Source organism: Mus caroli, unplaced genomic scaffold, assembly GCF_978045245.1.
Source record: "Mus caroli unplaced genomic scaffold, Mus_caroli_1 scaffold_9, whole genome shotgun sequence".
Classification (NCBI taxonomy): domain Eukaryota; kingdom Metazoa; phylum Chordata; class Mammalia; order Rodentia; family Muridae; genus Mus; species Mus caroli.
The window spans coordinates 18189402-18477759 of record NW_028227264.1 but is presented as its reverse complement, the minus strand read 5'-3'; the positions used below and the strand labels follow the sequence as shown (position 1 = coordinate 18477759).

At 42.2% G+C, this 288358-nt stretch overlaps 2 protein-coding genes and 1 long non-coding RNA gene across 8 annotated transcripts; 2 read left to right on the top strand and 1 right to left on the bottom strand.

The window, feature by feature from the left end:
* Positions 1-53337: 53337 nt before the first annotated feature.
* Myb (MYB proto-oncogene, transcription factor) lies at positions 53338-89724 on the top strand. Of its 3 annotated transcripts, XM_021173836.2 has the most exons (16): positions 53338-53486; positions 57787-57904; positions 59496-59567; positions 61491-61583; positions 61819-62039; positions 64004-64238; positions 65454-65534; positions 65882-65986; positions 67855-68109; positions 68967-69323; positions 71210-71340; positions 72197-72311; positions 72399-72524; positions 73591-73701; positions 75030-75137; positions 88454-89724. In XM_021173836.2, the coding sequence occupies exons 1-16, from the start codon at positions 53464-53466 to the stop codon at positions 88568-88570; spliced, it is 2268 nt and encodes a 755-aa protein (XP_021029495.1). In that variant the 5' UTR covers positions 53338-53463; the 3' UTR covers positions 88571-89724. The 3 variants fall into 3 exon arrangements, with proteins under 3 accessions (XP_021029495.1, XP_021029498.1, XP_085699461.1); XM_021173839.2 differs by lacking the exon at positions 68967-69323; XM_085843335.1 differs by lacking the exons at positions 53338-53486; positions 68967-69323 and having other exon boundaries at positions 57743-57904.
* Positions 89725-136225: 46501 nt separating this feature from the next.
* Ahi1 (Abelson helper integration site 1) lies at positions 136226-269112 on the bottom strand. Of its 4 annotated transcripts, none has more exons than XM_021174724.3 (24): positions 269078-269112; positions 260064-260531; positions 256843-257012; positions 256187-256406; positions 254373-254565; positions 254062-254157; positions 250966-251151; positions 249192-249344; positions 248007-248139; positions 244491-244614; positions 241962-242191; positions 240485-240591; positions 237803-237921; positions 234971-235101; positions 232710-232850; positions 220633-220832; positions 213779-213805; positions 204015-204135; positions 182496-182551; positions 165694-165856; positions 162566-162663; positions 147463-147521; positions 142175-142277; positions 136226-137536 (listed from the first exon to the last, which is right to left on the bottom strand). In XM_021174724.3, the coding sequence occupies exons 2-24, from the start codon at positions 260372-260374 to the stop codon at positions 137534-137536; spliced, it is 3144 nt and encodes a 1047-aa protein (XP_021030383.1). In that variant the 5' UTR covers positions 260375-260531; positions 269078-269112; the 3' UTR covers positions 136226-137533. The 4 variants fall into 4 exon arrangements, 3 of the variants coding, with proteins under 3 accessions (XP_021030383.1, XP_021030382.1, XP_029338374.1); XM_021174723.3 differs by lacking the exon at positions 269078-269112 and adding an exon at positions 266887-267065; XR_003837779.2 differs by lacking the exons at positions 136226-137536; positions 269078-269112 and adding exons at positions 149473-149726; positions 266887-267065.
* On the top strand, positions 267155-272582 carry LOC147002570 (uncharacterized). The gene is made up of 2 exons (XR_015048375.1): positions 267155-267198; positions 272450-272582. It is a non-coding gene; the product is annotated as an uncharacterized LOC147002570 (long non-coding RNA).
* The last annotated feature ends 15776 nt before the right edge of the window (positions 272583-288358 follow it).

Sequence of the window (288358 nt, the reverse complement as noted above, 5' to 3'; positions counted from 1 at the left end):
GATTGCTCATGGAACTTACAGTATCTTTCATACGTCTTTTTTGGTAAACATATGCTTTGGCCAAATAGCAACTTGGAAAAAATGTATGTATTACTAATTTTTATTAGTACTAAATATTAAGTATTTAGTATTAGTACTAAATATTAAGTATTTAGTATTAGTACTAAATATTAAATATTAAATATTCCTATTAAATATTAAAGCCTTAGTTGAAGCCTTAGACTTAGGAAAGATCAAAATGTCCAAATCAAACCCAAAAATCTTTGTCAACCATCTAGCTTACATTTGTTTAAAGGGAATTTACTTGATTTATATTTACTTATTTTTAGTTCTATATACTCTATAATGGTACTATATCCAGCAGTACAAAAGACATTATAATGAGAAGCAATGAAGTTATATAACATAGTATATAGTAGTATATGGATTCCATCTGGATTAAAAGGCCTATTAATTTTAAATTTGTATTAAAAACCATTACTAGTGTCATTTGAAGGGAACTAGATAGATGTGTAACAGTTTGCTTTGTTATATTCAGTAGAACTTACAAACTTGCCCCCTAAAGAGTAATAAAGAGAAAATTCTGCCATCCTTACTTCTGTTCTCAAACACAAAGCTTGATGGAGTTTTTCTTTAATGGATGAATCTCATGATTAATAGCTGAATTACTCATCCAAGGAGACAAGACTGGTCTAGTGATAGCAGGGAAGGAGTGACCTGGAAAAGTGGCCTTCCTACGCACAGTTGGACAGACACAATGTAGAGCTCACCAGAGGAGATGCCCAAGAGACCCCACAGAACAAACCAAGTTGGAGTCTGCTGGGGTGACCTAAGAAACTGGAAAACCACAAACAGATGTGAAATCTAAGTGGGTAGGCACAGCAACAGGACTGCAGTGCTAAAATAAACCAAGAGTCAAGAGTTAAGAGCAATGGTGGGACCAAACTATGGAACCAGGTGAAAAACAACAAAGGCAGAAAGATTCCCTGGCTAGGGTTTTAGCCCCAGGCCCTTAATTTTATAAATAATAGTTTGTACACGTATTCCTCCACTTGAAGTGCAGTCACATCTCAATAAACTCATTTTGTGTTGAAAACACCATGTCTCAAAAGCACTGACATTCTAGGTAAGCAATGAAAAATCAAAGTTGAAATCTGACATATGCTTCCAACTGAAGGCATATGACTTTCACAACATTCAAAAGTCTAAAACTCAGGAATTGGCCATCACAAAGTGGCTGCTGTCTGTATTTTGGAGTTACAGGCCCCGTAGAATCCCCTATAGAAAGCATCGATGAAGGACAAGGTCAAGGTGGAATGGAGATAATTAGAGAAGTTGAGGGAGACAGTGTGGGGTGAAAGAGAAGAGACACTGAAAGCAAATGTGGGATGAGGACATGAGGAGGACATGGGATCAGGCCAGAAAGAACTTCCCTAAGAGGGTGGATTCTGAAGGACAATGGATCAATCAAGAAGAGTTTCCAGAAGGGGGCAGGTCCTGGAAGAACTTCTCTAAGGGGGCAGGGTCCCAGCTATCTTGCTTTCTTCTCCACAGAGAGCATGTATTACACTCTCTCAGCCACTCATGCTAGGTTCCCAGGGCATCGAGATAGCCATCTTTGAAGTTTTATGGCTTTGGCTCAGAAATGGCTTCAGTCTCACCAGATAGCTCAGAAATAAATACGAGGGGTGTTTCATTATAACCACAAATCCGTAAGAGTGAAATTCAAAGAAAAAGGAAAATGAAATTAGTGTGTTTTGTTTTAAAAAGTTTGTCCTGAGGTCATTACCCAGTTATGATTCATTTTACCCAGCTAGAAAAGTTAGGGGTGCCCCTATTGTGAGTCAAAATATTTTTCTTGTGGATTTATTTGTTTGAATATTTTATTTCTTGGTTTGTTAAAAAAATATTAATGTCAGGTGACATAATCAATGGAAATCAAGTTGATGTCATTACCACAAAATAAGATTAAACTAAGGGCTTTCAACCCTTTAGGAAATATTTAATAGACATCATTAAAATTTGCATCTTCATTGTCAATGTATCACCAATGAGAATCAAGTGCAATAAATGATTTATACCATTACACGTCCTAATTTGGCTGCAGACTTAAACTTAGTTCTCATCACCTTTTCTGACATAACGAACCCTATACATGTACTAGAGGGAGATACATTTTATTTCTGAAACACACAGTGAATGTCAACTCTAATAGAGGCCTGAGATGATACAAATGGGCTCAGCAGGGAATTAATACAAAAAATAATCATGGCAATATCCAAAATAAATGGAAAGCTAGATCTTCCACAACACAGGTCTTAGTGACTCTATCTAAAATTCTGTGCTGTGTGTACCCTTGTTCCAGGCCATGAGTGTGCCTACTAGGAATGATGATCCTAATCAAAGCAACACTTCGAATTTACTAAGTGTTTGCTGCAGCCAGATGCTATCCAAAGATCTTTGCAAACTGATGTAGTCAGTCCTCAGAACAGCTCTGAATAATACTTATTATAACCCTTCCCCATATAATTCAAATGTGAGCTAGCAAATTACAACAGCTAACAATAATAGTTATTGGTTGGATGTCGATCTCACTACCACATCTATAGCTACTGTGTGTTATTGTTTTATTGTTGGTTTGATAAAATAACAGGGGGCAGGGAGGAATACCAAAGAGAGGAAAAACGTATTTTGCCTCACCCTCACTGGTTTGGCCATCCATGATCCCTTGGTTCTGTTGTTTCTCAGCTTCTGTGAGGCATGTGCTGGGGACAAGCTGGTCAGCTACTGGTGGCCTGAAGTACACAGAGCAAAGGAGGAATGGGTCAGAGACAAAACACATTTCAGGACATTTCCCTAATGACCCATGTCCCCCAACTGGGCCCTATCTCCTAGTTTCTCCTGCTTCCCAATAATGATAGACAAGTCACAATCCTTGCACTTCACCCTTCCAAATCACACAGTGAACTGAGGACCAAGCCTGCAGCCTTTGTGGAACAATTCCTAACCATGTTAGCATTGGATTCTATGTCTTGGTCCCTAAGGTGTGCTCTCTCCCTCTCTTGCAGGCTATTTGATCACTCTGTCAACTCCAAGATTGTGTTATTTACTGAAAAAAATCTTGTTGTGGTGTGGCTCAGCCCTACCACACACCTTTTCTCCAAGAGCTAAATAAAGTCAACCCTAGGTCAAGAGGCAGAGCAAGCAAGCAGCTAACAGGGAGTGAAGTTAAGTAAACAGAAAGTAGGGTCTTTGAGTTGAGGGCTATTTAAGGGCAGTGGGGGCTCATGCCTTTAATCCCAGCACTTAGGAGGCAGAGGCAGGTGGATTTCTGAGTTTAAGGCCATCATGGTCTACAGAGTGAGTTCCAGGAGGACAGCCAAGGCTATACAGAGAAACCTTGTATCAAACCAAACCAACCAACCAACCAACCAACAAACAAACAAAAAAGGCATTGTGGAGGAGAAAGAGCTTTTCCCTTCTGGAATGTCTGTGGAGTAGGAAGGTCAGCTGGGTACTTTCTCCACCTCTCTGAGCTAGCAGGTTTTTACCTCAGCATCTGGCTCCTAAGTCTTCATTGGTAAAATTAAATGTCTGGAACTTAGTTTTTTGTTTTGTTTTGTTTTGTTTTGTTTTGATTTGATTTGATTTGTTTTAAAGCAATAGCTCTCTATAGCCAACAAAACTGCTTTAGAAACCCGAGTAGCTTCCATTTGGACTATTTCCTTGAACCTATGACTTTTTGTGAAAATCTTTATTTCAGTAATTCTAAGTGTGAGTAGAGCAGACGGTGGGAAAATGAAGGGATGAGAGTGACTCGTCTTTTCACTTCCATTTTTAGCACTTAATCAGATGTTCATGTTTAATAAATGATATAAATGAGATATCACAGTATTTGTGAGTTGTCACTAAAATACTGTGCACAATGTGGTAGTTCAGTGAATTTTAAACCAGATCTACCTGTGCTCAAACCCAATTTCTGCACTTGATAGCCATGTGACTTTACTCGTTCAGTGTCCATATCTACAAAATGAGGATAATATCAATATCCATCATGTAGGTTTATTGAGATGGTTAAATAAGTTAATACAGACAGAAAGGACTTAGAGTTAATGTCCAACATACCAATTTCACTAAGTATCAGTATTTGCTATTGTTGTGAATTGCAGTATAAATTCAGATGAAAACTAATTCCATTGCTGTTTATAAGTTGCTTCACAGCCAAAATCATGAACTTTAAAAGCATCATGGTACTTCCTAAATGAATTAGTGTTACAGCTAATTAGTGTGAAGCACACTACATAGAAGCTACAACAACCAAAACATGCACTGTTCTCTTAGCTGACCAGGGGTTTATCATCCAGTTGGTACAGAATAGGTACCCAAAGAAGTTCTTTGGTATCAAAACAAAACTACATGCTGATTTTGAGGTGCAGGAGTCATCATAGATTTTTGGAGATTAAAGTAACATGGTGAGAGTCTGGGGAAGGTCAATTTGGGATTAGGATGCTCAAGGAGCAGAGCATTTTCCTCTTCTGTTCCCAGACTGAGGTCATGGCAATGTCATACACCAGGTGACACAGACAGAATTCTAGAAGCCCAGTCAGTCTTCAGATTGTGTCAACATATGAGCCTGGAGACTTCCACAAAGCCTTTCCTACTCTGAAAAAAAAATGTCACCTGCAGACTAGGACCTTTGCTCCCTCCCCCTGCCCCCAACACCATCACACATCATTCCCTGAATTCCACTGACATTGCATCATAACCTACTCAATGTCTATAAACCTCTCAAGTCAGAGTAACTGCCCACTATCTCCCTCAAGGTCGAGTCCGACCATTCATTCACAAGTGCTTATTGAAAAGTTACTCTCTATGAAGTAGAGTACAAACATTGTTGGGGAAAAAGCAAATATAGTCTTTGTACACCACAAAGACATCATAGAGACAATCAAATCCTTGTCGTAGTCAATACTGACTTTAGATAATGCTAAATATAAATCAAATACAGCCTCAGTGTATTCACAGTTGAATGATATAAGACACTCAGATTGTTAGAAGATTCTAGTAAGGTTACCACTCTGTGTCAGCCAGAGCGCAGAAATCACCACCAAAGATTGGAAAGCCACTGGTAAAGTGTAAGAGGAAATGAGATGTGGGAATGGATGAACTCTGCAAAAGAAAGAGTTTAGACAGAGGAAAATAGGGGGGAGCCCTAGAGCTAGTGACTGGGAAGAAGAGAGAGAAGCATAAAGGAGACAGAATTCATAGGAAAAGGATGGAAGGAAGGAAGGGACACTACTGTTGCTTTAAAGTGATGAGAGCTGGTGTCCCCATTCCGTGATTGTCCTCTCCATCAGAGGACTTTGTAGGAAGGGTTTACAAGTTGTCTTGCATTTTACTTTTGGTCATCCCCAGTTGTAATGTGAAGGACAAAGATGTTAAGTATCAGAAATGACTTTGAGAGATGATCACCTGTAGCTGGTCTACCAAGTCTTCTGTTGTGGGTTGACTGTGAAATGTCCCACATAGCCTCATGTGTTTGAACCTCTGGGTCTCAACTGGGCCTTTGTCTTGGGAGATTGTGGAACCTTCAGAATATAGAGCCTCACTGGGGGAAGTGGGTCGTTGGGAGCAGGCCTTGAGGTTTTACAACCTGTTCCCACTTCCTGTCTACTCTTCATTTCTGACTAGAATGAATTGTAAGAGTGACCTACACATCAGGGCCCTGAAGCTATGCCCTCCTTGCCTTGATCCTTGTGTAAACCACTGGCCAGAATACACCCTTTCCCCCTCTCACATCTCCTCTTTCCTTCTTAAGTTGCTTTGTTTGTTTGTTTCAAGATATGGTTTCTCTGTGTCGCCCTGGCTGTCCTGGAACTCATCCATAGACTAGGCTGGCCTCGAACCCACAGAGATCCACTTGCCTCTGCCCCTCAAGTGCTGGGATTAAAGACATGCACCATGACCGCCAGGCTCAAAGTTGCTTTTGTCGGTATTTTTTGTTTGTTGTGGGGGAGGGAGGCATCAAGTGTTTTATGGATGCAACAAGAAAAGTATTTGGCATTTGAAATGTAAATTAAGAAAATATCTAATAAAAAAATGTAAAAAGAGTATTTGGTTCATCTTGCCTGAAGGTGCTTTGACTCAACTCAGACAAGACAAGGGAAAGCCAGTCTGAACAAATGGAATCTGGAGTGCTCTGAAGAGTTAGTTGTTTAATAGAGCTTTGTTTTTTTTGTTTTGTTTTGTTTTTGTTTTTTATCTGATGACACCCTATTAGGCCAAGAGGCCTATTAGCAAACAGGTCCTTCCCAATGATACTCTCATAAGGATAATACCAAGAAGTGTTTTGTTAATATACAAACTGAGACTCTTTAACTAGGTGATAATCACACTGTAAACTTATCCCCCTGCCCACCTTTCCTCCAACTGCTGCCTACTGAATTCACTGAGCAGAAGTCTCCCAAAGACAGTCTTCATTACAATCTCATCCAAACCTTATTCTAAGGCAGCAAGGAAATCTCAGAAACATTACCGTCCGGTCTGCCTCATCTGGATTTTGTTGCCCTAAGAATTTATCCTAACTTAGTCTTTCCAACTACCAAAAATACAAAATTGGCCAACCAAGGTCTTGAACGAAGTTCTACCACACCTATTGTTCAAACTGGGTCTGGAATGTTTCCCATTTACAACTCCACAGTGTATTTGAACTGTTTCACCATACTTCAAATAGCCCATGATTGGCAAGTCCTTGAAAATTGCTAGTGATTGACAGTTCCTTTAACCAAATAACTGTTTGATTTTATGAATCATTTCTCCTGTCGTAAGCATGATGTCCTCCCAAAGGAAGAAGCTGATGCCTTCATTCCACCCTTCTTCCCTACCTCTTGCTAATACACATCTGAGGTGCTATAATCAGTCTTGAACATCCATTTTGAGGAGACATTAAAATTAAATGAAATTCAATTTGCAAACAATAAGACTTGAAGCCATTGCATATGAGGGACCATTGGAAAATTTGGGAGATCTGTCCAGAGAACAAATGAAGAAGACAAAGGAGCAATAGAGACCCCTGTGACCTCTGAAGGAGGCAGACGTGCAAACAACATTGACCTGCTGACTTGACTTCTGAGAAGTGAAAGTGGGAGTCTAGGCTTCACACACACACACACACACACACACACACACACAGAGAGAGTCATTCAAAAAGCCCTGTGCTAAGGGAGGCGAGAGACCCACATTTCCACAAGAACAATGGGTAACTGGCGGCAGGTATGGAACAGCTTCTTAGTACAGACGAGACCCAGAAGCCCAGTATGACAGGGAGGTAGGCTTCCACTTGACAAGAGAAGAGAGGCCCCTCTGGCAACTCTAAAGTAGAAAGATATATCTGTGTGGTTGCATCTTACTGAGTACCACCCAGACCTCAGGTGGCCATTCAACAGCATGGGCTTCTGCTCCACACGAGTGGTTTACATCCTATTTGGATGTGTGAAGCAATGTCTTGCTAGGCACCTTAGGCTGGTCTCAAGTTCCCTGTCTAGTTCAGTCTGACATTGAACTTTCAACCCCACCCTCCATCTGAGCCTTCTGCCATCTGGTAGGTTGGATAACAGGCATGGGTCACTACTTCAAACTTTGGGAATATTTATTCTTTTAGTGTCAGCTAACGATGCCAGCTCTGATCATTGTCCCTTACAAAGAAGTTACCTGGTAAGTGGGGCAGAATGGAAACAGGAGCATTAATGACCTCTGTCCACTTAGAGATCAGGAAAGTGGCTAGTCAATTACCTTTCCCCAGAAAAATCCCTAAGTTAACTTAATGGGTGATTATAAGAGAAACGTTTGAATAGTTTTGAATCATGTACTGTTCTTGCTATCTTGTGAATTCTCAAATGTGTGAGTAACTTGACATGTTTTGACCAAAGAGGATAGAAACCATAAATGATACAAAGACCTGCAATAAGGAGGTGAGATTGTGGTAGCCCACGGGAGGGGCTGCGGCCACCACACAAGTTACCGGGAGAGGGGTGCTGAGAAATGAAGACACAGAAATGGCGTAAAGAGGGTCTCTTACAGAGTGTGACAGTGCTTTTTTGTCACTCCAGATTTCAACACCCTGCATTAAGTTTAGATAGGCCAAGAGTTCACAATCAAACTTAAATTGTGAAAAGAAACAACACCTTTCCACACCCTGGATAAGCCAACTTCGACACTCAACAGGGAGCGAGCTAACTCATCACAGGCCAGTTGTGATGGGAAGCCAATAGTGAGACATTAGTTCCACTTGTGGTTTGGCTCTACGAACTGCCGGGCTGAGAAGTGTGAGAGAAGACGTGGGCCCCACTTCACGCCCTTTCCTTCCTAACGCAAAAAGTCTTCATCTACGGGGCACGATGCACCCTCAGCACTTTATCCACAAAAGCAGGGATAAAGTTCAAGGGTGCATGCTTTTGTCTTCATCAGGGTGTGAAGGAGGAAAGCTGTCTCAGTCATCAAGACATTGTGAGAGGTGACATTCAAAGCGAGCTTAAATGACCAAAACAACATCCCAAAACCAGGAGTGACACACAAAGATCAGGCAGAGTGAAAATGATCTCATGCCCCAAACACAAAAGATTATTGTCCTGATGGAGCAGCAGCTGCTTTGTCATGTTGTGGGTGCTCAGAGGAACCCATGCTGTAGCAGTGTGGCTCACAATATTAAGTACAGCCTCACTGTCCTCGTGCTGGAGAGTGACTGAGTAGGAGAGACCACTGGACCTGTGCACTGGCTGGATACGCCTTGCAGACTCTGCCTACAACTGAACTCGTGGCCAGGCTATTCTGTCACGGGTTGGCTTCAACCAATGGGAGAAAGAGAAAGGGGCTAGCAGATTAATTGTTTGCTCCTTCACTCAGAGAATCCATTCCTAGATGTCTTCAGACAGCCTCTTAGAGAGGTCTCGTGAGACCAGGTATGATAGTTAATTCTCATTGCTAATATGTCTAGTTAGAATCACACAAGAGACTGACTTGGAAGGCATGCATTTGGGTGCCAGAGGGGAAAATTGCCATTGTGAGTGTGGGTGGCCCATCCTGTGAGCTGCAGCAAGGGTAAAGTAAAACCAGAGAAAGGAGAAAGCCCGTGGAGTTCCCACATTCCCTTGGCCATGCTTCCTGGCTGCGAGTGAATGGCCATAGTCTCACCACGGGGATGTGACAAGTTTGTGGAAAACATGAACCAAGATAGCCTTTTTCCTTTGTAGTTACCACACGAGGTAAAAAGGACACAAAGAGGCACAAACATTGACCCACTTTTCCCTACTGATTCTCCTGTCTTACCTGTGAGGGTTTGACATGGATTGAAAACATAGTTTTCAAGTTCCCGTTTTAAGAGCTTGGGAGATGAGGCCTCTTGGAGGTGATAGGATACTATGCACTGTCCCTCATGAATGGTTTCTCCTCATGGATGCATCCCTGAGGGACTTCATCCTAAAGGTGAGCTCCCTTTGACGAGTGCCTTCATTTTACCAGCTCACAGTTTCCACTATGTTGGGAAGCACAGCCCCCAGTACAGGCTAAGCCAGCTGTCCTCAGCCTCTGGAATGATGAACTTAAATAGACCTCCGAGTGTTCATCCTTGAGTGGTCCTTTGGAGCAGTAGTCCAAGGTTGCCTTGCTTGCCTTCCCTACATCCTTGCCTCCTGGAACTGTCTTCTCTAGTAAGAGTTGACTCATAAGTCATTGCCTTGGGCAGTTCTATAGGGAAGTTTTGTCACAGTATGTGAAATAATTCACTTCATCTTCAAAGAAATCTCAGGAAATGATGCTCTTACTTTCCCCCTAACATAAGAACCAAGCAGAGTTCTGAGCATATAAAGTCCTGTGGCTGACTCACAGGCCTAAGGCGGTAAGACCAGCTGGACCCACCAACCTCTAAGAGTGAGTTACAAACTGAAGGTCACACAGACAGACCTCATTAAATTCTGCAGGGGCACGAACTTAAACCAAAGCTAGAAAATAAAGAAGAGAGATTGGGCTGTGGCCGGTCGGAGTCAGGGAGAAACTGGAGAGGACGGGCTGGGGAATGATGGGATGCACAGTGTGCGTGTACACAGTCAACCAACAAAAACCAAAACAGGAAGAAAGCTGGCTCTGCCGGGTTCTTTTACAGCAATAGTGAACTGGTTGATTATTCAGAGTAGCATGGCATTTTCTTTCCATCTCTTGGAAGAGGCTGTGAAGCACACTTGGTGTCCCCTTAGCCCACATTGGACTCACACCAGGAGAAACAGTCCTTTGGTCAGCAGCAGCTGCATTCAAACATCTGCTCTATCCTGAGTCAGCAGGCCAAGCAGCCTGAGGTGATGGAACTGGGACCAGGATGCACTTGCCTCAGGGCATAGGATGAAGTGGACTGCCCCTAGACCTCATGACCCTGAGAAAGCATATATCAATACAGTCATTTCAAATGTCTGAACTAATGTAGAATTGCATCAGGGTAGCTAGGAATGGTAGCACACACCCACAATCCCAGCACTAGGGAGGTGGTACCAGGAAGATCTGGACTTCAAAGTAATAAATAAATAAACAAACAGACTGGGTGATAGCTCAAGCAATAAAGTACTTACTGAAGAAGCATGAGGACTGAGTTCAATCACTAGAGCCCAAGTTTAAACAAAGAGTATCACAGCGCACACTCATAATATCAGGCAGAAATCGGCAGATACAAGAGGCCACCTGGTCTAATGTAATCGGTAAGTCCCAGGCCAATGAGAGACCTTGTCTCAAAAACAGAGAACAGAAAAACAATGAGGCCCAATACCAGAGGTTCACGTCTGGCCTATACACACATTAACACACACGCTTGCATGCATACCTATACCATGTGCTCACCACACACACATATACATTCACCCACATGAAGTTGTGGGGCTCTGTGGAGAGACGGCTCCATGGTTGAGCACTAGCTACTCTTGCAGAGAACCCAGGATCAGTTCTGAGCACCCATGTGTTGGCCAACAGCCACCATGAACTCTAGTTTCCAGAGGAACTGGCAAGCTCTTCCAGCCTCCAAGGGCACCAGGTCACACATCGTGCACATGTGACATGCAGGGAAACCACTCATGTACACAAAAACAAACACACGAAGACTTTATAAAAAGCTTAAGTGTGTATCATGCCATGATAAACAAATACCAAAATTTTACCTACAGGCAGGATTAGTTCCAATGCCCTACAAGCCAGGACGGAATAGGAAGGAGCAGCAACATCAACCAATGCCTCACCCAACCCTGTCAGAGGAGTAAAAAATTGAAGATAAATATACCCACTTCTTTGACCGTCCAGGCTACACTATACACACACCCCCCCCCCCCGAGTGGAACCAAAATTCTCTTACAAACACAGTCACGTGCTTCCCCACACACAGAAAGGACAAGTGTAGTCTGTGTCCCGCAATACATTCCCCTACAGGCATCCTGTGAGCATAAAGTAATACTACTCAGAATTAAAATTATCTTTAATTGCCAATATCTTTGAAAATTGGGGAGTGGGGAATCCCCATGGTTTTCATAATAATGACTTTTTGGAATCCTAGAGCCAAAAATGAAATATAATAGCAGGTGACAGAAAACACTAGTACTTAGTACTGTTTAGCAATGGTCAGTAAACAGGGAGCCTAAAACTAGGGTATTATAAATTTGTCTGTATTTTATTCCATTTTATTCAAACAAAGGATAAAAATACCTAATCATTTAAGACTTAAAATTACAAAACTAAGTTTATAAGACTATTTTTAATTTTTCATTTAAGATTTTAAAATCATGCTGAAACTAATGCCTTGCTGTGACATATGTACTTAGCTAGCGTGCATAAGGACTTGGATTCTACTCAGAGCACAGCCATGATAATAAACAAAATAAAATTCTCCATCTCTTTCTATCCATACTTTGAGATTATCAGATGAAAAAGTCTTTTGAACCTATGAAGACAGGTCCTCCGAGAGGTGGGGAAAGGTTCTTTGAAGTTCTACCTCAACTGTTGTACTGTATTCAGTGACTCAAAAACACCCTGTTTAAGCATGATCCCACTAAAAGAGAGTCAGAGTTCAGCAAAGACTTGTGTGCTCCTCAGAGTTCTTGGGGGCCGGTGGCAAGGCAGAAGAAAGCTAGGGAAATTCCCACCTCTGGGGGGAAGCGAGAGGGAATACCCGCTAGAACCAGCGATAACTTGGCATCAATGACTTCCTCTTCCTGGACTTGCTGAAACAGTCCTTAAAGTCAAAATGAGACACAACAACAACAACAAACGCTTTCTCTTCCTTCTCCCACAGAGAGACAACGGGGATACCTGTGAGGCTGCCAAACTGTACTTCCCCAGCTGCTCAGGCTGGAACCTGATTTTAACAGCTGTTGCACTAGAAGGGACAGAGGGAGAGAGGAAGAGACAAAGAGATAGAGACACAGAGGGACAGAGACAGAGAGACACAGAGAGACAGAGGGACAGACAGGGACAGAGAAACAGAGATAAACAGAAAGACAGAGAGACAGACAGAGACAGGGAGACAGAGACAGAGAGACAGAAAGACAGACAGAGAGAGAGAGAATCTTTCTTCACCCCACCCAGATTCCTCTATTTGGTGTCTTCTCACTATTCCTGTAACCTATAGTCATTCTGAAACTCCTTGGGTCTCCTTAACCCCATTCTACTCCATGTACTGATAAGAATCTTGAGTGTGCCAAAAAGGTAAACTTTTCTTATTCATAGTAATGCTTAGAGGATGAACTTCTTTCTAGTTTTTAAAATTTGTTTACTATTTATAATTGTATTTAAATTATATGTACACATTTATGTAAGTATGTGTATGTGAGTGTGGATGCTGTCAGAGCCCAAGGTTGTGAGCCATCTAATGAGGTGCTGGGAACCCAGCTCTGGTCCTCTGGAAGAGCAGCGCATGCCCTCATACTCATAGCCCAGCCCTGGGGACAGACTTCTTCACAGGCATTCAGAATTATCCAGGCAGTGTATATAGTTCTGATGACTGGGTTCTGCTGTGCAGATTCAAAAGTTTGCTAGTCAAAAGCCCAAAGGAAAGAAAATATAAGAGAAGCAAAGTTTCGCTATTATATCTTCAATTAGGTGTCTGGCCACTGTGACTATGTCTTTAGGTAACAGCCAGAGGGTTACCTCCAGGCTACCTACCAACAGGTCTAGACACTTGTACAGTCCACTTCTTTTCCTTAATGTATACATCTTTCAGAGTGGGACCAGCAAAACCTTCAACTCTCACTTTAGAATAAACCACAGATTTCCCTTAAGGTTCTGAGCCCAGAAGACGATTCTGGAAATTTTAGGATTAGTAATCTAATTTTCAACGCGTAGATCTCCCCACACCCAACCTCCAGTCTTACACGCCCACTCGTCACAACACTTTAGGGAGGTAAACTTTTGCTTGGTAAGACACGTTGGCTTCAACTCTTTTAGCAGACTTTCTACTTTATCTAGCAAAATCTCATAGTTTTCAGGACTTTAGTTTGGACACAGAAGTTCTCTGGGGGCCTGTGGTTTAAGTCATAATTCTGTTTATGGAGATGTTTAGTTAACGTGTATGTCCAAGTGCTTTAAAATTCTGCTCTGTGAAAAGTGACAGCCACAATTTCAGAAACCTTCAAATTTCTAATACTTGCCCAGTAAGTCATGTTTTAAATATTTCAAGCCAGAAAAGATAATATGTCTACACAAAAATATGCATATTAATGTTTGTGGTGGCTTTGTTCCTAACTGCCCCAACTCAGAAAACACCAAGACGTCTGTGTGTAGGTTAATGGATAAATAAATTGTGGTGTACCCTGATAATGGAGTAAAGTTTGGTGTGACAAGGGGACCTCAGCTATATTACACATCAGTAAGGGAAGGAGGCAGTCTTTTTTTTATATTTTATTTTTTAATTATTTCATTCGTTTACATCTCAAATGATATCCCACTTCCCGGTTGGTTAACCGTCCACAACTCCCCACCCCCATCCCTCATTCACTCTCTCCTCCCTCCCCTTTGCCTCGATAGAGTGCTCACCCACCCACCCTCTCCTACCCCACCGCTCCAGCATTTCCCTATGCTGGAGCATCAAACCTCCACAGGACCATTGATGTCACACAAGACCATCCTCTGCTACATATGTATCTGGAGCCATGTTTGGTGGTCTAGACTCTGGGTGGTCTGGTCAGCCAATGTTGTTCTTCCTATGAGGTTGCAATCCCCCTCCGATTCTCTGGGCCTTCTGTCAGTTCCCCCACCCGGGTCCCCAAGCTCAGGATGATGGCTGTCTCCGCTCATCCACATCTGCATTGGTCAGTTCCTGGCAGAACCTCCCAGGGAACAGCCACACCAGGTTCCTGTCAGCAAGCATCTCTTGGCAATGGCAACAGTTTCAGATTTGGTGTCTCTAAACATAATGGATCTCCAGGTGGGGCAGTCCCCAGATGGCCCTTCCTTCAGTCTCTGTTCCATATTTTTTTGTCCCTATTCTTCCTTTGGACAGGAACATTTCTGGGTTAAAAACTTGGAGATGGGTGGGTACCCCCATCCTTTGACTGGGGGGCCGTGCCTATCTGGTGGAGGTGGTCTCTACAGGTTCTATTTCCACTTTACTGAGAATTTCTGCTGAAGTTATCACCTTTGGGCCCTGGGAGCCTCTCACTTCCCTGGCATCTGGGACCTGCAGTGGTTACCCCCAGTTCCTCATCACCCACTGCTATACATTTTTATTTGATTTCCTGACCTCCTGTACCTCTCTCCCATTCCCTCCAGTACCTGATACTCCCTCCCTACTTCCTCCCCTCCCCTATCCCTCCCAGATTCCCTTCTCCTCCACCCCTGCAATCATCCCACCCCCCCCGCCCTCTCCCCCCAACCCCAACCCCCCCAACCCCCCCCCCCCCGCCCCCGCAATGCAGGACTGAAGCATCCACACTGTGGTCTTGGAAGGAAGCAGTCTTTTTTTTTATTATTACGTATTTTCCTCAATTACATTTCCAATGTTCTCCCAAAAGTCCCCCATACCCTCCCCCACACTTCCCTACCCACCCATTCCCATTTTTGGCCCTGGCGTTCCCCTGTACTGGGGCATATAAAGTTTGTGTGTCCAATGGGCCTCTCTTTCCAGTGATGGCCGACTAGGCCATCTTTTGATATATATGCAGCTATAGTCAAGAGCTCCCGGGTACTGGTTAGTTCATAATGTTGTACCACCTATAGGGTTGCAGGTCCCTTTAGCTCCTTGGGTACTTTCTCTAGCTCCTCCATTGGGAGCCCTGTGATCCATCCAATAGCTGACTGTGAGCATCCACTTGTGTGTTTGCTAGGCCCCAGCATAGTCTCACAAGAGACAGCTATATCTGGGACCTTTCAGCAAAATCTTGCTAGTGTATGCAATGGTGTCAGCGTTTGGAAGCTGATTATGGGGTGGATCCCTGGATATGGCAGTCTCTAGATGGTCCATTCTTTCGTCACAGCTCCAAACTTTGTCTCTGTAACTGGAAGGAAGCAGTCTAAAAGGTCCCTGAATGCTTGGTCTCAGCTGCTGTATGACACTCTGAGAGACAAAGCACGGAGCCTGTAGGATGACCAGAAGAAGTTCTGGAACCAGAGGTAGGAAGCAGGAGAAATACTGATGTCACCAAGGAGGACTTCTAGGTGATGTCACTGTGCACCTGTTCAAACTCATAGATCTGCAACACCGAGAGTGAGGCCCAGTGTGAACTCCCAGCTGGTTGGTAATGACCTGTCAGTTGTAATAGATGCCTCTGTCTGACACGGTGGACAATGGGAGCGACGACCCACACCTGGAGTCAAAGGGCAAACATTAACTCTACTTTTCTCTCTGTTTTGCTTTAGGGAGAAAAACATCTCAGAAAGAAAGTCAGATAACTATTTTAGACATATACCAGACAGAAATTAAACATGTCCTCTTTGAATACAGCCCTTGACCCTCCAAAATGCCTCCCCAAAAGACATTGTTTTTCACGTTTCAACAGCAAGAAACTACCAGTTCATCTTAGGTTTTGATCTGTAAATTTCTTATCTCCAGATGTGAATTGGATATGCAACAGATGTAATGTATAAGAAGAAGAAGAAAAACATAAGTTAATGTGCCCTGCTACAGAAGGTGACCATACAAATCGTGGAACGTAGACATCTACAAAGAGGGACTCTTTCTGCCTCAGAAGCACTGTATAATCTCAGATCAATAAACATTCCATTTCTATTCTCATTCTCCTGTATTTGACAGACACTGCAAGACCACCCACTCACTGAATAAACTGAACTCAGAGGTCCACATGCCTTGGACCTCATGCATTGAGTAAATTGATAACCTTTAAAACATGATAAAAATCGATTACGTTTACTTTAAATTTTGTCACTTGACAGCTAATACTTCACTAAGGCCATGAAATTATGCCTATATTTGGCCTAGGGATCATATGCATTAAAGTTAGAAATACCACCTGGAGGAAATTTTTTTTTCCTTAAAAACAATTGAGACAAGCATGATATAGTTAAAGTGTAGTTTGGGGGTTGGGTTTCTGCTGCTTATTGTGACTTCTTCTCTCCAGGGCCCTAGTGATCCGAGAAGAGGAATTTCCAACTGTCACATGATAATTGTTCCTCAATATTGTCCCTAATCTAGCCTACCAGGGCTGTGCTGGTGTTAAGGCTGTCACAGTAAAAGCTTTGACACAAATGCGGGACTTCATGGGAAGATACAATCCATGGAGACCAGAACTACCACCCTCTGCTCCTGCTCTGTACCGGTTTGCAATTGTAAGGCTCCAGAGAACACAGCTCGGCAAGGGAACCCGGCCCTGGTGGCAAACATGCCTGGTGAGAGTAACCGTGTCTGGTGGTGATGACTTATCATGGGCCCCACAGGCAGTGCCGAAGATAAAGAGAGGTGAGGCCAGAGAGAGACAGGAAGGAAGTGACAGCCCTGTGGCAGTGAGATACTTGTTCAGGATCACAGGTGAGACTTTGAGTGTGGCTCAGGAATTATGACTATGTTTAAGTTAGGGTCATAAAATAAAGAGTGTCAGAAAGACTCAAGGCCATGGGGACCTACATATGTCTTTACTGGGTTGAAATAGTTGACTTCTACAGAAAAATAACAACAAAAACAAACAAAAAAAAAACCACAGGGATAGACAATTTGAACTAAGTCTAAACTAAAATAAAATTAAATGAAAAAGTTAATTGGTAATCTACTTTCATATTTTCAATTATGAATTCCAACATAAGGGTCATAAACATGGGACATTTAACATGCTGTGGTCCCTTCCTATATGTCACTATTTGAAAATGCACTAGACTAATCTAACTGGGCTGTATTCTGTGGCACACACTTCTGTGCTGTTCTTATTGTCTTGTTGAGGCAGGGTCTTGCTGTGTGGCCTACGCTAGATAGCCAGCCTTGAACTGTTGATCCTCCTGCCTCAGCTTCCAGAGTGCCAGAGTTGCAGGTACAAGCCACTGTACCATTTCCCTTGCTCTGTTAGAGAGGGTTCACTCCAGAAGGGCCAGCCTCTCATCCAATACCATAACAGGTTCAACAACAGAAAGCGGTGAACATCAGAAGTGCTCTGGCTCGAAGTTTGGGGTTCCTTGCCCAGTGTCTCATCTGTCAGGTTCTGAACTACTATGAGAAACCCTGAGAGGAACGCTCTTGTACAACTTCCATTTGACCTTGGGAAACTCACCTAACATTGTACTTTATTTCCTCACACGTAAAATGGGTTGGGGAATAATAACAGCAGCCCCACCCGTCCTCACTTGAGTGTTACGAGGAGGAATTAGATAATGTCTGCGCTGGGCTTTGCTCCCCTCAGAAGAAAGTCCCTATAAAACACGAGGCAGAAATTGAGCGGACTTTATGAGTGCTGATGAGATCAAAGCCAGCAGCTAGGGCAGCTTTCTCCTGGCACAGTTCGCTTACTTCTCTGTGCTCTAATAACATTCCTCCCTGCAGTGATTTGCAGATAGTCATTAAGTAAATCTTGCTGCCCTTAGGCAAGCCTTAATTTGCACCCTTACAGCCTAAAGCTTTGTATAAATGAAACCTTGGGAACAGCGCAGGGGATACCTAAAAACAACTCGGGAATTATGATCTTCACTTCTGTTTTCTCATCACCTACTCTATAGCCACAATGTTTATATATTTAATACATAGCTAAGTGGCCCCTTTAAAGTAGATCTCGTAGGATCCTTTGTAAAAATATTCTTAAATGCCAACAATATGTTGGCATGCTTTGGGCACCTGTGTTTGCTATTTGAATGAGCTAAAAATGTCCCCATGTGTTGGGCATGTCATTTCTTTCAAAAAGCTGCTCAGGTCTCAAGCCAGAGAAAAACCACTGTTTGAGGGACTCCATCTTCCAAATATGAGAATCCATTAAGCAGGTCTTGAGGTGCTCGCAGGATGTTGCATAACCTGCTTTTCTGATGTTTCAACTTGACTGCATTTCGTTTTAATTTGTTAAATTCTACTGGCAGAGACTCAGAGTAGAATGCTGCACTATCTTATTTTTGAATCTACATGTTAATCGTGTCTAATTGGCCTTCATTTCCATTTGCACAGATTGCTGGTCTTCATTTCTGCAATTAGTAGATCAAATTTCCAAACCTAGCCCCAGCCGTGACCTTATGACATCCATGTAACTGTCTCAGAGTCCTGTCCAAGCCTCACAACCTAAGTCACCATGGTGAACAAGAGCAAGCCATCCAAAAGGGGCTTTGGGGAATTTCTTCTTCAAATTAGATCTGTTCAAAGAAACAGGTTTGAAAGTCCTGGGGCCCCATTATTCAGGAACAACAGACCTGGTTTGTGTATCTTGTTTCGTATTTATAGATTTATTCTGAGCTCTGAGAGATGAACACTGAGTCCATTGTTGGTGGCAACACATGTTTAAAGGTTTAATAAGAGCCAACAATGGATATTTTTAACTCAACCCCCACAAAAGGTTTTACATTGTCAATCTAGTCTTAAGTGGGAAAGAATAACTCCTTTTTCTTTATGTTTTAAAGAAGTGATATCATTGAAAGATAATAATGGATGATTTATCCATTTAAATATGATATCTTCATGTTTTAAAGAATTCTGTATCTGTATTTCTCCATACAGAGATACACTATAGCCACTCTGGAAGGAGGGTTTGATTTGGCAGAGCTGAGTTAATTATAAAGGGGCCTCCCCACCCCAGGGAAACCTCTGTCTCTGCTCCTGTTAGGCCTTCAGGAAGAGCCCTTCCAGAAAGCCACATGATCTCAAAAGGGTTAGGGAGGCCCCTTCTGAAAAAAAAATTTTTCTGTTCCCTTTAACAGTATGCTTTCTCCAGTTAAGTTCTTTTCCTCCAGTGAATACAAATAGCTCTGGGAAGGATAACAGATTACATCTTATCTACTGAGCAGGTCTGTGGGTTTGGGGGTGTGTGTAAGACTAAGGGAAAAGGCTGCTGAATTTTCCCTGGCTGTATATTTTCTTAAGAATGAGGCAGCCCTCCCTCCAACCCAGTAGCTTCGTCTATACCTTAAAATATCACAAAAAGAATTCTTGCACCCAGAGTCTGTGCTCATGTGGACATTTAGCCAAGAGAGGAAGAGGAATGGGAAAAAGAAGAGGAAAAAAGAGGAAGAGAGGGGGAAGACAGGGGAAGAGGAAAGAGGAAGACAGAGGAGAAGGATAGAACAGGAGAGGGAGATAGGAGACAAGGCTCAGACTACTCTGTGCCCAGGAGGGCGGGCTGTGCCCAGCAGGCTGTAACCTGGATGAGCAGGAAGCCTGCAGCAACATGCCTGTGTCCAGGGTTCCAGACCTGGGCAGGGTAGGGATAAGAGTCTCATTTTAATTATGCCAAGGAGTCTGCCCTGGAAGAATGGAATCTCAGCAACAGAAGGTTGTAAATGGAACTGGGCTTAGTCCTGGCAGCAAGAGAGCTGCTGTCTCTTCTTCTCAAGGCAGCAACAAACCTGCCATTGCTTAGGGGAAGCGTGGAGTCTCTGTAAAACGACACAGAATAAAAAACCAAGGCGTAAAGGCTGCTTCAGCATATGGCCTACATTATCATTTCAAAGATCTTGAATCCTCCTCCTGCTGAGGCCCAGGCCCCTTGGCTTTCTTCGGTTTCCATTATCTTTCTCTTTTCATAAACAAAACCAATCGAACACCAACACCAAATAGGAAAATCCCTCCCCTCCCCACCCCTCCCCTCCCCTCCCCTCCCCTCCCCTCCCCTCCCCTCCCCTCCCCTCCCCTCCCCTCCCCTCCCCCACTGGGACCCCACCTCTGTCTTCCCAATGCTCTGGCAAGCTTTCAGTTTGAACTCTTGTGCTGCCTCTGTTCTCACTGGAAGCTGGCTGCTGAGTATGGACTCTGTCTGCACTCCGCATCCCACAGCCTTGCTCTCTACCCTCTACCCACTCTGCCTCGCCTTCAGCGGGTCAGGAGCCAGCACCAGGACATCACTTACACCTTCTCAACAGCATCAGCACCAAGCACTCATACCCACCTTGAACTCCTGATTGCTCTCACCGAAAGTCTCTCCTGGTAGGGCTCTCGAAGCTCTGATTGATATCTACCCATTTCCACCCCAGCTTCTATAATAATATCAGGGAAGAAGAGAAGAGAGTGAAGGAGAGGATGAGATGCTAAAGCCAGAATACCGGGTGGCACCTTTCAAACCTGACTAGCTGTCTGATAGTTGCCAGGAATCAGTATTGTTTCCTTCCAATGTATATCTCTTCCCTGTTGCAAATCTCAGGTCTAGACCATGTCATAGTCTGATTCTTAAAACGCCTCCACGTTTCTTAATACAGAATAACTAACCCAGAAAAGAGGGGCCAGCCAATTCTTATGATGTAAATAGACCCACCTTATCCAGCTTTGAGCTACAAACTAAATGTCGCTAAATGTGCAGTTGGGAAGGCATGTATGTAGACTGGCTTTCAGATATAAACATGATATAAATACGAGCTGGCTCCAGTGCCCCAGTGGCTTCACACACTGTCCCACTCTGTGACAGGCCGGGCCACCTGGGTCTCTTTCAATTCCCTTTACTGGCACTGCTTCCTCGTGCACCAGGCTGCCTCGCTTTCTGTTCCTTCTGCTCATTCCTTCCTTTTCATCTAGTCCGTGACTGCTCCTCCCTCTGTTCTCAGCACAACCATGACTTTTACAGGCAAGCTTTTTCTGACCTCGCCACCAGTCAGGTCAAGTGCCTAATCCTAGACTCTCATTGTGCCTTGCCCTGTTCCTTTGTAGAGTATGTCACAGGTATAATTTGACACTTGTTCAATTGATCATCTGATTACTGTCTGTCTCCCTTCCTGGAGGGCAAGCCCCGGCTGGTCAGGCTGGGTCTGCTGTTGTTCATGCTGTGTTCCCAGCTCTTGCCCTCCAGAGAACTTCTACTACGTGGTGACAACTAACTGACTATCTGAGCTTCATACCTCTTTCTCCAAACCTGATTCGTCATGAGCTAGAAGTGAAAGTCACTTCTCTTCTCCAACATTACCATACCCAGGAATGCTTTGTTCTCTCTAAGAGCCTCTACCAGCAGCTGACTGAGACAGAAGCAGATACTTACAGTCAGCCATTGGACTGAGGAAGAGTTAGGGGAAGGACTGAAGGAGCTGAAGGGGATGGCAACCCCATAGGAAGAACAACAGTGTCAACTAACCTGGATCCCTAAGAGCTCCTAGAGGCTAAGCCACCAAATCAAAGAGTATACAAGGGCTGGTCCATGGCCCCTGGTACATACTCAGCATAGGGCTCCCTGGTCTGGCTGCAGTGGGAGAGGATGTTCCTAGTCCTGTAGAGACATGATGCCCCAGGGAAAGGGGATGCTGGGAGGAGGGGCACCTTCTCAGAGGTGAAGGGGAAGGAAGATGGGGGAAGAAACTCTGCAAGAGGGGACTAGGAAGGGAGACAACATCTGGGATGTAAATAAATAAAATAAATAAATATTTTAAAAGAAACATTCTCTTCTTTGTTTTCCTATTGCTGAAACCCAAGGCCCTGCTTGCTATGCAGGCATTCTGCCACTAAGCCTGGTCCTCAGCCTTTAAGGAGTATTCTCTAGATCAGACTGCTCCAAATGTGACTCTGCAGCAAATGCTTCATATCTAAAGAACCGCACACACAACATGCCTGAAGAGGTTCTAGGCATCTTAAGATGTGTAGCAATGCCTTGTGTGGTCATGGGCAGCTTCTTCAATGTATTACCATGGTTTTTGTTTGTTTGTTTGCTTGCTTGGTTGGTTGGTTGGTTGTTTTTTTGAAACAGGGTTTCTCTGTGTAGCCCTGGCTGTCCTGGAACTCACTTTGTAGACCAGGCTGCCTCGAACTCAGAAATCTGCCTGTCTCTGCCTCCTGAGTGCTGGGATTAAAGGCGTGTGCCACCATGCCTAATACATTACTATGTTTTTAAAAATAAGTTTTAATTTTGTAATTTGTGTGTGGCATGTGTACGTGGGGGAGGGGTTATATGCACACAGGTATGCCACCATACACATGTGAAGATCAGAGAACACCTTTTGGAAGCTAGCTCCATCCTTCTTCTTTGTTTTTGAGGCAGGGTCTCCTTGCCATTGCAAAGTAAGTTCCCAGCAGATCCTTCTGCCTCTGTAATTCCCTTTAAAATGGGACTGTACTTATGGCTTCCTCCATGTGCTCCAGGGACCAAGGTCAGATTGTCAGGTGTTGGTGGGAGGCTTTTACCCACTGAGTCATCTCCCTAACTCCAGTTTTTTCTATCTAACTGCACATGTGTGGTCTAATTGGATATATCTAACTAAACTCGATTTAATCTAGAACAGAAGAAAAGAAACTGGGTAAGGGGTGTGATCAAGATGTAAAATGAGTAAATAAATCAATGTACGTGGGAAATGGAACTTTTAATACTACTGCACATGCAGTTCACAGTCCATGAATACCACCAACTCATCACCAGTGGAAAAGTGGATCAGCCATTAAGTAATGCTCATGATGGTTAGCAACTGAAAGGGCTTACAAAAACCAAACAAGGAAACCTGATAATAATGGCTTTTGTAGAATACCTACATACTAAGTCCTCAGGCCTCTGTGAAGTTCAAGGCTCAACCAACCAGAGTTAGCAGAGATTTGGAAGGCCTGATCTTGGACGGTGGTGCCCATGCCTGTAATTAGTAAACCCTAGGGCATAAGGGAAAGTATCAAGTGCAAAATTTGCCCCTCTGGTCTGGGAAAACAGAGGTGAACACAACCATGAAAAGAGACTTGGAAGATGGCAAAAGGAAACTAAAAGAGTTTCTTTAAAGGTTTGCTCTTAGCACTTCAAAATTGTCTTTAAAGATTGTTAGAGAGTGATTTCTTTTTTAAAGAAAAAAACACAGCACTATGCATCTCTTGATCAGCATACTGGCCCACTGTCATTAGCATACAGCTCAGGCATCTAAGAGGAGAGGGAGACTTTAGTTTAGTCTTCTCTGGTCATGTGAGTTGTGCTCTGGCCTAGTCATAGTTGTAGAAGCATAGTTTGGCAGTAAAATTGAAGCTAAATTTGGTTAAACTGCTTAGCTATGCATCACAAGTTAAGAGCTAAGTCAAGTTTAATATAATTTTATGAACGAATTTATTACTAAGTTAAAGCCAGACTTGAATGAACTTTAAAAGACACCTTGGGAGACTGATTTCACACTGTTCACTGTAGTTGAGACTCCGTGCAGAGTTCCCTGCCTCCATGATAGCTCAGTCCTCTGAGAGTATCCTGGCTGTCGCTGGCGCCAGGCTTGGGGCTAAGTGCTCGGACCAGGCACTTGATGCTTGCCAGCTCCTGGGAGGTACCTGCCATTACTGACATTGTGTTAGAGCTGGAAACAAACACAGTAGCCGAAGCTGTCAGAGTCAAGAAAGAGAAAGCAGACCTCTGAATGAAGTTATGTCTCTCTGGCTCATCCTACAAATTTATTGACGAATTCACAAAATCAAGGAGGAATTTTTCAGTTCCGAGTGGCTGATGATGGGATTTGACCATATTCCACGAGCATTTTCTTTGTAAGAAACCCAAAGATGCCATCTCTTCGCTAAATAAGTGGGAAAAAGAGACGATACAAGAACGAAGACGCCTCAGCAAGCTTGCTATTTTCAACTCTAATATATTTGAATCGCCTGGGGAATTTTGAAAAGAGTAATAATACTTAGGCTTCATTTAATTGGAATTTCTTAGGGGCAGGGGCAGCACTTTCATGTTTCTTTTTTTTTTTTTTTTTTTTTTTTTTTTTGGTTTTTCGAGACAGGGTTTCTCTGTGTAGCCCTGGCTGTCCTGGCACTCACTTTGTAGACCAGGCTGGCCTCGAACTCAGAAATCCGCCTGCCTCTGCCTCCCGAGTGCTGGGATTAAAGGCGTGCGCCACCACGCCCGGCTTCATGTTTCTTAAGAGCTCCCGTGATCTAGTGTGTCTGAGAGCTTGGATCCTGTTGCTTGTTTCTGCTCAGAGCTCTGAGCACCACATCAGGGGCCCTTTCTGCCTCCTGCCCACTGAGCATGCATGGTAAACACGGCATTGCTTGTACAACGAAAACAATGGAAAACCCCAGCGTTCAAAAATCATTTTCCCTTAATTTGTAAATGCGTACAACAGCATTTCAGGATCATTTTTGTGAACTTGGTTTTACTCTGACACTAGAATTTTCCAAGTTCAAATGTCATACCAAAAGGTGGCAGTAGATGGCTCACCTCTCTCACCAAGAAAGGGAAAGCCGGTCCTGGTGCTGGAAATGGAAGAAGCCCAGCTTCCCCCTGAGTGAGTATGGAGCGAGCTCAAGGGGAGGCGGGCAGAACGAGCTGATAAAAATAGCAAAAAATTCCGAGTATCAGAGAATAACTGAAGAGAGGGAGAAACAAGCACTTTAAAACCACGCCAGGAGGAATGGAATTTGTGACTGGGATGCCAGGACACAGCCTTTGATAGAAATAATGAAAGTAGTGAAAGTTCAAACCAGGAACTTGGCAAACCAAAAAAGCTGAGTGGCAAAGTCCCCCTAATTGTGGATCTTTCCCGCACCCCAGTTTTCGGGTGAAAGTGGAAATGGAAGATCTGGGTTCTTGTGGACATCTGGGTGGTGGCATTGGCATGCCTTTCTCTGGCCACCGGTGTGCATCACACAGAAGTCCCAAGAAGCCAGGGAGTTCCCGTTTCATCATGTGTGCTTAAGACAGCTAGCCTCTCCATCATCTGTGTTTTAGAGCTATCAAGTGAGTATCCCCCCACCTGGGAGCTAAGGAAAGTAAAGTCTAATTAAAGACTATCTGATATAGGGTCAGTCTTTTAATATGAGGAATTTGTTATCATTGAAAGAATATAGAGAAATTGTGTAATTATTTTGTAGTTTTTAACCAAAAAAAGTAAGTTAGCAATAGTTTCTCGTGAAGATCTTAGCACACACCGACAAGATCTAACTCCTCTTCACAAAGAGACTATCTGCAGGATGGAGAAGATGTATTCAAGCATATCCTGTGAAATTTATCTCAATGCTGTGAAATTCGTCTCAGCACTCACAATCCAGATTTCTGCTTTTTAGGTGGCTTTTTCTATTTCATTTCTTCTGGCTTCATAGAAGTTTGAGGTGACATTTTTAAGACCTGTGCCAGCTAAAATTTCAGACCCTATTTGATTCTTCATCATCAGGAAAATGTAGGTTCCTCCATGCACAGGGCTGTAAATCACGAAAATTCAAGTTTAGGATTAATATCCTAAAAACATGCTGAGTTTGCCCTTAGGCTCAGAATTTCTATGTGCAGCTATGACAGTGCCTAGCACCTGCCCAGAGGCTGTGGTGGAAAGTAATGATGGTTTTCCTTTCCACCCCCGTCATTACCAGACCTCATTGAGTAGAGGGAAGGGAGTGGTAGGGGTGACCTAAGGTAGTCAGCCATGGCCCAAGCAGTATCAGTAGTCATGATCATGGGTAGGCACTGGGCTACAGCTTAACCACACTCCCCTGACATGGAGTCACCCCAATTCTGACTCTGTTTACATACTAAAGGTGAAGCTGCTTTCTAATGCATTGATCTCACCTGTGAGGCTCAAATTCTGTTCTGAGTTGGTTATACAGAGCTGGGACGGTATCCAGGGCTTTGTGCACAACAGCAGGTATGAGCTGCATCACTTAATGTGTGGTAGCTCCTCTGGTGCTCCTCTCTCTCTCTCTCTCTCTCTCTCTCTCTCTCTCTCTCTCTCTCTCTCTCTCTCTCTCTCTCTCTCTCTCGTGTGTGTGTGTGTGTGTGTGTGTGTGTCTTCCTTCTGTTTTGCCAAGGCCAACCTTTATTTTGTGCTCAGAACAGGAAACCTCTAGAGACCTTCTATTAGTGGGAAGTTCTGGCTGCTGGCTGATTAACCCCATTTAGACAACAATATGTGGATTCCCGTGTGATGGTGACTAAGTAAGTCATCCTATGGCTCAATACATTCTTGAACACTTCATACACACTGTAGCTACACACACACATACACACACACACACACACACCAGAGATACTCCTGTGCCCACTGCCTCGGTGAATAGAAATGTATATTTAAATTTTTTAAATAAAAATGTAATTACTATCCATGTTTTTTAGAAGTTAAGATAAATCCCATTACCATGATTAGGTTATTTTAAATAACATTTTTAATTACTTCTAGATTGAAATGTAAACTGTTAACATAGAGATAGTATGGCTGTCATAAAGCACCTCTGGGGTCACCTCTCCAACTCTGTCCTCTACGATTTCCTGCCTACTCTCCTCAGAGCATGCTTATCTGAAAACTCAGAACTAACCTCTGAGGCTGAGACTGACCACGGAGGCTAGCTGGAGCTCAGTAGGTCCAGCCAGCCTGTAGGCGCTTTATTTGGATCCTTGAGTGCCTGAAGATTTTAAGGCATTTTACAGGATTTTTATACTCTTGCTGAAAATGGAAGATTTGCCAACATCAGTCAGTCTATGTGCACGACACCTTCCAGTGACAGATAAGCAATGGCTGCCTGCTTTACAGAAGGCTTGGGCTCTTGTTCTCCAAAGTACCCACCCTTTTTGTTTGTGTCACTTCCTGCCTGGTCATTCCTGTTCTGTGTATGACTTGTCCCCGCAGGGACACTTACACACCATAGTGTTTCCTCAGGTTAGCTCCTCACTGGCAAAGGAGTACCTCCAACTCCTTCTCTTAGGCAAGGTCCATCTTTTGTTCTCGTTATTGTTATTCTCTCATACTATGGATGACATTCATCACACATACTTTAATACAGTCTTCAGCCCCTTCAGTCCTGGCTCCTGACTCCTTGAGCTTAAGACCCAACACTTACCCTGATCCCGCCATTATTTAGTACATGCTGAAGAATGAATAAATATCCAAGAGAATCATAATATAAGATAGAGAAAATGGACTGATTCCCATAACACGAAGGGCGAGTGATGTTTCTTCAGAGTTCGGCATCAGTTGTATTAAGTGGATGGACGTAGGGCAGGGAAAAATGGGGTAGGCATGAAAGGACACACAGAATTCTTCCTTAACAACAAATGTAGAAATCCGGACATAAATTATATATGCCATCGAATGCAGATGTATGGAGGAGGGAAAGAAGGAGGATGAGGAGGAAGAGGAGGAAAGAAAAAGATTACAATGAATTGGGGGAAACTGTGAAGGAAACATAGAAGAGTGTTGTGTTTATATTCTCTAACTGGAAACATATCCACATGCAGTCACGTTGCTCTTACAATTAAAGAAAGACAGTTTCAGGAAGTGTGTGTAAACTTACTCATCTGTGTCTTAAGGGTTTCAAACAAGCAGATGTGGGTCATGCAGAAGCAACTCTCTCTTTTTAAAGCCTTTACCAAAGAATAAATAAGGGAAAAAATATTGAATCAATACCGTTTAAGATGTTTGGCTTCTAAGTAAATGAGAGGTCAATTGTGTATCTCTCTGCTGTTACTGTACTTGTTTCTAATGTTTGTGCTGTGAGTTAATTCTAGGAAGCTACAAAAATATGTAGAAACAAGCAAGCAGCTGCTAACTGGATGAAACACATAAAAGGTAGAAAAACTATTTACACAACTGTAGCGACCATGCCAGTGCTGGTGCTTACGAATGAGAGTCGGAATGTAGAAAGGAGAGTCTGTTGCTGCTGTTACTGCTTTCAGAGGTGAGTGCTCTCCTGAGCAATCACTCTAGCCTCCAACAGAAGCCCTGTGACAAATGCACACTCACATTCAAATTTATCAACTTGATCTCTATGTTGCCCTCTTGGTAGTAAGTTGGACTTACTCCTACTTCTTTTCCATTATCTGCTTAGAAAGGGGAAAAATGTGTAGTAATTGACCTAGAAAGACAAAGTGTGGCCTCTTAAAAGAAAACAGAGCAGCTGGGAGGTGACAGTTTTATGTGGGAGGGTCTTTTGAATGACTGTAAGAAGCCTTCTGTTTGTCTAGTACAACATCAAGTTAATGGCAAGCTCCTAATATTTATAAAACTGCTGCTAGCCCTCTTACAAAACCCTTGCTGAAGAAATAAAACATAACCATCTATGTATAAGATACTAATTTCCTCAAGTATCTTCTACAGAGTTACAAAACTCGTGATGAAATAACAGCCTCTTTAAGCCGTGTTCAATGTCTCCGACTTCAGTTTGTGCCGTTAGAAGGCCCCTGCATCAGCTCATGTTCCGCAGTCCCAAGCCCCAGACCTCTCTAGGCAAATAGGGGTAGAAATGTGAAGTGGATGAGGGAAATATCTTCTGGGGGAAGAAAGCATGTCTCTGTGTTATCATTCTGAACATGAATGGCTGTAGTCAAATCCCTTCCTGTCACCAGCTTCTAATGCTAAAGGCCTTGTTTTACTTAAATAAGCCAGAAACAGAAATTTCACAGCCCTTTCGTCCCTCCCTCTGAGTGTTTGTGGTCATGTGTGTGTGTACACGTGCATGGATATGTGTGTGTGTGTGTGCGTGTGTGCGTGTTTACATGCATGTGTGCATGTGTGCATACATACACATAAATGCCTTCTTAGCTATGTTTCTGGTTCTACAGAGCTAAGTTTCCTCTTTGGGAAAACTGTCTAAAATTTCAAAAAGAAAGTTAAGACAATTTGACATGAATTGCAAGCTTCTAGTCTCCAATTCTTTGACATGACATAACCATTGACTCTTTTTGCTTTGTCATGTTTGAGACCAGGTCTCCTAAAACTCAGAGTGGCCTCTAACTCACTGTACAGCTTAGGGTAACCTCAAACTCTTTATCTTTCTGACTCTACATCATAAGTGTCGAATTACAGGCATGTGCCACGATGCCTAGCTTAACCTTTAACTAGTGTGCATCTAAGTGTTTGTGTGTCTGTGTACTCATGAGGGTGAAGGCATGTGTGTGGGTGAGCACAGGACAACACTGACTGACGTTCCTTAGGTATGATCTACCTTTCTGTTTGACAGAGTCTCTGGTCTGGAACTTACCAAGTTGGAATGTGTGCTGGTATTACAAAAGCATGTCATTACGTCTAACTTTTTCACATAGGTCTGGGGGATTGAACTCAGGTCCGCGTGCTTGCCAGGGCAGCGCCTTGCTAGATGAGCTATCTCTCCAGCCCCGTGTCCTCTAACTCTTGAGAATACTAAACTCTCCTTTTCAATAGATTAGTGTGAACTCTTGCCCATCACCTGCCGCTGAAATGAACCACCTAAATATCACTGTGTCAACTACAGCTCGACAAATCGTTTAGCTCATTCTGAATGAGGTGCTTATTTTATCATTGAGTCTTCATTTAGTGCTTGAGCTTTTTCACATTGCTTGTAACCCATTTGGATCTGAACCATTGGCTAGTGGGGCTCATGGATATGCAGCAAGTATAGAGCTTATATTTAAGTAGGCATGTAAAGAACTGTAAAAATAAAAAAGCACGACTCTACTGCACATTAGAAAGTGGTTACATCCTGAAAAGAAAAGCAGGTGAGAAAGGGGCATTGGGAATGGGGTGTGGGGAGATGACATGGTCTGATGCCCAGGAAGTTCTCACTGAAAAGAGAAGCTTAAATGTAGACGACAGGAAGTAGAGGAGCAAGCTGTGTGCATAGAAGGAGGGATAAGCAAGCAGAACAAGCAAGTGCAGAGAGACCTTGGGTAAGCAAGCTCAGCATTTTCCAAGACCACACTGGAGATCACAGGGATAGGGAAAGCCTAGAAAAAAAAAAAAAACAATAGGGAGTCAAAAGGTTAAAAGTCCTTATGGAAGAATAGAATAGACTGAAGCCAGTCAGAGAGCAGTGCGTCCTTTCAGGTAGAGATGCTAAGGCTGGACAGAGTGGCAGCAATGGAGTACTGAGGTGTCACATTCTGAGTGACTTTTAAAGGTGGAGCCAACATGCTTCGGTGGTGAAGAAGGAAGCCGAGGGTAACCACAAAGGTTTCGAACTGGAAGAATTTTTCCAAGAAAGGAAATAGACGGAAATTTCGAGCCAGATTAGACAGACACACTGGGCGTCTAGCATTTACCTATTTGAACCTGGAAGTCAACGACAAATCCAGACAGGAGATTCAGCCTCAGAGACATAAGCATGCAGAAAATCCTAAGTCTACAAGAAAGAGACTCTCATGCCATGGTGGAATGGACATCTAGATCAGACTTTGGGAAGGACCCATCAGAGTCTTTCTCACCACTGGGCAGGTTCTTCAGCCACTAGAAAAAAATACACTTTATCCAACTTCCAGTGAAAATAAAGTGCCATGTTCACAATGGCCTTCATCTGTGTCTGTCTCTGTGTCTGTCGGAATCTTCCCCAGGCTTATGTGGTAGATCTTAACATTCCATTCTAAGTTATCATAACTCATGGTCTGGGGAACCCAGAGCTCTGGGCTTTCTCCTACATTATTCTGTCCCCTGCTGCCTTTTCCCTTCTCATCTCAGACTTTTCTCTCATTTGCTCATTCTTCATATTCTCCCAGAAAAGTAACCACTCCGAATGAGTGTCCTGGTGTCAATGGACACTCCCCCTTTCCCATTGCTTGGGGTTATTCCATTCCAGGAAATCAATGCACTGCCAACCTCTTCTTACTGTTATCTCAAAAACCACACTTGTCCAAACTTCTTTTCTCCAAACTATTTCCACATAGTTCAGAACCTCTTCTCCCCCTGGATTGGTGTCATTGATGATGTCTTAGTTAGGGTTTACTGCTGGGAATAGACACCATGACCAAGACAAGTCTTATAAAGGACAACATTTAATTGGGTCTGGCTTACAGGTTCAGAAGTTCAGTTCATTATCATCAAGGCAGGAACATGGCAGCATCCAGGCAGGTATGGTGCAGGAAGAGCTGAGAATTCTACATCTTCATCTGGAGGCTGCTAACAGAATACTGTCTTCCAGGCAGCTACAGTGAGGGTCTTAAAGCCCAGGCCCACAGAGACACACCTACTCCAACAAGGCCACACCTCCAAATAATGCCATTCCTTGGGCCAAGCACATTCAAACCATGGCAGGTGATATTTTCAAAGTCACAAACCTAGAAATGGCCTGATACTCTCCCATCTCACCTCCCCTCTGCCCATTTCCCAGGTAGCACTGCTTATTCTACAACTTAAACATTACCCACCATGTGCCACTTCTATAACTCCTGCATCCCTCCCTCATTACATATGTGACGAGGGTCAGTGATTATTTACTTACCTGCCTGTGTTCACTGTAATCTGTAAGCTCCCTAAAAGAAGTGTATTGAACCTCCCATGGACGTGACACAGATATTAGTGGCTGGGGAAGGAATGAGATTCCCTGTAACAGTTAAAAGCCTTGCAAAGGTGTTATTAGTTGGTGACCCTGCATATGCAGAGATCCTGCTTAAATAAACTTAAACCCATGAATGACAAATTACTGAATGTGTGACAAATATCTCAGTTAGGGTTGCTATTGCTGTGATGAAACACCATGACCAAAATCAACTCAGGGAAGACAGTGTTTGCATGGCTCACATATCCATTTAGGGAAGCCAAGGCAAGAACTTCAACCAGGTGGGAACATGGAGGCAGGAGCTGATGCAGAGATCATAGAGGGGTACTGCTTATGGGTTTGCTCCTTGTGGCTTGCTCAGCTTGCTTTCTTACAGCACCCAGGACCACCAGCCCAGGGGTGGCACCACTCACAGTGGTGGCTTTCTCCCCCCAATCACTGATTGAGAAAATGCCTTACAGGCTCATTTACAGCCTGATCTTAGGGAGATGTTCTCTGAATCGAGGTTCCCTCCGTTCAGATGAATCTATCTTGTGTCAAGGTGATATAAATCTGGCAAGCACAGTAAGAATCCTGCTGTCATCCTGGAAATGAGATAGGGAATACAGAAACACCAGACTCTGCACCTTCAGAGAGAGTACAGTCTGTAGAGTGCTTGTCATCATGCTCATAAGGACCTGATCCACTGATCCACAGAACCCATATGGAAAAGCCAGGCACAGTACTGGACAGACTGACCCAGGCAGATTGCAGGGACTCTCTGGCCAGCCAGCCTAGCATAATCAGAGAGTTTTAGGTCAAAGGAGAGACCTTGTATTAGAAACAAAATTCTGAGCAAAACACCCAAGTTTGTTCTCTGGTCTGTGCACACACACACACACACACACACACACATGCACAGGCACGGGCCGGGGACCTGTCTACAGAAGATTCCCATTCATCTGGAAGAGGAGGTAGATGACAGTGAATGACAGCATAGTGCAGGTGTGCACAATCCACTGACCGCATGTGTCCCAGAATAGCTGTGAATGTAGCCCAGCACATTTGCAGATGATACTGTTGTGTAGATGATGTTGCATCGCCTTGGACATCCTGACCTTGTCTAAGTCCTGGAAGATAAAATTAGTTAAAGGCTTGGAGCAGGAGCCATACTTAACAGGGGGCTTAGATGGGCATGTCCAGTAGAAGTTGATGTCTAAAGAAGACGTGACCACGTACACTTAAGGATACATCCATGGGGCAGTCAAGAGTCTGGCCAGACTAAAGAGGTTGTGGAGAGGTAGATATGGGATAGGTATACAAGCCTATGAGAGTCATTAATTTAAGAGAACTATAATTAAACTAAATTAAATAAAAATTTGACTCCATATTCTTCCAACAGTTAGTATTTCTTTTAGCCCACTTATATTTTCTTAGGCCGTTTTTTAGACTTTTTAAATTTTATTTTGTATATATGAGTACACTGTAGCTGTCTTCAGACACACCAGAAAAGGGCATCAGATCCCATTACTGATGGTTGTGAGCCACCATGTAGTTCCTGGGAATTGAACTCAGGACCTTCGGAAAAGCAGGCAATGCTCTTGTAACTATGTCTGGAGGTGTCATTAGGCAATGCTCTTAACCACTGAGCCATCTCTCCAGTGACTTACTTAGGTCTTCAAGAAGAGTGTGATGGCTGAGCTCCAGTTATCCTCCAGAGTATAGAGAGCATGCCTGAAGTCAGTCCACAGAGACGGAGAGGCTGATACATAGTTGAGTTGCTCACTTTAAATGGAAGTGATCGCTTCCCCCTAGGGAATAAACACTGATCTTCAAGGGGAAGAACAGCGTTGGAGGGACCCAAGTGGCGGGCAGCCAGAGTTAGAACTGCACAGTGGAATGTCAGTTGCAGGCTCTAAAGAGCAATAGGAGACTGACTGGTCCAGAGAAACATCCTGTGCATGACAGCAAGGGAACCAGCGATGCCAGATGAAGGACAGAGGAGAAAGGAAAGGAAAGAGAGGCTTGAGGTTCCCCAAGCCCATGTGCCCTCTCCAGTTGCCAGCTAGGGATGACACTGCCCGTCACGACACAAAACTCATGAAACTCCAGCCAGTGGCGAGGCACAATGAGCGACAGAACTCCATTCTGCTGAGGAACTTTGGGAAGGAAGAGAACAGCTGTCAGATCTCCAACAGTTATACTTTGCCTTGCTTAGGGGGGATAAAAGGTAGAGGCCATATGTCTCTATGCTGAACCCTCAGACGTAAATGTCTGCCTTGTAGACGCTTGCTTAGGCACCGATACACACCAGACTCTAGGAGATATTTTTTCTGTAATTTGTTGTGCATTATCAGCTATTTACATAATTACTCTAATTAAGCTAGTTATAGCAGTTCCTGTAAATATGTGAGAGATCACTGAAACATGTAATTATGTCCTTATATCATTAATTAAACTCTATCAGCTGGGAAAATTACTGTAAATATGTCTGGAGGTGTCATTAGTCTGTGTTATGGAGACACAGAGGTCTTTATTGAACGACAATAAAATACCGAGCATTAACAATCTATTTAAAAACACTATTTGTGATTTTTGTTTTTAAAGTTCAGAATCTCTGCGTAAAAGAAAAAATACATTTATCTTTCACCCTTAATGGTTTGAAACATTGGTAGTCAGTATGGATCTTTTACTGTGAATTAAGGGGAAAGAAAATGGTCAAGTGCGCTTTCCTCCCTATTGGTCATTCCCGGCACTGCAGGCATGGGCCTCAGAAAGCCCCTCCCTCTTCCTCCTCCTGGACCACTCTCAGCCGAGGCCTAGGCAGGGGAAAACCCCCAGAAGATGTGTCAGCCTTTGACACAGACAACGCACCTAGGTTCTCCTCTCCTACCGAGCAAGCTTTTTCCCCTTAAGGGTTATTCAACGCCCCAATACCCGTAACTAAACATTATAAACACAAAGGACTGCTTCTCAAAAGACACAAGGTGAAAAATTAGGAAAGCGTACACCAACTATATTTTGTGGAGGTAAATTACTAAAGAGAGAACTCCAGACACGCCCAAAGGCAGCGCCACATTCCTTCAGGGCAGCTTCCTGAGGGGCTGCACTCCATACCTGCACTCCACCGGGCCAGACACCGAGAAACCAACCCGTGGCCTGATTCGGTTAAGAAAAATGTGTGTGGCTCTTCGGAGAGTCACAGAGAGAGCCCTTATTGATTCAAAGATGCTCCATGGGAAGAAAGACAGCCACTGCGGGAGTGGAAGGAGGAGGGGATCCCCAGAGGGTGAGACACACAGGAAACCCCCTCCTTCAGAAAAGAACAGAGAAACCTTTCAGTTCTTCAAGTGCAGAAAGGAAGGGCTTATGACTAGAAGTCTGATTCTCTTTAGTTGAGTCTGTATTTCTGGGAGTGGAAAGGTTAACTGTTCTTATACAAAACCTGCACGTTTTTATCTTTTTTTTTTTTTTCTGGAAACCAACATCGACACTTTAAAAGTAAATTCTTTGAAATACACCTTTCCGAATTCTAGAAGAAACAAATATCATTTTTGTTTTTTTAATCATAAAATATATGATTGTATATCTTATATATGTTTTTTACTTTTTAAGAGAACAGATAATCGGCTTTAATGTCTGATGCATCGGATTTATTTATGCACTCTGTAGTTATTTAACAACGTTTGGATTAGAATGCCTACCTTTTATCTTCAGTTCATGAAGCACAATTAAGCCCGTGTTTAATTCTCTGTCTAATCACATGTAAAAATGGTGCATAACAACAGGATCACAGCTTCTCACTCCACCAAAGACTTCACAAACCCGTGGCCACCGTGAAAATAGAAACAAGGGAATCAACCCGCAAGTGCTTATTGTATTTCACGTACGTCCAAGCTTTGTCTCCTGGTAAGATTACCACCAAAACACACTAATTGTTACTGGGTGCTAAGTGCTCTGAATCAGAAACTCTGGGATAAACTGTAAATTAAGCAAGAACTTTCTTTCTTTCTCTGTTTTCTGTTGTTTTTGTTTGTTTTTATACAGTCTCGCCTTGTAGCCCAGACTGAACTGCTGGAACTAAACCTCCTGACTCAGCCTCCAGAGTGCAAGTCTGAATGCAGGCGATCGTTTGAAGTAAGTGCCATTCAAGTAGACCGATTTATAGGATTAAAGCTGCAGGGGCTGACGGATCCATTTTCCCACCCTTCCTTCACTTGTTATCCTCAGAACACTCAATAGACTGTGTGCATGTATGTGTGTGCATGTGTGTGTATGTGTGTGTGTTTATGTGTGCTTGTGTGTGTGTGTAGGCATTTATGTGTATGTATATTGCATGTATGTGTGTGTTGGTGTGTGTATATGTGTGTGTTCCAATGTGTGTGTAGTGTGTATGTTTGTGTGTACATGTGTGTGTATGTGTGTATGCATGTGTATGTGTGTGTGGGTGTGTGTATGTATAGGTTGGTGTGTGTTGGTGTGTGAGTGTGTATAAACTGTATGTAAGTGTGGGTGTGTTGTGGGTGTGCATGTGCACCCCCCACATGCATGCATGCACGCACACACGCACGCACAAACTGTTTTCCAAAGATTCCTTCAGTAACCTCACCTACCTGAATTCCCCTGCTTGATTGGCAGAGTGAGACACTCCAGAAGATCCATGACCAGGCATAGATTGCCAACTTCTATCTTGAATTCATCATTAAATTCCCTCCAAAAACAATCTGTCTTCTCAAAGTGAAAGGTTACACACACAACAGTTTCTCCCTAAGCCCAGCAGAAGCAGAGGATGCTGTAAAGCGAAGAGAGAAACTAGGAGAGGCCTCTCTTGTTCCCTGAGACAAGCAGCTTGTAACAGCTTCCAGTCGGAACTCACTAAACAGGCCCCTCACCAGGGACACGCTGTCGCCCAGCTCTGAGAAGGACTTAGTTTTCCCGATGTGCTCGAGGCTCTCAATGGAAGAAGACAAACCGTGATGTCTTTTGGAAATCCTCAGTTGGGCTGTTTGAGGCCACCATCAAAAATTAAGCTTTTTCTCCAACCTCTACAGAGAAGGAGAAACCACGTGATTACTGCTTCCTGAACAGTGTTCTGGACCTGGATTTTTCTAAGGAAGTTATCACTGAAGCAAATTTCCAGGCCATCAGAGTACACAGACCTTTAAGGTCACATGCATGCCTGGCTCTGGAGTCCATCCCCAGAGACTGTGTGACAGAGGTCCTGATAAGCACCCATGAGTTAACTCACCTCACTTAAACACACAGTAGTTCAAATAGATTTATCATAGCTGTTTATGACAAAGAAAATAAGAATCTGATATTGTAATTTTAAAGACTTCAGTGGTTTCTAACGGGTCTATGTTTTGAAACATTCTACGATGTTCACAGTACAGTATTTCCCACAGACAGAGCAAAGATGAAAACACGGATTTATTTTGGGTTCCTTCCTAGCCTTGCTAAATGTCTGGGATATAGTTGCTTAGGCTTATATACTATACTTGATACATTTTTTTCATGTCAGTTTAATTTGGGCCTCTTCACAACCAAATTCCCAATTGAAAAATGAGTAAAAGCTCAGACTTTGACCTTATGTGTAGGTAGTGCATGCTTGTAGTCTCAGCACTAGGGAGGCTGAGGCAGGAGGATCCAAACTTGACCCAACACAACCAGCTCTCAGACAGCCTGGGCTCTAAACTGGGGCCCTGATTCAAGAAGAGAAGTAAAAAGAAAACAAATGGACACATACTGTTAATAATAAATAGGCTGATATGTTAATTTAAAAAGCAGTCATAGGGAGAATATTCTGTCTGTCCTTTACAGTTATTGTCAGATAGACAGAAACAGTATCTCTGTTTGGGCTGTTAGTCTTAATTTGCTTTCTGATACTGTGATAAAGGCCAAGGCCAAAGCAACCTGCGGGGTGGGGGGAGGGGAGGGTTTACTTCATCTCACAGCTTAAAGTCCATCACGAGGGAAGTCAGAGCAGGAAGGTAAGGCAGGAGCCCAGAGACAGGCACTGAAGCAAACGACATAGTGGCTCTCTACCCACAGTTCCCTCCCGTGGCTTTCTCTTCACCCAGGGCTACCTACCTAGAGCTGGCACTGGCCACGCGGGGTCATGGCCCTCCCATATCAATCATTAATGGAGAAAGTGCCCCCCCCCCACCAACTTGCTTATAGGCCATTCGGGTGGCAGCAATCCTTCAGTTAAGGACGCCTTTCTCCTAATGACATGAGCTTGTGTCAAATTGACAAGAATTAGCTAGCATGCTGCAGAATGGCTTCTAAAGGACAAGTCACCCCCAGCATCTAATCTGGTTGCTATAGAGATAAATATGACCTCACCTCTCATGGGCCTCTGTGCTTGAGAACCCCCCCCCCCCCAGGCTGGTCTTCCTGACTGGACATCTTCAGCCAGAGAGTTGCCCACTCATTTCTGGCTCCATCTCTTCATTGGTGTCTACCACATGACAAGTCCTGGGTGAATATTTGCTATTCCTCTCCAAAGAAGTGATAAAATGTTTTATGTAAACATAGCCAACACAGTACTGTGTCAACTCTAAGTATTGAACATTATTTTCTAAATCCCAAAAGAAAAAATAGAAGATAATGACATTTCTCTCCTACTATAATGTCATAACATGAATTCTTGAAGTTACTAATATTGTCAGTGCAGCCTTACCTGTGTTTCCTCCACCCCTCTCGTTCCCTTCCTCCCTCTCCCTCCCCCTCCCCCTCCCCCTCTCCCTTCCCCTCTCTTCCTTTCTTTCACAGGGTCTTATTGTTTAGCCCAGGCTGGTGTAGACCTCACAGTCCTGCCTCAGACTCTGGAGTACTTCATGCTGAGTCCTGAAACTACAGGTGTGATCTAACACAACTAACTAAACAGAATCATTGTATTTACCTGATCAGGCAAGTATGCCTTAAGGATTAGTGTTAGTTCGAAGTGGTTGACATTCCACAAATGCTTAATAAGGAGTAACTTTTACTCTAGTATTTCAATCTATTAGTTTGTAGCCACATTTATGTCCTTGTAGCTTATCCAGTCTCCAAAACACTTTGACTCACATCATCTACTTGACTTTTCCTTGTGTTCTGTGTGGTTCTGCACATGGGCACCATCTCTAGTGTATGGATGAAGACAAGATACTCAAACACTGAGCAGACTGCAGTTTGTTTGGAGGTGTTCCGAATTGAAATCAGACACCCACCTCCTACCCTTATACCACCTTCTGTCACTGTCCCAAGATGTTAAATGATTTAGCAAAATTCTAAAGTTTAATGAACTGGAGCACACTGGGAGATTTGCAGCATCCAGGAACTGATCCAGAGTCTCCATCACTTGTATCTGGCAGAGGTGCTCTTCTTTGACTCAACCAAACAGAAGGCAAGAATGTAGGCTTGGGGGAGGGTGGGAAAAGGGGAGGGGAGCAGAGTGGGATAAGTGGGAAAAGTTGATTTCAGTTCCGGAAACTGACTGCCTCCAACATTTGGGGAATGTTTATAAAGTTCATGCAACTTGTTGCACAAGGGTTAATGGAACCCTACATTCAGTAGGTACATACGGTCAAGTACAGTGTTCCTCTATAAGCCCCCTCCCCATCACTGTCACCTAGTTCTATTGATAATACATATCGCCAGATGTTAGTGACATCTACTGAATGAGACTTCTGGATGTTGACTATTATGCATGTTTGTGGGCCTAGTTGCCTAAGGAGGGGTGAACCGGCCCAGACCCACACACATCATGTTATAATTTTAGTCCAGCCAGGAGAGAGAGAGAGAAAGAGAGAGAGAGAGGTGACAAGGACACATTGGACGTGAAGCTGGTATTCTGCCAGTCACTAAAAAACGTACTTTGTCTTCAAAGAAGGAATTTTGAGCAGCAGGCCTCTAGTTGAGGCCAGTGCAATAAGCAGACATTAGTCACTAAAGATGACAGGAACCCAGATGAGCAAGGAGAGCGGGGCATGGCAAGGCATGCCTCTAACACAGCACCCAGGAACCTGGAGCAGAGAGATTGGGAGCTGAGTTCAATGTCAGGAGCCAGGCTGGGCTACAGAGCCAGATCTGTTTCAGACAAACAAACCAACAAATACAACATAAACACATGCCGAGGGTACAGAGCTTTATGGGATGGGGGGGGGGGTCTTAGTGTTGGTTTGGTACTTGTGCAGGCATGATGTGAGATTTTGAAGAATCTTGGATGTAAAGAAAACAGGTAAGCTCTTTCATCTTTACAGCCCTATAGAGACTGATAGCCAAGGCGAAGAAGACTTCAGCAGAGGTGAGAGAAGAGGTTTGTGAGTTTGGAAAGTTGCCAGATGAACTTGATGTTCTGTTCAAGAGCCATCGCTGCAAGCAAGGTTCTAAGAAACCTGGGTATTATGACTGGAACTGCTTAAACCCTTTCTGTGTGTCAATGGTCAAGAGAACGTTTTGTGAGAGGGCCAGCATCAGGCAGGAGGTAAGAGTGTAGTCTGGAGGAGTTGGTATCGGGGTCAAAAAAAGAGGGACACAACTAGATAAAGTTTAAAGGAGTAAACATAACAGGACTCCATCCTTGATTGGAGCTTGGGGCAGGGAGAGTTTAGGGTGGCTCCAAGTTCCTGCTTGACTACAACTGAAAGGGGTGTTACTGCCACTGTGCAGAGAGTATCTACAAGCCAGCCTGCTGTCATTTCAAAACTTTACTTGTCAAGATCTGCTCAATGAGTCATCTATACAAGAGCTCCTTTAGCCTGAAAAATGACCAAGGAAGCAATAACATGACGCAAAAATCAAACTACCAGTTTCTGCACCCACAAATTCTGTTCTCATGTCTAGATTTTTTTGGCAAAAGCCTATTTACCGCTTTGAGAATCCTAACCAACACTGTCAGCATACAAATTCCTATCTTTACACCTTGAAAGGTATCCTTAAGTACATGACAGTAAGAGTTCTCCCCATCCTTTTAACCTTAGCAACGCCTACTTCCTATATGTCAAATTGTTAATTAAAAAGAATGCAGCATGCCATGGTGGTGCACATCTGTCATCTCGGGTCTAGGCAGACTGAGGCACAGGATGGCGAGTTTGTGGTCAGCCTGGGCTTCACGATGGGGGTGGAGAGGCAGCAATGATGTAACCCTAAAAGTCATTGTCTTTTTCTTTTTAAAATTTTTGTGTATATATTATTCTCTAATGCTCAGGGAGATATCATTAAGTCTCTGTTATTTGAAATAAAAGAAAATATCAAACAATTTTCCCATTTTTATTCAAGCGTGCATCTACATGTGTTGGTGTGTGTGAGCACATGTGTAACAAAGCTCATGTGGGAAGGTTGGACCTCCCTCTGGGTTGGTCTGTACCTTCCACCTTATTTGAGACAGAGTTTCTCTCTTTGTTGTTCACTGCTACATATGCCAGGCCAGTTGACCTGGGAGCTGATGGGAGTTCTCCTGTATCCACCTCCCATCTTGCCTTAGGAAAAGTCATCAAACAAAATGTTGCCTTTCTGTGGCAAAGTGTCTGTCAGGCTAAGCTAAAATAGAGTCAGTTTATCTTTCCCTCTCCTGAGAGCTAGTACTTTAGAATTTTCTCTAAGTTTTTAAGCAATGGACTGTAAGAGCGTTGATAGTTTCTTTAAAGGCTATTTTACTTACAAAAGAAAAATGCTTGCTTAACATAAATTCTTACATATAATGTAAGTATTTAGTAAACAAGATGATTTTGGAAACAATTTTCACAAGCTGGCTATTTTTATTACATTTGTATCACTTCTATTACTCAGAAGTAGGCTAATGTAGCATCTATACACATCATAACTTTGTGGTGTTGGCTTTACATGTTCACAGATTTTTATGTTTCTACTAATAAATTTAAGTTCAGGATGATGGTGTACCTTGTTCTAACAGGACTCACATTTAAATTATGTCATTTACTTAATGTGAAGGGTCCAAAGTATACATAATAACTTCCTTTCTTCTTGAACTGTTTGAGTTAAAAACATCGTGCTTTTAGAATGAGGAGGAGGAACAGCAGTAGAGCCCACAGCGGTTAGGACAAACCAGTAATTAGGAAGCACTCAAGATTGCTAAAGAGTTTTTTAGAACAACTAAAAAAATCTTTCTTCAGTTGTTGGAATCAAGCATTTATTCCCATATCAATTTTCTTTTTCTTTTTTAAAAGTTTATTTATTTACATTTCGAATGTTATCCCCTTTCCCCATTTCCCCTCTGCAAACTTCCTATCCCATCCCTCCTTACCCTGATTCTATGAGGGTGCTCCCCCACCCCCCTACCATTCCAGCCTCACCGCCCTAGCATTCCTCTACACTGGGGCATCAAACCTTCACAGGACCAAGGGCCTTTCCTCCCATTGATGCCAGATAAGGCCCCTTCAACTCCTTCAGTTCTTCCCCTAACTCCTCCATTGGGGTCCCTGTGCTCAGTCCGATGGTTGACTTCCAGCATCCGCATCTGTATTGGTCAGGATCTGGCAGAGTCACTCAGTAGACAGCTATATCAGGCTCCTGTCAGCAAGCACTTCTTGGCATCAGTAATAGTGTCTGGGTTTAGTGACTGTATATGGGATGGATCCCCAGGTGGGTCAGTCTCTAAATGGCCTTTCCTTCAGTCTCTGTTCTGCTCTTTGTCTCCGTAGTTCCTTTAGACAGGAGCAATTATGGGTTAAAATTTTGAACATGGGTGGGTGGCCCCATTCCTCAATTGGGGGGGGGGCATACCTAACCTCTAGATATGGTCTCGACAGGTTCTCCCTCCTCTTTGTGGTGTATTTCAGCTAATGTCATCCCCGTGGGGTCCTGGGAGGCTCTTGCTTTCCTGGCATTTGGGATTTCTGGTTGCTTCCCTCAGTTCCCCATCCCCCATTGCTGCACACCTCTGTTCAATTTCCTGACCCTCTGTACATCTCCTCGATCTCCTCCCATACCTGATTCTGCTCCTCTTTTCCCCTCCCCCTCTTCTCTCCCTTCCAAGTCCCTCATACCCTCTACTTCCCTTGATTATTTTGTTCTCCCTTCTAAGTAGGACTGAAGCATCCATTCTTTGGTCTTCCTTCCTCTTGAGCTTTATGTGGTCTGAGAGTTGTATCATAGGTATTCCACGTTCTTTGCCTAATATCCACTTATCACTGAGTACATTCCATGTGTGGTCTTTTGTGATTGAGTTACCTCACTCAGGATGATATTTTCTAGATCCATCCATTTGCCTGAGAATTTCATGAAGTCATTGTTTTAAATAGCCGAGTAGAAGTAATATACAGCAAACCAGTAGCCAACATCAAACTAAATGGAGAGAAACTTGAAGCAATCCCACTAAAATCAGGAACTAGACAAGGCTTCCCACTCTCTCCCTATCTATTCAATATAGTACTTGAAGTTCTAGCTAGAGCAATTAGACAACAAAAGGAGGTCAAAGGGATACAAATTGGAAAGGAAGAAGTCAAAATATCACTATTTGCAAATGATATGATAGTATACTTAAGTGATCCCAAAAATTCCACCAGAGAACTCCTACAGCAATTTCAGCAAAGTAGCTGGATATAAAATTAACTCAAACAAATCAGTAGCCTTCCTATATTCAAAGGATAAATGGGCTGAGAAAGAAATTAGGGAAATAACACCCTTCACAATACTCACAAACAATATAAAATATCTTGGTGTGACTCTAACCAAACAAGTGAAAGATCTGTAGGACAAGAACTTCAAGTCTCTGAATAAAGAAATTGAAGATCTCAGAAGATGGAAAGAGCTCCCATGCTCATGGATTGGCAGGATCAATATAGTAAAAGTGGCCATCTTGCCGAAAGTAATCTACAGATTCAATGCAATCCCCATCAAAACTCCAACTCAATTCTTCATAGAGTTAGAAAGAGCAATTCTCAAATTCATTTGGAATAACAAAAAACCCAGGATATAGAAAACTATTCTCAACAATAAGAGAACTTCTGGGGTAGTACAGAGCAATAGTTATAAAAACTGCATGGTGTCGGTACAGTGATAGGCAGGTAGATCAATGGAATAGAATTGAGGTCCCTTATCAATTTTCATAATGAGCTTCAAGTGGACAGCCCCTTGAGCTTAGAGCACAGTAAACTCAACATTACATAAAGAAGTGTTATAATAAGCCACAGAGATCAATGTGTAGCTTAGAGAAGGAGGGGGATGAGAGCTCAGAAACAGAATATGACTAACAATATGCTTAAAAGAAAACCCTTTCTGAGCCCCATCGCCAAAAGGGCCAAGCCCCATAGTCAGCTTGGAAGCAAAGCAGAGACACTTAGATCAGCATGGTGCTGTGTACCCTCCAAGCCTCGCCACCTTCAGCTGAGGAGAGCAGCAAGCCATCAGTGCGTCCTGCAGTTTGAGAAAAATTGCAAGACTGCATAGACAAGAAAATAAATGTGGAAGCTCTCATGGGGCAGTGAATGGAGCTAAGGATTGAGGATAAAAAGTAAAAAGCCGTGACTTACACTTTAGCTCAGCCTTAGTCATCTGGGCAATCAAGAAAACCACCTCGTCTTTCTCAACCTCAGTAATAATGTATAAAACAGAAAGGTAATAACTGCAATGGTGCACTAGGCTGTAGCTCAGCAGTAGAGCTTTAACCTGGAATGTAGAGTGCCCTGAGTTTAACTACAAGCACCGAAGCAAATCAGAGGGGAAAAGGATCAGATGGGAGAGGTGGGGCCTGCTGAATTAGATGAGATAATATAGATCCGAACCTGTTGCAAAGTGTAACACCCAAAAGTAAGGCGTTGTCCTGTTTTAAATAGAACTGTGCAGAACCTGAGTTCAGTTCCCAGCACCTCTGTCAACTGCTTCACAACTGCCTGTAACTCCAGCTCCAAGGTATCCAAAGCCATCTTCTGTCTGCCACAGGCAACTGCACTCAGTTACACACACTCCCACATAGACATGCATGCATATGCAAAATCTAAAAAAAAAAAAAAAATAGTAAAAACGAGAGTCTGGAGAGTTGACTCAGAAGCTAAAAACACTTGTTGCTCTTGCAGAGGACCCAGGCTCAATAATTCATAACTTTAGTTCCAGGGGGTCTGATACCCTCTTCTGACCTCCACAGGCACCAGACATAGATGTGATACACATATATACATTCAGGCAAACCATTAACACACATAAAACAAAATAAAATAAAATAGAATAAAATAAAATAAAGAAATAAAAAATAAAATCTTTAAAAATTTAAAACATTAAAAGCTAAAAAATGCAGTAAAATCCTTTAAAGAAGTAATGGTTAAAATAAACTAATACATAAGCAGCCCCAACTAGTTCCCAATCAACTGTCAACAGCTCAACAAACATTTCTATGATCACATTCTAGTTGTTTCACAACTGAGTGTGTAAAAAGATTAATGTAGGATAATTCCTGCCACCCAGCTTATAGTAAGACTCTTGAGGATGTTGACAAAGAACATTTATAAAAATAAGTAGAGGAGTAAATAAATAGACTCCCAAGGAGGTAAGAAGGCTGCGGATGTGACGTAAGTGGTAGAGTGCTTTCCCAGCATGCACAGAGCCTTGGCTGCAACCCCAGAACAGCATAAACCAGGCACGGTAAATGGCTTCACAGAGTAATTGAGGCCAGCCTGGGCTACATAGACACTGTCTCAAAGGGGGCAGGAATACAGAAAAGACAGGACTAGTCCAGTGCTCAATTCAAGACTCAACTGTGGATTCCAGAATTCCAGGAAGGCTTCAGGAGGAACACTGAACTTCAGGGAACGTGGTGGCTTGAAATGTCCTCCACAGGCCCAGGTGTTTGAACACTTTGTCCCCAGTTGGTGGCATTGTTTGGAAAGGATATGGAAACTTTAGGAGGTATAGACTTGTGGAGGAAGTACCCCTGCTATGGTGGGCTGGGAGAGTTTGTAGTCTTACACCAATTCTATTTGAAGATCTGATCACCAGGCTTCCTGCTTTGGCCTCCAGCTGCCATTGTGGAGTCCCCTGCCGAAACAGAGCCTCCTCTGAGTTGCCTAGGTCTTAGATGGCTAGCACTTACATAAGCAGAGAGGAGGAGGGGGGCAGGCATTTCCAGCTGGAGGCATGCTGTAAGCCTGAAGGCCTCAGAGTGCCAAGGATTTTGTTTTGTTTTGATAGGGGGCTGCAGACACATTTGGGAGGAGTTAAGGTTTTGAGGTAAGTTGGTTGTGAGGCAAAATGGCACTTTGCCAGTGTCCCCAGAGAAGCTTTGCAGGCTGTCCATGGCTAAGCCCCATTTGATAGGCTGGTGCATGAGCCATCCCCATAATTATATACCATCACCCCTGGGGGTAAGGTTGTGTAGGCACAGAGGCCAAGCAAACTCGAGACAGGGAATGCCAAGTTAAGGAGTTCAGATCTTATCTTGTCAACATTAGGCACCCAGTTATAGGTCTTTACCCAGATGACTAAGTTACTGAAAGTGCTTATAATGAGATGCATCAAGTGGTGGGATGTGGACTGCATGGCGGAGAGAGAGGCCATAGAGTGGGGAGTAATTAGGAGGCTGTGAGGCAGTTCAGGGATGGAAAGAGGTCGTGTGTGTTACCGTGTGTGTGTGTGTGTGTGTGTGTGCACATGTATGTGTTCACATGCACATGTGTGTGTATTTGTGTGTGTATGCATGTGTTTGTTTGTGGGTGTGCATGTATGTGTGTGCATGTGCATATGCATGCGTGTGTGCATGTGTATGTTCACATGTGCGTATGTGTACATGTGTGTGTGCATGTATGTGTATATATGTGTACGTGTGCATGTGTGTATGTGCGTGAATCATATAACAAAAGGCTTGCTTCTTTCTTTTCAAAAGCTCATGGCTGGCACAGAGTGTACTGTTGAGTACATAGTCTACATGTGACTATCAGTGATAGGAGCTATGGGGACACGGTCAGGTCACAATGGTGCGAGAAAGGCCTGTGTATTTCACAGGGAGAATGGGAAAGGCTAGAGACACTTTTACTATTGTATAACTTGTCAGCTTGCTGATACAGAGATAGGACAGCATGACCAAAAGTGGCTTATGGAAGAGGAATTGACTTCCACCTCCAGAGTGATAAGACTCCATCATGGTGGGAAAATGTGGTAGCAAGCAACAGGCATGGCGGCTTGAGCAAGAAGCCTGAGAAATCCCACCCTCAACTGCGGGCACAAATGGGCAGAGCACCTTCGAGGAAGGCAAGACCCTCAATGCTGGCACAGATGGAGGGAGCACACTGGGAGTAAGGCAAAGCTGGGGGTGAGCTTCCAGCAGGCCACTTCTAAGTGTCCACAAATAGTAACACTAACTAGGGGCCAAGTACTCAAATACAGGAGTCTATGGGGACTGTTCTCATTTAACCCCACACAACTACATCCTCCAAGCTTGAAGGCATAGAATATAAAACCCAAGAAATTCCACTCTGTCTTTACATAGGTTGAACATGACACAGGAAGCTTCTGGCTCATGTTATTCACTAAGCCCTAAGTGCCGTTTGCCTTCATGTATGGCCTGTATTGTCATCTGTTCCATTCTTTCCAAACTGTGGTTTGCCCCCTATAAATAGGGCACAAAGCAATTTAGGGTCCCAATGAACGTATATAGACAAAAGAATCCCTGTGGGTAGGAATAAGCAAGGGTTTTGTTTTTTCTTTCTTGTCTTGGTTTGTTCTGTTTTGTTTCGGGGTTTGTTGTTGTTGTTGTTGTTGCTGTTGTTGTTTTTGAGACACAGCTTCAGCTGGCCTGGAACTCAAAATTGTTCTCCTGGGATTATCTGAGTGAATTAAATCGCTACCTGCCTATGTTTTACTGCTCTGTAAAACATGTATTTCGATTAGGGGTCACAGAGCAAACATACACTATTTTTAAGTGTGTGTGCCTATGAGGTAGGAGATAAGGGTTTGGTTTTTTTTTTTCCTTTTTGAAAAAAATTTTATTTGTGTGTGTGTGTGTATGTGTGCGCGTGCTTGCCTGTGGGTATATAGGCATGTGTGTGCAGGTGCTCAGGGATTCCAGAAGAGGATATGAGTTACCCTGGGACTGACATTACAGGCAGTCGTGAGCCAATCGGATATGGGTGCTGAGAACCTTTGTAAAAGTGGTAATTACTACAGCAACCCAAGATGTGTTCCTTAAAAAAACATGTTTAAAAGCTGCTGCCCAACAATATTTATTTCTCAAAACAAATAAAAGTCTTCTAAAATCAGTTAACAAAACTGTACTAAATGACAAGTTCCTGGCTGGGGATGTAGCTCAGAGACAGTACACATCCTCACCTGCACAAAGTCGTGGGTTCAAGTCCCAGTTCCACACAATCTATGTATCCTCACCTAGCCTCTAGTTCTACCCCTCTGTAAACTTTCTACAGATTCTCCATGGCTTCCCCTTGTCATCTCTCTGTATATTAGACTTGCTTGCATATTAGCAAGTTTGTGATAGGAATTAACTGTGGCCTTCATGCCAACGAACTCCTAGAAGCAGCATTCCTGAGTGAAGGGCTTATTTAACAAATGATCACTTTTCCACAGGAAGCAGCCCTACCTGTAGAGTGTGCTACTACCTCCTCCAGTGTGAGTAAGCCATAGTCAACTTCAAGCTAAGACAGTATGCTAAATACAACATGAGAAAGAGACAACATGCTGTGTAGTATTGCCATCATAGAAGTGTATCAGAAGAAAATGTAACAAACTTGAAGATGGGGGGGGTGTTGATAAGTTTACTTCTAAGATCTGTAGCTGATTTCTTTCCCTGTAGGCTTCTGCCTAGGGCCTCCCACATGTTGGACAAGCAGCTTTCATGGAGATGCACTCCAGACTTACACGTTACCTTCTTAAGTGATTGCTTCTGACAGCTCCCTGCTGAGACAGAGCTCAAGCACAGCCCTGTCCTGGTTCGTCCTCTCCAGCACAGCCCTTGAGTCTCTCCTGCCTGCTGGACAAACCGCAAACTCCACAGACTGAAATCTAAAATGCTTCCCTCTTTGACACTCCAAGCACACAAGTCTCTTCTCCTAATGCCGCCATTTCTCTGTCCAGTGTCCAATTCAGTGAACTTCCAACTCTTAAAGGCTCTATGTATGCCACATTCTCTAATTCCATTGATTTATATGTCCCATAACAAGCAATACACATTCTTTATTGTTTGTGTTTTTGTTTGTTGTTTGTTTGTTTTGTTTTTCGAGGCAGGGTTTCTCTGTGTAGCCCTGGCTGTCCTGGAACTCACTCTGTAGACCAGGCTAGCCTCGAACTCAGAAATTCACCTGCCTCTGCTTCCCAAGTGCTGGGATTAAAGATGTGAGCCACCACTGTCCGGCCACACATAATTTTTTTTATTAATGCTTGAAAGGAGTCTTGAATCAAAGATTTGAGTCTTTCTAGGAGCCAGAAGAAGGGAGAGTGATTTAGACAGAAGAATTTAATCATGAATCACAGGGCAGGCTCCAAGCTTAGGGAGCATGGAGCTGTCCAGTTAGCTTGACTGAGAACCCTAAAGACTCCCTCTCGCCCTCTCTCCCTCTCTCCCTCTCTCCCTCTCTCCCTCTCTTCCCCTCTCTCTCTTCCTCCCCCTCCTTCTTTCCCTCCCTCCCTCCCTTGTGACTGTGTGTGTGTGTTCTGAATGGACAAGCTATATTATTAGAACAGTGCATTTAGAATATTGATTTAACACATCTGTCAGATAGATCTCAGTGGAAGGAGCCTGAAAGAGGCCAGTTAGCTGGTTCGAAGGAGAACAGTCAGCCCACTGAGACAGGAGGAACAACCACGATGTGTCTATTTCTGTAACTGAAGGATAACAATGCACTTGACCACAGCCATCTCTGGAGGTTCCATACCTTGCTACCGTTGGGCTCCCTTCATTGTTAAGATTAAAAGGTTTGCTGGGAATCAACATGAGGTTTATCTCAAACCTATGGATTTCAATTATATATGCCACAGCTGTTCTTCATTAACTGACAGGACCAAGAATTGTCTGTACTTTAACTATTTGGTATTTACTGTAATTATTTCTCTTTTAATGCTGTGAGCCAAATTGGGTTGAGGGGGTGGGAAATGTGGGTGGTAGAGACATGGAACCCCTGGACCCAGGGCTGTAACTAACATTGATAACGTGCGTCTTTGAGATGCTGATTGGAGTTATTAAAGATCGGAAGCACAGTACCAGGAACTCGGGTCTTTTCTGGGCATTTCTTCCTTTAGCCTTCCTCCAGTGTCAAGAGGAAAGTAAAACCACTTCTGAGGTCTGCCTGTGTGAGGGAAAAGCACAACAGCTTGCAGGGGACCAGAGACTCCTTTTCCTCTGTGTTTCAGATAAGAAGCTGAAGTTCACCATGGTGGGAAGGCAAACAGGTTGTCGCAGCCTTCTTGGTCGCTGACACTAACTTTACTATGAAGACAATAACTTTAAGCTGTGGATAGCAGGACCACTGGGCCCAGGAAACATGGAAGGCTCTGGAAGAAATCCAACAAAGAAGAAATGAGCCTGTGGAAACAGCCAAGATCATCATAAGTGGTCCCGAGATTTCTCCCAGGGACAGCATTGGACACTTGTTAAAAACATGAATTATCTGGTACCATCCCAAACCCACTGCTGTGGAAGCCGTGAATTTCTCCTGGGTGGATCCGATGATTCTGACGCACATTCAGGACTTTGGATCAGCATGGCCTGCAGGTGGACAGCAAACATTCAGGGTGTTTATTTGTTTGTTTGTTTTTTAAGGTTTTTGTTTGTTGCACATTATTAGGGCTTGGAGAGAAAGAGGGGACAGCAGAATAAGGGAGAAATATACAGTATAGCCATCAAACCATAAAGCACTTCTTTTTAAGATCTGGTCCTTTACAGAAACATTCTCTTCCCTGTGCAGTGCATCCTAACCCAAAGTTGCATCTATTGCATCCTGCCACAGAGAAAATACCTGACTTAGGAAATTATAAACATAAGTAAATAAAAACTGAGAGTGAGCCGGGCCGTGGTGGCTCACACCTTTAATCCCAGCACTTGGGAGGCAGAGGCAGGTGGATTTTGAGTTGAAGGCCAGCCTGGTCTACAGAATGAGTTCCAGGACAGCCAGGGCTACACAGAGAAATCCTGTCTTGAAAAACAAACAAACAAAAACCTGAGAGTGACATAAAACATAGAGTTGCCATCTAAGATGCATTTGCCAAACTTATGAGTGGAAGGAGAAATGTCTGAACACAGCTACAATATGCATTCTGAAATATCTTTAGAAATACGTTTTCACCCAGACAGAAATTTTGAGAGTGACACTTAATTATTTTCTTCCGTAGCTTAAGCTAGCAATAGACCACAAATGATAGTAAAATGACTGGGCTGTACTTTTTTTATTAGATTATGTATGTCCTCCACACTTATTACTTTGACACATACGAGGAGGGAATATAAGGCAAAATAACTTGGGGAAATAAGAATATTATGAATTCCCAAGCCATGTACATACCAATATACAAAACCACTAAAGAAATGATGAGATAAGTGTTTTTCTACTTAAAAGTTTTTCCTTTTCGTTTTTAAGAATCATAAAACATAACTGTACCTCTTCAGAACTCTGTGAAGGAGGCTGTGAGATCAATCATCTCAGCAAGGACTCAAGAGGCTCAGGAATGGAAACCCTTCCATTTAGATGCATAGAGTAACACCCAGACAGACTGCTGTCCCTTGAGGTGTGAGTCCTTCCTAGATGTTTGTCATAGACTTGGTAAGTACTTATTGTTAGTGCACAGAAAGTTCACTACAGACTCTACACATAAATATTGGCTTCAAATGTGTATAAAGTTGCAAGAGACTTGTAACCATGCAGCAGTGTGTCACAGTAACTTTCTACTTTCTTCTCTTTTAAAGAAACTGTTGTAAACCCTTAGGAACAAGTTCTGAAACGTCTTCATAAAGATTAAACTATATAGCTAATTTTAAGAAGCATCGTTTCAAACACCAGATAAAGTCTTGAAACTCAGCTTGCTTCAACAATTTAATAAAATTATGACTCATTTCAGTAAGAACATGCTTTTTTAGTAAGGAAAAAAAAGCTTTCTGAGCTATGTTTGAACCCCTAAAGCATTTGGGACACTCACACACCCAGTCAGCACAAGTCTTGAACTCCTAAAAGATTAAAGGCAAAATAAATTGGTGTGTATTGAGAATGAAAAGAAAAATTCCCCAAGGGTACTGATTTATAAACAGAAGTAACACTGAAAGTCCCCTGAAATCCCCCAATCACCAATCCTTATAAATTCAGCACTTTGCACATCGCTCCTTTGGGAGCCTGTAGTTAAAGTTATAGGGCTATCTTCGCTGACTTGTGGCTGGTAAACTTCAAATTACACCCAACAGGGTCCTTACTGTTTAGCTCAATGGTTCTCAGCCTTCCTTTAAAGGGTCTCAGCTGCGACCCTTTAATACAAGTTTCTCATGTTGTGGTGGCCCCAAACATAAAATTATTTTCATCAGTATTTTATAACTGTAATCTTGCTACTTATGAATCATAATGTAGAGATCAGATGTATATATATCAAATGTGCAGGATAACAATCAGTCGAGCAGTCCCAAGTGGGTCGGGACCCACAGGTTGAGAACCAGTGGTATGGCTTTGGTTAAAAAAATGAATCAGGAGTGCACAAGTTGGGGTTCCTGAGAACTGCTAGGGGTTGTTTGTTTGGGATCCAGTGGGTTTGTCCAGCAAGTGTTTGACGCAGGACACAGGACCGGAGCGCACTCTGCAGAGGCAGAAGTGAGTGGTAGGCACCTCCTGGGGTGGGTGGGCCCAGCGTGTGTCTAAGTGAGGGAGGAAGGGCTTATGACAAAAAGCCGGTGGTGTGTGGGCTGCAGGATCTGGGAGGGGATTGAAAAATGAGCCCCGGGGCTCTATCTGTCAAAGGCTGTAGCCACAGGGCTGACTGTATTTAAGTATCCTTTGTCGCTTACTAGTGAATTAAAGATGTCCCTTTAAAATTAAAACATGAAAAACTGGACCTAGCCAAAAATCGTTGGGGGTTGGGGAAGTACGCTCTGTTCAACCGGTCATCCTTTACACTCTCTGCTCCCGGGTGTGTTGAGGTAGGGGCGCAGTTGAAACCCTGAAGGCAGGAGTGTGTCACCCAACCCCATCGAGGTGCCCTTGAGTGGAAGCGCCGCTGATTCGGGCTCGGGAGCCCCGGAGCCTACGGAGAGGAGTGACCGCGTTACGGCTGCCCTAGCCCCGAAAGCGGTAACAGCGGGACCCGGTGTGAGCCGGCGCCACCCGGCCAAGGAGCGGGGTTTGCGCAGGAAAAGGCGCCACCGCGGCCCCGGCCGCCCCTCCCCAGCCCGGGCTCCCCGCCCGCCCGCCGTCCCGGCCGCGCTGCGCGCCAGGAGCAGCTCCGCGGCGCGAGAGGCGAATGGGAGCGGCGGCCAGGCGGGCTGCAGCTCGGGCGACCGCGGAGGCGGCGGGCAGGGCGCGTGCGCACTGCAGGGGCGCCAGATTTGGCGGGAGGGGGAGTGTCCAAACCTCTTTGTTTGATGGCATCTGTTTACAGAGTTACACTTTAATATCAACCTGTTTCCTCCTCCTCCTTCTCCTCCTTCTCCTCCTCCTCCTCGGTGACCTCCTTCTCCTCCCCTTTCTCCGGAGAAACTTCGCCCCGGCGGTGCGGAGCGCCGCTGCGCAGCCGGGGGAGGACGCAGGCAAGGCGGAGGGCAGCGGGAGGCGGCAACCGGTGCGGTCCCCGGGGCTCTTGGCGGAGCCCCGGCCCGCCTCGCCATGGCCCGGAGACCCCGGCACAGGTAATGGGGAGGCTGGGAGGGCGGCCTCGGGCTAGGGCGCGCGGGGATCCAGGCATCCCGGAGCAGGTGGGAATGCCTTCCCTGTTGGTTTGCGGGGCTGTCAGCCAGTGGCAGAAGACCCTCCGGAGAAGGATGAATGGAAAACTCTCTGCGAGAAGCTCACGGGTACAGTGGGAAGCATGCCCTGAGGCTCTTTTTTATTTTATTTTCCTTTTTCTTTCTTTTTTCTTTTTCTTTTTTTAAGTTGCTTGGGGATTCGTTTCTCTTTTTTTTTGGGGGGGGGGGGTCGGCACTCTTCAGCCGTGGACTGAACGGTTCCATCAGACCTGAGGAGCCCACCAGGTGTTTGGCTTGATGCCCCGAGTGTCGGCGAGGGAGTCGCAGCCTAATTGCTGCATGCATTGAGGTGTGTTTGCACTTGAAGAGCATATGGCAGATATAGGGAAAGGCCAGGTTGTTTAGTAGCTGCAGGTAGTTCATTTAAATTTCATTCATTCATTATGGAGGCGAGAGAGGTGTCAGCTGACAGACAGGCAGCTGCAATGATTTTAGGGGGACAAAATGGGTTTGCAGATTGTTTTAAACACTGCCGTTGGAAGATTCTTGTACTTGTTATGGAAGAAGCTTTTATTTCTATTGCAAACACTGCACGCGCCCGCGTCGCACATGTCACCGCACCGGCCGAGATGATGCGTGCACTCTCTTTCCATTTTGGCCCCACCTTCGGGAAGAGGGATCCTCTCGGAACTGTCAGTTGCTGGCCGCTCAATTCCGGCCTGACTCGGGGTTTCCCGAGGACACGCCGGGGCTCCCAGAGAGCAACGGATGCGGGGCTTACTTAGCTCGGTGGCGGTCGGCGCAAAGTGCTGGAGGCAGGCGGCACCCAAGGCAGCTGCAGCGCACCCCGGGCGATGTCGCCGCTCTTCTCCTGGGCCGCGCACACGTGGAAGCAGCTGAGGTCGCCGCTGCTCCCAGCACTCTGTTCCAGCTGCTTTTGGTGGCCCGCCTCTGGCAAAGCCACCGACCGACCCTAAGGAAGATTCTAGGGGGAAAAAAAGTCCGCGGAGACACAGTCTATCTGCGCCCGCCTTTCCACCCGTGGTTTGATTTTCGCTAAACTTAATCTGTTTTTTGTCTTTCTTTCTTTCTTTCTTTCTTTCTTTCTTTCTTTCTTTCTTTCTTTCTTTCTTTCTTTCTTTCTTTCTTTCTTTCTTTCTTTCTTTCTTTCTTTCTTTCTTTCTTTCTTTCTTTCTTTCTTTCTTTCTTTCTTTTTTTGGAGCCATCAGGTACTGGCCATGCAGGGCGCGGGCTCTGGGAAGTTGCAGGAGCGTGGGCGTGGGCCCTGCTGCGCACCCTCGGGATGGGCCAGGCGGGGAGCGGCAACCGCTGGGCATCGGAACAAGAAGGGGGTGAATTGGGGAGACCTTGAATCTTGGCTCCCAGTGCCTGGCCCCGGGCCTGCCGCGCCAGCCTAAGTGCCACCCTTTAAGAGGTTTCGCCTTTCGCTTTTGGGACCTAAACCGCCCGCACCCAGGTCACCTGTTCTGCAGAAAGCTGAAACCTGCAGCAGGAGGAGGGAGTTAGGAAGGGGTGCTCCCAGGAGGTGCGGCCCAAGCTGGCCGCCCCAAGGTTCAATCGGGGCGTGGCCTCGCAGGTTCCCGGCGGCTCGCAGGTAGCCCGGAGCGGAGGCGGCGGGGAGGGGCGGGAGCCTTGAACTTGACTCAGGGGGAAGAGAAACCCGGCTGCGGGCTTGGAGCCGTTTCTTGCAGGGCTAGCGTCAACTCGGCAGGGATTATTAACCAGGTCAGCGAAATGACTCTGAACCCCTTTTCTAGAATCACGTAGCGGCCACAGGCACTTCCTCCGGTTCCCCTCCCTCTTCCCAACCCCCCAGTGTTCTTTTTCGTTTCTTTGCACGGTTTGTTTCCTTGATAGAATGTAACATTCATAGTTGTACTCTTGTAACCACACCGGCTCTCGCAGGTGGAGCAGTCGAGAGCATCTAGCTTGAAATCAGCCTTTGAAAGTCCTTTGACTGTTGGGTCTGAGATCTTGTCGGAGCAGATAAAGGAAAAGTTATTTCGGGTCCTTTGTCGAAATTAATCATGCTACTGAGGCGACCAGGTCATGCAAGGAAATGGCATGCAGAGCTCAGAGGCAAGCCCCTTGTCAAAGCTGACAGAATCCTGGACTCGCCCAGCTCCCTCTCTCAACCTTTCAAGATCTGCAAGAGTCACACGCCACATTTCACCCCAAGACTTTGGCTTTGCACATCTGCCCAGGGCTTGTTTTTTAAGAGGCACAGAAGACAGTGGAGGCATGCACTCTGGAAAGTACCTTATACATAGAATCCCCTCCCTAATGTGTAAGATGGGATCCACGAGAGGGAGGGAGGTTTGTCCAAATCAAACGACTAGGTGCGGGGACAACTAGGGCTGTTAGAACTTCGCTCCTAGACCCCCCTGGTCCTGTGTGAGCCCAGTTCTCCCTCACCTGACTATTTACTGCCCCCTGTGGGCGACTGAGGGTGATGCTTGTTTTTAGATTAAGTTTTGACCAGAGGAAAATTTGCTTGGAAAATGTCCACAGTGCTGAAAGTGACACCTCCAGATCTGGACAAGCCTAACAGGCGAATCTAATGAGAGTTAAATCGGTGGCTCCACTCTCAGGTCCCGTTGGCTTTCTTGGTATCCCTGATACTTCACAAAGGGATGTTTCATCCTGAGAGCTTTCCAAGTTCCTTAACAAAAGGGAATTGCCACCCAAAGTGGCTGATTTACAGTTCTGGGCTCATAACTCTTTTTCCCTTCACAACACCATGTTTTATATTAAGGAGAAAAATCGTAATTATTACTGCTCAGAAGTTATTTGCCGCCTCCTGTTTACTGTTGGAAAGAAAACTGCTTTTGGTTGAAAGGATTTACACTAAGTGGAAAAATATATTGCAGATCATGAATAAAGTTTCCTGGGATTTTTTTTCTTTTTGGTTGTGTTATTTTAACATTAGATCACATCCTGTCACCATGAAGCCTGAGCCATCAGTTTGAGGCTCAGAATAATATTTTAGATGATGAAAATCCCAGTGTTTGGTAAACACTTTGGCTTAACTTTTAGGGGGCCAGAAATATACATTTAGTGAGTTCGTCTGGAAAAACAAATCCTATTATGAATGTAAGTTTGCCTTTTAAAAATAATTTTCATTATGATGTTGTCTTATATCATCTTGCTGGTCTGGATTCGATAGGTTTTTCAGTTTTACAACAGTGAGTTTGTTAAGTGGAGTTGTTAAGTGTATAATTCTTCATATTTTAAGTTTTGTAGAGTGATAACAAAAACTAAACTGCAGAATTACTCTGTTCAGTATATGATTGATGAGTTTGGAGTTCCTTCAGCTGCCATCAAAAGTCACACTGTTACTCAACCCGGTAAAAGAAAAGGCTGTTTTGAAAACAGTCTTTTTTTTTTTTTAACCTGTAGATTTCATCTGGGGGAACCCCTTGGTTTTTAATTAGATACATTGTAAGGTATTTTAGACTCCATTCACTCGGAGACAGAGAAAACAAGAGTAAGTAGGAGTCTGACTAGCCAGTGCCCTGGCCAAGTGCTTAGTTACTCTGGAGACAGCACTGTAAACACAAGCACAGCTTAGGTAGAGTAGACATGGCGTTTGAATGATTTGCTATTTATGTTAATCACAAAACAGTTTGAGGGATGTCTCCTTTACCAGGTCTTGAAACTCTTCCTGATTTTTTTTTCCCCCTAGTGTCATGGTCTTTAAGAGATGATCACAACTACGCTTTTGAATGTATTCTGTTTTGTTTTTTTTATTTTATCAGACTACCAGTATTCTTGAGACACACTTGATTGGTCTGTTGTGTTCAGAAACTATTTAAATGATCTGCTATTTGCTATATGCCCGAGTTGGAGTGTGTATTTATAGCAAGGACATGGGCTCTTGTTCTTCTCATTGTCCTTAACATTGACTTTTAAACTCAAGCATCAATTGGTTGGGAGTTTGCCAGATGTGTAACTTGTCACTGATCTAACAGTAACAGGTTCAAACATGCAGAGCAATAGAAAATGCCAGGGCTCTTGGTGTCTCTGTGGATACTAGTAACAGCAAAACCAGTTTACAAACACTACAGCACCAGAATGCAGAAAACCTCATTGCGCAACTGTGCAAGGTTTTGTTTCTGTAGACTTTTAACAAGCTTGCTGAAGAGTTTCTGTCTGAGTTTCATAATCCAATAGTTTAGATCCTCTGCTTTTGGCCCATGTGTGTCCATTCTTATTTCTGCAGCATCTACAGTAGCGATGAAGATGATGAAGACATTGAGATGTGTGACCATGACTACGATGGGCTGCTGCCCAAATCTGGAAAGCGTCACTTGGGGAAAACTAGGTGGACCAGGGAAGAGGTAACTAGTCATTTTATCCAAACATAGGGAAACTCTATAGAGTCTGTGATTGGTGAAAACTGGAATCTCGGCTAAGCTACATGTGCCCTTCTGAAGACTCTTGAAGAGGTTATCCTTGCATTCTGTACAGAATGCTCACATTCTTCTCTCCCAGTGTTTATTCTGCTTTCTATTCCCAACCTGTTTATTGTTCCTTAAATGCTTTCTCCTTTTTCCTTTCCACTTTGACTGTCTGGTTCTCATTCTGGAGCCTCACCATTCCCAACACATTGCCTCTTCTGTGAAACTGTTACTGGCCACCATCTTTAAGGCTGGATGCACCTCCCGTGGTCCCATCCCCTCTGGGCACATGCTTGGCTTTATTGGTGTTGTTACATATTTGTCTTTCCCAACACACTGCAAATCCCTTGAGGGTTAGAACTAAAGAATCTCTTCATCTTTGTGTTCCTCAAACCCAAAACTACCTGCTAAAATGTAGGATAGTAATAAATGTTCTCTGACTAAAGTGATGCTTTGCTATTTTCTAAGCTAAAGTAGTCGTAGAATTTATTGTGTTGTAATATGCTCAGTGAACATTCGTTACATTTGATATTCACATGACCTATGTATGTGAAAGATTATTCTGAAGAGATCCAGTAATAGGAGAAGATATGCCCACTTCTTTCTAGAGCAAAATCATTAATGTATGAAGAAAGGTTTCTTCCTTGTCTACTGAGCTGTGACATTGACTGCATGCTAAAATCAAAGCTCCTGAGAACAGGCGGAAGCACTCCCCGCCCGGGAGGCACTTAGGGAATGCATGTTCTGTCTGTCCTGCTCAGGCACGTGGATGCTCCCTCGGAGTGTGAAGTTCTGTTGTTAACCATGGATTCCCAGACTCTGTCTGCTTTGTCATTATGTGTGAATGCAGAAACCTATGAAGACTGTGTTTACAAAGGTGTGCATGAGCTAGCATGTAGATGAGCGTATGTGCTGATGGAGCCAGCCTGGGAGTGTCTAGCTAGTGTCTTCTGTGTTCTCACACACTCGGTCATCCGTCAACTCTGAACATATTGATGCCGATCCTTCATCACTTTGCTGCATTAAGTACACCCTCAAGTCAAATGTGTCAAATATCTTCTTCTTTGCATATGGAGAAGGTTGAACCAATGGGAAACTGTCTCATCCATGGTCTTATCTTTCTCAGGGTTGAATGGCGACTAAGTTTAACATTGGAATTCATTTTCTCCCATTTAGTAAGAGTGTTAACAGTTACCATCTATTAAACACTAACACATGCCAGACTTCACCGCTTTACTTAATGGTATTGTGTAATCTCCAGATAACAATGTTGATACTACCATTCCTATCTTATAGATGACAATAGAAATCTGTTTATATAGCTACTCAACAGCTGTGTCAAAGTCAAAGCTTTAGTGTGCCTGTGAGTAAATGTATGCCCAGACCAGTATATTACATTAATATTGGCTTTATTTGAGTGGGTTTGAAAGCTCCCCCCGCCCCCGATCATGAGGTTGGTTCCTTTTTTCATTAAACTTAGACAGAGCTGTTCAGTAAACAAGTGATGCCTAGGATTGTCTTTACGCCTTAGGATGAGAAGCTAAAGAAGCTAGTGGAACAGAACGGAACAGACGACTGGAAAGTCATCGCCAATTATCTGCCCGTAAGTTAGATACTCACTCTTTCTCCTTCCTTCCTTCCTTCCTTCCTTCCTTCCTTCCTTCCTTCCTTCCTTCCTTCCTTCCTTCCTTCCTCCCTCCCTCCCTCCCTCCCTCTTTCTTTCTTTCTTTCTTTCTTTCTTTTTTCCTTCCTTCCTTCCTTCTTTCCTTCCTTCCTTCCTCCCTCCCTCCCTCCCTCCCTCCCTCCCTCCCTCCCTCCCTCCCTCCCTCTCTCTCTCTCTCTCTCTCTCTCTCTCTTTCTTTCTTTCTTTCTTTCTTTCTTTCTTTCTTTCTTTCTTTCTTTCTTTTTTCCTTCCTTCCTTCCTTCCTTCCTTCCTTCCTTCCTTCCTTCCTTCCTTCCTCCCTCCCTCCCTCCCTCCCTCCCTTCCTTCCTTCCTTCCTTCCTTCCTTCTTTTCTTTCTTTCTCTCAAATGGAAAAATCTCATCTGGGTTTAAGAAATTATTGGATAGTTTACTAAAATACTATGCATTTGCTCATATAGAGCTAAGAGGAAGAGAGCCATCGTGATTTTTATATCTGACTATACAACATAGAATTGAGGTTTTTAGAGTTACTCTCCAGAGATTTTGATTTCTTTTTCAACAATTGCTTCTTGTTTTGTTTTAAAATGCCCTGATAGTGTAAGTTAACATTCTGATGGGTTGTTCCAGGATAAAATTTTAAACTTGGTATTCCCTCCAAGTTAGCTTCTAAATTCTCCCATTCTCATCAACAGCCACATTTTTGGTGTGTGGGTTTATACCCTCCCAGGTCCGTCTCAATGATGAGTCGATAGCACAGGATTTCTTTACAGTCCTTCTCTTCCACTTCTTTCCTATGGTCTGGTCACAGGGCAGCCGCCCTGCCCTCTCCATCATAGTGGCTTCCTTCTTGGCTTCACCACGTGTATTCTTTGAGCTTCCCACCAGCTCCAACACTGCGAGCTGAGGGAGCCTTCTAACTACTCTGCTTGCCTAGGGTGGCCGAGTCCCTAGGTTTGGTCTCCTGCAGCAATAAAAACAACAGATAAGCAAACAAACCCCCAGCAGTGGTGGCATCGGTTCTCACAGGGCGAGTGGGCTACCCTGACCTGGCATCCAGTTTCTCTCCTCTCTGGTCTCAACTTACAGTCCCACTGTCCTCTCCCTCCTCTACCCGCTCTGTTTCCTGCTTCCTCCCACAAGCAGGTTTGGCTGTGTTCATTTCTGCTTTTTCTCCTCTGGGCTTTTCTTCCTGCTGATTTCACCCCCACCCCTCCACCCCCAGCATGTTCTCTCTTGCTTCTCCAGTTAAAAGTTCTGAGCACCCTCCAAAGGCCGGATCATGAGCTCTCGAATGCCTTTGAAGGAAGCAGAGCCTCTTCTTTAAGAGTCCTTTTCTCCTGGCCCCAACAGCACTTGGCTTAGGTCTCATCTTACAGATAAAGTCAGCCTTTGGTGGTAATCAGTTACACGTCCATCTTTCTTCTTCTAAGATTATGTCTAAGAAAGTGAGAAGGTTTTATTGTTTTCCTTCAGTCTATTATAAGTGTCTGTGGTCCTGAACACACAGAGAGGTTGAATGGGAGGCACTTCAGTTCCTTAGGATGGATTTTCATTGAGGTGTGGAGCCACTAATGCATCTTCAGCCACAGAGGTACAAACCACAGACTGAGGTTAAGGATAAGGCACGTTGGCATCTATGTGTGTACTGTGATGTTCTTTCTATGCACATGGCAGACCATTACCTTCAGGCTCCAATCTTAGATGCAACTTGGATACATTCTCTAGTCTGTGAGCAGTGTGGGATGGATAGGTGGGCTCTCTGTACAGGCTTCTAAATGTTCTTAGATGTTTTCACTATGTATCATCCACATGTAATCCCGATTGAACAAAGCCTTCATGTGTTCTTCACGCCTTATCATCCCAACGCTGTGTACTTTGTCTAGAACCGGACGGATGTGCAGTGCCAACACCGGTGGCAGAAAGTGCTGAACCCAGAACTCATCAAAGGTCCCTGGACCAAAGAAGAAGACCAGAGAGTAAGTTCTTTCCCCATAACTGTGTGACTTGCAGTTAAGAATATTGCTAAAAGAGGTTTCTCACCCCAAGGAAGCAATTCAAATCTTCAAACAGGAAGTAAAGGGTTCGCTCCCGCGTGTCCAGTGGATGAAAGCAGATTATTTCAAGATCTGAAGATCTTGTAACATTGAGGCTTGATGACACTGACTCTCTCCGTAACATTAAAACACAGATTATTTTTCTGTTCATCTGAAGGTCATAGAGCTCGTCCAGAAATATGGTCCAAAGCGTTGGTCTGTTATTGCCAAGCACTTAAAAGGGAGAATTGGAAAGCAGTGTCGGGAGAGGTGGCACAACCATTTGAATCCAGAAGTTAAGAAAACCTCATGGACAGAAGAGGAGGACAGAATCATTTACCAGGCACACAAGAGGTTGGGGAACAGATGGGCAGAGATCGCAAAGCTGCTGCCCGGACGGTAAGACTTGCTCAACAAATATATTGATTGGGAAGAACCAGGGGATGGTCGTTAAACATTCTGTGTGTGTGAATGAATTACATTCGAGCAATTATAAGCATTTTGTCAGATAAACCAGAAATACCGACTTTTAGGAGTGGGTGAGAGCTTGGAGTTTGTTCCATTGGACAAGGCTAGTGACACCTCAGTGGTGAGCCCCGGCCAAACCTTTCAGGTTTCCTGGACTGTTGCTCTTCTGTTTGTGAAATAGCTGACTTCATGAGTTAACGTTAGGATCAAGTAAAATGAATGTCAGATATTCTGTAAGCTAAAGCACCCTACATGCCTAAGAAGGGAGCGTAGACACACAGATTGCTCTCGGGCTGAGGCCAGCCAGCCAGTTCAGCACACAGATTGCTCTCAGGCTGAGGCCATCCAGCCAGTTCAGCAATCACTGGTCACTCCTCCACTTTAGCAATTTCCATTTTCCTAACACCTGCATTCACCTCATTCACCATTTGATTACTGGATATTTTTTGTTGTTGTTGTTGTTGTTGCTGGGGTTTTTTTCTCCTTTGACTAAAAAAAGCCTGTATGTCTAGAATTGTCACGACAACTTGAGGTTTTTTTTACCTAATCTCAGTGTTATGTCTTATTTTTAACCAAATAAGGAGGGGAAATGACACCTTTGTGTAGGATAATTATGGAAACTCACCTTTGACCCACTGTCTACACATATATACATTGATTTTTAGCTATTTTGAGAAATACTTTCACTATAAATTTTAAAATAAACAATATTAAAAGTATTTTTATTCTTGAGCTTTTTGACCCCAAAGTGGGGAAAGGCTTGTTTCAGGATGGCTTATCTAGTATTTCCTAGTCTTGCATCAATGGGGTACCTCCCTCGTGCCTTGAGAACTTTAAGAAGCCATGGATATGGTCAAAGGGGGCCTTTCCTCCCATGTGGCCTCAAAGGACATACTGTTGACTTTTCTAAAGACTAAAGGGGCAACTGAACTTCCTCTTTTTTTAAAACACACATTTCCCCACCCCCATGGAAATAGTAAAAATGTTTTTACTTAATTTTTCTTTCTTTCTTTCTTTCTTTCTTTCTTTCTTTCTTTCTTTCTTTCTTTCTTTCTTTCTTTCTTTAGCTAAGAAATTTCCTAGAAATGGAAAGAGTTTAGTAAAAGCACCTTGCAGTTTGAAACTATACTAGGGAGTTGAATGTGGCAGCACTCGCCTGTAATCCCAGCATTCAAGAAGTAGAGGCAGAAAGATCTGGAATGCAAGGCCAGCTAGACTACTACTACCCAGTCTTAGGAAAACAGCCCCTGCTCCCCCCAAAGGAGAGAGAGTATCCTGGGGCTAGTGTCTCTTGTTTGGGGTATTGCTGATGGAGAATTTTGTTACCCATCACACACACTCCCCTTTGTCCGGCATGGCTTCCAAAGGGTAAGAGGGTCTTTTGACTCACACTTTGTGCGTAGAGTTATGAGAGGTAAAAAGTGGGCACTGAGGCTTTGTCACTGCTGTTCCCAAGCTTGGCCATGCCCCGTCTGTTGGTGTATCAACCCCCCCCCCCCGCTAAGCCACAATGGAAGGACTTTATAACAGTGGGGACTCTAAGTTCTATTAAAGTCCAGTGGCACGTGAATGCTGAGAACCTCTGCCTTTATCAAGAAATCAAAATGCTAAAATAAAATTTGCAGGAAACTTGATACATCCCAAATCAGGTGAGCAAGAGAAGAGTGGCTTTTCAGTTAGGCAACAAGGTAGAAAAGATGAAGACAATTTAAAAGAGGGAAAGAAAAGTTAGTGGAACCACAGCAATTAAAATGAGAAAATAAAAGTGGAACCACAGAAATTAAAGGGTTTTTGTTTGTTTGTTTGTTTGTTTTTTAAGAAACAGTTTTCTGTCGATTGACTGTAATCTGAGTTAAAAGTTTTGTAAAGTTTGTATGTGGTACATTTCTACGCAGGACTGATAATGCTATCAAGAACCACTGGAATTCCACCATGCGTCGCAAGGTGGAACAGGAAGGCTACCTGCAGGAGCCTTCCAAAGCCAGCCAGACGCCAGTGGCCACGAGCTTCCAGAAGAACAATCATTTGATGGGGTTTGGGCATGCCTCACCTCCATCTCAGCTCTCTCCAAGTGGCCAGTCCTCCGTCAACAGCGAATATCCCTATTACCACATCGCCGAAGCACAAAACGTAAGCCACTCCTGACAATGTAGAGGGAGAAGAGAGGTGGTTAGATCACCTGGGGTCATAAAAATACTTCACAGTTGTGTGCTTTGCATAGATGTTGTACAAGCATGGTCACAGATGGCCCTCAGCTAGACCCACTGTGTGAGGTAGGAGAAGATACACTTGACTTCCGTTTCTGGAAACAAGAATGAAAAGTAGTTGGTCCATCACATAGAAGGAGTGCTTAATAGAACTAAAGTCGTCTGATTCTAGTTTTCTGCTCCAAACCTGACTTAAAGATTGTTTTTTAAGTAAATGTACTTGTATATTGCTAAGTCTTAAGAGTGAACACAGATAGATGCATAGTCTGATAGTTTTCTTTTCCAAAACGAAAAATTGATGTAATATGACATTTAAAGTCATAAAGAGGAGATAGCTAAACTCTGAATCATGAAGGGAGATTATAAGTTCAATTCTGGCAATGATCTGAAGAAAATGAATTGATTTATATATCCAGGAAATGTTTACTTTCTTACTCAGAGTCAAGGGCTGTACTGTGATATTAATTTGGTGATGTGCCCCTTTATCCTCGCTTGGGTTGGTATCATTTCTTCCTCATTTCTAGACATCCATATCTAGCGAAAGAAATCGCTTACAGTACATGGGAACAAAGTCTAAAGAGGAGAATATCAAGAAATGCTTATCATTGAGCTGATGCTAAAAAATGACAAAACTCACCCAAGAATCACAAAGACCATATGCAAATGTTATGTAAAACATATGCATGAGTAGTTCTCACGTGGCTCTCTCTGTTTCTTAGATTTGACTACAGAATTTCCAGAAAGGTCTCCAGTGAATGAATTATCATAAAAGCTTCTGTGCTTTTTATTAAAAGGAACATTATTCTAAGAAAAGTACCCCTAGTGACAAATCTTTCACGCATCCATGAATACTTTCCCATTGTTCCTCTCTCCAACTGAGGAATGTTTTCTGTTGGGATAGGCCTGTTGGGCCTCTCTCCCTGTTTCTTGAACTAGTTAGCCATTTATAAGTATCTGGCTAACTTTCAAGTTAGAGAAGTTTTTGTTTTTGTTTTTGTTTTATTTTAATCATTCCATGAATTTTATCAACCAAGTACTTTCTCCCTTGGTCACAGAGCAAAATTTTAGAGAGCTGAATCCTCCTGACGCACTTGTTAAATAGGAATGACTTAGTCTTTGTTTTCTTTTCCTGGTCTAGATCTCCAGTCATGTTCCCTATCCTGTCGCATTGCATGTTAATATAGTCAATGTCCCTCAGCCGGCTGCGGCAGCCATCCAGGTGAGATCATCTAATGGGCAAACCTCCTAGCTGAGCAAGGCACTGCTTTTAAAGAACACTTTCTTTCTACACGCACACATATACCATGTAATAGAAAGAAAAGCTAACAGTGTTGCCAACCTACTTTGGGCTAGCCTTCATTTACCCTTTGTGGCTTCTGGAATTTTCTGATGCATCCACAAGCATGTCCTCTAGCCTCTGCCTTACCCCTTGTTGCCTTAAGTCCCGGATCACTTTGAGCAGATAGTGGTGAATTCTGTGGGGTGATTCCACATGGAAGTTCTCTGGGCTGTGTAAGGTACCTCTCCCTCAGACCTTGTCTCTCCCTGCTTCACTTGAAACTCTAGAGACACTATAACGACGAAGACCCTGAGAAGGAAAAGCGAATAAAGGAGCTGGAGTTGCTCCTGATGTCAACAGAGAACGAGCTGAAGGGACAGCAGGCATTACCAGTAAGACTGTTACCTTGGGATGGGTGACTTCGCTCAATGTTCTTCTCTCTCCTCCTCTGTCTCCTTTTCTAAAGATTGTCTCATCCAAGTTCTGTGTGTCTGCTAGCAATGCTCAAACAACAGAAACTGCTACTGATGACTGATAAAAGTCTGTTAGTCTCAGAATGTGCATTAACTGACTGGAAGTCACTGTTTTAGAATAGGACCACAGTACCCACTTGAGACTGTCAGGATCTCCATTGTAACAAAGCACAAAGTTTTGCCTGCTCGTTTGATTCTTTTACTGTTATCCTTTTAGCCTGGATTTACATTTCTTACAGCCTCAAATTCCATTTGAAGTATATTTATTATATACATGTTTTTTAAAAGGGATATATACTTAAGCCACTTCTTTAAATGTTTGCTATCTTTTGTTTGCATGTATGAAAGCTCTCTGATCAGTAGTGATAAGGTGTTTGTGTAAACACATACATGTTCCCGTAGATATGTGCATATATGCGTGCAGATTTATGTGCATACATGTGTCCAGGCCAGAGGTTGACACCAAGTGTCTCTTTTGATAGGTTTCCACATTAAAAATGTAGTTGTGTGACTACCACTCATAATGTACTATAAGATATAAGATGAAATAAACTCTTTCCTCTCAAAAAAATGTAGTTGTAATTGTGTATGCATGTGTACACGTGCTTGTGTGCGCTCTGAGAGGTAAGAGGACACCGTTCCAGAATCAGTTCTTTCCTTCGACCGTGGGCTCTGGGGATCAAACTCCTTTTTAACTGCCTAGTCATCTTGCTGGCCATCCAGCTTATATTTTGAAATAGGGTCTCATGAAAGCTGGAGTTTGCCCATTTGACTAGGCTTAATAGCCAGTGAGCTCAAGGTCTCTACCTCTCCAGTGCTGGGGTTACACAATTAAACTGCTGTGGGTGCCTGGAGACCAAATCCAGGTTCTTACAATTGCATGGCAGTCACCTTTCAGACTGAGACAACCCCTTCCCTTCTTTTTTTGTGCTGACAATTGAACCTAGAGTCTCAGACATGCTACATTGCGTGCGCGCGCGCGCGCGCACACACACACACACACACCGAAGATCCAGCTCTAGCTCTTGTATAGACCATTTCTGAATCCTTGAATGGGCAGCTCATGGAAAAAGCAAACTTTGGAGCTTTGGTAGTTTAGCCAAGAAGTGAGTATGTGAAAGGTGATACCCACTAGGGATTCTTCAGGTGAAATGTTCTTTGTTGTTGTTATTAAATAATAAAATAATGTGCTTGTGCTAGTTCAACCACTTTTAAACTTTAGTTACTATTTTGCAATTTTTCTCTTGCATGGTCAAGCTGTAAGGGGACTTCGGTTAACTTGATCTACTTTCCCAACCACATATACTCTGCAGCTCTAGCTTGCATCAGTGCAACCTATAGCCAAAAAAAAAAAAAAAAAAAAAAAAAAAAAGAATAGAAGCAACAGGATATGTACAGATAGAAGCAATTCTAACCCTTGAATCCTTTCAAGGGCTTAACATGCAAATAGGACCATTCTTAAGTCATAGCAGTGGGGAGCCGTTTTCAAATTAAACTCCAATGGAATTCTAAGATACCTAAGACTTGTATTTTGTAGCAGTCCCAAGGTTTAACATTTGACTAAAATCTTAGCAACTGAAGCAATCCTCTAGGTATAAATTGGAGAGCTATTGCAAAGCTGTCAAAAAGGAAACATCTTGACAACTGTCTGGCAGGCTTGAGTTTTGGATGAAGCAACCACTTTTTATCTTGCCTCCAACAGCATTTGATACCTTGTGCAACATCGTTGCTAAGTTTCTTCTTCCTTTCTTCTCTCCATCCTTATTTCTACACACCCCCTTCCCCAGACACAGAACCACACTTGCAGCTACCCCGGGTGGCACAGCACCTCCATTGTGGACCAGACCAGACCCCATGGGGATAGTGCACCTGTTTCCTGTTTGGGAGAACACCATGCCACCCCATCTCTGCCTGCAGATCCCGGCTCCCTACCTGAAGAAAGTGCCTCGCCAGCAAGGTGCATGATCGTCCACCAGGGCACCATTCTGGACAATGTTAAGAACCTCTTAGAATTTGCAGAAACACTCCAGTTTATAGATTCTGTAAGTAGAATTGCTAAGGCACGTTGATGTTTCTGGAAGAGGAATTGAGAATTGGTATATCATAAATCATTGCCGTTTTCTATAGCAAATACGGTTTGGTCCTACATTCATGTAAAGTGAAAGACCTTTAGCTTTTACGATTCCACTTCTCTCATTGGCTTGATTTTGTAGGCTACCCACCCAAAATTGTTTGCCTTCTAGATGTGAATTAATGAAGTTCTGACTTACCACAGAGGGCTCAGAATGAGAGCTGTGTCTGAACTATTTTAACAAATTTCTTATATTTTGCTTACTTCTTTGTGATTCTCTAGAAAATTTCTTTGTTGTTTTGGTTTTGCTTGCTTTTTGTTTTGTTTTGTCTGTTTTGGGACAGCACATTTATTTGGACTTACGTTTCCTCATAAGCTTTCAGTTCAAGGGTGGGGCATATAGATCTCTCTACAGAATACTGAAAATTGATTGACAATCATAGTAACACCAAAATAAACCATCTTGAGTGAAACAAATTTGAGTTCAGCAGTCACTCAGTTCATTTTCTTGGTCTCCTAATTGGTTAAAAAGCACTTATTCCCTTCACACAGGACAGGGCTAGCTATTGCCATAATGTATCATCTAGAAATCTTTTCTGTTTGCTTTAAATTGCGTGCAAAAGGGAGTGCCTGAGCTCCCCACAGCAGATGTGCAAGGCAACCCATGCACCGCTGTGATCCCTGAGCTAGAAAGCAGGCAGGAAGGCAGGCAGGCCCAGCGTTTTCTTGTACACAGCGTCCATTGCTCTCTCAGTGCTGTGTTTGGGTGATGGTGGCGCTGTCACTTGCATACCATCTCAGAGCTCTGTGCCTCCCACGTTGTTTCAGGATTCTTCGTGGTGTGATCTCAGCAGTTTTGAATTCTCTGAAGAAGCGGCAGCTTTTTCACCTAGCCAGCAGCCCACAGGCAAAGTCTTCCAGCTTCAGCAAAGAGAGGGCCATGGGACTAGATCTGCAGGAGAGCCTAGCCTGAGGGTGACCAGGCGAGTGCTGAGCGAGGCATCCCTCGGCCCAGCCTCACCCCAAGCGAGGCACAGCAAGGTTCCGCTGGTCGTCCTACGAAAAAGGCGGGGCCAGGCCAGCCCCCTAGCGGCTGGAGACCCTAGCTCCTCCCTCTTTGGTGACGTCATCACCTCACCTCTCAAGCGTTCCCCTGTCAAAAGCCTACCCTTCTCTCCCTCTCAGGTAGAGCACAATTTCTGCACAGCTGTTACTAATTTTCAGCATACACCCGAGCCTTAATAATTAGAAACTAATCTAATTTTGAACAAATGACTAATGACTGCGGTCCTGACAGATTTAATTCCGCGTTGAATCTCACTGGGGTAGAGGTGGCTGGCTTCCTGGCATTTGGGCTGGCACACTGGTGATTTTGTCGCATCTCTTTCTCTCGAAGTCTTGGTGTTTTGGAAGATGGACAGAACGTTGCATGGGATGTGTTTCCATTTCCCTTTTCACTACATTTCCCTTTTTCCGTCCCTCCCCTCTTCTCCCTTGTCATCCTTGCCTCTTCACGTTTTAACACGATGTCTGCCTCTTTGTTCATTGACTATACTAAGTGATTTACTGACCCTGGGGAGGAGGGAGCCAAATTATGATTACATAACATTTGGATTACAACTAGAAAATGAAACCACGATGCCCCTTTTCTAAGTGGGGATGTTTACTGAGATGATGAAAAAGAGATGCTTCCGCAAAATAATTTAACATTTTCAACACTGGGTCTTTTAAATTCTGCTATGGGATTTTGCTAGGGTACCGTTTGCCAAAGAATATCCTTATTTCATATAGTGTTCTTAAGGTATATAACACTGTAATGCTTAGCAGAGTCACGTGTTTCCAAATTATAATTGAGAGACAATTTGACTCCTTAAATTTTTTTTCCCAATTATATCTATTGAAGGTTTGGTATTTTGTTTTACTTTACTTCATTTTAGTAGTAGTAGTAGTAGTATTGTGGTTCTTAGAATCTAACCTGGAGCCTCATGTGTGCTAGGGAAGTGCCCTACCACTGAGCTATACATACTTCTGGACTTGTTTTTTAAAAGAACTTTTAAGTATAGACAAATGATCTCCCCATTCCCCAAAACAGTTGGTCTCCACCCCCACCACCCCCATATTTTCCTAAACCATGTTTTGTGAAATCATTTCTGCAAGATAGATGTCTCAGGGAAAATAATCTAGGTAGACATAAACGTTTGGGAAATGCTAACTCGGGCTTTAAACGGCTTCTTTACTAGAGGGTCCTTCAGACTTGGCGTTTGTTTGGGTTTTTTATTTTTTAATTTTTCAGAATGCAGACAGTCTTTTATTCTGCTCAGCTTGCCTTATGTTCCTGAGTTCAAGAGGCGTCCTGGCTTCTGAGTGACTGACTGCAGGCAGCAGCCACTGCTCCTGGCTTCCCTGAGAGCGTTGAGTGTGCTCATCAGTCTATTCAAGAGATAAGATCCATTGCTTTTCCCAAACCTGTGCTACCCTGGGAGCATCAGGATGCTGAGAGACAAACCTTCTTACTGGATAATTTCCCACATAACGCAAACCTTACACAACAACAGTCTGAGTTATTAGATCATTAAACCAAGAAAACCAAATATGAAAGAAAAATAAGATAATCTTTTTAATGTTGATCAAGAGCACATATCATTCTCTTAAATGACAAATGTCATTTACAGAGAAGATTTTCTTTGAATTTTGCAAGGTTTTAAGCTTTGACCCTTTAGATTTTCTTTCTTATAAATCTCTGAACCTTGCCTAATCAGGTGGAATAAATCAATATCCTTACCAACACTGAAAGATTGTTAACGTTGTCATAGTTGGGGCTGTGAGTCAGTAGAGGACACTTGCCTGCCATCTGGGTTTGGCTTCAAACTGCATGATCACAGACTCGTTATTTAATCCTTTTTTTCTTTCCTTCCTTCCTTCCTTCCTTCCTTCCTTCCTTCCTTCCTTCCTTCCTTCTCTCTCTCTCTCTCTTTCCCCCTTCCTTCCTCCCTCCCTCCCTCTCTCCCCCTCCCTCCCTCCTTCCCTCCCTTCCTTTCTTCTCTCCCTTCCTTTCTTTCTTCCATGTTTAGTTCTTGAACACTTCCAGCAACCATGAAAGCTCGGGCTTAGATGTACCTACCTTACCCTCCACTCCTCTCATTGGTCACAAACTGACACCATGTCGAGACCAGACTGTGAAAACCCAGAAGGAAAATTCCATGTAAGTCTTAGTTCAATAAGAAAAATGTTTATTTTATTTATTTATATTAATTAAAAGGTCTGACCCCCCCTTGTATGTATGTAATGCATTCACTGTATCTCATAATGGATACATCCCAAGTATGTTACAACCAACCAGGAAAGAAAGTAGGAAATAATTACCTTCTGTAGTACATTCTGATATCTTATATGCACACAGAGGTAGTTTCTGTACCATTCTCCCCCCCTCCCCCCGCCAGGTTTTTCTTTCCACTGTTTTTCAATATCCTTACTAAAAACAAACAAAAGAGACTGCATTCAGAATAAAATTGAGAATGGTTCATAGTTTATATTTTTTAATCTTATTTTTTCTTTTTATAACAAATACATTAGGATCCTTTTGCATACTCACAGGAATGAAAATGTATGTATGTATGTATGTATGTATTTCAAAAGCCAGGGGTGATTAAATAATTGAAAAGAAGTGCATCCTTATTACTTCCAAATAAAAACAAAGTTTTAGACATTAGCGTGTTTTCTAGTTTTGGCCCCTTTTGAGGGAGCAGATGAGACTGGTTTACAAATGATCCCAGATATCACGGTGCTTGTCAGCATTATACAGATCCAAGGCCATTACCTATGCCTTCAGGCTCATTCTCAAAAGGTGGGAACTACTTCAGAGCTCTTAGTCTCAGGGCACGATAGTTTGAAGTATTTGTAGATCTACAATCTGGTTTAATACAGATCTACATCCCTCAATGAATGCTAATGAAGGCTAATCAGCATTGCCCTTCCTTGTCCGTTACAGCCTCCTAGTGTCCATGCTGATGGCGTCATACGGGATACATGTCCTTTTATTCTTTGCTTGTTCTCTTTAGCTTTAGAACTCCAGCTATCAAAAGGTCAATCCTCGAAAGCTCTCCTCGAACTCCCACACCATTCAAACATGCCCTTGCAGCTCAAGAAATTAAATACGGTCCCCTGAAGATGCTAGTAAGTTCAAGAAAGGTCCTTAGATTTAGTGGGCTTATGAGTGTAGACAAGTTTCCTCTGATCTGGAAATATCCACTCTTCCCTTAGCCTCAGACCCCCTCTCATGTAGTGGAAGACCTACAAGATGTGATTAAGCAGGAATCCGATGAATCTGGAATTGTTGCTGAGTTTCAAGAGAGTGGACCACCGTTACTGAAAAAAATCAAGCAGGAGGTAGGTCACCCTCGCTGCTTTGTGTACTTTGAACTGTTTGACATCACTGCTAAGGAACAGTAACACTTTTCATGCAAGACTTTTGTGCAAGCAAGTTGAATGGCACTGTCATAATGAGGACTTCAACCTTCCGTTTGGAAAGTCACTTCCATCAACTTCTTTAGGCAGAAAAGATGCTAGAGAGAGGTAAAGGGAAGAGGGGGCAGCGGGCTTATACTCTTCTTTCAAAATTTATTGACCACATAGTATTAATCGCATATATGCAAAGAGAAAGACTCCCAACCCAAATCATGACTACATTAATTAGAGCAAGCTTCTTTGTGTGCACAGGCTACTTCTCTGTAAGGCAAGAGATTCGCATTGGACATGGGGAAAATAAGGGGTCTTGTAGTTCAGGAGTAGAGGGTTTCCAAATGGGGGTTTTGGTAGGCAAAAAGCCAGGGTTTACAGGAGCCAAACATAAGCATCACAAATTGTTCGGAACAACCTCGTAAAACAAAAGCATAGTTAACAGGTGGTCATGACAAGGTGATCATAACAACCTTTGAAACACAGGCATCATTGCCATGTCCTGGAACAGGCAGTACAGAGCCATTTGTAATTGAGGTTTCAGATGGGGCATAGCCCAGTGCTTGAGAAACAGAGATTTAATCATAAACAGGAATGGATCTCATTTGTCTTTACTTTAAGATGGCTTCCAAGCCTAAGATGGAGGCAGGTGAATGGGCAAGAGGATGGATAGACAAGCAGTCAACAGATAAACAGATTCCAGATTCATTCCTGTTGTCTTTCTAAGGACTAAGAAATAGTTTATTCTAAGAGTGACCGTGCCCAGAGAATGTAGATTCAAGTTACCCTGAGTGGTATGCCCCGTTAGAAAACAGGAGTTTGCAAGCATAAGAGAATGAAATCAGTGTTAACTCACTAGGGAGAGGCACTTGCAAGGAGGGTGAACTTCCTTTCATGACGACTTTGTGTTTGCAAGACTAGGAAGCAATTTACACCTGAGAGTAAAGGTCTCCAGAAAGTCTTTCTTCCATACACAGCACTTCCTGTTTGCTTTTAGGTGGAGTCGCCAACTGAGAAATCGGGAAACTTCTTCTGCTCAAACCACTGGGCAGAGAACAGCCTGAGCACCCAGCTGTTCGCGCAGGCGTCTCCTGTGGCAGATGCCCCAGTAAGTATCAGGCTGAACGCTGACTCTTCTGTGATCACGTGTCCACAGAGTCCCGTGTGTGGCATGTGGGACCCTGGGCCTTCAGCACTCACTCTGAGAGCACCTGCTTTCTAAGTGTTCACACCCACACGATTCTTTTTGCATTTGCATTATTTGTCTTCTAAATGCTGTGTTTCCTCCTAGTGAAGCAGTGTGTTGTGTGGTTCCATGTGGTATCTAGCATAGAGTCAATCATGGTGTGTACCAAATATTTGGCATGCTAGGAGCCTAGTCAAGGGGTCCTTACGCAGCCACAGGAGAATGGCCCACAGGCCAGATTCTCACGTTTCACAATTATTTTTTTTTTTTAAGATTTATTTATTTATTACATGTAAGTACACTGTAGCTGTCTTCAGACACACCAGAACAGGGAGTCAGATCTTGTTCAGGATGGTTGTGAGCCACCATGTGGTTGCTGGGATTTGAACTAAGGACCTTTGGAAGAGCAATCGGGTGCTCTTACCTGCTGAGCCATCTCACCAGCCCCACGTTTCACAATTATAATGGCATGGTATTTGCATATAACCCATTGGGTCCTCCTGTATACTTTACATTAGTTTTAGATTAACTCAACTCTCACATTGTATAAATGTTGTGTTAATAGCACTTCTCTGTCTTAGTGTTTTGACCTGTGAATCCACGGATGCAAAGTGGAAGCTCTGTCACCTTGCTCTGGTTGTCACAGTCTAACAGTCTGTGGATAGCGTCTCCTACATCTTATGGAAAACCAGAGCTAGTGAAAATTGTGAATACTTACTCAGTGTGTTAACTGTTAATTACCATTTCAGGGACTTTAGATGAATTAATTCCTGTAGTCCTCAAAATAACATTGTAACATTTTCACTTTCATTAAAGCAACTGCAAGTTGGGTAACTTAGTGATTTGGTTGCTCAATATTATATACTTAACTGAGTGCTGCTGCATTAGAACCTTGAAAGTCAGTTCATAAATACCATGCTTTCACCATTTGTAGTTGATGTTGCTGTAAATTTGTAGATGTCAAACACTTCTGTGCCGATATATACGACATAAGATGACTCATTAGCACATCTCTTAGTTTTAGAAGAATGGATTGGTAAATTCATTTAGCAGATAGCTAGTACATGCCACATGCTTAGAATTAAGTGGTGCCCTACCGTGTAGGGTTAGCTCCTTTCAGCTCCCAGAGAAGGGAATTTCTGGTGGATACTTGCTAATGTGTGGCATTTCACAGTCATCTCTCTAGAGTTAGGTCTGTATTCGCTCTCTTGTATCATCCTGCCTCACTTAAATGATTCCTTTCCCTTTAGAATATTCTTACGAGCTCTGTGTTAATGACACCTGTATCAGAAGATGAGGACAATGTTCTCAAAGCCTTTACCGCACCTAAGAACAGGCCCCTGGTGGCTCCCTTGCAGGTAATGACTGGTCTAACATTTGGTGTCTTAATATTTTTTTTAACTGAAAGTCCATTACTTTGCGTTGTTTTTAATGTTTTATACATAAAGGGATGATACTTTAAGACAATGTCTTGATGTCTAGAAGTGAGCCTATGGTGTTTTGTTACTAATCATGTGAGACACTGGAAATTCTTGTTCAATCGGGGCCCCCAAACATGATGAAGTGAAACATTTTTTTTTAACTGTAACTGAGACTGAGATCATGTGTTGCCCTAGGCTGTGACAGTATCTCCTTCTGCTTTTAAACAATCTTTAAAATATGTATCTGTGTAGTTTTTTTTCAGAATGTTATTATGTATGCTTTATCATTAAGCAATCAAGGCCTCAGAGACTAAATTTCTAATAAAATGGGAAATTAGCTAGAAAATAATGCAATGCCTTTGACTCTCAGAACAAAAGGACAGCCCTCAGTGTTGGTGGACCATCTGCCATCAAGTTTTAATATCAAAAGAGATTTCCCTTGCAACTCTGAGGTAGATGTGTATTGATGAAACACAACAAATTCCAAATTAATCCTGAGCCAAGTGTAAATAAGAATGCAAATTTGTTCCCTCAAATTAGTTGAAGCAGTTCCCAACATTAAATAGCCTAGCACCCGGCCAGCTGCAATTCTCTCTCCTCTGTTCCCCATTGTTACTCAGGGGGAAACTCTACCAAGAAGAGAGATAGCCTGGCTAGAAGTAAGAAGTACTATTTGATGCTGTAAGTTTAAAGACACTGTAAAAGATAGTAGTAGCCTTTGAGAGCTGGCCTCTCTGTTTATAGGACCGTCCCGCCACTGATATTCTGTCTACCCCAAGTTGTGAGAATCTTAAAAGTCTAACCTTGTATTATTTGTTATCATCTAAAATGTCTTTGTTAATTCTTCAAGGATTTCATGCATTGTGTTTTGATGATATTCATCCCCAAGTCCTTTCCTTAACTCCTCGGACATCCCTGGTCTCCTACTTCTTGTCTTCTTCGTCGCTGTTTTGTTCAATAACCTACTGACCTAATTTGTGCTACCCATAATACTAGAAGCAACTTACTTTAGTAAGCTCAGCCTGCCAGGAGTCTCACACTCTTAAAGAAAACTGACTCACCCTCCCCCAGAAGCCACCAACTGTCCATAGCTCTGCAGTTGAGGGTAAGAGTTTATGAACCCCTCCCACACCATCGTTGATTGGTCTTGTGCAGTCTCTGTGAGTTTGTGAATGCCGTGGTCCTGTCATGCCCAGAAGACACTGTTTTTCTTCATACTTGCGCAGTCTCTGACCCTTAGAACCTTCTATCCCTCTTCTAAGTGTTGGAGAGAGCTGTGATATGGATATTACATGGTGGCTGAGGACTTCTCAGTCACGTGTTCTCTATGTTCGATAACCTATTGACTACAGCGGTGAGTTTCTGCTTTAGCCAACATCCAGCAAACCAAGAAGAGTATCTGATGAGGTCTAAGAGCTTCACTAATATACAGGTGAAGAGATAGGAATTTAGAGGACAGATTAGTATTGTTCCCATTTAGCAAAGTAACAGCAGTAGATTGACATATGGGGCCTATGAACTGCCTAGCCATGGGCTCTTGGCCAAATTTGCAGGCATATGCTAACTCCTATGAAGCAAGTCTTAAATTTAAGAAGAAAACGGTTGGTTGCCTCTGTGACGTTTGTGCCACTGTTGCTGCCATGGGCATATCTTGTCACGGGGGTCATTATTGAAGTTCAGAGTGTTCACAACTGGGTAAAACTGATTGGAGCTCTCTGCCCTGTCAGCAGCCTGCATGATGTCTTCTGGTATTGTGAAAACTAGCAAGGATGGAGGAATCTTCCTGGTCAGTACTAATCCAGAGAGGCACACATACCATGTAGATTTTATTGCTGCATCTTTGTATTTGTGTGTTTAATTTGGATGGTTGGTATAATCGAGGAATCTGGAAAGGGTTCATTGGTGGGGAAAGGGAAGAAAGATCTTAAGGAGGGGAATGGTTAAACAAAGAGGAAAAAATGGGGAATAATGGAAGGGAGGCTTAAGTGTGGGGGATGAAAGGATAGACTAGAGGATGGGTTAGGAGACAGACAACTAACACTGAGAATATTTGGAAAAGCCACTTGGAATCCCACTATTTTATAAACTGTATAATAATGTATCACTTAATTTATCCTACAAAGGGGAGTATGCTTATTTTAGAAGCTATAGAATAAAAAGCCCAGTGCTAGGTGTAGGGTACCTCTCCACTAGTTGTTGGTCAGAGGTGTCCTAGGAACCCTGAAACAATACAGGCTACTGCCATTGCTCATGGTATTAAGACTCTGTTGCTGAAGGCACCACATGCTTCAGTCACAAGACATGGAGAAGTCAACTTGGTATTTGCTGTCACCTTTTAGGACAACTGGATGAATTGTAGGCATGGTTATTTCTTAACTCAGTTGGATTGGGTCCCTGTAGCTTTCCTCAGGTACATGAACTGCTCTGATGAAAGATGGGTGGGCAGGAGTTTGGAAGAGGAAGACCAATACACCAAGTCAGTTCTTAGGGCAGTCAGTCTTCTCTCACCCTATGTAGAGAGAACTCAGAATACCTCAAAGATATGGAAGGTAAAGAAGAAATCACACGTCACCCAGGCCTAGTGGGATTCAGGAAGGAGATTAAAAGGATGTCAGAGCAAAGATAGCTATTTAATACAGAGCTGATCCTTGGTGCAGAGGAAACACCTTGCTTTTTTCTTTGGCCCCTTGGTTTCCAAAGAATTTGACTAATGCTGTTTGTATGTTAAGCTACATAAGTTTCATGCATATTTTATAACCTAGCCTAAATATTCAGCCTGTTTAATGAAATATAAAGTGTAGCCTGACATGAGGTTGCATGTCTTTTAATCTCAGCATTTTGGAAGCAGAGACAGTCAGATTTCTGGGTTTGAGGCCAGCCTGGTGTACATAGAGTTCTATACCAGCACAGCTACATAATGAGAACATGTCTTTAAAAATAAGAAGAGAAAGGAAGGAAGAGAGGTAAAGGAAGAAAGAAAGAACATTCAGAACTTCAGAGTAAATGTGTGAGTGTATTTGGTGACAGTAATCATTTCATATATTGAAAACTCATGACTGTGCACCTAAAATGGAATTCTATCAGTTTCCAGCTTTACCATGCAGTGGTTTAGGCCTAACTATTCAGAGCTGAACATGGGCTAGACATAAAACTTAATAAAAAGTAGGTTGTCTAGCTGAAAGGGTCAATCCTTGCCTTCCTGTCTTTGAGGCAGGGTCTCTTTGCCACTATGTAAGCCATGCTGGCTGGCATGTGAACATCTGGGAACTGGTGAGTCCCCACCCCAATGTGTGCACACAGGAATGGCAGACGTCTGTATTACTGCCTCTGGCTTTCATGTGAGTTCATGGGATCCAAACTCAGGTAACCAGGCTTCTGCAGCACTGAGCCAGCTCGCCAGCTCCCTAACTCAGAATTGTTAATGCTATTAACATTTTGAAAGCTAGTCTGGGACTTTACCAACATGGGCATCTAGTCTCTGAGGTCATAGACTCACATGTGATTTCAAAAGTGTTTCAGACTTTTATGATGGGTATTAAAGGATGAATCAAGTGATTCTAAATATTTTAACACATCCCTAATGATCTTGTCTCAATCCAGCACCATTTTGCTATAGTCTTCCTTACCTGTGAGGGTATAGTTTTTTTTTTCCCCTCCCCACAGTGGTACCTGAATTGTGGCTGATATCAAACATTACATATCTGATGCTTTTACATACCTAGCATAAAGTCTAATCTATAGATTAGGCAGTGATGGATTAGTAATGAGATACAGAAGTATGATAATAAACTGTAATATAAAGCATTCTAATCCTATGAGTTGTTTATTTCTGCATCGTCTGACTGCATTTGCCCCAGGTAACTGCACTACAAAATGCTGAGGCTGGTGCACAGGGAGCTCCACTGTTTTTTCCTGTACTGGGAGCTTTGTTTGTTGAAACACAATGCCATTTCTAGTGTTTCCACCAATAATTCAATTGGATCTGGTTAGGCAGATCTTCCATATGTGGTATTGGTGAGCATACTGTTCATTTATTAAATAGTCTAACTTGGATACTTTCTTTCCCTTTTACTGTGAAATAAATATCTGACAAAAGCAAATTAAGGAAGGAAGGGCTTGTGTTGGTTTGTACGTCGTTGGAGGGTGCCAGCCATCATGGCGGCAGGAGCTTGAGGGAGGCAGGCAGCGGTCACATCTCCCCCAGGCAGGAAGCACAGAGCAATCGACACTACTGTTCAGTTTGCTTCCCCCTTTTTATGCAATCCAGGACCCCAGTGCAGAGAACAGCACTGCAGTGTTTAGAGTATGTAGTCCCTGTTCAATTAACTAGTCAAGATAATCCCTCACAGATACTCCCAAAGGCTTGCCCCTGGAAGAGATTCTATTTCGTCAAGTTGCTGGTCACTATCAGCCTTCTCACTGAATAAAGAACATTTCATAGAATCTAAAACTTTTCTCATTTGAACTTTTAAGATAAATTAAATTTTCAATGGATCTTTAGCCAAACCATTTGGATATTCTTGACACTGCATAGATTTTCATTATTTTGGTTTTATTTTCTTGAAATGAGGTCTTACTATATTGTGTAGCCCAAGCTATCCCCAAATTTGGGACGATCCTTCTGCCTCGGCCTTCTGAGCGTTGGGATTGCAAATTGAAATTCACTGTGCCTAGCTTTTATCTGAAACAACAAAGCACTATTCCCCAAATATTTTACAAGTTGACTGTTTTATAAAATATAAAATATTTGCCACTTTTCTAGTGTAATAAATTGCAAATGTAATTAAAACCAGTTTTAATAGTCACATGCTTGATCATAACAACAGCTCTTTTGACAGACCAGTTATTATCATGCCAGTGTCCATGTACTGAGTGTGTTATACTTGTGTTTCTAGAGAGTATACTATAATTGAATAAACATGCATAGATGTAAAACATCTGACATCTTAAGGGAGCTGGGATGGAGGTATAGATGATGATATAGCAACTGCTGAGTATGTGGAAGGCCCTGGCTCCAGCCCAGAACCACTGACTAAGAGAGGGAGGGAGGGAGAGAAGGAGGGAGGGAGGGACACGAAGGGAGGGAAAAGGAGAGAGGGAGAAAAAGTGAAATACAAGAAACTAGAAGTATTATATTTTATTATACAATTCAAACACACAGAAATATAGAAACTATAATGATCTCAGCAGCTGTTAATAAATAGTTTGCCATATTTGTCTACTTCTTGTGAACCATTTAATGTAGGCTCAGACAGCATAACATCTTATTCAAATGTATTTCCAGAGTCTAAAAATAGACATTCTCCTCTAGAATGCCACACCATTATCATACGTTATTAACAATCATTCCTTAATATTCTATTCCCAGAATGTATTTAATTTAATTTTCTCTATTAACCAAAGGAAACTTGTCTATTTTACTCGTTTGGTTAATCAGAAGTATAAGAGGGCTTTGAGCTACTGTGTACAATCATGTGGCATTGGTTTCTTACCCTGTTTTCAGAAGGAATTTGTTGAAGCTGCTTAAACATAATTGTTGGGTTTCTTTCTCTATCTTTTAAACATCGTTCTGTAACTTTCAACTGTAAAGCAAAATCACTCGTAGTTTGAGACACGTTTGGTATCTGTGCCTCTCGAGTGGCTCAGTCTCTGTGAGACTTTTTCATTGTGTCTTTATCAGTACCTAGCTTATTTCCCAGGTGCAGTAGGGTGCAGGCTAGAGTCTAGACGTATATGCAGTGATCACAAATGGAGAAGTGGAGAGAGCATTCATCCCAGAATGAAGCAGGGATGTCAGAGTTACTGTGAGAGGCCTGTGTCCCACCTCTGTTTACCCTGACAGCTGAGGTAGACACCCAGAGAAAGCTGGGGGAGGATTTGCCTGTTTTCCTGCGTGCTCTCAGTTTCCTTTACAGGGTGAGAAACATGCTTTATGCTAATAAACATTTCTACTGCCAGATTCAAACCCATGTTCTTGCTCTTAGCCGCCTGAGCTTCATTTTCTTTTACGTTATAATTCCCTTTTATTCCTGTTTGAAACATGAGTGCAAGCGCTGTGTTTATATGCATTCTTTACTCATGCACTCTCCTCTGGATTGTTTTGTAACCACAGAATGACAGCCTTAAATTTTAATTTCCTGACTAGGTTTGTCAGAGCCTTACTCTTTAAAAAAAAGAAAAAATAACAATGAGTTTGAATACATTTCTTCAGTCTTTAATACTTCAGCCCACTCTCAGAAGTTCCAGAATTTTACAGGACTGTTAGCAGAAATTGCGACTCTCTTTCCTCCTCTTGTTCTGTGTATTTCAGCTGGTACTTGTCTGCATTTCACTCGTCTGTAAGTGTTCATACTTTTCCAACAACACCCTTTCCTTGTGACTGATGTTGCTCCGAAGTGACATGAGTTCTCACATGGGCATCAGAGCCTGGGCTCTGCTCTGGGCTCCTTTGGATCCTATTTGGATGACTTGAATTAATTAAATAGAGCAAATGAAATGAATTAAGTTACTCTTGTCTACAGATTAAGGACCATGGTGTGTCCTCCCCTGGTCTCTTAAGATTGCTGTAAAGATCAAATGGATTGGATGGTTCCAAGATGGCAGCACATAAGCCAGCCTGCTCCCATGATATTTATTATCAGAGAAAAACTGCATACAGCCTCTGTCCTGTCAAAGAAATGCAGCTGAGCTGGCAGAGTGCTAGCCCAGCATGCATGAAGCCCTGGGTTTAATCCAGCACCAGGTGTAGTAATGTAAATCTATAATCCCAGTGCTCTGGAAGATCAGGAGTTCATCTGTAACTACATAGTAACTTTAAACATAGTCTTATGTTTCATTATAGGTTATAAAATGAAAAAATCTAAATATAGCTTTAAAATCTTAATACAGTAGTTAAAGAGCAAGTAAGTAGGTCTCCCTATTGCCAGGACTTCTTGTATTATGGTAATTACTTCTACAATTCCTATTCCACCTTGCAGAACCAGGTCAGTGGGTCACTAAAAGAAATAGCTGACCAGGTCAGGTAGTCAGGACTCCTAATACAGTGGAGATGAAGCAGGTGACGGGCGGCCTGGGTTTCTTTTCTTTCCTGCTGTTGTGTGGGTAGCAGGAAGATAGCCGCAGACACAAAGTGTATTCTGAGTGTCTGTCTGTCTACTGTGCTGCCGGGTTTAACCTCAGGTGTCTTCCCAATTGTTGCTATTCTCTCTGGTCACTATTTTTCTCACCCATGTCACTCTCAGAAGTGTTTCAGTGACCAGCATTCAATTAGTGATATAAATTAAGTAAGCTTTCTGTGTGTATCTCTGGGATGGAATGTCTCTGATGAGCTGAGTCGGTCTGCCCTGCCCAAGTTGTTCCAAGACAATAACTCTTCATACACTTTGTTTGATGATATTTAAAACAAACATGGAGATAGAAGCTGCCTTGGGGAGGTCAGAAAAGGTAAATTGCTTCAGAGAGATTTGACAGTTGTCTGACTAACTGATAAGCAAGCACTAGGGGATGTCCGAGGAAGGAGCTGTTCTTCCAAAAACTTGGGTATCCCAAGCTATAGAATGTAAGTTATTGAGGTGTCTATAAACATGTTAGAATGGAAACTTCTAGAGACATCTGGATAAAAGCCCATATCTGCGAAAGATCCCTGTGCTCTACCCATTGTTAATTCAGCCTGGACACAGAGGCACTAATGGGTAGGGGGCATCCTGCACTAGTGGGTAGGGGGCATCCTGCACTAATGAGTAAGGGGCATCCTGCACTAGTGGGTAGGGGGCATCCTGCACTAATGAGTAAGGGGCATCCTGCACTAGTGGGTAGGGGGCATCCTGCACTAATGGGTAGAGGGCATCCCGCCACCACCTACATTGTCCATCCCTTCAGTTAGGAACCCTGAAGTTGTAAGTCTTTCATTGTGCTGCCACAGGTATTTACTAGTGAGGATGTTTGCTACCCATTGATCTCACTGTAGCAACCTCTTGATACAATGAAGACTTTCTGTGGTGTCCTTTCTGAGTGCCATTTTCCGCAGATGTCCCTGGGGAAGGAATTCTGACTTCCAGAATCTCGTTAAGGCTAAGATGAGTAGTATTTTTGTTTGGATTTATTAAATAGAATCGGAGAATTCTTACTCTGGATCCCTTAGACACTATCTATCCATGTATATTAGTTTTTTTAAAAAGTAATATAAATATCAATAAGATAGAAATTATATGTTATAATAATAAAATATTAAATAAATAATAAAAATATATATTAGATTCATCTAGCTGTCTTATTACATCTTCACATTGTAAAATAGAATTTCCCAGGCGCCTTGACCTCAGCAGATACTGTGTGGCTTTATGAATGTAATAATACAGTTATTCAGCATGAGGGGAGCCCACGGGAAATGTTGCAATAATCTAGTTCTGTCAGAAAACCACCTGTGGGCATGGTCTCGTCTCCTTTCATTTATTGGGCTTTTGCAAAGGGTCTGGGTTTTTTTTTTTCCAAAGTGCTTTAACAGGATATCCCAGTTAAAGTTTTGACAGACTGTTTATAGTTCACTTCTGCCCAGCGGCAATGAAAGATGCATTACAGGATAGGCCAGGTGACTCTCCTGGCCGCCACAGGAGGATGTAGGGTAGGATTTTATTAACATTTAAATGAATTCAGACAGGCTGACATCTACAGAACACTGGGTTTGGAAGCAGCAAGAATTCACATGCAGAAGTTGCTGCGCCTAACAGCTCTCTTAAAGTAAACAGAAATTCAGGAGTTGAAAACAGAAACACACAGAAATTGAGGTGACAGCATTCAAAAATAGTCCTTAACAGAAAGACACCTAATCCTGGTTTGTCACAGCTATCATGTTCTTGAGAAGTTGCTGTGGGGTCCCCAGTTCAAGATCCTAAGGAAAAAAGGAAGCTGGCCTTGACTGTCTTTTTCCTTTCCTTTCCTTTCCTTTCCTTTCCTTTCCTTTCCTTTCCTTTCCTTTCCTTTCCTTTCCTTTCCTTTCCTTTCCTTTCCTTTCCTTTCCTTTCTCTTCTTTTCCTCTTTCCTTCTCCCTCCCTCCCTCCCTCCCTCCCTCCCTCCCCCTTTCTGTGTATGTGTTTGGGAGAAGCACACAGGTGGTATGTTGCAGACAGAGGACAACCTTGGATATTGTTCCTCAGATTCTGTCCATCCCACCCTACCATCTCTTTTGAGACACTCCCTGAAACTCATCAAATACTTAAGCAGGCTAGGCTGGCTGGCTAGTGAGCCCTAGAGATCCACCTGCCCCTGCCTTCTTAGTGCTAGGATTCCAAATGCACACTTACCGTGCCAATCCCGCCCCCCTTTTAAAAAACACAGTTTCTGGAAATCCAGCCAGGTTCTTCTTCACTGAAGAGTAAACCCTTTACTCCCCGGACCATCTCCCTCGCTTGAACAGTTCTTCCTTTGAACCATAGTGCCCGACTACCTGACCTTGCTCTCCATTCTCGCCATTGGTATGTGTTCTGTTCAGTTTATTACATTCTCTGTGATGTACCTACTGTGTGCTCTCCTAGCTCACAAAGCTGCTTAGCTCATGCGAGCTGCCTTTCTGCCCACAGTGATTCCACACACCCTAACTAACTGCACACTATCATGTGCACACCAAGAACCGGGTGTTCTGACCTTTCCCTAGCCCTAGGCTCTGAGACTCTGACCTAGCACTAGGCTCCGGCTTACCACATGTGCTGAGGAGTCGGTATTTTCATTATTTTGAATTTGATCTTTAGACATTCTCTTTTGTAGGAGAACCTGATTATTTGAAAAGTCCCCACAAAGGACTCATGAAAACTATATAGTACATTCTTTATATATTGATTCTATCTTAAATATCTAGTCCTGGAGGAAAGACAAAATATCAATCCAGGGATGCTCAACCTGGAGATTTATCAAAGTCACAACTCTTTTCAAATTGATAAGTTGATGTGATTCTCTGAACAGGCATGGACAGTTGAGAGTCATCTAACATACCATACTGCAAAGGACGGCTCAGTGTGTGGCCATCAGCAGGAGCAAACATAACTTATATTGTTGTGGAAGCTTAAGAAACTTAATTTGCATACAGGAATTTTATTCTGTATTAAATCAGGCCAAGTAGAAATTTTCTTCTTTTAGTAGGGAAAGCTCTTAGAAAAAAATAGAAATAAGCTTTTTTTGTTTCTATATGTTTTTTCCTTCATTCTTCCTCCTCCATTTTTTTGAAGATACATGTTTTTGGTTGTAGTCTCTCCTCCCCCAGCCTGAAACCTGCAGTAGCCTCCTCACTCAGTGTTTCTAAGCACTGCATATGCTTCTCTGTAGGGGATACACCATATTGATTCGTTGTCTCATTTTTTTTTTGTTTTGTTTTGGTTTGGTTTTTCGAGACAGGGTTTCTCTGTGTAGCCCTGGCTGTCCTGGAACTCACTCTGTAGACCAGGCTGGCCTCGAACTCAGAAATCCGCCTGCCTCTGCCTCTCAAGTGCTGGGATTAAAGGTGTGCGCCACCACACCTGGCTCTGACTTGTTGTCTCTTAACTGCTCATTATTATATGTCATATTTTGCTGCAAGGATTACAGGCCCTAACTCAGTAATTCAAGACTGAACAATTAAATTATATTAGTTTAGGTGATAGAGTGTGTCTGTTTGATTTCTGTGCTGCACTGGAAAACCTTCGCTCCAGCAAGTTAGCAGGCAGTAACACTAAAGCAGAGGCGCTGGGCGGACTGAAACCCTGTGCAGAGCCATGTGTGTTCGGTCTGTGCATTTGGATCCAGGGAAATACTCATTTTACAGCACTTTTCAGCCTTCCTAATCTGCAACCCTTTAATACTACTACTGTTTTGAATGTGTAAAGGCTGAATCTGTGTTTTCCCATGGTCTTAGGTGACTCCTTCAACCCTCCCCCACACCCTCACAGGAGTTGCAATCCACAAGTTGAGAACAGCTGGTTTAGAACCATTTCAAAGGATGCTGTAACTAAGCTTATTGTTAGGACAAATATCAAATGTGACTTTGTGTTAGAAGTCAACCTGGGATGGCTGCCATCTTGGTTGTAGCACGTCTGTGACATGCTGTCCCTTGAAATTCTGTAGGACGATCCAGTGGCGATGGAGTACGTCAAGCTGCACCTGATTGTGCACTTGACTGTGTTTGAGAGGCAGCCAGGCAAGCTAAGAGGCTATGACTCAGGGAAATCGGAACACAGCGTGCTGCAAACTGAAAGTCACTGGAACTTTGGTGTAGTCACTGAGGGGGGTGGCGGGGAGATCAGGACCTCAGCACCATCTCCAGCCGTGTTCCTTCAAGGTTGTCATAGTTACTCACCAACAAGCATGCCTCTTCTCACTCCACACCACCCACTCGCCCCACCCCACCCCACCCCCATGGTTCTGTCTGTACTGGAAGGTCCTGGAGATAAACCCCTGAATTTCCTATTCACTTCCCTGCTGCGTTCCTGATAAGAGGTCTTAGAGGTATGGGCTGCCGAATCCCACCTCATTCAGATCACTGTTCCCTCGTTCCTTAGTGATCTAATCTTGAGTGTGTTGCTCATGTACTGTCTTCTATGTTAACTTCCTGCTATGTGACCTACATGGGGTGCTACAGGGGTGGCCACACCATGGGTGTTCTGTGTGAGAGTTTAAGTGTGACGGGATCACAACGGTGCAGTGTAAGGGCCGTTCCATGATGCCTTGCAACGCCTACATCCTTTGTTTCTCCATAGTCTTTCTCACCAACACTGTTCAAAACGCAACTCCCCACCCTCACTATCCTTTCCCTCCGGCTGCGTTCTCAGCATCCTATGTCCTGTTCACTTGCGTGTGGCACTGCAAACCACCACGCACCGGGGGGGGGGGGGTTTGCAGGGTATAAAAGCACATGTGTGTTTTATCTCTCAAAAGACGCTTGAGGTTCTGGAGAGCAAAAGCTTCGATGTTGGAGACCAAGCATAGCTATGTAGCCCACGTTGGCCTTCAATTCACTAAGTCTCAACATTCACTTCCTAGTGTTCTTGCTTTTTGTTCTTTAAAAAATTATTTATCTACTTTATGGGCATTGGTGTTTTGCCTGCATGTATTTTCTGTGTGAAGGCGTCAGATCTCCTGGAACTAGAGTGACAGACAGTTTTGAATTGTCATGTGGGTGCTGGGAATTGAACCTGGGTCCTCTGGAAGAGCAGCCAATCAGCACTCTTAACCACTGAGCCATCTCTCCAGTCCTACTTCTCTACTTTAGAATCACTGTTGTATTTGTGCTATGAACGCTGTAAACCATCCTGAGAATTAAGTGGGACAGAAACTGTACATATTCCAGTTTGAGTAGACATGGAGAAACAGCAGGAACCAGGAGATACAGTGGGCAGAACAGCGTTCAAGCTGTTGTATGTACACCATAGCCTCACTTGGGCAAGTTCTCTCTAAACCTCGCCCCTTCATGTACTTGTCCAGCTACCTACGGTTTGTCTGAACCTTTCCTCGTGGTGTGTCTGCACTATGTACATGTGACTGTGTATGCATAAGACCCAGTACTGTCCTGGGTATCTGTATGTTGCTCTTCATTACTTATATCTTGTGATTTCCAATGTATCCCTTAAAACTACGCTAAAGTGGGGCTGGAGACGTAGCTCACTCCGCAGACTTCTCTGCCACACATTAAACCCTGACCCAGCACTTGGGGAGTTGAGGCAGGACATTAGAAGTTCAAAGTCAGCTCAACTACACAGTGAGTTCAAGACCAGTCTGAGATACATAAGGCTCTGTCTAAAAGGAGAGGAAAAGGTTAAGCTAATCTAGGAGTTTGGGTTGTATTTAATGGTAGAGCATTTGCCTAGAAAGTGTGTGAGGCTCTGGGTTTAACCTTCAACACCGCAGAAGGAAGCTGTGCTGATAGACATTCTAATAAAGTTAACTTTGAAATGTACATGTATGCAAATAGATGTATGTACTTTAGATATTTGTATGAATTGTGTGGGTTTTATCAGGTACTGGTACATTACAGAAATTAAGCTTCTTGGCTCAAGGGCTCATCAAGTCCATGGAGTGAGTAAAGGCCTAGGATCTATCTGCCTCGGGTATCTGTAGAGTGATGCCCAGATTCTGTCTCCAACCTTGGAAAACTGCCTGCGAGGCAGAAGGCATTCCAAGAACAAGATGTTACATCTTACGAAAGTTCTGCTTCCCGCCTGGCTGCCCTGCTGGGGTGGGGAAGCCTGTGCCTCCTGGCCTGACCCTAATATCTCCTTCTCCTCCCTCATTAGCCATGCAGTGGTGCCTGGGAACCAGCATCCTGTGGGAAGACAGAGGACCAGATGACTGCCTCCGGTCCGGCTCGGAAATACGTGAACGCGTTCTCAGCTCGAACTCTGGTCATGTGAGACATTTCCAGAAAAGCATTATAGTTTTCAGAACACTTAAAGTTGACTTTCGACAGATCGTTCCTCGGCGTGGAGCGCTCCATGGCTGAGAGAAGAGCCTGTTTTTGTTGTGGTACAACAGTTGAGAGCAGCACCAAGTGCATTTTAGTTGCTTGAGATCTCACTTGATTTCACACAACTAAAAAGGATTTTTTAAAAAAATAATAATAATGAATAACAGTCTTACCTAAATTATTAGGTAATGAATTGTGACCATTTGTTAATATCATAATCAGATTTTTTTAAAAAAATAAAATGATTTATTTGTATTTTAGAGGATACAACAGATCAGTATTTTTGACTGTGGTGAATTTAAAAAAAAAAAAAATTTACGCAAAGAAATATCCCAGTATTCCATGTATCTCAGTCACTAAACATACACGGAGATATTTTTAAAAACCAGGAGAAGCATTATTATGAATGTTAGCTGAACCCCAAGTAATATGTAATGCAACCTCTAAGAGCTCATTTGTGGCTAATAATCTTGGAAATATCTTTATTGTATTAAACCATTTCATGAGGAGAATTTTGTTGTCAGCTTGCTTGAAAAGTTATTACTGTATGAAATAGTTTTATTAAAAATTATATTTTTATTCAGTAATTTAATTTTGTAAATGCCAAATGGAGAAATGTGTTCGCTGCTATGGTTTTAGCCTGTAGTCATGCTGCTAGCTAGTGTCGGGGGGCAATAGAGCTTAGGTGGAAAAAAGAGAAAGAGACTCGGTGTTAGATAACGGACTATGCACTAGTATTCCAGACTTTTTATTTTTATATGTATGTCCCTTTTCCTTTTGTAATTGGAAAACTTATTTGGGAGAATTTTTGCATTTGTTGTACATTTTTGTTTTTTAGGATTTTTTGTTGTTGTTATTGTCGGTTTATAAAAGCATTGCACTTCTTTTTCTTTTTTTGGGAGATTTGTGTTGTTTATGTCATATGTTTTGTTTTGAGTTCAGCCTGAATGTTCATCCATTTGGGCATTTTTCTGACTTGGAAGAACTTCCCTGTAGGTTTCTAAGTGTACAGAGCCAGAACTGCCTCGTGGTTCCTGGACTTCAGGGAAGACAAATTTAGAAGTAAACAGCCGGTTTCTGCCTTGAGAGCATTTGCAAGAATGCTGGCCTTGAATTCTGAAATGACAGTGTATTTACTGCCTTTGTAGCAAAATAAAGCTATCCTCTTATTTTACATACTTCCTGATGTCTCTCGATTCTGTGATTTGGGGTGATGGTTGCATATTCGAGGAGATGAGACAAACTCAAAATAATCTTTTCTTTCAAAAAAAATGTGCTTGCCATCTAACTTTTTACATGGAGAGTCATCACCACTTCAGGGAATGAAAAGACAAACCAAGGTGAGTCCACAGAACCGTCACAACGACAGTTGGAGGGCTCTTCCAGCCTGTGTCAAACAAGGGCGCTGAAGCTCTTTCATTGAAACAATGCACTCTAGAAGTAAGTGCTGGTATCTGAGTTAGGGTGATGGCTCAGTCTGGAATGTTCTTCTGTCAAGAATATAAACCTGAGCCGGGCGTGGTGGCGCACGCCTTTAATCCCAGCACTCGGGAGGCAGAGGCAGGCAGATTTCTGAGTTGGAGGCCAGCCTGGTCTACAGAGTGAGTTCCAGGACAGCCAGGGCTATACAGAGAAACCCTGTCTCAAAAAAAACAAAGAAACAAAAAGAATATAAACCTGAGTCCCCATCTCCAGAAGCCCCACAAAGCCAGACAAGGCATCCACGTCTATAGTCCCACCAGACAAGGTGTCCACATCTATAGTCCCTTTGTATTCCTGTGGCAAAGAACGGGAGTTGAAGATGGGGATTCTCGGACGCTGGCATGCACCCAGCAAACCCACACAGGAAAAGGCAGACACTAAGAGATGCTGTCTCAAGACAAGGGGAGAGGGGAGAACTGATAGCCAAGGTTGTTCTCCACAGAGGAGGTGTGGCATGCATATGCCCCGCCTCCACCATGCACAGAGAGGCTCAAGAATTTAATCGCATATAGGTAGGCTGTGAGTACTGAAGGTCATGCTCATGGAAATTAGGAGACACTGAGAGATGCGATGAGCTCTGGTGAGGTGAAGGCTTTCTCTCTCTTTCTGCTTCCCAGCCACTCTGATGCAAACTGCTCCACTTTCCCATCATAATGGGCTGACGTCTCTGAATCTGTCTTTCCTCAAGCTGCTTCTATATTTTATCACAGTGAAGAAAAGTAACAAACACAGTTGTTCCAATGTGGTCTATTCACTGTTCAGTATCCCTTGCTCAAATACTGATTGATTTTCACAACTCAAATCCAAACTCCAATTTTGAGTTTTCATATGCATCACATAGCTGGTGTTCATCAAGCCAAGGATATGCTAGATCTAATGACTAATCTTCAGAGCTATTTTATAATCCTTGATCCTAGTGAGCAATACATTTTCTGCGTGTTGAGTAGTATAACTGATGAGTAGCTTTTGTCAGAAAATGGAGCCTTGGTGACCAGTTAGCTATCTCGGTGAGTCAAAGTAAGTATTAGAGATGATGAATGTGACTAGCAATGAGGAGCCTAAGTGTGTGGTTCAGTGGCAGGGCAAGAGCTGAGCATGTGAATCCCTCTTATAGAGGGTTTGCCCCTCTATAAACTCTTACCTATATGTAAATCATAGTTACATGGAAGGCAACTGTGAATGGCTGTTTTACTACCCAGATTTTTCTAGTGACTTTCAGGAAAGGCAGTAGTCATAGGTTTAAAACACAATGTTTTAAAGTATATCGTTCTCTAGTTCTGGGTGCTAGAAAGTCCAAGTTCAGTAGGTGGGTTTAAAGTCTGGCTAGAGCATACTTCCTGTTTCATAGAAGATTCCATGTTGTTGTGTTCTCTGTTTTCACATGACAGAAGGCCCTGGTTTACTGTGTTGATTGGGTGGGTAGATAAAGTGGGTGGGTGAGTGGTTAATTGGGTGGGTGGGTGGATGGTTGTTTGGTTGGGTGGGTGGGTGGATGGTCGGTTAATTGGTTGGTTGGGTGGGTGGGTGGATGGTTATTTGGTTGGGTGGATGGTTGGTTGGTTGGTTGGTTGGTTGGTTTGGTTATTTGAAACAGGGTCACCTGTAACCCAGGCTGGTCTTGAAGTTGTTATGTAGCTTTGAATGATCTTGAATTCCTGAACTTCTTACTTCCAATTCCCAGGCGCTGGGATTATAGGCATGGGCCAGTATACCCAACTCTTACTAGTTTATTTTGGTTGTTGGCTTTGTTTCATGTTTTAGTGACCCTACTCTCTGTGACACAAACTCTTGTAGCAAATACATGGATGTACTGTATTTACTACCTAAATGAGAAGCTATTCCAATGTCACTATAAAGTGGCATCTGAGGAACAGGAGAGATACTGAGAGGACCAATCTGTCCTCTGTCCTCTGTCCTCTGTCCTCATATAGGACTGGTAGATGCGGGTGTTGTCAAGGAATGAGGCCCTGCAGGGACTTCTGCATCACCAGGGTCCTGTGTTAGGGCCCCCTGCGTTGCCTCATCTGATCTGAAGTCTGACAAAATTTGGTTGTAATTCAGACTTTACCATCTTTGTTGGCTTCACACAAGTTTGATGTCATCTCTCTAACTTCATTTTACTTATTTTGGATATAGAATATAGGTATTATGAAGATGTTGTAAAACAGGAAATCCATTCATGGGTCTCTCTAAGATTCTGTGGCACCTGTCCATAAGATGCTTTGCTGGTTCATCTGTGCAAACAAGAACTGTGTGTGCCATTCAGTGATGAGGAATGAAAGATTTCTGAGACTCATGTCCCTGCTTGCAAGTTAAATGTATTCAAATATAAATATTCCTTCCTAATATTCTCAGTCATTCTACAGTAGATAAATTCTTCTTATGCAAACGACAGCACGGTTTCCCTTCAACCTCTTGGTTTCTAGTGCAGTGTATCTTACACACACTCGTTCTCATTCACTGCCGGTGGTGATATTAGCAGTGATGCAGGGTGGCTAAGTGCTTGCTGCATCTACTGTCAAGGAGGGAGGTGACCTGGTTCCCAGCAGTGAGAGGTGAGAGGCGAGGGGCAAGATAGGAGGCTGTGAACTGAGGTTTGGACTTTGTCCTTTGCGATATGGGGGGTTATTAAAGGCTTTTAGGTCGAGAAATAAAATGATTAATTTATATCTGATGTATAGAAATCCTGTTCAAACTCTTTATTCACATAGAGTATAAAATTAATCCTCAGATTAGTAGGGAGAGATGATCAGAGTCCAAATTCCATGCCAGTTAACTTATTTTTCATAGCATGTTTCCTGCTGCCTAATTTCAGAAGCATGCATTTTAATCCTAGAAAATCTAACTCAGAAAAAAAAAAAAAAAACCTCAACTTTGATCTGTGCTTCATGAAACATCATTTCAAGTGTTATAATCCATAAAGTAGAAATTGACTCAGGAAGAAATGATTGCCCAGAACACTTTTCTCCTTTAGAAGTGGGACATTTCCAACCATTACTTTATCTCAGACCTTCTCTGCTAAACCTCCCACTGAATCATTATGTGGTCTAATCCTTGGTTCTTTTTGGATATTTTGATGGATTTTTTTATTCCCTGATTAAGGAATCTTTCCAGCATTTGTTCCTGAAGAAATTCCAACCTAATGGTATATTGTAGTCTGCCCTTCACACTAGAACACCAACGATCAGTGGGTCTTGGGCACAGAGACTAAGAACACTGGTTGAGTGAAGTTAAGTCAGGAATGGGTCCTGTGTAGACTCTACATCCCATGTTTAACAGCCACCAAGTGACTCCAACACAGGAGGACTGAGGGAATTGAACTACAAAGACCCAGTTTTGTGAACAAATTTACAACCTGAGCTTTCTATCTGACCATTCTGCAAGCCTTACCCGTTTCTATTGAAAATGTCCATTGGTCTGCAACAGAACCTTAGAAAACATAACCCACGGCTATAGGATTTTCTTAACTCTAAGGATTTAATTTGTTACCAGTGTTGGTTAATTAGGTCTTTTGTCTGGTGTTTACAATTGCAGGAAGCATAATTTCATTCACAGTACATTTGGGTCTCTCTTATCATATGGCTCTGTTGTCTGAGTCCCATCAAAAGGGAATATACATCGATGAATTCCACATTAAAGCAAAGCAAAGCTGTTGTTCAGAGAGATTCTTATTTCTAAACCAGGCTGCAATGAACTTGCTGATCTCCTTTGTTTGCCTAAACCTCCGTGCTTTGGGTTTCCGTTCAAATGGCAGAAGTATTTAATCCTGTATATAGTTACAAAGCATACAGAATTTCTCAGATCAGAGATAAACAAAACTCAAAGAACACTTCAGTAGTCCAAAGCCATTGGAACACACAGTGTGGGCTGCAAGATTTTTAGGTCAAGAACACCCTCCAAATGAACCTACTATGTTTGGAAAATATGTAAGGACAGAGTCAGGGGTTGTTTTCATTTGACTGATCTTTTAAAAACATAAGTATTTTCCCACTTTCTAATAGTACTAAATATATCTGACCATGGATGGAGCAACTCATCCAGCTAGTCGGGTTAGAACCTAGCACTCATTTTTTTCAAAACTTTTTTTTTTTTTTTTTTTTTTTTTGGTTTTTCGAGACAGGGTTTCTCTTTATAGCTCTGGCTGTCCTGGAGCTCACTTTGTAGACCAGGCTGGCCTCGAACTCAGAAATCCGCCTGCCTCTGCCTCCCGAGTGCTAGGATTAAAGGCGTGCGCCACCACGCCCGGCTAAAACTTATTTTTTTATTGAGCACTTCCAATGCAAGGCCGAGTTCAGCTGAGTATATACAGCTCACAGAGATACTAAGTACACACAAGTATAGTGTGTACAGCATTCACAATTATAGGCAGGATTATTTTCTTGGACACCCTCGAACATACAAAGGAAAAAAAAATAGGCTTATACTTTGGTAACTATGTTTCTTTAAATCTAAAATGTGCCTTTTCTTAAGGCCTACTCCACCAGATGGAACCCATACCCGTCACTGTTTAGGTGACCAAGAACCAGAGGTTAGATGGACCAGAGACCTACAGTAAGAAAGCATAAAAGATGGTGATACAACGACTCCTAATGATATTCTGCTATAGTCATAGATCAGTGGCCCTGTTCAGCCATCAGAGAAGCTTCCTCCCACAGCAGATGGAAAGAAATACAGAGACCCACAGCCAGACATTATACACAGAGAGGCCTTAGAACACTCAGCCCCAAGTGGGATGTCTCCATCCATCAAATCTCTCCCCTCAGAGCTCAGGGACCCCCCCACCCCCCACAGAAGAGGAATGAGGGTAAGAGACAGAGGAGGTGGGCCACCCGGAAAACAAGGACCTCTAAGTTTGCATGAGCAAAGCACATATGGACTCACAGAGACTGAGCAGCAAGCACAGGGCCTATACACGCCTGCACCACGTCCTCTGTGTGTATATAACGGCTTTCAGTTTTGTACTTTTATGGGACTCCTGTCTGTGTTAAAAATGGGTCGCTGCGGCTGGGCGCGGTGGTGCACGCCTTTAATCCCAGCACTCGGGAGGCAGAGGCAGGCGGATTTCTGAGTTCGAAGGGTCGCTGATTCTTGTGCCTTCCCTTGGGGTTCTTTTCCTTCTGTTATTTTATCTTGTCCAACATCAGTGTGGTGGTGTTCTTATTATGTTTTATTTTGTCATATTATTATTATCATCACTTAGAAGCCTATTCTTTTCTCCTGAGAGACAGGAAGGGAGTGGATGCAGACGGGAGCCGAGGGACACAGGGCCTGAGCAGGATGGGGGGAGGGGAAAGAAAAAGAATCTACTTTCAATTAAAGCGAGGAAAATCTAAGATGTCTCTTTTAATGTTTTAGAAGTCTCTGTAAACTGGTTTTTCTTTCACTGAAACAGTTATAAACTCATAGTCATATAGTCAATACTGTAAAATAAAAGAACTTGGATCATCCCAGCAGATAATCTAGAGAAGATCTCTTCCTTTCTTTTCATTCATAGTGAAACAAAGAAGGGTTCTGTAAAGACTGTCCAGGCACATCTGAGCCATGTGCTAAATTTTGGCTCATGACTTAGATGTGAGAACTCTTCTGGGGGACCAGCTTATGTCTCTACTGTCAGTCTCAGGTAGGTGCCCAGTAAATACGGGGAAAGTCCACAGACTAGCATCTCCTCTACCTTATTGCGCACCTATGGATAAGCACCTCATATCTCTGCGTCTATATTTTCTCATCTGTAAACAAGTTTGGACTCGTGTGCTGGTTAATTTCGTCAGTTTGATACGAGCTAGAGTGATATGGGGAGAGAAGAAAGAACATCAATCGAGAAATTGCCTCCATCAGACTGGACTACAGACAAGTCTGTGGTGCACTTTTTTGATTAGTGGTTAATGTGGGAGGGCTGGGCCACCGTGGGCAGTGCCCTACCTGAGCTGTGGTCCTGGGTTGAATAAGTAACTGGGCTCAGCCAGACACAATGAATAAGCCAGTGAGCAGTGTCTCTCCACAGCCATTGCTTTACTTCCTGCTTTCAGGCTCCTGTTCTGTATCCCTGTCCTTGCCTTCCTGGGTTCCCGCTCCGATGAACTAGTCTTTAAGGGTCCTACTTCCGTTTGGACCTACTCCTGTCTTGTCCATTCCTCCTCCATCTCCCTGGCTTGAACTGCCTGCACTTGCTATCCCTATACAGTGCACTTCGACTTTTATCCTGGACACCAGACTCACTGACAGAGTCACAGGGCTGGTTTCTGTCATCCTACATCTGGTAAGTCCTTGATTCCTCTCCTTGGTGGTATTTGATCTTTATCACTACTGAGAAGGAAGTCCCAGAAGTTTCTTTTTTCTTCTTCTTAATAAAAAGGGGGCAGGGCTCAAACCATGACTCAGAGTTGGAACATTAATTAATAAAGGAACGTTTTCTAGGCCAGCAGACAGGGGTTGCATTCTTGCCAATCCTTTCTAAGAGCGGATGAGCAATGCCTGCATCCATCCTGCCTAAGTCATCTTGAAACTGAGGGTAGCTGATGCTTTTATTGGCATCCTTCCTTTGAATTTGACTTTTCAGCTCCTCTGTGGTTTTGTCTGCAGACCCTGGTGGTGAGGTGAAGGGGCAAAGCTTTGCTCACACTGCAGCGTTCTTCACGAGCATATTTGTCCCTGGACTCCTTAGCAGCCTGAGCACAGATGGATACAGGATAGACTGACGAATGGTTGTGAATGGTAGATGATGAGTCGACATAGCAATTACAGTCCAATGTTAATTGTCAACTAGACAGGGAGTATGTGTGTGTCTGCTTTGACTTGACATTTTTTTTCTAAATGTTTACAGTACTCAAAATGTAGAGCTTCAGGGTTGGATGACTACAAATCTAAAGGCTTCAACATTGACACCATAGAATCCCCTCTGACTTGAACGCCCTGAAGCTCATCATGCATCGAAGTTTTGTTTGTTGGTTGGCTGTTGGCTCATTTTTTCATCTTTAGGTATTTTCTTGTGATTGTCCAACACGGAAGCTTTAAAAATTGGGTATTTTTTTTCTTTTCAAAAAGAGAGCCGGGAGTAGTGGCGCACGCCTTTAATACCAGCACTTGGGAGGCAGAGGCAGGCAAATTTCTGAGTTCGAGGCCAGCCTTGTCTACAGAGTGAGTCCCAGGACAGCCAGGGCTATACAGAGAAACCCTGTCTCAAAAACAAAACAAAAACAAAAAACAAAACAAAAAACAAAAAAAAAAAAACAAAAAGAAAGAGAGCTTTAGGCTGGCCTGGAACTCACTAAGTAGCCCTGGCTGGCCTTGAACCTATAACCATCTTCCAGCATCATCCTCCTGAGTATGTTTGATTAGAGATGTGAGCTACCAGACTCAATTCAGTTTGTTAAAATAACAGCCAATTGTAGTCTTTTGTGAACCCATAGTCCTGGATTTCTTCAGGTGTCTGTATCTTGCTCAGTTTTTGGTTTTGGGCTTTGTGAGGGTTAGCACAGCTCCCCGGGGGCAGGAAGAAAAGTACAGAGCAGTTAGTTCAGCATTACAAGATCAGCTAAGCATCTGAGAGAGGGCCCCGGGTTCCATCTCCTATTGGCAAGCAATAGACTCACATTGCAGAGAGTATAGAAGGGCACCAGCCAGTTTTGGACTCTGTATTAGTCAGGGTTCTCTAGAGTCACGAAACTTATGAAATGTCTCTATATATTAAAGGAAATTATTGGACTGACTTACAGTCTGCAGTCCAACTAACCCAATGATGGACAACTGTGAATGTGAAGCCAAAGAGTCTAGCTCAGCCCCACAAGGCAAGCTGGTCTTCTAGAGAAGCAGGTTCCAACAGATGTGCTGGCAAGTAAGAGCAAGCAGGTGAAGAATGGACCCTTCCTTCTTCTATTGTCCTTACGTAGGCCTCCAGCAGAAGTATGGCCAAGAGTAAAGGTGTGCACCACCACGCCTGGACCTAAGTTGTTCTTTACTTGGGACTTGCTCTGTCCCAGGCTGGCCTTGAACTCAGAGATCTGCTTGCCTCTGTCTCCTGGGAATAAAGGTGTGTACTGTCTTGCCTGGTCCTAAGCTTTTCATGGCCACTATGCCTCAAGATCTGGATCCCAGGTGTGCCCTCCATTTCTGGATTGTAGTTTATTCCAGATATAGTCAAGTTGACAACTGGGAATAGCTAGATCACAGACTCTATCAATATAATCACCCCCTCAGCAGTTCATCTTTTAAAATATCATTAAAGGATGTGGAGAAATGGCTCAGCTGATATGGGGCATTAGTTATGGAGGAAGTGTCTGTGCTGGGCATGGATGCATTACAATGCAGAGATGTGATTAGCAAATGACCCTAACAAATACGGTTAGCAAATGTAATTTCTCCTTCCCTCCCCTCCTTCCTTTGGATGAATAAATAGATGTTTGCATTTATAAATATATAAGTCTCCCTTCTTACCTACACTTTACTTTTTGAGCTTAAATTTACCTGAAATCAAGCACAGGTCAAAAATATTAAGAGGAAAATTCTAGGAATAAACAATTCATACATTTGAAACTGCTTTTATTATAGTATAGTGTAACAATTACTGTATGTTGTTGTTATTATCACTGCATCTAATTTATCACTTAAACCTTACCTAGGTTTATAGGTACTGCAAATACACACATACACACACACACACACACACACACACACACACACACACACGTTGTGTATGTTGGTTAGGGCCAAGACCGCCAGGCAGGAGAACCCGAACTCCAGCTGCTCAGCCTGATTCTGATGGAAATCCTGACTTCCGGCCAGCTCACTGCCTTGCCTGTGCTGTAGGATCCCTGCCCTCCCCCAGCATCAGCTTCCGCAGAAGACAAGTGTGCCTGGGGCTCCCCTTCACACCCTTGAGCCCACACTCCCACGGGCACCTTGGTTTTAGAGCTAAGAGAGTGTTGTGCAGCTAAGCACTGTGTCAGAACTAATCACAAACGATGGGAATTGTGTGTGAGAGAAAGTGTGAGTCCACCCTGTCCTAAGACAGCACTGTACTGTACTGCCAGGTGAAGACAGACCACCTAGGGCACAAGATGGAGAAAAGACAGGATCCCTCCACCTGCCTTAAGACCAATGGTCCTTTCCCCTTTCGACACATGAAAGGCAGACAAATACAAAATCAGGTGGGTGGAACATAAGTCATGGTGTGGAGGCCTGCCACCCTAGCATAGCTGTGGCCATTTTGTCCCATACCTGCCAACTATTTCATATTGTTGCTGTAATATGACCGCCAGTCACTGACACAGAACAGTAATTTGACTCAGAGCAGGGTCATGCTGACCACATACCCTGCTATGTTCCGTAGGAGGTTTGTAAGAAATTCCACCAAGTCATTAATTAAAGGTCAGTATGAACTGTTAGGTCTAAAATGGCTTGAGTCAGGACAGACAACCAGATAGAACTTCCAGCACCAGCCAGCTCACGGTACGAGCTCACCATGGCTTTGTTTAGTTTTAGCTTTTATAAGGGGACATTATAAGAGAAATGTTCAGAGTCATAGAGCTACAGCCTATTTAATAAACCATGTCTGACTGAGATCAGTGATTGTGTGGTTTGTGGAGCAACCCCTGGACCCCAACAATGTTTCAATGCTTCAAGCAGTTCTTTCCTTAACAAGGAGATGCAGCCATCAGTCAGTTGGGTGTTGCTTACACAATGGGCACGCGCCCAGTGATACCAGCCCCCCTTTCTTTTTTTTAATCTCCCACATTTCCATGAACTTTCTGCTCACAGACATTTCTGCAATTGTATGTGTGTTCTCAACTTGGCAGTGTTTTTTTGTTGTTGTTGTTTTGTTTTGTTTAAAAAAAAAAAGCTTATTTATTTATTTGATCAGTTGTGAGTTGCTTTTTTCTAACTACTTATTTGAAGGGGATAACTGTTTATTTGAAGGGGAATGAGTGTAGCTGACAGCGGCCATAGGTTACTGGGTTCCTGAAAGGAAAGCTGGGGATGGATGAGAAGGACAGCCAGAGAAATAACAAGGCAAGACAAAGTTTTCTGATCAAGGCTCAATCTTTATTTGTAGGGTCTTGAATTTAAAGGGGGGAGACCGATCCCCTACTTTTGTCAGGTTCTGGTCAGGAAACCAAGCTCAGGCTGTTCAGCAGGTGGTGGCTTCTTGCAGGAAGCTGCAGATGTGGCAAACAATAGACTTTACCTAGGTCAGAAGACTCCCCCCTAGGTGAGCTAGCTGACTGTGGCAGAGGAAGTCTAGTTCAGCAAGTTCAAGACTGTGGGTAAGGGCGCAAATGAGATTCCAACGTTATTTTCCTTTCCTTTTTTGTTGTTTTGTTTTGTTTTGTTTTGTTTTGTTTGTTTGGAAATTTTCTGAGATTACCCAGCTAGGTCAGCTCTACTGCCTAGAGGTGTGATAAGCAACCGCAAAGGGTTTAATTCTTATAAAATCATTAGTATGCATGTGATGCTAATATAGCATGTTCTGGAACAAACAAAGATTCCAGGAGTGGGGCTGTGAAGACCTGAAATTGTGTGCAAAGTTATGTGTGGTTTGGGTGACTCAGTAATTCATTGCTGTGGTAACATGGCTGAGAGAACCCAAGGGGACAGAGCTCATCTTGGTGCCTGCTTTAAGGGGTTTTAGTCCAAAGTTGATCAGCTCTGTTGCTTTGGGCCTAGAGCAAGCAGAAAATGACTGTAGCAGGAGTGTGTGGAAGAGGCTGTTCGTCTTGTAGCAGTCAGAATCCACAATGCAAGAACAGCGTGGAACAACTAGATGAAGTAGTGGGGACAAGGCATGGCTTCCCATGTTTCTTTACTACTTCCTTTAACCACACCCCATCTGCCCTCCACCTTCCACCCCACACCTGCCACCTTCTAACGTTCATGTCATCTCCCAATAGTTCAAATTATGAATCCATCAGCAAATTGTTCCATTGATGAGATCAGGAGCCATTCAGTCCCCAAAGCTGATCAGTTGGTAACCAAGCCTTGAACTGAAGAGTCGTGAGGTGGGGGACTTTATATCTTAACCACAATGCTGACTGTAGGTTAGTGTTCTGTTCTGTTTTCCCATGAAATGGCCAAAAGCATTTGTGCGCTTTGGTCTTAACTCCATTAGGGTTTTCTAGAATGCAATGACAGGAATCTAACTATCTTGACCACATTTTCGGAAGAGTAGGAGAGGAGATAGCCTCAAAGACACCTGGAGGCAGAGCCTGCAGCACCATCAGGGTTGTCTGTGCTTCAGTCTGTAAGTCCAGCCATCTCTGGCTTCTAAACCATCAGCAGCTGCAGACCTCTGTCCTGGTAAGGTTCTGTCTCATAGCTCCAGGCAATCAGCTCAGGAAGCCAGGCTCAGGGAAGCCAGGCTCAGCCACTGTTGGTTTGGGTCACATTCCCTTGAAGCAAAGTCTGTGATGAGGCTGTATGTGCAAATGTGTAGTATAATGAAAGGCTGTCCGGAAGAAGGAAATGGAAGGGATGCAGGGGGGATAAGGAAGGGAGATGCTAAGTGTACTGGCTAGTTTTGTGTCAACTTGACACAGCTGGAATTATCACAGAGAAAGGAGCTTCAGTTGAGGAGATGCCTCCATGAGATCTAACTGAAGGCATTTTCTCAATTAGTGATCAAGGGGGGAGGCCCCTTGTGGGTGGGACCATCTCTGGGCTGGTAGTCTTGGTTCTATAAGAGAGCAGGCTGAGCAAGCCAGGGGAAGCAAGCCAGTAAAGAACATCCCTCCATGGCCTCTGCATCAGCTCCTGCTTCCTGACCTGCTTGAGTTCCAGTCCCGACTTCCTTTGGTGATGAACAGCAGTATGGAAGTGTAAGCCGAATAAACCCTATCCTCCCCAGCTTGTTTCTTGGTCATGATGTTTGTGCAGGAATAGAAACCCTGACTAAGACACTAAGTAACATAGGACTTTGGTAAAATCCCATACTTGGTTGGATTCTGCAAGAGAGTTCTAAAGTGTTAATAGTGTGCTGAGTTTCCCCAGACAAAGGCAACTTTGTTGGGCTTCTGAACTCCCAGATCAACCACTGGCTAATGACCAAACTGAGAAGTGTAAGTAGCTGGTACTTTTGACTCTCTGGCTTCAGGTGACACATAAAGGAAAATGACTCAAGTAGTCTAAGACAGGCTCATGGAAGTCATGGGTGTAAGCTCTCAGATGCTCAGTGCTTCAAGGCTGATGAAGGCACAGTATTCAGACCCAGTACCCCCAGGGGATTAAAGGACCAAGAATGTCACTAACATAATTTTCAGGATCAAACTCTATGATCAGTATCCACAAAACTTGGGTTGCTACACACCCCTTGCCGAGTGCTCTTCACTAGTCAACTGTGACCAAAGTGGTGAGCTTGCTCATGCAAATGATGACAGTTACTACCAACTAGGTCAGTGATAGAAGGGAAGAGAAGTTCCCCACAAATGGATATGTTCAGAAAACAGAATACACTTTAATATTTTTGTTGAAAATTCTTGATTCCTTGAGAGTGGTACATGTCTTTCTGATTTAAAAAAAAAAGTTAAGTGAAAAATATGGCAATAGCAAGTATTATTATTACTGCACAGTTGGTTCCAAAAGGGAGCATGCTTCTAAAAAAATTATTTTATAGGACCTTTCTTCAACTCACTCAAAGCTATGCACTGAAGAAATAGCAGTACAAGCATCATCAAGAACTGGTGTGGAGACCTACACAGCCTTCCGAACACAAGTCACTGGAGAGATGCTTTGGTGAATTGATGCAAACTGCACAGAATCATAAAAGCTTGCTGCCGGCCGGGCGGTGGTGGCGCACGCCTTTAATCCTAGCACTTGGGAGGCAGAGGCAGGTGGATTTCTGAGTTCGAGGCCAGCCTGGTCTACAGAGTGAGTTTCAGAACAGCCAGGGCTACACAGAGAAACCCTGTCTCAAAAAACAAAAAACAAAAAAAAAAAGCTTGCTGCCCATTGACAGAATATACAGCCAGACCCATTGTGCTGCTGCCACTACCAGGAGGAAGCAAAGTCCAGTGGCATTCCCAAGACCACTGCAGAGTCCAGTGGTGCTCCCAAGACCACTGCAGAGTCCAGCAGTGCTCCCAAGACCACTGCAGAGTCCAGCAGTGCTCCCAAGACCACTGCAGAGTCCAGCAGTGCTCCCAAGACCACTGCAGAGTCCAGCGGTGCTCCCAAGACCACCACAGTCTGTTTCCTCAAGCTGCTCTTTGCTTCTGTGTTTCCTAACATTTTTCCTCCATTAAAGAGTAAACTTGGACCTGTATCTTGATATTTCGCTTAGACATGGAGTGAGTCTTTCCCTTGGCTATAGTTTGTGACAGCCTTTGAGTTCAGGCTTCAGGCTGTTCTGAGCAAAATCCCTTAGCTCAGCATGACTCAGGGTATTTGCTACTAATCATTTGCTACCTGTCCCAGGCAGCTCAAGAAAGGGTCTTTCAAATGGCAGCAAGGTCATCAAACCCCAAGAGGATGCATTCAACTTGGATGATATGCTTTCAAGTTGAACTTAGAAGAAAGAAGAGGCAAAGACATCAAAGAATATTCTAGAAAATAAAGAGCTAAAAGGAAAGCTAGCACTGCCCTATACCTTAGCATATTCCAAAGCTACCACACACTGTAAATGTGTACAAACATGGGTTGGGACAGGTGATGGTCAGGGCTAATTGTCAGCTTAACAGACCCTAGAATCACCTGGAACACAGGCCTGTGGACATGCCTGTGGCGGCAGGAAGATCCACCTTCTGTGAGTGGTACCATTTCCTGCACGGGGTCCTGGACTATGTAACTGTCAAAGGGACATAAGCAGGGGTCGGCACGCCCTCACTACCCTCTGCTCCTGGGTTGCCTGGGTTTTGAATGCAGTGTGACCAGCTGCTTTAAGTCCCTCCACTTCTCCTCCATGATGTACCCTTGAACTGTGAGCCAAACAAGCCCTTTCTCCTGGGAGTCACTCTTGCCAGAGCACTTTATCACAGCAACAGGAAAAGAATCTAAGACAAGAGCATTCAAAATTGGAAATAAAAGAGTTTTAAAATTGGAAAGAAAAGCAAAGGCCTAGTAGATAACTAATTGGCACAATGAGAAACATAATAAGTCAATAAAAATACTTCAAGATCTGAACCATATTAAAAATATCCTTGCCGGGCGTGGTGGCGCACGCCTTTAATCCCAGCACTTGGGAGGCAGAGGCAGGTGGATTTCTGAGTTCGAGGCCAGCCTGGTCTACAAAGTGAGTTCCAGGACAGCCAGGGCTACACAGAGAAACCCTGTCTCGAAAAACCAAAAAAAAAAATATATATATATATATATCCTTGTTTGGCAATTCAAACTGTGAGAAGAGGCACGTGGAATTTGGAGTATGGTTCACCTACTGTTTTGGGGGCACTGGGGGTATAGTGAGACAGGGTTCTCTGTAGCCCAATCTGAGGTAGAATAGAACCTCTGAGTGTGACTCCTGACTCTCCTGCCTCCACTCCCTAAGTATACCACCAAGACCGGCTGCTACAAATATTGAAGAAAGTATTTTAGCAATATAAGTAAAGACCAATAAAATATTGTATTTTCTGTGACACTGGTATCCCAGTTCAGGTAACCAGAAACAACAGGCAAAATAAAGAAGAAACATTAAAACTTAATATGGAAAAAAAGGAAGAAAGAAACAGGACCAGAAGTTAAGATTCTGAGACAAGGAGCAGATGTCCCTGTTCTACAGTATGCTAGCCATGCAGCCATTTGAAATTCTCTGTAGCCCACTGAAGACAAAGAAAATTCTTCCAGTAGAATTGGAGAAGAAAGTAGGCTACAGCTTCACCTTGCATTCAGGGAGCTGTAGGCACAGAGGAGTCCATTAATGAACTAGTAGAAAAAAGTCCATCAGAGAAAGCTGCTGGAGATGACTGTCTTTCAAATGTGTTTGCATGGTTCTTTCCTGATGTGTCGAGGACAGAGACAACGCAAACATTAGCTTTTCCAGATGGCACACAGCCTCTTTCTTCACTGTTCATAGGGAGGGGACAATCTTTAAACTACCCCTGGATGTTACCCCTGGAGCAGGGATAACAAACACAATCATGGAAAACAAGAAACAAACTGCTCTGCTTATTGATGTATGTATTTATCTCGAGATATGCATAACCTAGCCGCTGTGCACACACAGGAGAAGTGTGCACAGTAAGTGAGCTCTGTGTTTTCCCTTTGGGCTGTGAAAAGGAACCTAAAGAAATCTCAATCAACAGCAAGGGTTGTCCTGAGTCAGGGACAGGCTCTTTGTTATGTTAATAATCTGCAGAGGAAAATAACCTCTGCCACTCAGGTCTGTAGACCGCTGCACTGTCCTTCATCTGGTAGCGATGTACTCTACTCCCATAGAGATACTTTTTTTTTTTTTCTAAGAAAATGGGGACATTTGAGTTTTGGAAGAGCTTTGTGCTCCCTCCTAGCCACTGTCCACCTGTCTGACTGTAGGTGCTGGGACTGGACAGAGGGAGGGAGCCAAGAGGCTGTGACTACCAACCCCCCACTACCTCCACCCCCACCCCCACTCCCGCAGCAAGGCGTTCACTGCTGGCATAAGAGGGCATAATTCCTCATTTTCATGATTAATAACTGCATGGTGGAATTTTCCCATTGTTCTGCTGTCATTTCTAAGCTCCGCATTGCTGTCACCCCAGCAGTCAGAATCTCCTCTGACAGCCCCTGGTGTCATGGCTCTGGCTTGCCATCAGTGAGCAGCAGCAATGCCCGCCGCTGCAGTAAGCTGACAGCTTTGTCAGAGTTAAGACTTTAGCTGCTCACACCTCTCCAGCTGGAAAAAGCTGGGAGGGGCTGTTTTCTTTCAGGACCCATGCCCAGGACTACAACTCAAGAAAAGGGTTTCTACGTCAAGCCTCCTGCTTCTGAAGCTGCTAAAGACTGTCTTTGTGATGGGTTATTAAAATCTTCAAAGTGGATTTAGCTTCTCTCTTTCCCTTTTTAAAAAAGTACTCATAGGGATAGTTGATAAACACAACTCTCTTTTAAAGTTTATCCATTATATTATTATTATTGTTGTTGCTGTTATTATTTATTAGTATTATTATTATTGAGGCACAGTCTTTGAGATTAAAAGCCTCAAGCTACCCCCAGTTTGCTCTCTCTGCATCAAGCTTGCTGTTAAGGATGCGGTCTTAGCTTCCTGCTCTTGCCTCTTCCTGCTCCTGCCTCCTGCTCTACTCTTACCCTGTAGAACCATAAGCCCAGATACACACTTCCCCTGATGCCACCTTGCTTGGTGTCTTATCACAGCAACAGAGAAGTCACTAATCCACTGTTGCATAACCACAGGATTTTATTGTAGGTCACAACTCTACTCTCTGCCCAGTGTGCTGTGGAATCACTGAAGTTATAGCTACTTGGGGAGCTAAGGTGGGAAGATCACTGTGTCCAAGGGTTTGAGAACAGTCTGGGAAGCAGAGTGGTGTGGTGTCTTATCTCAAGTAAGCACACAATCAAAACCAAAACTAAGCAATCAAAACATGAATCTATTCCTTCTGAGAAACTGGAATGAAGAGTCAACTAAAACAGGGCAAACGTGTGTGTGTGTGTGTGTGTGTGTGTACACTGAGGCCATAACTAAAACAGGGCAAAAGTATGTATATATGTATACACACACACACACACACACACACACACACACACACACACTGAGGCCATGGGTCATTTAAAATCCATACAGAATGGTGAGATTCAGGCCATGCTACCAATATGACCACGAGGAAACAGAAGAAAGGAGTCACCCTGTAAATGCAGAAGTCCTGAGGCTATCTATCTTAACACACACAGGCCTTGTGCGGTCCCTCAGCCAGCTGGGTTAGGCCTCACCACTTTGTCCACTCAAGCCTCTTCACATCTGCCTGCATGATCAAGCTGGACATAATCACCTAGTTTCCCTGTTTCTGAAGATTCTCCTGTTGTCACATTAAAAACCTAATGAAATAGAATCACTGGATATTTTCTTGTTTACCTGTTTTTTGTTTGTTTTTTGGTTTTTTTTTTTGGTTTGGTTTTTATTTTATTTATTTATTTATTTTGTCGTGGGACCACGCATTAAAATGAAAGATAGAAGAAGAAAAGAATTTTCCCTAAAGTTTCTGGTGCCCAGTGTGGGGCCTGATAGGATCCGTTCTACTTGCTTAGGAGTGCACCCTTGCTTAGGGGTATCTTTGGGAGTAGGACAAACAAAGCCAGGGAAGGATAGGAATTCTCCCTGGCATCAGTGTCTCAAGTGTTTGGTCAAAGATGAAATCAAAGTTCTTCTTATAGTCCTTATTGTCTGCCTTTAATAGCTCATTTCTTTAAAGGAATAACATTTTAATGGTTTATTTTATGTGCATGTTGGTGTTTTGTCTGCATGGATGTCTTTGTGAGGGTGTCAGATCCCCAGGAACTGTAATTCCCGGCAGGTATGAGCTGTCATATGCGTGCTGGGAATTGAACCTGGGTCCTCTGGAAGAGCAGCCAGTGCTCTTAACCACTGAGCCATCTCTGCAGCCCTGCCCATTTTCTTCTAAAAATTACATTTGTACATTTTATCTGTGTGTACATGTCACTCTGTGCATGTGGAAGTCAGAGGGCAGCTCTGAGGAACCTTTTTTCTCCTTCTACCACACGGGTCCTGCAGATAGAACTTGGATGCTCAAGAGCAATAGCAAGTGACTTTGCCTGGGAGCCATTTCACTGGCCTCTTCTTAATCCATGTTCTGTTGCCAATAACACAACTCCACAGACTAGTAAATTACCAAGCAACGAGTATTATTTTGGCTCAAAATTCTGGGTTAGGGTCAAGGAATCACATTTGGTATTGTCCTTCTTATTTATGAACTCCTCAAACATTGACCTAGTGAACTAGCTAAATCAGCACTTAAGGCAAACCTGCTGTCAAAACAATCCACGGAGCTTTGTGGCAGTTTGAATGGGAATGGCCTCTATAGGCGCATATGTTTGAATGCTTGGTCCCCATTTGGTGGAACTGTTTGGGAAGGATCAGGAGGTGTGGCCTTACTTGAGGAGGAGTGTCACTGTGGGTGACCTCAAGGTTTCCAAGCCAGTGCTATTTCCAATTAGCTCTCTTTGCCTCCTGCTTGTGGACCAATATGTGAGCTCTCAGCTTCTGTTCCAGTGCCTGCCTGCCTGCCTGCCTGCCTCCATGCTCCCAGCCATGATGGCCATGGACTCTACCACTTTGGAACCCCAAATCAAATGCTTTCTTTTATAAGTTGCCTTGATCATGGTGTTTTGTCCATCAATAGAGAAGTAACTAAGACACCTTTTAATGCATTAATCTGCCTGAGCTGGCAAAGCCCCAATTGCTTCTTAATACCCACCCCCTACTCCCAGATTCCTTCTTATCAGTAAAGCAGAGCAGTGATTGTATTTCAGTAAGTTTTTGGAAGAGTTGAAGCAAAATGGATCAATCAGTGGCACTTTCCAAATTTAGCAACAAACATTTATTTGGACTATGATTGTAAATTTGTGTATTTTTATTTTGTTAATCTGCCTGTGGCTACAGGTCCCTTGTCCGTGAACAAGAGGTAGATGAGAAAAACAAAAATCTTGCCTTTTCTCCCTATATTATCAGCCAACATAGATACAAACTTGTGTTTTGTATGTAGATTATCAAATACAATCCCTTATTAGCCTCACCAAGGCAATCTTTTCTTTTTAACTAGTGAAAGTACTTTTAATTTTTTAAAAAAGTCACCCTCTTACCCCATGGTGTAAATATTTATGTAAGATACTATGTCTTTCTAAGAAATAAAAGTTTGCAAGTAGAATCATGTTTCTAAAGAGAAAAGTGGTTTTAAGAAATCCAATTACAATTCTAGAGTCTAGAATAATAGACCAGTGTTCACGTTCCCAGGAGTGAGGACAGGAAAGGGCCTGTGTTTCCTGGCATTTCACCAGGGACCCTACCAATCCCAAATGTCCCCAGCTCCCTGATCCTGTGCACTGTGCCAGACTGTTAACAACAGGACCCTTGCCACTTTGTGGCAAGAAAGAGACAGACCACTTCTTGTTCCTTCCTTGATGTAGACTGAAGGCTTCAATTTCCTCTTCTGTCCTATGGACAGAATAACTTCAATTTTATGTGATGATTTTAAGGAATAAGTAGTAAAGTGCTTGATCAATACAAATGACAACTGAGGAATGCATCTGTGCTGCTTAGGGTTTGTTATTGTTGTCTGTTACTTTGTTACAAGCTTGCTTAGGGTTCGTTGTTATTATTTGTTAATTTGTTACACAGTAGGGTCATTTAGGAAGAGGGAGCTCAACTGAGAAAACTCCTCCATCAGATTGACTTATAGGCAAGTCTGTTGATTAATGATTGATGTTGAAGGCTCCAACTCACAGTGGGCGGGGCCACCCCTGGGCACATGGTCCCGGGTTGTGTAAGGAAGCAGACTGAACAAGCTATGGGAACCAGCCAGTAAGCAGTGTTCTTCTGCGGCTTCTGCTTCAGTTCCTGTCTCTAGGTTCTTGCCTTGAATTCCTGTCTTGGTGATGTGTAAGCCAAATAAACCATTTCTTCCCCATATTCTTTTTGGCCACAGTGTTTATCACAGCAACAGAAAGCAAACTGGGATGGGATTGTTAGGCAAGACCATTGCTGTGTTCATGCACAAACCTGGAAGATATGGGTCACACACTCACTGTGGCCTCGTAAAGCAAGAGACACAGTAAGTACCAAATGTAGGAAGGAGGCTGCTTGCCAGTGTAGCATGCTGGCAGGCTGTATTAGAGTGCATGTTGTTTCACTACTTAGTACAGTCTAAGATAACGATAAATGTTATTAACAAACCAAAAGAAAAACAACAACCCAGTAGCCTAGTCATCTGTTAGTATCTAATAGTATGTACTGGGCGTGATTGTATGTGCGACACTTTAATACAGCTGGCAGCACAGTCAGTGAGTTTACACCAGCATTTCCCCCAAACACATGAGCAAAAGTATAGGGCCATCATGATAAGGCGCTTTGCCATTAGACAATAGCAATTTTTTTAGTCTTATGGGACCACTTGGAGCAAATGTAATAGTGTATGGCATAGGCCTGCATTAGGAACACTTAAATAAGACAATACATAGGAGATTCGACAATTTAGAGAAACCCATTCTCTATTTCCTATATGTCATAAGCAACTTTTAACCATCTTGAATACAGCTGCGGTAGATTTGGGTACATCAATTCATTCTTTGTACATCACACTTAATGCTCCTTGACTTACTGTGGAAGGTTATCTGATGCTGTATCTTACCACTAGAATCCAGGGTCTTTTTATTTTTTATTTTTATATTTATTTATTTATTTATTTTGGTTTTTTGTTTTTGTTTTTTCGAGACAGGGTTTCTCTGTATAGCCCTGGCTGTCCTGGAACTCACTTTGTAGACCAGGCTGGCCTCGAACTCAGAAATCCTCCTGCCTCTGCCTCCCAGGTGCTGGGTTTAAAGGCATGTGCCACCACACCCAGCTTTGATTTTTTATTTTTAAAGTGTGACTTCTGGATAGCTAGAAAACACATACAAGGAATGCTCTTCACTTTCTCCTCTCCGCCCCCACCCCCATGGTTCCATCCTATTGTGTTTACAAAAAGATAAAGAGAGGGGGGGGTATGTTCTATGGAGGTGTAGTCAGGTATGGGGGAAGGGGGTGCCTCAGTGGGCCCATGCTGAGGCATCCCTTCCCCGGAGGGACCAGCCACACAGCAGTATAGCATAGAATAGAGTTGATTCCGGACATGGGGATGGGAGTTGAGAGGGTAGTAGAGGCAGAGAAAGGCAGAGAGAGGGAGAGAGAGAGAGAGAGAGAGAGAGAAGTAGAGAAGCTGACCATGAGCACAGGGTGGGAGGGCGGGGGGGGGGGGAAGGGTAGCAGAAAGCAAGAGAGCAAGAGAGGAGCAAGACAGGGAGGAGGGGGCAAGCAGCCCCTTTTATAGTGGGTCAGGCACACCTGCCCGTTGCCAGGTAACTGTGGGGCGGAGCTTAGACAGAATTAAAAAGGAAAAGATTAGAAAGAGGTGATGGTGAAGCAGGAATAGGGTCACTGTGATACCTGACTACTTCCTGCTGGCTTTGGGGTGATGTGTCTCTAGGGAACCTAGAAGAATGGGTATGGGGGTGTTTGTCCAGTCTTAGGAGTTGGCTGTTTCCTTGCTGTCCAGGGTCTGTGGATAGATCAGAAGGAACAAGTCCAGTAGAAGCGTCTGTGTCTGTGAGAGGAGGTTGGAGCATCTGGAGATTGCTTCTCTGGAGCTGTCCTGGGTGTAGTAAGTGCCTGGACTTTGACAAGATGCTGAAACACACACATATATATTTATTATGGGTAGAGAATAAGACTAAGTGTGCTTGGGAGGAAGGAGTTTTTCTTTCTTAGATGTACATGAAACCCAGAGGAATCCCACCCTCTGGACTAGGTAGTAAGTGGGAACTTTAGGCAGATGTACTTAACTGGATGGAGCCTATTGGGTCCATGAGAGGCAGATCTGAGTGGGTTTCCTGGAGCTTATAAGTTTACAAAAGAGATAACAATATGAGTTAACAACATAAAAATTATTTAAGATGAGCTTTTAGTGGGTCAGAAGGAACAAGAATTTGTGATTAAAACGTTGGACCTTATAGTGGAATGTTTTATTAGAATTAGGCAAATTTATAAGAACTTAAATAATGTTAGGACAGTAGCATAGCAAAAAGAGGAACTATGAAGCATTTAATCAATGGAACCTGAGTTTAGGTAAGGAAGTGACAGATTACGTCTGTGAAAGCTGTTTTCTAGCTGTCAAGCTATAGTTACCTTAGCTGTCAATGTAGTCAGAAATCTGGGGAAGAATAAACAATAAACAGTCATATATTATTTAATGTATTCATGATTTGCAGTTTTGTGTTTTTTAAGCTCTATGAGTATTTTATTTTCATCAGCAAAGTGATATTTGGTTTACTACCATTGTAGTATACCTCCCAGCAACCCTCTCTGGCCATTTACTGGTGTCGGGTAAAGAACGCAGGTTACCGACTGCTGAGAGATGAATGGTATTTGTAAGCACTGTTTCATCCAAATGGGTAGTTCCATGTAGTGACTACAGATTGGGTAGGGGCGACCTTGCAGTTATGTATTTATTAAGCATCAAGGCAGAGTTCTATTTCAGTGATTGTGGGAAATAACCAAAAATATGGAAAAAATGACCCCTAGCGCTCAGTGACTCATTTAAATCAAGGGAGGTGGGGACTTTCAAGAGATTTCTTACCCAGGTTCCTTATTTCTAAGAATGTCTATAGTTGTCAATAAATAAGCATTGTAGCTCAGTGTTCTTGTGCCAGTGGATGGAGGTCACAGTAGAGTCAAGTGGTATATCCATGTAGGGTTGTAGTCCTCTCTCTCTCTCCCTCTGAGTGGGGTGTGTGTGTGTGTGTGTGTGTGTGTGTGAGAGAGAGAGAGAGAGAGAGAGAGAGAGGTGATCATGAATCTACACCAGTTCCATGGCCTTTAATAAACACACCTCATCCATCTCTCTTTGTAGCATCTGACCTTCGAGGTAACCTGTGTACAGGCCTGCCTTCAGTCAAGGGCAGACAGGACTCACTGGAGAGCCCTGGCCTCAGAGGCATCCAGCAGCCCTAGCAGGCCGTCCAGGGGCAGAGTCAGCAGCAGATTGGGGGGGATCGGGAGCAAGAAAGAAGGGAGGACACTCCCAGAGAGACAAGTGAGACTTTGGTAATTGGAAGTGACAGTGTGCCCAGGGCAGGGCAGCCTGGGGAAGGGCCAGGAAAGGCTAGTAGTTAGGGAAGGATTTGCATAATTACATTCACCTGAGAGACTCCATTTACTCAACAATGAAGCGCATTGTAGAAAAGCCAGCAGCTGGCCCTTCGGTTGGAACAATGTGAGTCTTTGGCCTTATTCTTCCAAACCAAATGCTTGGACTCTGGAAAAAGGAAGACAATTAGCATGTCAAATAGACTAGAGCTAGGGATGGAACAAATGTTACCTCGAGGTGTAGCGCTCCATTGTGAGCAGAACAGTTACTCGCTGCACTTCTAAGCATGCCAGCAGGTTGTGTGCTAGTCATATTGCTGTGATTGTGTGTGCAGCATGAACACTGCCTACTTCCCACTACACACGTGCACTTGAGATGTACACCGCAAATAACCCGAGGGCAAAGGAGATGAGTCCCTAGCACAAGCTCCCCCTTGATGCTCCGTAGCCCCTCACCCGTTCAAAGCTTTTCTCTGGATACGCCTCTTGCTGTTTGAATGTGGAGTGCGTTCTTTTGTTTTCTGTCTGTTGAAGACGATGAAGGGTATGGGATGTAGAGAGGAGGTGTTTTGTGGAAGAGGCCTAGTGTGCTCTGTGTCCTGTTTACCCAAGACTCTGGATAGATATGGGGGAGATAGGAAGATCTTTTGCAAACATTGTGTGGGGCTCATTTCCTGGTATCACCCACACTTAAGAAAGGTGGGTACAGGGAGCGGAGGCTGGCAGCTTCTGAGGTGACTCCTTTTACCTGCTCAGAAATTGTTACAGTTTGCTTCTCAAGATCAGAACGTGGGATGCATTTCCAAGGCAGAAAAATAGAGTGTTTGCCTATTTGCAACTTTAATTAATTTCATTTTCTAATTGGCCTGCTAGGATCACAAAGCACCCAGTCAACCTGCTTGCTTCCCCTCCCTTCCTCTCTCCCTCCCTTCCCCCCTTCCACTGTCCCTTCTTCCCTTCTCCTCCCTCCCCTCTCCTTCCTTCCTTTCTTCCTTCCTTTCTTTCTTCCTTCCTTCCTTCCTTCCTTCCTTCCTTCCTTCCTTCCTTCCTTCCTTTGTTGAGAAGTCGGAGAGCACCTGAGCATTTCGACTGGGGAAGAAGACTTGGGAGGTCCTTTCTTTGAGGCTTATGTGGTCTTTTAGTTAATGGAAATCGGGAGGCAGGCTGCTCTCACTGTTTCCTGGCAGGATGAGAAGCTAGAAGCAAGCAGGATTCCCAAGCTGGGAGCTGGGTGTCAAGACGAGGTCTGTAGGTCCTTGACACTGCCCTGTCCTGCAGAGAGGGCACGCTGATCAAAACCACCCCCAGCTGGTTTCTATTTTCCTCTCAGAATGGGTAATCCAAATGACTAGTAAGGCACCTTGCTGCCAAGGCGAGAACAGGGAGAGAGGTGGTCACCCACCAGCCCCTCCCAGCAGGCATGGCAGAGGCTGCCACACCTGGCACACACAGGAAGCCTCAGCAGCCCCCTATCTCAGGCTCCATCAGTTCTCATGACTCAGCCTTCCACTCCAATCTCTGTCCCATCAACCCACCATCCCCTGCCCCTGAGAAGAGCTTTCTCAAACAAAAGAAGCCTTTCCTAGAACTCCTCCCGCTCCCTCCCAGAGGTTCATGGCAGCGGTCCCTAAGCCTGTTGCACATAGGAACCGGCTGCTCAAAACCCCATCCTAAACCTCAGAAACAGAGCTCTTAGGAACAGACAGGGCACAAGCTGGAGAGCTGTAGTCACAGAGCATTCCTCCTTCTCTGTCCGCAGGGCATCTGTGAAGCACAATAGTGTCAAATTCTTTATAGATTACCTTTTGTCCTGTGCACACACACCTGTGATAATATTCAATTTATAATTTAGGCACAGTAAGGGATTAGCAACTAGCGATAAAATAGAGCAACTATAACGATGGGATGTCGCCCCTCTCTGATCCTGCACTATAGTTCTCAGCAGTCTTGGTTGACAGACCTTTTTTCTCTCTTTATTAAATTGAGAACTTTTACTTTTTCATTTAAAAGAAGTACTTTAAATCACAAGTGATTATTTCTTGCACCGTGGGCTATTAACATGTAAAAAGGGGGTTACCTGGCCACAAACACGATGATACACCCAATCTGATAATTGAGATGGTTTCTAATTGATGAACGGGCGTGTAGGATATAAAGCACGGATACCCCGGACACTGTCACAACTGAGACTTCTGGTCTAAGAGAACACTGAAGGCGGATCTTGCACCAACAATCCAGAAGTGTGTGTCCTTGCCACGGAGTGGAGCCAGTGACTGCAGATGTTTACTGAATGCAAGACAACGTGGGAGGATAAACACTGGAACAGGGGCCCACAGGTCATAGTAGTGGTCACTCCAGTAGGAGTGTTCACTGACAACAGGCTCAGTGCTGCTTTCTGTGCCGAACAGGTTAGGTGTGCCCAGCGATTCCCTGAGGAGGGGCAGCATAGAATCCTACCCCCAACCACCCCTTCCTAGCTGCCAAAGCTGAGGGAGGTTTTACAGCTTGTGGACTGAAGGAGGCCAGTTAGGCACACAATCTGCAGCAGAGCCTTTGAGATGAGAGTCCCTTCCTGGCTGGGCCTCCGAATGAGTCATTTCACTCCTTTTTCTCTGTCAATGGAGAAAACCTCTCGTTCAGTTAAATGGAGGTACTTGAGGCAGGCCGTCATCACCCTGAGCTCAGAAAATGTTCAGAAAGCCCAAACTTTCTATAGACATTTTCATCATGTGTAAAGAGCTTACTGCTTCTCCTGCCTCTCCTCCTACAGTCCCCGCTGTCCAGGCTAGAAGGCTGTGGGCGCCATGCCCTGTAACCTGCTACAGGCTCAGTCACCTAAGAATGGGTTAATTCAGACCCGCTTCCCTCCAGTGTCTACCACAGCTCATCTCCTTTCTAGACTAGACTATAGACCATTCATCTACCCTCCAGATGGACTCTAGATATCTCTCTAGATATCTCTCTAGTCTCATTCCCTGGCTGACCTACCTACCTGTTCCTGTTTTATTCTCACCCCCACACCCTATTGGATGAATCCACCCTCCACAGCTTGGTGTACAAATCTGTGCTGTTCTGTGGCCACCTGCCATTTGACTGCACAGTCATGGTGTGTTAGCCAGGAGATGCCAGACTCCTTCAAGCATCCTGACTAGGCACCCCCTAGCCTTTCCCACACTCCTCAGTCTTCTCTGTCTGTCCTTTCTCCACAAGCACTGAAGTTTTTATACATGGAAGTTTTTTTCTAAATTGAATATTGTCTCAGCAGGGACAATGGCAGCTGGCTCTGGCATGATGTTCAATTACAGAGAAGACTGAATGAGATTCATACATATCCATTACAGTTACTGAGTGATGGGTATGCTGTAGTTCCATGAAAGGTAGACACACAACTGCTGTGTCTCAGCCACTCTGAATCCAGAGAGACGTGAATGAAGCCCTCCTGTCACCTCTGACAAGACCACAGTGAGCCAGGGGAAGGAGGATAAGGATGACTTTCTCTGTAGCTCTACCGTCTGACCTGGCACAAGGAGCTCATATTGCTGTTGCAAAATCAATTAAGGAAAACAAACGATTGCTCAATGAGTAAGCAGCAACCACGAAAGACACTTTCAGACAGGGAAGAGAATTGCTACTTCTGGCAGAGCTGGGACAGCCAGAGGACAACATTCCAAGTCCCCGGACACTGTAGCCAGGATGCCACCACTGACTTTGCAAAGGATTTCTATCTCCTCTAGAGGAGTCATCACAGTTTTACAAAAGGCAGTTCCAGATGGACATGGTGGTGCACACCTTTGGTTCCAGCACTCAGGAGTCAGAGGCAGGCCGATCTGAGTTCAAGGCCAGCCTGGTCTACAAAGTGAGTCCCTGGCCAACGAGGGCTACACAAAGAAACACTGTCTCAAGCAAAACAAAACAAATACAAACAAACAAACAAAAAAGGTAAATAAAACAAAACAAAGCAAAAAACCAAAAGGCAGCTCCAGCATTAGAACTAGTATGTGCCAGTCAATAGGTCATTAAGCCAAGTTCTTAACACAGGGTTAGGGCTGAAGGTTGGGAAAGTAGGGGACAGTTGAAGATGATTCAGAAATGAATATAAATTCGGTTGAAATTATACTATAACGATAGGAGAATTTATGGCATTGAACAGACAGAGTCCACGCTCACCTCGGCTTTTCTGGAGAAAAGAGAAAGGAAAAGGTGGCACGGACCCTGGGCAATGCCTAGACAGTTGCCATGGCTACAGCCTGCATCTTCCTTGTGTGCCTTCTGTTTATCAGAGAAGAATGGCAAGAAGTGGTGGCAAAGGAAGGGAAGTTCCCTTTTGATGTAAGGCTTCATGTAGCCCAGGCTGGCTGTAGACTTGCTATAGAGCTGAGGACATCTTTGAACTCTCTGCCCTCCTGCTTTGACATCACATGTGCTAGGACTACAGACTCATACCGCCACACCCAGACCCGAAGAAACTTTTTTTAAGTGAAAGAATAGGACCAGCAAGATGGCTCAGTGGGTACAGGGGCTTTCATAGGCCCGGTGGCCTGAGTTTGAGTCCTGGATCCTACAAGGTAGAAGAAAACTGACTTCTGAGAGTGGTCCTCTGACCTCCACACATGTACTATTTGGCATGTATGTGCCTACACACACATACACACACACACACACACCATACCACACACACTAAAAAAAGATCTAAAATTACAAAAGAAACAGAGAACTCTATCAACAGAATGGGTAAGACCTAATTTGAACACTTAGTAATAAAAGCAGGAGACAGGGCTACTGTACAGTTTTAGTATGCCATGGAAGAAAAAAAAAAAAAAAACAACTAGGCTTGCCTTACTGACTTGGCAATGTTCAGCCACTGAAGAATTATTTTAAAAGCTCTCTGTCAAAAGAAGAAAACCAATCCATTGTCCTTTTGGGATCCCACCTACAATTTTTATATGAGAAAATCAAGTTTAAAAAAGCGTGGGTCTGAGGAGGAAAGAAGGAAGGAACAGCACGGCTCGACATGGGGCCTCGGACAGCACAGCACTGGGTTGCTTCTGGTTGTGGGCAAAATGGCTAAGCAGTAAATGGTTCAGATTTTGGGGAGTAAAAGTGCCAGGCAGATATTCACATAACGACGGTGAGCATCGGTCTCCTCACAACTTCCTAAGTTAACAAATTCTTAACATTTCATGGCAATATCAATCAACTTTATAATATTTTCATAAGTCACAAAATACTGTTCTTTTTTTTTAAATTTTTCATCAGTCATTTAGATTTCTTCAATCAAGTATCACACAGAAAACCAGGTCATATCCTGAATCAAGCCTGTGTGACATAGATTGGTGGTGACCTCTGCCGCAGAATGTTTCTGGCTCATCTTAGGGTTCTTCAGTCCTGAATGGCTCAAAGTCCAGTTGATCTGCCTTGTTGGCACCTGCTAAGATGTGGTCTCTGTCATTGTAGTGTTGAGGACTGGTCTCAGGTTGGCAAGTGGTCTTGGGGTACCACTGTCAGAAACTGATCAGTGCTTTCCTCAAGAGACAAATCCCTACTCTCAGGACGCCTGGCTAGTTACTGTGGGAGCAGGAGATAAGCAGGGTCACCTGTGACGTTTTCTGTCTCCCACATGTACCTGGTGACCTTCTGTGTTCCTGCCATACTATGATGTAGCTGGGGCTACTCACCAGAAATTGGAACCATAAATCCAAATTAACTTCTTTCCTTTATAAGGTGCTAATTCTCAGGCCTTGTGTTACAGTTAGAGAAGCAGACTAAAGCATTCTCCAAGCAGGTTATAATTATACTGGGAGAACCATAGAGCAAGAGGACATGACAGACTCAGGGCTGTTCAACAGAATACATCTGGATCCCATTGCAATGGATGGACAGATGCCTTAGTTCAAGGGGATATTGAGTTTCAGGGGCGGCAACCACAAAATACCGAGTGGTTTACAAATATTAAAATTTTTATTGCTAATTATTCTAAGGGCTGAGAAGTGGGAAATCAAGGAACCTGTCCATATGCCAGTCGATGAGTGCATCAAGTGCACAGAGGTGCCTACCTTCGCTGAGATGTGCCTGTTGTGGCCTAACCTGGAGCTTGGAGTTGGTGGTAGTTTGGGAACCTGGGAAGGCGTCTGCTCTCCACACAAGCTGTTGGGGTGCTCCCCTGTTGTTTTCTCCTTGCTCTTCCAGACTCTGAATCCTCTCAGCGTTTCCACTTGTCTATAGTTTGCTAGCTTGACCCAGAAGACACAGCCTGGGAACTAGAGAGGTCACCAGCGGCTAAGGCGGGAGGAAAGCCTACCAAGCCGAGAGCATGCCAGGTTTGTACTGTATGATTATCCCGTCTTGCTGTAACCTGCTGGCTTTGAAACCACACACCGCACAGAAGGATCACTCAGTTCCAACCCCAAAAGATGGGGACAGTTTCCCAGAAAACATGACTCAGTTCTCGGCCCATCTCCACCAACACGGAGCCGATTCCGTTTCCCTTCCCACTAAAACTGCTGTTTGCCCTGCTGATAGTAATTGCCAGGCTTGGCAAATAAAAATTCAGGGCAGCCAGACAAGTTTGAATTTTGTTAGAGATACTGAATTTTTTTTTTTTTTGACAGCCTCTCACTGTAGCTCTAGCGGGCCTGGAATGTGCTCTGTCGACCAGGCTGGCCTCAAACTCACAGAGACCGGCCTACCTTTGGTTCTTTGTCTAGGACCAAAGGCGTTCCCCTCCACTCCCAACCTCATCGCAGATTCTTTGCTATAGCAGTGTGACAAATACTATATGTTCCCAATGCTACCTGGGAAATAACCGGAGACTCAGGTTTGACTGGGAGTCTTATACTTGATGTGGGTGGCAGTCCTACTTATCAAGAGAACCTACCCTCCAAAGGCCTCTCTATGTGATGTTCCTCATCTGGACTCCAGCCTGAACTCTGCACATCTCCCTCTGGGAGCCCTGCAACTCCAGTCCCCACATATGACTTCATCTCATTTCTGTGTGCATAAGCATCCTTGCCTGTGGAGGTAGAAGCTTGCTCTCTGAGTCACACAACCCACTATGTCCTAGCTCTTTCTCCCTGACATACAAAAGTCTTGCATCTAGTTTTTGTTCTTTAAGACATGATCTCATATAGCTCAGGCTAGCCCCTAACTTGTACTCTCCTAGGTTGGCTTTCTACTCCTTTATCCTCCCCCCCCCTCTCTCTCTGTGTGTGTGTGTGTGTGTGTGTGTGTGTGTGTGCTGGGATCTTGGACCACCACGTCAAGCCTTTTTTACATTTCTTTGAAAAACAAAGCTTGGTTCCTCCTAGTCACTATGCTGAAAAAAACCCAGGACAGTAAAGGTCCCAGGAGAGTCAGACAAGATTTAGGGCAGAGTCCTTCAGTGTCTCCTACAGATCGGAGGATTTAGTAGTTAGCTAATTACTATAAGACTTGCCTAGAAGCTACTCCCAGCTCTGTGTTAACCTGTTCAACTCCGAATAGCAGCTTTTACATTGCGTCTTGTTTCCTTGGAGGCAGTTAATCTGTGGCGCAGCCAGCTTAAAAGGAAATGACCAACCTCTGTCAGGAAGACAACCCATGGAGCGATCATGAAGAACTCCTAGCTGCCCTTTGCTTCTGCTGCTCACGAGGTCTACTCCTTTTCCATGTACCTGCACGGGACAGTCCTTCGATTTTAACCTTGTAGGTCTGATCTGTTAGATCCCTTCCATTCCTAGCCATGTACCAGTCAGCACTGGATTTTTTTCTTCCTGTTTGAAGTGAGGTCCCTCTGTTCGCCTTGATAATGGCCGTAATGCTGTAGTGAAACATCCCAAGATGTGCTGGTCTTTGGTGGACTCTCACAGCACAGGCAAGGTTAGAGGTTAAAGGTTGCCACCGGTCCCTGTTCTTTCTCCCCTGCCCATATGGGCATTCGATTTTGAGTTCTTCAATAAGCTGTCCATTCATCCAGATCTAGGCCCCTGTCTGGCTCGATGCTTATTGGTTTAACAGTGCCAATGCATAGGATTCTACAGTCAGAGCGGCTTAAGCAACAACTAAATATTGTTTTCTTGCTGTTCTGGGAACTAGATATTCAAGGTCAAGGCGTCAGTAGCTCTGTTGTGAGACCTCTCTGCTGTCGGGCTGTGTCTTCAAGTTTTTTTTTTCCCCCTCTGTGCATGTGTGCCTGGTGTGTTCCAATTTCCTCTGCATGAAAGACCAGTAGAGCCAAATGGTGGCACATACCTTTGATCCCAGGATTTGGGAGGCAGAGGCAGTTGAATCTGTTAGTTCCAGGCCAGCCTGGTCTACAGAGTGAATTCCAAGACAGCTGGAGCTACACAGAGAAACTGTGTCTTGCAAAACAAAACAAAGAATACTGGAAATGTGGATTCACACCCACTCTGATAGCCTAACTTTAAATTCCCACCTTGTTGGACCTATCTTATACACAGGGCTTCACCAAATGAATCTCAGGGAGTCCCCAGTCAGCCTGTAACAATCACAGCATGTCTGAACTCAAATTTAGTGACAGCATATGCAGACAATAATAACTGGCAAGGTGCGTGCATACTTATTTTTCAGTTGACGACTGTGTGGTGAGAAGTACTATGGCCAGATATAAGATTTGTACCCACAGAGGCAATGGCGTATGGCGAGTGCACAAGTCACCAGAAGTCACAGAGCCTAAGTGTCCTGTCTGAGGGCAGCCCTGTTGTTCTCCAGGCTCTGCCCTCTGGACTCCCTTTCAGTACAACCACCATTTCTTTCAAGGCACAAGTCACCCCTTGCCTTTCTTTGTCTTGCTTCCTTTCTCTCCTCTAAGCAGAGAATTTAAAAAGAGCACCCACCAAAGATCTGCTCCTGGGGAGACCATGGGAGACTCAATAGCTTAACCACTCTTTTTTCTGAGCTCTGCTCTATCAGTCGTTCAGGAAAGGGAAGAAGAAGAAAAAAAGAAAGAAAGCCAAATACTTTGATCCCTGGGGAGGTGAAGCGGAAGTTGATCTTCACCATTAAGGTTTTTTATAGATAGCAAAGTCCATGCTCCCACCTGCACCCAAAGCACACAGGCAGCTGGCAGAACAAAGCGCCAGGGGAAAGGAGCTGACCAGAATCTCTTAAATTGCCAGGGTACAGGTGCAGCTTGTTTTTTGTCCCCGGTGCAGGCACCAGTGATTGACAATGTTTTACCCGGCAGACTTAACCCTTTCTTCTCCTCCAGGCACCATGGTAAAGCCCTGTGCTTCAGAAAGAGTTCCTTCCCACTTCAGGTCTCAGAAAAGACTCCTTCGAGGTGGATGAGAGCAGGGTGTCACGCCAGTGTTAGCCGCCACGAGTGAAGATAACGATGAGGGCAAATGTTGAACTCGCTGATCAGGCCGCTGTACTTCTTTGTCGTTAAGAGACACCTATGTAAGCTAGAACGTGGGCCACGACCTGATGCTAGATGTGCCTGACTCTATTGACCTAGAAATCTGACTCCTCTGCACCGCAGCTGTTCCCCTCACCATCAAACAAGTTACTTTGCAGGCTAAGCTGTAGCAGAGAGGAGCCACAACCGCGAAGCCAGCTTTGGAACATGCCCCAGAGCATGCTGGGATGTCTCAGTGGCTCCGAAGTTTGCTTGTGTCCAGGCATATTTTCCTGGGATTGCACTTCAGAGTTGAGTGTGGAGACATGGGTACTTGTGAGTCTTCCATATAAGGGCCAAATGTGTGTAGAGTCTAGGTGGATAGGTTATCTGCGGAGTACTGTCCTGGGCATCCTGAAGGGATGCTTGACGTGGTCAGGGTGGGAGCGAGCAGAGGGGTAAAATAAGGGCAAGCTCAGTGTTAGACAAACTCATAAGCCAAAGCCGTGAACTCTCCAACGCCTTAAAAGTTAAACATTGGAAAAAGGCCAAATGCATAGGTGGAACTGCTTCCTAAACATCGAGCCTTCTACTAAGAGAAGTGGGATGGACTGTGAATACATGCTGATACTAGAGAAAGGCCCCAGAGCTGGGCAGGGCACGCGATAACCCCAGACCTTCTGGGCTTTGAGCTCAGGAAAGTGGCTTGTTAGTGAGCTGTTAGGATTACAGATGTTTTCACGGTTGGGTAGGTACATTATAAAACATCCCTTAGCACAAAATGAACACTCTTGATTTTAACTCGGGGACGCTATCACAGCCAGCACAGAGCATGACCTCTACCTGCTCCCTGTTGCAGCCATGCGGTGAGAATCTGACTTCTGACACGTCTTTTGAGGGTCTTGATCAACTTGCAGCGACCACGTTTGCCCAGCGAGCTACGATTCTGTGTCCTTGGTCTTAATTTAGCCTTTGAAAAGAGCCTATATGAGCCAGGTGGGAGATACTTGTCCGGATGATCTATAGACTAAAACAATTAAGGGAAACTCGTGGCTGGCAAAGCAATCTACACCATTCGTAAGTCAAAAACTTTGGAAACGAGACCTAATGCAGTTCTGTGGGCCCAAAGCTGCTGAGTGAAAAACACAACTTTGAATTTTCATTAATCATTTTGATCTTAGACATAGATAAGAGCTGCTAGTGATTGTTCGTGAAATCAAATACCGAGACTGGGCGGTGCCGTGGTGACAATCTAATGAGGCAAGGCCCCACAAGGATACAGGCTCAATAGGCTCTTAAGCAGCCTGTGGGGAGAGATGCCTCTCAGAGACACCCCAGCCCTGGTGGGTGAGCACACCTCCTGGAGCACATCCTCTAGACTAGGCTTCTGCTTCAAAAAATGTCACCATTGTAATGTGGAAGCTTTGGCTCTGACAGCGCAGAGGCACACACACACACACACACACACACACACACACACACACACACGGCTATTCCAAGAGGGAGAGAGAGACTCTAAATCCCGACCCTCATTCTGAGAGATCTACACACAAGGGTGATAGCAATTCTCTAGACTTTGGATATTCTTGACCTTGGGAAAACTTTTTTTTTAAAGTTTGTAAAGGTAATTACCATTATTTACAGTACCGAAGGCAAAGCCCCACCCTGGGCTTCAGGCCAGGGGAATCTCAAAGTAAGAAGAGGGTGGTGGGGTGAGCCAAGTCCAAGACAAAAGCACAATTATGCTTCCCTAAAAGCTTACTCTGTTGGGGGTGGTTAGAGGAACACCCACACTAGGGGAGGTGTGTGCAGGGAGGGGCGACCTTTGAAGTTCTGCATAAATCTTGATGGGGTCCCTCTACAGTGCTGGGAATAAGGTATTCCATGCTCCCCACCCTGGCTCTCTAACTGGGCTGAGCCATAAGGAAATGGACTTCTTACTTGATTTGCCAGTTGTTGAAAACCGAGCTTCAAATCAAAGAATTTTGGAAGAATTAAGACAATGGGAAGTGTTCAGGAACATGGTACGAAGGTTTCTTAATTTCTCCACGGAAAGGAAGGCCAAGTGACACCCCACCTCCCCTTTTACTTTTTAATATCCACTTCACTTTTCAACTTATTTTTCTTTTTTGGTTCGGGTCAGAGAGATCTGGGGGAAAGATCTAAGCCATGTTTGTGGCGGGGAGTAGCCTTCACAGTCTCCACACCACAAGCACCTCGTGAGGGCAGTCAGTGACATGGGTACTGGCAGCACCTGGGGTGCAGGGACAGGAGCACACTTACCGAGAGCCCAAGTGTGTGGATTCCCCAAGGGCTATCTCCAGACAGGCTCTTGGGCACTGACTTATGGTTTCTGTTGCTTCGACAAACACCATGATCAAAAGCCACTTGGGGGGGGTGAGCGTGTTTATTCCGCTTACACGTTCACAGAACTGTTCTTCATCAAAGGAAGTCAGGACAGAACTGGAACAGGGCAGGAACAAACATAGAAGCTGTGGAGGGATGTTGCTTATTGGCTTGCTCCCCCTGGCTTGCTCAGCCTGCTTCTTATAGAACTCAGGACCACCAGCCCAGGGATGGTGCCACCCACATGGGCTGGGTTCACCCCTCATTGATCATTAATTGAGAAAATGCCTTACAGCTGGGTCTCTTGGAAGCATTTCTTCAACTGAGGGTACATCCTCTCTGATGACTCTACCTTGTGTCACGTTGGCACATAAAACCAGGCAGTACAGGTGCTGTGTTTGGAAGTACTACCATAGAAGGTGAGGTTTGTTCCCCCTTTAGTCCTGGAGTGAAATACTCAGAAGAGAGGATGTAGGAATCTGAGCACGTGGCAGCTCCGTGAAGAGGAGGGCTAACATTTTTGGGCGGTCATCACCTCCTCTGGTTGCTTCACTCCCCAGATGCACACCGAGAGCTGGTCAGTTTTCAGCTGTCTGGTGCAGAAGGAGATGGGAATCATAGCGGTTGGGCTAAAACAGCCCTGCTCCTACCTGAACCCCAGGTGCCCATGGAGGCTCTCCAACCACCTGGAGCCAAGGGCGATTCAAGAGTCATTTGTTTGTCTTGCTTTTGTTTGCACCTCTTACCAGCTGGGGTGCAGGAGAGCCTCGCAAACAATTTTGTGTATATAATACAGGAGCTGTAAGAGTTTAATTGGCGGGCTGCTGTGGCTGAGGTCCAGAGGGGGTAAGCACACAGGTGGACCCAGGAGGCAGGAAGGAAGGGAGCGAGGAAAGGAGAAAGAGTTGAAGAGACAGATTTCCATAGGAAACCGAGAACACAAAGATTTGTCATCTTTGTGCCAGGATATGAACCTGCTGTGTTTTTCCACGTTATGATCTCTACACACAACTCATCCTCAGGCAGTTTGTTCATTTTCAGGAAGCCAGCGACTGGGCCTGGGTTTTCTCTGCTCAGTATTTATTAACTCTGCCTGCTGCTCACACTATGTGACCACTGGAATTGAGTGATAAGGACTAAGCAGCAAATGAACTGAGTCCAAATGAGTCCATGGCTGAGGCTGACCCGAGGACTGAGTATAACGGGGCTGTATCCTCAGGACACGGAAATGGGGGTGTACCCCAAGGGAAGAAGAGCTTTATACCCAAACCTCATCTTTTGCCACCATCAACCCAACAGATAGCATTTCCTCAGGGCATGAAGCATTCTGAGAAGACCTGTTACTTTCACTCATCTCTTTGCACCGAGATAGCCTTCCTATGATGGGAAAACGGAGAGATGCTTTACTACCACGGTAAAGGCTGAAATCGACATCTGCATAGCAAGATGCACTCTCAAGCTTAGTTTTCATCAACCTGTTTTGGTTTTGCAGATGGCTGGTTTTGCAAGAGGTATCAGAAATTTGGGAAATAATGTCTCAATTTCTTACTTAGTGTTCAATAGTAGAATGTCTTGTTTTATCAACCGTGTTTAGAATGCTCATTTAAAACATAATCACATTTATGTTTAAGGAAAATGGAGCAGTCAGCTTGGCAGACTCCATCTAATGATGAAAAGGGAAGTTTTGGAATTTGACAAACATGAAATCCAGTGCTGTCGCTCTAGCTTAAGTGCCACAGCATCTCAGACACACTTCTAACCTTAGAGAACAGGAGTTTTACTTTGCTTTAAAGTGGGAATACTGCGTTCCTTGTAAGCTTATTTTGAGAACTGAGGTAACATGGATTTGGTGTTTGACAAGGGGGCTTCTCCTCTTTAACGAACCTATGCTCAGCGAATGCTAGCTTTAAAAAAAATCAAAATTGGCATATAATTATGGATAATTATAATAATAAATGCTTTTCCTTTCCCTGCTCAAATACAACTGCACAGAAGACGGTGGGCTGAAAAATGGTGGTGATTTTGTGTTTTAATGACTACAGACAGCTGCTAAGGTAGTTAATGATACAATCATACACGCATGTATTGGAACACACAAACATTCAAAAAAGGAGGTTACAAAGGGTTCAGTGGTTGATATGAAAACAAAATATAAACTCACAGAGCCCTGAATTCTTGCAGTGAGATCCCAGATTCGGCTTTTATGGGTCTAGGGTTGTTTCCCTTAGAAAACTATTAAACCTGCACAGCAAAGAATAGTCAGGGTCTCCGGTTCACAGGGAGCAATGTACACATTTCAGCAGCCTTTGAAGGCTTTTACCCTGGATGAAAAGGAATGCAAAGTGCCATGCAAATTAGATTTAACCTTCTGGCTCATTTGCCTCCATAAAAAGCAAAAGGCCCAAAGGATTCTATCCACATTTGAAGGCCATATTTTTATGTAAATAAGGAGTTGTTCGGAAGTTCTAGGGGTGTGAGGAATGCTATCCAAGGTCCCTGGGTGGGTCCCCAGGTGGCACACTGGCATGGCCAGCAGTAAGGCTTCTAAGTTGATGTCATTGGTTCGTGTAGGGGAGAAGAGACAAAGAGAGGGACCAGAAAAAAACAGAAAAGGGAAGAGTGTGAGTGAGCAGGGAATTGCAAAGAGAAGAAGCTGTAACCACCAGCAGGTGTTGGTAAGACTGAGGCTCTTCTCAGAGCCTGTGAGCTGAGTATGGTGGCTCATGACTTCAGCCCCAGCACTCACGGCTCTCTGTGAGTTCAAGGCCAGCCTGGTCTACACAGTGAGAACCTGACTAGAAGAAAGAAGGAAAAGAAAAACATAAAATAATATCCTGAGATAGTGGATACATAGTTAGAAATCCAGGTACCTATGAAATGGGTGCTGATGTAGTTCTATTATTGGTGTGGTGTTATTACATTTCACTTGATTGAGTGATTGCTTGCTGGCTTTGGACCTAGGCCCACACACATGCCAGGAAAGGGCTATTCCACTGCTCAGTCCCTGTACTTCAGCCTCTTTATTGGGGTCTGTATCCAGATTAGTTGGCATTCGTGTCTACCTCCTACTATGTGCAATCGGTGGTAAGTTCTGGGCACACAATGAAGTTATGATAGCATTCCTTTCTTTAAGACCATTGTTACTTTCAGTATCATGAGTAAAAGAACGAGGGAGGAAGTCACTCTTACATGTCCTAATTAGGAATCTTTTTTTTTTTTGATTTTTAATATTTTTATTACATATTTTCCTCAATTACATTTCCAATGCTATCCCAAAAGTCCCCCATAGCGCCCCCCACTTCCCTACCCACCCATTCCCATTCTTTTGGCCCTGGCATTCCCCTATATTGGGGCATATAAAGTTTGCAAGTCCAATGGGCCTCTCTTTCCATTGATGGCCGACTAGGCCATCTTTCGATACATATGCAGCTAGAGACAAGAGCTCCGGGGTTCTGGTTAGTACATCATGTTGTTCCAACAATAGGGTTGCAGATCCCGTTAGCTCCTTGGGTACTTTCTCTAGCTTCTCCATTGGGAGCCCTGTGATACATCCAATAGCTGACTGTGAACATCCACTCCTGTGTTTGCTAGGCAGGCCCCGGCATCGTCTCACAAGAGACAGCTATATTTGGGTCCTTTCAGCAAAATCTTGCTAGTGTATGCAATGGTGTCAGCGTTTAAAAGCTGATTATGGGATGGATCCCTGGATACGGCAGTCTCTAAGTGGTCCATCCTTTCATCACAGCTACGAACTTTGTCTCTGTAACTCCTTCCCTGGGTGTTTTGTTCCCAATTCTAAGAAGGTGCACAGTGTCCACACTTTGGTCTTCATTCTTCTTGAGTTTCATGCGTTTAGCAAATTGTATCTTATATCTTGGGTATCCTAAGTTTTGGGCTAATATCCACTTATCAGTGAATACATATTGTGTGAGTTCTTTTGTGATTGTGTTATTTCACTCAAGATGATGCCCTCCAGGTCCATCCATTTGGCTAGGAATTTCATAAATTCATTCTTTTTAATAGCTGAGTAGTACTCCATTGTGTAAATGTACCATAATTTCTGTATCCATTCCTCTGTTGAGGGACATCTGGGTTCTTTCCAGCTTCTGGCTATTATAAATAGGGCTGCTATGAACATAGTGGAGCATGTGTCCTTTTTACCGGTTGGGACATCTTCTGGATATATGCCCAGGAGAGGTATTGCTGGATCCTCCGGTAGTACTATGTCCAATTTTCTGAGGAACCACCAGACTGATTTCCAGAGTGGTTGTACAAGCTTGCAATCCCACCAACAATGGAGGAGTGTTCCTCTTTCTCCACATCCTCGCCAGCATCTGCTGTCACCTGAATTTTTGATCTTAGCCATTCTGACTGGTGTGAGGTGGAATCTCAGGGTTGTTTTGATTTGCATTTCCCTGATGATTAAGGATGTTGAACATTTTTTCAGGTGTTTCTCTGCCATTCGGTATTCCTCAGGTGAGACCTAATTAGGAATCTTAGTGACACTACACTCAAGATGAAACTGGAATGCCCTGTCCCGATAGAGGTTTTGGTAGAAAGCACTTCTCTAGGACAAGAACAACTCAAGGCCTTGAAAGAGCAGTCTCTTTGGAGGCCTCCTTAAAGCATGAACAGTGGGTTTCTACAGGAAACCCTTGACTGGGGATTCCTTGGGGCTGAACACCAAGGCCTGTGTTTGCCATGTGAGTTGGCTCCAGGTCGCCGCCTCACCTTCAGATACTGACCAATTCTCCTTCCCTGCTGTCACCTCCAGGTGACTGTGTTTTATTTTCCTGTCGTGTGATACAAGAGAATACCGAGGAGCAGAGCTCCAGGGCTCCAAGTTCCAGGGCTCTCCAAGCTCCAGGGCTCTCCAAGCCAGCAGGAGGAGTCCGATGCTCTAAGGATAGCGCTATCAAGGAGGGAGCGTCTGTGAAGAGTTTCAAGACAGCATTTCACCTTATGAATTTGCCGTGGTCCTTCCAAGTTGGTGAGTTGATCTAATGATGCCTTAGGTCAAACGGGAATTTGTTGTCCATTAACAGAATAATTAACTGAAAGTATAATTCATTAGCATTTAGACCCCATCCCTTAAATATATAATGCATGGAAGCAATTTAATTTTTTTCAAAAATATTTTTGTTTATTTTTGAAACTGGAATTTAATTAGTTTCTTCCTTCCTTCTCCTCCCTGTGAACTCTCCTATGCACTCCTCTCTCCTCTCCTTCAAATTCATGGCCTCTTTATCTTCAGGGTTATTGCATGAATATTAAGGCTTTTAGAAAAAGGGACTCTTGAGTTTTCTATCTATCTCTTTCCTCCTCTGTCTAGAAAACTTAAACATTTAGAAATGCCCTTATTTGAATTCTTTTACAAGTTCACATTTCGAGTTTAAGACTTTAACAAGAAACACAAACACCTTTCATAACTGACTACCTGAACTGAAGACAAATTGAATCTAAAAGTCTTGCTGCCCTGTAGAGATGGGGGCATTGATTGGCTCTTCTAATAATTTATTTCCATATCTTCCCCATATCAATAAGGAATTTTCCTGTTTGGAAAGAATGGAGAGTGACGGGGAGGATCTTGTTCTGTTAGTAGTTGTTGAGGAAGTCACAAAATATTTTGACTAGTTTGCAAACATGGGTGGCAGGGGTTGGGGCGGGGTGGGGTGGGAAGGGCAGGCAATGCCTTCCTCATGCAGACTGTTAAGGGGCTTAAGTTTGGTAACGCATAGGAAAGTTCTCTAAAAAACCACTCTGTGGTGGCAATGGCAGTAATCAGGAGGGTGAATCAAGGTGACTCTCCTGGCTCAACTGTATCTAGCTCCTCTTGCCTGTTAGGACAGACAGGCATCCAGGAACCAGATGTTGGATAAGTAAATGCAGATGCACACACACGCACGTATGCACACCTAAGAGCAAATAGATGTGCAAAAGTCTTCAAGGGTCCCACATTTACCACATTTATTCTATTTTACTTATGTTTTCAGCACTGGGGACTGAACCCTAGGCTTTGTGTATTCCAAGCAAGTGCTCTACCAGTGAGCTACACCCCCAGGCAGAGTGTCCAAAATTATCAATGCGTTTAGCAACATAGTTGGTTTCAGCTCTTGATATGCAATAGAATTAACCATCCTCTGTATCCAGTTGTTAAAACTATCCTACACGTGCACAGAAATGGCAGCTCCTGTGGCTGTTGTGTTATTCACGTCTCCCCTTTTGAGTCCTGGCTGACTAGATTAGTCATCATACGTACACACATGCATAATGCATACATACACGTTCGGGTCACGTTATGGATGTTTACTTTTGACTGTGAACAGGTTGAGAAGATGCAGATTTGTCAGGGTGTTACCTAGTGTCTTAGTCAGGGTTTCTATTCCTGCACAAACATCATGACATAGAAGCAAGTTGGGGAGGAAAGGGTTTATTCGGCTTACACTTCCATGCTGCTGTTCATCACCAAAGGAATTCAGGACTGGAACTCAAGCAGGTCAGGGAGCAGGAGCTGATGCAGAGGCCATGGAGGGATGTTCTTTACTGGCTTGCCTCCCCTGGCTTGCTCAGCCTACTCTCTTATAGAACCCAAGACTACCAGCCCAGGGATGGTCCCACCCACAAGGGGCCTTTCCCCCTTGATCACTAATTGAGAAAATGCCTTACAGTTGGATCTCATGGAGCCATTTCCTCAACTGAAGCTCCTTTCTCTGTGATAACTCCAGCTGTGTCAAGTTGACACAAAAATAGCCAGTACACCTAGGAAACGCCTGGAGTTGCAGTTGTGAGTGGCCCTGCCACGGAGCTGTGGGCAAGGGGCTTAGTTGCAGGGTTTTAAAGCACAGTGGCCCAGGCCTGTAATCCTATAATTTGGGAGGCTGAGGCAGGAGGATTTCAAATGTGACGTCTGCCTGGACTGCATAGTGAGACCTTTCCTCAACAAAACCCAACCAAGCAACCAACCAGATCTTCATGCTTGCTTTTGAACAACCCTCGGATTCTCACTCCATTTCCAAGGTGGTTTTAGATGAGCTCTGGAGGGAGACCTTCATGTGAGAAGGAACTGACACACAAAAGCTTTCCCTCTACTTACTGTGACTTTGTCTTTCCTGGGCTCTGGGCAGGTCTGGTTCTCCTGTCTATGGAATGAAGAACTCTGAATTCTCCCAGGAAATGAATAGGTCTCTGTACATTTGTACAGCGTAGCTCCCACTTTTCAGAAGTGGTAGTTCCACTTTCCCAGCACAGAGTCTCTTTGACTATGGATTGTGTGCGTGCATGTGTGTGCCTGACCTGTGGGTGTTTGCGTGTGTGTACTCAGCCATGTGTGCCCTTGTGCAGGCTTGAGGTTGCCATCTTCGTCAATTATTTATCTCCCTTATATTTCGAGACATGCTACCTCACTGAATCTGGAGCTAAGCATCTCAGCTCCATTGGCCAGCCAGCAAGTCTGTGGGATCCACCTGGCATGGCTTTTATGTGGATGCTGGGGTATTGGGGTATGTGTGTGTCTACATTCAGGCTTTTGAAGCAAGCACTTCACCTACTGAGCCATCTCTACCTTCTGACTCATTCCTAATATCCATCATGATACCAGCAGCATCAAATCAGGCAGAGATCATTCTATAGTTGTTGGACAATGGAAAGGGTCTCATTGTTAGGATCCATTGTAACACACACACAAATACACACACACACACACACACACACAAATAAATAAAAATCACACTTCTGTGTAGCTTCACATTTCAGAAGGGAGTGTTATACAAACAGAGGTGGTTATGTGAACCTTATTTATATGAAAAGGAGCTTTCTAAGAGGCCTCCAAAATGGATTCAAGTCTCGCATAAGATAGTCCCAGTCTGCAGCACATTTGTGGGCGGCTTGGGCAAATCGGATCCAACGCTAGGGAGCTGTCCCTATCAGGAAGACAGACACACACGGCAGACTTGGGCAAACCAGGTTCATTTCTTGAGTCCAGAGCATTTCTAAATTCCTGGTATTTTTGAGACTGAAAGGGGGGCAAAATGATCCCAGATACAGGGCACACTGAAGTCATATTTGGGAAGAAAAACTACCTTCCCTTGGCATGCTTGTGGGCCAGCGACCACTGTAGTGTTTTAACAGTCTGTTGCAAGCACAGTGAATGTTTCAGTTTGCCAGACCTGTCATGATAAATTAATTACAGGATGTTGCAGAAATGGCCAGGCTCCAGCAGCATCTTGCATGGTTTAATATAGACCCGTTTCCCCATTTCAATGTATTTGTGGTTAGATAAATCCTCAGAAATTTACAGCTGCTATAGACTAGTTTATTATGTAGTCTGCCTGCACACAGGAGAAGTATAATAAGAATTTGATGTTCTTAAAGTGCGTAAATTTGACTGACATTCCTTTACCACATGAGATACTTCACTGCATCAACATAGAGCTCTCAGCATCGTCTTGTGTGTAGCAGTCAGGGCTGGGTGGCAGCGCCACTGCCTAGCTGCCCTTCACACACCTCACATTAATAGTTCAGAAAAATTATGTGAGGCATTTATATTTGTCCACATCCCTGTGAACAAATTTAGCACCCACAAAAAAGCCAACTGATTCTCTGCTAAAAACACCAAAAACTGAACTGAATCTGCCAAGCTTTTCTCCAGGGAGCCTGCTTCCTTCAGTCTTCTGCCTGGGTTTGTTTTGAAGGTTCAGTTGCCTTCTCTACTCTTTCAACAAGTCCCCTTCCTTGATGTCTTACTGTTTGTCCCCTTCCCACTCTTACTTTTCAGCAATCTGTCTCTATCCCAAGATCATCTGAGAAATTGTCCCTTGATCGGCAGTTGTGAGTTTATGCCTGTAAGAATGTCACTCTTACGTTTTCATGTAATGATAAGCCCTCTCCATCCTGGAGAAGAACCAAACGAAGAACTAAGAAATGACTTAGACTACGCCAGCACCGCTGATCATTACCCGTGACTTTTACACTGAAGTAGGCTAGGAGTTAAGCCATTTTGACCTACGCAATGAGAGTTGCACAGGGAATTACAAATCCTGACACACACGTCTCCTATAGATCGAAGAAATAAGGCTGGAGGTTCTTGTTAGTAAACATCTCTTCAACTTTCTGAAGCAAAATTAGAAGAGGGAGGTGCTCCCAGCCTGCCCTTAGATGTGAAGGGGATCTAAAGACGCATTCTCGGCGTTTACAAAACAAGTGTTTTTTATGTTCTCCGGTTCCCGCCTTAGCTTAAAGATCTCCCTATTCAGTTTAATAACTAGAGCGGAAGGCTAGATGAATGAGGCGCCTCATTACTGACTTTACTTCCTGGGTCTCCGCAGAGAGGAGCTGTCTGCTTTTGCCTAGTTAGCCCATTGTTAATCCTAAGCGATGCTGACATTCCGTTCTCCCTCAGATAATTGGGTCCATCCATAGACTGAGTTCTTCAGTCAACACAGCCTTGTGATTGACACTCTGCCTGATGTTTGTATTATCTTGTACATGACTGGAATGGCGGCTTTTCTGTTTCATGAGTACAATGTTACTGTACATGTAATTAGTTTGACTCTACAGAACCTGTTTCTTCAGGAGACCTAACAACTGTGGTACGGAGTGAGGTGTTCCTAAGACTCATTATAGAACATACAAATGACCAGCTTTAGAAATAGTTTTCACTTTGATATATACAAATTTCTAGACCTGGGTGGAGCGTGGTTTTAGTCACAGGGAGTACACTTTAAACTCTGACTGTTTTGTTCTCTGCAGCATGTGAGGATTTGCGATGGACTCCACTTCTTCACTTTATAGCCAGTATGGGCATTTACAGGCTGAGTGCACGTGGACAAGCAACTTAACTTTCAGAGCCGTGTAATACTTACTTGTAGAGCAGGGAAGTTTTGTGTAGCTCAAATCTGATGCAAAAATAAATGGAGATTGTGTAAAAAAAATGAAGATCTGAGAAATATTTTCTGTAATCAAGTTCAATTGGGTAAAAACTGTTAATAAAATGTTGATTTAAAAATACTTGTACAAGGCCAGGCAGTGGTGGTGCACGCCTTTAATCCCAGCACTTGGGAGGCAGAGGCAGGTGGATTTCTGAGTTCGAGGCCAGTCTGGTCTACAGAGTGAGTTCCAGGACAGCCAGGGCTACATAGAGAAACCCTGTTTCAAAAAAAATAAAAATAAAAATAAAAAAATTGTACTATTTCATTAACACATAGGGACTTCAGCTGGAAATCAATTAAAATATATTAAAAAATCATTAATTTTTATACTGTCCTTACCTTTTTAATAATACTTAACATATGACAGAAGTAACACATTTACCTTTAACATGGTGACTTCTGGGTACAGTTGTATTGAAATTCTTTAAGAGATGTCACAAATAAAATTTTACAATAATGTATAAAGTCAAGAACATGTTTTTATGTACCAGAAACTATGCACAAAATTTTGTATGTTTCAGGTGTTAGCCCTTTAAAATATCAATTTCAGTTAAAAGTGTATATTTTATATCAAAAATTTGCATTTGTAAGATTCCATGATTTAAATGGAGTAGGTGGGTGTTTCCGCTGTACACAGGCACATCCACACACATGAAAGCCTGTCTATACACGTGTTTACCACACAGCCATGGGAACAGTATCTTGGGTTTTTATTATTAGAGTTTTGCAACTATTATTCACAGTGTAGTTTTGATACTATAGACACCGTGATACAGAGATAGTGTCAAACTGTTCATCTGAATAGTGTGACAGCATTCCATAATTTCATAATAGTTACTAAAAGACATGAGCCAAGTGGATGTGGCGTCTTAGGTCCTGCAGGAGTGTAGTCAGGACCTATGTCTCCAGCATATGCTGAAGACACCTCTCAGGTTTTCATGAATGGAACCCTAGACTCACACTGGCCAGCCTGAGGAGAGCCTACTTTTCCTGGTACAAAGACACATCTGTGGTGACTCTTTTTTTTTTTTTTTTTTTTTTTTTTTTGGTTTTTCGAGACAGGGTTTCTCTGTGTAGCCCTGGTTGTCCTGGAACTCACTTTGTAGACCAGGCTGGCCTCGAACTCAGAAATCCGCCTGCCTCTGCCTCCCGAGTGCTGGGATTAGAGGCGTGCGCCACCACGCCTGGCACATCTGTTACTCTTGTCTTCAGTAGGTTCAATATAAAAATAGACTTTCAACATTTCATGTGAACATGAAGATTTAAGCAAATGCTTAGCTCCAATGTTTTTTTTTTTCATTAGTTTCGATTTTTTTTTTTTTTTTGGTTTTTCGAGACAGGGTTTCTCTGTATAGCCCTGGCTGTCCTGGAACTCACTTTGTAGACCAGGCAGGCCTCGAACTCAGAAATCCGCCTGCCTCTGCCTCCCGAGTGCTGGGATTAGTTTCGATTTTAATTTTGATTTGTTGAAATTCTTTTTGATGAATCCTGTGTGAATGCAGGAGGGTCAAAGGCTCAGAAGGCAGAGATGGGGGACCCTTGTTGGTAAGTGAGCTCTGGGTATGCCAAGAGACCCTGCCTCAAATGAAGTGGAAGAATGACTGAGGAAGATGGCTGACATCAACACAGGGCCCACACTCAGGCATGTGAATGCACACCACGCAAACACTCGTGCATGCACGCATGCACACACACACAGCACACATGTGCACACACACAGAAAAGAAAGAAACCAGGAGCTGAAGGGGTAGGAACACAGCTTTATTTTTCATTGTCTCAAGCAGCACACTCACAAGACAGAAGAGAAGCAAGTTCAGAGTGACTGAGCTGCCTGCCCAAGTGTGCCAGGGACGCAGACACACAACCACAGCAAGGCCGCTGGCACTGGCCGCCAAGCCTTCGGGGCTGAGGGCTGTGGGCTTCAGCAGTTTTCAGTGTCACCCTGTATGCGCTGGAAATCTCCTTTAGTACTAACAACAATTCTACCAAGGCTCTCCACAGCAGGGTCATGTTCCCATTTTAAGCTTCTACAACATGTGCACACAGATGTGTACTCGAAGCTCCTCACGCTGTGCATCTGGGCACGTTTACACCTCAGTGCTCAACAGTACGGTTCTCACTTCTTATTTCAATGAGATCAATTGTTTACTTTGGTAAATATGTTTTTCTAACTTTACCATAGTCTGACCTTGTTGGGGTTAAATGCTTTACTGACAGACAGACTTATCATGCAGCTGAAGAAATGGATGAGTGAAGAGAAAGCCAAGATGGAGGAGTCTCAGCTATATCCAGCTGCAACACACAGCCATACGGTAATGGCACTGTTATTCTGAAACTAAAGACATAAATAATGCTGTGTAATAATTTAAAAACAAATATTCAGACTAAACTATAACCACTACAGAGTTTATATCCATAAGTTACTTATGTTGTTAAATATGAACTCTGTCTAAAAAATAAAAATAAATTGGGTGTACTGTTGTCAGTCCAGCCAAAATCATTCTTAGTCTAGGAGTGCTGAGCGACATACATTCACTCAAGGGAAACACAAACATTTAGTTTTCAAAAGCAAACTGCGTTTTTAACGTGTTTGTTCCTGGGGCTGTTTGCAGACACAATATCCAGAAGCTACTTGTGTTTCACACACGGCTAACTTCAAAAGCAGAGTCTCTGCATTCTGAGCAGAGCATCATGGCCACAGGTACACAGGACGATGATGGCTTAGTGAATGACTAACACTGGGCACACTGTTATTCACGTTTACTGAGTAGCAGTTCTGGGGTTTTCTCTATTGGCTTTTCCAGCAGCAGCAATATAATTTTGATGTAGTTACTAATAGCACAAGCACAATACTTTGACCAATAACACTCACAATGGTTCATAACAAGCCCAAAGGCCACAGTGACTTTTTTCTTTTTAGAGCTAACTTTGCTTCAGATTATTAAGGTCAATAAATACTGCTTCTTTTCACCCAAAATCTAACGAGAACTCCGTCTGGCGTAGACTTCACATCATGTGCACTCATCAGGCGGCTTCTGCTTCTTCTCCAGCTTTTTACTAGGGAGAAAAGCATACAAGATACTGAGTGACGTCTTCTAGCTACAACCGGAGCAGTTATGCAAGTAAGAGACTCAGCGACACACCTCACCTGCTAAATAAAAGTGCTATGTTACTATAACAATATTAACATATTAGCCGTCGTATAGCTCGCCCCTGGCTATACTGTTCACATTTCTGTGCATTGTTAGCAGCTGCACTGACTCTTCCTGCACTGACAGGAACAAAAAAGACCAATTTCTCAAGAGGAGTTGTGGCAGCTCCAAACGGAGCAAGATGCTGAAGGAAGCAGCTTCCGGGGCAAAGTCCTTCCCTTCAGGAGGCGGGGTTCTTATGGAGGCATTTCAGTTTCATCACTATAAAGAAGTAGACCACTTTCACAGAGACTCTCTCACGCCATGGCTGGGTCTAAATTTCAAACTGGACTAATTATAGTTTTCAAACTATAAGAGCCAAGGGAGCCAAGGTGTTCTGTGCTTCTGATCCGCCATGGCTGTCATCATCACTGGCTATCATGCTGACTATGCATCTAACAGAATCTTGGGATACAACAAGTTAAATTATTACTAAAAATCAAGGGCCAACATACAGATGTTGCTTTCTTAGAAACCACAGTGGACATGGATAGTGAGTGTGTGACAGACAGAGGGATTGACCAATTGAGTGGCACAGTTGACTCTGGATTTACACCTCCTGGGATCCCGCTAGCCAGAGAGGCCAGAGCACTGGACTACCCTTAGAAACAAGATGTAGCCTTGGGACAATGGCAACAGGTTAGGTCAACTCACCACCTCTGAGAAAAGCAATTGCTGACACATTGTGGCAGGCAAGAACAGAGGCTAGCCATTCCCCACTGGCCTTCCCAGGGAGGCAAACACTTGTGTTTTCCAAAACAGGCCTTACTTTAAGTATGTGTTTATGTTATTTTTTTCCATATGAGAAAAAATTTACATCCAAGGTTGGGAAAAATTCTGTTTTTAGTTCAGGTTTTCTGATTTTAAATTTGTTAAGTTCAATTACACAGATAAATTCCTGTATGTGCAGAAGCACAGAAAGCGAAACTCATGAGAGCAACTGGTTTAAGTGTAAAATGCAACAGACACAACATGCTAAAATACTATAGTAACAGGAGGAGTCGGAAAGTCATTTCTGTTATCATGTCACACTTCCGGCCCAATTAGGGACGGAGAGGAGAGGGAAAGAGAAGAGTGGAGGCTCAAATAAATGCAGGTACAAATCATACAGAGACCCTAAAGCCTGCAGAACACAGAGAGGAGAAGAAAGGTTAGGACAACACAACAGACAGAAGGGGAGGGGGCATGGTGGTGGCACAGGAGGAAGAAAGAAAGGGAAGGGAGACAGGCCACAGCTGGGAATCAGTGATGGCTCCGCAGGTGCAGAAGATGGAGGCTGAGCTTTGAAAAGTAAACAGAGAGGCAGGAGAAACTCCAGAGCGGAAGCCCTGAGAGAAGCTGAGAGAAAGCTGAAGCAGCAGCGACAGTCTCTGAGGGAAACGACTCAGACCATCAGAAGGAAGGAACAGTGCAAGAAACATACAGGCTGCCTGTTAGCGGGAGGCAGGGTTAGGATGAAAGGGACAGAGGGACAGTCAGGGAAGCCCCGTTCTCCCAAGAAACACAAGCCCAAGTCCAAGCCCCTCCTCTGAGGTATGCTCATACTGAGCAGGCCTGCAGCTAACACAGGACAGAGGCGTAAGACAGAGGGGGATCTATACAGAAAGATCATGAAAATGAATATGAAACCTGATGTGTGTGTAGAGCAGCGACACTGAGTCGCAGGCCAGGCCTTATGTCAGAAGGAACTGGACCCGGTACGGGTTTGGTTCTGTGCTGAGCTCCCACGCAGGAAATGCCAGCATGCAGTGGCGGCCTGCGAGCACCGCAAGAACTTGCTATCCAGGCAGAGCCCTCAACACGGAAGAGGAGAACACCCCGCTTAGGGAACTGGGTGTTAGGAGACCTTGAGCCTCGGGCTCTTGTGTAGAAAGATCATGTTAGAACTTTTGAAATTATGTTCATTTTGAAGGGAATGTTGAAGTAGTGTGAAAACGTTGAGTAGAAAAAAATCAGAAAATAAATAGATACCAAGGAAAAATACTCAGCACGGCCTCAGCACCCAGACAGTGAACCCACACCTGCCCATGCTGCTGTTCAGGGGCGCGCGCTGAGCCTCAGCACCCAGACAGTGAACCCACACCTGCCGATGCTGCTGTTCAGGGGCGCGCGCTGAGCCTCAGCACCCAGACAGTGAACCCACACCTGCTGATGCTGCTGTTCAGGGGCACACACGCTGACTATACCTACCTACCTTCTAGATTTATCAATCACATCTTTCCACTTATATGCAATATGACAAAAACATGACAAAAACTGTGTCCAATGAATAACGAGTACCTGACAATGGATCATTTAAGTGTTTCACAATGTAATAAATTCCTTTTAGAAGAGCGTCCACTGAAACCACAGTCTCAATTGTGCTGTTGCAGGTGGGCTTAGCCATCAACCTCCCACTAAGAGGCAAGCAGCTGAGCCAGCATATTGAGTCAGAGATAATTTAACCAATGCTTTCCTCATAAAGACTGAATTAAACATCCACTTGAAGACACAGTCTTTTAACTGACTCTCTCCCTTGTCCTCAAATATTCCCCTGCTGTCTAGTAAGGGACATATTTAGTTTTGAGATGGAGTTTCCCTAGTTGGCCCAGAACAGCTTTGAACCCCTTGCTCTCACCACTCTTCCAGCTTCGAACACGAGCAACTGGGGTGACAGTCTTCATCACATGTAGCTATGTAAGAATTGTGAAAACCGTACACTCACATGCTCTCTTTCATGAAAATAAAAACAAACTTACTAGCAAGCTTGCATCCATGAAGAACGACTGGATTGTACACAGGGACATACATCTATGAGTGTAACCCACTTCCTTGTGTTCTCATAAAAATTATATTTCCTATATTTTGAAACTTGCTGTCATTTTTGTAATAAAAATTATGTTTATTTCTCTGATGATCTCTTGGAGCTTTCTATACGCTACAGGTACAAAATCATTAGGAAAATTCTATATGCTACAAGTACAAAATCATTAGGAAAAATTCTATATGCAACAGGAACAAAATCTTTAGGAAAAATTCTATACGCTACAGGTACAAATCCTTTTGGTAACATTCTTTTCTAGCCCAGCTGCTATTTAAAAACTTTATTGGTCTTTTTTAAAAAAACACATTTATTTTTATTTTATGGGTATGAGTATTTTGCCTGTATGCATGTACGTACATATGTGCGTAAGTACGTATGCATGCATGTACACCACGTAGTATCCAAGGAGGACAGAAGAGGGCACTGATCCTGCCGCTGGAGTTACTGACAGCTGTACGCTGCAGTGCCTGCTGGGAACAGGCAGCAGGTGCTGTAACTGCTGAGCCATCTTCCCTGCACCACTTTTAACGTTTCCAATCCATAAATCCAAACATCTGTTCCAGAATGGCTCCTAGCTGGACACAGTGACATGTAGTAGCCACAGTCGTAGGTTCTCAGAAGCTAAGGCAGAACTGCTTGAGCCCAAGAGTCTGTGGCCAGTCTAGGAAACAAGAGCTGCCTGTCCCCTAAGAAACAAGCCATCACGATGACAGAGTGAAAGCACTCAAAAACCTAGAGGAAGGGGTTGGTGAGATGGCTCAGTGGGTAAGAGCACCCGACTGTTCTTCCAAAGGTCCGGAGTTCAAATCCCAGCAACCACATGGTGGCTCACAACCATCCGTAACGAGATCTGACTCCCTCTTCTGGAGTGTCTGAAGACAACTACAGTGTACTTACATATAATAAATAAATAAATCTTTAAAAAAAAAAAACCTAGAGGAAAACCTAAAATGTTTTCTAACTCTTATATCATGATCGTATACAAAGCCATTTCCAGGATTATTTAATTATTCATCTATGTTTTTCTATACAAGTAGATTAACTTTTTTTCCTAATTAAAAAAGTTATGGAAGCTGATTTCCAGCATGTACCACATGCATGCATGTGGGCACAGTAGGGCTGGACCACTGAGTATTTTGTTTCAGTAACTTTCTGCCTACAGAGAAAGCAAGGTGCCTGTCAGGCTTCCCTCCATTCCTATGCCTGCCCACCTGCCACCATGTCCCCAAGGGCCTGTCTCAGAGGTAAGCACGGCCCACTGTCCAGGTTACAGCATAAGTCAGGCTTGTTTCCTTGGGACCCCAGGTCTCTTCCCACAGCTGGACGGGCTTTTCGGTGGCACTCACCTCTCAGTTCGCAGACCTTCTTGTCATTCTCTCTGTATAAAGATCTCCACACCGAGTTTCCTGCACTGAGTTACTATACAGTCTGACTGTTCTCTGTTCACAGCCCAGGATTTTGGGAAGAAAGACGATTCTGGAGGTCTTTTTCCTTCAGGCTGATGACAGTCTGACTCAATAGTACTACTAGTCCTGTCTACCAACACTTTCTGCAGGCCACTAATAGCTTCTTGGCTACAATTCCCAATGACCCCTTGCCAGTGCTTACACCAGAGGTGCTCTCTGGCATCTGCCATTGTTGACCAGGATGTCTGACATCTTTTCTTGGTGACAGAATAAGTCTCTGCTGATTCTCTCTTACCTCTATCAGGGTGACTTTGCGGACCATCGGCTCGCTTTTCTTTGTCTCCATATCCACTTTGTGTCCTCGGTCCTCCACGTTTTGATCTTTGCCCTTCTCAGAACTACAGGAAGGAAAGAGGATAAGTGAGAAGCCAGTAAGCCAGTGGCTGGAGTGGCTTAGATAAGGCGTGGATCTAGGGATGGGTTGGGATGGACACAGATGACAGGTGGGAGGGTCTGAGGAAACCACTGGACAGAGCTACATGTGGGATTATCCAGAGGAGTGGGAGACAGCTGCTCCATCCTAGCCACATCCTGTGAAGGGACACGAACTAAACAAACTCTGCCTGTTTCTGAAAAACATTTAGATGCATACGGAACACCTGAAAGTTTTATCAATACAGATGGCAAACATATTGTTACAGGATTTTTCCTAACGACAGAAAAAGGAAGAGGTTCCTAAGTGAGCCTTCACACAGCAACTACAGAAGGCAACAGAAAGTGCAATGGAAACAGCAGGACATACACTATGGTTTGTTGTAGCACAATGTTATATGTTAGGAAAATGAATACAGGAACATGAAAAGAGAGGACCCCAAGAAGTAAGGGCTGTTTTTTTACCTAGAGTATGTGTGGAAGCTGAGACCATCCTGAACAGAGCTGTAGAGGATGGAGGAAGGGTAGAGCGTGCACACACTGCACATGCGCACTCGGGGTCACGCTCTGGCTCTCACGGGAGCATCTGAACAGAGGGACTTTTAGGGAGGGTGAATACGTTCATATACTTCTAGCCAGACAGAACCATGCCAGTGGTTTAGAAGGAAAAGAGCCAAGAATCTGCTTGCCTGGGAGCACATACATACACACTCTCCATATGTGCCATAGTGAGAAGGCAGTCATGTGAAAGTCGGGAAGAGAGGTACATCATGGAGGACATGATGTACCCATGAAGCTTAGTAATGACAGGTTTCTAGTCAGTCTGCGGCCGACTCCCCAGAGGCACATGGTAGCAGGTGAGAACTGACTCCTTCAAGCTATCCTCTGAGCTCCACATGTATACCATGGCTCACAGCACTGCCCCCTCCCACAGTACAGGAATATATAGGGAAAAGGTAATAGACAGGTAAAACATTTAGACAGGTATTTATTTCACCAAAGAAATAATAAAAATATATATGGACTCAAACACACACACACACACACTTAGGGGTAAGGATATACAAATTTCAAACAGTGAGATACATCTTGAATTCTAATGACTGAAATTACAGTCTGACTATATCAAGTATTGGTGAGGAAACACAACCACCTTGCATACAGGTAAGCTGATAAATGTGAGATCGTACAGATACCCAAGAGAAGTGAAGACAAACGTCTATGCAATGACTTGTACACAAATACTGATATTTGCAGTGGCTCCAGACTAGACAATTCAAAGTGCTATTAACAGGTAATAAACAGACAAGTTGTGGAACTTGAAACTCTAGAAGGAGAGAGGTCATTGGGTGTCAAGGGATGGTACTTACAGAAAGGAAGAAACAGAAGGAAGATCTTTTTAAAAAGAAGGAGAATGTCTTTAATTATGGTAATGGCTCATGAAATCTACCCTTCCTAAAATCTGAAGTGTGTAAGATGTTATTTATTGTATATTAAGTTTATTTCACTAGACATGTTACAAATATACATGAATACACAAAACCAGACCTATAAAAATATGTGTATGTATATGTGTGTGTGTGTCTGTGTGTTAATGTGTGTGTTGGTGTGTATGCACTTATAGGTGCGTGTGAAGCCCAGAGGACAACCTAGGGTGCTAGGCTGGCTAGTTTCATATCAACTAGACACAAGCTAAAGTCATCTGGCTAGAGAGAACCTCAGTTAAGAAAATGCTTCCATAAGATGGAGCTATAGGCGAGCCAGCATGGCATTTTCTATTAGTGGTTGATGGGGGAGGACCCAGTCCATTGTGGTTGGTGCTATACCTGGGTCGGTGGTCCTGAATTCTATACAGAGTCAGGCTGAGCAAGCCATGGGGAGCAAGGCAGTAAGCAGCACTCCTCCATGGCCTCTGCAGGAGCTCCTGCTTCCAGGTTCCTGCCCTATTTGAGCTCCTGTTCTGACTTCCTCCTATGGTGAACAGTGATGTGGAAAGGTAAGCCAAATGGACCCTTTCCTCCCTAGTCTCTTTGGTCGGGTCCTGGTGTCATCACAGCCACAGTCACCCTGATAGGACAGGTGCCACACTCAGGAACGTCTTTGAGATGACCGTCTTTCATTGACCTGGTGCTCACCACTCATGCTAGACTGCCGGCCAGCAAGCCCCAAGAATTTTCTTTCTCCATCTCTCTAAGGTTGGGATTATAGCCACATGCTACCATGTCAAGCATTTTCCCCCTTGGGTTTTGGGGCTCAAGCTCATGCTTCTGAGATAAGTACTTATTTATTCACTGAGGTACCTCCAGCCCCAATTCTGACCCTTTCTCACTAGCCTTATCGCTACCATACTTTCTTTAGGAATGGCCAAATCAATTTTGAATAATTTTAATATTATCTTAACAAGTTTCTCTGGTTTCATCATTACCTACTACTGTGCACTCTTCTGTCAGATGTTAGACTGATACTGTTAACACTTGAGCTACTCCCTCTATTTGATGACACCCTTCCCCCTTACTAGAGGACTATAATGCTTACGACTTACCCTGGGCTCTTCATTCTCTCTCAACAGCTTTGTCTGTTCCATACACCCCAGCAGTTTCCGCACAGCGGCATAGGAGAGCAGGCATGCTCTTGTGCACACCCCTGCCTCGAGGCCTTTGCATTTCTCTCTCTCACACCACTCAATTCCCTTTTGCCTTCTACCCTTCTTTGCAAGATCATCTCTGACAATTCAACTTAAGCCACAATAGACCCACTATAGCGAGTGGATCATGTCTATAATTCCAGCTCTTAGGTGGATAAAACAGGAGGATTACCTATGAGTTCACGGCCAACCTAGACTATAGAACATGACAGTTGCAAATAAAAACACTAACAACACGAAACAACACCAAAATTCTGGAACAATTACAGCTATCTCTAGCTTCCGTCCATACTTGATTTTTCTCCACAGTGTAGCACACTCTGACACAGCTGTTTTACCCATGAGGAAATAACATGCCAGCTCTTTGAGACAAGGGCTCTCATGAGCTTACTGTTGCATCCCCAGTGCCTGGAGCATGAGGAGATGCTGGTGCCTGACGGACTGCTATGTAGAAAATGATCTGCATTGCATCTGTGTTCTTTGACACACTCAGCACACTCAAAGGCACGCACCATGCGTTGTTCTCAGTGCACATTAGTGCCTAGAACAGTCCTTCCTGCAGAAAACAACCACCAGCATTTTCTCCATTAGGCTGACTCTCCCCTGGAAAGACAGTTACAGCAGCCGGGTCAGAACCGAACTAAATTCTTGATATAGATGAATGCTTATTCTGGGTCATGTAAACCGCAAGGCACACACAGCAAGCTGTGCCTCCTGGTCTCACCTTCCAATCCTCAACGGCTCCAAACTCTCCAATCCTATATTCTTCAGGAATAACAACTCATTAGCGTGACTAGTGACTAGACTACCCCGTCCCCACCTACCACAAGTCTCCAATCCCACCACTAGTCTCTTCCCAATCCCCCTTGATATCTGAGTGGCTTTCCCCCCCATCCCTGGGTCCTGTATCCATGTAAATGCTCTGAATGTTCAGCTCTGAAGGCTCAGTGGAACCCCGCCCCGTTCCTGGAGGCCAGCCTGCTCTTCCCCTCTTGCGATGACCACCTGCCTCTCTTCATTTTGCATCTCATATGTAATTTGTATTATGAGTAATTAAAGTAAACAGCCTGGAAGAAAGTTATGAGAAACAACATGTTAGGAGAGGAAGGTGGGCTGCAAACTACATCCTTCAGGAGGGAGGGGAAAGATACTGTGACCTACGATGATGCTGTATTTTATTCCATACATTCAGTCAGTTTCTGAGTATCTAAAAAGAATCCAACAGCACAGCACGGCAGATTACCATGCCTTAGCTGTGCAGGTTTGTAAGACTGTCTGCATTTGTGAAGGAGAGTGTACCTTCTCCTTTTCTTCTTTTTTAAATCTATTTTGAAGCGGCTTCCCTACACATTGAGCTTCCTTGCCTTCTGAACAGTCTTTCTCCCTGCCAGTTGGCTGCTTGTCTGCTGTGCCTGCGGAACCCCACGCTGGCTTTCTTTCCTTTTTCCCACTGCTCTCCTTGAAGCTGCTGAGATCTCCAGTGTGACTGCTCTGGGGTTTCCTTTCAAACCCTAATGACATTGTCTTTGACTTCTGTTCAAATCCATTCTTAAATTATTTTATTAATGAGACCAAGGACCCCAAGGAGAGGCCCTGAGTTCTCCTGTATCATTTGGCAGTCACTAAGAGACCCTCCCATTCCAGTAACAATATCTTCCCATGGCAACTGTGGCAGTGACTATAGCTGAGAAAGGACAAGCAAGCCCAGTGGTGAGGGTCTGGAGACTGAGGTCTTAATTTAGGCAGTGACAGTGTGGCCCGAAAGCATCAGCACCCGGCTAACTAGAGCGGGGGTGGAAAGAATTATAACCTATCTCCAGATTATGAGTCCATGACTTTTAAAGTCTACTTAAAAATGATCCATCTCTCATCTGTGGAGTAAAATATTGTCTTGCAGCATATTGCATTGTTCGACCTGGTAATCCTCATCCTCTGAATAAGAAGGGGTAAATTACGCTTCAAACCTTGGGAGCATGTAGGTTATCTTAACCTGAACAACATACCAGAAGGAAGCCCAGCAGGGAAGGTCTGTGTGCACACTTGAGGGACACAGGAGGAGCTAGCACACGCCTGTGCTGTTCATGGATGCTGCATTTATGCTTTGCTGGTGACACCAAGCACATGCATTCTGCATTCTGGTGGGAACGTCTGGGGAACTGGCTGTTTTCCTGGAAAGCCTCAGAGGAGAGTTTCCTCATTTAGTGCCACCTCACCGTGCACTTGGACTCAGTCAATGTTATTTCAAAACACTACTCAGACAAGCACATGAAAGAAAACAGTGAGTCTGCTGATGCTCTGTGCTGATGCTCTGTGCTGATGCTCTATATATCATGATTTCTCTGGCTTCTAACACATTCCTAAAGTCCCACAAAAATCAGTAGTATGAAATTTAACTTGTGGTCTGGTCATTGTGTTATGAAAAAGGGATACAGATCATCGTTAAAAAACAGAGCAAAACAAACACTGCTATTATCATTGCAAATTATCCAAAAGGAGAAGCTACTTACTGCTCCACAGGCTGTGGGCCCAGTCTGGAATCCAGGGGTCTGCCCTTACTGAGCGACTGCTGTGAAGGAGGAGAGAAAACCAAACAGTAAGTCAAACAGGTGGGAGGACCACAGGGTCAGCACCCACAGAGTCCCTACCAGCTTGGAATGAAGACAGACACCAGTGTTTATACCTGTCTTGAGGTTGTAAGTCTATCCCAGTAACATACTCAGTCCTAGGGAAACCAGGAGCTGGCGTACCACAGGGTGTGCACCCTTCAGGTCAACTCTCAGAGACTGGCACAAACAAACAAACAAACAAACAAACCTCCCAAACAAACAAAACCATTAACAACAAGAACAAAAAATCCACAAAGAAACAAAGGGAGAGGTCGTGTGAGCTGAGGTTAACTCAGTGCTGTGGTCTGTTACTTGGGCCCCACATGTCTTCCCTCATTGCTTCCCTCTCTGGTCTCATCAGCCCATCCATGGTTTTTAAGTGAGGCTCAATGGAACTGAATGCAAGATTCTGAAGTTGAACACTGTAAACCTTTTACAAATTTGCTCAGTAAATCTTGCTTTATTAGTGGCACCCCTGGGACAAGGACTGAATCCGTCCTTGTGGAGGAGGGACCAACTTTGATTCCAAGTGATAGACGCTTCCTCTAGAGTTTGGAGCATCAGCTCCAACCCAAAGTTCAATGAGGAAGTGGGGTTTGCTGTGGCACAGAAATTTATAAATCCATCCAGTACTGCCATGAAACAGACTGAATCGAAGAAATTAGATGTTACAGAAAAGATTCATTAGACACTCAAAATAAGGCAATAAATTACTGAATAATATCCAAGTGAAAGATAGCTACAAAGTTATTTAAATTAAAGTCATTCAGAAGACAAAAAGAAAAACTAGATGAAAGAAAAGGACACAGCTTTTCTTTCAACCTTGCTTGAGAGCCACTGCGTTCCCATCTTCTCTCCACTGACGCTCACTTTGTCTCCACTTCTCCTTCATAATCACATTTCTGGAGACTGCGCCTCAGCAAGCTTTGTCAGCAAGTACCTGCGACAAGCAGTACTTATAAGGAGTTTTAAGACGACTGCTCGTCTTGACTATGGTCATGTGTTTACTATCAAGTGGCTTTAAAACAAACATTTGAGGTGAGAATTACAGACACACAAGGCAGGGGTGAAAGGTGGGTGCTGTAGCAAGTGACCCCAGCAATTGGTGTGCCTTTGCCAGTACAGTTGATAAGACGCAGTTAAAACACACTGAAAAAAAATACACACTCACAGTCAATTTCAATTCTAAGACTAGTTCAAATTGGTAAATCCCTAGCCTGTCCTCACCCCATAGCATAATAAGCAACAAAAAGGATCAAAGCCAAACTCAGAATTAATCCTCACAGAGCTTCCCCAGCTTCCAAACACACTGACAGAATTAAATGGGAGGTTTGAATTTTAACAATTCTTTACAAGGTTTAAGTATCAATTCTACCTCTTTGTCCAAGAAAGGCCAGCATTTTACCAAAAACCAACCAACCAAACAAACAAAAACAAAACAAAACAAAACAAAAACTTATATGCTTATAAAGCACGGTAAAACCACTGCAGACATGCTGCTCTAATCTGATTCCCATCATCTGCATCTATTCTGCAGTTGACCAGAGAAACAAGCAGTCGCCCCGTTAAGCCAGTGGTACCCTGCTTATAACAGAGGGGGATGCTAGGCTACCCTCAGATTTCTGTCTGTAGACATTAAATAGACTGAGGGAGGTAGTAATCAGAATGCAGTGTGTGCAGCAAGTCAAAACCACATTTAATAAAAGATAGAAAACAGATTAAATATTGTCCATGCCCCCGTGCTCTTATGCAACACCACTGGTATACCTCATTCTTTTCCCATGATACAAGGTGGCTTGGGCTATGTTCAAATGCTATAAACCTTCAGTCAGTAGATCTGTGATTGTCTTTACACTGATTCGTAAGAACTCTTACTTAGGACTCACACTTCACTCTAAAACCTTTACTCACTCATTCCTTGGTCTCAGCAGCAGCAGCCATATGGGAAGTGCTCATGGAGGCAGTAGGAAGGGGAAGAAGGAGTTGTCTCTGTCAGCTGTTTTATTTTATCTTAAACAAAAGCCCCCACGGCTGGACCGCAATCAGCCCACAAGTGCCCCCCACCATCAGCGAGGCCAAGGAGCAAGGCAGCCGGCCCTTCCTTCCCTCCTTTCCACACACACCTCTCAGTTGGTTTGTGACTTCGTTTCCTCTTCATGGCCACCCTTGATTTGGAGAGGAGGGATGGAGAGAGGAAGATGAGCAAAGCGAGGATGAGGAAGGGCAGGGCGAGCCTACAGATGCCTGCTTCCCACACCCTCACAGCCTCTGGGATGGTTGGCAGGTTAGGGTGCAATGAGGCTCACACAGGAAATGAATGATAAATAGAGTGATTATGTGGAGATTTATCAGGAAGAAAACGACTTGAAACAGCTTTGCAAAAAGAGGAATGGGCATGCAAACGACTCACCGGAATAGACATTGTAAGAACGTGAGGAATGGACGTAAAGTCAAACGCAATCAGTATACGCTGTAACCAGCACAGCAGCACCAGGTAAGCAGACTCGCGAGAGAGTGTAGCTTTATTTTACATGCTATTATCCGCCCACTGATACATTTACCCTCTCAAGTGGCTCATTTCTACTTTGTGTGATTTTTTTTTCTTTTAGAACATAGACATAAGAGAAGAAGGTTGCCAATGAGGGGTGGGTGGCTCTGTTCTTAATGTGTGTGGCCCACCTCTCTTGGCCTTTGTTAACTAGGACTGGGCTCAGCATGAACGCATAAGGTCCCACAGCACAGCACTACACTGATGTCTACAGATGAGGAAACGGAGGCCCAGAGTCACCAAGGACGCAGGAGCAGCTGCAGGGCTATGCCAAGTTTGCTAAAACTGACTTCACAGTCAAATAATTTTCACTATCATTTTGTTTGAAGTCTGAAGTGCCAACATGCATACGAAGAATCATTCTGAGTAAAAACTAGGTTTGCATGGCTCGGCACACCCTTGCCAATGGTATAGATCCCAGAGTTTTAAACTGTAGGTCACAGCCCTGTAACTAAATGTAGGAGATATATACATAAGATTGAAAAAAGGGAACAAGAAAAGGTTCTGTTGTGGAATGGCCAAAAATTAATTAAAAGTCAAATGGGAGCTGAGTCTGAGGTGAAACATGTATGTTAGCACACACGTGTACTACTTCCTGAGCCTTCCTGCGTCATAAACATGTCTGCAGTATCGTGCACCCTCTACCAAGCAGCCCTGGTGCTAAACCCCACAGCACACACATTCTGCACCGCTACACTGTTCACTGTTTCTGTCACACAGTGCCAGGAATGTCTGAACACAGCTCAGGTGTGAGGTGACCATGTTACAAATTGTGTTTTTATTATATACACACATTTTCTTTTTGCATTTAACAGAACCGTTTTCATTATGGAACAAAAGGGGCAAACAGCATGTTCTTTGTGTAAGTCGTTAGCATTTGACAAATCCCTTTGTGTCAATTGATACCATGTGACAAACTACTCTATCTTTGGGATTTGTATCAAAATGTTGGCTTTTAAAAGTTGCTGTTTGAGTTTCATAAAAAACCAAAAAGTTAACTGAAGCTGTTTTGGATTAGGAGAGATTTCCCAATCATGTCTCACATGGCTTTAATGGTTGTGCTATGTGTATGAAGCATTTATGCAAAGGGCTGATGGGGACATACTCCAACAGAGTGAGACCTGCCCACTCCCCTCTGACTGTCCAACCAGCACCCTCTTACATGCAAAATCAGAATGTCTACAAAGCACACAGGAGCCAAGTCTGAAGCCAACCTCACTCCATACAAAAGGTCCCAAGGACAGGGAACTCTATCGGGCCAGCGATAGATAGGATCTCATACCCACTTTCCTAGTCTTTTCTCTTAAACAAATAACTCAGGGGGATCTTTAAGATTCTCCTTCCATCTACAGACTTGAACAAGAAGTTGTGAGCCACAACAGAGGCAAGGGAGGCGACCTGGGATCTCTTGTCTCACAGTTATTTACACACATCTGGCCTTTGTTTCCTGGCTTGCTACATCCTGTAAGATGGCCACGGGCATCTAGCTATTCTTCTCCTCTCCATTTTTTGGCCAAACTGTAAATAAATTAACTTTCCTTTACCAATGTCCGCGTCCTAGCTCCTCTGGGATAGAGGGGAACAGGTAGTGGGTTTATGGTCCTAAGTACTCTACAACCCTTTCCAGTCTCATCAGAGATTCCAGAGTGAGCTTTGGTTGGTGGTATTTATTACAGTTAGGATACAGCATGCGTCCCGTTGGAGAATTAATATGGTGATTGATGCAGAATTTAAGGGCATTACTGTGATCAGTGTGGCAGAGCCTTGGTCGAGGACAGCCACCTGGGTCACTCCCTGGAAGAGTGCACCCTATTTCTAGTCCCTTCCTCATTCCTTCTTTGCTCCCTGCTAGGAGATGAGCAGCTCTGATCCATCATGCCTTCTCTGTAAGAATGCCCTACTGTACCACAGGCCCCAAAACACTGGAACCTGCAGATCGCTGGCTAAAACCCAGGAACTGTGAGCCAGGATAAATTCTTCGTCTTTTAAAATACTTTCAGGAATTCTGACAACAGAATCTAGTTCACCCCGAGGTCAGAGGTATGCATCTATGACCAAAGGCTAAGTACAGGGTCTAGTACTCAGGCACCTCTCACCTCTACATTAGAACGACATTGCTTTTATCTTTTCTTACTTTTGTCCTGGTGTCGTTGCTGGGGATCAGACTCAGGGCTGAGCAAATGCTTTCACAAGGAGCTACTCCCCAGACAGAGAATGAGCTTCTGAAATAGCAATTTAATCACATCACCTCTCCGCTGGCTCACACACTCTGAAGGCTCCTACCACCCTTGTATGAAGGCTTCTGAGATTCTGCTCATTTATTTGTCTTTCCTCCTTTCTTTCTCCCTCCTACCATGATGCTGTGCTGGGCCACGTTAGGGCCTCCACAGGCTGGTTCTCCTGTCTCAAAGGCATTCCCCAGTGATAACTTCTGGTTTTCTTTCTTTCTTTCTTTCTTTCTTTCTTTCTTTCTTTCTTTCTTTCTTTCTTTCTTTCTTTCAGCTCTTGATTCTTTTTTTTTTAATATTTTTTATTACGTATTTTCCTCAATTACATTTCCAATGCTATCCCAAAAGTCCCCCATACCCCCCCCCCACACTTCCCTACCCACCCATGCCCATTTTTTGACCCTGGCGTTCCCCTGTACTGGAAATATAAAGTTTGCGTGTCCAATGGGCCTCTCTTTCCAGTGATGGCCGACTAGGCCATCTTTTGATACATATGCAGCTAAACTTCTGGTTTTTACAAACAACCCTACAGCTTCCTGTCCCTATCTTTTTTGCTTTTGTTTAATTTTGTGACTTTATGACTAATGCCACTTCCATTCTCTAGGCTATAATGCAGTGACTATTGCTCATTTATTGGTTATCACCAGACTCCACTCTCCTGCACTGTCTGAGAAAACAACAGGCTTTCTTAACAGTGTTAAACAAGTGAGAAGATGCCAAAGCAGGTCCTCGGGTAGGGCCTGCGGACCAGGAGAATAAAAGCAGAAAGTAATCAAAGAGTTTTCTACACAGGAAATGCTGATCTCCCAAAATCACAGCTGAAAGGGTAAGCTTACAGAACTACAGAGAGCCGGAATGAAGACTTGAGAGATGTGTGTTTGCTTGCAGAGAGCAGGAGCCAGAGTCAACTCGGAGGCCTAGAGTGGCAGCCTGAGACATGTGTTGTTGTTTTCTTTGATGAGGTGTTAGGGAATGTGGCAGTGAGTCAAGGGGAGCCAACGACAAGACACTGTGCCCCACTGAGGCAGGCCACCAGAGCCTGACACTCCACAACAATGAATAAACACAGAGCACAAGTGACTAAAATGGACAAGTGCTTTACTCCAGGGCTGGAAACTGGTGAGACAATCCACGGACTCCAAGTGCAATTTATGCTCAGTAATGGTGCTTGTGTGAGCTGACTTCCTGGGGACTAAGTGACTTGGCTTGGGAAGCACAGAGATGGATTGTAGGCAAGCCAGACAGTAGAAACACCAAAGTAACCCTCCATTTAAAAAACGTGTATCAGTGACTTGTGTGTGCCAGTGTGCACGCAGCTGTGAGGGTGTGTATTACAGAGAGTGGGTGTGGAGATCAGAGAAAGCTGCAGGAATTGGCTCCCTGCCTTGACTCTGTGGACCCCGGAGACTGAGCTAAGGTAGCCAGGCTTGGCAGAAACTGCCTTTATCAGCAGAGCCATCTTGTCCCCCCACTCATCCCCCTCCCCTTTTCAATTCCTGAAAACAGAAGAGTGACTCCGTCTTCTTCCTCTTTTGAGCATGAGCTATTTCCTAATCTCCCATTATGAGGGAACAATTCTTTCCAAACCAGGCCACACAGACTATAAGGAAATTCTCTGCATTAAGATATGAAGCATGTAGGTGGTGGCTACTCAGATCCACCTACCACAATAGGGAAACAACACGGTAAACAGAGAAGGCTCACTCAGTGCCAAGTTTAAGGCAGTGTCTTGTTCCTATATGTCTAGAAAATTTTTATTTCATGATTCATTTGGATAAAAAAGACCCTTAAGAAAAGGCTCAGTCCCCTTTACATTTCATAAAAACCAAAACTACTCAAAACTGTTAAAATCGACTATCACTGTAACCGCTAAGTAATAACCAGGACGTGAGCACGTAGTTAATTTTCTATGGCTTGTGCCCAAATTAACATCAATTCCTCAAGCACAGGAAGCAAGCAGCAGTCAACAGGGTTAAGAGGTCTGCTGGCTTATGGGGTAGAGGGTTGGCTGGGTCTAGGCCAGATACCAAAGTTCCCCCTTCATAAAGTTTAAACAACAACAACAACCAGCCCCCAGCCCCCGACAATGCACACCATTTCCCTAGGAGAATGCATTATTGTCTGGAAATGCCTACAGAGTTGCGGATGAGTATCTTTTAAGTAGAAAGGCTGTCAGATGAGCACACAGTAGTCAGGTGCCAGAGAGCTTCCAAGGAAGGGCCATGCTGCTTGTGAAGACAATGAGGACATAACCATGCCTGCCACTCTCTAAGGACATTTCTGACAGATGGACCGGTGGGGAGTTCTTGAAATCTTATCTTTCCACTTGAGACCTCTGACAGGGTTTCAAAGAATTGTTACTGATGTTTAGATCGCCTCTGAAGACATCACTGTGACGATTATACTGTGCTACTCTGCCCTGTCAGAGTCCCGGGCCCTGGGCACCCCAGATGGCAGCAGAGAAAGAGTGGGATATCAGTTTCTATACTGCGGTATAGTCATTGGGATATGTGCTCTAAACATACTTTGTGTGTCCCACTTTAATAAAAAAGACTTTTCATTGGGAATCTATATTATGCTATCAATTGAGCTTCTAATGGAAGTTCAGCACAATGAAATGGAACAGGATAAATGCCAAGTTCAGGCTCAAATTAGGAGTTGCTGAAAGGGAAAACAAATATAAATGGAATTAATGGAATTAAGAAACACATGAGAGGGTGTTTTCTAGGACTACTTTTGGGGTCAAACAACTCAGGAACTGTCTCATAGACTCTTTATCCCAGAGCTCCTGGCAACTGTCTTGACCCTACCCTGGGTTGCATAATCTGAAAACAGGCCTCAGTACACATGGCCTCATCCTGTAGAGGCCAGAGGATCCTGGATCGATCAGAGAGAAAGGAGGACTGAGGTAAACAAGCCGACTCATGTGGGGGCACAGGTGCAGAAGGAGAAGCAGCAGCAAACCAGCCTATTACAGGAGAGAAAGTAATCTGTAAATCTGTAGACCCGCCTCCCTCTCTGCAGGCTGTGTGCTCCTGTGTCCATGTGGAGGATGGAGCCTGGAGGCACTGGTCTACTCTGTCTGCTTCTGCTGTCCACCACTGGGGCTCCGTGTATTTGCTCTATGGCAGTGCTGTTCATAGACTAGCAGTACGGAATGAGTATGCTTTTGTTACAGTAGTTGTTTAAGTCATAGAAGCGTGAAGGAAAACCCAGTCCTGGAAGCGCTGTACTTCCTCATGCAGCTCAGGAACTACATAGTTTATGTTTTAAACCATAAGGTAAAACTTCAGCCCAGGTTTATGAATTTCCTATTGTACTTCTAGTTAGTTCTTTCATGATAAAAGATAAAATATTCCTGAGACTTTGGGGTAAATTCTATAGAGAGACACCATTACCTTCTCTCAGAATTACTAAAGCAAAAGCAAAATGGGATTATCCTTTAGCAAGAGAAAGGAGGCAATAATTATAACTGTATTGTCAATAATTACTGTTCCAGAATTCTATGTATTTGGATATCATATCAAAAATTATTACTGCAAAAATATCTTTGTTGGGTACTTGACATAAAAATAAAATATTATAAAAAATAAAAATAATAAAATATTATTCTTATGTTTTAAGAATAATAATTCAAATTTACTGTTATAGGACCAAAACATTTTTTTGCTATATAAAGTGATTTTTGAAAATAATGTCATATAGCACAATTATCTCTTGAGACTAAGAGATACAAATAAAAATTGAAAGCATCATGGTTTTTATGTACCTATTGTTTTTATGAGAAGCTGATAGAATTTCTATCAGCTGATTGATAGAATTGTGTGTGTGTGTTTGTATGTGCACATTTGTGTATGTGCAATGTGTCTCTGTGTGTGTTGTGTGTGTGTGTGTGTGTGTAGAGTAACTACCATGGAATTATCTGATGCATTGTGGTTCTCTGTTCTTACTTTGGACTATACAAAACAACAACAACATATGTCACTGGATATAAGATATACCTTATTATATATAACATATAATATCTATACAATACAGACTCTGCACTCTGGTTTAGAAACTGCCATTTTTAATTAAGCCAGGTTGCTCTTACTGACTCTACAAGCCAGGAAAACACTGAAACTGTGTCCACATTTCTTTTACAGGAAGATAAGCTACCACGTGTACTTTAGAATTATTTTGGAATAGCAAGACTAATGATTATTATGTGTCTCATCCAAAGCATCAGAGACTGCGCTGTACCTTCAGATGTGCTCCAGTATTTCTGTATGTAAGTTTCACTAACTTTGGCAGCTATAACAAAAGCCATGTGTACTGTCAGTGCTGAACCACTTAGAGGAGATAAATGGTCCTTTTCAAATTTGAGTACTGCTTTTTAAAATTTAAAAGAGAAAGAAAGCCGACCACTGACAGAAATCAACACAGCACAGCACAGCACAGCACAGCACAGCACAGCACAGCGCAGCGCAGCGCAGCGCAGCGCAGCGCAGCACAGCACAGCGCAGCACAGCGCAGCGCAGCGCAGCGCAGCATTTTATGAACTAAGAATATTCTGGGAATTTTAGGAATTCTAAGGGTCTAAAATTTTTCTGTATTAATAAAAAAAATGTCCAAGACTTACTAGTTAAAGAAAAACAACACTAAGTATAATTCACTAAGATAAATCAACATGAATGAAGTCATGAGAACACTTTAGGAGACGACGAAAATTTTAGAATCAACAGGATTACAGGTGTACAAGACTTATTTTTAATCCTGCATTATTTTATAAGAATAGGGACATATTACTTTTATCGTGTAACTAATTAAAAGTGTCTAAAGGACAAGTGAAAAGTAAGAGCAAGCTGTCAGAATCATTTTTTCAAAGCTTCCAAGTTTCTTTCCTCCCGGAGAGCACCTGCCTTCTCTCTGTGTTGGATGCAGACTGGCAGGACGTTTTGTACTACGTCCTGATGAGCCTGGGGGAGAGTGCCCATCTCCACATTGGCAACAAGTGCTGCTGCCGGCCACTGCCATCCACTGCCATCTCCATATGCTGCTGGGAAGACGGGACAGGGTGGGGGTGGGGTCTAGCAAGCTGCCAGCACAGGAAGGCACATGAGTGCTTTTTATTCTATAGTTTCAACAGAAGTTATAATTGAAAAGAGGAAAGCTTTTGAGGTTTCTTTCCCCCTTTCCTTAAAAGTATAGAGAATAAGGCTGAGTGTGCTGGTGCATGGCTGTGGTCCCAGCCACCGAGGGTGAGCAGGGATAATCCTTCACCCAGCAGCAGCTCATGGCCAGTCTGGGCAATATAGCGGGGCCACCGTCTCAAAAGCAGAAACAAACTCCAAACTAAAATATACAGAATACACTTCATGCAAGCTCCATGTGAAGAAGGCACAGTGAAACAAACATTAAACAGGGATGTAAAACCAAACAAAAACACAGTGATACTAAAGGTGGCTGTGGAGGTGACCGTGTGGGAGAGCAGAGAAGGTGGCTGGAGACAGTGGGCCACACCTCTAATTGGCAGTGCCCTCCCTCTACATGCATGCTTTCCAATGTTACCAGTGTGCTTTGTTCATGTGCACACTGAAGCAGCCAAGCAAGAGTAGCAGCCTCACTCTTGGCTCCAGTGCCACAGTGCTAGGAATGCAGACCTCCCACAAACCCTAGTCACTGCTCATGTTCTTTAAAAGGCTTATCTTATATATGATAATGAGAAAAGGCTTGCATATGAAATGAAGTCTTGGATGCATTTTATGTTGTGTTTATAACACTGAATCTTGATAAAAATCAAACCTTATGCATTTTGATAAAGGACTAATTAAGATATACAACTAACCAAGTGTATTAGAAGCTCTGTTCTTCATTTCTCAAGGTTGATCAGCCTCCTGATTCAGAGCATTTAAGGCATTTCAGTGTCTGGGGCAACATCATGTTTATCAGCACAGTTCATTTCACACATGCTCTCTCCAGGAATCATCGTAGTGTCTAATGCACATGCAACAAATTCCTCAGAGGGTGTGTGTGTGTGTGTGTATGTGTATACACATACACACACATATATACACAGGTATATATGTATATATACACACATATATGTACATATAATTTATGATATATTATATTATATGTATATATATGCACATGTATATGTATATATATGTGCATATATATACATACATACATAAACACATACACACATACATAATTTTTTTAAAAACTGGAGATTGAACTAGTTAGTGTCTTATATAGCTAGGCAAGTACTCTACCACTGAATTACACCCCTGATCCCTTGTAGGGCTATAGTCTACACATGGATTCATATATGACTGATCACCTTAACTTTACAGTCTGATCTTTACTCCCGTCTCTAAGGGGATATCCTAGTTCCTGTCCCAAATGGATCCTTATACCATGCATCACTTACTCTATGTGCCAGTGTTGTTGGTCATCTTTGCTTCTGCAGGGATTCAATTCAAGGCTCTGTGCATGCTAGGCAAGTATTCTACAACTGAAAGCTACATGCTCAGCCTGATTATTTTCATTTTAAAATTTTAATTTGCATACTGCATGTTTCCTTGGGCTATATTAAGATTAGGGTTTGGATGTTAGCGAGATGAGCCTGGCACAGATTTTGGGCTAAGGTGACCATGTATGACTGTCTCCTGGGAGGTGAATGTGAAGGTACATCTGCAGCAGGATCAAACCTGGAACATCAACTACAGTCTAAGATAGTACCATGATGCACCGAGTCCATCTAAGGAGCAGGGGTACAGGCAGTGAGAGTTTTCCTAAGTGGTCCCTGAGGAACACAGGCACATCAGGAAGAGGACAGACAAGGCCAGTTTTACAGGCGTTATAGATAATGCCTAGCATCTGACTGACATAGAATAGATGGAGAAGGATGCACTGAGTTGGGAGTTCCATGGTCTTAGTTTCAATGATCAGTATGGTGGCAAGTTGGGGACACCAGTAAGGCGTCATCTTTCATTGCAGTTCATACTAGACCAAAAGCCTCACTATGCCTCATCCTAACAGATTTTCACTGCATTAATTTATCTAGGGAATTTGTATGGAACTTTGGTGAGTTGATGATGCATATCTTTTCAGATTTCCCATGCAGAGTCTCTAAGCCTCACTATGGTGTTCTTGGAGGTAATGAGGTGATGAGGATAGAGCCTTAGAAATGGGGTTTGTAACAGGGCGTGGTGGCACACTCCTTTAATCCCAGCAGAGGCAGGCGGATTTCTGAGTTCGAGGCCAGCCTGGTCTACAAAGTGAGTTCCAGGACAGCCAGAGCTACACAGAGAAACCCTGTCTCGAAAACCAACCAACCAAACAAACAAAAAAGAAATGGGATTTGCACTTTTCAAAACAGGCACAGACAGATTCTTCTGTCTCCTCTGCCCCATGCAGTTGCAATGGGGCTACAAACAGAAAGTCAGCCTTCAACAGAAAACACCACATCTAACCAGCACCTTGACCTTGAGCTTTTCATACTGTAAGACTTATTTGTTATTTAAGCCATTATGAGCTACTGCATATTTGTTATAACAGCCCCAAACTAAGACAAGCATTTGTCCAATGATGAATAGCAAAATGGTTATCTTCCTGAGGCCTTGTGGGGAACCTGGCTTTCCAAGTCTGCCAGCTCCTCTTGTTTTCTCCCAGCTGGTGAACCATGCAGGAAAGCTCTCACTCTTTATTTATAGACTTTGACTTTAGTTTCTTCCCCTTCCATTTAAAAGGGATGCTGCTCTAAGCTTGAGTGTTGGCATATTTTGTTAGTCAGATCTCCCTTGTATTGCAGAAGGATAAGTGATGAGCTCTAACTACTGTTGAGAAGCCAGGAGCATCATGCCCCTTCCTTAGAGCTGGTGTATGTAACAACAAAACCTGCAGACATTGTCAAATGGGAGATAAAATTACTATCAGCTGAGAAGCCCTGGCCTATGCCAGCACTCAGCTATCAGCTTGTTTCTCTATATTCTAATAACCCTTCTGCATCTTTCATAATCTATCATGTCCTGGATTTGCTTCCACAGCTTCTCAGTCTGTGTCTATTCAATACTTGAAAAATAACCTGATAGCTGGTTTCCCTCCAGCAACTGCTCCCTCCAGTCACTGTTCCCTCCAGTCTGAAATGATACTCTGAGAGTCACTGCTCCCTCTAGTCTGAAGTGACACTCTGAGAGTGGCTTACTCTTGATTGCTACTTTGATCCCAGTGCAACCCTATCAGAGTCCTCCCAACTACCAAATGCTCAGGAGTACCAATGACTCCAACTGTTTGGCTGGCAGATGTGTACCACCCTCAACCTATAGCCCGCATGTCCATGGACAGCTATGAGGATGCTCTAATACAGGACTGTATGCTTACTTAAATAAAATATTAGAGGTTTTGTGTGTTTGTGATTTTGTTTCCTTTTTGTAACCTGACTGCATGGTTTTCAGCAGGAACTTTGTACACAGCAAGGTAGTGTCACAATGTCAAACACTTGGACGTGCCTAGATATGTTCTTTGCTTCACCCTTAGCTGTGGGCATGTCCTTTGTCTGGTGTTTCCAGTCTTTGACTCCCTTAGTATTAGTGTCAGCTGGCTTCTGCCTTTGCCTTCTCTTGCGTCTTCCCAGGCCTTACTCGAGCCACAGCCCTGAGCACAGACTGCGCTTTCCCTGACTATCCAATTCCTCTTCATGGAGATGTGCTTTTCTCTTCAACGCAGTTCTGCACTTCTGGATGCTTGTGAGTATTTCTACCTGGGAACACTGACGATGTCAGCAGCAAATTCAAACTGAGCTAATGAGCTCTAACTGCCCACTCTGCCTCTCTTCTATGTTCCCAGATCGTCCTAGCTCATTCATTTTGTAGTTCTTGTCCCCTGCTCACTTACATAGTAACCCAGCGACCTCAGCATTATCCTAGGTTCTAATGTCACCAATTCACTGGATCAGCAAACTGAATTAAAGGCCTGGCTTATCTTCCACCCCTCTAGTTCAGTCTTATGTATTTCATTTCCATGCATCCCTCTGTCTTTGCCTCTACTTACCCCCTGTGCTAGCACTATAATTATCTTTTTAACATGGGCATCCTTTCATATCATTTTCCAGGTCACCTCCTCCAGGGCATCTTTTGTCTGGAGGATAAAATCTAAGCATGTTAGCAGAGGTCACTAGGCCGCTTGTGGCCCCATGTCTGCGTTTCCTCTCTAACTTTTCCCCTTTGAGCCTCGATTCCCCAGATACAATCATAATGTACCTTACCTTATTCAAGTCCCCTCTTTGGGAATGTTTTGTCCTAACTTCATGTAGCACGCACTACCTTTTAAGCTTCAGGCCATGCATTTCTCCCTGGCAACCATTGCTCGCCTTCCCGGACAGAATGAATGAAAGGCTTATTAGCAGCTCGTTAAGCCCACACAGGCAAGTGTCTTGTTCTACCATCTTCATCTGGGGCTAAAAGACTGTTCAGTATGGAAGAACTATGGAACTCCATGCTGGTCCAGCACTCAAGGTAACTACATGCTGAGCACACGCTGGTCCAGGGCTCAGTTGCCCAAAACCTTTTACTATGACTTCACACACAATATAAACTTGTTTATATATCATACTATATATATATATATATATTTATATATGCACACACACACACACACACACACATACATACACTACTTCATAGTCAAGAAATAATGGGCTTCTTGACCTAAGGGAAGAGCTAACATCACACAATAGAACAGGTCTAATAAGCAATACTCATATCAATTCCTACTCTCAGAAGAAAGATACTGACCAGTGTTTCTGATGGCACAGGCTTTAAAAGGCAATGGCATTTCTCTGGCTGATAAGGCCTGAAAATGTCTTCAGTTAATATCAGGTGAAAGAAACTGCCTTAGCGAGATAGAGCGTTTGTTCTATGGACTCTTGTGACCTCTGGCATAGCGGGTACCTTCTAGATGCAACTGTGAGGTGGACAGCAGCACCTACAGTCGCAGCTCCACTTGTGGGCTGTGCCCTCACAGGCTGTGGGTTGGGGGTTTAGGACTTTATCCTCTCTGAGCCTCCTTGGTTTCCTTATCTGGAAATGGCTGTAATATTCACTTTATATATTTCTCATTGGTGCCCAGACCAAAAGAAGTAACAATGTAAACAATGGAAGATCATAAGCATGAAAAATAAAGATTATACAGACTGAAAAATCAAAGCACCACGCACACAGCACCCATTCTTGATGGTACATACCTTTTGAGAAGCCAGAGGCTTTTCTGGTTTAGTTTTCTCCTTGGGAGTTAAAGGAGGGGAGCGCTCCTTTACCTTCGGAGGGGAGTCTCGATACAGTGCTGGAATTAAAGAAGGAATTCAGTTATTTAAATCGACCCAAGAACAAACTACAACAGAGGGTAGACGTGGAAGTGTAAAGACACTGATATTCGCTTCTTTGATGTAACAGCAAGTGATACGGCACTTACTGTTAAGGCGGGTTGTCGTCTGACCCACTGGTCACGACTGGAGAGTGCTAACTGTGAGGATTTTAGACCCGCAGAAGGCATCGGTCCCTCACTGTGCTGCCACACAGATGCTCACCTTAGTTGCTTGGGACACAGTTACCAGGAACCTAATGTAGGCAAGGTCATGTTAGGGAGCAGCACTATCGCTCTTCTCAAGGAACTCGTGTCTGCCTAGAGCAGAGACTCTCAGCCTCCCTAATGCTGCAACCCTTTAATACAGTTGCTTATGATGTGGTGACCTGCAACTCTGAAGTTATTATGTTACTACTGCATAAGTGTAATTTTGCTACTGTTATGAATGAAATATCTGTGTTTTCCGATGCTCTTCGGGGATATGACCCAAAGGCTGAGCACCTTTGGCCTCTGAAGGCAGCTATAACAGAGAAAGTGAGCTGGGGATTGAAGTCCTGAACGGAGGAAGGTGCATCAAGCTCTGAGGAACAAGTGGGACTGTGCCTGGAAGGGTAACTGGGGAACAGAGAAGGAATAAACATGGATTTAGGATTGTATCTAAGGTTTAAACTTAAAACCCTTTTAACCTAAGGTGATAACCTAATAATCTACTGAATCTACATGAAGTGCATGTGTGTAAAAAGCCACATGGGAATCTTCAAGGGCTAAAATGAAAATCTATTTTAATTAAGAATAATTTGGGATTGAGAAATTGAAATTGTACAATTAAGATTCTGAGATATTAGTGCATGTGGGTATGGGTTGGCATTACTCTGAGGTTTCTGTCTATCATAGAGAAATGGGTGTTGGCTGTGATTAAGAGAAACGGACAGCGCTTTCTTTCCAGTGGCTCACAACACAGAATCAGGCTGTGTAGCAAGAGACTGTGGTCTTCTTTTATTTTGCTGGTCCAGTTGAACACTGGGAACAGACTCTGTTCATATATAAACTCTCTTACATTTGCTTCGCATATGTGGATTCAGATAAAGATCAAGGACAATTCCTCGCACTATTTTTAGAATGGAATATGTTGCTGAATGCTGAAATGCAGTTGAACTTTTGTTAAATTCAGGGAACAAGTAGGGTAAAAGGGGAGGAGAGGACCTGTGCATCGTGAGACTCGGCTACTGTGCTCTCCAGTACTCCGAGGCCCTTCTCCTGTTTGTTCTCACCCACACAAGCCTCTCACAACAAGGGGGGAGTGCAGACAGCGTTGACTCTTGTAGGACACAGTAAGAGATGGTCACTGCACAAGGGTAATGCCTCAAGGAACCAACTCTGCGCAATATCACCAACCACCCCTGTGGGAGGGTTACTCGATGAGGAAAATACGTTTTCTTAGGTTTTAACTCTTTGCATATTAAATGTCTATGGCCTCTGAAGAAGGCAAGCCTATGGCTTTATTTCTGCAGGCGTGATCTTTTGATACTGTCAAGTAAAAGCCTATCTGTAATGCTTTCACTGGTATCCATGGGAACAGGCTGTGACTCCTGGTCAGTCAGACACCCTCCAGCAAGAGTGCACACAGCAGCTCTTGTGAGTGCAGCCCAGCTGTGGCCTGAACCACAGCTGGCTCAGGAACTGAGCTGCTGAGGGTCATTTGGATGTTAATGCCGGTCAGGAAGTTACAAGTGGGAGAGGACTTTAAAGCGGTCTTAAGTCTATTTGGGAGTTACCTTTCCTACAACTTCCTTTCACCCTGCCTAAAGCTTTCTCCAGTGTGCATTTTCTTTAGCCAAAGAACGTGCCTTGAGGAGAGTTTACAAGCTATTAGTTCCTTACAGAATACACAAACCAGGGACAAATAGAAAATTAAAAATTGTGTTGTAGGAGAAAGAAAGTGGATACTTTTTGCATTCCTTGGCACTTTTAAGGGGAGGAGTTGGTTGAGAAGGAGGGAGCTGCAGCAAGACAGACACCAGTGTACAGCTTTGGGAAGGACCACTGGGCAGTAAGGGGGGAGGGTAACATTAAAGGGAAGTCACTTCATCTAGATGGAGCCTAGCATGACAATCAAGGAAGACATTCTTCTTCCTCCTTTTAATTTTAAAAAAATATCCTTTTACTCTCAAATTCTGGAACTTAAGCCAGGAATTAATAGTACATTTATTCAGTCATAATATGTTTTAAACGGGGCTTCAAAGATTAGCACGAAAATCAATGATTAGGAATAAACAATTGTTTGCAGAAACAAAAGGCAATCAGAACCAGCACATCAGTGTCTGTGTAGAAAGCTTAGCTGATGTCGCTCAAAGTCCTTATTTCAAAGGCAAAGAAGTCCCCTAGGTCAGTATAAGCTGCACGTGGGCTGCAGGTCTCCCGGCATGCCACCAGGCCAGCAGCGGCAATTAGGACAGGTAATTAGGATGCATTCTGAAGAAGCAACGCTACTGGGTGCCCCTCCTCCAGGACAGTCCACCTTGGGCTCTCTGCGGTAGCTCTAGTTTCAGCTTTCAAAAGCACTGTCTGCCTCACTGGGAAGTGTTTGTGCTCTCTTCTTCTCATTTAATGAACTTGAGAAGGAACAAGCCCGGCTCACTTCTGTTGCTACGGAGACCTTGGCCAGAGCTGAGGTGTACACAGGTAGAGTGGGAGCTGAGGGAGCTGAAGTTCCTATGCCGGTAATCAACCTGTAACAGTCCCTGTGGCGGGAGCAGAGCTGCGCAGCTGCCACAGGCTCCCCAGGCATGACAAGGGCAGTCAGCAGGCACTCCAATCTCAGAGCTGAGTAGCTCTCTGGCATACTAGTGCATCACCTTTTCAGTTTTCTCATCATGAGGATGAAAAATGTTCCATGCTAAACATAGGCAATGGTCATATAGACAATACACGCATTAAAGAGTAGCGAATGATCACATCTTGGGCTCCGTTCTATCATCTTAGTGTACCAGGAAGACTGTGTGCACTTACTTTCACTGGCCACATGATTAGCTGGAAAGAACCCTTCCTGCCCCTTTCTTACGCTGCCGTACCACCAGTCTTCATTATCTTTGAAATACACTCGGATAATGTCTCCACGATGGATGGTTAGTTCATCTGATCGGCTTGCTGTGTAGTCATAAAGAGCCACTACCTAAGAGAGAGATAAGACCACCACAGCTTTATCACAACTGTGCCACAGAAAAAGCCCCAACACTCACTTCCTCTTGCAGAAGAGCAGCTGAAACCAAAGCAGGACTTTGGCAAGTCTGAGGCTGTCTCAGGGGTTGCTAATAGGATCAGGGGTGGTGGGAACACAGCAGGAGAAGCAAGATAAAAGACTGTGGGATTGAGAAATGGCTAAGAACATTCAACACACCAAGATTAGCTTCAAAATACCAGATGTTAAAGTTTGAAAGTGTAAAGCAAATTAAAAAAAAAAAAACAAAACCAAAAAACAAAACCCATAACACACCATTCCCTTAAGCACTTTATAAAACTCCTTTAGCTCCTGTTCTCTGTGCTAAGCAGATGCATCTGAAAGAGAAAAATGCAGGTTATCAGCATTACAAAAAGGAAAGGCTCAATGGGACAACCTGGTCATTAAATCCCGTTACCATCCCGAGTTGACTGCTCAAGTCTATTTTTGAGAGAAACTTTTCTTGAAAAACAGCTTTTGATATTTTTATACCAACAACCTAAATCTCCTGACTTCCCTGTAAAGGCTGATCTTTGTTAGCTAGGAACTAAGAGGAAAGGCCCTAAGACAATCCTCTCCTTTGTTTTATGACACTGCTCCTATATTTGATTTGTTTTTGTTTAAAGAAAAAAAAAGCACAAGTCAAAAATGGTGCTGCTGCCTGGCTGAGGGTTTAAAAGCCCTTTCTAGCATCTCAGGGGGGAGCTCAGTCCACCCAGACCCGGTGCACTGTAGAGAGTGGGGCACAGCAGCATGCATGTGCATGCCATTCATGTGTATAAATATGCTTACTTTACCATTTTTCCTAAACAAGGCTTCAAAATGTCCATGTTACATAACTGTATCATGGAAACACAACGCTGTAGGTTTTTGTAACTAGGCTGACGGGTTCTTTCACTGACTATTTAAATCCTAATGTGCACGGTGTTCCACCCTCAATTAGAGTTCACAAACTGACAATAGGTATGCTACATTAACACATAGCATTACTATATCAATAACTGACATTAATATATCAATGACTGATGATAGATATCTTAGTAATGGATATTTAGCTTTCACTAAATTTTCATAAGCATCCACTGATGAAAGAGTCTCTTGAGAAACAGGGTTCCATAAGACAGGCCTGGCTTCGGATTGCCCACTATACCTCTAATGGTAGACCCCAATGACCACTGGACTCTCTTAGTATCCAATGCAGCACATGAAGTAGTAATGAAACAGTTTTATGGTTGGGTCACCACAACATGAGGAAGGAACTGTATTCAGGACCACAGCATTAGGAAGGCTGAGAGCCCATGCTCTGAAGCAATGGGACAGTTCCTGGAGCATGTCACCATGGTATTGAAGAAGTATTAAAAAAGTATAGCAAAGTAAAAACAAAATTCGAGGCTTTTGGGCTCAGGCTTGGGAGTGTAGCCTTTGTGGCTTAGTGCTCCAGGTACTGGTCATAAAACAGATAGCGACATTCCTCCACCTACCAGCTTCCTGGGTTCAATTCAAAGAATGGCACCCTGACCATTACTGGAACCTACAATGCAAATGTGCTATCTTTAGGGGCTCTTAGATTGTTAGGGGCTCTTAGAAACTGTCTTGAGAGATAACCTGACACTTGTGACTTTATACTTCCTTGTGACTCTTAACTGGTATTTTTGGTATTTTCCAACAACGCCCTCCCCACCTCCATGAATTGTGGTTTCTTCCTTTAAATACCCCCTTACTCAGCTACTTTTCACACCATGGTCCTCTACCCCTGCGTGGTGTATGGCCATGGGCCCTAGAGCGCTCTTGAATAAAAATCCTCTTGCAATTTGCAGCAAGATCATTTCTTGTGGGTGATTTTGGGGTGTCGCCTCTCCTGAGTCAGAACGTGGGGGAGTCCTCACGTTGTGGGTCTTTCAGTATTATTGCCATTTAGGCACAGACTTGTTACCCAGCGAAGCAATGAAGTGCCTGCCAAGTCAACAGTCTACCTTCCAGCCACGGAGCCTGATCTTTGGCTAGACTCTCTTCTCAGGCTGGAAAGCCATGACAGAAAGGACGTGGCTCAGGAGAAGCTGCTGCTGTGGTATGCAAGGATGGGTTTGCATCTAAAATGCTAGCAACTTCTCATCTGAAACAACGTACTCTTCGGTTGAATTTGGCAGGAAATTATAAATAAATCATGACCTGACCTTTCTAGCTACAAGATTTTACTGTCTAAGTGTTCAAGCAAAACTGGACAAACAACAACAATAAAAACCAATCAACCAAACAACAGTAGGCAAAATCCCAATAAGAGGTTTATCCCCAGTGAATAATATCTGGCCTATTCTTTTGATATGGCAGGCCTCCATGTCTGTTTGGAAGGTTCTCAGTGATTGTTCTCTGTAATACTCCACGTGATGTGTAACCACAATGTGTTCATGTAGGACACTGTGTGTGTCCTCTGCATGTGTGTAGGACACTGTGTGTGTGTCCCCTGCATGTGTGTAGGACACTGTGTGTGTGTGTCCCCTGCATATATGTAGGGCAAAATTGTTTTCTGCAATATGATTTGATTCTTGAGCTGAAAGAATAGTTATGAACTCTTTCTATAACAAATGTTTAAAGATATGCTGGTGTGTTCAGGCTGGTCATGTAAGATATGGGAAAGGAAAAGCTTTATAAAATCCACTTTCTTTATATACTGACCTGTAAACTGAACTATCATTAGCTGGGAAGTGCATTTAATATACCCAATCTATCCAGTAAGCATGGCTTATCCTGACATACTGTAAATGTACCTTAAAAATTCATAGTAAGCCTACACTTGGAAAAAAAATAGTTTATTCACAATAGTGTGTTGAATATTGCATACAATTAACTGAATATTATGCTAGAAGACAGAATCTCTATCCGGCACCCTTTCTGTACCACCCTGAGTGAGGACCGTGGATAGTCAAAACAGAATTTTGTCTTTTTCTCAGAGCCAAGTTGGTTGAAGTGAAGTGGTTCTTGAGTAAAGGGCCAGGAACAAGTTTTGTTTTTATTTGTCTGTCTGCTAGTTAAGGCCAGGTCTTACTATGTCACCCAGGATGGTCTCAAATTTTTGTGCTCAAGGGATCCTCCTGCTTTAGCCTCCCTCTTGGTGGAGTTAGATTGGTCATTTGCTCTGTCTGACTCTCCTTTCTTCTTTCCTTCTTTTTCAGAGGGGGTCAAACAGAGGGCCTTACATGTGCTTTGCAAGCGCTCTACCACTGAGCTACATTTCTAGTCAGAGGCTTTTTGAGACATGGTTTTACTATGCATCCCATGTTGGCTTTGACCTGCGGCTTTGACCTCCCCAAAAACTTGGATTATGGGTGTGCACTGCTTCAGCTGGGGCTTACATTTTAGTTATCCATGCATACATTTTTTCAGTCTTAACAGCAGTAGCTATTGGATACAGCTTTGGATTTTTTAAAAAAAAATTAGCCTGGATATTATAAGATGCTAAGTAGAGTCTTCTTTGAAATATATTCCAAGAAATTAAACATTATTATGGCTATCTCTAAGGAGTCTCAATGACCCTTGGAGGAACACTGAACAGCCAAGTTCAGCTGTCTGGCTGTTCCTTGTACTTTTATCTAGAACAAAATCAATAGTCAATATTCATAATGTCCTCAGGCAATTCAGCAAGCCAAGTTATGTTGAACAAATTCTTATATCAGAGCACATTCTCCTGAAACAGGGCTTCAGTTGGCTTCATAATCACTGGAGACTTCTGCTCTGCCAACCTGAAGCCAGTGTAACATGTCACCAGTGCGACATACTTGCTCTCTCACTCTGCCATGCTTTTCCTTCACTGATTCACCTCGTGCTTCTGGCCTTCAGAACTTCCAGAGCATAGCGTTTGATGGTTTCACTTACCAACTCTGTGGTCCCTATCCCAGCCCAGAGAACTACAAAATGTGCACTTTGCTTTGCAAATGAGCTGGTTTTTCCTGTATCCCTTTAATGTGAGCCATGCAGTAACCTAAGCTCATCTTGGCCCTTCCAGGACTACTTTTACGTCTTGTCAGAATAATTTAAGAGACAACTTTACAGCTGAATTAGCCTCGCAGCCAAGCTATGGCAGTGCTAATCATTCCATCTATGCCTTTCTAGTATGGTTATCAAAAATGTGAACTTTCCCACTCCTGCTATTTGTACTGGCCACTCTCAGATGGGCCTCTGTCCTATGTATGGGCATGTGGGCATTCAGCTAAACACATAAAGGTACTTATAATGGTTACTTACAGATTAGTACCCATTAAGAGATAAAGATGAAAATTAAACTACTTTTTAGTATTCATCTCAAAATTAAATAGACTTTGAGAAAGTTGTTCCTAGTACTAATTAGGGAATATTGTGCCTTTGGTATTAAAACATAAATAAGGAGATAAAATATATGAAAAGAAAATTTCACAATAACCCTTGAATTGTATAGAAACCCATTATTAAGTGCTGTATAACCCTTTTCCACATAGTGAAACTGGATTCTGTTGCGGCCGGCCAGCAGCTCGCAACGAGAACGGTTCGACTGAGATGGCCACTCGAGCTGAAAAGAGAGGAACTAGAAGGGGCGAAAGAAGAAATGGAGCCAAGTCTCTGATCAAAGCTCAATTTTACTTGTTCAGACACTCAGTTATAAAGGAAGGGGGAGGGGACCCGATTCCCGCCAAATAACTCGGGGTCCAGTAGCAGTGTTAACACGTGTGTGGCTCCAAGCAGCAAAGCGACAGGGTCCAGCAGTGGGCGTGGCAGAACGAATGAGCAGGAAACTCCACCCTTGAGCAAGCAGGTTCCAGGCTGGGGGTAGGGAGACTACATATCCTCCCATTTGTTAACAAAAAATACAAAAAAAGGGGGGGTGGGGAGGGCTGGCCTGAGGCAAAAAATTTATTTATGCTCAATAGTTCTGTCTGAATTCTTAGGGCTAAAGAAAAAACCTGATTCCGTGGGATTCCCTAACTTTTCTTATGGTAAACTCTATCTGGCTAAGACTGTCCTTTCTATCCTAGTGAACAACAGAAACCCATTATTAAGTGCTGTATAACCCTTTCCACATAGTGAAACTGGATTCTACGTTCCCTCATAAGAAGAATGAACAAACACATACCCAGTTCCTAGACTAGTATGGCAGAACCTATCTTGTTCTAATCATTTAGATGAATATTCCATGAGAGAGCCCTGAGAATATTTGTAAAAAGTAATCCAGGTTCTGTTACTTTTAGCTAATCTTATCTAGGTAATAATAGATAAGGAATCAGGACTAAAGAACACAAATACCTGTACAAAGCATTGTCTCAGTGCTGTCTTACTGCTGTCTCACTGCTGTCTGTCTCACTGCTGTCTCACTGCTGTCTCACTGCCATCTGTCTCACTGCTGTCTCACTGCCGTCTCACTGCTGTCTTACTGCCGTCTCAGTGCCGTCTCATTGCTGTCTCACTGCTGTCTCACTGCCGTCTGTCTCACTGCTGTCTCATTGCCGTCTCACTGCTGTCTTACTGCCGTCTCACTGCCGTCTCACTGCTGTCTGTCTCACTGCTGTCTCACTGTGACGAACACTGTTGCTGTTGTGCTTTATAATGCTGGCACAAACAAAACTAGACTCTGTCTAAGAAGTGTTTGAAAGCATTTGGGTTAAATTATAGTCAGATAAAACAACAACCATGAGTAAATTGAAAGAATATAAAACTAGGGATCAAGAAGAGTTCCAAGGTAAAGAACACGCAAAACATCTGGTTTGTATGACTTTAAAATAAGAAGTCTGTGTAACAGTGTCTGGTACCCTTATCTTTCAACTTTAGAATTTCAGTACATGTTTCAAATAACTATTCCAAGAGAACAACATTCAGAGACTTAAAAGTAAATTGGAGCCATTAATATACAGGATAATGATTTGGGCTTATTTGTAGTCATCTATAAGTTGTAAAATCTTCCCTTTGATGGGTGCAATTTTTACAGCAGAAAAGCCCTTAATAATAATTAACAATGAGAGATCCCTTAAGAGTTTACCATTTTGGGAATTCTCTAACAAGCAAATGAAAATGGCAGCTAATGAATTTTACTTTGTGGTTCAAAAACTAAAGCACTTTATATGTGAAGGGTTATTTCTACTCAATGACTAAAGCTATCCTACGAATTTCTGTGTCCCTCCAAATCTGTGCTTTGAAACCTAATGGCGAATGTTAAAATCATCAGATGCATTCTGTGGAAAGGACCTGGTGCATGAATGCAAAGGCAGCCCCAGTCTGCAACACTACTAGGCATGAGGCTTCAACGAGGGAAACATAATGGCGGTTTCTCCTAGCAAGCAATTATGGGATACTGGTCTCTTTTCTAATCTCTTTGCTTCCTAGTTGCAGTGAGGTGAGCAGCTCAGCTCAGAGAGATACATACATACACACACACACACACACACTTAAGCATACACATGTATACGTGTGCACACACATACATGTATAAGAGGCTAAATTTTATGCAATGGGAAGCATATAAAAAATGAAGCTATTATAAAAAAATGTAGTTAACTCAAATAATTGTTATGGGAGGTAAAGTTGCTTATGATAAGCAAAGCAACAGTACTGGTCATTACAAAAATGTCAGAGAGCGGAGCCTTGCTTCTGGTCAAGAAGTAAATATGAGAGGTTATATCGTAGAATACAATGGGTACCAGGAAACTACACAAGCCTAACAATTTCCAAGGGTGTATCTGTAGGAACGAACTGGCTCTTAGTACTGGGATAGAAAATTGGGGAGAATGGGAGGCCTGGAGAAGGCAGGAGCATTGAGCAATACTTATTTTAAGTTTTGTTTTCTGTAGGTTCTCAAATGAGAACACCCTAAATATTGATTATAATGATTTTTTTTTCTTGAGTAGAAGGAAACAATAGTTAAGATCAGGATACGGAGGGAGCTTGCAGACGGCCTATCCTTGTCCCTCACTGGCGATACTCATAACTACCTTCTCATCCCCCACTCATCTTCAAACAGCTGCCTGTGGCATGTGGGGAGCAGGGCAGCAGGGCAGCAGGTGTCTGTGATTTCCTTTCTCAAGGTCACAGGTGACGGTGCCTATGCACTGGAAAACCACAGCTTCTAGGCCCTGTTCTTCCCACCAAACCCCAAGGTCCCCTTCTCACATCCAGATCACTCTGCCTTTGCGTCTCTCACCCCTCAGCTACTGAAAAACTCAAGGCCACTTTCCCTAGGAAATCACCTAGATTACAGCCACTAATCTCAAATCATCATCTGCTTGAAACTTCTTGCTGGGCTGACAGGATGCTTCACGAGAAGTATTTTAGAAACGTTCTCGTAGGGAGCTTCCGAGGAAGGCCTTTGGCCTGGGCTATGCTCCAAAATCTTCATGACCCTCCAGTGCAGCTCTTTCTGTTCAGTGTCTGGAGTGGTGCTCAGAGGCCGAGTCTGTCACCCTGGCTCTCCACCTCCCTCAGAAGCGTTACAGTGATGTTATGCGGGTCAGAAGAGACGACAGACACTATGTAGCAGATGATAAAAAGATTTCAAATGTTTTACAGGATTAACTGCTGTTGTTATCAGAAAAACTCATGATTTTCACAAAATCTGCCTTGTGCTATGGAGCACCATAGGAATTTAGTTATTTATTAATAAGGATTGATTCTGCTTTTTAGACTTAATGTTATTGGCTTAATGATGGCTGCCATAATTCATTAACACATTAAATTAAAGTACTTCTAGATGATTTTAAAACACTGTCTACCTCAGCTTCTCCTTTGGAGAGTTAGGATGTTGATGAGAATGCCCGTATTTTATAGAATTATGATAGAAAAGTGACATCCCTTACAGGAAACACCTTACACAGTGCCTGGTACACAGCAAGTACCCAGGATGTTGGAGGTAAGTGTTATTATTCAACTTTTCAAAAACTTTCCAAATCATAGAGGGATATTATTTCAAGTAAAATATTTCTGTAGAACCCTCGAAGTTATAAAATGACCTTATATATGGATCTGTTAACTCCAACTACATATCTGAAAATAATCATGTTTTATTTACATGTTTGGTAAAAATATGCTCTGAATTCCCGAAGTATCCCTAGGGAAACCTGCCTGTCTCCCGTGTACGAGGGGTCAGCAGTTGGAGACGTGACCAGAAAGCTTTCTGATGGCCAATGGCCAATACAACCACGGAATAAGCTTTGCTTTTTAAAAGGAGTTTATCGGATCTCTAAGCATCTAGCAAATCTACCAAAGGGTGTCGGGTCCTTATGGCTGTGTCACCATCTCTGCTGCGGACCAAGGATGGCAGAGTAGACAGCACCCAGAGGTTGGGACCTGGTCAGCTCGTATTTGTCAAAAAGAAAAAGAAAAGAAGGAAACCTACTGACTGGTAGCAGACAATACAGTCCTAACACGACAGTCCTTATTTATTTTCCCAGGCTGGGGAACAAACCCAGGGTCTTACGAATGCTAGGTTCTATCTATCACTAAAGCTGGGTCCTCTGTCTGTCTCTAGTTTGATATCCTTTGATTATCATTTATCTTAAAATAAATATTTCACATTGTTTCCCTTTCCTTTCCTTTTTCCTTTTCCCTTTCCTCCTTTTCTTTCCCCCTTTTCCCTCCTTTTTTCCCTCTTTTCCCCCTTTCCTTTCCCCCTTTTCCCTTTTTCTCCTTTTCCCTTTCCCCCCTTTTTCCTTTCCCCTTTTTCTCTTCCTTTCCCCTTTTTTCCTTTCCCTTTTCCTTTTCCTTTTTTCCTCTTTCCCCTTTCCCCCTTTTCCTTTCCCCTCTTTTTCTCTTCCTTTCCCCTTTTCCTTTTTTCCTTTTCCCCTTTTCTTTTCCTTTTTTCCTTTTTCCCCTTTTTTCCTTTTTTCCTCTTCCCCCTTTTCCTTTTTTCTCCTTTTCCTTCTTTTTCCCTTTTCCTTCTTTTTTCCCTTTTCCCCTTTCCTTCTTTTTCCCCTTTTTTCCCTATTTTTCCCTTCCCTTTTTTCCCTTCCCCTTTTTTTCCTTTCCTTCTTTTTCCTTTCCTTTTTTCCTTTTTTACTCCTTCCTCTCCTTTCCCCTCTCTCCTCTCCCCCCTCCTCTCCCCTCCCCCCTTCTCTCCCCTCCCCCTCCCCTTCCCCCCTCCTTTCCTTTCTTTTTTCTTCAAGACAGGGTTTCTCTGTATAGCCCTGGCTGGCCTCCAACTCACAGAGATCCTCCTGCCTCTGCTTCTGAAGTGCTGGATTAAAGGTGTCTCCACAACTGGCAGGCAGTTGGTTTCCTTTCTGAAGAATGTTTTCTTCACTTTAACAACATGATCTACTCCTGTTTGGTTTCGGTTGTAAAATTTTTATAAGGTCAAGTTTAATTTTGCTTTTTACAAAAGATAAATTTTAACTAGCCACTAAATACTGTTTTAAAAGATAATCTGTTACAACTTTGTTAAACACAAAATAAAACTGCAAATACCATTCAATAATAACCTCAAACAAAAGACTGAAAAACACTTTGTTGTCCAAAACCAAAGCATTAGCCACTTGTTTCATGCCTTCCTAATGCTTTGAACAGAGAATTCATAAAGGGACACTGTGACATGTGCCAATTACACAGAGACCGCACAAAGCCAACTTCTGAGCTAATAGCAAGTGCAAACCAAAACCTAAAGCTAAGTAGGTAAAAAAGCAGGTCGATGACATTCAGCAAGGGTAAACGACAACTCTGTAGTCCTGTCTCTCTTGCATGGTTCCTTCAGACTTGTGTCACCTGGGCTGTAAACTGCAGTCGCCTCACACTCACACCCTTCCTAACCCCAGCCGTCTGCTTAAGTGTGACCCTCTCAGAGCAGCATGTGCTCACTCATTCTCAATTCAATGTTTGATACGATTTAAACCTAGACCCAACGACCTTTCGACTCTCTTCCAAAGCACCCTGTCCTCATCTCCCACCCCACCTACTCTGCTTCAGCCAGACTGTGTGTGCTCCTCCTGTGACCTCTGCTTCAGCCAGACTGTGTGTGCTCCTCCTGTGACCTCTGCTTCAGCCAGACTGTGTGTGCTTCTCCTGTCACCTCTGCTTCAGCCAGACTGTGTGTGCTCCTCCTGTCATCTCTGCTTCAGCCAGACTGTGTGTGCTCCTCCTGTGACCTCTGCTTCAGCCAGACTGTGTGTGCTCCTCCTGTGACCTCTGCTTCAGCCAGACTGTGTGTGTTCCTCCTGTCATCTCTGCTTCAGCCAGACTGTGTGTGCTCCTCCTGTGACCTCTGCTTCAGCCAGACTGTGTGTGCTCCTCCTGTGACCTCTGCTTCAGCCAGACTGTGTGTGCTCCTCCTGTGACCTCTGCTTCAGCCAGACTGTGTGTGCTCCTCCTGTCATCTCTGCTTCAGCCAGACTGTGTGTGCTCCTCCTGTGACCTCTGCTTCAGCCAGACTGTGTGTGCTCCTCCTGTGACCTCTGCTTCAGCCAGACTGTGTGTGTTCCTCCTGTCATCTCTGCTTCAGCCAGACTGTGTGTGCTCCTCCTGTCATCTCTGCTTCAGCCAGACTGTGTGTGCTCCTCCTGTGACCTCTGCTTCAGCCAGACTGTGTGTGCTCCTCCTGTGACCTCTGCTTCAGCCAGACTGTGTGTGCTCCTCCTGTGACCTCTGCTTCAGCCAGACTGTGTGTGCTCCTCCTGTGACCTCTGCTTCAGCCAGACTGTGTGTGCTCCTCCTGTCATCTCTGCTTCAGCCAGACTGTGTGTGCTCCTCCTGTGACCTCTGCTTCAGCCAGACTGTGTGTGCTCCTCCTGTGACCTCTGCTTCAGCCAGACTGTGTGTGCTCCTCCTGTGACCTCTGCTTCAGCCAGACTGTGTGTGCTCCTCCTGTGACCTCTGCTTCAGCCAGACTGTGTGTGTTCCTCCTGTCATCTCTGCTTCAGCCAGACTGTGTGTGCTCCTCCTGTGACCTCTGCTTCAGCCAGACTGTGTGTGCTCCTCCTGTGACCTCTGCTTCAGCCAGACTGTGTGTGCTCCTCCTGTGACCTCTGCTTCAGCCAGACTGTGTGTGCTCCTCCTGTGACCTCTGCTTCAGCCAGACTGTGTGTGTTCCTCCTGTGACCTCTGCTTCAGCCAGACTGTGTGTGCTCCTCCTGTCATCTCTGCTTCAGCCAGACTGTGTGTGTTCCTCCTGTGACCTCTGCTTCAGCCAGACTGTGTGTGCTCCTCCTGTCATCTCTGCTTCAGCCAGACTGTGTGTGCTCCTCCTGTGACCTCTGCTTCAGCCAGACTGTGTGTGCTCCTCCTGTGACCTCTGCTTCAGCCAGACTGTGTGTGCTCCTCCTGTGACCTCTGCTTCAGCCAGACTGTGTGTGCTCCTCCTGTGACCTCTGCTTCAGCCAGACTGTGTGTGTTCCTCCTGTCATCTCTGCTTCAGCCAGACTGTGTGTGCTCCTCCTGTGACTTCTGCTTCAGCCAGACTGTGTGTGCTCCTCCTGTGACCTCTGCTTCAGCCAGACTGTGTGTGCTCCTCCTGTCATCTCTGCTTCAGCCAGACTGTGTGTGTTCCTCCTGTGACCTCTGCTTCAGCCAGACTGTGTGTGCTCCTCCTGTGACCTCTGCTCGTACTGCTTCCTTCCTTGCTCTACAACATCTATTACTTATTAAATTCTCTCTCCCCACCTTGTAAGATCCAGTTTTAGACATACTTACTCTAACCAGAGTTTCCAGATGACTCAGTCATGGGAATTCTTATAGCACTCAGCCTGTTCTGTACTCTACTTGTGTGCACACTGCCATGGTGCCATGGGGCTCCTTCCGTGATTGCTCTGAGCCTGGCTGGCCATCTAATACTGACTTAGCTGCATACAGGTCACCTTTCTTAGGAGTGTAAGAAACAGTCAAAGGTATGCTTCTAGTTTATGAAGACATGCATGCTTGGTTGGTTGCTCCTAGTTTATGAAGACATGAATGCTTGGTTGGTTGCTCCTAGTTTATGAAGACATGCATGTTTGGTTGTTTGCTCCTAGTTTATGAAGACATACATGCTTGGTTCGCTTTTCCTAGTTTATGAAGACATGCATGTTTGGTTGTTTGCTCCTAGTTTATGGAGACATGCAAGCTTGGTTGTTGCTTTTGGGTATCTGAACAGTGCTTACTATGCCATTTTCCCAGGTCCTCTGCATCTGCTGCTACTTTAGAATTAGGTTCATGCTGCTGTGACTTTACAGTGCTCCAGAGACAGGAAAATTCTAGAATAAGTTTGATAGACTAAAAACACTTAGTAAAGCACAAAGAAGAGAGAAATCTTCTAAAACCATAAACGTCAGTAAAGTGACAATGGGAAAATTCACATAGGCTTTATAATTCACAGTGTTCAGAGGAGAGAATGGGGATACTTGATGAAAATGGTCATTATGAACAGCCATTCGTGGTTTTAAAAGAGATCCTATTATGTATGTGTATTTGATTTCCAACAGAAACTTTAGCAGAGCTGCTTTGAATGCTACTTCATTGATAAATGAAAACAGGATTTTTACAACAAGTTATAAAAGTGTATAGTTTCCATGTCCCCTCTCCACCCTGCAATTATGTACAGGAAGAAATCAGCCACAGGCCCCAGTTTATGAGTTTTGTAGGGCATGGTCATCTCAGTTTACATACTATGAATTCCTGGAAAATGCTATTGATTGGAGAAGATAACTTGTGCCCTTTCAATCAAGACATTTCACTTAAATCCATACTTTTACCGAGAAATAATACATTGCATGTGAAACAGTTGTATTTTTACAGAAGTATACAAACCAGGACTATTACACAAAGCACAGTAATACAGTATGTAGGAATTTTGTCTACATAAAGGGCTAAAGAATGATAACAATATAGCAATAATGACTCAAAATGTGGCAGAATAAGAGAGATCATAAAATCCCAAAGAGACACAATAAAATTTAATTTGTGTAATTCAATCAGTAGATTTACGAACAAATTTAGTGTTGAGGCCAGCAACACCACAGTCATCTCAAATATTTCAAAAGTTACAAAATAAGTCTAAAACATTATGGTTTATTATTAATAGGTTATAACAAAAATCTATCAGTTGAGCCATAAAAATTCAATGCCAAATCAAAGAATGAATGTAAGAACAACATCTGAGCTAACATTTAAATGTCAACTCAAGTCAGGATATTTTAGATCCTTCTGATGAAAGGGCTACTTTGACAAATGGTAAGTATTTCACAATGGGTAGAAGCCTAAGGAAACAGACTGTTCTGTCTGAGCGTGTTGTGGCAGATGTGTGAATAGAAACGTCTTAGAAAAGATAAGCCGCAATTTTATAAACTACTCCAAATCCATATGTTAAAAGGAAATGTGTTCTCAGAAATAGGAAGACTGAACAAATTAAGATCAATGCATACTGGTAATTGTTACAAATATGAAAAGCAGAACTTTGCAAAAATTTAAGTCATTAATCCGAATAGGTCAACAAATATTATTTGCATCTTGTATTATTATATTGAGGAGATTAAGAATAAAGCCCCAATCAGTGAGAAGCATGTACATATTTGGCACAGCTGTCTATGTTTTAATGTCTTCTACAAAGATAATAATCTGCCACAAAATATAAAATGCTATGCTATGCATGGTAACATATTAACAAGAAGGCATGTGTCACTGTGTTCCTAAGGAACATTTACTTATACAGGTAGGGGCTTCTTTTTGATTTGCAAATAATCCCTGCATATAAAGTAAATAAAGGATTCAAGCCTTTGCTGACTTAACTCTTAAGTAACTTTTACACCTGCCTCTCAGAGTTCAGACAAAGACTTCTGAAGAGTTCTTCTTAACTTGCCACAGGCTCTCAGCAGGGAGGAGACTAGTCTTTAAAGGGTATAATCTAATTATTTTCATATGATCTACTAATGTAACCAACTTGTTCCTCGGTGCTTTTCAGGACAGTGTTCAAGTAAACACTGCTCATCAGAACAGCCGACAAGAAGGTTACAGTGTTAATCATCACGTCAGACCTCGGAGACTAGGTACAAATGAAATCAAGTCTGTGATGGACAAGCAGGCCTAACAGTTCAGTTATGTAAAAGGACGTAGGCTAACGGCTAGGAAGCAGAAGCGATCACTCTATCACATCTTTAAAAGCAAAAAGGTTATACTCCCAAACAAAGATGTGACTAAGCAAATATGCATACTTAAGTAATTCATCTCCATTCTGATTATTCGTCTCTTGAAAAATAACTCGGAAATGTACTCTTAGGTGTGAACAAACTTAAGAAGTCAGCATGTACAGGGCTGGGGATATAGCTCGGGGGTGGAGCACTTGCCTAACCTGTGAGGCCACAGAGTCAACCCAGAACAAGACAAAACACAGGTCAGCACACAAAATAAAAGGGGAGGTCTGAGTCACTTTGATGGAAGCCATCAATCCATTCAGCCACAGCCTTCAATTTCTATTAAAATAAGTGCAGAAACAGGGTACTATGCATGCCAGAGACAATCAAACACCCTCCACCCCCCGCCGCACAAGAAGAAGGTTCGTGTAACTAATACAAATAGAAGAGTAAATGAGTAAGCTGGGAAGAGGGCTGGCGATGCTGAGAGAAGGGACAGAGGTGGCCTTATTTTCAGTACACTCTGTATTTGCTTATGTGACTTAACAATACAAGCAAACAAGAAGCAAAATCTCCCCTGTAACACACATTTAACTGAGAGCTATTCCGAATTCCACCTGAGGAAATACATCCTTTTGGGGTCAGAGCCCTGAGAACTCTCAGCTCCTCAAGTGCCTCCCTGGGTAAGTAGGTACAGTGGCATCTAGCGCTCGCTCTGCAAGGCACTGGCTGGAGCACGGGGACTGAGAGGGAGAGTAACAGGTAGGTATCGAAGCAGTGAGGCTCTCAGTCAAGGTCAAGAAGTCACTCACTTAGGGCCCAGCACCAGCCACTCCCAAATCTTGGGTGATCCCTTCTTATTTTGATTTAGGCACAAAAGCGTGGCCTGATGCCTGGGTTTGCTTCAGGCCAGAGGAATACAAGATTTGGATTTACAAATCCATCATCTTGATAATTTTAAAGGGCTGATTGCTTACTTCATATTTTCCATAAACATGTTTGTCTCTTAAACAACTTAAGAGCTCAAGGACAAAGGTTATGCAGAGCTATATTTCTGTAAGAATCAGAGTTAATCTGTTCCAAAAGCAAGCTGCAGGCAGGGGACATTTCCATGTATAGCAGGCATGTGAAAGTGTATTGACTATACAGGGTAAAAGTGGTACAAAGACTAAGGAGCTGCCATTCCCTGATCATCCAGGGAAAAGACTCCTAAGACAACAGCATCAGAACATCAGAGTGTTCTGGGGTCATGGTCGGATTACCATCACCATGAGTACTGCGACTGCTCCTGATTGCGTGTGGATTAGGCTCTGATAGTCAACCAGTTAATAACATGGACTGAAATAGAAATAAGAACACTGGTGCCATAGGAATGAATGCTTTTCAGGTTAAAATAACAATATGTAAACAATCTAAGGACTGAGTACTTTATTCAAATACATTAAAATAACAAATTTCCTAAATTAAGCTTCTAATTTTACTAATGAATAAAATGTACACAACGTTGCAGCTACAGTTTTGGCAAACACACTAAAGGAAGCTGGAATAGTCCCACAGCTGAATATGTTTTATGATTATTTTGGTGACTCCCATCTCATACATGCCATGCCTGAACTCATTCAACTAATCAAATAAAAAGCTGAAGTCAATTTTCTAGGAGGCAACTATTAAGAAAATATCAAGCCGGGCGTGGTGGCGCACGCCTTTAATCCCAGCACTCGGGAGGCAGAGGCAGGCGGATTTCTGAGTTCGAGGCCAGCCTGGTCTACAAAGTGAGTGCCAGGACAGCCAGGGCTACACAGAGAAACCCTGTCTCGAAAAACAAAAAAAAAAACAAAAACAAAAACAAAAAAAAAACAAAAAAAAAGAAAATATCAAAATACAGTTCAATATTGTCATTATTTCATTTAAAATGGTTTCTCACAATAGAAAATGGTGAGTTGTGTGAAGAGCTTGGAACTTAAGTAAGGGACGAGAAGATTACATTGAAGGGAAAACAGCTGTAGTATAGATTACATCATCTTATGAAAATCTCAACCAGAAACTAGTTATTTAGGTGTATTTCATATAAGCACATTATAAAACTAAAAGGAAATACCATTTTATATATGTTATCATGGTAAATATTATAATTAAATGCCTTTTGTTGTCTAGTATTAATAGAAAAGGGATATAAAAGGTAAAGATTCACTTCTATAATAATACAATATAATAACCAAGTCTTTTACTATTATAAACCATCCATTCTAAATAACACCACTCCAGAAAATAATGCAAATATTTAAATGATATACTTACATTATTCAAAATATACATTATTTTAGGTTAAAAAATGAATAAGCAGCCATAAGAGATTGCCTCTTATTTTCCTATGTGTTGGTAAAAATTAGGTTTTCTTTAATTGGAAGACAAGAAGTTGATTTTCTTGTAGGGCTGTAACTTTGGAATAGAGAGGTTAAAAGAGTTTTCAGCATGGCATTTTATGTCACTAGCCAGCATTACGCAGTAGTTTCTTAGCAGTTTTAACAATTTAGAGAGAAAGACTGCCTTACCATTGGTGGTGGATCAACATGGCGCACAAAAGGCCCTCTCTCTATGCTGATAAATGCTGTGGAAGGGAAAGAACCACATTTGGTTATTACGTCCATTCTATTTTTAAAACATTATGTCAACATGACAAGCCTGGTAGAATTTATAAGAAAGAAGCACTCTTCAGATGGCAGGGTTCTACCAAACTGTCACAAATTCTCTCGGCTGGAACAGCAGGTGAGTTGGGCTAAGATGCCCAATTGAAGGTCCACTAGGCCAGTTTTCCCATTCGAGTGGCGTCTAGTGAAGGTTTAGGATGTATTCAGAGCCTCCTCTCAGCACAAAAGGTCTACCATTCTTCCAGCAAAGGTTTATTTCTGACTAGAGGTCACTGAATTTAAGCTGTGAAAGAACCATGCTCCCTTATTCTCTCAAAAGAATAAACAAATCCATTTGAACTTCTCTCCAATGGCTCCTACTGTGATACATTCTATTACTTATTCAGTCACCACGCAGTGACAGACAGGAAGTTCTGATTCTTCTCTTTACAATGGTAACCATGAGGGCTGATCTTGAGATCCTTTCATCGCATGTGGATTTATGTTTTTGTTCCTAGTGTTCTTTACTGCTTTTTTTTTGTGTGTGTGATAAATAGCCTGTAAAGTATATACCACCTGCATCTGATCTGTAAGACACTAGTTCAAAGCCAGGCTCAGACTTAAAGTGAACCCAGGTGCTGGTCTCATTTACTCTCACATTACAAACTAACATGTGGGCTGGAATACTGTAACAGTTAACTAGAATGGTTTGGTTCAAATAATGCTAATGGTTGTCACACAGACCTTGGAGATGAGAGCCATAAAGTCTACTAGTAGCAATTAGCAAAACACCCAGTTTAAGCAAAAGGCTATTTGTATAAATACTATGTAAGTATTTATTTAATCCTCTTTAATGAAAATGAATGAAATGAGATTAGGACAAACTATAGCTTTGTATCACTTTCAAATGGTATCTTTAAAATAAAACATCATATATTTAAGAATACAGCTTTGCTTCCTTTAAACATTTTTTTTTCCTTAAGAGCTAGGTATGGTGCTGCACACCACTAATCCCAGCCCCGAGGATGCTGAGTATGTTCACATTAGTCCTCCACAGGTAGAGTTAAAAAACTGATGCAGCCCCAACAATTCGGTAAATCCCAGGTATAAAACAAGCCTTCAAGCAATATGAAAGCAAGACCTCCCACATTTTTGGTACCTACTGTTTGCAATATCATATGAAGCACTATATAGGCTTGCTCCAAACAAGGCTAATACTTATTGAGTAGTTAATTGGGAGTCAGATAAAGATAAGCTAATATAATAAAACAGAAATGTTCGGTATGAAAAAAAAGATATAGAGCAAATGAAGTAGGATTTCTTTTCCTTACATGTAAGTCTTTTGAGAAAAAGACATTCATTCACAGATTAATCTTACTTCTGAGTGAAAAAAAGGCAAATATAAAACTACAAAAAGTCTACATTTCAACCTGGCTCTACATTTATCAGCACCAGCAACTGAAAACACACACATGGCTTTCTGTGGCACCTATGACCTTGTCTGTCAAGGTGGCTAAGCCATGGTACCTAGCTACTTACTCAAACAACATTCTAGATGATTCTTTGAAGGCATTTTATTGGATAGTAGTAACATTTAAGTTAGAAGAACCAGAGGAAGGTATATTCTTCCCACTGTGGAAGAGGGCCTCAAGTCATCATTTAAAGGCCTGAAAACATCACTGACTTCTCGGAGAGAAAGAAATTCCACCAACGGATTTCCACAGGACAACACAGGAGGCACAGTAGGTTGAGAATAAACTAACTATGATGGTTTGGTTACTTGCTGTGATGATCTGAATGAAAATGGCCCCCTTGGGTTCACAGGGAGTGGCATTATTAGAAGTTGTGGCCTTGTTGGAGGAAATGTATCACTAGGAGTGGGCTTTGAGGTTTCAGAAGCTCAAGCCGGGCTCAGTGTTATTCTTTCTTTGCGCTGCCTGCCGATCCCGATGTAGGACTCTCAGCTGCCACTCGAAACCATGTCTGCCTGCACGCTTCCATGCTTCCCACTGTGGGGATAATGGACTGAACCTTTACACTCTTGGCCAGCCCCAATGAAATGTTTTCCTTTTTAAGAGTTGTCTTGTATTCTATATGTCACACTCTATACCAATATAATATATTCTAGTCTTCACAGTCTATGCAAGTATAATATATTCTAATATATCAGAGAATCACTAAAAATGAGGGCCTCTGATTTAGATGGACATAGGTAACTGTGATGTGGGTATACCCAGGTAATAGGGAAATCTCTTCTTCTCCTTTTTTTTGTCCTTTGCATTAGGACTATCTCTTTAAAATTATTTTATTTATTTATGGGGAAACCTCTTCTAAACAAGACATTTTTTCATTTCAAAGTTAATGGAAAAGTAGAGAAAACATTTGTAACCTTTGTTCTTGATAAATGACAAGTTCCTGTTATAAAAAGCCAAAGAAGGCAAATATGAATGTAATTTAACCTTGAAGCAGCAGTTTCACTATAAACCCATTTTTAAAATCTTTACTTCCTAGTTATGTTTCTGGAGTGAAAGGCCTGGGAGTAATTAGTTTCTGAAATCCATTATCCATTTGCAGCATCAAAACAATTTTTTAAAAAGTGGAACATCTGTGGGGCAGGAGAGAGTGGACCTCAACATCACAAGCAAGGAAACGCTGCTCATGGGCACACACAGAGCTCCATGCTACAGGACACATGGGCACGCACAGAGCTCCATGCTACAGGACACATGGGCACGCACAGAGCTCCATGCTACAGGACACATGGGCACGCACAGAGCTCCATGCTACAGGACACATGGGCACGCACAGAGCTCCATGCTACAGGACACATGGGCACACACAGAGCTCCATGCTACAGGACACATGGGCACGCACAGAGCTCCATGCTACAGGACACATGGGCACGCACAGCGCTCTCCACTTCTGTCTGACACAGTCCCCGAGTCTCAGCTAGGGCAGCCAGACAAGTGGAAGAAAAGGTCAAAGTATCTTTATTGCAGATGATCTCATTCTATGTGTAAACAATCTTAAAGATGTTACCACAAAATTTCTACAACCAATAAACACATTCAGCAATGCATGAGAAAGCAAAATTAGCACACAAAAGTCAGTAGGTTTCATATTTACAAAGGACAAGCAAAACAGGAAGGAAATCAAGGGAGCAACACCATTCACAACAGCTTCAACAACAGGAACAACAGCCACCATCATCAGCAACAACAAAATGTGCACGAAATCTAACCAAAGAAGTGACAGGTTTGTATAGTGAGGATTTTAAGACACAGAAGAAAGCAACTGAAGAAGATATCAGAAGATGGGAAACCCGCCCATGCTCACGGATTGATGGGTTAGGATTAATACTGTGAAAATGGCCATCCTTCCAGAAGCAACTACAGGTTCAGTGTAATCTTAATCAATATTCAATAGAATTCTTCACATAGACTGAAAAAACTCTTCCATAGGAAACTACAAAAGGCCCAATGCTTTGACTCTGAGAGGAGGAAGCGGGAACTATGCTTGAACTCATTTGCAGTTTTCTGAACAGGATCCTGTCAGCTCAGGAATTGCAACCAACAACTAATAAGCAGGATCTCATAAATCAAAATTCTTATGTGGCCAAGGATATCACTACTCAATTAAAGAGGCAGATTACAGAACTGCTGAAAATCTTCACCAGCAGCACAGAGGGTTAGTATTTAAAATGTAAAATGAACTGAAAATAAAAAAGAGAAAGAAAAGAAAACAAAACCCAATAAAAAATGTAGTACAGAACTAAACAGTGTTTTCAAAAAATGAAATACAAACTTCTGAGAAACACTTAAAAGTGTTCAATGTCCTTGGACATCAGGGAATTGCAAATTAAAACTTCTTTGAGATTTGATCTCACTAAAGTCAGAATGGCAGAGGAGGAGGGGGGGAGGAGGAAGAGGAAGAGGAGGAGGGGAGAAGGCTTGGGTGTGTGTTGAGAACACTCATTTGCTGCTGCTGAGAGTGTACACTGATCTACTCACGGTAAAAACCGTGTGGAGATTTCTCATAAGCCTGTCATATGACCCAGTTCATGTCTCCTGGGAACATCTGTGTAGTAGTCCATCTCCTGTGAGACACTGCCTACCTGCTCCTCCATGCCTACTGCTGCTTTACTCACAACAGCCAGGAAACTGAAACAGCCTAACATACGGTGTACTTATACAATGGAATACCACTCAGCTATTGAGACAAACAGGATGTGAACATTTCATGTAAATGGGTGAAGCTGGAAACAATCAGTCTGAGAGCTGTGCCCCAGAAAGACAAACATCACATTTTCTCTTATCTGTGGATATGAGCTTTGAAACTTCAGATATATAATTTGGGATATCCATAGAAATCAGAAAATTACTAAGGTGCCATGAGGGAGGGAGGGGCTTTTAAGGAAAAGGAGAGAATACACTGTTACAAAGGGCTAAAGGAAGTTAATGGAACAGGAAGAGTTATACTAGAGTTCGGGAATATAGTGTAGGGTAGAGGACAGAGGGTGGGAACAGGCTTCTAACTCCAAAGACTTCAAAAAATACACCCGCTACTGTATAAGCTTACATATGCACACACACATGCTCACACACACATATGCTTGCACACACACACATATGCTTGCACACACACACACACACACACACACACACACACACACACAGGGGGCGGGGAGGAATGGAGGGAGGGAGGGAGGGAGGGAGAGAGAGAGAGAGAGAGAGAGAGAGAGAGAGAGAGAGTGAGTTAGAGTTCAGCATGACTCTACCAGCTATTCCAGTGTGCAGGAAGCAGTCACTTCTTTTGGAGCAGCTGCCCAGCACGGTCCTCTAGACCTCTAACATTACAGACCACTGCCACTGCTCCTAGGTCCCCTCTCGAATCTATGGGAAGACACAGCTGCTGAACACACCGTTCACTTGTGTCACGTACACGGTGAACTAAAGCTGGTACTGACATGGAAACTCCCTTCTTACCAACACATTTTCACAGTGCTGGAAGGTGATGAGGAGATGCCAGAAGAGACCTGTAACCACCAGTCATGTCTAGCTGTGAGGACTGGGCCTCACTGACTCTGACTACGCCCTGATAGGATTTAAGTTTCTCTTCACAAGAATATGCCCATAGCTGGCATCACTATCAGACAAAGAACCTAGTCAGATCACAGGACCTAGGAGAGAACCTATTATGATCGCAGTGCTAAATGGACATAGTATGCCACCACCTTCTAAAGGCTCGTCCTTCTATTCATAGACCAAAGCATCTCTGAAGCATCATCAGATCCGAAGCAACATCGGAGAAATGAGCCCTCAACTACTGCTCCAGTGCCATGCCTGTCTGCTGCCATGCTCCTCAACTACTGCTCCAGTGCCATGCCTGTCTGCTGCCATGCTCCTCAACTACTGCTCCAGTGCCATGCCTGTCTGCTGCCATGCTCCTCAACTACTGCTCCAGTGCCATGCCTGTCTGCTGCCATGCTCCTCAACTACTGCTCCAGTGCCATGCCTGTCTGCTGCCATGCTCCTCAACTACTGCTCCAGTGCCATGCCTGTCTGCTGCCATGCTCCTACCATGATGGTCATGGACTCTAACTGTGCTCAGCCCGAAAGTGGGAGGGAATGGTTACTTTGGAGAAGTGGCATTCTGTATTCCTCTCACTAGGGAACTTGAGGAAAGTTACCATTGGATGCTGACACTACTCAGCAAGTCTGTTGGGAAGAGAACACTCACAGGACCTATAGAGTGCAGTAACTGAAACAGGAGCGCTTTATTTCCATAATGGAGAGGTCTGATGTCCACTTCCTTCATCAAAGGCTAAACTTACCAGCAGCAGTAGTGGGATACCCTGACAACACATGACACTTGATAAGATGTGTAGAAGTGATTATCACTCATAGTATGGCCACAAGTTTTGCCTGAATGAAACCACGATGAAATAGATAAATTTAAAACACTGACATTGTATAAGACAATTAGCCCAAGCACTTTTCTTTCTAGGTTAACTGAAAGTTGACACTAATACAACTGATACAAATAATATAACCACCAATGAAAATATGAATCTTGACCAGGTGCTAGAGATACAAAGCTTGCTTAAGGCATTTTTGGCATAATTAGGGATAGCTAAATGTGAGCATTCATGAGATGGTTTTCCTATTACCTTTGTGACTTTTCATATATGATAAAGTATATTTACATAGTAAAGTCCTTCATTTTATCAGATGTATGGTGAAGTTTCCAGAAAGAAGAGTGCACTATACCATAAACTTATTTTAGTTTTCATCTCAACATTGAATTTATCAACCACACATGTTGAATATGCATGAATGAGTAGTTGTTATAGCATATATTCATATTTATTGATTGATTGACTTTCTAAAAAGTAATATTTGGGGCTGGTGATATGGTTCACTGATTATGATCCCTGACTGATCTTCCAGAGTCCACAAGGACACTCAACTGCCTGTAACTCAAGTTCTATGGAATTTGATGCCCTCTTCTGGTCTCCATGGGCAATGCACACACATGGTGCACAGACATATACACATACAGGCAAAACATTCATACATGTAACATACAAAATAAAATGAAAAAAGTTATTCTTATTGAGAAGTAGGAATTTTTACCCAATCAGAGAGATGAATTTCTTAGAATCATTATTTTCTCCCTTTATATTTAGTAAAAACTGTATCTGAGGGATGGAGAGTTGGCTTGGTGCTTGAGAGCCCTGGCTGCTCCAGGGGACCTGGGTATGATTCTTAGCACCCACATCATGGCTCACAACTGTTTGTAACTTTAGCTCTAAGGAATCAAACGCCCTCTGAAGGCATGACGCACACATGTGATGCAAACATGTACATACAGACAAAACATCCACACGCACAAAATAAAAATAAAGTAAACACCATTTGAGGGATGAAGTACTCATATTCAAATAAATCACTTCCCAACCTGGCTTTGGAGACACTGTATATTAGAAGACGGAGAGGAGTTTATGAGATCTGTGACTCTGGTGTGCCTCCTCACAGGCCGGGAAGAACACCCAGCCTATGCCACTCTTAACCGCTCTGTTCTATTTCTTCTCAAACACTAATAAAAATTAAAATTCATACCAGAGGTAGGGTCATACACTTAATACCTACATATATAATCCCAGAACTCAAAAGGGTGAGGGGGAAGGATTGCTGAGTCTGAGGACAGCTCATTATAATACATCAAGACTGTCATACACACACACACACACACACACACACACACACACACACCCCACAGGCATGTACCACTAATACTATGAGTATATAAAGTCAGTAGATATTTAACTATTTTTAAACTACTGCCCAAATAATTTAATTATGCCAACTAATAGTTAATTATATATTGTACTAATGTCTATGAAGAAAACAAAACAAAATAGGAGCAGCAATTTCCAACATTTGCTAAATCTCTTCCATATCTGCAAGAAGAGGCTCAAGTTTGCATATGTTACCACATGCAACCACATGCAACCACATGCTACCACATACTATCACATGCTACCATATGCTATTACATGCCATAAATATCAATCTAGGGCAGTTAGGTATGTGGCACATGCCACATATTACATTGGCAAGGCCAAAAGTACATGAATGTACATGCTCTCTCTCCCACACACATGCACACATACACACACATCCACATATACACACATGTGCACACACAAAGCTTGTGTGAACAAAGTACAGTCTTGCCTTGACTCTTGTTTGGAGACACTATTTTTGACAGAACACTGTCTTTCTTAGGTAAAACTCTGCTCACGTGTTAGTTTCTTTATGGCATGTTCCTTGGCTAATCTATTTAAATACCGACTGTTGGGTCAGTGAGAACTTGTAGGGTAAAGGCACTTGCTGCACAAACCTGGGTACCTGAGTTCAATCCCTAGAACGCAGGTAAAATTGTCCTCTGACTTCCACACATGCACCCCACCCCAACCATGCACACAAACACATTCAATAATACAGTTAAAAATAAATAAGCCGGGCGTAGTGGTGCACGCCTTTAATCCCAGCACATGGGAGGCAGAGGCGGGAGGATTTCTGAGTTCGAGACCAGCCTGGTCTACAAAGTGAGTTCCAGGACAGCCAGGGCTATACAGAGAAACCCTGTCTCAAAAAACAATCAATCAATCAATCAATCAATCAATCAATAAATAGTGAGCAACCTTACTTTGCATGTTACTCTTCCCCTCCCACTCTGGTTTGGACCTTAAGTTTGTCTGCACACACCATGTACGGAAAGCTTGAGTGATGGCTGAGAAGCAGGGTCCAGTGTTTACCAGTGGTGTATGTGGGAAGGCGGTAATAGGGCTTAAGGTCTTTCTGCTTCCTGGACACCACAAGGGAGCAGCTGCACTCTACTGCCCACCGCCTGCTGTGTTACTGTGCTTTGTCATAGCCTCTGAGAACTGAGTCCAGGTAAACCTTTCCTCGTTATTCACTGATACCTCAGAGCATTTTGTCACTAGTGAAGTGCTGACTGGGTCATCCTCTCCTCGTCACTTGCCACTTAGTCTGTGCTTAGTTTTTAATTCAGTGTCTTTCCCACCAGAAGACCAGCACACAGAGAACATTTATCTGCACAGGAGTAGCTACAGCACTCACAGAAGAGCATCATCTGCTTTTTAGATCTAGTTATTAGCTGGATCTGGTGCCACAGACAAAAGCACTTCTGAGTTCTTACTTAATATATGAGTTCACATTTCAGATCCTGAATGTATGGGGATAAACTAACTATCTTTATAATTAAGACAAAACAAAAGCCAAGTCTAAGCAAGAAAAGAGTTACTGAAGAAAAAGTTCACTTACTGGCTTGGTAAGATACTGAGTGTTGGAAGGTGGGAATGCAGCTACATTATCTACAAATAATGATATGATTTCATTTGTTTCTTTTTTAAAAATATATTTATTTATTTTATGTATATGAGTACATGGTAGCTGTCTACAAACATATCAGAAGAGGGCATAGGATCCCATTACAGATGGTTGTGAGCCACCCATGGTTGCTGGGAATTGAACTCAGGACCTCTGGAAGAGTAGTCAGTGCTCTTAACCACTGAGCCATCTCTCCAGACATGCTTTCATTTCTAAAGGGAAATTATAAATTAAAATTTTAGGCATAATCAAGATTTAGAAATTTCCTATACCTCTATTTAAAGAGAAGTCAGTTTTAAAGACTGTCCTATTCCTTCTCCCTGTAAAGGTGCAGCAGAGCTGTCTGGGGATCAGATCTGTGCTACAGAACTGTTAGCAGCTATATTTTTAAAAGGAGAACAGTAACTGGAGGGACCCAGGACTTGTGAGACATTGGCTTTGTAAAAGGTCAGCAACAGAATGCAGAATCTTGTGTCCCACCTACTGTTTAGAAATCCCTTGGACAGACAATAGTGCTGTACAGTACAGTAATAGACTGTACCACCACCCAGATTTCTAAACAGCATCATGAAACAGCCAGGATCATTTAGGAAACATCATATAATAACCAGCTCTCTTCTCTTCCTGTCCCCACAATGTTCCATGCCAGCTCCTGTTAAGCTCCCTGCTGTTGCACGACCATGACTTCTGTGCCTGCTGGATTCTCCTAGGCTGGGAGAGCCTGGGGGCAGACCGTCATGGTCACTTGGCCATGAGTTGGGCTGAGCCTCTCCATAGAACAGCCCCCTCCATTAGCACAGCCTAGGTATTTGCCTGGACTAATTTTTAGATCTAAGAAAAATATTTATTTTTTAAACCAAGGAACAGTTTTCATTAGAGTATTTCTGCCAAAAATATAGTGCTTTTGAAACTACTTTCAAAAAAGATAGGAACTGTTCAAAAGTCATTCTTAGGTTTCCTTCTTATGACCGTGTTTTCAGAGAGAGAGAAGTGCATTGCAGTGAGCACACAGCCCACTCGCTGGACACTCCTAACACAGAGCCTCTGACATGACTGTAAAATGCTGACAGTCACCTCATGCACTCCCTTGTCAGTTTCTGAATGTGTCATCACCTTAGCTCTGAGATGGGCAGGCAAGGGTGCTGACTAAGAACAACATAAAGAGTGATTCTTTACATTTCATTCAGTTTTCATTCAAGGAAAAAGCTTCCTGAAAATGCACACTTAAAATTCTGGAAGATACAAATCTAGACTTCCTTGATCTTGAGGTCTCTCTCTCTTTCCCAGAAGGCCAGGCTCCTAAATCTCACCTCCATTTCTAGCTGACGACTTTCAATAAGTGATGGATATTCATTTTCAGAAAACATTGCCAGTAACTTTTATGATATCATAGACACTCACTACTCACCCCAAACTGACTAAACCACAAAATGCAAAAGCTCTTAAGTTCTCTCAGGGAAGCCCTGGGACTATTCCAGTACACATGCTCTCTTCAGCCTGAGGAGAGTAAATGAGAAAATGTAGGCAGCTCTCTTCCTCCCAAAGCTTGTAGTAGATACAACTTTTAAAAAAAGATTTATTTATTTATTATATGTAAGTACACTGTAGCTGTCTTCAGACACTCCAGAAGAGATTCAGTTATCATTACAGATGGTTGTGAGCCACCATGTGGTTGCTGGGATTTGAATTCAGGGCCTTTGGAAGAGCAGTCTTAACCACTGAGCCATCTCTCCAGCCCATAGATACAACTTAAGATGCTTAAAACCAGGCTTTATCCTGTAATAGATCTAATGAAGAATTACCCTGAGTCACAGGAATTTATAAAGGAAAGAAGAATTATTATTTATGAAGACCTACTCATTTAGTTACAGACACACCCACTCTAAGTCAGGAAGCAAATAAAATACTTTAAAAAACTTCCCTTTTGTAGAATCAGAATGGTTGCTACAAACACTGGTGGGAAATGCTAGCAGTGCCAACTGCACAAGGCTGGGAGGGGGAGGGAAGGCTCTCACTGCAAAGCATCATGGGAGCTGCGAGGACAAGGCTGCACTCATTTTCTTTAAAAAACATGAAGTAAGTTTATTATCAGAAAAGAAAGTAAAGAACAACTTGTCCTAAATTTGAGTACTTTGAAATGAATCCTAATATTACTTTATATTCCTTATTATGTGAAAATATGCGAAGTTGTCAACTTCATTTGAAAACTATAAAGACGGTAAAATGCAATCAAGGGTTGGCAGAAAGCCTATTAAGACAGTGAAAGTCTTGTTCTCATGTCAAGATGACTCAGCCATTTTACCAGAGCCTCCTCTCCTTGCTCCTCTCACCCCCGCCTTGAGTGAACCAACGGGACTCTCTTCCTCCCTGGAGACAGTGCTAGCACACAGGCACGGAGCACTTTGGCTGTGGCCTGATTACTCAGTCCTCTGCTTTAGCTGATGGAACAGAAGAGGTTTTGCCGCCTAACAGTTTCAGTCAGTACACCTACAATGCTCTCTTTTGAAATAATACCCATGGGTCATTTGAGTAAGAATTTAACAGACCAGATAGATCCCTGAAGTGCGAGTCATTGAACACAGGGTTTTGTTTCCCTTTCTAAAATGTAGTGGAAAATTAGAGAACTTTACATATTTTTTACTTGAAAAGTAAACATTACTTTTCATCACTAATATGAAAAAGGCCACTCAAGGCCATAGCTTATGTACAGACTAAATTCTCTCTGCTAACTGCTACTAGACTCTCATGCTCTGACCTAACTGAGAGAAGTAAGAGATAAACACAATTTCTGTGAAAGTCACTGGCCAAGCTAGCCTCAAACTCCCTCCTGATCTTTAGCTCCTGATCCTCCTGCCTCTGCCTCCTGAGTGTAGAATTTATACTTTCTTTTTTTTTTTTTTTTGTAATAGTGTCAGAGTCATGTTGATAAAAGATCCTAAACTCTTAACTAAGGAAGTTTGTTATTAAGAGCATTACTCACATCCAATTAAACCAACAATCCTTAACCAAATGATTTTCTTGGGATCAGATACAGACTTGAGTAGAAGTAGATAGAAGAGAACTGAAGTCTATACAGTACCCACAGGTCATGCACAGTGTTAAAATTAAGGTTTGAGTTCCTAAGTCACACGAGTGATATTTCATGTACTCAACATTCACATGAGGCTCAGGGGCTACAATAATGGACTGTGCACAGCTGGAACTCAGGAAAGATGACTAGGATAAGTCTAAGACATCAGACAGTCACTGCTACCTGAGTACCAAAGATGCCGGCATATTCAGGGGAAAGAAAGAGCGGAGCTGTGGAGGAACAGTCTATTAAAGCCTGTCAGGGACCAGGAAGCATCTAGCATAAGGAAAGAAAGAGGACTGACTCGCAAGATAAGAAAAACCCAACAGAGTGTGGTGTCCCGGAAACCATGCATTAGGAAGTAACCAGATATATTCAAAGCTGGTGATCAGTCAAGTAAGATAAGGAGAAGAACTGGCCACTGGCATTAGCAGCTCCAGGGCCACTGGTAAGCTTGAAAAGAATATATTAGAAATGTTAAACTTTCATACAATGGAAAATGTCTAGAAACATCTAGGGACACTTTCCTTTGGAGTGTGTGAGGTCGTTCATGTGGATGTCATCTTTGCTATGATAAAAGCTATGAACCTGTAACCAGCACATCTGGTCCAAGTCAAACTGAAAAAACCCTGGGATAAATAAAGATTCGAAGGTCAGAAAAAAAGCCAAATAGGCTGAAAGCCCTAAATAACAGGGGTTTGCCCAGCACTTCTCCTGGGGTCAGCCAGAACCAGTCTTCAAAAGTAACACTGGAAGAGCAAAGGCTGCTAGCGTACAGCCCTGGTCCAGCTGTTCTCAGTTTGGCAAGTGTCCTGACATAGTTTTCTTGTTTATCCTAAATATAAACTGCACATTGTTTGTCCTAGCCACAAATGTAAAGTTTTAATAAGTATGCGTGGGCAAATGAACAAGTGAGGTTACAGCTGTGCACACAATAGAACAGGTGAGTCATACAACTAATTCTTCATCTTTAGGAATCTGCAACAAATAAAGAAAAGCCATTGGCATGAAGAAAAACACAGAAGCGAATAAAAACAACCAAAGACAGGAAACCTCTGAACAGAAACTTTGGAAGTCTTAGGAGGATGAAATGCACCCACCCACGGCACAGAACGATGAGAAGCTATCAGAGAGAACAGGGCAACCCATCAGCTGTGAGGCAGACACAGAACCCGAGAGCTCTGAGGAAGGTTAACAACAGAAAGGCTGGGGGTGTCACAGGTGAATCTAAAGCCTTCCCAGGAAGACTGGCAGCGTGAGTCACAGAAGCTCTGAGGACCCCACACACATTCACAGCAACGTTGTCATGGCAATCAGTGTCCCACTACACAACTGTGAGACAGAACATCTCCTATCAGATTGGTTGTTATATTTACTTCCGTCACATATGTAATAGCTCTGTTATACCTGTCCTGGTCTTCCAATTTTACATCTGAACTTCTTGTTCAAGATGTTATAGGCTGATAATTCTACAAATCTTCAGAATATATAGGACAAATCAAGAAATAATTAACACAGCAACTAGAAAGCTTCACACATGGTAGGTATCAGAATATCGTGAAGTGTGAATTCACTACTGCGTGCATAGCCTACTGTTTTGGAACCCTCACCAGAGATGAGCAAGGTTTCTAACTCTGTGTGTCACCGGTGTCCTCAGCGAGAGCACTGTGGACAATTCAGGTAGGTTAGCCATTTGGAGTGGCAGGGATGCTATCATGCATTGCGGACTATTTCATAGTGTCCTGCACGTCTATCCCTGATGCTGGTATAGCATCCCCCAATCTCCAGGTATCTTTAGATGTCCTCGGGCAAGCTAATTCACCTCCCGCTGGGAGTCACGAGCACTTAGTTTTCTAGTCTTTTGTCTCTGTCTTGGCAGAGAATTTCAAGCAGAATTCTAAGACATATGTGATAAAAATAAATGTTGCAATTACGTATACTTATAAAAAAATTGAATTCACACTTTGGTTATGTAGAGTTACAAAGTTTTCATATTCATTGGTCATCAGATCTTATTTAAAGTTTTCCTACAGCTTAAAAATTTCAGATATATGCTTTTATTTTTCACTGGTTGTATACCACTGAGCAAATGCTGCAATGGACTTTGAAGGTTCTTGAAGAGAAGAAACACCACCATACAAAGAAGTGGCTAAGAGATAAGAATTTAGAGTACATTTCCTACTTTGAACAGATTGGGGGGGGAGAGGTTTAAAGTTGTAAGGCTGAAACCATATGTACCTTACAATATTGAATAAAATGACTTTTCTTAGAACATAATCGGCTAGGAAACAGTGGGCAGACCCACCACTCATTTGAATCTGCTGATTAGATAAGGAAGGTTTGCATTCATGATCTACCCTCTGGAAACACTCGGATGAATTTAATAATCATGGGGATTACCATGCATAGGTTGGAAAAATGTTATTAAAAACTAAGAAATGACATATACAATATATTACAAATTATCAGCAGAGTTAAAATAATTAATGAATTCTAATACCATTATTAAAATTAATCACTATAATAAATGGAGGCTAAATCTGAATACTTAACTAGTAGATTAACATCAATTGCTGGATACTTACTTAAATGTTCTTCTGGGAAGTGAAACAGTAACTCACACTTTTAATGTACAACAGCTCAAACTCAAGTTTCACAGATTCCAAATACAAAGGAAAACCTAACAAGTGAAGTCTCAGGATTTGGGGAAGGAAATACAAACTATGACCCACTGAAGGACAATCCAAGCAACAAAGATCCGAGCATGATCAGAAAAATCCAAGTATGAAGTCTGTCATTGACTGCTGATCAGAAACAGGAAAAGAACGATGTGGACATTAGCTTTGGAAGGGATACTTCATCTCTGCTGGATTTGAGAGATGACAGAATCTAATCTAATTAAATTCATTTAATTAGATGAGATGGCATGACCAGCTGTCTAACACATACATATATTCATCCTGACCTCATTTTTATAACTTAAAAAATACTGCTAATTATTTATGAGCTACTATTGTTGTATTAATGCTAAAAATTAAAACAGTATCTCCCTACATTTTATCAATCATTTTATAATTGATTTCACCTTGCATGCTACCATAATAGATCTCTAGAATCATCGAGCAGCAAGAAAACCAGGCTTGCAGCCTCTACTAACTGTATGAACGTGTTCACAGGCTGTCCCTGCTCCTCAAATTTAAAGCTCTTCTCTTTTAGTATGCACTTACTTAAAAAAAAAAAAAAACCTAAGCTCAAAAATCACTGAATATTTAAATATTTCTTGTCTTTTTCAACAACAACAAAACCTGCTGATTCTCTGAAGGTAAGCTCCAAAATCTAATTAATTTAATAACCCAGGGCCTCAAGAACGCCAACCACACTGGACACGCATGGTCAGCTACCAAGTCACCCCAGAGTTTTAGTTTTTTTTTTAAATAATTGCAACATTTATTATTATTTTTTTATTGATTGTGTGTGAATTTCTCATCACGCACCCCAACCCCACTCACCTCTCTGTCCACTGATATCTGCTCTCCACCCTTGCAACTCGCCCCCCAAAACAAAACTAAAACCAAAGAAACTGCACTATCCGACAGTACATCCTTTTGTCCTCATATCTTTCCTTGCAAATGTTTATTGCAGTGAGTCACTGGTCTGGTTCGAGGCCTCTGGCTTCTGCTACACTATCAATACTGGATCCCTACCAGCCTCCTCTCTGATATCTTGTTGCTCTGAGTCATGGAGATCCTGCAGCTTTGGAGGTGCAGGACCAGTTTCTTCATGCAGTACATAGATGGGTTAGATAATGGCACAGGCCAACTCAAAGCCCTGGGTCTGGTCTTGGGTGGTATCGAGGCTGGTCAGCTTACCAGTTCTTCCACACCCACACAACCAGAGCCAGCTCTCCAGCACTGCCTGGACTATCACCCAATGCCAAAGCCAACAATGGGCAGGCAGGGCCAGCTCTCTGCTCTCATACCCTCAGGCTGGCCCACCTGCACCCACACCACTAGGGCAGCTCTATTCTGCTGCCCAGGACACGTGCAGGGCAAGCTCTCCTGAGTGCTGTGGCCAGCAAAGGGTAGGCATCTCTCCCTTGCCCACACCACCACATTGCAGGCTAGGGAGCTTTAGATTTTCATCTCAGCAACCAGCACCATCATACTGTTTGGCTAACTGCAAACTGTTTAGAAGGTAAAATAGTTTAGTGACTTACTGAGCAATAACGGCAGGATTAGAAAAGTGACATTAATTGCTAATCTGAAATGGTCTCTTCTACATATCACGGCCTCTATTAGCCAACAAATGTAACAAAATCTTTAATAACAAAAAGCCTTTCTCCTGTTTTGATGCTACCTACTATAGAAAGACACTTTCTTAAGAGGGCACAGAGTTGGGTTACGAGAAACACCTTGTATTCTTCTTCGTGCTTCTTGCGTTGTTTCTGAAGACAGTAAACCCAAGAGATGCTTGCCAAGAGTGTGGTTGGGTGGTCATCTGAGGGGCAAAGCGTGATCCTGCCAACCCGTGTACTCATAACAGATCTTGACATGCTACCTCAGTTTTTAAGTCTGTTTTGATCTTAATACCACACCCCAAAGATGACCTCAAGTTGGCACTTGGATAGAAAGCTAAAGTCTCAACAGTCAATGAGCTCTAGTGGCTATCCTTCCCACTGGAGACGTCGTCCGTGGCTCCCCCTCACCGTGCCCTCCGAGTGCTTCTCCACACCGTGTGTTCACTGTCCTTCACACCCTTTCTCTCTGTAACAGCTTACCAAGCCAGGTCTTAAGTAAGCTTTTCTCCATTATTTGTCCACAATGATTTCAAATGAGGATGGGGAAGTCTCGAATAGCCTCATGCAATCTAATCTCAAGAAATTTTGCATATTTCAAAGGCAAGAGTATTTTTATGACCCAAACAATGCTCTGAAGTGAGAAATTCAGGTGCTTCTAGCTAGAGAGAGGACACCAGCTGCCCAGGCAAAGGGAAATTAGGAATCAGATCAAAGACACCAAAGACCAAGTCTTTGTCACCATGATGAAGGTGCTGAATTCAGAGAAGTATTTAAAAAAAAAAATAAAGTCTTTCAAAAACCATACATTAAAAGCATTTGATTCTTTTAACACACTAAAGTACAATTAAAGATATCTGCTTACAGAAAAAAAAATCAGTTCATTCTGGAGATTATCTTTGATCTATGACAATTAACTAATTTTTCTCATTTATCTCACCACTGAATTGAAATTTTGGAATTTTGAAAAGTCTGAAATCAGAATTCAATAGACACTCTTTTTACAATTAACAGTTTAAAGTTCGTTAAGTAACACTAGGAAGGCTGTGCCAACGCTGATGGGCTGAGGGAAGTCTTTGAAGCTTAATTTACTTTCCTTACAATGGAAACCCCCTTTTAAACATCAGCTGTGTTTATTGAGTCATTCTATTTCCTAATTTTTGCCAAAATGTATTTTTCCTTTGAGACACAAGAATCATCATGTTTCCAGCTTAGATGTAATACAAACTCAAGTTTATAATTAAAACAATACGAAGATTAAATGAACAAAGTTACTTTATCTTGCTTGACCTATCTATTTAATCTGAATTACATTTAATTTAGAGAAATGATAAGAATAAAAAATACACAATACATAAAATATTCTCTTTGAACAATAACTTGGAAAGATGATACAAACACTGCCCTGCCAGCAGTGAAAAATTTTGATATTTTTGTCGCCATCTACTCATAAGAGTGAATAGACTGTTAAGTAATCTATTTAAATAATCCACATTAGGGTGTAGCTATGTGGTCCAGCCTGGTCTTAAAGTTGTGGGCTGGGGCATTCTTCCTGCCTCTGCCTTTGGAGTGAGTGGAACTAGGTATGGACCACCATGTCTGGTGTCATACTTTATAGAAAAGACTTATGGAGGTGGCTGAATGGGACCCAGACTTAGACCAAATAACAGAATAAAATTTCTCTCCCGGGAGCCTGCTGATTTCACTAGAGATCAAATACCACATCACACTAGAATGTGGTCTTTAAAAAAAAACCTAATAAATGACAAGCACACATCTATTTAAGACCAAAGAAAACGTGAGCTCACTGTCGATCAAGAATTAAGATGTCTTCCTTGACACCTCAGTTTCAGAACCCACACTTTCCCAAATGGCAGATACATATTCCAGTTACTATTTAGAAAAACCTGGCAAAGTAAAGCGGCTGTGAGCCACGGACAGAGAAGTAGCTCTAAGCGCTGCCTCTCCAAGACCCTGGACAAAGACAACTTGGCCTCCCAAACTTGTGTCTGAATAGTGAGCACAGTGCCCTGGGTCTCCTGCAGGCCGCCTGGCCAGGGCCCGGGCTTCTCAGACTCACTGTTAGTTCACTGGATGATAGAGGGCTAAGCTCTTGGAGGAGTGAGATTACTTGATTCAGCGTGACTCCTGTGTGACTGCTACAGAGTGGCTGTGAGCAGAGGAAGATACATAGGAAACGCTTAGGCGCTTGTGTAAACACAAATTGGTGTCAGTGGCATTTCCTCAGGCCACAAAGAATGGGGCTTCCCAGCTCAGGTCTGTGACTGTCTGGGTCCCCGAAGTGTCCCCTTTCCACCTCTAACTCTGTTCATGTGGATCTTCTCCATCTTTTAGTCAAGTTGGCTAAAGGTTTGTCAGTGTTAATGACTTTTTCAAACAATCAAGTCTGTTCCATTGATTATTGATATTGTTGTTGTGCTGTAGTTGTGTCTATTTTACTGATTGATCCCCGAGTTTCATTATTTCTTGTCATCTACTCCCTTTGGGCATTATTTTGATTTTTTGTTCTAGAGCTTTCAGGCATGTGGGTAACTTACTAATATGAAATCCCTCTAATTTTTGAAGCAATTTTGAAATAAGTAAAGCTTGCTCAGTGTATCATAAAGCATTTACATGAACTGTAATCTGTGATTTTATCTCAAATGTTAAAATTAGAATTCCATTTAAAAATCCCTTGATATAGTTTTAACTTAAAAAAAAAGTCAGCTTATTTATTTTTTCATTATCAGAGTCTTGGATTAACAGCTCAGCGAATACCTAAACAAAGTGTTTCCTGGGAGCGCTTTCCCTCTTCAGCCTGTCTCTCACACAGAGATCAATAGTTCTTTTTAAAGACATATTTTATCTCATAAGATACGGTATACCTTTCATTCTCACACCTCGGGTAATTCTATTCCATATACATAATTCAGAGAGAGTTCCCAGATTGAGTACAGCGAGACAGCCCACAGCCTGTGTCTGCCAGCATCTGAGAGATGGGGGGACTGCTGGGACGGAGAGGGATGCTCAGCAGAGGGAGGCAGGCAAGGAAGCAAGGGCTACCTGCATGCGAGCACACTCTGAGGAGCCTCTTAACTACTCTCTGCTACCACTACAGCTTGCTTTCCAGTAGCAGTCTTTCAAATCTGCACTTTTCACAATTCACCGCTCTGACTTAATTTGCTACTGTCCCAACTGTCTCCCATGCTGAGCTTGAAGGCAGGGACTGTAATGCTTACTACATGTCTTTGAGAGGTCACGGCAAACCAATCACAACAATTTTAGAGTAATTAAAGTGTTTCCAAACTTTGAGGATTATAAACCACTTAAGAAAGAAATGCTTATTTTTCTACAGCCCCAATTTCCTAGAACTTGCTTTGACTAAATAAGGTTAACATAAACTCACGTCAGAGTACAAACATGTACTCTCCCAGCGTGTAAATACACTATGTATAGTCTACAATGGAATTGCTCTCTGCATGACTCTAAGTGGGCCTGTCCCTTAGAGCTCTGGACAAATAGCTTTTCCCTGTACTAGACATTACAAGGCCTGCAAATTTGATGTGGGCTTTCAGTTAAGACTTTCTATTCATGTGTGTGTAATATGTATGTGTGTATAGAAAAGTATTTTAAGACTTACTTCACTGTAAAGCATATGTGACTTTGTGTGTTTATATATGGGAACATGGACTTCTGACTGCAGGGACCTGGGAGTCCAGAACAGGGCTCTGGATCCCTGGGGGCTGGAGATTCTGGGGGTCACAAGCTGCCTCTCCTAGGTGTTGGAAATGGAACTCAGGTCCTTGCAAGAGCAGTACTCACTCTCAAATACTAAGCCATCTTTACAACCTCCAAGATTTCTATTTTAACCATTATATGTACATATGTACACTGTTTGTTTTTGTGTCCCTATATTTCATATCCTAACAGATGTGTATAATTAAGAAAACTTACTTATCCATATTTAAAGCTTATTTGAACATGAGACAAATACTATAATTTTTCTAAAATATTAATTCTTTAAGAGTGGTATGCAATGTATTTTGATCCTATTCACCAAAACTCCTTACCCTTCTCTTCCTAGAATTACAGAATTTTCATACAGAAACCAAACACCTCTCTTGTCTGCAGGGCTGACAAAACTGAAGCTTGAAGAACTTGCTCAGCCTCTATCCTACCCTCTTCCTCTACCCTCCTCTGTAAGGGGGAACTTGAGCAGCCACTCACCTGGCTGCAAGTGAGGACTTCTTCCTCAGACACTAACATTTTAATGAAAAATAATTAGTGGTCAGTTTACAACTAATCACATTTTTATTTTCTAACACACACACATGTATAATATATAGGTGAACTTTGTCCATGGTCATTCAAAATAAAGATTATTATTTCTCATAGATACTTTAATATCCTTTGAAAACCTTGTTCAGGGCTGGTGAGATGGCTCAGTGGGTAAGAGCACCCGACTGCTCTTCCGAAGGTCCAGAGTTCAAATCCCAGCAACCACATGGTGGCTCACAACCATCCGTAACAAGATCTGGCGCCCTCTTCTGGAGTGTCTGAAGACAGCTACAGTGTACTTACATATAATAAATAAATCTTAAAAAAAAAAAAAAAGAAAAAAAAAAAAGAAAACCTTGTTCAAGTATATTTAAAATATTAGTCTAAAATTTGCAACTGTACAACTTATTTCAATTCAGTGATTAATGTAGATTTTTAAAGTAAACTTTTTGTATTTTCTCTTAACTTGCTAACTTGAAGGGCTGGGATATCACTTCAGCTATGTAGCCTTTTTTATCCACCAAAAGCCAAACTGTTTTGGTTTTAGATAGAATTTAAAAACAGTTAAAAATAAAATTACCCATAAGCCATTGTTCCTTTATTCATTTGAAAAACTCATATTTCATGTTTAGGTCTCCTGGTTTTGAAGTTTTCAAGGATCTCTTTAACAGGATACAAGTTCAAGGTAGTTAGTGTTAAAGTTACCAAATCTGAACTTCCCCCTCGTTTCTATGACTTAAGAAAAGAGACGCTGGGATAGACTTGGTCAGAAGTAAAGACCTAGCATTAGATCAGCACCGTGTTATTTCTGAAGAAAAATAAGGACATTCATAAAATTAGCATTGAATGCTTAAAAGAATGTTCAGCACCAGCAAGCTGCTCACCAGTCTGAGGGAGTCCAAACTGATGTATGATCTCATCAGTGGTCAGCACGAACGACTGCTTTACCCGGGGCTTCTTTGCAGGGCCTGGTGGTGGTGAAGTCATTGAGAGATTTTTGTTGACCTGCAATAAAAAAGGCAAATCAGAAAGGACCTCAAACTTCCCGAGTCACAGACACCAGAAGTGGATGAGAACTATTTGCTGACTATCCACACCAGGACATGTGACACATCAAGGGGACTGGTAGCAATTCAGGTGGTTAGTTTTTATGGTTGGAAGACAGGACAAGCTTTTTATTAAAGATACAATGGCGATCAAAGCCATTTAAAAAGGTAAATTTTTGGAATTATTACTATGTAATGATTTTAAAAACAGAGGTCTTAAGATTCAAAGAAATGTAAATGTATAAGTGACTCCTTGATTGCTTTCAATAAAGAAAGTCAAATGTCTCCTCCCCACACTTCCTTGTATCTTAGTAGGATAGCAGCAAAGTCAATTTAGAGATGAAAACGCCGTACTACTCATGCGCTTGTGTATCATGGTGACAAATTTAACACAGGACAATCTCACTTCCATGAAGAAAGTTCCATGGCATAAAAAGCTTTTCCTTAAAGACTAAACACAGAATGACTATTTAAAAATGATAAACATAAGCAAATTTTCTATAAGTAAACATAATATTCCGTAACATGTAAAACATACCATGAGTGACCTGAGCATAATAGTCCCAAGACGTGAAATGTATAATAGGTGCATTTTCACAAAAAATAGTTCACTAAAACAGTTAAAAAGTTTATTAGTAAATTTATCTTAGAAATTAGAATTAATTTCAAGAAAAATTTAGTCTTGTTCATTATGAATAATTCATTCAATCTTTTCCTTCTTTTAGGAATCATAAAATATCATCTTTTTCATTCTTACAAATTGAGACAGTCTAATTCACTGCAAATAGTCATTCAATTAAAGGTAACATATTATAAATATTAGTATATGAAAATGTCATTCTTTTTATTTCCTTTCGTTCTTTCATTCACTTTGCTTTAAATCATCAACACCACAAAGAGCTTCACCAGGAGCCCACTACACTAAACTTAAAGCTTACTGGCTCGGTAAAGAATACTGTTGTGCTGTAGTTATATATATTCTTTATCTGTCTCACTACTTACATATTTACAAATGCTTCTATTTTTTAAGTGATGATTGTGTATCTTAGAGTCACTTCTTTTCTTGGACCACGGAGCTTTAGTGGATTTGGAGAAAAGGTAATTAAGAGCATACAGTAAGACAGTTCTGGAATACCAATGATTACGCTATCTCATAAAACTTAAAAAACCATACCTTTGGTGGGTATAATTATGGGAATCAAATCTGGACTTTACACATGCTAGGCAAGTACCTACCCCACAGCCATGTTCCCAGCCAAAAAATTCTTCAAAATAATTAGAAGGAGCTCAAACCACATCAGGGTTAACTTATTACCAAACCTGAAAAATTCTCAGGATCCATTATTAAGCTCTGGCCAAAATTAATATGCTATAACTATATGTTACTAAAATAACAAAGAAAACCGTTGGGCTTCATTATTCACCTATAAATGGGGGTCTCAATAAAGGTTCTGACTGTGCTTTATCAACAATGTGCCAAGAAAGATGATCGAAGTTTTAATACTCTATTTACATGTTAGCTATCAAGTACTGGACAATGTAGTAAAGATATTAAATAGTGCTGGTATTGTTCAATGATAGGGCTTTTGTCTGTACTATAAAATAACCCAAATATTTCTGTTTGCAAAAATAAACTATAAAGAGTGATACCAATGTAGTATTAGGTATTAGTGTTATCTATCGGAAAATCAGGCAAACCTAATGTAGATGATGCAGTAAGTAGTTCTCTGCTTTTAGCAGAAATTGTAATACAAAAGACACATTTATCACTTGGCTATTTAATTACCCTCTTGTTAGAGCCTTTGTCAATTTTGCTTTTGTATTCTTGAAAATTATTTTCAAACATGTTAAATAATGTATTTAAAGTATGGTGTAAGTGAACAGGTGTATACTAGGATATAATTACAGGATTCTACACCTTTATCTATGCCATGGTTATGGATATACCCATCTCTCATATCTTCCTCTTTAAAGCTTTATCTATGCTAAAACAAAGCCAAATAGCAGACAGTTACATCAGGGCTTAGTTGTCTCTGCTTGGCCGTAAGACTCAACACTCTTCTTAAAATAAGATAATGCTGTGTGTAGGGAGGAGAACAATAATTCCATGTTTTCCCTAAGCACTGTTATGACTCTGATCTTTCCTGACATCTTTTTGGGATACTATGCAAATGTCAATGAAGTCAGGAGTAGCAATGGTACAGAGTCGGTAACAAACCTACGATTTAACATAACTATCCCTTATTATTAGTGGGGATTGGAAAATAGAAGTCAAAAGATTTTCAAAATTATTGGACATATATTTAGAATTTCATTCAGAGGAAGACAAATAATAATGACCATTAAATAGAGTGGAGCAATGTGTGTTTTTGAAATATATGCTGTGGAAAAGGATTGCTTAATAACTTTACAACAACAGAACGGTTGGCTAAGACAGTCTGCCCCATACCAATCTACCCTCTTTTCACAACACATTTTTCTGCTTGCTTCATGCAAAAAAACCACAGTTCGCTAAGGTCAGTTTAATACTTCCATACTGGAGAAATCTAAGAGCACAGAAATTTGAATGAAATTCAATAATATATATTTATATTATATATTCCTTATATATAATAAGGAAAAAGAAAAAAATTACCAAGAACTTCTGCCAAGTTAGTTACAAAACTTTTTCCTGTTCTATCTGGCTATAAGCAGTATCATGCAGAAATGCAAACACTCATCTCCCAGGACTGGGCTAATTTTCTTGTTAAAACTCTTACTGCCCCGAACATAAAACTGAATGTGAAAGATTAAACAAGCTAATAATTAATTTCTCTTTTAGTAATTAAAATGAGAAACCTCTGGGGGCAAGATCACGCCCACTCTCATTCATATGCACACTCTAATCCTGGCAGCCAACTGTAGATAAGGTGGCACTCCCAACCCAACTACCAGTTTATGGCTTCTCAACTTTGGGTGATTCCCTTAAAAGTTCACACTCCTGACTTTCCCAGACATTTTCCTACATCAGGTCATCCAGTGGAGACTATCCATGCTGCTCTGGTTTGCAGGAGAATGAGAAGTGTAACATGAGAAGTTTACAGTACTTGATCTAAGGATGCTTTGGCTTTCTTTATAGGCCAGGACAGAAAGGCAAGGAACAGCAGTATGAACTTAGTGAAAGGTTTTACAGCAGCAAAGCATCAGGGATCCTCCTGTGGAACCTCTCAATCCACTGGCTACAATGTTAAATCAACCCACTGGCTACAATGTTAAATCAACCCACTGGCTACAATGTTAAATCAAGAATCCAAATGCAATGCTGTCAGGGAGAAGCTTTTTTTTTTTTTTTTTTTAATAAAAACATAGTATTTAATCAGGACTGTTTAAGCCTGTAACAGGTACCAAGGATTTGTGGTTCATAGATCTCTGATGTGATTCTCCTACATGAAGTTCAAAATTAAAATTAGTTTGGCTCCAAGCAACACTATAGCAATCTGTCCCCAGGTAAGGCAACATACCTCCAGGCCCCTGATCTTCTCCAAGCCTTCATCTCCTGTCTGTCTTGGCAGTCTGTCCTTTATCTCAGCCCAAATCCCTTACCTCTAATCCTCTGAACCTTCTCTACCTGCCTTTCTTTGAGTGCCACAAGAGGTGGTTCTGCTCAAGTGAACACTTCAGGTTCTCACAGGAGTCACGAAGACTCTTCCAAACTCTATGTGGAAACTCTACACAGACTTAGTAAGAAATATCCGTAAATCAAAAATAGCTCTCCCTCCACCTGAGGAACTCTCCGAAGCGTCTCTGACAACACAGACTGCAGCGCCTCAGCTCCTTTCACCTGAGCTTGTCTCCCTCCACATGACGCTAGAATGAACAGCTGAGTCCAGTGCACTGCTGCGGCCCCTGCTGCTACACACCAGTCCCCTGCCATTCCTATTCTGCTCCAATTAATCTTGTCTTCTTACTGATGAATGTACACACACACACACACACACACACACACACACACACACAACTTTTAAATGTTTTTAGACAGGTTCTGATAGAGTCGAGGCCTTGAAATTGTCATGCAAGTGAAGCTGGCTTTAAACTCCTGATCCTTATTGCCTCTAGATCTTGTATGTATTATCAAGTTCAGCATATATATGTAAATATATATGGGTACATTATACACACATATGCATATATAATGATATTTTAAAAGGTTATATTCACTAAATATTCTATTACTTAAATATTTTTAAAAGATGTTTTTGGTAAATAGTACATTTCACATTAATTCTGACTAAAATATACATCACAACTTTATAGCATTCTCTGTGTGTGCGTGTGTGTGTGACTGTATGTACACATTCACGTGGGCAAGTATGCATGCATATGCAACAGTTTATGCGTATGATGGAGACCCAAAGTAGATGTCAGGCATCTACCTCAGTTGATCTCCACAGTAGTTTTGGAGACGGGACTCCTCCTGAAGCAGTGAGCTCCAGCTTCCCTGCCTGCCTCTGCCTTGCGCTTGCCTAGCCTTTTATCAGTGCTGTGCATCGTAACTCAGGCCATCAGCCTTTTGTGGCAGGCATTTTGCTGACTGAGTCTCCTCTCCAGTTGTTTTCCATATTGTTGTGTTAGCCACAATCTATGGCCACAGCACCCATAACATGCCCAACCTCAGCATATATTAAACAGAATAACTAAATCAAACTCAACTGTATTTTTATTAATATGAACTAAGAGCTGATACTATTTTTGAAAATATGAGGTTCCCCAGCTTCAAGAAGCTTATACAGGAATGTGAAGAGCAAGATATGCCAGACCTCGAAGTGAAAACAATATTATAAAGAACTCAGCACTTATGTTGCTGTCATTTATAGTCAGTAAAAGGAGAGGAGAGAGGAGAGAGGAGAGAGGAGAGAGGAGAGAGGAGAGAGGAGAGAGGAGAGAGGAGAGAGGAGAGAGGAGAGAGGAGAGAGGAGAGAGGAGAGAGGAGAGAGGAGAGATGAGAGAGGAGAGAGGAGAGAAGATTCTTTTGAAGTAACTGATGATCTAACACTAGAGACAGCCTGCCAGGATTAATGGCTCGTGAAGACAGGATATGCCAGCCCCGAGTATGTCTGACAACACGGGCAGTCAGCCTCTTTTATGAGAATCAGAAAACACTGAACGGAAACGTATCTAGGCAAAACCACTTCTGATATACTTCAACCCTAAGCAAAGGAAAGCACAAGGCAATCTGTAAATTACAAACTCGTATGAAGAAATTCTCATACTATCCTAATTCATGAGAACCTAAACCACTCTAGCACCCGGAAAGCAATCAGCTGGGAGCCCTTTCGTCTCCAGCATTAGCTGTGAATCTGTGCAGGGTTTAGCTGCTTTCAGGAAGGGTGCAGCTCCCTTCTCTTAGGGCCTCTTCTTCTGGGAGAACTTCTCTTACATCTCTTCCCTCTCTATATGAATTTCATTCCAGTAACTACCACTTCCATGCTACATTACCAATGGCTACGTAACCACGGGATAATTCAGAATAGCAAATCTAGACACTCTAATGTCTGTCAAATGCTCCCATCAAGCTAGTCCGCAGCGCGACACACACTGTAAAGACTGCCGTTTTCTCTTCCATTCTCACTTTACTCTTAATGAGTTTTGTGCCTATTTAAGGGAGAGTATCACAAGGCCATTATCTTGTCAAACACAAGGTTCAACTCCGTTCTCTCTTTACCAATTCTCTCTACAGCATGTGCCAGTAAAATACTCTTTTTGAAATGCTCTTCTGTAAACTCCCCTTGCCTTGCCCTCACAGGTACCACCTCAGCTACACTGTCTCTGTGGGAGCCCTTATCCAGTTCTATAGCTCTTTAAACAGTGCTTTGGCCCTGAACACACGTTACTGTCTACTTCAGTTTCCTCGTGCCCCCAAATCTACTTCCCACACCTGCTCCCTCCATCCCAGCATCCTTCATCCATGAGAAAGCAGCAGCTGCACAGCTGCCAAAACCCAAACCCAGAAGAGCTCATTTCTTTATTAACAGCACTGGATAGGTCCAAAGGTCTATTTCCAAAATATATGCAAAATCAACAAACTAAACAGTGTCTTCAATCCATTTACCTTCACAGCTCAGCGCTGTCTGGATGAGTCTACCTAGCATTTCTTCTAGGACCAGTGGACCTGTTTGCTGATCACTGTGCTTGTAAGACCACACTCTGCCAAGTCAAGTCTCCTGTTCAACCTGGATAACAGACTAACTTCCTGTTGTGCTGACAAAAATTCTTTAAAAAGCATGCACAACCTACTCTTTGCCACCTTTCTAGTCCTGTCCTAAAACCTCACTTGCCTTTGGCCATCACCACCCAGTTAAGCCAGTTGATCCCAGTTGATCCCACCACCCAGTTGATCCCTGAATAGCCTTACTCTTAGTTTAGTGCTGTGGGTCTTTATGAAACGCTACCCTCTGGGAAATCTTCCATGATCCTCCATGACCTAACAGCCTCTCCTGCTCTACTTACTCGCCACCCTAAAATCTCATTTTATCTCTATCAGCTATTATCTGAAATTCCTTCATCCAGTGTATCTTCCCATATAATAACATGCCTATGTGAATGTTCTATCCGAAGCATTTTGAAAAATATTGGTAGCCTCTAAACTATTTGTATAAAGATCTCAGAAAACAATCTTTGCCTTCAAAACTATAATCATTAGGTCTCAACCTAGACCCTTACTTTTGTCAAGCACTTGTCAAAAACTTATTATACAGGACGCAGTGTGTGAGAGGCTGCACAAGTGTACTCTGCTAACGAGACAATGACTAGTGACAAGGTGAATAAGAGACCAGATATGGGGCAGAAGCAGTGGTGCCAGGACCACTGGGCATCCGGATGTGACTGAGCTCTCAGACCATGTTATATTTTTAAAAATTAACTAAAAAAACCCCACATAGCGAAAACCACCAAAGCTATAAAAAAAAAAAACAAAGAAGAAAACAAAATAGTAAATATATAAGACTTAGGGCTAGGCAATGTGACTTTGTATATGATACAAAAAAGATGGACAAAAGAAAAAAGATAAAAACCACAAAAAATTACAACTTTTTTTTTCTTTTCTAAAGGCAACATCTAGGGAGTGGAAAGAGCATACAAGAGGTATAAAACCTTTCTAGAGAATGCATCTAAAAGACAGCTGCACACATGAATGTATGTGCACACATGTATATATCCATGTGTACAAAGAATTACTAAAAATAATAATAAAGAGATGAAAATCTAATGGGCAAACATTTCCTCAGAGTAGGTAGACAATCAGTCACATCCGGATGCCCAGTGGTCCTGGCACCACTGCTTCTGCCCCATGTGGGTGCTGAAAATGCTCACCATCGCTAGCCACCAAGAAACGGCAAGTCAAAAGAAACAGTACCATGCTTCGTAAGCCGGGGAGGGAAATGTTAAAACATGCCAAGAATTCAAGTCTTGGTGAGGACAAGGAGAGGCCAGAACCCTCCCTCACATCTTTCTCGGAGGGTTCAAAAATACTTTGTCCATTTTGGAAATGAGTTTGAGAATTCCTCAAAATGTTAAAAATAATTATCATGTGATCCAAAAATATTTCTCACTCCCACACAAATCCCAGAGAAATGAAAACACTGGTGACACCAATCCTGTTCATACCAACACATGGTCATAACACGTTAGTCTTGACGCTAAGAGGTAGGAACAACTCTAACGCTGGTAAGCTGAAGGGCAGGTGGGAAACTGCAAGCTAGGCACATCAGACCACGGAGTCCTGGAGATGCACAGTATCCATAGGGAATGGTGAGACTCGAAAGGAGAGATGCCAGTCATGACAGGCTACATACTGAAGCTAGGTGTGCTGTTTCATGCCTGTGATCCAAGCACATGGGGGACTGGGATACGAGGATCACAGTGAGTTTGAGGCCAACCTAGGCTACTCAGGGAACATTTTATAAAAATAAAATGAAAACCCCGATTCCTAAACCCAAAGACAGCATATTTGACTCTATTTAATAAAATTCCATATGCAAAATAATCTATGGGAAACACATGAACAGTTACTGTGAGTCTGTATGAATACATGTTATGTTTATAAATTAGCAAGGGCAGTTAACGGACACTTTCTACGTGGGGAACTTGCATAATGCTGAATATAATTAAAAACAGTTAAATACACTTTATTTTGAGACTTATTTTGAGGCATCACTTTTGTCTTATCGTGAACGATATATGGAGGCATGCATGTGTCACTGTATGAATGTAAAGGCCAGAGGATAGCCTGTTAGAGTTAGTGCTTTACATGTGTGCTGTGGGTCACACTTAGGCTTCATTCACTGAGCTATCTTGCTTACTATATCTCATTATGCTCTATTGCTTTGCTGAAGGGAAATGGAGGTGGGATGAGTATGAGGGGAGGGAAGGCTGACGTGGTGAGGAGCTGGGAGGAGGGAGGGAGGGGAAACTGCCACAGGGATGCATTGGATGAGAGAAGAATAAATTAAAAAGGTCATTGTGGTGCATAAATTATATCTCAATGAAAACCTATTTAAAGTAGTGTAAAAAGGCATTAATAATGTTAATCTTTCCTAATTTTAATTTTCAAATATGTAATTATAGTTTTGATGAGGGTTCATTCTTCATGTGTTCAGTGCTAGGGATGCAAAGATGAAAGATGCTACCTACTACCCTCAGGGAGTTTTCAGGTTAATAGAGCATTCTCCCTAATGACTGGTTAAATGTATACAGAGTAGCTGACTCAACTGACATTCAAATAGCATTAGTAGAGAATACTGCACACATTAGGGATAGAGAGAAGGAGAGGGAGAGGTCAGAGCTAGTCAGAAAGCTGCTACTGCTACCAGCTTTATATAGATTACACACTTGGGAGGCTTCCGTAATCGTGGAGCTATAATCACTACAACAGTCACTGCTATCAGGAACAAGCTTCCTGAACATCTGCAGCCAAGTCCGAATACAGCTTGTTCTCTTTTCCCCTCCCCATCTTCCTTCCCCTTGTCTATAATCAATATCCGGTTGACTTGTGATAATTAGGTAAACTGCGATGGGTCTTGATGATACGGAATAGCTCAGTGCTGGGGTAAGTCTGGTCCTTCCTGGCATGCCTGTCTCACTCCACGGTAGTGGCGCTGTATGGAGGCATCTTCCAACCACCCTAATTCTTTCTCTTCTGATGTCTCATCTTTTACTATGCAATATATAATTCTATTTGGCAAATGATAAAATGTCAGAAGAGGAGGGAACAATGTAAGGGACTGCATTGTTGACTCCTTAACTGCTTAAAGTAGTTATCATATGTAGTAGTTATCATAGGGAGCCTAAAAAGAGGATGCCTAATGTGCTGGACCTGCACTGAAATTACATCCCAGTTGCTAGGACTTTAAATCTTCAAAACTTTGAATCTACTTGGCAAATACTCTTCTTGATGAATTCTGGGGGCCGAGTGTTATAATTCTGGTCAAATGGAAGCTCAGTAAGAAAAGAACACATCAGGCAACTTTTATAGGAGCTGTCACCTCTGCAATGGCACAATGCAATCTGCTCGGACATCACAATAGCAACTGAACTTTAAAGTTGTCTTCCTGGTAATAACTACTTACTTTTGCAGCACAGGATCGTATCACCTCCTAAAAGAAATACAGTACAATAAACAAGTATTCATACTTTTCTTTAAATAAAGTATTGCTCATTCTAAAACAGTCAGATGTCAATCTTCTAATGATCCAAACTAGCATTTTAGAGTTTCCTTGTCACCCTGAATTGACAGTCTGCATCGTTTCCACTGAGATGCAAATAGGATAAATTCAAGAGACGTAACTCCGTTTAGTAGCAAGACCAACTTGCCAATGCCCAAACTTCTGAGGGCCCAGTTCTCCCAGGGGAGATTTGTGTCTTCAATAAGCCTGGCATAAATCCTGTCCTACAACTGAGACAGGTCTAAAAAGATAAGCTCTCAATTGCCTAAAGGACAGTTATTACTATGACTGGCATCAGTGCCTATAATTTCCACATTAGCAATTTTTATCTAATAAAAATCTCATCAATACCATAGATGATAAAGAATGTGACAAGTTATTTTAAAAAGCAGAAATGGACTGCTTATAAACCACAGGATAAGGCCACAATGATCACTTTTGAAAAGAAAAGTAGTAGATATCAATGAATAATGGACAAGTTGAAAATTTGCTCCTATGGAGACAACAAAAATATTCAACTCCAGTTAGAATTAGCCAGTATTTATCATCAGCCTGGTATATTAAAAGCAACAACCAACCTCAAGTCTATAACAAAAAAAATGAACAAGCAAACAAGGGTAAAAGAAGAACACTGGGAAATGTAAATAAGAAAATATCTAGTAAAAATTGTTGTTTCCATCAAAAAAAAAAAAAAAGAAAAAAGAAGAAGAAGAACACTGGGTTTTTCTTGTAAAAATGTAAAAGCAGACACTGTTTAATGGAGATGGTAATTCAGTTTCCAAAAGGAGACCTGGGAATCCTGCTTGCTGGGCTGAATCTCAGGTCCAACCCTCACAGTCCGTTGGATTGTACCTCTAGTCTATAGGCTTCAAGTTGCTCTTGAAAGGATTCTAACACTCTACTATCCAATAAACTATTATCGGAGGACTAACCAGCAAAGCATGAAAAGCACGTACAAAAGTACCAGAAATATATTACAATGAGAATCACTAACAACAAAACATACTGCTTATCATTAATCTCTATAAGATGAATTCCCTATGCAATGGAAATTCACATTTTCTGAAAATGGACATAAATAATTCTTAGAGTCATTCTATTCTTGCTTCTATGGTTCTAGCTGGCAAGCACCCTGTGCCGATTACGCTGGACACAGGCTAATGTGAAAACTGGGGCAGTCTTGAGTGGTCCAGCACTGACGATAGGGACCCCGTTATCAGAAGACGTTCTCTAATAGATTCGGGTTTATAGATCGACTACTTGTTGGACTGGTTGCTCCTGACGGGTACCCAAGAATCTAAGCACTGTGAATACAGTCATGAAGGCAAATCTTTCAGTGTGAAAACTGAGAAGGAGATGTGTCCCCATAGGATTTACTGTGGGAGCAGCAGTCAGGTCTGCAGACCATGGAACAATGATTTATATTAAGATTGGATGACAATGCTCTAAGAACCAGATTATCACTTACGCTTATGTCCTTGCCTAATGAATAAATACCCATGAAGTGCCTGATGAGATTTATTATGTAATTTAAATATATACAAACCATACCTTAAACCTGAGTTCTATTAGAAAATATTCCTAGTTTAGTAACAAAAGGCTGAGTAACAAAATGCTGAGTGCTTTATCCTCTTCCTTTCTTCCTTCCTCCCTCCCTTCCTTCTTTCCTTTCTTTTTTCTTTCTTTCTTTCTTTTCTTTTTTTGGCTTTTAGAGACAAGGTTTCTCTGTGTAGCCCTGGCTGTCCTGGAACTCACTCTGTAGACCAGGCTGGCCTCGAACTCAGAAATCTGCCTGCCTCTGCCTCCCAAGTGCTGGGATTAAAGGGGTGCGCCACCACCGCCCAGCAGGCTTTATCTTCTATAACTAGAGGAGCTCATAAAGAAAATGGGTTTCTAAAATATATTTACAAGAAACAAGGGAAAAGACATTGTGACCAAAGGTGAGATAAGAATATTTTGTTTCTGTCTTACTTTATATTAGACTGATAGAAAAATGGATCATACATAACATGAAAAAAGCTTAGCAGGATCTCTTTACACAGGCATAGTACACAATGTGTTGTGTTTTTTGTTTTTAGTTTTTGCTTTGTTTTTAAGCTACAGACACTGGACAAAGATTTATTTCCAAAGACAACTTTTATATCAATCCAAAGCATATGTATTCTGGTTGATTTAATTTCTTAAAAATACCTTTGACATTATTTTTCTTTAACATTTAATTTTGCTTCATTTTCATTTATCTGAAGACATAAAGTAATATTAAAAGACAAGCTATAAAAGTTTGGTGTTTTAGGGTGTTGACTGTCATCTGAGAAGTGAGTGGCGTTCAGGGTCAGTCCCAGGACGCAGTAGTTCTTGTGTCTACTGGACAAGGAGTCCTCTATCTTCTACTGGAAATGGGTTTTTCTCTAATTTTTTAAAAATCAACATATCTATTATAATTCCTTTAAAATGTGGAACACATCTGTTTGCTTATATTAAAAACACTAGAATGTATAAGAACTAAAACACTGAAACAAATATAAAGTCATACTGTCTTCATTTTAACTGAGTAACATTTAAAAAAAATAAAGTAATATACACAAACCTCTACTTTGCAACCAAATCTAACCCCAGTGAGCAGCGTGCTTCGTACCCTAGCGCAGCTTCTGAGGCAGGAGAGGAAGGCAGGAAGGCACATGCAGGGCCAAGGCTGCGGGGTCAGTCCTGGCAGTCAATGTTTGTGTCAGGGAGGAGCAGGGAGCACGGCAGGCCCAGTGCAGGCCCATGGGAAAAGCAGCAGCCTATCAGCAAGGCTGTGGAGCCTCACTCACCCCTCAAGGAACCCCCAGCAAAGGCGATCTAAATGGCTCCGGTAAAGAAGACACATATTTCTAAGAGTGGTTAAGTTTCTTGGCCCATACGAAAATTTCTTTTGGAAAAAGAACCATTGGCCACTTGATACCTAGCTTCTTTGGCACTTAGTGGTAACAGTGAAATCATAAGTTACAAGTTCATTTCTTTTACCCATTGGTTTTTGAGGTTTTATTATTTTTCTTCAATGTTAATTGTTTTTCTTTTTCATAAGTTAATGAGACCGTTTCTCTAATTCATCTTGTGCTGACGTTTTTGCATGTTGGAGTTTGCTACATATGTGTGTGTGTCCTATTATAGACACACATATATACATTTATTATTTATTAGGCAGAAATTTAAAATTTCTTAATATTTTGGGGAAGAATTACTAATTTTATTTGAGCAAGTCTTTTGTCTACTTATATAAGAGAAATATTTGGCAGCACATAGTTTTAGGTTTGGGGTGTGTATGGGGTAGTATGGACTGAACCCTGGACTGTGGGCACAGTAGACAAGTGGTCTTTCCTTGAACTTTATGCCCATTTCCATAGTTATTAACCACACACTTGACTTTCGGTCAGTGAGATTCTACTTGCATGTGTGACCTAACACATAGCTTTTTCAGCAAATTTCTATTTATGTTTCCTAATATTACAGTTCTTATTTTTCTCTTCTGATATACCTAGTTTTATGAACTTGCATTACATTATCTATATTATTTCAGCTTTATGACATTTAAATACCTGGTAAGACAACACTGTCCACCTTAGCATTTCTTCTTTTTCCTGGCTCATCTGGAGAAGGCTGAGGGTAGCTGAAATATCTCTCAGCAGATAGCTACCATTTATATCTCAGACACCCTATGAGAAAGTTACATTTAGGATCTCACTGAATCTTTAAAATTCAGTAAAGTGAGTCCTCATTTTTAGAGATGAGAAAATTTTAGGCTTCTTGAATGTACTCCAGAGTCATAAGGCAGGCATAGGTTAGAACCCATGTGCCTATGCCTGTGCCTAAGCTTTAGAGCTACTTACAATGCATTCTTACTTCACATGCATTCTTGAGCATGCTGATGAGTTAGTTCCCCATCTTATCTTATTAATTGGAGAGTTTAAGTATCAACTTTCCATATTACCATCTGCAATGCAGAGTTTTAAAATTTGTTTGTGAATTTTTTTTATTTTTACCTTGGCCAGGAAACCTTTCTTTTTAAATAAAATTCTCAGACTACTTTTTGATTTCATTAATAAAAATTCCGATATTCTATTTCACAAAACAATTTATTGTTTCTAATATGCTTTGCCTGCATTGCCCTTTTCTTGTTAATGCACACAATCATGTGTGTGTGTATGTGTGCACATGAGTGTGTGCATACATACGTGAGTGCATATGTGTGTGTGTGAGAGTGCATGTGTGTATGGCATATGCACATCTGCAGGCAGATGTGTACACCTGTGTGAACATCTGGAGTTCAGAGGTGGCAGATATCTGCCTTTATGGCTCTCCATCTTATTGTTTGAGACAGGGTGTTTGCTGAACCTGGAGTTCACTGATTGGCTAGGTCAGGTGGTCAGCGATCTCTAGGGATTCTCTGGTGTCTACTTACTCAGTGCTGGGATTATAGACATGTACCACCATGCCAGCTTTCCTGTGGGTGCTGAAGAACTGAGCTTAAGTCCTCATGACTGTGTAGTATGCACTTTAACCACCGACTCTTGTAATTCACAACATCTATTTAATGGTGCTCTTGCTTTAAATGAGATTACCACTTCTCCATGAATGCCAATCCATTTGAAGGTTCTGACTTTGGTTTGTCCAGCAGGTTTTACTCAGCTCTACATTTGAGTTCCATTTAGAATACCAGCAGAGGTTCGGTAGATAGTAATGGACTGGGGAGGTCTTTTAAGGAGACAGAATATGGTGTTAAAAGGGATAAAGGAGAAATCAGAAAAGAGGAGTCAGGTGAGGTGGGGGATGGGAGGGTAAGGTGGAGGGGGCAATATGGGGAGGGATAACTAAATGCTAAGGCCTTTTAAAAGCCATAAGCAAGTCTATTAGTGTAGAAACTTTCTAAAATGTGTACATATATATCAATGGGCTTTAAATGAGGCTGTCATAAAACATGGGAACAATATCCCTACAGACACCATAATCTTCCAAATAAACCTTCCAGGACCACGAAAGAATTACAGATTTTGGGTCCCGACCCAAACACTTCTAATAGAACACCATTCTTATGTGGATCTACTGAGCTACAGTGGAATCTGCTGCTATCCCTCTGTCTAGTTTTTATTGACTCTAAGGGCAATTTATGCGGATACACTCAACACTCTTAACTATAAAGTCTGTATAAGTTTGGGCAGTACTTTCTTCTGATTCTCTCTTTAAATGATTTCTTGGTCTTAATGCAATAGTTTACATACAAAACTACATCACAACACTTAACAGAAGTAGAAACTTACCAGTCACACACAGAGAAAGTTACTATAGCTTTTTATGTAGAAATCCTTTCAAAATAGTAAGAGAGTTTGTACATTATCTATACTTGCAAAATCATGGGACCTGTCTTTTTGAACATAAATAGTTGCTTTGTTTATAAAACAAGGTATCAGCCACTCTAGTGCCAATGTTGCATACCTGCTACAATAAAAGAGTCAATGTGAATACTGCCTTATACTTTGTGTGTGCGTGCACGCGCGTGCGTGTGTTTGTGTGTGTGTGTGCGCGCGCGCGTGTGTGAGAGATGGTTTATTATTTGTGGTTGGTCAGCACTTCCTACAAAGGAAGCACACATGTGTAGAGGACAAGTGTACTGCCACAGGCAGAAGCCATCAGTACATTATTAACACTTTGTGGCAGTAGTGTAAAACCAGTCAGAGAATAGGAAGGTAAAGGGTAATGGAAAATGTGAAAATGGGGAAACTGGAGAGAAAATTAAGGGTATTGATTTATCCTTTAAAAAAGGAATATAGAAAAAATGGACAGAAACAAAATAATAAACAGATTCTCTATATAGAAGAGAAATCTGGGAATTCAAAACTTCCCTCCATGGTCCACTTCTGCTAAATTGTGAAAATCAGGCAAGCTGACCCAAGTTATGAATACACTAAAAATGATCAGAACTGCCTTCAAGAAGCTGATGGTATGGATGAGGGAACAAAATGCCAATGTATGATGTTCTATGTGCTAGGGATAAGGTAGGTTAGCTGTCCTAAACAGAGTGGTCTGTCCAGTGCATGACATTCTATGTGCTAGGAACTGAGACAGGCTAGTTGTCCTAAACAGAGTGCCCTGACCAGCATCTGGAAGCTTGCCAGAAATGAAAACTCACAGAGTAAGCCAGATATATGGAATCAAAATCTGTAGGAACAGAGCCTGAGAAAGTCAGCTAGGTGACTCTGATGCACACAGAAGCTCATGAAACACTCAAACTTATGCTTTTAGAAAGACTTTCCAAAACTTCCAATGCATGGACAGAAATACCTTGTTTGCACATTACCTGATCTCGTAAGCAGCAGTCTGTGGAAATGCTGGCAGTGAGAGCTAGATTTTAGATGAGTATCTGCTGCACCTGCAGAGAGCCCACCCTCACTCGCCCTACTTACAGCCTGCCCTTGATGATGGGGACACCACTTCTCATCCTGTTCATGTGACAATTGCTAGGCAGGATTACTTATTTCAGAACACTTCATTATTAAGTCTTGAGTTGGTCTTTAAAGTGTAAGTCCTGACATCATGATAAGTTAGTCAAAATTTAGCTTGTATGCTGTGAATAATGGCCTCAAAACTAGTGCTTGAAAAGAACTATAAAAGAAAACCTTGCTTTAAGAAATTAAGTAACTTCCTCATGTTAATCTTTACTACATGATACGGGTTTTAAATTTTCAACTACCAAAAATTTTAAATAAATAAAATAAACATACTGTGACAGTTTCGAGTCTCTGTTTCACAAGTTGAATCTTTCTTGATGAACTATTTTCGGTGTTGACAAATTCATCAATCTGAAAAGAGCCCTGCTGGGGCAGTTTAGGGCAGGTGCATAAAGCATCCTCACTCTGATGTATCCCAGGCAACGGGAGGGTCCCACTATAGCGTTTCAACATTTCAGCCTCCTGCTGGGCTACTAAAAAGAAAAAAGAATCTAAAATTAGTTCAAATTATCACAGCGAAAAAGATAATCAAATACTAAGGCCATGAAATGATAACAGTCAGAAACTCATTTTCATTGATAGGCAACATGACTGGCAAGATGAAAAATTATAGGTGATATGAAATCACAGAAAATTGGTAATTCTACAACAAGCTATTTTATAATTGAGCTTTGAAGGCAATGCAAATTGAGATATAAGCCTAATACATATTTATATACATACACATAATATTTCAAATGCCCAATAATGATACAGAAAGGACAAAAATAACTATTCACAAACCCATATACCTAAGTCTTTTTAAATATTTCTCTCTTCAAACTTTATACATATATCTGCAAAACACTAAAATATAAGCAGAATTTAAAAATTTCTCAATTTAAATACAAATTAAATCCAAATTTCTATAACTACCATGATAAATGTTTTATAATATGTAAGAATCCTAATTCTAAAACTTTTCTCGGTCACTAAATATTTACGATGTTTTGTCTTCCTGTGCTGTAGATGTTGTATGAAAAAGTACTTTTTGTAGTCTGCTTTGTTTCTTGACGTAATTCTTGGTTTTGATTAAATACCCAGAGAACAGGCTTAAATGGTGTTGATGTTAACAATGGTGGTAACCAGTGGTGACCAGTGGTAACCAGTGGCAACCAGTGCATTGTCACTGCTCTTTATTAGTCATAAGATGTTCAAATCTCTCACTGATTGGATAAAGGGATCTGAAAGAAATTAACCCAAAGGAGGAAATACATAGTTATTATTTTAAAACTATTTCCTAAATTACACAATATTGAAATGGAGAGCTTTCTAAAAATGACACAAAAAGAAGAAAATTAAAGCTGGAATTGATAGACAAGCCATTGTATTCTGTGTTCTCTTACAAACAGAAACATGAGGTGATGTGATGTGTGGTGTGTGTATGTGTTTCAGAAAAACATTTGTTATATTTCATAAACTGTTATAGGAATATATAAAGAAAAGTCAAGAATTACCAACATTTTTTATTAAAAAAAAAAAAGGATCGATTTTGTTTCAGGAACATTTAGATCTTTACTTAAACAAATGAAGCCCTACAATGCTATAAATTAAAAAGCAAATGACAGGCAATGAGTTTTCAAATTTCTGGATAAAAATATAATAAAAGGAGCCAAATTTACTTTCTTGGTCAAAAATCACCAAATAATGAACGAAATACAGAAAAGGGGGAAAAGGGAACAGATGTTTTTGCAAGACAAAGGAGGCATCTAGGGAATAAAACTGAAGGTGGCAGTGATCCCCAAGTACTAGCTGTATCTCTGTAAAAATAACTGAATGAAATAAAAACAAACAAACAAACAAGCAGAAAAAATACCTCATAAGCCAATAGAACTAGGAACTGACTTCAGTTAGGTTACAGACCATGAAAGGAATATACAAAAATGAACTGGATGGCTATACAGTTAGCTGTCTGTATCAATGGTAAAGAGATCACCAAGTACAGAGAACCCAGTACTTATACAGACAAGGAATAAGAAAACTGTGAAGAACACACATTTCATTAAATGGTGCTGGAACGGTTGGACATTCAGATGGACTCTGATCCATCCTTCACGCCCTGTGGCGAGTTGCTAATATAAAACAGAGAGTTTTCAAAGTCCTGGGATGAAACCCAGGCAAACTATCCTGGGAGCATGGAGGAAGCAAACGTTTCTTAGATACAAAACTAAAATCCAGGTCATAACAAGCTGATAATTTGTACTTCAAAAATGTAATGCTCTATTCTTCAAAATGTTAATTAGTAGACAGAGCATACACTGGGAGGAGCATCTGTAACTCACGCCTGAGTGCACTGAGTGTACAACTCACACATCAAAACAAAGAAAAGCAGCCAACAACAACGATGACGATGACGACAACAACGATGACACCCAAAAATATGATCCAATTGTAAACGGTTCTGAAGAAGCTCCAAAGATGGTGGACAGGTGCCTAAGAAAGGACTCAGCATCACTGGTCAGGAGGGATGAACAAATTAGACCCAAGGCAAAGTAGCACTTCTGTCCGTTAGAATGGCTAAAACAAAATGTCTTGCCATGTCAGACTTGCCAAAGATATGAAGAAGTTGGAACACTTGAGGGGAAAGGCTACTTTTGTTGTTTTGTGAGACAGTCTCTGTGAGTGCACACTGGCTTCAAACTTACCATCCTCCTCCCTCGGTCGCCTCAGTAGGAAGATTACAGGTGTACTACCATGCCTAACTTGGCTTAAGAAAATTCATTGGCAATATGATCCTGACCTTTCAATTTTATGAATTTACATAAGGGAAATGAAATTATCTTCAGAAATAAAAACTTTCAGCAGCATTCTGTAATGGCATAAACTAGATATCCATCAATAACCAACAGACACACAAACTGGAAACCTCCAATGGAGCAACAGTAGTAGGTAAAGGATGAACTGCTGATGGGTGTTAAAACATCAATGAACACCAAAACAACTAAAAATTATCAAAATTATTTAGTCATGAAAAATGAAGTCATAAAAGAATTTATGGTGCATACAGCATTTTTGATTGTAAACAATTCTAGAACATGGACACTAATTTATAGTGCTTTCAAAGGGTGAAAAGAGGAGGGTGCAATTAAAATGGGGCCAAGGTGACTGGTGGGAGTGTTCACTGCTGGGATTGAGGTGATGTTCTTGCAAGTAAGTAAGTTATCAAAGCATATATTTAAAATTCATAGTTTATTATATGTAAATGACCCCAGGAAAGCTGTGTACACAAACACACAAAGCGGATGACAAGGGTGACAGAAGAGGCAAACAGGACCCGCAAAATTCATTCAGAAGATCAAAGCAGCAGGAAACCCACAGATACTCTAGAAAAGTCACCAAGGAATCAACCGTGTGCAGCTGATAGCGAACAAAGAAAAAAACAGTAGTAAAAATGCAAATAAAAATGCGATGCTGTTTTTACTGTCTGACTGACAGGTGTACTCCAAGACAGGTTTTCCTAATGAACAAAATGAGTAAGATAGGTATATACTTAATCATAACAACAGTTGTCCTATATTATTTAAATAAATTATCTGAGTGTGTGTGTGTGTGTGTGTGTGTGAGAGAGAGAGAGAGAGAGAGAGAGAGAGAGGAAGAAGAGAGAGAGAAAGAGAGAGAGAGAGGGGGGAAGGAGAGAGAGAGAGAGGAAGGAGAGAGAGAGAGAGGAAGGAGAGAGAGAGAGAGAGAGGAGAGAGAGAGAGAGAGAGAGGAAGGAGAGAGAGAGAGAGAGGAAGAAGAGAGAGAGAGGGGGGAAGAGAGAGAGAGGGGGGGAAGGAGAGAGAGAGAGGAAGGAGAGAGAGAGAGAGAGAGAGAGAGAGAGAGAGGAAGGAGAGAGAGAGAGAGAGAAAAGACAGACAGACAGACAGACAGATATGTAGCCTGGCTGTCCTGGAAACTTCCTATATAGGACAGAGAGGCCTCAAAGTCACAGAGATCTGCCCTCCTCTTGGATGCTGGGCTTAAAGGCACAAGACACCACACCAAGGTCTAGAATATTTAATGGGCATAAAACATTGGACTTTTAAAAGTAATAAATCATTTATGTGTATACCATCTGTAAAAATTATAGACTTTTGATATTCATACACAACTTCATCTATGTAAACAGAAGAGCCAGCCAATACCCAGCATTCTCTGCAGACTATGCTGGCCAAATCCAGAGGACAGAGCCCTGAGAGAAAGAAGGCCAAGGACTACCGCAACTGTCACTGACAAGCATTTCTCTGTAGCAATTATCTATTTCAGTGCAAAAGTCACCACTTCCTATAGGTTTGTGTGTGTGTGTGTGTGTGTGTGTGTATTTGACTCTAATGTTCTAGTATTTAATTTGGTCATATTTCTAGAGTGATACGAATATTTACTTCACCTTTAATTTTTCAAAGATAGCTTTAGAAAATAAGCGAGTGTAAAGATGTAGAAAAACACCTAAAGAAAAGTGTCCCATGGGCTGGAATCAGGAAGGTCTACCTCTACGGGGTGGGTGGGTTTCAGGCCGAGAAGTCAACAGAAAAACATATTCCATGATTTCTGTATTCTTCACATTGAAATTGTGCTACCAGCCTTTAGCTGCTTTCTTGCTGCAGGTAAAGCTGCATCTACAAACAGGCTGGCATGCTAATTTCCCAGATTTTCTGAGCTTTGTATTTGCAAACTACAATTTCCTCTAACTGAGTGAATGAGCAGTCAAGGACAGTCAAGAAACACATGTACTGGTGTCAGTAACAAGCTAACAGGACTTAACTATCTTTTCTCTTACAGTTTTGATTCAACTGTATTTTTAAAGTATTACAATACATTAAATATGTATTATGTTTTCTCTTTCAAAGAATTTTTAACTGGTAAAAACAGAAAAAGGCAGTGACAAAGTATGTTTCAAAGTATTAAGATATATTTTACAATGTATTGTGAATTATAATTGTGAATTAAAATATTCTAAATGGAGTAAAATAACAGAACTGCAAACTCTGGTGTTTGTTTCTATGGTGCCCTGTTAGCATTTTATACAAACTCTTGGACTCCAAGCAGTCAAATCAGCACCTTACTCTACTGTTAGCACCTCTAGTTCTATGAGGAGTTGCACATTTACAGTCTGTAGACATATTCACAAAGTGTACTAGACTACACTCGAAACAGAAACTGCTGGTAAGTTCTTCAGTTCCCCCACCCCCACCAGTAGATCTGCTTAAGACATATGCCTTTCTCACTGTAAAATAGTTGGTGATAGATGATTTTGGATTATCCTTCAAGCTGTATGCTTGTAACCATCTGCTGGTTACCACATTACTTTTAGGTTCTGGTTAGAGACCATGCTGTAATTAGACAGCCCTATTTCTGCATTGTATCATTTTTCTTCTTTATACCAATGTACTTTGTATGTTTAAAACTTAGGTCTGATCTAACCTGCTATGTTTAAAGCTCACAATTTTAATATTCTTATCCATACCCTTTCATCTCTTTCTGAGACATCCTTACATGCATGCATTATAGCAGGCTTGGAAAATACAGAGACTCCTTTTTGGGATTCCGACTTCTTGGAGCTGAACCAGTTACTGCAGGGAGCTAAGCTACACGGCAGAGGAATAGATGGGTCACGAACCTGCAGGTGGCAACTGTATTTGTTTGACTGTTTTGAAGCCTATCCCTACAAGCTGTCTGCAAATCCCCTGCAGGAGGTACTATTCCCTTCCTGCTGTCTTCCTAGCCACATGGCTCTCTTCAGCTGACCGTGAGTGGCATGCATTGCTACAGGAAAACCACTAGAACTCCCTGCTACAGCCTGGCTCATGGACTCTATTCATATCTAGCCTTCACATCTTGCTTTATGGTTTCAGTTATCATTACATAAAATATGGAGGTATAATAAATAAAGCATGTATAATTTTTATTTCACAGCTTAAAAAGCAGATGCATATAAAACTGGAAACTATGTGTTGAGGGTTGGGCAGATTGACAGTGTTTGTCAAGAGGCTCAGTCCCTCTGCAGATGCTCCTGCCATGCTGTTGTCTGTGTTGGGCTGTATCATTCCTTTAGAAAGCACATCTGTAAACATACAAAGGCCCTGCTGTTTCCACTCAAGGCCATCATGTACATGAAAATTTTCATATTTCCTTAGTCACTTAATGGATTATGTGAGAAACAGTAAATATTTTAGAATACAGGAAAGCAGTTTTGTCAGGCCTTCATCATCATGATAGCTTTAATTTATAATTTCTTATAATAGGGTAAAAATCAATATTTAAAACTCCATCCTACAATCAGTACTGCCTGTTATGGTGTGTTGGACTGTGAAAGGCAGTCTGTGTTCTGGTTGAGTGAAGCTTACTCCGGAGACCCAGTAGTAATTCTACAAGGGACGGAATAGTGAGCCACATTCCCAGACACAGGCACCTGACAACAGGAGTCCTCAACTCCATAATCCTGTGACTATTGTCACACAATGTCCCAAGCTCCTGGTATTCTGGCTACAGTCAGGTAAGCTCCTCCCCACAGTTACCTAGCCATAGCAAGGTAGCACAGCCCACTATAAAGGGGGTTGCTTGGCCCTTCCTCTCTTTTGCTTCTCTTACTTTCTCTCTAGCCTTCTTGTTCCTTCTCTCCCACTCCCTTCTCCCCTCTCTCCACGTGGCCATGGCCGGCCTCTACTTCTCTACCTGAAACCATAGACTGCCTCCTTTCATCTAGACTCGCAGTGCTGGAGCGATGGAATAAGGCCTTCCCCTAAGAGCCTCCTCTAATCTCCCTCAAGAAGGCCGTTCAGCATTTCCAGCTGCCAGGCTGGACCAAAGACTCTCACATGCGTGGGAACTACCTAGCGCCTTCTCCCCCTGCCCCTTCTCCCTTTGGCCCCAGGGCAGACTGAGCTGCCTCCAGTGCCCCCACCCATTCTCAGCTCTTCTATAGTATCCAGCGATGTCCTGCGATGCCCAGGAGCTAGAACCTGTCGACCCTGGCTTCCTTGAGGCCCAGGGACCCCGGACTGCTCCCTCTCCATCCCCGCAGACTGGGGTTCCGTGGCTTCCCACAGCCAAATGCCCACCCGGGCAGCATGGAGAGTGCACGGCAGATCCCCCGGTTCCCCGCATTTGTCCGCCTAGAGCCCCGGAGCTCTGGTGGGACGTGGGTCATTTCTCCCACCCCCTTTATTTCCCCACGACTGGCGCCCGACAATGGTGTAATTTGCTGAAAAGATAAAAATTATAATATCTGAATTGGACTTTTAATCACATATGGAAGACATTAAATGATACATATGCTGTGGGTATTAAATTTATATCACCTAGGTATTATCCTGTGAAGACATTAGTCAGACAGCCTGAAGTCAAATGGTAGTTTTACCCACAACTCTGTGACCTTAGGAGAGTTACTTCATTCTGTGGTGCCTTGGTTTCATCATCCATTAATAGTGACAATAATGAGATTTTTCTCAAGTATTTGGGAAGTATTCTGTAAGAAAGTACTTGATCTTAGCTATGGCTGCCACTGTTCTCAATAATCCCAAATTCCCTAGTGATGCCATCTTATATTTTCATAAAATTCAAGAAAGAACTCTTGGGCTGTGAGATGACTCAGCAGGTAAGAGTACTGACTGCTCTTCTGAAGGGCCTGAGTTCAAATCCCAGCAACCACATGGTGGCTCACAACCACCTGTAATGAGATCTAACGTTCTCTTCTGGGGTGTCTGAAGACAGCTGTAGTGTACTTATGGATAATAAATCTTTAAAAAAAAAAAGCAAAAAAGAAATAACTCTATTCTGTAAGAATTTTAATTCTTAATGCAAACACGTGCTGCACAAGCCTATGCTAAACACAGTACTTTATAAACACTATAGGCAATTGGCAACTTGAGAGATGGGGTCTCTTCTAGCACAGGCTAGCCTTGGAAGCTCTGTGTACCCAAGGATGACCTAGAAGTCATGATCCTCCTGTCTCTACCTTCCAAATACTGGGATTCCATGCATGTGCCTCCATGCTTGGCTGTAACAGAATTTTATGAACTTAAATGTGTCTATGTCCCTGAACTATGGGAGAGCATGCCACAGTGTGAAAAATAAAGCTACCAGCATGACAAAGCAGATCACTGGTCTATTTCTGAATAGATCTTTTCCAGATCACTGAGTTCCAGTTCTAAACTCCTTGTAGGTTGTCACTGTAGAAATGGCCTTTTAGTTTGACTAAAGGTTGTCTGGTGCTGTAATCACCTCTGTAAACAGGAGAAAGGACCAGCAATGAGCAGGTAAACTGAGTCTAACCCTTGGGTTTACAGCTCAAGTGAGCCTGGTGCAGAACAGGTGCTTGGAAAGGTCTGCACTGCCACAGAAAGGGACACTGCCACCTAGTGAGAACTCAGGCTCATTACCTGGGGTTAGCAATTTTAAGAGGTTGCCAGACTTGACTCTACTTAACATATTCAGTCATGTATGTCAGCATTCAGGCTAGGTGCTGATAATAAACAAGTGAACAAGCCTACATCTTTGCTTCCTACAAGGTATAAAAATACCACAAAAATTACATATTCCAGAGAAACTGATACTATAGAGAAAAGTTTTACCATTTGAAACCTAATATAGAAGGTCATTTGCTAATAAATTTAGAAGGCAAATAAGAGTATAAATTTTGGCTGAGCGATAGTGGTGAATGCCTTTAATCTTAGACAGAGGCAGGTGGATCTTTGAGTTCCAGGGTAGTCTGACCTATGGAGTGAGTTCCAAGATAGCCAGGGCTACAAAGAGAAGCCCTGCCTCAAATAAACAAAACAAAACACAAACAAACAAAACAAACAACAGTTCTCAGTGATTCAACTCCTAGATCCTGTAAAACTGTAAAAACATTTATGTCATAAAACCATAGTGAAAAATTTTAAACAGATATATTTATAGTGTTAATACATAGTGCTATTAGGTACTAATAATTCTTAAATGTGCAAAAACATCCTAGAGACATAAGTAGACAAACACTGTTTAATAACAGAATATTTATTGATAACAACGCCTGGCTTCATCGAGTTAATTCAGCAGAAACCGTTTCTCTGAGATGTACTTTGTTGTGGGAACCCTCAATGCACACTATTTGTGGTACGCTGTGACTAAACTTTGTATTACTAGATGATTAACCCTTTCAAAATCAGACAAATAAAACTGCCTTCTGAAAGTAAAAATTACACTTCTTACAAAAAAAAAAAAAAAAAAAAAAGCAAAACTTGAGTAGAACGAGGGACTCAAAGACCACAAGCTGAACATGCGCTTAGCAGGAGAGACCCTTGCTGACTCTCACAGATTCGGCTGGAACTGAAAGAGGGCTGATACATTTAGCTACCACTGTGGTCTCCCTTGTAGCTGATTTAACTTACAAAAAAAAAAAAGAACTTGCTTCTTTTTCCTTGAATATTTCAGAAGCTATTTTAAAAGTAACTTAGCTGTTCTGTTTCTTTTGAACTTTTTATCATTAAAACTCAGTAAAACCACATGTGAACTTCATTCTGAGAAAACACAGTTTGAGCAAAATATCCATGTGTTAAAAAATATAGGGCAAAACTGTAATAGGTTAATTAAACATTAAAATTTTTAATAAAAACCTAATGATTATTTGAACTACTGACTGTAGCCTATATTCAATGAGTAAAACCCTCAGAGACTAAAATAACTCTCATTTGTTTTGTACCTATTTTGTACCTATACCATTAAAAAAGAGTTGTGCCAAATTTTAGATGTCTTCAAGTTATTTTACCTCTTCCAAAGCTTCCCCTTTTTAAAAATAGGCAACAAAGAGTCTAGAAAATATGTTGAAACATTTTAAGCTTTAAACATTTTTTTGGCAAGGTATATATGCATTGTATCAAAAATGTTTTAAATGTGTTACATAAAATAAGTAATTCCATATTCTGTTATTCTCATATCATCATTTCTGAGATGCTCACCCAAATCCATGCTCCTGCATCTAAGACAATGTGGCTCTAACGTGCGTTAGCTGTATGTATTAAATGCAATACAGTTGGCCCGGTATGGCATCCGGGTTAGTAGATAAATGGAAAAGGCTGAGTAACAGTGTAAAGGGAGAAACATCATCTTCTCAACTCCACAGACAAGTGCTTGTGAGCACGGTAAAGTGTGGATTCCTGTACCCTGATTGGCTACTGGTAGATGAGCTTTATAAACACAAGTGTTAATTCTACTAGAGCTCCTTTCACGTCTCAAGGCTCCTTCACAGTCACCGTCTCATTCCTTGGAGCTCTGGATGAAAGGGTGGAGGGTCAGAAGGGCAGGGGGCATTAGCCAAGGTCCCTGAAGTGACCACAACAGGAACCCCAGCTCCATGCCACTGTCCAGCTAAAGCCACTTGCTCTTCTGAGTCAGAAAGCCCTTCTAGCAACAGGAAGCTACTGAAGGACAAGACAGAGCGGAACTTAGCTAATCTTTGCAGTGAAAATTTCAAAAGTCTAAAAGAAAGCAAATTATAAACTGAATGAAGATGGTTGTGAAATCTCCTAAGAGTCTGAGGCAATAACTGTGCTCTCTTTTCCTGGAGAAGAGTTCCAATTGTACAGTAATGGCCATAATTCTCCTTGTCTATGGGAAAACTAGAATGGGGCAAACAATTGTTTCAGGGTGCTCGTTACAATGAGACAAGACTGGGCACTGACTGAAGAACTCATTCACCCCTCTCAGTAACAGATGCAGTAGCATCTCTGCCAACAGCTGCTAATGAATGGAAATGGCAGGCATTGCCTGGCAACTCTATCACTAGCAACAGCATCTTATAAACTTGAGTATAAGTTGCAGAAATCATTTCGTCTCTATAAAGATCATTAAGATAAACCTTCTTTTTCTGCATTCTTTAAGATAATTCACTGGAAAATGCGTAATACATTCTGTACCATGAACATTTATGATAGCTCAATTGTCTAATCACATCTATCAGAGCATTAGATAAGCCAAGATGTAGTGATTTAATAAATTTAGCTTTGTTATTCCATTGAAGTATTTGTTCATAGCTATATTACTATAACATATACAGATGTATGCTGACATGTATATAAATAGCATGCACATATGCTATGCTAGCTTAAAAAAATACTGAATCATGTTATGTCATAATCAACTAAAGCAAAGAAACTAATAAAGATCTTATATTTTTATACAACTAATATATGAAGGTTATAAAATATTGTTTTTGAGAAAGATTGAACAACTAGAAAAGAAAAATACTAATTTCAGAATAGAAAATAAGTATTTAAGAAGCAAGATAAACCCCAATTATTTTCAGAATGCATCTTAATTCCTAAAAAAGTAGATCCAAAGTTTTATCATCCTTGTTGATTTTAGAATGGTAGGCATATGGAATGGATTTCCTGGCCAGACTCCATTTTCATCACAGTTAAAAATCTGTCTATCTCTTATATTAAATTTTCCTAACTAAAATTTACCAAAGCTATTTGCTTAAAAAAATAAAATCACAGAATATGAAATTAGGTTAAACCAGCTTGCTGTCTTGTAATCCTAAAACTCAGGAGCCAGAAACAAGAGGGCCACCTTAAGTTCAAGGCTCCCTAAACTTACAAAATGCATTCAAAGCTAGCCTGAGCTACAGAGACCCTGTCTCAAAACAAAACAAAACAAAACAAGTCAAAACACATAAATAGAAACCTCCAAACCAAACAAATCTCCTAACATACAAATAAGACCCAAATAACAAAACAACTCACTATGCAACTAAAACATTTTTAAAGTTCATATTTTGTGAACCACTTAAATTAAGTTGATACAGTCCTAATTCTATATGGACTTCATTTATTTATTTTGATTCCAACACAGTACAGCCATGCGTTTTCTTTTTAAGACAGGTTTTTATATAGCCTAAGGTAGGTTTCAAACCAACACACAACAGAGGATAATCTAAACTTCTGACACTCCCGTTTCCACTGTGAGCCTAGGAAGTGGGCGCTTACACTAGGTTTACGCTAGGCCTACCATAGGCATGCAGCACCATATCCAGTTCCATATCCAGTGGTGTTGGTAGTCAAAGGCAAGGCTCCATGCATGCTAGCTAGGTCAGTACTTTATCAAGTGATCTCTAAGGCAGCCTCCTTATGTGCACTTTTGCTAACATCTAAATTCCATGCTCATAATGCATAGAAAAGAATGAAATGTTCAAACATCCTAGAAAGAACCTATGTCATCTTGTGGGCTCTTTCATATAATATATTCAAAAAGGCTATGTTACTTGAAATAATTATTAATAGATTTTACAGTGCTCCTGCTTCCTGGCCCATTATAAATGTAAACATTACTTCATTTACATCAAGTAGTGGACTTACCCTGGAAATCATAAATATAAAGAAGAATCGGCTCGCTCTGCCCAAAGGCACAGAAGGCAACCATATTCTCCAGTGGGTGGTAAGAGATGTCTCGGATCGTGGACTTGAATGGCAGGTCAGAGTACATTGCCACTTGTTCTCCTGAGGAAAAGAAAGGCAGCAACTGTACGACAGCACACGCTTCTCATCCAAGGGTGCTCTGTATCCTCACTACAGCACACACTTCTCATCCAAGGGTGCTCTGTATCCTCACTACAGCACACACTTCTCATCCAAGGGTGCTCTGCATCCTCACTACAGCACACGCTTCTCATCCAAGGGTGCTCTGTATCCTCACTACAGCACACAGTTCTCATCCAAGGGTGCTCTGCATCCTCACTACAGCACACACTTCTCATCCAAGGGTGCTCTGCATCCTCACTACAGCACACACTTCTCATCCAAGGGTGCTCTGCATCCTCACTACAGCACACACTTCTCATCCAAGGGTGCTCTGTATCCTCACTACAGCACACGCTTCTCATCCAAGGGTGCTCTGTATCCTCACTACAGCACACGCTTCTCATCCAAGGGTGCTCTGCATCCTCACTACAGCACACGCTTCTCATCCAAGGGTGCTCTGTATCCTCACTACAGCACACGCTTCTCATCCAAGGGTGCTCTGCATCCTCACTACAGCACACGCTTCTCATCCAAGGGTGCTCTGTATCCTCACTACAGCACACACTTCTCATCCAAGGGTGTTCTGCATCCTCACTACAGCACACGCTTCTCATCCAAGGGTGCTCTGCATCCTCACTACAGCACACACTTCTCATCCAAGGGTGTTCTGTATCCTCACTACAGCACACGCTTCTCATCCAAGGGTGCTCTGTATCCTCGTGAAGATATTTGGAGCAATGACGAGGCTTCCATTATTTACATGAAACAAATACTTCTAGGTATTTGAGTGCCACTGTGATGGATAATTATCTGCACTTTGTATTCTGCTGGCTTCTTTGTAGGTTTAGCTCACTCACTTCAATGTTTTGTGGAATAAAATACATAGGAAGTGTTCTGATGGAAATGGAGGTGTGTGTGTGACTGAGAAAAGTGTGCAAATTGTAGCTAACAAAGAATTTGGCAAAACTGGGGAGGAATTATAAACTCATAATTGAGGAAACTCAGGGGAGCTAGGGCTCAATTTTTCTATTTTATTTTTTTCTCTTGGAGGCTGAGGTGCTAACTGCTTGAAAAGCTGCTAGAAGATGCCACCAGCGGATGTCATCAGAAGTCGTCTAAGGCATCAGAGATTTTCACAGGAACATTTCATTACCAATCAAACCATATCACTCATGTTGACCATGTATCTATATAGCTACAGCTCAGCTTATAATTTTCTATATCTTGTGTTACAGTACTCATAAGGTACTTTTCAAGCATCTTCAGTACCTCATAGGCTTTGAGAAAATAAATCTTGATATATAATGTGAAATTCTAAATTCACAACAATATTCAAACAATCAAGAACAAATGTAATATATACTTAGACTACAGCTGAATTTTATCAAAAGCTATCTGTATGTATCTGTGTAAAATGGTCCCTCATGGACTCAAGTGTTTGCACACTTGGTCTCCAGCTGGTCTTAGGCTGTGGATCCTTCCTGGAGGTGGAGGAGTACACCACTAACATGGGCCTTCAAGTTGTCTAGTGGTCCAATGTCTGCATGTGTTTGTGCGTGCGTGCGTGTGTGCATGTGTGTATGTATGTGTGTACGTGCATGCGCATGCCTGCAGACTCACTGGTCTAAGAGTTCCTGGTGCTCTTCTACCTCTGCTTCCCATTTTGTCACAGGAATCTGGGACAAAGTAGGTGTCACGACTTCTTGGTGTCCATGTTTCTGGAGGTTCAAACTCACATCCCCACACTTACTTGGCAAAAGGTTATTTTCTCAACTAAACTGTCTCCTCGGCCCCACTCTCTGCTTTCAAATTGCCAATACGATATGAACAGCAGCTTCTTGCTACTGCCATCATGCGCCCCTTGCCATGATGGAGTATATCCCTGGAATGTTAAGAAAAAAGTACACCCTTCCTTCCGTAAACTGCTTCTTGTCAAGTATTTTGTCAGAGTAACGAGGAAAGTTACTAATGATTTTAAAACATGTAGTTAAAAACACAAAGTCAGAATTTTTCATAAAATACCAAAAGTGTAGTTGTCACATACGCTGAACTTTCCAACCCATTCACCAAAGGACGTTTCACAATCAATGAGCACTTGCCTGTCTCTGGGTTCCAAACGTATACTATCCCATCCTCACTCCCAGAAAAGAGCAGAGTCCCGCACGGCGTCAAGGTGCTATGGATCTTCTCACGGTAATTTGCTGCACCCACAAATTTCCTGGCTGCCAATCTATATAAACAAACCAAAAAAAAATGCAAATACAACCCAACTTAACTACTTAAAGGACTAGAGGGAAAGAAATGTTATTTTTTGAATTTGAGTTAGTATCGTTTTGAGACTATATGATATGGTAAACATTCTGTGATGGATAGTCAACAAACAAGAGCTGATTCTATGCTTCTTTCTAATTAATGTGCTACACCTCTTTCCTCTGCTGAACTATAATAAAACTATTCTTACTATTATAAAAGTAAATAATTGGTAATACAAAATTAATATGTAGACTTTCTCACTTAGCAACAGCTGACATTGCCTCAGCGCTCACAATCTTAAGATAAGAGACCAGATACACTGCTCTGTAATCTGCTTTTTCACTCAACCAAAAAGTCATCAACAATGGGTTTCTGTGTCAGAGAACACAGAATACACTTTAATTTCAATGGGCTCATGCCATTGTCTAACTGTATCTTACAAAATGTTCTATTGTTGGATAACATTTAGTGTATATCTTACTTTCTCCTATCAATCTTGGTGTGTGTGTGTGTATTAACATTTTTGGTTTAGATTTCCAGATTTTGAGTTACTGAGTAAAACATTTATGGAGTCCTGTTAGGCTGTGGGTGTAGGGGAAGACGGGGGAGGGAGAGAGCCCACGTCCAGCCAGAGTTCCTGTTCTCTGGGCAGGCAGATGTGGGAGGACTGCTGGACATTTTCCACTCGGCCCCAGGTGGGCTTCTGGCTGTGTGAAGCCACTGGACCCTACTCGATGGGGGATGGACTAGGGGCAGCCCCCGATACCAGGGGCCTTGGGGTAACACTCTCAGCCCTGGAGATACGGGAGAGAGGGCAGAGGGAGAGAGGTTCCCATGTAGGCAAGAGTCCTAAGTCTGGTCTGTGGCTGGAGCACAGGAAGGCTTTCTATCAGGAGGTTAGACACAGCTCATTAGGAGAAAGCCTATCCCATCATCCAAGCACAGCGGGCCTTGATGAACAGAGACAGTCTATGGTTTTAGCGCTGTATTATAGAAAGGCAGGGAGAAAGAGAAAAGGTAGAAAGAGAGAGAGAGACTGGCCATAGCCAAGAGGAGAGAAGGGGGAAAAGGAGAGAGAGAAGAAAGGCTAGAGAGTAAAGGGTTAGAGAGAGAGCTCGAGGAGAAAGAGAGGTGGGGCCAAGCAGCCACTCTTATAGTGGGCTTGTTATCTTGTTGTTGCTAGGTAACTGGGGAGGAGTTTAGCCTGAAGGTCAGAAGCTTGGGACATTGTGTAAGTGACTAAAAGCCACGCTTCTCCTGTGGGGGCTGTGGGGGCTGTGGGGGCTGTGGGGGCTGTGGGGGCTGTGGGGGCTGTGGGGGCTGTGGGGGCTGTGGGGGCTGTGGGGGCTGTGGGGGCTGTGGGGGCTGTGGGGGTAGTAACTTCGACAGGAGCCAGGGGTCCAGGAGACATGAGGGAACGCCTTCTGTCCCATGTAGGTAGGAATTACCACCACCAGGGTTCTACCTCAGATCGACTGGAGACCAGACTGTCTGTGCATAGCCCATTGCCCCACAGAATCCCTTACTAACTAGCTCATCCCTCCAAAACCCCTTATGGATACAGTGTATTATTTCTCCCATCTGTGGAAAGGGGAAGGGGTAGAAAAAGCAGCATTTGATGTCTAAGCAGCCCTCCTCTGGAGCCCAGGTAAAAAGGGAATAACTTGGCCACCTTATGCAGCCTTAGTTTCTCTTTTAAAAACTTCCCTCCTGGTATTCCTTGTCAAGAAACCTATGCTCGGGCTGCCTACTATCTTGAACACTTATCCCGCTCAGAGTTTTATTTCATTTTCTACTCTACTGAGAGTAGAAACCTCCATCTTATCCAAAGTCTATCCATCCTTCAAGACCGATTCACATGCCAGTATTTCAACACAGCCTTTAATAGAATTATAACTGTCAGCTTTCTTGTTGCTGTCATATATATATATAGTAACTATGCCATGCATTTATATTTATTAAGATACACATATTGAGAGCTGGCTTATCTACTTGGCACGCCATGGATACTATGCAGAAAAGAGAATATTCAGATTCTTGAGCTATTATAGAAACACTGAAGGGTTAATGGCACAAAAATGGTATGTATAGAATCAGTCATACAGACTGATGTGTGAACTTCTAAATACAGTAGGAAACCCAGGAAATAGTTTCTCTTGTTTCAGATAGAATTGTAACACCAACCAAAAGTATACTTAAGCAGTGCACACTGCCTTTGCCAAACTCTGCTTGCCTTCTATAGTAAGGAATTTCCCACCCTTTCTTTTGTTAAAGTAAAAGACAAAGACACATTAGCCAAGACATGCCTCCTTCAGTTATATATATACATACTGTAGTCTAGGTCCTTCAGTTATATATATACATACAGTTATATACATTCAGTTATATATATATATATAGTCTAGGTCAGTACCAAAGCATGAGCGTCTGCTTTTCATTGTGAAAATAGAAACCACTGATTCATTTCAGCTTCAGAGCTACTCAAATAGTGTCAAGTATTTCTCTGTTGTGGGGCTGTCCTAGCACCCGATTGTCACTCATCAGACGTAAGAAGCAACAGAATGATCTCTACAAATGGTGTGCCTAGGGCCACACTGCCAACTCAAAATCACGGCTGCATTTTATAAGCATAAAAGAAGCAACGGAAGCCCTTCTCCTGTTCCTGCTAAGACACTTACATCCGCAGATCCATAATCCTCAGAGTACTGTCTTTGGTGTGGATTAACAAACGCTTTCCATTGGGATGAACCTCCAGGTAACTTATTGGAACTCCCCTGAATTCAGTTTCCTTAATTTCCTAAAATGGTGAGGGAAAAAAAAAAAAGGTCAAACTGTTGCCTTTGACATGTTCAGTGTTATATGCTACACGATTTATAGAGGACAAATTCATTTTCAAATGTCAGTTCTCATTGAGAGCAGAGCCTGACTACACAACACCAGCACTTGGGAAGTGGGAGCAGGATTACCATGAGTTTGAGGCAGACAGGAAGGTTCAGGTTACCATGGGCAACAGTATACCAGCATTTCTCAACAAAATAAAATAAAATTTAGAATGATACAAAACTTTCAAGTCTACTACACTGAATATTTTAACATTAGCAAGAAGAATTTTTAGCAACTTCAATTTAGATTTAAAAAATAAAAATGGCAAATTGCATTTTTGTGTTATTTAGTGTTGTAGTTAATTATTGTGTGTTTTGTGTATTATTCACTTTCTCAAATGATAGCAATTCTTAAAAAGAAGTACTTCACATACATTTTCTCACATTGCCCTGTCTGTTTATATCATGATAGAAAAACTTAAATATTTTATAAATTCAAAACTGACTCAACAAGGTTTAGTCAGAGTTGACTCTTTCCTCATAGACTTCCTTTGCCTTGAGAATGTATGCTCCAGGCATAACATCTGCATTATACTACTTAGATTATAATCATTTTTGGAAAGTTTGACTCCATTCCTTCTTGTTGCCTTTTTAGTTATTTGCAGCAGCTAGTGAGGATAAGTAACTCACAGTGTCATTTAAGATACCAGCACTGAGAACCAACCTGCAGGAACCTCGAGTGAGAACTACCCTTACACAATGCAATAAAATCAATTTATAGTGGATAAAATACACTTAAGCAAGACCAGAAACCATACGGCTGTTAGCAACAGAGGGGACATTGCTGAGCATTGGCCTTCACAATATTTGGGGGAAGACAGGTCGATACCAAAAACTTAGGCCACAAAAGTATTCATAAAGTAGAGTTCATTAAACTAAAAGACAGCTGGACTGGAACCTAAGCAACAGCTCAACGGACTACAGTGGGTTCATTTAGAAAGTAATCTTCACAGTGGACTACAGGGGGCGCACTGAGAAAGCAATCTGCATCTCATCTACCCAAAAAGAGATCAATCCCTAAACACACAAGCTCAGTACCAGGAAAACAAATAATGTGGCTAAAGAAATGGGGAAAAGACTGAATAGACAGCTCCACAAAGGACAATAAAGTGGCTGAAGATACATGAACGGCCGTTCAACATCAGTAGGCATTAAGGAGTGCACCCATTCATCCCCCATCTCTTCTCTTTCCTCTCTAATATTATTCATCCCTTCAAACAAAAAGATTTTTATTTGCCACAGCAGGGATGGTCCTGGAAGACATGTTAAATACTTATATGTGGAATCTAAGAGTTAAATGTATACGAAATTCTGAGTTGTGGGGGAAACAGGAAGCTGTAGGTCAGAACATACAGTCAACAGTTCATCATTCAGCAAGTAATATGAAGTCTACATGTAATGAAATTGTACTGAACCCTGTAAACTATACAGAGTTCAGGTTCTCTCGTCACAAACAATCAAAAGGGCAATGTAACATGACGTGATGGTAAGTTGACTCACTACAGTAACATTTACTAAATATGTGTATGCTCACAACCACGCTATAACCTTTAATGGACACAATAAAACTATTAAAAAGTGATTACCAATGATCCCTTTTGGGATTGTCACAAGGGAGAAAAAACTGAAAATCTAAAAAGCCTTAGGAGTCAGAGGTATAAGTGCCTTGCTAAGCAGAGCTGTCTCCCCAAATAAGCTGGCTTAAAGTCCAAAGAGTCAAAGGGAAATCCCTTAACCCAGGGCGAGACTCTGAATCAGCTCCCTCTCACCCAAGCTTCCGAGTTTTCACCTAGAGGTTTTCCTCTAGCAGACCTAGGCCTAGGCTGGCTGAGTCCTACAGCAGCGGGCAAGCAGACCTAGGCCTAACAGCAGTTCCAGGTATAAACTACAGCAGTACAGTGCAACATATAACAAAAGCTCAATCTTACCAATTCATTTACACTACAAAAATTATAAAAATAAAACTGCAGAATTGCTTATAGACCATACTACCCTATCCCAGAAGGAAGTGGTCTTTGTTTGTTTCTCTCGGATGGAGTAGTTACTATGATTAGGTAACAGTCCTACCATATCCACATTACTCTGACAGCACAGACACTGTTGTTAGTGTCGGTACTCGATTGAAGAGAATATGCAGGAAACACATAGTTACAGGTGGTAATGGGATATATGTGTTATTTTAATGTGAGTTTCAGCTGCTGCCATGCTACAGATTGGTCCTCAGAAGACCACAAATGAGGTGAGGTTGTAGCTTAGTGGAGAGCCATTGCCTACCAATGGTCCACCAGTCCCTCTCAGAATCACTAACTCCCGACTGTGGTCAGCAGGAGGGTATGAGGTGGGCTTCTGTACCGAGAGAAGCTTAAGTTTTCAAAGGACAAACTTGGATGTCCTTATGGTCTTTTAAATGTCCGTCCTGTGGTCGATTCTCCTGCAGTTCCTCCATGAAGCCTCGGGGTATGAAATGTGGCTCTGTACCTTATTTATCGTCCAGTGGCGCACAGAGTGTTGCACATCATTCACTTTGACGTACGTGTCCCAGACAACAATGACGCCGATGCAGTCTCCTGAGTACATGTGGTGACCTGGTAAAAACAGCAAGAACTCACTCAAGAACGCCACAGAAGTTACATACACACACACACACACACACACACACACACACACACATATGTGTGTGTGTGTGTGTATATAAAGGTATGTATATGTGTATATATATATATATGGTATGACATTGGGGGAAGCCACAACCTAGGCAGTCACAGCATTGAAATGTCAATGAAGGGTTTTTCAATTTGGAAGTTAAAAAGTAAAATGCACACTATATTCCAATTATCTTTAAGTAAATTCTTCACTTTAAAAAGCATTTTGGATAACATTTCCATTTGTCATGTATCTGAATGTAAAAAGAAATGAGCAATGTAGTCTGCATGTCTAGCACCCATACACTCATATTCCAAATTATTTGAGGTACCCAACGTGTATCTGTATCCATTATTATTATTAGCCTCTGTAGTTGTTTATACTCCAAGAAAATACATGCTCTAATATACATTGTAAACACAGTCATAGTGACTATTAAACTTGAAATGATCAGAGAATTAAAAAAAAATCATAAGTAATGAGTGTTAACACATTTTTAAAAACTGAATGGGACCCAGAAAACATACAGGTTCAACCTCATGACCATGTGAGAGTAAATTACACATCACTGCTAACAAATACAGCTTTTAGAACTGTGGATTTAATAGTTTACAAATTAGCTTACACAGTTCATGAATACTGCCATATATTAGAATACTCATTCTAATTCTGAGAAAGACAAAAGAAAAGTATATTTTTCATTTGTTAGAATCTCTAAAGTTGAAGTAAGTATATTGCAGTGTTATTTTTCTCTAAATATTATTTTATATACTTATAGCTGCAGCTGTCATGTCTAATCTCTGAAATAATAAAAATGACAAGTTAATAGATGAATTTCTTTATATTCTTACCCAATAAAAACCTGTTTTATTTTAAAATGTCACTTGTATTATTTAAATGCTGAGATCCTTTAATTATTTGCAAATTCCCTCTGTATGTATTTTTAAAACTATATCCAGCATGTGTATTTACATTCTTTTGGACTTTCCCCATCCCTTTACATCATTATTAATATGTTCTTAAAGTAAATTACTAAAAGTAATAATCACCAATGCACATAAATGTACTTATGAAATGCAGCCCATGAGACCTTAGAGCAAAGGACGCGACTGACCACAAACACCAGGGACTTCAAAATTTACAGTTAACAGAGCACTCCCACTGTCAGATCTACCCCATTGCTTCAAACTATGAATAACTTTAAATATTCACAAATATGAATACAGCAAATCTCTCACAAGCACCAACTACTAGAGAAGGGAAACAATTCTTCAGGGAAGTACTCTTGGTTAGAGCACGCTCTGTGATATACCTTCATCGTCAAAACAGATGGAGTTGACAAAGCTCTTGTGCACATCCAACTGGCGCACTAATATGGCAGTATCCTCCCTTGCATCAATTTTCCAAATCCTTATCATAGAGTCGTAGCATCCTGTAACCACCAGCTCCCGTGTGGCTGGGTGGAATTTAGCCGTGTAGACGAAGGAGGGGTGAGGTAAGACTCTGAACGTGCTCGTGCTATTGATTTCATTCTTCCAAACCCTGGAAAAGGAGAGAAAGGAGCATTCTTCTGGAAGTACAGAATGTTCTCCAACCATCTTTAGGAGAACATAGCCAGTAAATCCTAGGTAAGCAAATGCCAAGGAAACTACTGTAAGTGAGTGTTTATAGAAACCATGATGATGATCGCATGAGATGGTATTGGGTTATCTCACTTTTCTTTTACAAATCATTTTTCATGAAATATATTTTATCTAAAACTGTAATCTATACTGAAAAACTAAAACTTATTTGTACTTGGACATAATCTACTTTTAAAACTATTTTTTATATTGAGCAACTATACAGTGAATAGTTGATAAAATACTTTTTAGCATAATATATATTACAAAGTAGAGACGGGGGCTGGAGAGATGGCTAGGTTACAAATACTGGCTGCTCTTGCAGAAGACCCAGGCTAAGTTCTCAGAACCCACATGGTGGCTTATAACCATCACATGGTGGTTCCAGGGGATCTAAGAAACCTTCTCTGATCTCTGCAGGCACCAGGCCTGCATGTGGTGAACATACACACACATTCAGGTAAAACACTCAAGCACATAATTAAGCACCCACACATAAATAAATAACTTTAAAAGACATGATGAAACTTTTCTTTCTTTTTTTGTTTTTGTTTTTGTTTTTGTTTTTTTGGTTTTTCAAGACAGGGTTTTTCTGTAGTCCTGGCTGTCCTGGAACTCACTTCATAGACCAGGCTGGCCACAAACTCAGAAATCCGCCTGCCTCTGCCTCCCGAGTGCTGGTATTAAAGGTGTGTGCCACCACGCCGAGCTCAATGAAACTTTTCATAATTTTTCTACTAGGCTGTATGGACTGGTTCTGAAAATGTTTCCTAGTGGAGGCCAAGAGGATTAGCGAGTCTAGTAACTTTTTATTTGTATTTCAAAGTCTAAATAATTAATGTACATGTAGGTCCTAAACACTTAAACATCATAATTAAACAACTGATTTCCTTTTTAAACATTGTCTGTGTGCCCATGTGCACACATGTGGCGACCAAAGCATGACACTGATGCCTTCCTCAATCTACGAACTTTATTTTCTGAGATAGAAGCTCATTGACGGTCTAGAAAGGTTGTCCAGAAACCTCCAGAGAGCCTTTTGTCTTCTGTTCCTGCAGGGTGTGCTGCATGCCTGGCTTCTGTGGACAGGGTTGAGGATCTGAACTCAGAACCTGTGTTTGTGCTCTCATGCATAGCCTGCTCTATTTGATTAAGAGAACTCCGTTATTTTGGCGGAAAACAAGCTTTTTCCTATATTAAGCACTGTCTTTGTGCTTGCCACTCCATTTCTTTTTCAAATGTCTGTGTGCATGTGTAAAACAGGCGAAATCGGGCAATGTATACTAGCTGTGTAACTATAGGTCAAGGGGTATTTTATATGATGGATTAGGTGACTAAAATCAAAAGAGCATATTTGTATTGGTAATTTATAGTTGATTTATAAGTTACTGCCTAAGACTTATGTAGCAACTTCTAAATAAAAGAAAAAATATAGTCAGCTATTCAATAGAGACATTTTGAGTTTTCTAGCAGCTGATTAAAATATACGTTGACCACTAAAAGAGCAAGCTAATATAAAAGACAGATTTCGATGAGCATGTGCTGCATGAGATACAGCTGAAATGAAGATAACAAAATTGCTAGTTTGAAAGGAAAAAAGGGGATGTGAATAGAGTTTAAATCTTAGCTTTTAAGGCATTCTATTGAGTCACGTGTGGTGGCCATGCCTACAATCCCTGTACACAGGAGGCAGCAGCAGAAAGAGTGTACATTTGAGGTTAGCCTGGGCTACAAGTAAGACTGTGGGAAAAAACTTGAATAATCATACAATAAATGAAATATTGTATCGTAAAACAATAAATTGAATGGAGATAACACGGACTTTGTGAAAACACAAATATTTACAATTTGTAACACTCTGGGGTGCGTAACTGAGTATCCACTTGGTTTACTCTGACCAATGAATTCAAGCCCCCATGTCAAGCCTATAATGAAGACAGAATCCTCACATACATACAGGACAAACCTCAAACATTTAACCTTCTGCAAGATATTAATTAGCAGCTTACATATAATCACTGAAAGACAGCAAGAGCCAGAAATGATACATATTACACAAATAAGAGATATAACTTGCCATAAGTTTTACTGTTGTTAACGTGTCAGTGTGCACGGTGCACAGCTATGCTGTCAGGGGCATATGTGTCTCTTTATATTCTCGTACCTTTCCTCGATGGCAAACAGCATTTGCGGTAAGTTCTTCCTGAACACATACTAACCTGGCAGTGCCGTCAGAGGATGAAGTAACGAGATAGCGATCGTCTTTTGACCAGTCGAGATCATAAATGATATTGAGGTGGCCACACAATTCTCTCATAAAACGTCCAGAAGGAATTTCATATACTAATAAAAATATTTAAAAATTAAATTTCTAAGAGATCTTTAATTCAACAAATATATAAACATACAACTTATAGTAATTTAGATAAAAATTAAGTACTATCTGTAAAATTAAAGCCAAAAATACTTGTAATATTAACACAATTTCAAAATACACTCAAGATCTGTTTTTATTTGTTTTAATTTTAAGTTTACAGAATATTTTATAATGTGCTATATGTTGACAATATTCTTTAATGTACTCTCAGTTGCTCACATTGTGAGAATCCCAAAAGAACTTTTCATAATTTATTAGCAAGAAATAAATAAAAATTTATATTGTACTTCATTTTAAGTACTTAACAACTTACATGTTGGTGGTTCATGAATAAGGTATTACTTCCTTCTAAAAAAATCAAATTCTAAAAAGTTCTGGATGTAATGAGAAAGGCAACTGTTCCATTGTGAGGAAGAGCATAGTGGGGTGTGCAGCGAGTGAACTTGACAGATAGACAGACAGACAGAGCATGGTGAACAGTATTAGGGCTCAAGAAACTGAACTAACCAGTATCCCCCAGAGCTTGTGTCTCTAGCTGCATATGTAGCAGAAGATGGCCTGGTTGGCCATCATTGGGAAGAGAGGCCCCTTGGTCTAGCAAACTTTATATGCCCCAGTACAGGGGAAAGCCAGGGCCAAGAAGTGGGAGTGAGTGGGTAGGGGCGCAGGGCGGGGGGAGGGTATAGGGGACTTTCAGGATAGCATTTGAAATGTAAATGAAGAAAATATCTAATAATAATAATAATAAAGAAACTGTGTAGGATGGCTAATAAGAACAGGGCCAAGTCTCTACTCCCACCTAGTGGTCATATCAACAGCGCTTTAACCAAGTGAGGACTTTGGGAATCTAGTCCACCTGTAAGAGGGAAGAGCAACCAACCTTAGCGCCACAGAACTCTGGGAATTACCTGGCAATGCTCACTTGCTGGGGAGCACTTTCCTGAGAAAAGGTCTGACTCCCGGTACAGACATCAGCTTTGTGTTGCTACAACTGTCTAGTTCCTCCTCCCTACACACTCACGCAGCCTTACAAACAGTGAAACTCACAAGTCCAGAAACTACTCAGTGAGGCAGGATAGGTCTAGAGCTCTGGACTCCCTGAAAACTTCAGTTCCAAAGACTTTACCCGATTTCATGACCTGCCAGATCTACAACAGGACCCAAGGCTTGCTTAGCATGGCTTTGTGTGCTTCAGGCGAAGCATCCTGATTCTAGTGTGCATTTGAGCAGCCAGTGGCAGCAGCTGGGGATAAGAGGCTTACTCAAAGAACACAATATCTAAACCAGATTCAAAATACTGCTGAGAATCTAGGTTCCCCACACATGTATGTAAAGGCTATGTGCATAACTGAGACAAACCTGGAGGGATTTATCTTTATGTAGGGGACACAAAGACGCTCACCACAAAGAAGAAGAAAAGGCTTGGAGAGCTTTACATTGTGAGCTGAAGAACTGAGACAATATCCCACGATAGTGCTCCCTGGCATATCTCAGGACAGTGCTCCCTGGCATATCTCAGGACAGTGCTCCCTGGCATATCTCAGGACAGTGCTCCCTGGCATATCTCAGGACAGTGCTCCCTGGCATATCTCAGGACAGTGCTCCCTGGCATATCTCAGGACAGTGCTCCCTGGCATATCTCAGGACAGTGCTCCCTGGCATATCCCACAACAGTGCTCCCTGGCATATCCCACAACAGTGCTCCCTGGCATATCTCAGGATAGTGCTCCCTGGCATATCCCACAACAGTGCTCCCTGGCATATCCCACAACAGTGCTCCCTGGTGACGAGGATTAGCAGACCCATGCAAAGTGCTAATACCAACTGGCACAGTCTAGAATGGCACAGTCTACAAAAGACTGATAACCTAGCGGACAATAAAGACTTTACAGACATCATCTAGGAGACTGACTGCACAAGCAGAGCAGGAACTAAGCTCAGGTGGCTGATGGAGAACACGGGGAACAGCTACACTGTACCACATCATCTCAAATACCCAGCTCTCAACAGAAAGCTGTGCCGTGGAAAGAGGCAAACAAACAGGAAAGTACAGCTTTCTGCAGGAAGGCAAACCAGCTGTCTGAAAGTGTGCATACAGAAAACGCAGCAGCCAGCCCAGTTCTCTTCCTTCTCCACACGATCATTAACCTATCGTTATCAGTATGGTCAAAGACCTAAAAAAACCTAAAGGGCTAAAGCATAAGAACGACTCCTCACCAAGAGAGAAAACATCTGCAAATAAAAACGAACCCAAAGGAGGCTTTAGAGCAGGAAAGCGCGCCAGCTGAACTACAGAAGGCAGGAGAGTGGCCTAGCACCAGCCTGAGCTGGCAGAGGAACGGCCAACTCAGTCGGCCAACTGAGACTATCTGGTTTGAGGGACAGACAGAGAATGAAGACAAACGAGTAAGTGACAGAGATCCACTGGACAAGACGACGTCACAAAGGGGTGTGGTGGTCCTCAGAGACAAGAGGAGCAAGGCCATAGGATAATAAATGAGAGTCCTGAAATTCACGAAAGGCAGTAATCTGCACACTGAACAGGCTTGGTGGAATCGCAGTCGGACATGCTGTACTCAAACACTGCAAAGCCAGAAGAAACAGTGGCTCTGTTGTACTTTCTGAGATCTAACCAGTAAGCAGATTAAGTCTCTGATGGTTTAGGCATGTAACAGCATTTAGCATAGACGGATTGGGACAAGAGTAGTCTGTCCATTACCCAGAAGCAAAAACTGAGCCTTGCCGTCTGGGAAGCTGGCTCATGAACATGAACTGTGAGGTAGAGGGAAGTGCGGCGTGGCCTAGCACTCAGGGCAGACACCCAGAGGGACTGACTGGCTTCTTGCCCAGGGGAATCCATTTCATCACTGAGATAGAAGGGATCATGAAGTCTAGAACAGTACAGCAGCGCTTTTAAACTCTCTAAAGCAACAGAAACTGTCTCAGACTTTCTGCTGGCTCCCCTGCCACCATGGGAACTGTCTTTGAGGGACTTCAGAGGGCCTTATTACAATTCTAGCATACGACGAATGCTACCCTTTGTAACTCAGATTATCACAATTACCCACTAAAATAATATGGACGAAGTTTCCTATGCGATTTACTCTTCCTTTTGGAAGTAAATGTGTATATTTAAAACAGATAATGTTTACAAAAACCCACCTGTATATTAAAAAATAACATCTTCCATTCAAGCAGTCTCATTCTGAATAGATTCTACACAGTAGCTGTCCCTTTATTTAAAGAAAGCTGACTAACTTACTTGGGACTTCTTAAATTAAGACTCCGAGATAATCCAAAACCCAATAGTTGACTATACAGATTACAACCAGGTTAAATAGGTAGCATTATTTCTCACGTATAATCGGATATCCGTCTCGGCTGGCACAGGCTGCTGCTAATATCCTTCCATTGTGAGAGAAATCAAGACAGAAACAGCCTCGTTCTCCAGCATTCAGTGAGAAGAGATGCTTGTTTGGGATACGACAGGCCTGAGAAGAATGTTTTAAACTACATGAATCAAAAATACAGTAACCCGATAACTTCCATTACCACAACTCTCCCCTAAAGTTCTTTACATATATATATATATATTAAATATAATATAAATAAATAAATATAATATATAAATTTAATATATATATATATAGAGAGAGAGAGAGAGAGAGGGAGAGAGAGAGAGACATGTACACAGAACAGTGGAAAATTACAGGAAATTCTCTTCTCAGTGCAGAAGTGGTTTCCTGTGAAATTTATATTAATTAGCACTTGATTAATCTAAAACACAAAGGATGCTCCAACACTGCTGCTGCGTTGCTTTTACACAGCCTCAGAAAGAATGCTTATCCCATGACAGGAGCTACTTTTCCTAAGGTCAGAAACATCTGAAAAACTAAAGTGCCACATAACGTCACAAACTAAATTCACGATTTATGAACGGCTGTTCTCAGGCTTGCTTTCCTCTAATGACTACCCGCTGCTGCTCTCTCCAAGACAGAGCACAGTTCTCTGACTTTCCTCAATTCTGATTTCTGTGGTTTTGATTACATATGATCAGTATGGTCTAAAAATATCATGTGGGAAATTCCAGAAATTCTGCGGTCTCACTCCTACCCTGGATATGAACGATCTCTTGTTCATGTCATGTTAGGTATTTTACTGGCCCATTAGAACTTAGCAGTTGACTAGTTATCCGGCTGACTATCATGATACCGCAAAGCCTGTGCTCAGCTGACCCGGATTGCAATAATGTTGACACCAGGCATGAAAGCAGGGGTACTGTACGTGGCTTCCTTTGAGGGCAAAGGTGAGAAGGCGGAAGTAAGCACACAGGGGGTCCTCAGTGCATAGCATCAATGCTGCTTCTCTACAAAGGCCTTTAAACATATTCATCACAATAGCCCTGTGGATAATTATTGCCAGCCGACAGTAAACACCATTAAACCCAGCTAATAAAGAGTACTCAGAGGGAGCTTGCACCCAGTAGGACCTTTCCTCCTGTACATTTGTCACAGCAGTGGTTAAAGCAGCCAGTATAGCTCACCTGGCCAGGCAGACGTTTCCACTTCACTTCCTCCTTTGAATCTTCTAGTCCAGGTTCTGTGTCCACGGAACTTGTTTCACGGTGACGTTCACAGTACACTGGTGTACCCCTTTCCTCCTGGAGAGCCATCATAGAGCGGTAAGATGGCTTTATCTAAATATATGTGGAAAACGAGAAAATGAACGTCATGTTCAATTGTTAAATTAAACATGTGTACAAACACGCACAAGCCATGGCGCACTTGTGGGAACTGGCTCACTCCTTCTGTCATGGAGTCAAGTGGAGGTCATGAGGCTTGTCACAGCTGATTCTCCTTCTTATTGTTTCTACAGTACTGTGACAGAGCCTGGTGTGGTGGCACACACCTTTAATCCCAGCCCTCGGTTGCTGGAGGCAGGGGGATCGCTGAGAGTTTGAGGACAGCCTGATTGGTCTACAGAATGAGTTACAGGGCAGCTAGACTACACAGTGAAACCCTGTCTTAGACAAAACAAAATAAAATGAAAATACTGAAAAAATGGTATGGAAACCTTTCAAAATACAGCCAGATTTTGTTTTCATTTGTATAATACTTTAAGTAAATAAAAGCTATTTGAACTATGCTTCTATAATCACAAAGCTTTAAAAGTTTGGAAAAAAATCGTACACTCCAATAGTAAAAATGGCTATAGTTCTTACTGTTATTACATTATTTGTTCTAGTTTTGAGACAGTGTTGCAGGTATCGCAGGCTGCCTTGACCTTGCTGTGTATGCACTGGGCTTTGTGTTCTCTAACCCACTTCCCACGTGCTGGCGGACAGGCTTGTACCCACACCCAGGGGCACAAAGTGTTTTTGATAGCTGTGCCCTGTGTCTACCTCTTCACAAAACTAATATAAAAAAATCTGAGATTAAAGAACAATCTATCTCACGCCTTTAATCCCAGCACTTGGGAGGCAGAGGCAGGCGGATTTCTGAGTTCCAGGCCAGCCTGGTCTACTGAGTGAGTTCCAGGATAGCCAGGGCTACACAGAGAAACCCTGTCTCGAAAAAACAAAAAAACAAACAAACAAAAAAAAACAAAAAACAAAAATAAAAAACAACAATCTATCCCCTGAGATATTTTATTTAACTCCATTTAGACCAATGGAAATCAGCCCTGTGCTCATAGCACATTACATCAGCTGTGGGATGTGAAACTCACCTGAAAGGTTAATAGTAAAAAGACAAAAGCTTCATCTTCGGATCCTTTATGATGAGATCATGGATAATGTTTATCTGAAGACAACAGCAGTACAAATGCTATCTCTGCTGATTATCTGAATGACTCCCATGTGAAAAATGCAAACCAGAGGTCTGCAGAGTGCAGCCCATGTGTGACATCTGTTCCATTACTGCTACAAATAAAGATATACTGCACACCCGAAGGCCTTCTGTCTTACTGTTTCTGTGGCTGCTCTCTCACCTGACGGGGAGTAGCTGTAACCTGCAGAGTCTGGCTCAAGGCCTACACTGTATTTCTTGCCCTTTATAATAAAAGGTTTCCCAGGACCAACTTTTCATCTTTTTATTTTTAACTACAAAATATGAAAGTATGTCAAAAGAGTTTTTTTAAACAATGAAGTCTACTTTAAAACTTAAAGTTCATCTAACTATCAACTGTTATAAACTTAATGTATAAGCTAAAAATCTGTTAAAATAATTCTGAGAGCTGAGATTTTTAAACATGGAAAATACATTATGTCATCCTTAATTTTAACTGAGGAGATACATTTATATATACTATTAACTTACACAGTCCGGGACTTTCAATCCTCGTACGGTTACATACAATGTTGATGGATAACGATTTCTTGGACACTTGGACCACCATTCAAAAACCTCAACAACATTTAGCTGGGATCGAGGCTTAGTAGGTGGGTAGTAGAGCTGCAGGCGAAGTTTCGAGTTGATGTTTGCATTCCCATTGGCTCCCAGAAGCTTAAAGTAAGAATTTGTGTAAATTATTAGCTTTTCTGAAAGGGTGAGATTGGTTAGGTTTATGAAGAAAAAGGCAGATGAGCCTAGCGGTTAGGCACTCTGGGCTCCTTTTGACAAGTGGCTTTGGCAACACTGCCTACAAGCACTCTTTTCCGCATAAGTGACTGCAGACTGTGCAAGTGCTTACACCGTGGTGCCAGGAGGCACGCTGCAGAAACAATGAGGACAGCGCACACTTGTCTGAGCTAATCCTGGGAAGGAGTCATGTACACACCACTGACCACAGACGTGCTTCCTACTTGTCAGTTATTTTTCTTAAATCTCCTGCGGTCTTCCATATGCTCCGCAAGTGTCTGCTACTACAGATACGTCCCTCTCGTCCTCCTCCTCCTTTCCACTGGAAGGTAACCTACCCAGACTGAACTCTGGAGCTCAAGCAGCTCTTGAGCTTGTGACTACCCTGCCTCAGCCTCTGCAGTAGCTGGAGCTCCAAGACTACATTCATACTTTTCATGGATAAAATAATTTGCTTTACAGTCTTTAAGATTCGAGATCATTCTAAGATAAGTTAATTCTAACTGTCCACTTCATTTTTCAATATTTTAGTCTACCTTCTTTGAAAAAGCCAATTAAACAAAAACCAAGATAAGCAGGTAGATGGGGATTCTAGGAAAAGTTTAAAATCTGCGCAGTGCAGACGAAGCTTTCTGTTCCTACTTAATGGGAGAAGAGGAAATGTTGTAGAGTGAGCGCTGTGTACACTGTCAATCTGGAGTGGAACGAGACATCCCTTTGTACCTCAGTGATTACAGTACAGCGTGACGTTCCTGGGGCAGCTCAGCGGTTACGGGTGGCCAGAAGCGGAAGCACAGGCGTTAAGTGCAGGACACTAAGTAGCTACTGTTGCCTGACATGACTTGGAGAGACAGGGGAAAAAAGAGAAAGGGAGACTCCGTGTAGAGCTGTCCCAAACACCTGTGACGGTGGGACACTCTATACAGAGTGAGCACATGGGACTGTCGAGTCCTCAAGTGTGCTGGCGCAGCTATGCAAGTGAAGTCTTCGTTATGCTTAATTTCACTTAATCTGCAATGGACCTGCTACGTGTTACTCATGGTTGTATGCTCGTGAGACTGTGCAGACAATATGAAAACTACGAGGCAGGAGAAGGCTATGAAGAACAGAAAATGAAAGTGGGTTTAAGAAAAGTGACTCTGAAGAAACTGTGAGATGGGATTACATTAGGAGCTAGGGACCAATCTTGAAGGAATGGGATAACCAAAGCATGGGACGGTGCTGCCAAGAAAGTAGAGACAGCAGGGACATCACAGAAACATCGTGTTAAACACATGTATGCTTGACAAAGGAACAAGCGACAGATGTTCTCACGTGGCAAACAGAGAAACATTCGTGATTCATCTGGAGAAGTTTTGGTGGCAGAGGCAAAATTCAGATTGTGGCTTGCTCAAGACAAATCATCAAGGAAACATACACAGCAAATGTAGTGAGTTCCCTACAGTCTTGGGAGAGCATGAAGAGACCATGGATTTACGTGCTTGGGGAGTGGGGCTGTGCTCAATGGGCAAACAAGAGTTTAAAACTGAGTTAAACAGCATTTGCCTTTAAATGAGCTCTGCACACTCTGCAGAGGCCATTCACTGTCGCCCAAAGCACGACTTTAAGGATTCCCCAGCTCCCATACTTTTTAAAGTTGTTTTGATATTGTCTAGACAATGTAGTTTATACTAGTGTGTTGCTTAGCCAAGTAAACAATTCAGGCTAAGAAATCCCTAATGAGCATACCATGACTATAAAGGGTGTACTATAGCTAGCTCTACTGAGCTTCATTATTGCATGGTTAAAACAGCCACAGACAAATTCTACAAGATTGAAAGTACTGGAGACCAAAGACATAAGTGAAAATTAACATATGTTTAGTGGAGCATTGCAAAAGCTGGATGGCCCTGAATCCTCCAGCACAGATCCTGAGACATGTACATCTGAACTTGTTTAAGTTGATCTCAAATGTTTACCACTCATGTCAGGAAATCCTTCAGTGGACATTCACCCCTGTGTGTGTCTGTGTGTGCTGGGAGACAGTGACCTCGAGAAAGCCCAAGGGAATTATGTAATACATCTAATAAATAATTAGATGTGTGTGTGTGTGTGTATGTGTGTGTGCGCGCACATAGATAAAATAAAAACTAAAACTGTTCAAAAATTAATCCAAACAAAATTACTGATAACTTTGTAAAGCTTATAGTACAATGAAGGAAAAGACACACAGTATCAACCATGAAAACACAGAATCCATTCCCCGTTATGGAGACAGGGATAGACTCCAGAATTAATTTCTTCTGACAATGGCTCAATATGGATGAATTAAAATCCACATGATCTTGAAGAGTAAAAAATAAAATGCTGTGCCATCTGTGGTGTTCTAGCTGTAGCTTAGGCTACACAGCAGGTCTGCACACAGCAGGTCTGCACAAGCCATCATGCAGCTCCTGGTAAACTGCTTTTTGTTTAAAACATAGCATACACTCTGCAGTGTTCTTTGAAACCTAGTACCGGCTCAAGCCCTCCCATCTACCACTGCTGAGGTTATGAGGTTGAGGGATTCAGGGTTGCTGACTGAACAAAGGCTCATAAACTGAAAGGGCTGAATACATACCTCATACACTGACCACCAGAGGGCAGGACTCATGTGTCTCTGAGGACAATATCCCCAGAGTCAAAAAATATAAATAGTGCACTGTGGCTAATCAATCAGTATTTTAGACTTTTAATAGCTTTACTAAGAGTTGAGTTAAGAAACTCTTAGAGACTGAAACGACTTAGTGGAAAACGGCAATCAAACTTAGAAGAGATCATTTCAAATATGTTTAAAAGAACAGGTGAAAAACGTACCTTAAGAAATGCCCAGGCAATTTTCCGAAAGCCACACTCTTGGTTTTGAACCTCAGAGTTATTCTTGATTTCATCCATGCTTAAAAAGTCAAGAATCTGTAGATACATTTAAAAAAGTTATTTCATAGATTAACAGACTGTCTAAATTTTAATAGTCTCTATTGATACATTATCATCTGGCACCCATAGAGCATACTACAACATTAAATTCTCCATATTAAATTCTCACATTACCACATAACAACCTATTAAAATCAACAACTCATACTTGTATGCATAAGTATTTACTAAAATTATTTTTAAATTCATACCTCAAAGAACAGAATGACTTTTGGACACTCTTCAAACTCTCGAAGCAAATAGGGAAAATTTTCATTAAAAATAACTTGCTCCTCCCACTCCGGAAGCCTTGACTTTAGCTTTTTAAAGTCATATGGCTGTGTCATAATAGGGAGAATATAGTCCACGTTGTCTTTCTCATAATAAGATGAAACAGGACGTTCACTGTTCAAAGACAAAGCTTCCATTATTATAATTCATTACGTATTTTTTAGAGGGTAACACTGAGGGGAAAAATTACGTAGCCCATAAAATGCAAATAATAGCTATAATGGCACAAAAACAAAAATAATTTTCTTTAACATCTAAAAGTCATACATTTTATAAAACATTAGAAGTAATGGTGTCTTCTTACAATCTTGCATTCTGTTTTGGTTCTTTGGGTCAGATAAATAATTTATTATAAAAGTAGAATGAGAAAGGTATAATTAACCTTCAATATACAGAGCTAAAACACATCAACTCCTTCAGCAGCTTAACTGAGATTATGATAAAATGCATAGTAAGTCTAAATAATAATGTAAAAAGAACTTTTATACTGTCATATTGTCTGTATGTACTAACACAACTAAGCAGATGCATTCTCTTTTTTGTAATAATCTTAATGTAATTTGAAGTAAATACTTTTCTGAATTAGTATAATCTAGTATAATGTGTGGAGAAATTTTAATCCAGAAACATAGCTCCTCTAATCACATCCAATGACCTTGTAGGACTTTGTGATCTGACTGGAATGCAGACATGTCCTTAGTACACACCTTTAATCTTAAACAATGACGTCCAATTGAGGGACAGACAAAGTGATGAATCAGAGAAAGATTTGACAGTATAGGATATGCCCAACTCTCAACAAGAACAGCACAGGAAAGAGAAGCTATTTAAAAGGAGTGCAGGGAGAGTGTTCAGTCAGTTGGGAGTCAGTTCTGGTCCACACAGTTGAATTCAGTCAGTCAGTGAGTGCAGGCAGTAGAGTTGAGCTCCTTATTGGTGAGTTCGTGTACTTCTGTGCAGGTCAGCAGAGATGGTTTTACTGGGACAGTTTTATAGAGACAAGTTGCAGAAAGAACAAGCTAGACACAGGTGAAGACAGAATGATCCAGAGAATGAGAAGGAGCCAGAAGATTAGAACATATTGCTAGAATTAGTTTGAGGCCAAGCAGAGCAATTCAGTCAGAATCTGACAGAAGCCCGATTGAGTAAATCATCTTGGAGGGGAATTTGAGCCAGAAAAGCTGAGTTGAACCAGCCATCCAGAGTTCAGAAAGAACTAGAAAGGGTGAGCTTATTCAGCAGTAAGTCTCTGAGATGACAATTACATCTGACAAATAAAAGTTACTTTTACAGTAACAATTTAGTATATTAGCTTTTAAACCTATGTATGTGTATCCTATTATATATACTATATCCTATGGGTTCAAATACGGCTTCTCTCTAGATACAACCTTAGGGGAAAGCATATTCAAGATACATTTGTAGCACTCCAGGCCCATGTAACACACTAATTTCAATGGAAAGGATGAGGCTAAAGATGAGAACAATTACAAATGTTACCATGCCAATTTATGACCTAATTAGTAAGCTTGACAAACTCTATATTCAAGATGGTGCATTCCTTCCATTTCTTCTGTAAAGCTTACTGATCGAGCTGAGGAACACCTACAACCATAGCACTAGTCTCTGACATCAGCCCACAGTTCTCTGCCTACTAGCTTTCAGCCACGAGGGGCAGCAGAGAGGATTTCTAGTGCACAGTTTCAACCGGAAGGCGCTGTAATTTTAGAATCACCTGTCATCTTTCTTGACGTACTGGCCAGTGTGCTCATCAACCACATGGATCTTTACCATTGGGTGAGAAATCATAAAGTCAGATTTAAGTCTATCGGTTCGGTGAATGTAGACTCCCATGACGAGGTCATCATCCAGCAAACACTTGGGATGAATTGGGCTGTCTCGGCTTGTTATCTCATGAACACCATCTCCATTAGTGTCTTCATTATCATTTGAAACTAAAGCAGGAAGAAAAGTCAGTAATAATCGGTCTCATACTTAGGAGTTACATATAGTTAATCTTACAGTCTATTGTCTTACTCTCTTAACAGAAGAACTTCAAGGGAAAAGAAAGGCCATTGTTGGCTTTCACTCACCAAGATAACCACTTGTAATTCTAAAATCTGTGGTTTAAAAAATAATTTTTTATGCCACAATGCACTACAAATCATTCCTTGTACAGTTAAATAAAAACCTATAAACTCATTATATATACCCATATATATTTGTGAATAATTCATCATTAACAAATGAACATCTTACTCTGGTGAATAAAGATATGCAATGTATCCTGAATTATTTTTAAAGTATATCCTTCAGTTTTAAGAACTAAAGTTTCTAGACTCCCATTATCCCACAAAGGCACATAATTTTTATTTAATTTGAGTAACAAACCTGCTTTAGTCTTCTTCTTTGTCTTCTTGGGTTTGGGCTTTGCGTTCTCTGGTACAGTGGCATCCACTTTCTGTTCTGTTGAGCATATTCCCTCCATGTGGTGAGATTCCTCAGGGGCACCTTCTTTCTTTTGTTCCCCTTCAACTGCACTGTCACAGACATCTGAGGGACTGAAGCATAGCCCAAGAACGAATCACTACAAATGATTTTGATAATTGTTGTTCATTGTATAGCAGAGTGAGAGATGAACAGAAGCAAGGATAATACACCATGTTCCTGTAAAAATGTCACCATCTGATACTTCTTATACAATAAAATGCCTGTCAAACTAGGAGTCACAGATAATATTTTACACCCAATGAAGAGTTACAAAGCAAAACTATGAACTCCACAGACTAACCTCATACTGAGGAGGCTCAGGCATGAGACCCACACACCTGAGGCCTCCGTCAGCTACTGTCTGAAAACAAACAACGGGAAAATAAAATAGTATTTTATGAATATGGACCTATATTATTTAGAATTCGAAAGCATCCCCAGCCTGCTGCTAACTAAATGATTAGTGAATACATTTCTAAATGATTTAAAACATAAAAATTTTTTTCAAAGTTTGTTCTAAGAAAATTCAGCCATACAACTTTTGATTTCTGGATAAAAGTGCATTGCTTTTGTTCTCTAGGGGCAGGTGTAAGACTACATTTTTCAGAATTCTTGATAAAAATAAAATTTGTACCACATACAAACAGTAAGAGGTAGCAGCCTGGACCAGAAGCTATCCTATAGGAGTTTGTTCATAATTTATGAAGTAAAAAAATATGCCTTTAAATAATAAATAATTAACTTCTAACATATTCATTTATCTTTCAAAAAGAAACATTGGGAAATAAAAAGATTAGATAAATACTTCATCGTAGATATTCCTGAATACTATGCTATTTTATTAGTCACAAAATACTACTGTTAAAGAACAACAAACTTTGCATGCCACCATAAGGTACGGCATGGTTTGAATTAAACTGGAGAATGTTCATTTCCATGCCAATGTGGTAATGATTTACAGGACACTGTGAAGAATGGCCTGTAAGACAGCCATGGCTGACCTTTGCTTCTTAATGTTCAAGGATCTCCTTCTCTGAGAGTACTGGCTGGGTCTTGTCACCTACTTCCAATAGGATATAGGAACAATATATGCTATTTAAAAAAGATTCACTTCTGTCTTGCTATCACTCTCTCAGAACGTCGATCTGGGGAAGAAAGTTGCCACCTGAGTGAGGAGTTCCCACTGGATCAATCCATGTGGCTTAGAACTTATATCTCTGACTAGAAGCCACCAGGAGGGCTGCCTGAGGCCCGTCTGCAGACTCATGATGATGCACAGGAGCATCTCTTCTGAGGCTCCTGTGGAGAGCTGGGGATCATTTGTTACATCTGTCCCTGGCTAGCATCCTGACTGGAGCTTGTGAGAGAGAACCTGTGAAGCCAGAGGAGTCGTCTGTACAGCAGGAAGTGTTAGACAAGTACATTAAGTTATTATATTCTGGGCTAAGTTTTTCACAGTGCCAACAGACAGATAATTCTTATATAACATATCCTTGAAGCACTGTTCATCTGGATATAGGGTTTTTTTTTGGCTGAGAGCTTAAGGGAAAATAACTTAGACTGCTAAAGGCTAGTCACATAACGACTGATAAAGTCACTGGCCAAGTACAAGTTGCTCATGTAAATGATGATTGCAGGGGAAAAGAGGTTATACCACTTGGAAGACAGTTTAAAAATCTCACTACTTCTTACAGAGAACTTATAAATGTGAATACAGTCTCAGAAACACACACACACACACATATATAAGCATCATACATAAAAATAGACTATATTAAATTGGCAATAGTTATTATCGTTGATAATTATTCTACAGGGAACAAATATTATCTGTATGATAAGGAAGAAACATCTAGATTAGCATATCTAACGTCAAAAAAGAAATGTGTGTGTGTGCGCGCGCAAGTGCGCGTGCATGCGTGCGTGCAAAGTGGCCTTCAGAGACAGGATTTCACCATGATGTTCTGGAAGGCTTCAACTCCACTATGTGGTGCAGACTGGCCTTGAACTAGAGATTATCCTGCCTTAGTGCCCAAGTGCTGGGCTATCTGTATGAATCATAGACTCCGTGTATGAGCCACCATATTCAGCAGGCCTGTTACTTCCATAGCAGTTGTAAGTGGGTAAATATGGACCGGCTGAAGGTAGACTGTTAGTATTATGGCTCAGCCTCTTACATCACTCAGCTTCTTAGAAGAAATGGGATAGTGCCAGTACTGTCCCTGCTGGGGCTGCTGTGAAGACTCAGAGTATATTCTCAGAAAGCACAGGCACTGCATAAAGGCTGGCAAGCTATCACTGCAGTGGCAGTGTTGCTAAGCACAGCACTTTCTTAAATTACAGAGTGTGTCTGTGTGTCTATGTGAAGACACTAGTGTATGTCTCTATATGTCTATGTGAAGACACTAGAATGTGTCTGTGTGTCAACGTGAGGACACTTGAGTGCGTCTGTGTGTGCCGATGTGAATACACTAAAATGGGTCTGTGTGAGTGTGTGTGTTGACATGAAGACACTAGAGTGTGTCTGTTGTGTGTCAATGTGAAGACACTAGAGTGTGTGTGTGTGTTGATGTAAAGACACTAGAGTGTCTGTGTGTGTCGATGTGAAGACACTAGAGTGTGTCTGTGTGTGTCAATGTGAAGACACTAGAGTGTGTCTGTGTGTGTCAATGTGAAGACACTAGAGTGTGTCTGTGTGTGTCGATGTGAAGACACTAGAGTGTGTCTGTGTGTGTCGATGTGAAGACACTTAGAGTGTGTCTGTGTGTGTCGATGTGAAGACACTAGAGTGTGTCTGTGTGTGTCGATGTGAAGACACTTAGAGTGTGTCTGTGTGTGTCGATGTGAAGACACTAGAGTGTGTCTTTGTGTGTCAATGTGAAGACACTAGAGTGTGTCTGTGTGTGTCGATGTGAAGACACTAGAGTGTGTCTGTGTGTGTCGATGTGAAGACACTTAGAGTGTGTCTGTGTGTGTCGATGTGAAGACACTTAGAGTGTGTCTGTGTGTGTCGATGTGAAGACACTAGAGTGTGTCTGTGTGTGTCGATGTGAAAACACTAGAGCACATCTGTGTGTGATAGGGTGAGGACACTTGATGCGTCTTGTGTTTCCATGAAGTACCTTGACTCAGGCTTAGCGGGCACTGGCACTTTTTTCTTCTTCTTCTTTCTTTTTTCACTGGCCAGCTTGTCGTCGTGCAATAGAGTATCTGGAGGAAAGTAGGTCAGCTGTTCCTTTAGCTTCTTTCTTATTTTCTTCTTGATCTCCTTTGCCATTTCTTCAGCTACCTGAAGTTGATAGGCGTCGGTCAGTTCTCCTTTCCCTTCTATGCCAGTCTTTTCTCTGCTCTCATCTGAATCATCTGCTGGTGGGGTCTTGCCTCTGACTTTCTCTTGTGCAGAATCCACCTTCTCTGGAGTTTCTGGCTCCATTTCCTGTGCGATCTGGGTAGTGTTTATTTGGCTTTTCTTGTTTGTATGGCTCTATACTAGCATTGTCCTATGAATCTTCACGTGCTGCTCACTTCTCTAGGCTATTAGTGCCGATTTTAGTTCTAAGGTAGCCAGAGGTTACTTTGAGGGAAACAGGCTAGGAAAAGAACACATAACAACAAATGTCAGTCCAGGACAGTTTAAGACTTAGAAAGAATATATAATGATTGATGCCAAACACTACTAAGACAACTAGATTTTTCTAGGATACGATGATACATCTCTAGGACTTTTGGTGAGCACTCTCAATTTATACTTGTAAATTTAGATTAAAAATATCTGAAAGTGATTTCAGATTACCAGAGTTAGTTAATAAGAGTACTTATGGGCTTTTCGGGAACAAATTAATTGCTCGGTTGCTATTTTCTTACTAGTAGAGTAAGAATGCTAATTTGACTAAAATATGTTTTAGAAAACTCATCAAAAAAGCCATGGAGTATAAAACATTTCAAATTTCCCAAGAAAAACCACACATGGGTTATTAATCTTGTCTCATAATTATACTTACACCAGTGGCTCTCAACCTTCCTCACGCTGCCACCCTGTAATACAGCTCCTCATGCCGTGGTGACCCCAACCATAATGTTATTTTTATCCCTACGTTCTAACTAAATTATGCTACTGTTAAAAACTGTACTGTAAATATGTGAACTGCGACTCCTATGAAATGTCTGGTCAACCCTCAAAGGAGTCATAGAGACCCATGGCTATGAAGCCAAGTCTAACAGAAATGTCAATCTCAATTTTCTCCCAATTATATCAATGAAATACTAAACATAAACTAAAAAGTTGTGACAAATTAATAAATACATACCTCTTTGTCAAAATTATTTAAGAGAATTTTTAATAAAAACAGTAAAAGGCTAAAATTTATAAAAGAATATTATTAGGTAGAAAATAAATTAAAGAAATTCTCTAAGAAGTTAAAAACTAATCAAGATTATGCTGATAAGTTTATTCAGCCATTAAAAAATGGAATTTACAGGAAAATGGATGGAATGGGGAAACATACTAAATGAGATACAAGGCCCAGAAAGACAAACACTGTATATTCTCTCACATATGCAGACCTTAGCTTTGAATTATTAGATATGTGTGTTTAGACTGGATTACCTAAAGAGGTAGAATACATGAACTAGCCATGGGGTCATAAAAGGTGTTAAGGATGTAACGATGTAAGGACAAGAAAGAAGACAGCAAACATATGGAATATTAAGTAGGGGGAAATACCAGCGCTGCAGAGGAGGAGAACTGCATCATTCCTAACCCAGTGTGTTTTCAATTCCACTCTAGTGCCTGCCCTTCTGCCCACAGGTAAGCGTGCCTCTCACTCCTAGCAGAGCCCCCTTTTGCAGCAGACAGATACCATCACATAAATCACAACTGGTCAAAACTGAGAACAACGGGCTGCCAGGCATCCAGCCCCAGCCAGTACGTTGACAATCTCCACATTAAGGCTCATGGGACATCACAGAAGAAGAGGTGGAAAAGCTCCAAGAGCCAAGGAACAAGAACATCTGCTCTGAGATGGTCTTCTATGTGTATGAAGGGAAACTCATGAAATCTCAACAATATAATTGCCTACACAGGATCAGCACAGAGACAATACCAGCTGATAAACCAATGTGGGTAGAGAAAATCTCAAAAGGCCCTATCCTTTGTAAAGAGCTATAAGCAATCCATGGCTGCCAAGAGAGGGAGAGTAGGTCTTTTCCAGGGATGTGGCACCTGACAGATTATCCAAGCCCAAACTCATATGCTTATGAGCAACACTAAATAGACTCAGCAGGCTGTGTGTGTGTGTGTGTGTGTGTGCACACACATGCACACATATATAATAATGAGAAGGGCTCATGAATCTGAGATAGTGGAGGGAAACAGAGGTGGAAATAATGCAAATACAGTACTTATGTATGAAATTCTTAGAATAATAAAATTTTTAAATAAAAAAAGAGCTTGGACTGGAGGTACCCTAAGTGCTACTCCCAGAAATAATGTCTGTAAATGAAACTATCAGTGCCACATACAGAATACATCCCTATGAGCTGGTGACTGGAGCAGCCCTAGAAGCTCTCCAGATGATACAAGCTATTGCCATTGACTTTCATTGTCCACTACAACTAGGTGTATAATGCTGTTGCTGAAGACCACACACTCTGGTTACAGGACACAGAAAAATCAGGCTGGAACTGAGCTGGGAGCATCCTTCTTAGATGTTATGTGGAAGCTCCTATGTAGTGTGCTGGAGAAAATGAGTTATCCAAGGTCTTACATAGCTGCGGACTCCACATGCTGGGTAAGGCATGTTACTGGTACAATAGTGTTGTATTTTGGCAGTAAATCTTTTTGACTGGACTTGAAGCCTGCCTGGAATGTGGTTGGTACATCCATCCAGTGTAAAAACCACTGAAGAAAACTGACTTTCCCACTTCCAGAAGCTATCAAGTGTGAATAGCTTTTTGGCTAGCCAGGACTTCATGCCTACTTTCCCTCCTCTCTGCTGAGATTTTGTGTGGCTTGAGCTTATACAGGCTTTGTGCATGCTGTCACAGTTTCTGGGGATTCGTGTGTATTGACCTGTTGTATCTGGAAGATGCTGTTTCTTAGAAGACATCCACAACCTATGGCTCTTACTATCTTTCCACTTCCTCTTCCACATAGATCCTTGATCCTTAAGGGGAGGGATACAGACACACTTAGGGTAGAGCATTCTAAAGCCCCTCATTTTTTTACACTGACTAGTTGTATGTCTTTATGTTAATCACCATCTACTGAAAGTTCTCAGATGAGAGTTGATCAGTGTCCTGACAGATGCATATAGTACTGTGTCTGTCATTTTATTGCTAGATTCATTTAGAAGAATAATAGTGTTCTACCTTTCGCCTTAGAACCATTACCTATCTTGATTTAGGTTCTTGGCCTCAGTGACAATGTCAGGGTGTATCCATATCAGAGTGGGCCTTAACTCCAACCAAAAACTGGTTGATTACTCCCATAGCGTTCTTGTCACACTCAGGGAATGTTTTACAGGTGGGTGTAGCTGTAACTCAGGGTTTACAGGCATGTGACTAATGGCTACTTTTCTACTCTCGTAATGTGCTCAGCAATATAAACACTAGACAATAAGGATGAGGTTTTCAATTCAGTACCATAGATCCCTATGTATCCTTTAACCCTAGTATGTGGTGTCTTCAACAATAGAATATCACTGTTAAATGGTGGACTACAGCTGTAACATTGCCTAAATTCTGTAATGCTTATGAGGCCTAAAGGAATCCGACTTATGCATTTCTTTGTGTGTATGCATGCACAAAGGGAGTACACGTGCATGTGCATGTAGAATGTGCATACGTAGAGCCCAGAAGATATCAGGTGTCATTTCTCAGGTGCCAACAACACTTGTTTATTTTTCTTTTAAAGACAGGATCTCTCACTACTTTGAAACTTCTTGAGGAGGCTAGCCTGACTAAGCAGAAAGGACTGGGATTGACTTCCCAGTGCTAGGATTACAGACATGTCATAGCTGTCTTAACATGGCATTGGTGGCTGCACGCAGGCCCTCGCACTGAGCCACCTCCTAGTCCTCTTCCGTCAATTGCTAGTTATTTTCCAAACATTATATGATTACTATGTTCTGTATGAACACTCAGTTGTTCTAGGACCCTTGGTTGAGATTACCCTTTTCTTCACTGAAAACTTTGCCAGCTTTATAAGGAATAAGCTGACCTGGCCAAGGGGAAAGCAGAGTGCTAGAGCACATTTTTTAACCATGAGCAAGAGCCTGGCTTTCACACTGCAGCCTAAGAGAAAGAAGAGTCAGTGAGCCACGGAGACAAGGGACCTGTTCCTAGATTTTACTCTTCTCCACTATGCTAAATGCATATCTTTAGAACTTTGAACACTAAAGCTTTATAATGGGTCTTATTGTGTAATTTCTTGAATTTTGTTCTTGCATTTTGTTTAGTTTTCTAGGCTCTAGGTTCTGCTCATATTTTCAATTAAGTATTATAGTTACCTTTTCATTTTTTAAAAAACTTGTGTTTTGACTTGAACCACTCTCCCCCCACTCTCCCCCTCTAATATATATATATATATATATATATCTAGGATTCTCCAATGATGTCTAGGATTCTCCAATGAGACTGGCTATAGTTAGTCACACAGGCACAGCATACCACATATACTCACAATGATCACCAAGACTTTAATTTTTTTTTTTTTAGGTTTTTCGAGACAGGGTTTCTCTTGTGTTTTGACTTGAACCCCCCCCCCCTCTCTCTCTCTCTCTCTCTATATATATATATATATATATATATATATATATATATATATATATATATACATACACACACACACACACACACACTGTCCTGGAACTCACTCTGTAGACCAGGCTGGCCTCGAACTCAGAAATCCGCCTGCCTCTGCCTCCCGAGTGTTAGGACTAAAGGCGTGCGCCACCAGTGCCCGGTGACTTTAATATTTCTAACAGGATTCTTATGGGCTGAGCCCCATGTGCTGTTTCTCTGCTGATTTTGTGAGCTAGTACAATGCAAGTACAAGCATATTAGCTTTTGAATACTAGTAAATTACCAAGCTTGAGCTGGGAGCCTGAATAGAAAACACACATGCACGCGCACGAGCGCATGCACCCCCCCCCCCCATGCTCGCGCGATCTCGTGCCTGAGCGCAAGCTCGATTGAGTGCGTCACACACACACACACGCACACGCGCGTGCTGGAGCACCCTCACACCCCCACATGCTCGCGCGTTCTCGTGAACGGCAGACACAGACACACACATACACATGCGTGAAGCACCCTCACCACCCCCCCATGCTCGCACGTTCTCGCGAGCCTGAGTGCTCGCATGACTGCGCATGTGTACACAACACACAGACACACCACACAGACGCGCGCACCTCTTTCTCATCCTCTGCTAACAGAACCCCCCCCCCCCAACCATTGCTAGAGGGCTGGGTCTGTGCCTCTCAGTTCAAAAAAGGGTAGTTAACGAAGATTCTAGTACTGTTATATTGCTAAATGGCTTTGGATAAGGCATTAACTTCATTAGGGCTTGTTTTTTAAATTTTTTTTTTAATGCCTGAGTGGCATCAATATTTATTGAACGGAGAAGAAGGAAACTGAAAAAATAATAATCACACATCACAGGTGCTCAGAAAAATTACTTTATGTCCATTTAACAAATATATAATTAAGAATATAATTAAGAAATAAAAGATTAAATGTATATTTAAATTATCACATATTTGATATTTCGAGGCATAACTGAATAAACAGTAGCATTTAATAACATCACAATTACAGAAATAATCATTTTAATATTAATGTATACTACAGAAAGCACAGATAATTAGTAACTTATGTTTGATTAATAATATATTTTATAATATAGACTTATATTTAGATTATATTTAATACAACATTCTGAATTTTGTAGATGTCATTTTATAAAACAATTTTTTAAAACTAGCATACACGATATTAGATATCATTCTATCATTATTTTAAGTCTTTCCCATCCAAAGATGGGCAGCTCTCTATAGGACCTTCTAAAAGAGACTACGCAGAAAAAATAACTGGATTACGTTTCCTCCCTCGCTTCTGTAAAACATGGAGTATGTGCTTATACATCAATGCAAAAGAAGAAGAAGAAGAAAAAAAAAAAAAAAACCTTGGACGATGGCTCGGTAGCAAAATTTCATAGCAAAAGAAGAAAACAAAAATTATGTTTGTGTAATTTGACCAATAAATCTGTGATAGCCCCCATAAACAAATAATATTGTAAATATTGCTAAAAATTCTTTTTGCATTTGAATTTGCTTCAAATATTCTTTTAAAAATTCCCTTATCTTCCTCATCACAATCTTTTCCCGAGTGCTCACGCAATTGTTTACGCAACAGGTGAAATACCTGTTAGCATCCAAAAGATGTTTGCTTTAACGAAACAAAACAAAATCATGGAGGGACCGCTTCTACGGACGTTTTCGCAGTTCTAATAAAGGCAGAGCAACCGTTTGTTAGATTCCCGGATAGCCTCCGTTTTGGGGGGGCTTTACGCACTGAGATGACCCTTACAATAGATTCATCACTCTATCTACTTAGATGTTATTAAGAGAGCCTGCCATTGCGCACCGGCAGGTCATTTACAAGGAAACTGACTAAGTACCCAATAGCTTGGGTGGGGGGCATTTAAGCCTGAACCGGGTGTCGGGGGTGGGAAGGCGAAGGCTGCGTCCGTCTTTCAGAGCACGGGACTGGGCAGCCTAAACTGGAGTGGGAGCAAGCGGGAAAGGAGAGGCCGCTCGCAGGCATCCTCGGGTCTCCGGCAGCCTGCTCGCGAGCATCCCACAGTCTCCGGGTACCCCCTCGCCGCCCCCGGGGACCGGGCAGGCCAGAGCCTCCGCCACAGCGCGCCCGCGGGATACTCACGGAGAGGAGCAACAGCCCGGCGGCGGCGCGAAGCGGTTCCCTGCGCCTAGGCGAGGACGAGGGAGGCGGCAGCTTGGCCCGCAGGACCGCTGGCGACCGGAGCTGTCCAGCCAGCTCAGTGCCGCAGTGCGGAGGCGCGCCGCCCGTGACGTCAGGCCCGCCTCTGCCGCTGTTGCCTAGGTAACTCAGACTAGGGACCGGAGATCCGGGCCCGACCATGGCCACGCCCTCTACCCGGCGCGCTTCCGGGATCTGGCAGAGGGGCGCGCGCACACCGGGCGGGGAGCTGAGGTTCCGCCCCTGCAGCCGGAAGTGAGTCCCGGGTGCAGATGTGTGAACGAGTGAATGAATGAATGAATGAATGAGCGAGCGAGCTAGTGAATGACGCCAGGCTGCCGAGAAAGACTCGTCACCCCGCAAAATGAAACGCGCCTTTAAGTGAGAATGGGGAGCCCTGCTGCAGACAAATCCTCAGGCGCCGAGTTTACCGTGTTGAAACAAGAATCGCGCCACGTTTTCTTGCCAACGCCCCCTCACTTCCGCTTCAGACGCCATCTTGGGCTGTGAGTCACCTGGAGTGGGAAATGCTAGATGCGCCATTCCGTCGGCTGGTATTAGAGGCCGTTTTCTGCAGCTGCCCTCCCACACAACCCGGGCCTCCTTTGCATGGCGACAGTTGTTCAGAGGCCAGCTTTTCTGTTTTGTCTGGTACCAGACCTAACAACCCCATCTCACCAGGGTCTCAAAATGCAGTGCGACGACCAGTCTCATGCATGGGAAGTGTCACCAATGTAAAGATGGCCATGTTTTCACTCAAAAAAAAAAAAAAAAAAAACCCTCAAAATTTACCCCCTCTAAAACTATCTTGATTTAAGCTGTCACCATCCCTTCAGGGTTTTACCAAACCTATCTTTAATGTCCCCAGTGAATTGCCATTACCTAAGGCAAGCTGCCAGAATGTCTTACAGGGAACTGGCCTCATTACCTGTGTCCTGACTCCAGTTTTTTTTTTTTTTTTAAAGATTTATTTATTATATGTAAGTACACTGTAGCTGTCTTCAGACACTCCAGAAGAGGGAGTCAGTTGTGAGCCACCATGTAGTTGCTGGGATTTGAACTCTGGACTTTCGGAAGAGCAGTCAGGTGCTCTTACCCACTGAGCCATCTCACCAGCCCCTGACTCCAGTTTTGACTACGAATTTTCCTTCACAACACTACCAGAGTAACATTACTAATGTAAAGCTGGTAACGCTACCGGTACCCTCTTTTAAAAATTATTTGAAAGGAGAAAAATAAAATCTCACTTTGCCATGGATACAGATGCTCCATCCGGCTGGGTTTTCTCATTACTTTTTTTTTTTCTTTCAGTTTTACACAATTTTTTGAATTGTGTGCATCATGAAATAAGCAATCTAATTCTGTGTTGTACATAATTTTATACAATATTGAATTATGTAGAGAATGTCAGTTTGTACTCTTTTCTGCCATGATCCTTGTACATATTGTCTGCCTCTCTTGAAAATCCTTCCCAAGTCGTGTTCCTTCTGTGAATCTTAGTAAGTTACCTATGAAATATTCTGAGCATTCCTAATACGCTCACCTCATTAGACTGCGTGTACTGATTTCTAAAAGTTTTCATTGGATTTTAATACTTTCATCCACAGCATGTTAAGTATCAAATAGTACCTAATGAGCAGTTACTAGATGAATTATGAGTTCCTAGAGCTATTCATTGTGTCTTCTGTAGTTTTCATATAAACTCTTAACATCTGAATTGCCAATTTCAAAGTTATCATGTTGGTTGTTTACTCTGGATTGGGTATTATTCTCAGGACACAATTGGCTGAGATCCATGCCAGTGACCATTTTGGTCCCTATTTTTGTAACAGCATGGGTAAATTTTATATATATACATAAAATTTTATATGTATAATTTACTCATGATATATATGTGTGTGTATGTATATATGGAGTATTTGCAGAGGTCTATTGTGGGGTAAGGCAGATAAGGCAGTATTTCTAACAGAAGGGACATTTAAAGCCTAACCACATGTACAGTTATTTTGGTTGCAAAGAACTTCTGGGTAAGATGATCTATGGGTCTACTGCTTGTAGTTTTTCCCCTAGTTTTGTCTGTTGGAGAGATCTAGGAGAAGCGGGATACTAGGAGCAATGAACACACAGTACTTACAAGACCTTGGTTCCTTGAGCACCATTCTCCTTTAAAAAAAACTAGGGCCTCTTGGAGAGGCGCTTGATTCTAGAACAGGAACAGATCATGCACAAAATGGAATTGAAAAAGCATTGTGACAGAAATTAAGGATGTTCTTACAGAATGACGAAACATAACAGAGGTTGCCAGAAATCATCTTGAAAAGGCCACAGATGCTTAGAGATGGCTCAAGCTAAACAACATTATAATCATGTTAAACAAGTCCATTTAACAAGAATACTTAAAGTCCGAGTGAAATAAAAGAATAGTTTGAAAACTTGAAAGAAAGAGTTCTCCCTTACATTAAAATTAAAATTCCAACTAATATAGAATGATATGTGCAGAAATATCACCTTATGACGACTATTTTAATATCACTCATTTATCACTCATTTAATAATCACTATATGCTAAGCCAGAGCCTGAGGGTTTAAGAAGCTTATAATGCTATTAATATACACATACTAAGTAGCCCAATAAGTGTACTTTTGTTACAAAGGGGAAAAAAAACTTGACATTAGAAATGTGCCAGTGGTGATAAAAATTACTACAAACTCAAACAAATATCAACATCAACCCCTGCCTGGAAAAGGCATCAGAATTAGCGCATCACATTCTGACTGATTTAAAAAACAGGAAGATGAGTCAGGTGTGGTGGCGCACGCCTTTGATCCCAGCACTCGGGAAGCAGAGGCAGGCAGATTTCTGAGTTCGAGGCCATCCTGGTCTACAAAGTGAGTTCCAGGACAGCCAGGGCTACAGAGAGACCCTGTCTCGAAAAACCAAGAAAAAAAAAGGAAGATGTTTTTCCACTTTCAGAAGTTAGAAGTTCAGAATGAACGTGTCCGCAGGATTTCTCTTCTTGGCTCTAAGATAGCTGTTTTTTCCCATGTCTTCACATGGTCTGCTACCACTCCACCTGACTGTGTCCAAATGTCCTCTAAGGGTTCAGCCATACTAGTTTAGGCCTATCCTAACGACCTCCTGTTGGCTCAGACCCTCTCTTCCAAAACAGCCACAATGTAAAGTATCAGGCTCAGGACTTGAATGAATTTGGGAGTAAGTACAGCTCAACACATAACAACTGTGATTTATAGAAACAATAGTTCTATTGAGTGGTTTGTTTCCGGTTCAAATAAAATAACTATAAAGTTATATATTAAGCAATCAAATTTTATTGGGGTCTATGTATTAGATGCTATTAAAGACTTGTGGGTGTGTGAGTATCTTAAGTGTGTGTATGTGTGTTTGTGTGTGTGCTTGTGCATGCATGCATGTTTGTATTTGCCTGAGAATTTCCTTTGCCTTGCCTCAAAGCCATTGATATAATTCTGCCAGCATTCTGAAGTAATTTTCAATTTCCCTTTTAGAGTATCTCTTTGACATACTGAACAAAATAGTTATTTCTCTTTAATTCTGCATATTAATGAAAACTTGTTTGTAGTAGTAATTTTCATTCAGACTTAGAAAATGACTTCTTGAAATAATTTTCTTTCTGATACATGTTGTTTAGAGTGTAATTCTGAGAAAATCATATTTACCTATAGATAAAGACTTGGCCAGGGTGCTCTCAGCTTCCAGTGGTCCCAGGAAGTTGTCTGTAGATTTGTTGCCTACATATTGATAGCACTGTATTAGGAAGCATTTAATGTATTAGGAAGCATTTCAGCTTCTCAGAGTCTTTCATGGAAAACAGAAACTTCTGCAGAGTCTACAAGAAAAAAAACCCCTCAAATTATTGTCTTGTTCATCCTCCATCTTCTTCATCTAGCCTAACCTGTGCTCATTGTAACATTCTTAGGCAATGGGCACTAGAGGGCAGCAGAGCAACACATATTCATACTTGAACTAAGTTGCTGAAAGAGTGTATTAAGACTTCTTTACATTCTAAGTTTCTGGGCTAATATCCACTTTTTTGTGTGTGTGGTTTTTCGAGACAGGGTTTCTCTGTGTAGCCCTGGCTGTCCTGGAACTCACTCTGTAGACCAGGCTGGCCTCGAATTCAGAAATCCGCCTGCCTCTGCCTCCCAAGTGTTGGGATTAAAGGCCTGCGCCACCACCGCCCGGCTAATATCCACTTATCAGTAAGTACATATCATGTGAGTTATTTTGTGATTGAGTTACCTCATTCAGGATGATGCCCTCCAGATCCATCCATTTGCCTTGGAATTTCATAAATTCATTGTTTTTAATAGCGGAGTAGTACTTCATTGTGTAAATGTACCACATTTTCTGTATCCATTCCTCTGTTGAGGGACATCTGTGTTCTTTTCCAGCTTCTAACTATTATAAATAAGGCTGCTATGAACATAGTGGAGCATGTGTTCTTATTACCAGTTGGAACATCTTTTGGATATATGCCTAGGAGAGGTATTGCGGGATCCTCTGGTAGTACTATGTTTAATTTTCTGAGGAACCGCCAGACTGATTTCCAGAGTGGTTGTACAAGCTTGCAATCCCACCAACAATGGAGGAGTGTTCGTCTTTCTCCACATTCACGCCAGCATCTGCTGTCACCTGAGTTTTTGATCTTAGCCATTCTGACTGGTGTGAGGTGGAATCTCAGGGTTGTTTTGATTTGCATTTCCCTGATGACTAAGGATGTTGAACATTTTTTCACTTGCTTCTCAGCCATTTGATAATCCTCAGTTGAGAATTCTTTGTTTAGCTCTGTGCCCCATTTTTAATGGTTTTTTTTTGACTTTCTGGAGTCTACCTTCTTGAGTTCTTTATATATATTGGATATTAGTCCCCTATCTGATTTAGGATTGGTAAAGATCCTTTCCCAGTCTGTTGGTGGCCTTTTTGTCTTATTGATAGTGTCTTTTGCCTTACAGAAGCTTTGCAATTTTATGAGGTTCCATTTGTCAATTCTCCATCTTACAGCACAAGCCATTGCTGTTCTATTCAGGAATTTTCCCCCTGTGCCCATATCTTCGAGGCTTTTCCCCACTTTCCCCTCTATAAGTTTCAGTGTCTCTGGTTTTATGTGGAGTTCCTTGATCCACTTAGACTTGACCTTAGTACAAGGAGATAGGAATGGATCGATTCGCATTCTTCTACATGATAACTGCCAGTTGTGCCAGCACCATTTGTTGAAAATGCTGTCTTTTTTTCCACTGGATGGTTTTAGCTCCCTTGTCAAAGATCAAGTGACCATAGGTGTGTGGGTTCCTTTCTAGGTCTTCAATTCTATTCCATTGGTCTACCTGTCTGTCGCTATACCAGTACCATGCAGTTTTTATCACAGTTGCTCTGTAGTACAGCTTTAGGTCAGGCATGGTGATTCCACCAGAGATTCTTTTATCATTGAGAAGAGTTTTTGCTATCCTAGGTTTTTTGTTATTCCAGATGAATTTGCAAATTGTCCTTTCTAATTCATTGAAGAATTGAGTGGATATTAGCCCAGAAACTTAGAATACCCAAGATACAATTTGCAAAACATATGAAACTCAAGAAGAATGAAGACTAAAGTGTGGACACTTCAAACCTTCTTAGAATTGGGAACAAAACACCCATGGAAGGAGTTACAGAGACAAAGTTTGGAGCTGAGATGAAAGGATGGACTATCCAGAGACTGCCCCACCTGGGGATCCATCCCATAATGAGCCACCAAATGCAGACACTATTACATACACCAGCAAGATTTTGCTGAAAGGACCCTGATATAGCTGTCTCTTGTGAGGCTATGTGCCTGGCAAACACAGAAGTGGATGCTCACAGTCAGCTATTGGATGGATCACAGGGCCCCCAATGGAGGAGCTAGAGAAAGTACCCAAGGAGCTAAAGGGATCTGCAACCCTATAAGTGGAACAACAATATGAACTAACCGGTACCCCCAGAGCTCATGCCTCTAGCTGCATATGTAGCAGAAGATGGCCTAGTCGGCTATCATTGGGAAGAGAGGCCCCTTGGTCTTGCAAACTTTATATGCCCCAGTACAGGGGAATGCCAGAGCCAAGAAGTGGGAGTGGGTGGGTAGGGGCGCAGGGCAGGGGAAGGGTATAGGGGATTTTTCGGGAGAGCATTTGAAATGTAAATGAAGAAAACACCTAATAAAAAATTGGAAAAAGGAAAAAAAAAAGACTTCTTTACAATTTACTATGCATTGCCCAAATGTGTTCACTAATCATGATTCTATCAGCTTGAATTTATTTACTTTTTCATATTTTATTTTTATTTCTATTTTATGTGGAAGAATGTTGGCCTGCATGCATGTATTTATACTTTGTATGTACCTGATTCCCCACATATATGTACCTTGTGTGTACCAAATTCCCCTGGAGAACAGAACACTCTGTCAGATTCCCTGGAATGGAGTTGCAGATTGCTATGAGCTGCTGTGTGGTTGCTGAGAAGTAGCTCAGATCCTCTGCAAGAGCAAGTGTTCCTCACCACTGAGCCATCTCTTCAGCTATCATTGATTCATTTATTCATTCTGAGACAAGGTCTCAGTGAGCTGTGTTGCTGGGGATGAATTTGAATTCATCATCTTTTGGATCCACCTCCTGGGTGCAGGATTATAGGTGTGTACCATCATGCCCAGTTATGTTGTAGTACTGGCCCGAGAATGCACATTGTCGAATCCTACTTGAGTCACTTACCACCTGTGTGACCTAGGTATGTTATCCTCATTGGTAAAAAAACTCTTAGAGAATTAATTATTGTTAGGATAAATGGTTCAATACATGTAAAGTATTAAATTATTATGACTTTGATATCTTTGTGTTTTAATGATTTTAGTTTGTTACTCTATATGTTTAAGTAACATGTTAACTTCTTGCTTTTAATCAACAATACATATTTTGTCTCTCCCCTTTTCTCTTTTTTTGAGATAGGTTTTCTCTGTGTAGCCTTGGCTGTCCTTGTTCTGTAGACCAGGCTGGCCTACAACTTAGAGATCTGCTTGCCTCTGCCTCCCAAGTGCTGAGATTAAAGGTGTGTCCCATCACTGTCTGCCTTATATGTTATTTCCTGACACATGACCTTGGAAATAAATAAAGAAATCTGCATTTTACATTGATCTTCACTCTTCCCTACCACAGTCTCACTCCCAAAGTTGCTGATGGGCTTATTTTATATTCTGGGAGAATTTATTAATTTTGTAACAATCTGATATATGTTTCATGGTAACTAAAAATGCACAAATCCTAAGAGTTTGATCTGATCTCTCATGTTCAGTTTCTCAGCATTTTAAAGACTCCATTTCATACAGAATCTCATACCAGGCAAGTCTCAGTCAGAACACAAAAATCATATTAGTGTTTGAACAGAGAATATAGTTGTGGATTTAATAAGTAATAAGTTAAGTTGACGGTGTATCTATTACTGAAGGGGGAACCTGCAGTATGCAGGAAGAGTGGCTGCAGAAAGTCAACACTCCTAGAACAGAAGGAATAGTGCCTGAGGAAGGAACAGAGACTGAAAGAAGGAAGCCTACTTCTAGAAGGCCTGGTTGCCACAGAAACACACAGGCTGTTGCTATGACAACCGAAGGACCGTTGCATGTGAGATAAGAGAGAAATAACACTAGAATTGAAAAGCGCCAGCACCTCTCTGTATCATCTTCTAAATGGGATGCTGTGTTTGGTATGGGAGTGTTACACTGAGAATTTTGCATCCATTTTCACCAGGGATATTAGTCTGTAATTTTTTTCCCCTTGTAATGTCATTGTTTGGCTTTGGCATCAGAGGGACGCTGCCCTTGTAAAATGTCCGTAGAAGTGTTCTGGAGGGGGCTGGGGAGTTGGCACTGGCACCAATGAGGACTTTGTGACTAAGCTTTGCTTTGGGGTGTGGTTAATTACTGTTCCAATATTCTTATTTACTATTGACCTGTGCAATTTTAAAAAATATTTCATCATGATTCAGTGTTGTCTTAGTATGTTTAAGGAATGTATTTATTTCTTTGAGGTTATCAAATTTGGGAAATAATGCTCACAGTATCCTCTACAGATTTCTTCTTTGTATTTCTATGATGCCTTCCTTTCTGTCTACAGTTTTATTTACTTGAAATTTTTTCTTTTTGTTTTAGTCTAGCTAAAGGTTTATCAACTTTGTGCTCCAAAATGCAAATTAGTTTTAGTGATCCTTTTATAGTTTGTTTCATGGGTTTTTGTTCTAATCTGTGTTAGCTCTTTCCTTTTGCTAGTTTGAGGCCACAGTTTACTCTTTTTCTATTAAGTTGGTGCAAAGGAAATTGAATTTTTAGACCATGAATTTTATATAATTATACCTAGGCTCGATCAAATCTTTACTAATCCGAATCAGAACCATTACAATGTACATTTCTTTCTGCCAATGTCTTTCTGTAACAAAAACTTATGCCTTGGGGTTTGGTTTACTTTTGGAAAGCACCTGCTGGCAGTGGTTCTTCTGTGAAAAGTTGTTGAGATGCTCAAAGCAGTGCTAGTCTGTTGGTGAGAGGCCCTTGGCATGTAGTGATCATGACAGCTGCATGTAGTGGTCATGACAGCTGCATGTAGTGGTCAGGTCAGCTGCATGTAGTGGTCAGGTCACAGCATGTAGTAGTCAGGTCAGCTGCACGTAGTGGTCAGGTCACGGCATGTAGTGGCCAGCTTCAGGTAGTGAATAAGGCAAATCTCAGAGCACAGTTACTTCAGATTTTGAAGTACCCGATTGTGCAGCTTGAGGTTAGTCATCACTCTGAAGAAACAATGGGTCTTTCTCTCGATGGAGAGCATCTACAACTGTTGCAGGTTTCAGGATGTCTCAACAACTTGCTGAACATGCTGCTCAGATATAACTGTATCACTGGGACTCTGAAAGCTGTGGTGGATCTCACCAGAGGCAGACAATAGAATCATGACCCTGATAGTTTCTTGTATACGTTTGGCTTTGGGAACTCCTTTGGAACTCCTTTTAAACTCAACCACTAAGCTGGTCATTGGTGGTGATTGTATACAATCTGGTTTCAGTCTAGTCAAGAAACAGTTCTCCCTGGGGCTGGAGAGACGCTTATCTGTCAACAGAGTTTGCTCTTTTACCAGAGGACATAAGTCCCCACATAGCACCCACATTAGGTGGTTCACAACATCCTGTAACTGCAGTTCCAGGGTATTTGACCTTCTCTTCTGGCCTCCATGGGTACCAGCAAACATACAGACACACAGACATACACACATGCATACACTCAAACACACACACACACACACACACATTCACACATACATACACTGGGAAAAAAAGGTAATAGAAAGAAATGGTTCAATGTTGGATAGAATAAGAGCAAACAATAGTTTAAAACATTAAAAATTTTTTTTCTGTTAGCTCATACAACACCTATTTAGCATTTTCACATTTCCAATTTGCTTCAAATGTCTAAGGACCATTGAATGGTCCTTGTCTTAGTTACTGTTCTATTTCTGTGAGGAGAGTAAGGCGCTCTTATAAAAGAAGGCACTTGAAAGATTCAAGGGGTTAGTCCACTATTACCATGACACCAAGTGTGGCAACCGACAGGCATGGTACTGGAGAAGTAGCTGAGAGCTTGCATCCAGTCTTCAAGTTGTGAAGAGAGAAACTGGGTCCGGCATGGGCTTTGGAAACCTCAAAGCCCACCCCCAGCGACATAGCCCCAACAAAAAAGTCACCTTTTAATCTCTCCCAAACAGTTCCATGCCCTGAACACCAAGCATTCAGACAGGAGCCTATGGTACCATTACCCTTTAAAACACCACATTCTACTCCCTGACTACCACGTTTGTAGCCTTATCATAATGAAAAATGCATTTAGTCCAACTTCAAAAGTCTCCATAGTCTTCCATAGTTCCAAGGCTGCTTAAAAATCCAAAGTCCAAAGTTTCTTCTGAAACTCAAGACAATCTCTTAACTGTAATCCACATAAAATAAAAATAAATACAATAAGATACAAGCAGATCGCAGGCTTCCCACATACAATGTCATAGAATATACATTATCATTCCAAAAGGAAGGAAATGGAACGTACTAAGGAACATTGGACCAAAGCAGAACTAAAAACCATCAGGTGAACTCCAAATCCAACACCTCCAAGTTGGATGTTAAATGGTTTATCAGTGGCTCCTCTCTTTCAGCTTTGTTGACTGCAACACACTTGGCTCTCTTGGGCTGGCTCCACACCCTGTCTGCGTTTCTCCTTGGCGAGCACTCCTTGGTCCTGGCATCTCCAATGCAGTCCACGCTTCACCTTCAAAGCATCACACACCGGGCTCTCTGGGCTTCCGTCTAGTGATGCCCTGTCACATGCTCAGCCTCAGCAGCTTTCGTTAGCTTTGCAGGGAGATTCCACAACCCCTTTGCTGCATCCTTGTTGACTTAAATCCAGAACCACATGACCAAAGCTGCCAAGTTTTTCTGCTTGCTGGGGTTGGAACCTGGCCCGTCCTTGAGTTACATTTGCATACACTGTACATTGTTATTTAGGCCTAGGAAATCCCTTAGATCGGTGGTCACCAACCTTCCTAATGCTGTGACTCCCGAATACAGTTCCTCATGTTGGGGTGACCCCAACCATAAAATTATTTTTATTGCTACTCATAATTGTAGCTGTGGTTATGAATCACAATTAAAATATCTGTGTTCTCTGATGGTCTTAGGTGCGAAAGGGTCATTTGACCCCTAAGGGGTCTCAACCCACAGGTTGAGAACCACTGCCTTAGCCCTTTTCCTCTCACAACCTGCAGGATTATCTGGGCAGGGTCTTGCCCTGAGGATACCACTCCCTTTATTATTTAGTGTCACTAAATAATATTTCACAATAATTATTTCACTGTAAACTTCTCTGCTCCTTGAGCATAAGACTTGGCAAGACTTGAACATTACATGTCCTCATGTTTCTTCCTCCTCAAACCATACATTTTGAATTTCTCTTCGCCCTTCTTGCTCCTTTTCATTGTAGATCTGTGTGTGAGTGATCACTGATAACCACGACACACAAAGCACTAGGCTATCTTAAGGTATCCTCCACCCGTGGTGTTAGTCTACATCTCTTCAGTTTAGCCTCTGGCATATTTTTAGAACAAGGGCAAAAAGCAGCCAGGTTTTTTTCCAAAATGTCATGAGAACAGTTTCCAATATTCTTCAGAACCTATTGAGCTGTGCCACCGTATTCTACATTACTCTCAGCATTGCTGTGCCACCGTATTCTACATTACTCTCAGCATTGCTGTCTTCCATGCTCCTCGTATGGTGGCCATCAAGTCCTGCTTATAGATTTAATGCTTTTCTAATCCAAAGTCCCAAAGTCTTCCATATTTCTCCAACAAACAGTATGGTCAGGTCTGTCACAGCAATACCTGTCTCTTGTCTTAGTTGTTCTATTGCTGTGGAGAGACATCATGACTAAGACAACACATAAAATAAAGCATTTAATTGGCGACTGGCTCACACCATGGTGGAGAGTGTGGCATCAGGAAGGCACAGTGCTTGAAGAGCTGCTGAAAGGTCACATCTCTTCTGCAAGTTGCAGGCTAGGAGAGGGTCACTGGGTCTGGCATGGGCTTTTGGAACTTAAAAGTCCTTCCCCAGTGTCACATCCCCTACAAGGCCACACCTTCTAATCCTTTCCAAACAGTTCCACTAATTGGGGACTGAATATTCAAACATATAAACCTATGGGGGCCATTGTCATTAAAAGCCTCGCTGACTTGTCATTTCCTCACATAGTTGTAAGAAGATCAGTTTCAATGATCATTCTCACTTGGTTGGCCATTATCAATTTCCAGTGGCCAGCTACTACATTGCTTTTTATTTTCAAGGCTCTCCATTGCAAAACGACTTTAACCGTTGCAACACTGTCTGTCAGAAATTCCTGGGCCAAAAATGTTATTGATGATGGAGGTTGCCTCCATTGCTTTAGGACCCATTTTAAACTTGAATAAAAAGTTTTCTCGAGATTGCTTTTGGTTTAATGTCATTTAAATAGTATAAAATAAACATTAAGTAGTAATTCATTAGCAAGAAAAGCATAAAGTGGGAAATGATCATTAAAATGATGTACAAAATAGGCACATTCATTAAGAATATATTCTAATGTCAGATGACAAATTTCAACAATGTGAAACTAAAATTACTTTTCATCAACATAATAGCTCCATAAAGCACAGAAGGAACTTCGTTATTTGACATTGTTCTCTTTCCTACGTATTTTACTGCTATCAACTTCTCTACTAGAATTTTTCCATCCCCATGGGTTTTGCTCTTGTCTTTCTGATTTGTCTTAATTTTTTTAAATGTCCCTTTTGTTTGCTTCTCCATCCAAGGATTGTTTGTGAATATTATTAACCTAAATTTCCATCACCAGTGGGACATGGGGAGAAAGCCTGGTCTATACCTCTAAGAAGTCACTCCTTCCCCTTGGAAAAGATACTCTCCCTATTTCTGACAACACGGATGGATCTGAAAGACGTTGTGCTAAGTAAAATAACTCAAATATAGACAGACAAACTTGTATGATTCTGTAAAATCATGAAGTGGGAGTACAAGGGTGAAGTCCAGGAGCTAAGGAGAAAATAGTGTAGAGATTATTAATGCTTAAAGAATACAAAGTCTGGGGGTACAGGAGAAATCTACCTTACTGCATAGCACCTAGAGATACAATGTTATACTCTAGTCTTAAAAGGTTCAGGCATGTAGACTCTGTTTGTTTTGCTTTTGTTTTTTGTTTGTTTGGGTTTTTTGTTTTGTTTGTTTGTTTTTTGTTTTTGTTTTTTTTCAAGACAGGGTTTCACTAAGCAGCCCTGGCTGTCCTGGAACTTACTCTGTAGACCAGGCTGGCCTCGAACTCACAGAGATCCTCTTGCCTCTGCCTCCCTTGTGCTAGAACTAAAGGCATGTGCCATTACCTCTCAGGTGACAAGTAGGTTCTTATGTCAGATGTTGCAGCCATAAAGGACAAAGACAGAAGGAGATGACATTTTATGGCTTTGATGAATTAATTACAAGCGAATATTTATCTCCAGACTAATCAAGTCATACCATTAAATCGACTTCGGTCATCCTTCAGTTGAGTGGGTTAAAATAAGAAATAAAATATGACAAAATATGTTCTCCCTATTGACACTGCCATTTTTACCCCTAGTGCTCTTACTTCCATCAAAGACTACATTAAACCAATCCCCAAGGACTAGATGTCTAGCTGCTGCAACTGAAGCAGAGAAGAGGAAAGAGCTTAGACTCTACACAACAAATTGCCTAACTTTTTATTTAATTGCGGTTTCTCCTTATCTTTGAAATATTTCAGCTTTCTTTCCAGACTTTATTGTTTTCCACTAAAAACAAAACAAAACAAAACAAAACAAAACAAAACAACAACAACAACAAAAAAAACCCCAAACCTCTCTCAGCTACTCTTTTTAGTCTGGATCTAATAAAATATCTGAGGCTCTTTAGTTATCTGTTAAGAAATAAAGAATTTGAGAATCAGACAAATTGCCAGCTGAGACCATCTGTGCTTCAACCTTGCTTTAGCATCTGGAGTTTCACCCTCTGGCCTCTTCACTAAATGGTGGTGTCTCTGTGGTGAACACTATGTGAACATCATGCCGGTATGGTTAAATGTCTGGCTGCTGTTAAAACCATCCCACATCTGAGGGGTGAAATAGTGAGGACAGCACTTACAGCTTACAGTCCTTTTCAGTTTTCTCCCCAGTGGAACTCCACATTCTACCACCCCTTTAATTGGTGTTTATTTTTTGTACTTTATTTCTACAAGGCCAGCTTTTATTTCAATTTCTTGACATTGTGTGTGTTAGTTTCTTGTGGACATCATAAGAAATCCGTAGTAATACAGTAGTTTCAAATAACAACAAAAATGTATTGTTCATGAGCCCGGAGACCAGATTTTTTTTTTTAAATGAAGCCTAGGTTCCATCCAGAAGCTCAAGGGGAGAGTATGGTCTTGATCACACTGAGCTCTGGGTGAGTGCAACACTCCTAAGCTTGTACTCATATCCCTCCAGTCTGTGCATCTGTCTTCATAGGGCCATATAACCTGGTATCTGTATAATTTGATCCCTCTGCCAACTTCTAATTGTTTATCATTGTATTTAGCATCTGTCCAGAAAAATCCAGGTTTATATTCTCACCTTCAGCCTTCTTTGTCTGTGCAAATACTGGTTCTCCACAAAAGGTAACGTTTACAGGTTGCTTGGGCTAAGTCATAGCTTATCCTTGGACATCATCCTTTAGTTAACTATGCCACGATCCTTACTTCCTCATCCCTAAGGAAGGAGCCTGAGTGTGATGTCTAAGGGCTTGCTCTCTGGACTCATCCTACTTTCTTAGTTTTGTAGATGGGTTTTCATTCTCTCTTTCTCAATAATTTATAATGTTTGTTTGTGTATGTGTATATTTATGTCATATATATATATATATATATATATATATATATATATATATATATATATATATGTTGGTTTCTTTCACAAACATTTACTGGGTTATTAGGAAACAGACAATAAATGTGTGCCAACAATCTTAAGTTGGCATATATTCAAAAGAATATTTAGAAGGTGGTATTTGACTATATATCAAATCAAGCTAGAATCTGTAAAAGTGAAGGGCAAACCAGGTCATGTAAAAGTGTTCAACAAATATCTCCTCTCCTTTTGATAGTTTTCCTTCTGCTTCACCTTCTGCTTCCTTTTGATCCACCAAATATGCAAGTTCTTCAGGTTCCCATGGTAACAATAAGAGTTCAGCAATTCATCTGACATCTCTCATTGAGGGCAGGGATTACATAATAGAAAGTGTTAACTTATGCAACACTGGTCATTATGACATTTTGGATATGTTTCTTACCTTTTCAAACATTTTTACTTCTTTTGCATGGCTGACACTGAAAATTGCTGGCTGTTGGTAGAAATAAATGGCATATATACACTACCATGCTGTTGCCATAATTGCTAATCTGTCCTGTCATTTCTTCACAATAAGCCAATCTGTGTATTCAGAATTATGTTCAGTGTAGTTCAGGGCACCTTTACTAATTGCTTGGCACTATCTCCGTTCCTAACTCCCTTCCTTACAGAGCTCATTACTTTAATATAGCCTAACACTGTAAGTCAATCCTACAGTTGTGACATTTTCTACTCTGCCTAAGATGTTGAGAGGCCAGCACAGTTGATTCTTCCCCATGAGGATGTAGTTTGTCCCCTCCTCCATGTAAGGACATATCAACACACATTGCCATTGTTGAAGCAGAGACTAGACTCCCAACGGACACAGAATACTCAGCTACGTTCATCTTAGGACCTTCCCAAGTTGTGGCTGGTGAGCTAGGGACCCAGGAGAGTCTATGGTATAGTTTCTGTCAGAGGCAGGCTGGTCCAACCACCAATGTGTCAGATAGAATCCAAAGGCAAGGAAAAAGTCAGTCATTTCAAATGTGCTGAGATGGGAGAAATTCCTGTTTGTTTAGAAAATGGTGGGTGTTTTGTTGTATTTAGTTCTATGCCGGTCTGGTTTTGTCAACTTGATGTAAATCTAGACATATCCAGGAAGAAGGAATCTCAATTGAGGGGGAAACGCCTCCATTTGATTACCTTGTAGGCAAGTCTGTAGGACATTTGCCTGGCTAATCATCACTGTGGAGTTAACCAGTCATTGATGTGGGAGTTAGCCAATCACTGATGTGGGAGGGTCCAGTGCATTGGGGATAGTGCCACTCCTAGGCAGGTGGCCTTGGAGGATCTAAGAAATCAGGCGGAACAAACCATGGGAAGCAAGCTGATAGGCACCACTCTTCCATCCGTTCCTGATGCCAGGTTCCTGCCTTGAATACTGGCCTTGGCTGCCCTGATGATGGAGCCTGTGAGCCAAATAAACCCTTTCCCCCCCAAGTTCCTTTTGGTCATTACGTTATCACAGCAATTGAAGCCAAACTAAGACAAGGTCTTTGAGTTCTTAAGATCCATAATTGTAGCAAGATCAGTCTATTTGATGTGGTCCATCTATTCCAAAGTTTAACTCATCAAAACTCCCCTAATAGAAACATTTAGCATAACTTTAGGCCAAGTATCTGGACCCACATTAATCAGTTGCATGTGTATGTATATACATGTATATGTGTATATGTACACACACACATATGCTTTCTTGATAAAATTCAATAAAATACTACATTTCCTTTTTTTAATGGAATGAAGACATAGAAAGCGCTTTGACCCCTCTCTGTCTACAGTTGATATGAAATTGCAGCTGATATGAAAAAGAAGTAAGGTAAAACTTTTAGAAAAGGACTTCTTCTCACAGGGGTGGTGCAAGTCTTTAATCCCAACACTCAGGAGGCAGAAGTGGGTAGATTTCTGAGTACAATGTCATCCTGATCTACAGAGTGAGTTCCAGGGCAGGGGAGGCTACACAGAGAATCTCCGTCTCAAAAAACCCAAAAAACCCCAAGTTTTGTCCAACTGTGGCAATAATGTTTGGTGAGCCCCTATTAAAATGCTAGCTATATGCCAGCTAAAAGTATATAGCATACTTACAGGGGCAGGGGTGGGGTGGGGTGTTTCATTTTGGAAGAGGTGATATATTATTCATTATTATAGAAGTGAATTAAGAATGTTAAAGTAGTTTTAGATTTATTAAAGTTTATTTCAGGATTGTTTAGTGATGCCTAATGGCAGATGATACAAGAAGGGCTCCATGCCTATCGATAAACAGAGTCTGGGATTCATCTGCTGCCCTAGGTCTGCTACTGAGTGAGTCCTGTATCAACACCTATTGTTACCACCAATATCAAGCCTGTGTTCTCAACCCTAACCCCATTGTATACCTAGACAATTGTCTCTGTTCTTTGTATGCACATTATTCTCTGCTGGAAATAGATTCCAGCCTTGAACCCTAGCCAGATCGTCTGGGTCTGAGAAGCCAATGAGTCTTGCCAACATCTTCTCTCCAGGGGACTTGGATCTTTTCCCAGTGTTCTTCCCTCTGCAGCTCACTGGCGAAGGTCTTATTACAGGCCAGACAACTCCTCCCACTCTTGAGCATAAAGCCATTATCATCAGATAGAGTGTCCCTGGTGCAGCATACCTCCCGGCTCATTCTAGATGATGACTACCAACTGTAATTTTTCTGTGTGTTGTCTCCTGATGTAAAACTGGGGAGTTTTATAGTCATGCCCACATGGCTGACTCTCCTCCACCATTGTTGGCTTGCTTCCCTCCCATAGAGAGAGCCACAGTTGCAGTTCTTTCCTGGTTCTCCTGCCTAAACCAATCAGATCACAATACCAAAGAATAAGACTTTCCTTGCTTTTCTGAACAAGCCTTTAGATTACAATGCATCTTAATCATGCTTATAAGTAACACTTTATCCTTTGTGTAGAATATTAGGTTTCCTACAAAACTGTCATTTTCAAAAATTGCCTAAGATTTTAATATTGCTTTTTGCAAGTAATGTGGTCCTAACCCAACATATCCAACAGGGTTCAGATCAATGGTTGTTCTAACTTCAAAAATGGTAAATATTTGTTAAGCTTCTACTATGTTCATGGCACCAGACAAGAACCTATTATAGTGAATTTTCCTTTCCAGAAAAAATAAATTCAAATATGGAACAGAAAGTCTAGACTCATGAAACTGGACTAACTTTGTGTCTTAGAAATTCAACACACCACAGCTGTGTGCATAAGCCTGGTTCAAACAAGATGACAAAATAAAACGTTATTATGGCTGGGCATGTGGTATTGTTTGAAAAAATAGCCATAGTGAAAAGTGCTTTTCAAACACCTAGCATATGCACATGCAGGCTGTAACTAAGTTATACACTACCCAGCTATTCTGGAACATGGCCAGTTGGGAGTACCCTTCCGTTAATCTCAAAGCTATTTAAGATGTTCAGTTTTTCCAAGTTTTTCCCTTTGAAAGTATATGTGAACTTTATTTGCAATAAAAAAAGAAACTCATAACATTTTATTACTTTTTGACATGCTGTTTCTATTGAATGCCTGTAATAAATCATATATATATATATATATATATATATGTATATGTGTGTGTATATATATGTATATATACACACACATGTATGTATATATATATAACAAATGCTGTTTTATAGTGGTGGTCACTGTAGAACACAATTGTATCTTATAATTTTTTTTGCTATAGAAGATAGGGATTTATTTGTGTGAATAAGACAAAAATGAGGCTGACAGAGTCACCATTAAACGTCTTCCAGAAACTTCTGGTGTTGAATTTTAATTATACTCTTGAACAGTTCAGAATTGTTGCATTTTGTTTTTCAAATGCACAGAACAGAAAACATACTGAAATATGAAAGTACTAAATAAGCCTTTAAAATATTTTTACAAGCTACATGATGATAATTAAATGAGAAATATCAACATTTAGGTTTTGTACTTCAAATGACACAGCTATGGATGAAGAAAGCCACCAGCTACAGCTGTCCACGAAGACATCTTGCTCAAACAATCTATGATCTAACTTTCAGATTATCCTCACACAATTTTAATATATTTATTTCTTAAGTATTTTGCTCTCCAAGACGTTTTTGGCCCAGACATTATAAAGACCACATTTAATAAGTTAAAAGATAATTTGTACAACAAAATATTTGTTCTTGAGCTGCACACAAAGCAAGTGAGAGGTAAGTTATGATATTGCATGATGAACGTTTCTTCACATGAGGACTTGACTCTGTGGCTGTTTTCCCACAGATAGACTTAGTATGATTATGGTTTGAAAGATGACTTTCCATTTTTAGTGAAAGTACAGTTTAGTGAAAATTATGTCAATATAATAATATTATTAATGATAACAAATCAATAATCTCTATCTCTTTCTCTCTCTGCCCTTCCCCCCACCTTATTCTAGAAATTGAACCTGTCATTTCCCATGTGCTAGGAAAGCACTCTGCCACTGCGTTTACCCCCCCAACCTCTTTGCTTTCATTTGAGAGAGGGTCTTGCTGAGCAGCCTGTGCCAGCATTCACTCACTCTGCAGTCCTGACAGAATGGCAAGCTGAATTCCTTTTCCTTAGCTTCTCCAGTGTTTGGAATGACAGGTCTGCACCACATGACCAAGTGGTGATGATTCTCTATAATGGAGGCCTATATCAAGAAGTTCGGATGTCAGCTACGACTTATCCGGTAAAATTAATTATTTAACAGGGATGGGTTGTTATCAGAAGCAATATGAGAAAAAATATTTTTAAGCTTACATAAAGAGTCATAACACTGAAGTTGATCAAAGAATCTCTTATTAGGAAATGTAAGTTGTAACAATTGACATTTGGTGAATCTTTTTTTTTTTTTGGTTTTTCGAGACAGGGTTTCTCTGTATAGCTCTGGCTGTCCTGGAACTCACTTTGTAGACCAGGCTGGCCTCGAACTCAGAAATCCACCTGCCTCTGCCTCCCAAGTGCTGGGATTAAAGGCGTGCGCCACCACGCCCGGCTTCATTTGGTGAATCTTTATGCTTGATATTTTGCTAAGTATTTTATTGTCTTTATTTCATTTAATTTACAAAAGAGCCCTTTGAAAGATATGTACTTGGACTGGCCAGATGGGTCAGCAGGTAAAGGCATTTGCTGCCAAATATGATCACCTGAATTTGGTCCTTGAGACCCACATGATGGAAGGAGAGAGCTAACTCCAGCAAGCTGTCCTCTGATCTCCACATACATACCATTTATGATGGTTTGTATATGCCTGGCCCAGGGAGTGGCACTATTTGGAGTTGTGGCCTTCTTGGTGTGGGTGTGGGCTTGTTGGAGTAAGTGTGCCACTGTGGGCATGGGCATTAAAACCCTACTCCTAGCTGCCTGGAAGTCAATACTCTGCTAGCAGCCTTCAGATGAAGATGTAGAACTCTCAGCTTTTCCTACACCATGCCTGCCTGGATTCTGCCATGTTCCTGCCTTGATGATAATGAACCGAACCTCTGACCTGTAAGCTAGCCTCAGATGTTGTCCTTATAAGAGTTGCCTCGGTCATGGTGTCTGTTTGCAGCAATAAAACCATAACTAAGACACCATGGCATGCATCTACACATTCACATTCAGACACACATACTCACAAGCAAATATGCCTGAATAAAATAAAATATATTAAATACATATTTTAATTAGCTTTATTTTAATGTTGCTGGTGCTTTGTGGAAAGCTATGTTCCTAAGGAGCATAACTTTCTTTGATCCAAAAGCTTTTTTTTCATATTAATAAGCTCGTTCTTTTACAATTTACACATGCGTATAATGAATTCTGATCATTCTCTCTTCCTGCTTTCTTAGATCCACCCTCTATCAAGTCTCCTCCTTGCTTCCAGCCTTCCTCCAGTCCGTGACTTTTGGTTTTATTCTGTGACCCCTTTTATTTAACCAGTGATCTGTGTGATCATCAGATTGGACTATCCATTGGAGCCTCAGTGGACATGAGGGGAGACCAGTGGTCACACAGTCAAGGCAACACCTCACCAGTAACAATTCTGGGCAACACCGCTGTAGCAGTATCTTGGCCACATGTCTTTTTATATGAATATCTCTTGTCTTGAAAACTTGTCAAGAGAAAAAACCATCTCTCTTTAGTCTTCATTGCCTGGGGCCCAGTAGAAGTGGACATTTATTTAGTACTTATATTCCATTAAAATGTAGCACTCTAATATAAAGGAATACATCTAAACATTTTTCAGGTTAAATAAGGATAGTTTATGATTAAATCATCTCATTGTTTCTTAATGTGTTTGTGATATATCAGATGTCTTTCTTACTGCCAGTTTTCGTCAAGCTAAGTCATTTGCCATTGATATAAACAAAATTACTCATAAATCCTTTGGAATGGTTTGACTGTCCGAGAGTGGAAACATTCATTCAGCAAATGTTTACTGAGCATTTATTAACTGCCAGGTGCTACTGCAGCAGCTGAAGATGCGGAGGTGAATAACATAGAAGCAGTGGTTTTTGTTCCTATGAAGGTAGATTCTAGCACCAATAAATAATAGAGGCAATGCAGAAAATAACTCAGGAGAGAGCTCATGGATGCAGGAGAGTCTCTACTTCAACATGTGTTACTGGGGAGGCTCCATCATTAAGTGAAAGGTTAGCAGAGATGGAAGAGCAGGACGACCATGAGCTTGGCCAGCTTAAACCGGGTGGAAAGCGTGGGTTAGCTGGAGCACAGTGGCAAAGCTCATTCCTTTTAAAGTTATCTGAAACAAAGGCAGGGCTTCCCTGAGCCTCACCATTCTGGACTTGATAGATGATTATGAGACAAGTAATTCCCAGTAAAAACTTCAT

Bases quoted from the DNA above. Each gene is read 5' to 3' on its own strand.
- Myb (XM_021173836.2), top strand. From the start codon at position 53,464: ATGGCCCGGAGACCCCGGCACAG. The intron at 64,239-65,453 runs GTAAGCCACTCC...TTCCTGGTCTAG, and splicing joins ACATCGCCGAAGCACAAAAC to ATCTCCAGTCATGTTCCCTA. The intron at 68,110-68,966 runs GTAAGTAGAATT...ACGTTGTTTCAG, and splicing joins CACTCCAGTTTATAGATTCT to GATTCTTCGTGGTGTGATCT.
- Ahi1 (XM_021174724.3), bottom strand. From the start codon at position 260,374: ATGGAGCCAGAAACTCCAGAGAAGGTGGATTCTGCACAAGAGAAAGTC. The intron at 204,136-213,778 runs GTAAGTAGTTAT...TTTTTATTGCAG, and splicing joins TACGATCCTGTGCTGCAAAA to GTCAACAAAAATCTCTCAAT. The intron at 147,522-162,565 runs GTATGTACCATC...CCTCCTTCACAG, and splicing joins AGCCTCTGGCTTCTCAAAAG to CAGTCGCTCAGTAAGGGCAG.